The following is a 288,358-nucleotide window of genomic DNA, read 5'->3' as shown; positions in this document are numbered from 1 at the left end:
TGCCTCTAACCTGATATTCCACGCTGGTGAAGGGATTTGTCGGAATGACGGAAGTAGAATGTGAAGTGGAAGGAAACTGGTTGTGGTGCTGAAGATGATGATGATGAGATGCACAGCATGCTCTTCCTGCACAGCCCAGACACCTTCGTGGACAGAGGCAGAGGTTACTGTAGTGTACTTACGAGAATGTCTATAGCTTGCATAATTTTTACAGCTCTTGGAGCCGGTGGCTTGTTAAAACAAGACAGTACGTAGCAGCTACAGGGTGTTGATAATTTGTCGCAGCATGATACTGATAAGAGAGCCCGATGGTGATTATTCGTTGCACTGCCGTTCCTGGCGCTCACAGTCCAAGGCCCCTGTGCGTGGCGGCAGGCGTGGCCACACGTTCGATTCGAGGCCTGTGCTGCTCGCTTGAAGCAATGTGGCTCGGAGAGGCCCACCGATGCCGAATTCAAATACCTTCCGCTGGAACTGCTGGATGGGAGCCAGGGAGATCTCGGTTGGACCGACAGCTTGTTCATGTCGACGACGCGATAGTCTCATCCGGTGCTGCACTGACGCTGCCGCCCCTTCGTGTGAAATACTTCATTTGCTCGTTTGGTTCAATATTTTAATATTGAACGAATATTTTTTATTTATATAACATAAACAATATTTTTCAATAATTATTTAAAGCGAAGCTTTCTTTGACTCTTCCTCCGACTTTCCCACTGCTGCTGCGGTGGGCTGCTGTGGCTGCTCCTGTCGCGCACACCGCGTCGGGAGGTGGTTCAGAGTGTGTATGTAGATGACAGGTGCTAGTAAGAGAAAAAAGGCGACGGAACAAACACGTTTTCACCAAACCGCGTCGGATGGGCACAATACCCTCTGGAGCTAAAAGGATAGAATGTTGGGCGATTTGGTACGGTAACATGATCTTGGATTGTAGCGCGAAGTGGACACGGACAAAGACTAGAAGCGGACAGTGCGAGCGCAGACTCTCAACTACATTTTTATTGAAACTACCAACATATATATAGGTGATTGCAAATACCGCAGCATGTGAACATGACAAGGTCTAAAGGCATAAGTTATACATATCAAGAGGTAGGGAAGCAACAAAGCAAACAACGAAAAGACACGGCTTCAGAATAACACACGGGCTCTGAAGATACTGAAATTCGAATTCTAACAGAGACAATGATGCGTGGCTAAAGCAAGTCTCTCCTAATCTTTGACCACAATTTGACGTAAATATGACGTCAATACTCTATTCTCGGCCTCCCGCAAATCGTCTATCACGTGCCCTATGAGAAATACGGAAAACACGGGAAAAGCGGGAGATGGAAATTCGAGACGATGAGCAAAACGAAAACAAGGTGAAAGCAAGATCCAACGTTTCGACAAGTGGACTTGTCTTCTTCAAGGCGACATATGCTTTCCTCGCCACAGTATATAGAGGTGGGGTTCTTCTAAAGGGGAGAGGGTATAAGGCGGGTAGGTGCGGCAACGAGCGAAGGTGTGTTAGCGTGTCGAATTCAGAATAAAGAAGCGCTATGCACAAGGCCAGTATCACTGGCCTTGTGCACAGCGCTCTTTTTTTTCTCAATTCGACACAAGGCCAGTGTCACTGGCCTTGTGCACAGCGCTCCTTTATGCTCAATTCGACACGCTGACACATCTTCACTCGTTGCCGCACCCACCCGCCTTACATCCTCTCCCCTTTAGAAGAACCTCACCTATATATTCTGTGGCGAGGAAAGCATATGTCGCCTTCAAGAAGACAAGTCCACTTGTCGAAACGTTGGCACCTGCTTTCACCTTGTTCTCGTTTTGCTCGTCGTCTATAATAAATAGGAAACTTGAACACAGTAGCAAAAAAAGAAAAGAATGATTGCGGCGTTACACATATGACCCCTTTTGTGCCTTGTAGCACTGCTATAGTTTATCAGATTCCACTTATTGTGCGGGAAAACTTGCATTGGACAGAGCGGCAGGTGTATTAATATTAGACTCTTCTCCGCCCTTAATATTAATATATTAATATATTAATATATTAGTATATTAATATATTAATATATATATATTAATATATTAATATATTAAGGGCGGAATATTAATATTAATATTAATATTAGACCTCTTCTCCGCCTTTAAACTGACTCTCTTAACTACTACACGCAGAGACAAAGAAACAGCACGCGCACGCGATCGCATAGATGAGATGAATACATATATATAGAAAAGCATCAGTCATAGCACTCGAAGTATAATATAATATAATATAGAATAGCCCTCGAAGATAGCTATTCCGGCGGCTAGCTTCCCACGCTATGCGTGCCGTCCTCGCACCTGTTAAAACTTTTCCTAGACGCTAGAACTATACTATTCTTACGCAACCTTGAGCGATCGGAAAGCGCGTTTTCCACGCCTGGCCGGCGGAGAGGGGGGGCTTCGTTCCGGCCGCGAAGCTCTCCACATCCCCGTAAGGAGCCTGCTGGTGGTCTCGTGCGGACGATGCCCTCTCGGTGAGCGCATATTTCCCCCCTCATCTTTTAAGAGATTCAATACATACAAGCATTTGTCTCGCAAACCAGATTTATTTCAAGGGAATTTTCCACGTCTCAATTATTTCTCTCGTCGTATTCGAGTGCTGATTGCCGTGTTATAGTTTGTTAACGAAACTACCCCTCAATTCTAAATATTGTAAGGCAGTTTGTCGTGTGCGTATCATGGCCACGCATGCTTATATCGCCTTTCCGTTTCTCTACCACGGTTGCGCTTTAAAAACCACGGCGCTGCAAGTTTGCTTTCCTTTCCTTCCCTCTTCTCCGCCCTTAAACTGACTCTCTTAACTACTACACTCAGAGGCAAGAAACAGCGCGCGCTTTAGATACTATAGATGATATGAATATTTACAATTATTATTAGGGTTATAATTATATTCGAGTGCTGATTGCCGTGTTATAGTTTAACAAAACTACCCCTCAATTCTTAATATTGTAAGGCAGTTTGTCGTGTGCGTATCATGGCCACGCATGCTTATATCGCCTTTCCGTTTCTCTACCACGGTTGCGCTTTAAAAACCACGGCGCTGCAAGTTTGCTTTCCTTTCCTTCCCTCTTCTCCGCCCTTAAACTGACTCTCTTAACTACTACACGCAGAGACAAAGAAACAGTACGCGCATGCGATCGCATAGATGAGATGAATACATATATATAGAAAAGCATCAGTCATAGCTCTCGAAGTATAATATAATATAATATAGAATAGCCCTCGAAGATAGCTATTCCGGCGGCTAGCTTCCCACGCTATGCGTGCCGTCCTCGCACCTGTTAAAACTTTTCCTAGACGCTAGAACTATACTATTCTTACGCAACCTTGAGCGATCGGAAAGCGCGTTTTCCACGCCTGGCCGGCGGAGAGGGGGGGCTTCGTTCCGGCCGCGAAGCTCTCCACATCCCCGTAAGGAGCCTGCTGGTGGTCTCGTGCGGACGATGCCCTCTCGGTGAGCGCATATTTCCCCCCTCATCTTTTAAGAGATTCAATACATACAAGCATTTGTCTCGCAAACCAGATTTATTTCAAGGGAATTTTCCACGTCTCAATTATTTCTCTCGTCGTATTCGAGTGCTGATTGCCGTGTTATAGTTTGTTAACGAAACTACCCCTCAATTCTAAATATTGTAAGGCAGTTTGTCGTGTGCGTATCATGGCCACGCATGCTTATATCGCCTTTCCGTTTCTCTACCACGGTTGCGCTTTAAAAACCACGGCGCTGCAAGTTTGCTTTCCTTTCCTTCCCTCTTCTCCGCCCTTAAACTGACTCTCTTAACTACTACACTCAGAGGCAAGAAACAGCGCGCGCTTTAGATACTATAGATGATATGAATATTTACAATTATTATTAGGGTTATAATTATATTCGAGTGCTGATTGCCGTGTTATAGTTTGTTAACAAAACTACCCCTCAATTCTTAATATTGTAAGGCAGTTTGTCGTGTGCGTATCATGGCCACGCATGCTTATATCGCCTTTCCGTTTCTCTACCACGGTTGCGCTTTAAAAACCATGGCGCTGCAAGTTTGCTTTCCTTTCCTTCCCTCTTCTCCGCCCTTAAACTGACTCTCTTAACAACTACACGCAGAGACAAAGAAACAGTACGCGCATGCGATCGCATAGATGAGATGAATACATATATATAGAAAAGCATCAGTCATAGCTCTCGAAGTATAATATAATATAATATAGAATAGCCCTCGAAGATAGCTATTCCGGCGGCTAGCTTCCCACGCTATGCGTGCCGTCCTCGCACCTGTTAAAACTTTTCCTAGACGCTAGAACTATACTATTCTTACGCAACCTTGAGCGATCGGAAAGCGCGTTTTCCACGCCTGGCCGGCGGAGAGGGGGGGCTTCGTTCCGGCCGCGAAGCTCTCCACATCCCCGTAAGGAGCCTGCTGGTGGTCTCGTGCGGACGATGCCCTCTCGGTGAGCGCATATTTCCCCCCTCATCTTTTAAGAGATTCAATACATACAAGCATTTGTCTCGCAAACCAGATTTATTTCAAGGGAATTTTCCACGTCTCAATTATTTCTCTCGTCGTATTCGAGTGCTGATTGCCGTGTTGTAGTTTGTTAACGAAACTACCCCTCAATTCTAAATATTGTAAGGCAGTTTGTCGTGTGCGTATCATGGCCACGCATGCTTATATCGCCTTTCCGTTTCTCTACCACGGTTGCGCTTTAATAAAACGGCGCTGCAAGTTTGCTTTCCTTTCCTTCCCTTTTCTCCGCCCTTTAACTGACTCTCTTAACTACTACACGCAGAGGCAAGAAACAGCGCGCGCTTTAGATACTATAGATGAGATGAATATTTACAATTATTATTAGGGTTATAATTATATTCGAGTGCTGATTGCCGTATTATAGTTTGTTAACGAAACTACCCCTCAATTCTAAATATTGTAAGGCAGTTTGTCGTGTGCGTATCATGGCCACGCATGCTTATATCGCCTTTCCGTTTCTCTACCACGGTTGCGCTTTAAAAACCACGGCGCTGCAAGTTTGCTTTCCTTTCCTTCCCTCTTCTCCGCCCTTAAACTGACTCTCTTAACTACTACACGCAGAGACAAAGAAACAGCACGCGCATGCGATCGCATAGATGAGATGAATACATATATATAGAAAAGCATCAGTCATAGCTCTCGAAGTATAATATAATATAATATAGAATAGCCCTCGAAGATAGCTATTCCGGCGGCTAGCTTCCCACGCTATGCGTGCCGTCCTCGCACCTGTTAAAACTTTTCCTAGACGCTAGAACTATACTATTCTTACGCAACCTTGAGCGATCGGAAAGCGCGTTTTCCACGCCTGGCCGGCGGAGAGGGGGGGCTTCGTTCCGGCCGCGAAGCTCTCCACATCCCCGTAAGGAGCCTGCTGGTGGTCTCGTGCGGACGATGCCCTCTCGGTGAGCGCATATTTCCCCCCTCATCTTTTAAGAGATTCAATACATACAAGCACTTGTCTCGCAAACCAGATTTATTTCAAGGGAATTTTCCACGTCTCAATTATTTCTCTCGTCGTATTCGAGTGCTGATTGCCGTGTTATAGTTTGTTAACGAAACTACCCCTCAATTCTAAATATTGTAAGGCAGTTTGTCGTGTGCGTGTCATGGCCACGCATGCTTATATCGCCTTTCCGTTTCTCTACCACGGTTGCGCTTTAAAAACCACGGCGCTGCAAGTTTGCTTTCCTTTCCTTCCCTCTTCTCCGCCCTTAAACTGACTCTCTTAACTACTACACGCAGAGGCAAGAAACAATGCGCGCTTTAGATACTATAGATGAGATGAATATTTACAATTATTATTAGGGTTATAATTATATTCGAGTGCTGATTGCCGTGTTATAGTTTGTTAACGAAACTACCCCTCAATTCTAAATATTGTAAGGCAGTTTGTCGTGTGCGTATCATGGCCACGCATGTTTGTATCGCCTTTCCGTTTCTCTACCACTGTTGCGCTTTAAAAACCACGGCGCTGCAAGTTTGCTTTCCTTTCCTTCCCTCTTCTCCACCCTTAAACTGACTCTCTTAACTACTACACGCAGAGACAAAGAAACAGCACGCGCATGCGATCGCATAGATGAGATGAATACATATATATAGAAAAGCATCAGTCATAGCTCTCGAAGTATAATATAATATAATATAGAATAGCCCTCGAAGATAGCTATTCCGGCGGCTAGCTTCCCACGCTATGCGTGCCGTCCTCGCACCTGTTAAAACTTTTCCTAGACGCTAGAACTATACTATTCTTACGCAACCTTGAGCGATCGGAAAGCGCGTTTTCCACGCCTGGCCGGCGGAGAGGGGGGGGCTTCGTTCCGGCCGCGAAGCTCTCCACATCCCCGTAAGGAGCCTGCTGGTGGTCTCGTGCGGACGATGCCCTCTCGGTGAGCGCATATTTCCCCCCTCATCTTTTAAGAGATTCAATACATACAAGCATTTGTCTCGCAAACCAGATTTATTTCAAGGGAATTTTCCACGTCTCAATTATTTCTCTCGTCGTATTCGAGTGCTGATTGCCGTGTTATAGTTTGTTAACGAAACTACCCCTCGATTCTAAATATTGTAAGGCAGTTTGTCGTGTGCGTATCATGGCCACGTATGCTTATATCGCCTTTCCGTTTCTCTACCACGGTTGCGCTTTAAAAACCACGGCGCTGCAAGTTTGCTTTCCTTTCCTTCCCTCTTCTCCGCCCTTAAACTGACTCTCTTAACTACTACACGCAGAGGCAAGAAACAGCGCGCGCTTTAGATACTATAGATGAGATGAATATTTACATTTATTATTAGGGTTATAATTATATTCGAGTGCTGATTGCCGTGTTATAGTTTGTTAACGAAACTACCCCTCAATTCTAAATATTGTAAGGCAGTTTGTCGTGTGCGTATCATGGCCACGCATGCTTATATCGCCTTTCCGTTTCTCTACCACGGTTGCGCTTTAAAAACCACGGCGCTGCAAGTTTGCTTTCCTTTCCTTCCCTCTTCTCCGCCCTTAAACTGACTCTCTTAACTACTACACGCAGAGGCAAGAAACAATGCGCGCTTTAGATACTATAGATGAGATGAATATTTACAATTATTATTAGGGTTATAATTATATTCGAGTGCTGATTGCCGTGTTATAGTTTGTTAACGAAACTACCCCTCAATTCTAAATATTGTAAGGCAGTTTGTCGTGTGCGTATCATGGCCACGCATGTTTGTATCGCCTTTCCGTTTCTCTACCACTGTTGCGCTTTAAAAACCACGGCGCTGCAAGTTTGCTTTCCTTTCCTTCCCTCTTCTCCGCCCTTAAACTGACTCTCTTAACTACTACACGCAGAGACAAAGAAACAGCACGCGCATGCGATCGCATAGATGAGATGAATACATATATATAGAAAAGCATCAGTCATAGCTCTCGAAGTATAATATAATATAATATAGAATAGCCCTCGAAGATAGCTATTCCGGCGGCTAGCTTCCCACGCTATGCGTGCCGTCCTCGCACCTGTTAAAACTTTTCCTAGACGCTAGAACTATACTATTCTTACGCAACCTTGAGCGATCGGAAAGCGCGTTTTCCACGCCTGGCCGGCGGAGAGGGGGGGCTTCGTTCCGGCCGCGAAGCTCTCCACATCCCCGTAAGGAGCCTGCTGGTGGTCTCGTGCGGACGATGCCCTCTCGGTGAGCGCATATTTCCCCCCTCATCTTTTAAGAGATTCAATACATACAAGCATTTGTCTCGCAAACCAGATTTATTTCAAGGGAATTTTCCACGTCTCAATTATTTCTCTCGTCGTATTCGAGTGCTGATTGCCGTGTTGTAGTTTGTTAACGAAACTACCCCTCAATTCTAAATATTGTAAGGCAGTTTGTCGTGTGCGTATCATGGCCACGCATGCTTATATCGCCTTTCCGTTTCTCTACCACGGTTGCGCTTTAATAAAACGGCGCTGCAAGTTTGCTTTCCTTTCCTTCCCTTTTCTCCGCCCTTTAACTGACTCTCTTAACTACTACACGCAGAGGCAAGAAACAGCGCGCGCTTTAGATACTATAGATGAGATGAATATTTACAATTATTATTAGGGTTATAATTATATTCGAGTGCTGATTGCCGTGTTATAGTTTGTTAACGAAACTACCCCTCAATTCTAAATATTGTAAGGCAGTTTGTCGTGTGCGTATCATGGCCACGCATGCTTATATCGCCTTTCCGTTTCTCTACCACGGTTGCGCTTTAAAAACCACGGCGCTGCAAGTTTGCTTTCCTTTCCTTCCCTCTTCTCCGCCCTTAAACTGACTCTCTTAACTACTACACGCAGAGACAAAGAAACAGCACGCGCATGCGATCGCATAGATGAGATGAATACATATATATAGAAAAGCATCAGTCATAGCTCTCGAAGTATAATATAATATAATATAGAATAGCCCTCGAAGATAGCTATTCCGGCGGCTAGCTTCCCACGCTATGCGTGCCGTCCTCGCACCTGTTAAAACTTTTCCTAGACGCTAGAACTATACTATTCTTACGCAACCTTGAGCGATCGGAAAGCGCGTTTTCCACGCCTGGCCGGCGGAGAGGGGGGGCTTCGTTCCGGCCGCGAAGCTCTCCACATCCCCGTAAGGAGCCTGCTGGTGGTCTCGTGCGGACGATGCCCTCTCGGTGAGCGCATATTTCCCCCCTCATCTTTTAAGAGATTCAATACATACAAGCACTTGTCTCGCAAACCAGATTTATTTCAAGGGAATTTTCCACGTCTCAATTATTTCTCTCGTCGTATTCGAGTGCTGATTGCCGTGTTATAGTTTGTTAACGAAACTACCCCTCAATTCTAAATATTGTAAGGCAGTTTGTCGTGTGCGTGTCATGGCCACGCATGCTTATATCGCCTTTCCGTTTCTCTACCACGGTTGCGCTTTAAAAACCACGGCGCTGCAAGTTTGCTTTCCTTTCCTTCCCTCTTCTCCGCCCTTAAACTGACTCTCTTAACTACTACACGCAGAGGCAAGAAACAATGCGCGCTTTAGATACTATAGATGAGATGAATATTTACAATTATTATTAGGGTTATAATTATATTCGAGTGCTGATTGCCGTGTTATAGTTTGTTAACGAAACTACCCCTCAATTCTAAATATTGTAAGGCAGTTTGTCGTGTGCGTATCATGGCCACGCATGTTTGTATCGCCTTTCCGTTTCTCTACCACTGTTGCGCTTTAAAAACCACGGCGCTGCAAGTTTGCTTTCCTTTCCTTCCCTCTTCTCCACCCTTAAACTGACTCTCTTAACTACTACACGCAGAGACAAAGAAACAGCACGCGCATGCGATCGCATAGATGAGATGAATACATATATATAGAAAAGCATCAGTCATAGCTCTCGAAGTATAATATAATATAATATAGAATAGCCCTCGAAGATAGCTATTCCGGCGGCTAGCTTCCCACGCTATGCGTGCCGTCCTCGCACCTGTTAAAACTTCTCCTAGACGCTAGAACTATACTATTCTTACGCAACCTTGAGCGATCGGAAAGCGCGTTTTCCACGCCTGGCCGGCGGAGAGGGGGGGCTTCGTTCCGGCCGCGAAGCTCTCCACATCCCCGTAAGGAGCCTGCTGGTGGTCTCGTGCGGACGATGCCCTCTCGGTGAGCGCATATTTCCCCCCTCATCTTTTAAGAGATTCAATACATACAAGCATTTGTCTCGCAAACCAGATTTATTTCAAGGGAATTTTCCACGTCTCAATTATTTCTCTCGTCGTATTCGAGTGCTGATTGCCGTGTTATAGTTCGTTAACGAAACTACCCCTCGATTCTAAATATTGTAAGGCAGTTTGTCGTGTGCGTATCATGGCCACGTATGCTTATATCGCCTTTCCGTTTCTCTACCACGGTTGCGCTTTAAAAACCACGGCGCTGCAAGTTTGCTTTCCTTTCCTTCCCTCTTCTCCGCCCTTAAACTGACTCTCTTAACTACTACACGCAGAGGCAAGAAACAGCGCGCGCTTTAGATACTATAGATGAGATGAATATTTACAATTATTATTAGGGTTATAATTATATTCGAGTGCTGATTGCCGTGTTATAGTTTGTTAACGAAACTACCCCTCAATTCTAAATATTGTAAGGCAGTTTGTCGTGTGCGTATCATGGCCACGCATGCTTATATCGCCTTTCCGTTTCTCTACCACGGTTGCGCTTTAAAAACCACGGCGCTGCAAGTTTGCTTTCCTTTCCTTCCCTCTTCTCCACCCTTAAACTGACTCTCTTAACTACTACACGCAGAGACAAAGAAACAGCACGCGCATGCGATCGCATAGATGAGATGAATACATATATATAGAAAAGCATCAGTCATAGCTCTCGAAGTATAATATAATATAATATAGAATAGCCCTCGAAGATAGCTATTCCGGCGGCTAGCTTCCCACGCTATGCGTGCCGTCCTCGCACCTGTTAAAACTTTTCCTAGACGCTAGAACTATACTATTCTTACGCAACCTTGAGCGATCGGAAAGCGCGTTTTCCACGCCTGGCCGGCGGATAGGGGGGGCTTCGTTCCGGCCGCGAAGCTCTCCACATCCCCGTAAGGAGCCTGCTGGTGGTCTCGTGCGGACGATGCCCTCTCGGTGAGCGCATATTTTCCCCCTCATCTTTTAAGAGATTCAATACATACAAGCATTTGTCTCGCAAACCAGATTTATTTCAAGAGAATTTTCCACGTCTCAATTATTTCTCCCGTCGTATTCGAGTGCTGATTGCCGTGTTATAGTTTGTTAACGAAACTACCCCTCAATTCTAAATATTGTAAGGCAGTTTGTCGTGTGCGTATCATGGCCACGCATGCTTATATCGCCTTTCCGTTTCTCTACCACGGTTGCGCTTTAAAAACCACGGCGCTGCAAGTTTGCTTTCCTTTCCTTCCCTCTTCTCCGCCCTTAAACTGACTCTCTTAACTACTACACGCAGAGGCAAGAAACAGCGCGCGCTTTAGATACTACATATGAGACGAATATTTACAATTATTATTAGGGTTATAATTATATTCGAGTGCTGATTGCCGTGTTATAGTTTGTTAACGAAACTACCCCTCAATTCTAAATATTGTAAGGCAGCTTGTCGTGTGCGTATCATGGCCACGCATGCTTATATCGCCTTTCCGTTTCTCTACCACGGTTGCGCTTTAAAAACCACGGCGCTGCAAGTTTGCTTTCCTTTCCTTCCCTCTTCTCCGCCCTTAAACTGACTCTCTTAACTACTACACGCAGAGACAAAGAAACAGCACGCGCATGCGATCGCATAGATGAGATGAATACATATATATAGAAAAGCATCAGTCATAGCTCTCGAAGTATAATATAATATAATATAGAATAGCCCTCGAAGATAGATATTCCGGCGGCTAGCTTCCCACGCTATGCGTGCCGTCCTCGCACCTGTTAAAACTTTTCCTAGACGCTAGAACTATACTATTCTTACGCAACCTTGAGCGATCGGAAAGCGCGTTTTCCACGCCTGGCCGGCGGAGAGGGGGGGCTTCGTTCCGGCCGCGAAGCTCTCCACATCCCCGTAAGGAGCCTGCTGGTGGTCTCGTGCGGACGATGCCCTCTCGGTGAGCGCATATTTCCCCCCTCATCTTTTAAGAGATTCAATACATACGAGCATTTTTCTCGCAAACCAGATTTATTTCAAGGGAATTTTCCACGTCTCAATTATTTCTCTCGTCGTATTCGAGTGCTGATTGCCGTGTTATAGTTTGTTAACGAAACTACCCCTCAATTCTAAATATTGTAAGGCAGTTTGTCGTGTGCGTATCATGGCCACGCATGCTTATATCGCCTTTCCGTTTCTCTACCACGGTTGCGCTTTAAAAACCACGGCGCTGCAAGTTTGCTTTCCTTTCCTTCCCTCTTCTCCGCCCTTAAACTGACTCTCTTAACTACTACACGCAGAGGCAAGAAACAGCGCGCGCTTTAGATACTATAGATGAGATGAATATTTACAATTATTATTAGGGTTATAATTATATTCGAGTGCTGATTGCCGTGTTATAGTTTGTTAACGAAACTACCCCTCAATTCTAAATATTGTAAGGCAGTTTGTCGTGTGCGTATCATGGCCACGCATGCTTATATCGCCTTTCCGTTTCTCTACCACGGTTGCGCTTTAAAAACCACGGCGCTGCAAGTTTGCTTTCCTTTCCTTCCCTCTTCTCCGCCCTTAAACTGACTCTCTTAACTACTACACGCAGAGACAAAGAAACAGCACGCGCATGCGATCGCATAGATGAGATGAATACATATATATAGAAAAGCATCAGTCATAGCTCTCGAAGTATAATATAATATAATATAGAATAGCCCTCGAAGATAGCTATTCCGGCGGCTAGCTTCCCACGCTATGCGTGCCGTCCTCGCACCTGTTAAAACTTTTCCTAGACGATAGAACTATACTATTCTTACGCAACCTTGAGCGATCGGAAAGCGCGTTTTCCACGCCTGGCCGGCGGAGAGGGGGGGCTTCGTTCCGGCCGCGAAGATCTCCACATCCCCGTAAGGAGCCTGCTGGTGGTCTCGTGCGGACGATGCCCTCTCGGTGAGCGCATATTTCCCCCCTCATCTTTTAAGAGATTCAATACATACAAGCATTTGTCTCGCAAACCAGATTTATTTCAAGGGAATTTTCCACGTCTCAATTATTTCTCTCGTCGTATTCGAGTGCTGATTGCCGTGTTATAGTTTGTTAACGAAACTACCCCTCAATTCTAAATATTGTAAGGCAGTTTGTCGTGTGCGTATCATGGCCACGCATGCTTATATCGCCTTTCCGTTTCTCTACCACGGTTGCGCTTTAAAAACCACGGCGCTGCAAGTTTGCTTTCCTTTCCTTCCCTCTTCTCCGCCCTTAAACTGACTCTCTTAACTACTACACGCAGAGACAAAGAAACAGCACGCGCATGCGATCGCATAGATGAGATGAATACATATATATAGAAAAGCATCAGTCATAGCTCTCGAAGTATAATATAATATAATATAGAATAGCCCTCGAAGATAGCTATTCCGGCGGCTAGCTTCCCACGCTATGCGTGCCGTCCTCGCACCTGTTAAAACTTTTCCTAGACGCTAGAACTATACTATTCTTACGCAACCTTGAGCGATCGGAAAGCGCGTTTTCCACGCCTGGCCGGCGGAGAGGGGGGGGCTTCGTTCCGGCCGCGAAGCTCTCCACATCCCCGTAAGGAGCCTGCTGGTGGTCTCGTGCGGACGATGCCCTCTCGGTGAGCGCATATTTCCCCCCTCATCTTTTAAGAGATTCAATACATACAAGCATTTGTCTCGCAAACCAGATTTATTTCAAGGGAATTTTCCACGTCTCAATTATTTCTCTCGTCGTATTCGAGTGCTGATTGCCGTGTTATAGTTTGTTAACGAAACTACCCCTCAATTCTAAATATTGTAAGGCAGTTTGTCGTGTGCGTATCATGGCCACGCATGCTTATATCGCCTTTCCGTTTCTCTACCACGGTTGCGCTTTAAAAACCACGGCGCTGCAAGTTTGCTTTTCTTTCCTTCCCTCTTCTCCGCCCTTAAACTGACTCTCTTAACTACTACACGCAGAGGCAAGAAACAGCGCGCGCTTTAGATACTATAGATGAGACGAATATTTACAATTATTATTAGGGTTATAATTATATTCGAGTGCTGATTGCCGTGTTATAGTTTGTTAACGAAACTACCCCTCAATTCTAAATATTGTAAGGCAGTTTGTCGTGTGCGTATCATGGCCACGCATGCTTATATCGCCTTTCCGTTTCTCTACCACGGTTGCGCTTTAAAAACCACGGCGCTGCAAGTTTGCTTTCCTTTCCTTCCCTCTTCTCCGCCCTTAAACTGACTCTCTTAACTACTACACGCAGAGACAAAGAAACAGCACGCGCATGCGATCGCATAGATGAGATGAATACATATATATAGAAAAGCATCAGTCATAGCTCTCGAAGTATAATATAATATAATATAGAATAGCCCTCGAAGATAGCTATTCCGGCGGCTAGCTTCCCACGCTATGCGTGCCGTCCTCGCACCTGTTAAAACTTTTCCTAGACGCTAGAACTATACTATTCTTACGCAACCTTGAGCGATCGGAAAGCGCGTTTTCCACGCCTGGCCGGCGGAGAGGGGGGGGCTTCGTTCCGGCCGCGAAGCTCTCCACATCCCCGTAAGGAGCCTGCTGGTGGTCTCGTGCGGACGATGCCCTCTCGGTGAGCGCATATTTCCCCCCTCATCTTTTAAGAGATTCAATACATACAAGCATTTGTCTCGCAAACCAGATTTATTTCAAGGGAATTTTCCACGTCTCAATTATTTCTCTCGTCGTATTCGAGTGCTGATTGCCGTGTTATAGTTTGTTAACGAAACTACCCCTCAATTCTAAATATTGTAAGGCAGTTTGTCGTGTGCGTATCATGGCCACGTATGCTTATATCGCCTTTCCGTTTCTCTACCACGGTTGCGCTTTAAAAACCACGGCGCTGCAAGTTTGCTTTCCTTTCCTTCCCTCTTCTCCGCCCTTAAACTGACTCTCTTAACTACTACACGCAGAGGCAAGAAACAGCGCGCGCTTTAGATACTATAGATTAGATGAATCTTTACAATTATTATTAGGGTTATAATTATATTCGAGTGCTGATTGCCGTGTTATAGTTTGTTAACGAAACTACCCCTCAATTCTAAATATTGTAAGGCAGTTTGTCGTTTGCGTATCATGGCCAGGCATGCTTATATCGCCTTTCCGTTTCTCTACCACGGTTGCGCTTTAAAAACCACGGCGCTGCAAGTTTGCTTTCCTTTCCTTCCCTCTTCTCCGCCCTTAAACTGACTCTCTTAACTACTACACGCAGAGACAAAGAAACAGCACGCGCATGCGATCGCATAGATGAGATGAATACATATATATAGAAAAGCATCAGTCATAGCTCTCGAAGTATAATATAATATAATATAGAATAGCCCTCGAAGATAGCTATTCCGGCGGCTAGCTTCCCACGCTATGCGTGCCGTCCTCGCACCTGTTAAAACTTTTCCTAGACGCTAGAACTATACTATTCTTACGCAACCTTGAGCGATCGGAAAGCGCGTTTTCCACGCCTGGCCGGCGGAGAGGGGGGGCTTCGTTCCGGCCGCGAAGCTCTCCACATCCCCGTAAGGAGCCTGCTGGTGGTCTCGTGCGGACGATGCCCTCTCGGGGAGCGCATATTCCCCCCCTCATCTTTTAAGAGATTCAATACATACAAGCATTTGTCTCGCAAACCAGATTTATTTCAAGGGAATTTTCCACGTCTCAATTATTTCTCTCGTCGTATTCGAGTGCTGATTGCCGTGTTATAGTTTGTTAACGAAACTACCCCTCAATTCTAAATATTGTAAGGCAGTTTGTCGTGTGCGTATCATGGCCACGCATGCTTATATCGCCTTTCCGTTTCTCTACCACGGTTGCGCTTTAAAAACCACGGCGCTGCAAGTTTGCTTTCCTTTCCTTCCCTCTTCTCCGCCCTTAAACTGACTCTCTTAACTACTACACGCAGAGGCAAGAAACAGCGCGCGCTTTAGATACTATAGATGAGATGAATATTTACAATTATTATTAGGGTTATAATTATATTCGAGTGCTGATTGCCGTGTTATAGTTTGTTAACGAAACTACCCCTCAATTCTAAATATTGTAAGGCAGTTTGTCGTGTGCGTATCATGGCCACGCATGCTTATATCGCCTTTCCGTTTCTCTACCACGGTTGCGCTTTAAAAACCACGGCGCTGCAAGTTTGCTTTCCTTTCCTTCCCTCTTCTCCGCCCTTAAACTGACTCTCTTAACTACTACACGCAGAGACAAAGAAACAGCACGCGCATGCGATCGCATAGTTGAGATGAATACATATATATAGAAAAACATCAGTCATAGCTCTCGAAGTATAATATAATATAATATAGAATAGCCCTCGAAGATAGCTATTCCGGCGGCTAGCTTCCCACGCTATGCGTGCCGTCCTCGCACCTGTTAAAACTTTTCCTAGACGCTAGAACTATACTATTCTTACGCAACCTTGAGCGATCGGAAAGCGCGTTTTCCACGCCTGGCCGGCGGAGAGGGGGGGGCTTCGTTCCGGCCGCGAAGCTCTCCACATCCCCGTAAGGAGACTGCTGGTGGTCTCGTGCGGACGATGCCCTCTCGGTGAGCGCATATTTCCCCCCTCATCTTTTAAGAGATTCAATACATACAAGCATTTGTCTCGCAAACCAGATTTATTTCAAGGGAATTTTCCACGTCTCAATTATTTCTCTCGTCGTATTCGAGTGCTGATTGCCGTGTTATAGTTTGTTAACGAAACTACCCCTCAATTCTAAATATTGTAAGGCAGTTTGTCGTGTGCGTATCATGGCCACGTATGCTTATATCGCCTTTCCGTTTCTCTACCACGGTTGCGCTTTAAAAACCACGTTGCTGCAAGTTTGCTTTCCTTTCCTTCCCTCTTCTCCGCCCTTAAACTGACTCTCTTAACTACTACACGCAGAGGCAAGAAACAGCGCGCGCTTTAGATACTATAGATGAGATGAATCTTTACAATTATTATTAGGGTTATAATTATATTCGAGTGCTGATTGCCGTGTTATAGTTTGTTAACGAAACTACCCCTCAATTCTAAATATTGTAAGGCAGTTTGTCGTTTGCGTATCATGGCCAGGCATGCTTATATCGCCTTTCCGTTTCTCTACCACGGTTGCGCTTTAAAAACCACGGCGCTGCAAGTTTGCTTTCCTTTCCTTCCCTCTTCTCCGCCCTTAAACTGACTCTCTTAACTACTACACGCAGAGACAAAGAAACAGCACGCGCATGCGATCGCATAGATGAGATGAATACATATATATAGAAAAGCATCAGTCATAGCTCTCGAAGTATAATATAATATAATATAGAATAGCCCTCGAAGATAGCTATTCCGGCGGCTAGCTTCCCACGCTATGCGTGCCGTCCTCGCACCTGTTAAAACTTTTCCTAGACGCTAGAACTATACTATTCTTACGCAACCTTGAGCGATCGGAAAGCGCGTTTTCCACGCCTGGCCGGCGGAGAGGGGGGGCTTCGTTCCGGCCGCGAAGCTCTCCACATCCCCGTAAGGAGCCTGCTGGTGGTCTCGTGCGGACGATGCCCTCTCTGGGAGCGCATATTTCCCCCCTCATCTTTTAAGAGATTCAATACATACAAGCATTTGTCTCGCAAACCAGATTTATTTCAAGGGAATTTTCCACGTCTCAATTATTTCTCTCGTCGTATTCGAGTGCTGATTGCCGTGTTATAGTTTGTTAACGAAACTACCCCTCAATTCTAAATATTGTAAGGCAGTTTGTCGTGTGCGTATCATGGCCACGCATGCTTATATCGCCTTTCCGTTTCTCTACCACGGTTGCGCTTTAAAAACCACGGCGCTGCAAGTTTGCTTTCCTTTCCTTCCCTCTTCTCCGCCCTTAAACTGACTCTCTTAACTACTACACGCAGAGGCAAGAAACAGCGCGCGCTTTAGATACTATAGATGAGATGAATATTTACAATTATTATTAGGGTTATAATTATATTCGAGTGCTGATTGCCGTGTTATAGTTTGTTAACGAAACTACCCCTCAATTCTAAATATTGTAAGGCAGTTTGTCGTGTGCGTATCATGGCCACGCATGCTTATATCGCCTTTCCGTTTCTCTACCACTGTTGCGCTTTAAAAACCACGGCGCTGCAAGTTTGCTTTCCTTTCCTTCCCTCTTCTCCGCCCTTAAACTGACTCTCTTAACTACTACACGCAGAGATGAAGAAACAGCACGCGCATGCGATCGCATAGATGAGATGAATACATATATATAGAAAAGCATCGGTCATAGCTCTCGAAGTATAATATAATATAATATAGAATAGCCCTCGAAGATAGCTATTCCGGCGGCTAGCTTCCCACGCTATGCGTGCCGTCCTCGCACCTGTTAAAACTTTTCCTAGACGCTAGAACTATACTATTCTTACGCAACCTTGAGCGATCGGAAAGCGCGTTTTCCACGCCTGGCCGGCGGAGAGGGGGGGCTTCGTTCCGGCCGCGAAGCTCTCCACATCCCCGTAAGGAGCCTGCTGGTGGTCTCGTGCGGACGATGCCCTCTCGGTGAGCGCATATTTCCCCCCTCATCTTTTAAGAGATTCAATACATACAAGCATTTGTCTCGCAAACCAGATTTATTTCAAGGGAATTTTCCACGTCTCAATTATTTCTCTCGTCGTATTCGAGTGCTGATTGCCGTGTTATAGTTTGTTAACGAAACTACCCCTCAATTCTAAATATTGTAAGGCAGTTTGTCGTGTGCGTATCATGGCCACGCATGCTTATATCGCCTTTCCGTTTCTCTACCACGGTTGCGCTTTAAAAACCACGGCGCTGCAAGTTTGCTTTCCTTTCCTTCCCTCTTCTCCGCCCTTAAACTGACTCTCTTAACTACTACACGCAGAGGCAAGAAACAGCGCGCGCTTTAGATACTATAGATGAGATGAATATTTACATTTATTATTAGGGTTATAATTATATTCGAGTGCTGATTGCCGTGTTATAGTTTGTTAACGAAACTACCCCTCAATTCTAAATATTGTAAGGCAGTTTGTCGTGTGCGTATCATGGCCACACATGCTTGTATCGCCTTTCCGTTTCTCTACCACGGTTGCGCTTTAAAAACCACGGCGCTGCAAGTTTGCTTTCCTTTCCTTCCCTCTTCTCCGCCCTTAAACTGACTCTCTTAACTACTACACGCAGAGACGAAGAAACAGCACGCGCATGCGATCGCATAGATGAGATGAATACATATATATAGAAAAGCATCAGTCATAGCTCTCGAAGTATAATATAATATAATATAGAATAGCCCTCGAAGATAGCTATTCCGGCGGCTAGCTTCCCACGCTATGCGTGCCGTCCTCGCACCTGTTAAAACTTTTCCTAGACGCTAGAACTATACTATTCTTACGCAACCTTGAGCGATCGGAAAGCGCGTTTTCCACGCCTGGCCGGCGGAGAGGGGGGGCTTCGTTCCGGCCGCTAAGCTCTCCACATCCCCGTAAGGAGCCTGCTGGTGGTCTCGTGCGGACGATGCCCTCTCGGTGAGCGCATATTTCCCCCCTCATCTTTTAAGAGATTAAATACATACAAGCATTTGTCTCGCAAACCAGATTTATTTCAAGGGAATTTTCCACGTCTCAATTATTTCTCTCGTCGTATTCGAGTGCTGATTGCCGTGTTATAGTTTGTTAACGAAACTACCCCTCAATTCTAAATATTGTAAGGCAGTTTGTCGTGTGCGTATCATGGCCACGCATGCTTATATCGCCTTTCCGTTTCTCTACCACGGTTGCGCTTTAAAAACCACGGCGCTGCAAGTTTGTTTTCCTTTCCTTCCCTCTTCTCCGCCCTTAAACTGACTCTCTTAACTACTACACGCACAGGCAAGAAACAGCGCGCGCTTTAGATACTATAGATGAGATGAATATTTACAATTATTATTAGGGTTATAATTATATTCGAGTGTTGATTGCCGTGTTATAGTTTGTTAACGAAACTACCCCTCAATTCTAAATATTGTAAGGCAGTTTGTCGTGTGCGTATCATGGCCACGCATGCTTATATCGCCTTTCCGTTTCTCTACCACGGTTGCGCTTTAAAAACCACGGCGCTGCAAGTTTCCTTTCCTTTCCTTCCCTCTTCTCCGCCCTTGAACTGACTCTCTTAACTACTACACGCAGAGACAAAGAAACAGCACGCGCATGCGATCGCATAGATGAGATGAATACATATATATAGAAAAGCATCAGTCATAGCTCTCGAAGTATAATATAATATAATATAGAATAGCCCTCGAAGATAGCTATTCCGGCGGCTAGCATCCCACGCTATGCGTGCCGTCCTCGGACCTGTTAAAACTTTTCCTAGACGCTAGAACTATACTATTCTTACGCAACCTTGAGCGATCGGAAAGCGCGTTTTCCACGCCTGGCCGGCGGAGAGGGGGGGTTTCGTTCCGGCCGCGAAGCTCTCCACATCCCCGTAAGGAGCCTGCTGGTGGTCTCGTGCGGACGATGCCCTCTCGGTGAGCGCATATTTCCCCCCTCATCTTTTAAGAGATTCAATACATACAAGCATTTGTCTCGCAAACCAGATTTATTTCAAGGGAATTTTCCACGTCTCAATTATTTCTCTCGTCGTATTCGAGTGCTGATTGCCGTGTTATAGTTTGTTAACGAAACTACCCCTCAATTCTAAATATTGTAAGGCAGTTTGTCGTGTGCGTATCATGGCCACGCATGCTTATATCGCCTTTCCGTTTCTCTACCACGGTTGCGCTTTAAAAACCACGGCGCTGCAAGTTTGCTTTCCTTTCCTTCCCTCTTCTCCGCCCTTAAACTGACTCTCTTAACTACTACACGCAGAGGCAAGAAACAGCGCGCGCTTTAGATACTATAGATGAGATGAATATTTACAATTATTATTAGGGTTATAATTATATTCGAGTGCTGATTGCCGTGTTATAATTTGTTAACGAAACTACCCCTCAATTCTAAATATTGTAAGGCAGTTTGTCGTGTGCGTATCATGGCCACGCATGCTTATATCGCCTTTCCGTTTCTCTACCACGGTTGCGCTTTAAAAACCACGGCGCTGCAAGTTTGCTTTCCTTTCCTTCCCTCTTCTCCGCCCTTAAACTGACTCTCTTAACTACTACACGCAGAGACAAAGAAACAGCACGCGCATGCGATCGCATAGATGAGATGAATACATATATATAGAAAAGCATCAGTCATAGCTCTCGAAGTATAATATAATATAATATAGAATAGCCCTCGAAGATAGCTATTCCGGCGGCTAGCTTCCCACGCTATGCGTGCCGTCCTCGCACCTGTTAAAACTTTTCCTAGACGCTAGAACTATACTATTCTTACGCAACCTTGAGCGATCGGAAAGCGCGTTTTCCACGCCTGGCTGGCGGAGAGGGGGGGCTTCGTTCCGGCCGCGAAGCTCTCCACATCCCCGTAAGGAGCCTGCTGGTGGTCTCGTGCGGACGATGCCCTCTCTGGGAGCGCATATTTCCCCCCTCATCTTTTAAGAGATTCAATACATACAAGCATTTGTCTCGCAAACCAGATTTATTTCAAGGGAATTTTCCACGTCTCAATTATTTCTCTCGTCGTATTCGAGTGCTGATTGCCGTGTTATAGTTTGTTAACGAAACTACCCCTCAATTCTAAATATTGTAAGGCAGTTTGTCTTGTGCGTATCATGGCCACGCATGCTTATATCGCCTTTCCGTTTCTCTACCACGGTTGCGCTTTAAAAACCACGGCGCTGCAAGTTTGCTTTCCTTTCCTTCCCTCTTCTCCGCCCTTAAACTGACTCTCTTAACTACTACACGCAGAGGCAAGAAACAGCGCGCGCTTTAGATACTATAGATGAGATGAATATTTACAATTATTATTAGGGTTATAATTATATTCGAGTGCTGATTGCCGTGTTATAGTTTGTTAACGAAACTACCCCTCAATTCTAAATATTGTAAGGCAGTTTGTCGTGTGCGTATCATGGCCACGCATGCTTATATCGCCTTTCCGTTTCTCTACCACGGTTGCGCTTTAAAAACCACGGCGCTGCAAGTTTGCTTTCCTTTCCTTCCCTCTTCTCCGCCCTTAAACTGACTCTCTTAACTACTACACGCAGAGATGAAGAAACAGCACGCGCATGCGATCGCATAGATGAGATGAATACATATATATAGAAAAGCATCGGTCATAGCTCTCGAAGTATAATATAATATAATATAGAATAGCCCTCGAAGATAGCTATTCCGGCGGCTAGCTTCCCACGCTATGCGTGCCGTCCTCGCACCTGTTAAAACTTTTCCTAGACGCTAGAACTATACTATTCTTACGCAACCTTGAGCGATCGGAAAGCGCGTTTTCCACGCCTGGCCGGCGGAGAGGGGGGGCTTCGTTCCGGCCGCGAAGCTCTCCACATCCCCGTAAGGAGCCTGCTGGTGGTCTCGTGCGGACGATGCCCTCTCGGTGAGCGCATATTTCCCCCCTCATCTTTTAAGAGATTCAATACATACAAGCATTTGTCTCGCAAACCAGATTTATTTCAAGGGAATTTTCCACGTCTCAATTATTTCTCTCGTCGTATTCGAGTGCTGATTGCCGTGTTATAGTTTGTTAACGAAACTACCCCTCAATTCTAAATATTGTAAGGCAGTTTGTCGTGTGCGTATCATGGCCACGCATGCTTATATCGCCTTTCCGTTTCTCTACCACGGTTGCGCTTTAAAAACCACGGCGCTGCAAGTTTGCTTTCCTTTCCTTCCCTCTTCTCCGCCCTTAAACTGACTCTCTTAACTACTACACGCAGAGGCAAGAAACAGCGCGCGCTTTAGATACTATAGATGAGATGAATATTTACATTTATTATTAGGGTTATAATTATATTCGAGTGCTGATTGCCGTGTTATAGTTTGTTAACGAAACTACCCCTCAATTCTAAATATTGTAAGGCAGTTTGTCGTGTGCGTATCATGGCCACACATGCTTGTATCGCCTTTCCGTTTCTCTACCACGGTTGCGCTTTAAAAACCACGGCGCTGCAAGTTTGCTTTCCTTTCCTTCCCTCTTCTCCGCCCTTAAACTGACTCTCTTAACTACTACACGCAGAGACGAAGAAACAGCACGCGCATGCGATCGCATAGATGAGATGAATACATATATATAGAAAAGCATCAGTCATAGCTCTCGAAGTATAATATAATATAATATAGAATAGCCCTCGAAGATAGCTATTCCGGCGGCTAGCTTCCCACGCTATGCGTGCCGTCCTCGCACCTGTTAAAACTTTTCCTAGACGCTAGAACTATACTATTCTTACGCAACCTTGAGCGATCGGAAAGCGCGTTTTCCACGCCTGGCCGGCGGAGAGGGGGGGCTTCGTTCCGGCCGCTAAGCTCTCCACATCCCCGTAAGGAGCCTGCTGGTGGTCTCGTGCGGACGATGCCCTCTCGGTGAGCGCATATTTCCCCCCTCATCTTTTAAGAGATTAAATACATACAAGCATTTGTCTCGCAAACCAGATTTATTTCAAGGGAATTTTCCACGTCTCAATTATTTCTCTCGTCGTATTCGAGTGCTGATTGCCGTGTTATAGTTTGTTAACGAAACTACCCCTCAATTCTAAATATTGTAAGGCAGTTTGTCGTGTGCGTATCATGGCCACGCATGCTTATATCGCCTTTCCGTTTCTCTACCACGGTTGCGCTTTAAAAACCACGGCGCTGCAAGTTTGTTTTCCTTTCCTTCCCTCTTCTCCGCCCTTAAACTGACTCTCTTAACTACTACACGCACAGGCAAGAAACAGCGCGCGCTTTAGATACTATAGATGAGATGAATATTTACAATTATTATTAGGGTTATAATTATATTCGAGTGTTGATTGCCGTGTTATAGTTTGTTAACGAAACTACCCCTCAATTCTAAATATTGTAAGGCAGTTTGTCGTGTGCGTATCATGGCCACGCATGCTTATATCGCCTTTCCGTTTCTCTACCACGGTTGCGCTTTAAAAACCACGGCGCTGCAAGTTTGCTTTCCTTTCCTTCCCTCTTCTCCGCCCTTGAACTGACTCTCTTAACTACTACACGCAGAGACAAAGAAACAGCACGCGCATGCGATCGCATAGATGAGATGAATACATATATATAGAAAAGCATCAGTCATAGCTCTCGAAGTATAATATAATATAATATAGAATAGCCCTCGAAGATAGCTATTCCGGCGGCTAGCATCCCACGCTATGCGTGCCGTCCTCGGACCTGTTAAAACTTTTCCTAGACGCTAGAACTATACTATTCTTACGCAACCTTGAGCGATCGGAAAGCGCGTTTTCCACGCCTGGCCGGCGGAGAGGGGGGGCTTCGTTCCGGCCGCGAAGCTCTCCACATCCCCGTAAGGAGCCTGCTGGTGGTCTCGTGCGGACGATGCCCTCTCGGTGAGCGCATATTTCCCCCCTCATCTTTTAAGAGATTCAATACATACAAGCATTTGTCTCGCAAACCAGATTTATTTCAAGGGAATTTTCCACGTCTCAATTATTTCTCTCGTCGTATTCGAGTGCTGATTGCCGTGTTATAGTTTGTTAACGAAACTACCCCTCAATTCTAAATATTGTAAGGCAGTTTGTCGTGTGCGTATCATGGCCACGCATGCTTATATCGCCTTTCCGTTTCTCTACCACGGTTGCGCTTTAAAAACCACGGCGCTGCAAGTTTGCTTTCCTTTCCTTCCCTCTTCTCCGCCCTTAAACTGACTCTCTTAACTACTACACGCAGAGGCAAGAAACAGCGCGCGCTTTAGATACTATAGATGAGATGAATATTTACAATTATTATTAGGGTTATAATTATATTCGAGTGCTGATTGCCGTGTTATAATTTGTTAACGAAACTACCCCTCAATTCTAGATATTGTAAGGCAGTTTGTCGTGTGCGTATCATGGCCACGCATGCTTATATCGCCTTTCCGTTTCTCTACCACGGTTGCGCTTTAAAAACCACGGCGCTGCAAGTTTGCTTTCCTTTCCTTCCCTCTTCTCCGCCCTTAAACTGACTCTCTTAACTACTACACGCAGAGACAAAGAAACAGCACGCGCATGCGATCGCATAGATGAGATGAATACATATATATAGAAAAGCATCAGTCATAGCTCTCGAAGTATAATATAATATAATATAGAATAGCCCTCGAAGATAGCTATTCCGGCGGCTAGCTTCCCACGCTATGCGTGCCGTCCTCGCACCTGTTAAAACTTTTCCTAGACGCTAGAACTATACTATTCTTACGCAACCTTGAGCGATCGGAAAGCGCGTTTTCCACGCCTGGCTGGCGGAGAGGGGGGGCTTCGTTCCGGCCGCGAAGCTCTCCACATCCCCGTAAGGAGCCTGCTGGTGGTCTCGTGCGGACGATGCCCTCTCGGTGAGCGCATATTTCCCCCCTCATCTTTTAAGAGATTCAATACATACAAGCATTTGTCACGCAAACCAGACTTATTTCAAGGGAATTTTCCACGTCTCAATTATTTCTCTCGTCGTATTCGAGTGCTGATTGCCGTGTTGTAGTTTGTTAACGAAACTACCCCTCAATTCTAAATATTGTAAGGCAGTTTGTCGTGTGCGTATCATGGCCACGCATGCTTATATCGCCTTTCCGTTTCTCTACCACGGTTGCGCTTTAAAAACCACGGCGCTGCAAGTTTGCTTTCCTTTCCTTCCCTCTTCTCCGCCCTTAAACTGACTCTCTTAACTACTACACGCAGAGGCAAGAAACAGCGCGCGCTTTAGATACTATAGATGAGACGAATATTTACAATTATTATTAGGGTTATAATTATATTCGAGTGCTGATTGCCGTGTTATAGTTTGTTAACGAAACTACCCCTCAATTCTAAATATTGTAAGGCAGTTTGTCGTGTGCGTATCATGGCCACGCATGCTTATATCGCCTTTCCGTTTCTCTACCACGGTTGCGCTTTAAAAACCACGGCGCTGCAAGTTTGCTTTCCTTTCCTTCCCTCTTCTCCGCCCTTAAACTGACTCTCTTAACTACTACACGCAGAGACAAAGAAACAGCACGCGCATGCGATCGCATAGATGAGATGAATAGATATATATAGAAAAGCATCAGTCATAGCTCTCGAAGTATAATATAATATAATATAGAATAGCCCTCGAAGATAGCTATTCCGGCGGCTAGCTTCCCACGCTATGCGTGCCGTCCTCGCACCTGTTAAAACTTTTCCTAGACGCTAGAACTATACTATTCTTACGCAACCTTGAGCGATCGGAAAGCGCGTTTTCCACGCCTGGCCGGCGGAGAGGGGGGGCTTCGTTCCGGCCGCGAAGCTCTCCACATCCCCGTAAGGAGCCTGCTGGTGGTCTCGTGCGGACGATGCCCTCTCGGTGAGCGCATATTTCCCCCCTCATCTTTTAAGAGATTCAATACATACAAGCATTTGTCTCGCAAACCAGATTTATTTCAAGGGAATTTTCCACGTCTCAATTATTTCTCTCGTCGTATTCGAGTGCTGATTGCCGTGTTATAGTTTGTTAACGAAACTACCCCTCAATTCTAAATATTGTAAGGCAGTTTGTCGTGTGCGTATCATGGCCACGCATGCTTATATCGCCTTTCCGTTTCTCTACCACGGTTGCGCTTTAAAAACCACGGCGCTGCAAGTTTGCTTTCCTTTCCTTCCCTCTTCTCCGCCCTTAAACTGACTCTCTTAACTACTACACGCAGAGGCAAGAAACAGCGCGCGCTTTAGATACTATAGATGAGATGAATATTTACAATTATTATTAGGGTTATAATTATATTCGAGTGCTGATTGCCGTGTTATAATTTGTTAACGAAACTACCCCTCAATTCTAAATATTGTAAGGCAGTTTGTCGTGTGCGTATCATGGCCACGCATGCTTATATCGCCTTTCCGTTTCTCTACCACGGTTGCGCTTTAAAAACCACGGCGCTGCAAGTTTGCTTTCCTTTCCTTCCCTCTTCTCCGCCCTTAAACTGACTCTCTTAACTACTACACGCAGAGACAAAGAAACAGCACGCGCATGCGATCGCATAGATGAGATGAATACATATATATAGAAAAGCATCAGTCATAGCTCTCGAAGTATAATATAATATAATATAGAATAGCCCTCGAAGATAGCTATTCCGGCGGCTAGCTTCCCACGCTATGCGTGCCGTCCTCGCACCTGTTAAAACTTTTCCTAGACGCTAGAACTATACTATTCTTACGCAACCTTGAGCGATCGGAAAGCGCGTTTTCCACGCCTGGCTGGCGGAGAGGGGGGGCTTCGTTCCGGCCGCGAAGCTCTCCACATCCCCGTAAGGAGCCTGCTGGTGGTCTCGTGCGGACGATGCCCTCTCGGTGAGCGCATATTTCCCCCCTCATCTTTTAAGAGATTCAATACATACAAGCATTTGTCACGCAAACCAGACTTATTTCAAGGGAATTTTCCACGTCTCAATTATTTCTCTCGTCGTATTCGAGTGCTGATTGCCGTGTTGTAGTTTGTTAACGAAACTACCCCTCAATTCTAAATATTGTAAGGCAGTTTGTCGTGTGCGTATCATGGCCACGCATGCTTATATCGCCTTTCCGTTTCTCTACCACGGTTGCGCTTTAAAAACCACGGCGCTGCAAGTTTGCTTTCCTTTCCTTCCCTCTTCTCCGCCCTTAAACTGACTCTCTTAACTACTACACGCAGAGGCAAGAAACAGCGCGCGCTTTAGATACTATAGATGAGACGAATATTTACAATTATTATTAGGGTTATAATTATATTCGAGTGCTGATTGCCGTGTTATAGTTTGTTAACGAAACTACCCCTCAATTCTAAATATTGTAAGGCAGTTTGTCGTGTGCGTATCATGGCCACGCATGCTTATATCGCCTTTCCGTTTCTCTACCACGGTTGCGCTTTAAAAACCACGGCGCTGCAAGTTTGCTTTCCTTTCCTTCCCTCTTCTCCGCCCTTAAACTGACTCTCTTAACTACTACACGCAGAGACAAAGAAACAGCACGCGCATGCGATCGCATAGATGAGATGAATACATATATATAGAAAAGCATCAGTCATAGCTCTCGAAGTATAATATAATATAATATAGAATAGCCCTCGAAGATAGCTATTCCGGCGGCTAGCTTCCCACGCTATGCGTGCCGTCCTCGCACCTGTTAAAACTTTTCCTAGACGCTAGAACTATACTATTCTTACGCAACCATGAGCGATCGGAAAGCGCGTTTTCCACGCCTGGCCGGCGGAGAGGGGGGGGCTTCGTTCCGGCCGCGAAGCTCTCCACATCCCCGTAAGGAGCCTGCTGGTGGTCTCGTGCGGACGATGCCCTCTCGGTGAGCGCATATTTCCCCCCTCATCTTTTAAGAGATTCAATACATACAAGCATTTGTCTCGCAAACCAGATTCATTTCAAGGGAATTTTCCACGTCTCAATTATTTCTCTCGTCGTATTCGAGTGCTGATTGCCGTGTTATAGTTTGTTAACGAAACTACCCCTCAATTCTAAATATTGTAAGGCAGTTTGTCGTGTGCGTATCATGGCCACGCATGCTTATATCGCCTTTCCGTTTCTCTACGACGGTTGCGCTTTAAAAACCACGGCGCTGCAAGTTTGCTTTTCTTTCCTTCCCTCTTCTCCGCCCTTAAACTGACTCTCTTAACTACTACACGCAGAGGCAAGAAACAGCGCGCGCTTTAGATACTATAGATGAGACGAATATTTACAATTATTATTAGGGTTATAATTATATTCGAGTGCTGATTGCCGTGTTATAGTTTGTTAACGAAACTACCCCTCAATTCTAAATATTGTAAGGCAGTTTGTCGTGTGCGTATCATGGCCACGCATGCTTATATCGCCTTTCCGTTTCTCTACCACGGTTGCGCTTTAAAAACCACGGCGCTGCAAGTTTGCTTTCCTTTCCTTCCCTCTTCTCCGCCCTTAAACTGACTCTCTTAACTACTACACGCAGAGACGAAGAAACAGCACGCGCATGCGATCGCATAGATGAGATGAATACATATATATAGAAAAGCATCAGTCATAGCTCTCGAAGTATAATATAATATAATATAGAATAGCCCTCGAAGATAGCTATTCCGGCGGCTAGCTTCCGACGCTATGCGTGCCGTCCTCGCACCTGTTAAAACTTTTCCTAGACGCTAGAACTATACTATTCTTACGCAACCTTGAGCGATCGGAAAGCGCGTTTTCCACGCCTGGCCGGCGGAGAGGGGGGGGCTTCGTTCCGGCCGCGAAGCTCTCCACATCCCCGTAAGGAGCCTGCTGGTGGTCTCGTGCGGACGATGCCCTCTCGGTGAGCGCATATTTCCCCCCTCATCTTTTAAGAGATTCAATACATACAAGCATTTGTCTCGCAAACCAGATTTATTTCAAGGGAATTTTCCACGTCTCAATTATTTCTCTCATCGTATTCGAGTGCTGATTGCCGAGTTATAGTTTGTTAACGAAACTACCCCTCAATTCTAAATATTGTAAGGCAGTTTGTCGTGTGCGTATCATGGCCACGCATGCTTATATCGCCTTTCCGTTTCTCTACCACGGTTGCGCTTTAAAAACCACGGCGCTGCAAGTTTGCTTTTCTTTCCTTCCCTCTTCTCCGCCCTTAAACTGACTCTCTTAACTACTACACGCCGAGGCAAGAAACAGCGCGCGCTTTAGATACTATAGATGAGACGAATATTTACAATTATTATTAGGGTTATAATTATATTCGAGTGCTGATTGCCGTGTTATAGTTTGTTAACGAAACTACCCCTCAATTCTAAATATTGTAAGGCAGTTTGTCGTGTGCGTATCATGGCCACGCATGCTTATATCGCCTTTCCGTTTCTCTACCACGGTTGCGCTTTAAAAACCACGGCGCTGCAAGTTTGCTTTCCTTTCCTTCCCTCTTCTCCGCCCTTAAACTGACTCTCTTAACTACTACACGCAGAGACAAAGAAACAGCACGCGCATGCGATCGCATAGATGAGATGAATACATATATATAGAAAAGCATCAATCATAGCTCTCGAAGTATAATATAATATAATATAGAATAGCCCTCGAAGATAGCTATTCCGGCGGCTAGCTTCCCACGCTATGCGTGCCGTCCTCGCACCTGTTAAAACTTTTCCTAGACGCTAGAACTATACTATTCTTACGCAACCTTGAGCGATCGGAAAGCGCGTTTTCCACGCCTGGCCGGCGGAGAGGGGGGGGCTTCGTTCCGGCCGCGAAGCTCTCCACATCCCCGTAAGGAGCCTGCTGGTGGTCTCGTGCGGACGATGCCCTCTCGGTGAGCGCATATTTCCCCCCTCATCTTTTAAGAGATTCAATACATACAAGCATTTGTCTCGCAAACCAGATTTATTTCAAGGGAATTTTCCACGTCTCAATTATTTCTCTCGTCGTATTCGAGTGCTGATTGCCGTGTTATAGTTTGTTAACGAAACTACCCCTCAATTCTAAATATTGTAAGGCAGTTTGTCGTGTGCGTATCATGGCCACGTATGCTTATATCGCCTTTCCGTTTCTCTACCACGGTTGCGCTTTAAAAACCACGGCGCTGCAAGTTTGCTTTCCTTTCCTTCCCTCTTCTCCGCCCTTAAACTGACTCTCTTAACTACTACACGCAGAGGCAAGAAACAGCGCGCGCTTTAGATACTATAGATGAGATGAATATTTACAATTATTATTAGGGTTATAATTATATTCGAGTGCTGATTGCCGTGTTATAGTTTGTTAACGAAACTACCCCTCAATTCTAAATATTGTAAGGCAGTTTGTCGTTTGCGTATCATGGCCAGGCATGCTTATATCGCCTTTCCGTTTCTCTACCACGGTTGCGCTTTAAAAACCACGGCGCTGCAAGTTTGCTTTCCTTTCCTTCCCTCTTCTCCGCCCTTAAACTGACTCTCTTAACTACTACACGCAGAGACAAAGAAACAGCACGCGCATGCGATCGCATAGATGAGATGAATACATATATATAGAAAAGCATCAGTCATAGCTCTCGAAGTATAATATAATATAATATAGAATAGCCCTCGAAGATAGCTATTCCGGCGGCTAGCTTCCCACGCTATGCGTGCCGTCCTCGCACCTGTTAAAACTTTTCCTAGACGCTAGAACTATACTATTCTTACGCAACCTTGAGCGATCGGAAAGCGCGTTTTCCACGCCTGGCCGGCGGAGAGGGGGGGCTTCGTTCCGGCCGCGAAGCTCTCCACATCCCCGTAAGGAGCCTGCTGGTGGTCTCGTGCGGACGATGCCCTCTCGGTGAGCGCATATTTCCCCCCTCATCTTTTAAGAGATTCAATACATACAAGCATTTGTCTCGCAAACCAGATTTATTTCAAGGGAATTTTCCACGTCTCAATTATTTCTCTCGTCGTATTCGAGTGCTGATTGCCGTGTTATAGTTTGTTAACGAAACTACCCCTCAATTCTAAATATTGTAAGGCAGTTTGTCGTGTGCGAATCATGGCCACGCATGCTTATATCGCCTTTCCGTTTCTCTACCACGGTTGCGCTTTAAAAACCACGGCGCTGCAAGTTTGTTTTCCTTTCCTTCCCTCTTCTCCGCCCTTAAACTGACTCTCTTAACTTCTACACGCAGAGGCAAGAAACAGCGCGCGCTTTAGATACTATAGATGAGATGAATATTTACAATTATTATTAGGGTTATAATTATATTCGAGTGCTGATTGCCGTGTTATAGTTTGTTAACGAAACTACCCCTCAATTCTAAATATTGTAAGGCAGTTTGTCGTGTGCGTATCATGGCCACGCATGCTTATATCGCCTTTCCGTTTCTCTACCACGGTTGCGCTTTAAAAACCGCGGCGCTGCAAGTTTGCTTTCCTTTCCTTCCCTCTTCTCCGCCCTTAAACTGACTCTCTTAACTACTACACGCAGAGACAAAGAAACAGCACTCGCATGCGATCGCATAGATGAGATGAATACATATATATAGAAAAGCATCAGTCATAGCTCTCGAAGTATAATATCATATAATATAGAATAGCCCTCGAAGATAGCTATTCCGGCGGCTAGCTTCCCACGCTATGCGTGCCGTCCTCGCACCTGTTAAAACTTTTCCTAGACGCTAGAACTATACTATTCTTACGCAACCTTGAGCGATCGGAAAGCGCGTTTTCCACGCCTGGCCGGCGGAGAGGGGGGGCTTCGTTCCGGCCGCGAAGCTCTCCACATCCCCGTAAGGAGCCTGCTGGTGGTCTCGTGCGGACGATGCCCTCTCGGTGAGCGCATGTTTCCCCCCTCATCTTTTAATAGATTCAATACATACAAGCATTTGTCTCGCAAACCAGATTTATTTCAAGGGAATTTTCCACGTCTCAATTATTTCTCTCGTCGTATTCGAGTGCTGATTGCCGTGTTATATTTTGTTAACGAAACTACCCCTCAATTCTAAATATTGTAAGGCAGTTTTGTCGTGAGCGTATCATGGCCACGCATGCCTTTCCGTTTCTCTACCACGGTTGCGCTTTAAAAACCACGGCGCTGCAAGTTTGCTTTTCTTTCCTTCCCTCTTCTCCGCCCTTAAACTGACTCTCTTAACTACTACACGCAGAGGCAAGAAACAGCGCGCGCTTTAGATACTATAGATGAGACGAATATTTACAATTATTATTAGGGTTATAATTATATTCGAGTGCTGATTGCCGTGTTATAGTTTGTTAACGAAACTACCCCTCAATTCTAAATATTGTAAGGCAGTTTGTCGTGTGCGTATCATGGCCACGCATGCTTATATCGCCTTTCCGTTTCTCTACCACGGTTGCGCTTTAAAAACCACGGCGCTGCAAGTTTGCTTTCCTTTCCTTCCCTCTTCTCCGCCCTTAAACTGACTCTCTTAACTACTACACGCAGACAAAGAAACAGCACGCGCATGCGATCGCATAGATGAGATGAATACATATATATAGAAAAGCATCAGTCATAGCTCTCGAAGTATAATATAATATAATATAGAATAGCCCTCGAAGATAGCTATTCCGGCGGCTAGCTTCCCACGCTATGCGTGCCGTCCTCGCACCTGTTAAAACTTTTCCTAGACGCTAGAACTATACTATTCTTACGCAACCTTGAGCGATCGGAAAGCGCGTTTTCCACGCCTGGCCGGCGGAGAGGGGGGGGCTTCGTTCCGGCCGCGAAGCTCTCCACATCCCCGTAAGGAGCCTGCTGGTGGTCTCGTGCGGACGATGCCCTCTCGGTGAGCGCATATTTCCCCCCTCATCTTTTAAGAGATTCAATACATACAAGCATTTGTCTCGCAAACCAGATTTATTTCAAGGGAATTTTCCACGTCTCAATTATTTCTCTCATCGTATTCGAGTGCTGATTGCCGAGTTATAGTTTGTTAACGAAACTACCCCTCAATTCTAAATATTGTAAGGCAGTTTGTCGTGTGCGTATCATGGCCACGCATGCTTATATCGCCTTTCCGTTTCTCTACCACGGTTGCGCTTTAAAAACCACGGCGCTGCAAGTTTGCTTTTCTTTCCTTCCCTCTTCTCCGCCCTTAAACTGACTCTCTTAACTACTACACGCAGAGGCAAGAAACAGCGCGCGCTTTAGATACTATAGATGAGACGAATATTTACAATTATTATTAGGGTTATAATTATATTCGAGTGCTGATTGCCGTGTTATAGTTTGTTAACGAAACTACCCCTCAATTCTAAATATTGTAAGGCAGTTTGTCGTGTGCGTATCATGGCCACGCATGCTTATATCGCCTTTCCGTTTCTCTACCACGGTTGCGCTTTAAAAACCACGGCGCTGCAAGTTTGCTTTCCTTTCCTTCCCTCTTCTCCGCCCTTAAACTGACTCTCTTAACTACTACACGCAGAGACAAAGAAACAGCACGCGCATGCGATCGCATAGATGAGATGAATACATATATATAGAAAAGCATCAGTCATAGCTCTCGAAGTATAATATAATATAATATAGAATAGCCCTCGAAGATAGCTATTCCGGCGGCTAGCTTCCCACGCTATGCGTGCCGTCCTCGCACCTGTTAAAACTTTTCCTAGACGCTAGAACTATACTATTCTTACGCAACCTTGAGCGATCGGAAAGCGCGTTTTCCACGCCTGGCCGGCGGAGAGGGGGGGGCATCGTTCCGGCCGCGATGCTCTCCACATCCCCGTAAGGAGCCTGCTGGTGGTCTCGTGCGGACGATGCCCTCTCGGTGAGCGCATATTTCCCCCCTCATCTTTTAAGAGATTCAATACATACAAGCATTTGTCTCGCAAACCAGATTTATTTCAAGGGAATTTTCCACGTCTCAATTATTTCTCTCGTCGTATTCGAGTGCTGATTGCCGTGTTATAGTTTGTTAACGAAACTACCCCTCAATTCTAAATATTGTAAGGCAGTTTGTCGTGTGCGTATCATGGCCACGTATGCTTATATCGCCTTTCCGTTTCTCTACCACGGTTGCGCTTTAAAAACCACGGCGCTGCAAGTTTGCTTTCCTTTCCTTCCCTCTTCTCCGCCCTTAAACTGACTCTCTTAAATACTACACGCAGAGGCAAGAAACAGCGCGCGCTTTAGATACTATAGATGAGATGAATATTTACAATTATTATTAGGGTTATAATTATATTCGAGTGCTGATTGCCGTGTTATAGTTTGTTAACGAAACTACCCCTCAATTCTAAATATTGTAAGGCAGTTTGTCGTTTGCGTATCATGGCCAGGCATGCTTATATCGCCTTTCCGTTTCTCTACCACGGTTGCGCTTTAAAAACCACGGCGCTGCAAGTTTGCTTTCCTTTCCTTCCCTCTTCTCCGCCCTTAAACTGACTCTCTTAACTACTACACGCAGAGACAAAGAAACAGCACGCGCATGCGATCGCATAGATGAGATGAATACATATATATAGAAAAGCATCAATCATAGCTCTCGAAGTATAATATAATATAATATAGAATAGCCCTCGAAGATAGCTATTCCGGCGGCTAGCTTCCCACGCTATGCGTGCCGTCCTCGCACCTGTTAAAACTTTTCCTAGACGCTAGAACTATACTATTCTTACGCAACCTTGAGCGATCGGAAAGCGCGTTTTCCACGCCTGGCCGGCGGAGAGGGGGGGGCGTCGTTCCGGCCGCGAAGCTCTCCACATCCCCGTAAGGAGCCTGCTGGTGGTCTCGTGCGGACGATGCCCTCTCGGTGAGCGCATATTTCCCCCCTCATCTTTTAAGAGATTCAATACATACAAGCATTTGTCTCGCAAACCAGATTTATTTCAAGGGAATTTTCCACGTCTCAATTATTTCTCTCGTCGTATTCGAGTGCTGATTGCCGTGTTATAGTTTGTTAACGAAACTACCCCTCAATTCTAAATATTGTAAGGCAGTTTGTCGTGTGCGTATCATGGCCACGTATGCTTATATCGCCTTTCCGTTTCTCTACCACGGTTGCGCTTTAAAAACCACGGCGCTGCAAGTTTGCTTTCCTTTCCTTCCCTCTTCTCCGCCCTTAAACTGACTCTCTTAACTACTACACGCAGAGGCAAGAAACAGCGCGCGCTTTAGATACTATAGATGAGATGAATATTTACAATTATTATTAGGGTTATAATTATATTCGAGTGCTGATTGCCGTGTTATAGTTTGTTAACGAAACTACCCCTCAATTCTAAATATTGTAAGGCAGTTTGTCGTTTGCGTATCATGGCCAGGCATGCTTATATCGCCTTTCCGTTTCTCTACCACGGTTGCGCTTTAAAAACCACGGCGCTGCAAGTTTGCTTTCCTTTCCTTCCCTCTTCTCCGCCCTTAAACTGACTCTCTTAACTACTACACGCAGAGACAAAGAAACAGCACGCGCATGCGATCGTATAGATGAGATGAATACATATATATAGAAAAGCATCAGTCATAGCTCTCGAAGTATAATATAATATAATATAGAATAGCCCTCGAAGATAGCTATTCCGGCGGCTAGCTTCCCACGCTATGCGTGCCGTCCTCGCACCTGTTAAAACTTTTCCTAGACGCTAGAACTATACTATTCTTACGCAACCTTGAGCGATCGGAAAGCGCGTTTTCCACGCCTGGCCGGCGGAGAGGGGGGGCTTCGTTCCGGCCGCGAAGCTCTCCACATCCCCGTAAGGAGCCTGCTGGTGGTCTCGTGCGGACGATGCCCTCTCGGTGAGCGCATATTTCCCCCCTCATCTTTTAAGAGATTCAATACATACAAGCATTTGTCTCGCAAACCAGATTTATTTCAAGGGAATTTTCCACGTCTCAATTATTTCTCTCGTCGTATTCGAGTGCTGATTGCCGTGTTATAGTTTGTTAACGAAACTACCCCTCAATTCTAAATATTGTAAGGCAGTTTGTCGTGTGCGTATCATGGCCACGCATGCTTATATCGCCTTTCCGTTTCTCTACCACGGTTGCGCTTTAAAAACCACGGCGCTGCAAGTTTGTTTTCCTTTCCTTCCCTCTTCTCCGCCCTTAAACTGACTCTCTTAACTACTACACGCAGAGGCAAGAAACAGCGCGCGCTTTAGATACTATAGATGAGATGAATATTTACAATTATTATTAGGGTTATAATTATATTCGAGTGCTGATTGCCGTGTTATAGTTTGTTAACGAAACTACCCCTCAATTCTAAATATTGTAAGGCAGTTTGTCGTGTGCGTATCATGGCCACGCATGCTTATATCGCCTTTCCGTTTCTCTACCACGGTTGCGCTTTAAAAACCGCGGCGCTGCAAGTTTGCTTTCCTTTCCTTCCCTCTTCTCCGCCCTTAAACTGACTCTCTTAACTACTACACGCAGAGACAAAGAAACAGCACTCGCATGCGATCGCATAGATGAGATGAATACATATATATAGAAAAGCATCAGTCATAGCTCTCGAAGTATAATATAATATAATATAGAATAGCCCTCGAAGATAGCTATTCCGGCGGCTAGCTTCCCACGCTATGCGTGCCGTCCTCGCACCTGTTAAAACTTTTCCTAGACGCTAGAACTATACTATTCTTACGCAACCTTGAGCGATCGGAAAGCGCGTTTTCCACGCCTGGCCGGCGGAGAGGGGGGGCTTCGTTCCGGCCGCGAAGCTCTCCACATCCCCGTAAGGAGCCTGCTGGTGGTCTCGTGCGGACGATGCCCTCTCGGTGAGCGCATGTTTCCCCCCTCATCTTTTAATAGATTCAATACATACAAGCATTTGTCTCGCAAACCAGATTTATTTCAAGGGAATTTTCCACGTCTCAATTATTTCTCTCGTCGTATTCGAGTGCTGATTGCCGTGTTATATTTTGTTAACGAAACTACCCCTCAATTCTAAATATTGTAAGGCAGTTTTGTCGTGAGCGTATCATGGCCACGCATGCCTTTCCGTTTCTCTACCACGGTTGCGCTTTAAAAACCACGGCGCTGCAAGTTTGCTTTTCTTTCCTTCCCTCTTCTCCGCCCTTAAACTGACTCTCTTAACTACTACACGCAGAGGCAAGAAACAGCGCGCGCTTTAGATACTATAGATGAGACGAATATTTACAATTATTATTAGGGTTATAATTATATTCGAGTGCTGATTGCCGTGTTATAGTTTGTTAACGAAACTACCCCTCAATTCTAAATATTGTAAGGCAGTTTGTCGTGTGCGTATCATGGCCACGCATGCTTATATCGCCTTTCCGTTTCTCTACCACGGTTGCGCTTTAAAAACCACGGCGCTGCAAGTTTGCTTTCCTTTCCTTCCCTCTTCTCCGCCCTTAAACTGACTCTCTTAACTACTACACGCAGACAAAGAAACAGCACGCGCATGCGATCGCATAGATGAGATGAATACATATATATAGAAAAGCATCAGTCATAGCTCTCGAAGTATAATATAATATAATATAGAATAGCCCTCGAAGATAGCTATTCCGGCGGCTAGCTTCCCACGCTATGCGTGCCGTCCTCGCACCTGTTAAAACTTTTCCTAGACGCTAGAACTATACTATTCTTACGCAACCTTGAGCGATCGGAAAGCGCGTTTTCCACGCCTGGCCGGCGGAGAGGGGGGGGCTTCGTTCCGGCCGCGAAGCTCTCCACATCCCCGTAAGGAGCCTGCTGGTGGTCTCGTGCGGACGATGCCCTCTCGGTGAGCGCATATTTCCCCCCTCATCTTTTAAGAGATTCAATACATACAAGCATTTGTCTCGCAAACCAGATTTATTTCAAGGGAATTTTCCACGTCTCAATTATTTCTCTCATCGTATTCGAGTGCTGATTGCCGAGTTATAGTTTGTTAACGAAACTACCCCTCAATTCCAAATATTGTAAGGCAGTTTGTCGTGTGCGTATCATGGCCACGCATGCTTATATCGCCTTTCCGTTTCTCTACCACGGTTGCGCTTTAAAAACCACGGCGCTGCAAGTTTGCTTTTCTTTCCTTCCCTCTTCTCCGCCCTTAAACTGACTCTCTTAACTACTACACGCAGAGGCAAGAAACAGCGCGCGCTTTAGATACTATAGATGAGACGAATATTTACAATTATTATTAGGGTTATAATTATATTCGAGTGCTGATTGCCGTGTTATAGTTTGTTAACGAAACTACCCCTCAATTCTAAATATTGTAAGGCAGTTTGTCGTGTGCGTATCATGGCCACGCATGCTTATATCGCCTTTCCGTTTCTCTACCACGGTTGCGCTTTAAAAACCACGGCGCTGCAAGTTTGCTTTCCTTTCCTTCCCTCTTCTCCGCCCTTAAACTGACTCTCTTAACTACTACACGCAGAGACAAAGAAACAGCACGCGCATGCGATCGCATAGATGAGATGAATACATATATATAGAAAAGCATCAGTCATAGCTCTCGAAGTATAATATAATATAATATAGAATAGCCCTCGAAGATAGCTATTCCGGCGGCTAGCTTCCCACGCTATGCGTGCCGTCCTCGCACCTGTTAAAACTTTTCCTAGACGCTAGAACTATACTATTCTTACGCAACCTTGAGCGATCGGAAAGCGCGTTTTCCACGCCTGGCCGGCGGAGAGGGGGGGGCTTCGTTCCGGCCGCGATGCTCTCCACATCCCCGTAAGGAGCCTGCTGGTGGTCTCGTGCGGACGATGCCCTCTCGGTGAGCGCATATTTCCCCCCTCATCTTTTAAGAGATTCAATACATACAAGCATTTGTCTCGCAAACCAGATTTATTTCAAGGGAATTTTCCACGTCTCAATTATTTCTCTCGTCGTATTCGAGTGCTGATTGCCGTGTTATAGTTTGTTAACGAAACTACCCCTCAATTCTAAATATTGTAAGGCAGTTTGTCGTGTGCGTATCATGGCCACGTATGCTTATATCGCCTTTCCGTTTCTCTACCACGGTTGCGCTTTAAAAACCACGGCGCTGCAAGTTTGCTTTCCTTTCCTTCCCTCTTCTCCGCCCTTAAACTGACTCTCTTAAATACTACACGCAGAGGCAAGAAACAGCGCGCGCTTTAGATACTATAGATGAGATGAATATTTACAATTATTATTAGGGTTATAATTATATTCGAGTGCTGATTGCCGTGTTATAGTTTGTTAACGAAACTACCCCTCAATTCTAAATATTGTAAGGCAGTTTGTCGTTTGCGTATCATGGCCAGGCATGCTTATATCGCCTTTCCGTTTCTCTACCACGGTTGCGCTTTAAAAACCACGGCGCTGCAAGTTTGCTTTCCTTTCCTTCCCTCTTCTCCGCCCTTAAACTGACTCTCTTAACTACTACACGCAGAGACAAAGAAACAGCACGCGCATGCGATCGCATAGATGAGATGAACACATATATATAGAAAAGCATCAGTCATAGCTCTCGAAGTATAATATAATATAATATAAAATAGCCCTCGAAGATAGCTATTCCGGCGGCTAGCTTCCCACGCTATGCGTGCCGTCCTCGCACCTGTTAAAACTTTTCCTAGACGCTAGAACTATACTATTCTTACGCAACCTTGAGCGATCGGAAAGCGCATTTTCCACGCCTGGCCGGCGGAGAGGGGGGGCTTCGTTCCGGCCGCGAAGCTCTCCACATCCCCGTAAGGAGCCTGCTGGTGGTCTCGTGCGGACGATGCCCTCTCGGTGAGCGCATATTTCCCCCCTCATCTTTTAATAGATTCAATACATACAAGCATTTGTCTCGCAAACCAGATTTATTTCAAGGGAATTTTCCACGTCTCAATTATTTCTCTCGTCGTATTCGAGTGCTGATTGCCGTGTTATATTTTGTTAACGAAACTACCCCTCAATTCTAAATATTGTAAGGCAGTTTTGTCGTGAGCGTATCATGGCCACGCATGCTTATATCGCCTTTCCGTTTCTCTACCACGGTTGCGCTTTAAAAACCACGGCGCTGCAAGTTTGCTTTCCTTTCCTTCCCTCTTCTCCGCCCTTAAACTGACTCTCTTAACTACTACACGCAGAGGCAAGAAACAGCGCGCGCTTTAGATACTATAGATGAGATGAATATTTACAAATATTATTAGGGTTATAATTATATTCGAGTGCTGATTGCCGTGTTATAGTTTGTTAACGAAACTACCCCTCAATTCTAAATATTGTAAGGCAGTTTGTCGTGTGCGTATCATGGCCACGCATGCTTATATCGCCTTTCCGTTTCTCTACCACGGTTGCGCTTTAAAAACCACGGCGCTGCAAGTTTGCTTTCCTTTCCTTCCCTCTTCTCCGCCCTTAAACTGACTCTCTTAACTACTACACGCAGAGACAAAGAAACAGCACGCGCATGCGATCGCATAGATGAGATGAATACATATATATAGAAAAGCATCAGTCATAGCTCTCGAAGTATAATATAATATAATATAGAATAGCCCTCGAAGATAGCTATTCCGGCGGCTAGCTTCCCACACTATGCGTGCCGTCCTCGCACCTGTTAAAACTTTTCCTAGACGCTAGAACTATACTATTCTTACGCAACCTTGAGCGATCGGAAAGCGCGTTTTCCACGCCTGGCCGGCGGAGTGGGGGGGCTTCGTTCCGGCCGCGAAGCTCTCCACATCCCCGTAAGGAGCCTGCTGGTGGTCTCGTGCGGACGATGCCCTCTCGGTGAGCGCATATTTCCCCCCTCATCTTTTAAGAGATTCAATACATACAAGCATTTGTCTCGCAAACCAGATTTATTTCAAGGGAATTTTCCACGTCTCAATTATTTCTCTCGTCGTATTCGAGTGCTGATTGCCGTGTTATAGTTTGTTAACGAAACTACCCCTCAATTCTAAATATTGTAAGGCAGTTTGTCGTGTGCGTATCATGGCCACGCATGCTTATATCGCCTTTCCGTTTCTCTACCACGGTTGCGCTTTAAAAACCACGGCGCTGGAAGTTTGCTTTCCTTTCCTTCCCTCTTCTCCGCGCTTAAACTGACTCTCTTAACTACTACACGCAGAGGCAAGAAACAGCGCGCGCTTTAGATACTAAAGATGAGACGAATATTTACAATTATTATTAGGGTTATAATTATATTCGAGTGCTGATTGCCGTGTTATAGTTTGTTAACGAAACTACCCCTCAATTCTAAATATTGTAAGGCAGTTTGTCGTGTGCGTATCATGGCCACGCATGCTTATATCGCCTTTCCGTTTCTCTACCACGGTTGCGCTTTAAAAACCACGGCGCTGTAAGTTTGCTTTCCTTTCCTTCCCTCTTCTCCGCCCTTAAACTGACTCTCTTAACTACTACACGCAGAGACAAAGAAACAGCACGCGCATGCGATCGCATAGATGAGATGAATACATATATATAGAAAAGCATCAGTCATAGCTCTCGAAGTATAATATAATATAATATAGAATAGCCCTCGAAGATAGCTATTCCGGCGGCTAGCTTCCCACGCTATGCGTGCCGTCCTCGCACCTGTTAAAACTTTTCCTAGACGCTAGAACTATACTATTCTTACGCAACCTTGAGCGATCGGAAAGCGCGTTTTCCACGCCTGGCCGGCGGAGAGGGGGGGCTTCGTTCCGGCCGCGAAGCTCTCCACATCCCCGTAAGGAGCCTGCTGGTGGTCTCGTGCGGACGATGCCCTCTCGGTGAGCGCATATTTCCCCCCTCATCTTTTAAGAGATTCAATACATACAAGCATTTGTCTCGCAAACCAGATTTATTTCAAGGGAATTTTCCTCGTCTCAATTATTTCTCTCGTCGTATTCGAGTGCTGATTGCCGTGTTATAGTTTGTTAACGAAACTACCCCTCAATTCTAAATATTGTAAGGCACTTTGTCGTGTGCGTATCATGGCCACGCATGCTTATATCGCCTTTCCGTTTCTCTACCACGGTTGCGCTTTAAAAACCACGGCGCTGCAAGTTTGCTTTCCTTTCCTTCCCTCTTCTCCGCCCTTAAACTGACTCTCTTAACTACTACACGCAGAGGCAAGAAACAGCGCGCGCTTTAGATACTATAGATGAGACGAATATTTACAATTATTATAAGGGTTATAATTATATTCGAGTGCTGATTGCCGTGTTATAGTTTGTTAACGAAACTACCCCTCAATTCTAAATATTGTAAGGCAGTTTGTCGTGTGCGTATCATGGCCACGCATGCTTATATCGCCTTTCCGTTTCTCTACCACGGTTGCGCTTTAAAAACCACGGCGCTGCAAGTTTGTTTTCCTTTCCTTCCCTCTTCTCCGCCCTTAAAGTGACTCTCTTAACTACTACACGCAGAGGCAAGAAACAGCGCGCGCTTTAGATACTATAGATGAGATGAATATTTACAATTATTATTAGGGTTATAATTATATTCGAGTGCTGATTGCCGTGTTATAGTTTGTTAACGAAACTACCCCTCAATTCTAAATATTGTAAGGCAGTTTGTCGTGTGCGTATCATGGCCAGGCATGCTTATATCGCCTTTCCGTTTCTCTACCACGGTTGCGCTTTAAAAACCGCGGCGCTGCAAGTTTGCTTTCCTTTCCTTCCCTCTTCTCCGCCCTTAAACTGACTCTCTTAACTACTACACGCAGAGACAAAGAAACAGCACGCGCATGCGATCGCATAGATGAGATGAATACATATATATAGAAAAGCATCAGTCATAGCTCTCGAAGTATAATATAATATAATATAGAATAGCCCTCGAAGATAGTTATTCCGGCGGCTAGCTTCCCACGCTATGCGTGCCGTCCTCGCACCTGTTAAAACTTTTCCTAGACGCTAGAACTATACTATTCTTACGCAACCTTCCTTGAGCGATCGGAAAGCGCGTTTTCCACGCCTGGCCGGCGGAGAGGGGGGGCTTCGTTCCGGCCGCGAAGCTCTCCACATCCCCGTAAGGAGCCTGCTGGTGGTCTCGTGCGGACGATGCCCTCTCGGTGAGCGCATATTTCCCCCCTCATCTTTTAATAGATTCAATACATACAAGCATTTGTCTCGCAAACCAGATATATTTCAAGGGAATTTTCCACGTCTCAATTATTTCTCTCGTCGTATTCGAGTGCTGATTGCCGTGTTATATTTTGTTAACGAAACTACCCCTCAATTCTAAATATTGTAAGGCAGTTTGTCGTGAGCGTATCATGGCCACGCATGCTTATATCGCCTTTCCGTTTCTCTACCACGGTTGCGCTTTAAAAACCACGGCGCTGCAAGTTTGCTTTCCTTTCCTTCCCTCTTCTCCGCCCTTAAACTGACTCTCTTAACTACTACACGCAGAGGCAAGAAACAGCGCGCGCTTTAGATACTATAGATGAGATGAATATTTACAATTATTATTAGGGTTATAATTATATTCGAGTGCTGATTGCCGTGTTATAGTTTGTTAACGAAACTACCCCTCAATTCTAAATATTGTAAGGCAGTTTGTCGTGTGCGTATCATGGCCACGCATGCTTATATCGCCTTTCCGTTTCTCTACCAAGGTTGCGCTTTAAAAACCACGGCGCTGCAAGTTTGCTTTCCTTTCCTTCCCTCTTCTCCGCCCTTAAACTGACTCTCTTAACTTCTACACGCAGACACAAAGAAACAGCACGCGCATGCGATCGCATAGATGAGATGAATACATATATATAGAAAAGCATCAGTCATAGCTCTCGAAGTATAATATAATATAATATAGAATAGCCCTCGAAGATAGCTATTCCGGCGGCTAGCTTCCCACGCTATGCGTGCCGTCCTCGCACCTGTTAAAACTTTTCCTAGACGCTAGAACTATACTATTCTTACGCAACCTTGAGCGATCGGAAAGCGCGTTTTCCACTCCTGGCCGGCGGAGAGGGGGGGCTTCGTTCCGGCCGCGAAGCTCTCCACATCCCCGTAAGGAGCCTGCTGGTGGTCTCGTGCGGACGATGCCCTCTCGGTGAGCGCATATTTCCCCCCTCATCTTTTAAGAGATTCAATACATACAAGCATTTGTCTCGCAAACCAGATTTATTTCAAGGGAATTTTCCACGTCTCAATTATTTCTCTCGTCGTATTCGAGTGCTGATTGCCGTGTTATAGTTTGTTAACGAAACTACCCTTCAATTCTAAATATTGTAAGGCAGTTTGTCGTGTGCGTATCATGGCCACGCATGCTTATATCGCCTTTCCGTTTCTCTACCACGGTTGCGCTTTAAAAACCACGGCGCTGCAAGTTTGCTTTCCTTTCCTTCCCTCTTCTCCGCCCTTAAACTGACTCTCTTAACTACTACACGCAGAGGCAAGAAACAGCGCGCGCTTTAGATACTATAGATGAGACGAATATTTACAATTATTATTAGGGTTATAATTATATTCGAGTGCTGATTGCCGTGTTATAGTTTGTTAACGAAACTACCCCTCAATTCTAAATATTGTAAGGCAGTTTGTCGTGTGCGTATCATGGCCACGCATGCTTATATCGCCTTTCCGTTTCTCTACCACGGTTGCGCTTTAAAAACCACGGCGCTGCAAGTTTGCTTTCCTTTCCTTCCCTCTTCTCCGCCCTTAAACTGACTCTCTTAACTACTACACGCAGAGACAAAGAAACAGCACGCGCATGCGATCGCATAGATGAGATGAATACATATATATAGAAAAGCATCAGTCATAGCTCTCGAAGTATAATATAATATAATATAGAATAGCCCTCGAAGATAGCTATTCCGGCGGCTAGCTTCCCACGCTATGCGTGCCGTCCTCGCACCTGTTAAAACTTTTCCTAGACGCTAGAACTATACTATTCTTACGCAACCTTGAGCGATCGGAAAGCGCGTTTTTAACGCCTGGCCGGCGGAGTGGGGGGGCTTCGTTCCGGCCGCGAAGCTCTCCACATCCCCGTAAGGAGCCTGCTGGTGGTCTCGTGCGGACGATGCCCTCTCGGCGAGCGCATATTTCCCCCCTCATCTTTTAAGAGATTCAATACATACAAGCATTTGTCTCGCAAACCAGATTTATTTCAAGGGAATTTTCCTCGTCTCAATTATTTCTCTCGTCGTATTCGAGTGCTGATTGCCGTGTTATAGTTTGTTAACGAAACTACCCCTCAATTCTAAATATTGTAAGGCACTTTGTCGTGTGCGTATCATGGCCACGCATGCTTATATCGCCTTTCCGTTTCTCTACCACGGTTGCGCTTTAAAAACCACGGCGCTGCAAGTTTGCTTTCCTTTCCTTCCCTCTTCTCCGCCCTTAAACTGACTCTCTTAACTACTACACGCAGAGGCAAGAAACAGCGCGCGCTTTAGATACTATAGATGAGACGAATATTTACAATTATTATTAGGGTTATAATTATATTCGAGTGCTGATTGCCGTGTTATAGTTTGTTAACGAAACTACCCCTCAATTCTAAATATTGTAAGGCAGTTTGTCGTGTGCGTATCATGGCCACGCATGCTTATATCGCCTTTCCGTTTCTCTACCACGGTTGCGCTTTAAAAACCACGGCGCTGCAAGTTTGTTTTCCTTTCCTTCCCTCTTCTCCGCCCTTAAAGTGACTCTCTTAACTACTACACGCAGAGGCAAGAAACAGCGCGCGCTTTAGATACTATAGATGAGATGAATATTTACAATTATTATTAGGGTTATAATTATATTCGAGTGCTGATTGCCGTGTTATAGTTTGTTAACGAAACTACCCCTCAATTCTAAATATTGTAAGGCAGTTTGTCGTGTGCGTATCATGGCCAGGCATGCTTATATCGCCTTTCCGTTTCTCTACCACGGTTGCGCTTTAAAAACCGCGGCGCTGCAAGTTTGCTTTCCTTTCCTTCCCTCTTCTCCGCCCTTAAACTGACTCTCTTAACTACTACACGCAGAGACAAAGAAACAGCACGCGCATGCGATCGCATAGATGAGATGAATACATATATATAGAAAAGCATCAGTCATAGCTCTCGAAGTATAATATAATATAATAAAGAATAGCCCTCGAAGATAGTTATTCCGGCGGCTAGCTTCCCACGCTATGCGTGCCGTCCTCGCACCTGTTAAAACTTTTCCTAGACGCTAGAACTATACTATTCTTACGCAACCTTGAGCGATCGGAAAGCGCGTTTTCCACGCCTGGCCGGCGGAGAGGGGGGGCTTCGTTCCGGCCGCGAAGCTCTCCACATCCCCGTAAGGAGCCTGCTGGTGGTCTCGTGCGGACGATGCCCTCTCGGTGAGCGCATATTTCCCCCCTCATCTTTTAATAGATTCAATACATACAAGCATTTGTCTCGCAAACCAGATATATTTCAAGGGAATTTTCCACGTCTCAATTATTTCTCTCGTCGTATTCGAGTGCTGATTGCCGTGTTATATTTTGTTAACGAAACTACCCCTCAATTCTAAATATTGTAAGGCAGTTTGTCGTGAGCGTATCATGGCCACGCATGCTTATATCGCCTTTCCGTTTCTCTACCACGGTTGCGCTTTAAAAACCACGGCGCTGCAAGTTTGCTTTCCTTTCCTTCCCTCTTCTCCGCCCTTAAACTGACTCTCTTAACTACTACACGCAGAGGCAAGAAACAGCGCGCGCTTTAGATACTATAGATGAGATGAATATTTACAATTATTATTAGGGTTATAATTATATTCGAGTGCTGATTGCCGTGTTATAGTTTGTTAACGAAACTACCCCTCAATTCTAAATATTGTAAGGCAGTTTGTCGTGTGCGTATCATGGCCACGCATGCTTATATCGCCTTTCCGTTTCTCTACCAAGGTTGCGCTTTAAAAACCACGGCGCTGCAAGTTTGCTTTCCTTTCCTTCCCTCTTCTCCGCCCTTAAACTGACTCTCTTAACTTCTACACGCAGACACAAAGAAACAGCACGCGCATGCGATCGCATAGATGAGATGAATACATATATATAGAAAAGCATCAGTCATAGCTCTCGAAGTATAATATAATATAATATAGAATAGCCCTCGAAGATAGCTATTCCGGCGGCTAGCTTCCCACGCTATGCGTGCCGTCCTCGCACCTGTTAAAACTTTTCCTAGACGCTAGAACTATACTATTCTTACGCAACCTTGAGCGATCGGAAAGCGCGTTTTCCACGCCTGGCCGGCGGAGAGGGGGGGCTTCGTTCCGGCCGCGAAGCTCTCCACATCCCCGTAAGGAGCCTGCTGGTGGTCTCGTGCGGACGATGCCCTCTCGGTGAGCGCATATTTCCCCCCTCATCTTTTAAGAGATTCAATACATACAAGCATTTGTCTCGCAAACCAGATTTATTTCAAGGGAATTTTCCACGTCTCAATTATTTCTCTCGTCGTATTCGAGTGCTGATTGCCGTGTTATAGTTTGTTAACGAAACTACCCTTCAATTCTAAATATTGTAAGGCAGTTTGTCGTGTGCGTATCATGGCCACGCATGCTTATATCGCCTTTCCGTTTCTCTACCACGGTTGCGCTTTAAAAACCACGGCGCTGCAAGTTTGCTTTCCTTTCCTTCCCTCTTCTCCGCCCTTAAACTGACTCTCTTAACTACTACACGCAGAGGCAAGAAACAGCGCGCGCTTTAGATACTATAGATGAGACGAATATTTACAATTATTATTAGGGTTATAATTATATTCGAGTGCTGATTGCCGTGTTATAGTTTGTTAACGAAACTACCCCTCAATTCTAAATATTGTAAGGCAGTTTGTCGTGTGCGTATCATGGCCACGCATGCTTATATCGCCTTTCCGTTTCTCTACCACGGTTGCGCTTTAAAAACCACGGCGCTGCAAGTTTGCTTTCCTTTCCTTCCCTCTTCTCCGCCCTTAAACTGACTCTCTTAACTACTACACGCAGAGACAAAGAAACAGCACGCGCATGCGATCGCATAGATGAGATGAATACATATATATAGAAAAGCATCAGTCATAGCTCTCGAAGTATAATATAATATAATATAGAATAGCCCTCGAAGATAGCTATTCCGGCGGCTAGCTTCCCACGCTATGCGTGCCGTCCTCGCACCTGTTAAAACTTTTCCTAGACGCTAGAACTATACTATTCTTACGCAACCTTGAGCGATCGGAAAGCGCGTTTTTAACGCCTGGCCGGCGGAGTGGGGGGGCTTCGTTCCGGCCGCGAAGCTCTCCACATCCCCGTAAGGAGCCTGCTGGTGGTCTCGTGCGGACGATGCCCTCTCGGCGAGCGCATATTTCCCCCCTCATCTTTTAAGAGATTCAATACATACAAGCATTTGTCTCGCAAACCAGATTTATTTCAAGGGAATTTTCCTCGTCTCAATTATTTCTCTCGTCGTATTCGAGTGCTGATTGCCGTGTTATAGTTTGTTAACGAAACTACCCCTCAATTCTAAATATTGTAAGGCACTTTGTCGTGTGCGTATCATGGCCACGCATGCTTATATCGCCTTTCCGTTTCTCTACCACGGTTGCGCTTTAAAAACCACGGCGCTGCAAGTTTGCTTTCCTTTCCTTCCCTCTTCTCCGCCCTTAAACTGACTCTCTTAACTACTACACGCAGAGGCAAGAAACAGCGCGCGCTTTAGATACTATAGATGAGACGAATATTTACAATTATTATTAGGGTTATAATTATATTCGAGTGCTGATTGCCGTGTTATAGTTTGTTAACGAAACTACCCCTCAATTCTAAATATTGTAAGGCAGTTTGTCGTGTGCGTATCATGGCCACGCATGCTTATATCGCCTTTCCGTTTCTCTACCACGGTTGCGCTTTAAAAACCACGGCGCTGCAAGTTTGTTTTCCTTTCCTTCCCTCTTCTCCGCCCTTAAAGTGACTCTCTTAACTACTACACGCAGAGGCAAGAAACAGCGCGCGCTTTAGATACTATAGATGAGATGAATATTTACAATTATTATTAGGGTTATAATTATATTCGAGTGCTGATTGCCGTGTTATAGTTTGTTAACGAAACTACCCCTCAATTCTAAATATTGTAAGGCAGTTTGTCGTGTGCGTATCATGGCCAGGCATGCTTATATCGCCTTTCCGTTTCTCTACCACGGTTGCGCTTTAAAAACCGCGGCGCTGCAAGTTTGCTTTCCTTTCCTTCCCTCTTCTCCGCCCTTAAACTGACTCTCTTAACTACTACACGCAGAGACAAAGAAACAGCACGCGCATGCGATCGCATAGATGAGATGAATACATATATATAGAAAAGCATCAGTCATAGCTCTCGAAGTATAATATAATATAATAAAGAATAGCCCTCGAAGATAGTTATTCCGGCGGCTAGCTTCCCACGCTATGCGTGCCGTCCTCGCACCTGTTAAAACTTTTCCTAGACGCTAGAACTATACTATTCTTACGCAACCTTGAGCGATCGGAAAGCGCGTTTTCCACGCCTGGCCGGCGGAGAGGGGGGGCTTCGTTCCGGCCGCGAAGCTCTCCACATCCCCGTAAGGAGCCTGCTGGTGGTCTCGTGCGGACGATGCCCTCTCGGTGAGCGCATATTTCCCCCCTCATCTTTTAATAGATTCAATACATACAAGCATTTGTCTCGCAAACCAGATATATTTCAAGGGAATTTTCCACGTCTCAATTATTTCTCTCGTCGTATTCGAGTGCTGATTGCCGTGTTATATTTTGTTAACGAAACTACCCCTCAATTCTAAATATTGTAAGGCAGTTTGTCGTGAGCGTATCATGGCCACGCATGCTTATATCGCCTTTCCGTTTCTCTACCACGGTTGCGCTTTAAAAACCACGGCGCTGCAAGTTTGCTTTCCTTTCCTTCCCTCTTCTCCGCCCTTAAACTGACTCTCTTAACTACTACACGCAGAGGCAAGAAACAGCGCGCGCTTTAGATACTATAGATGAGATGAATATTTACAATTATTATTAGGGTTATAATTATATTCGAGTGCTGATTGCCGTGTTATAGTTTGTTAACGAAACTACCCCTCAATTCTAAATATTGTAAGGCAGTTTGTCGTGTGCGTATCATGGCCACGCATGCTTATATCGCCTTTCCGTTTCTCTACCAAGGTTGCGCTTTAAAAACCACGGCGCTGCAAGTTTGCTTTCCTTTCCTTCCCTCTTCTCCGCCCTTAAACTGACTCTCTTAACTTCTACACGCAGACACAAAGAAACAGCACGCGCATGCGATCGCATAGATGAGATGAATACATATATATAGAAAAGCATCAGTCATAGCTCTCGAAGTATAATATAATATAATATAGAATAGCCCTCGAAGATAGCTATTCCGGCGGCTAGCTTCCCACGCTATGCGTGCCGTCCTCGCACCTGTTAAAACTTTTCCTAGACGCTAGAACTATACTATTCTTACGCAACCTTGAGCGATCGGAAAGCGCGTTTTTAACGCCTGGCCGGCGGAGTGGGGGGGCTTCGTTCCGGCCGCGAAGCTCTCCACATCCCCGTAAGGAGCCTGCTGGTGGTCTCGTGCGGACGATGCCCTCTCGGCGAGCGCATATTTCCCCCCTCATCTTTTAAGAGATTCAATACATACAAGCATTTGTCTCGCAAACCAGATTTATTTCAAGGGAATTTTCCACGTCTCAATTATTTCTCTCGTCGTATTCGAGTGCTGATTGCCGTGTTATAGTTTGTTAACGAAACTACCCCTCAATTCTAAATATTGTAAGGCAGTTTGTCGTGTGCGTATCATGGCCACGCATGCTTATATCGCCTTTCCGTTTCTCTACCACGGTTGCGCTTTAAAAACCACGGCGCTGCAAGTTTGCTTTCCTTTCCTTCCCTCTTCTCCGCCCTTAAACTGACTCTCTTAACTACTACACGCAGAGACAAAGAAACAGCACGCGCATGCGATCGCATAGATGAGATGAATACATATATATAGAAAAGCATCAGTCATAGCTCTCGAAGTATAATATAATATAATATAGAATAGCCCTCGAAGATAGCTATTCCGGCGGCTAGCTTCCCACGCTATGCGTGCCGTCCTCGCACCTGTTAAAACTTTTCCTAGACGCTAGAACTATACTATTCTTACGCAACCTTGAGCGATCGGAAAGCGCGTTTTCCACGCCTGGCCGGCGGAGAGGGGGGGCTTCGTTCCGGCCGCGAAGCTCTCCACATCCCCGTAAGGAGCCTGCTGGTGGTCTCGTGCGGACGATGCCCTCTCGGTGAGCGCATATTTCCCCCCTCAGCTTTTAATAGATTCAATACATACAAGCATTTGTCTCGCAAACCAGATTTATTTCAAGGGAATTTTCCACGTCTCAATTATTTCTCTCGTCGTATTCGAGTGCTGATTGCCGTGTTATATTTTGTTAACGAAACTACCCCTCAATTCCAAATATTGTAAGGCAGTTTGTCGTGAGCGTATCATGGCCACGCATGCTTATATCGCCTTTCCGTTTCTCTACCACGGTTGCGCTTTAAAAACCACGGCGCTGCAAGTTTGCTTTCCTTTCCTTCCCTCTTCTCCGCCCTTAAACTGACTCTCTTAACTACTACACGCAGAGGCAAGAAACAGCGCGCGCTTTAGATACTATAGATGAGATGAATATTTACAATTATTATTAGGGTTATAATTATATTCGAGTGCTGATTGCCGTGTTATAGTTTGTTAACGAAACTACCCCTCAATTCTAAATATTGTAAGGCAGTTTGTCGTGTGCGTATCATGGCCACGCATGCTTATATCGCCTTTCCGTTTCTCTACCAAGGTTGCGCTTTAAAAACCACGGCGCTGCAAGTTTGCTTTCCTTTCCTTCCCTCTTCTCCGCCCTTAAACTGACTCTCTTAACTACTACACGCAGAGACAAAGAAACAGCACGCGCATGCGATCGCATAGATGAGATGAATACATATGTATAGAAAAGCATCAGTCATAGCTCTCGAAGTATAATATAATATAATATAGAATAGCCCTCGAAGATAGCTATTCCGGCGGCTAGCTTCCCACGCTATGCGTGCCGTCCTCGCACCTGTTAAAACTTTTCCTAGACGCTAGAACTATACTATTCTTACGCAACCTTGAGCGATCGGAAAGCGCGTTTTCCACGCCTGGCCGGCGGAGAGGGGGGGCTTCGTTCCGGCCGCGAAGCTCTCCACATCCCCGTAAGGAGCCTGCTGGTGGTCTCGTGCGGACGATGCCCTCTCGGTGAGCGCATATTTCCCCCCTCATCTTTTAAGAGATTCAATACATACAAGCATTTGTCTCGCAAACCAGATTTATTTCAAGGGAATTTTCCACGTCTCAATTATTTCTCTCGTCGTATTCGAGTGCTGATTGCCGTGTTATAGTTTGTTAACGAAACTACCCTTCAATTCTAAATATTGTAAGGCAGTTTGTCGTGTGCGTATCATGGCCACGCATGCTTATATCGCCTTTCCGTTTCTCTACCACGGTTGCGCTTTAAAAACCACGGCGCTGCAAGTTTGCTTTCCTTTCCTTCCCTCTTCTCCGCCCTTAAACTGACTCTCTTAACTACTACACGCAGAGGCAAGAAACAGCGCGCGCTTTAGATACTATAGATGAGACGAATATTTACAATTATTATTAGGGTTATAATTATATTCGAGTGCTGATTGCCGTGTTATAGTTTGTTAACGAAACTACCCCTCAATTCTAAATATTGTAAGGCAGTTTGTCGTGTGCGTATCATGGCCACGCATGCTTATATCGCCTTTCCGTTTCTCTACCACGGTTGCGCTTTAAAAACCACGGCGCTGCAAGTTTGCTTTCCTTTCCTTCCCTCTTCTCCGCCCTTAAACTGACTCTCTTAACTACTACACGCCGAGACAAAGAAACAGCACGCGCATGCGATCGCATAGATGAGATGAATACATATATATAGAAAAGCATCAGTCATAGCTCTCGAAGTATAATATAATATAATATAGAATAGCCCTCGAAGATAGCTATTCCGGCGGCTAGCTTCCCACGCTATGCGTGCCGTCCTCGCACCTGTTAAAACTTTTCCTAGACGCTAGAACTATACTATTCTTACGCAACCTTGAGCGATCGGAAAGCGCGTTTTTAACGCCTGGCCGGCGGAGTGGGGGGGCTTCGTTCCGGCCGCGAAGCTCTCCACATCCCCGTAAGGAGCCTGCTGGTGGTCTCGTGCGGACGATGCCCTCTCGGCGAGCGCATATTTCCCCCCTCATCTTTTAAGAGATTCAATACATACAAGCATTTGTCTCGCAAACCAGATTTATTTCAAGGGAATTTTCCACGTCTCAATTATTTCTCTCGTCGTATTCGAGTGCTGATTGCCGTGTTATAGTTTGTTAACGAAACTACCCCTCAATTCTAAATATTGTAAGGCAGTTTGTCGTGTGCGTATCATGGCCACGCATGCTTATATCGCCTTTCCGTTTCTCTACCACGGTTGCGCTTTAAAAACCACGGCGCTGCAAGTTTGCTTTCCTTTCCTTCCCTCTTCTCCGCCCTTAAACTGACTCTCTTAACTACTACACGCAGAGACAAAGAAACAGCACGCGCATGCGATCGCATAGATGAGATGAATACATATATATAGAAAAGCATCAGTCATAGCTCTCGAAGTATAATATAATATAATATAGAATAGCCCTCGAAGATAGCTATTCCGGCGGCTAGCTTCCCACGCTATGCGTGCCGTCCTCGCACCTGTTAAAACTTTTCCTAGACGCTAGAACTATACTATTCTTACGCAACCTTGAGCGATCGGAAAGCGCGTTTTCCACGCCTGGCCGGCGGAGAGGGGGGGCTTCGTTCCGGCCGCGAAGCTCTCCACATCCCCGTAAGGAGCCTGCTGGTGGTCTCGTGCGGACGATGCCCTCTCGGTGAGCGCATATTTCCCCCCTCAGCTTTTAATAGATTCAATACATACAAGCATTTGTCTCGCAAACCAGATTTATTTCAAGGGAATTTTCCACGTCTCAATTATTTCTCTCGTCGTATTCGAGTGCTGATTGCCGTGTTATATTTTGTTAACGAAACTACCCCTCAATTCCAAATATTGTAAGGCAGTTTGTCGTGAGCGTATCATGGCCACGCATGCTTATATCGCCTTTCCGTTTCTCTACCACGGTTGCGCTTTAAAAACCACGGCGCTGCAAGTTTGCTTTCCTTTCCTTCCCTCTTCTCCGCCCTTAAACTGACTCTCTTAACTACTACACGCAGAGGCAAGAAACAGCGCGCGCTTTAGATACTATAGATGAGATGAATATTTACAATTATTATTAGGGTTATAATTATATTCGAGTGCTGATTGCCGTGTTATAGTTTGTTAACGAAACTACCCCTCAATTCTAAATATTGTAAGGCAGTTTGTCGTGTGCGTATCATGGCCACGCATGCTTATATCGCCTTTCCGTTTCTCTACCAAGGTTGCGCTTTAAAAACCACGGCGCTGCAAGTTTGCTTTCCTTTCCTTCCCTCTTCTCCGCCCTTAAACTGACTCTCTTAACTACTACACGCAGAGACAAAGAAACAGCACGCGCATGCGATCGCATAGATGAGATGAATACATATGTATAGAAAAGCATCAGTCATAGCTCTCGAAGTATAATATAATATAATATAGAATAGCCCTCGAAGATAGCTATTCCGGCGGCTAGCTTCCCACGCTATGCGTGCCGTCCTCGCACCTGTTAAAACTTTTCCTAGACGCTAGAACTATACTATTCTTACGCAACCTTGAGCGATCGGAAAGCGCGTTTTCCACGCCTGGCCGGCGGAGAGGGGGGGCTTCGTTCCGGCCGCGAAGCTCTCCACATCCCCGTAAGGAGCCTGCTGGTGGTCTCGTGCGGACGATGCCCTCTCGGTGAGCGCATATTTCCCCCCTCATCTTTTAAGAGATTCAATACATACAAGCATTTGTCTCGCAAACCAGATTTATTTCAAGGGAATTTTCCACGTCTCAATTATTTCTCTCGTCGTATTCGAGTGCTGATTGCCGTGTTATAGTTTGTTAACGAAACTACCCTTCAATTCTAAATATTGTAAGGCAGTTTGTCGTGTGCGTATCATGGCCACGCATGCTTATATCGCCTTTCCGTTTCTCTACCACGGTTGCGCTTTAAAAACCACGGCGCTGCAAGTTTGCTTTCCTTTCCTTCCCTCTTCTCCGCCCTTAAACTGACTCTCTTAACTACTACACGCAGAGACAAAGAAACAGCACGCGCATGCGATCGCATAGATGAGATGAATACATATATATAGAAAAGCATCAGTCATAGCTCTCGAAGTATAATATAATATAATATAGAATAGCCCTCGAAGATAGCTATTCCGGCGGCTAGCTTCCCACGCTATGCGTGCCGTCCTCGCACCTGTTAAAACTTTTCCTAGACGCTAGAACTATACTATTCTTACGCAACCTTGAGCGATCGGAAAGCGCGTTTTCCACGCCTGGCCGGCGGAGTGGGGGGGCTTCGTTCCGGCCGCGAAGCTCTCCACATCCCCGAAAGGAGCCTGCTGGTGGTCTCGTGCGGACGATGCCCTCTCGGTGAGCGCATATTTCCCCCCTCATCTTTTAAGAGATTCAATACATACAAGCATTTGTCTCGCAAACCAGATTTATTTAAAGGGAATTTTCCACGTCTCAATTATTTCTCTCGTCGTATTCGAGTGCTGATTGCCGTGTTATAGTTTGTTAACGAAACTACCCCTCAATTCTAAATATTGTAAGGCAGTTTGTCGTGTGCGTATCATGGCCACGCATGCTTATATCGCCTTTCCGTTTCTCTACCACGGTTGCGCTTTAAAAACCACGGCGCTGCAAGTTTGCTTTCCTTTCCTTCCCTCTTCTCCGCCCTTAAACTGACTCTCTTAACTACTACACGCAGAGGCAAGAAACAGCGCGCGCTTTAGATACTATAGATGAGACGAATATTTACAATTATTATTAGGGTTATAATTATATTCGAGTGCTGATTGCCGTGTTATAGTTTGTTAACGAAACTACCCCTCAATTCTAAATATTGTAAGGCAGTTTGTCGTGTGCGTATCTTGGCCACGCATGCTTATATCGCCTTTCCGTTTCTCTACCACGGTTGCGCTTTAAAAACCACGGCGCTGCAAGTTTGCTTTCCTTTCCTTCCCTCTTCTCCGCCCTTAAACTGACTCTCTTAACTACTACACGCAGAGACAAAGAAACAGCACGCGCATGCGATCGCATAGATGAGATGAATACATATATATAGAAAAGCATCAGTCATAGCTCTCGAAGTATAATATAATATAATATAGAATAGCCCTCGAAGATAGCTATTCCGGCGGCTAGCTTCCCACGCTATGCGTGCCGTCCTCGCACCTGTTAAAACTTTTCCTAGACGCTAGAACTATACTATTCTTACGCAACCTTGAGCGATCGGAAAGCGCGTTTTCCACGCCTGGCCGGCGGAGAGGGGGGGCTTCGTTCCGGCCGCGAAGCTCTCCACATCCCCGTAAGGAGCCTGCTGGTGGTCTCGTGCGGACGATGCCCTCTCGGTGAGCGCATATTTCCCCCCTCATCTTTTAAGAGATTCAATACATACAAGCATTTGTCTCGCAAACCAGATTTATTTCAAGGGAATTTTCCACGTCTCAATTATTTCTCTCGTCGTATTCGAGTGCTGATTGCCGTGTTATAGTTTGTTAACGAAACTACCCCTCAATTCTAAATATTGTAAGGCAGTTTGTCGTGTGCGTATCATGGCAACGCATGCTTATATCGCCTTTCCGTTTCTCTACCACGGTTGCGCTTTAAAAACCACGGCGCTGCAAGTTTGCTTTCCTTTCCTTCCCTCTTCTCCGCCCTTAAACTGACTCTCTTAACTACTACACGCAGAGGCAAGAAACAGCGCGCGCTTTAGATACTATAGATGAGATGAATATTTACAATTATTATTAGGGTTATAATTATATTCGAGTGCTGATTGCCGTGTTATAGTTTGTTAACGAAACTACCCCTCAATTCTAAAGATTGTAAGGCAGTTTGTCGTGTGCGTATCATGGCCACGCATGCTTATATCGCCTTTCCGTTTCTCTACAACGGTTGCGCTTTAAAAACCACGGCGCTGTAAGTTTGCTTTCCTTTCCTTCCTTCTTCTCCGCCCTTAAACTGACTCTCTTAACTACTACACGCAGAGACAAAGAAACAGCACGCGCATGCGATCGCATAGATGAGATGAATACATATATATAGAAAAGCATCAGTCATAGCTCTCGAAGTGTAATATAACATAATATAGAATAGCCCTCGAAGATTGCTATTCGGGCGGCTAGCTTCCCACGCTATGCGTGCCGTCCTCGCACCTGTTAAAACTTTTCCTAGACGCTAGAACTATACTATTCTTACGCAACCTTGAGCGATCGGAAAGCGCGTTTTCCACGCCTGGCCGGCGGAGAGGGGGGGCTTCGTTCCGGCCGCGAAGCTCTCCACATCCCCGTAAGGAGCCTGCTGGTGGTCTCGTGCGGACGATGCCCTCTCGGTGAGCGCATATTTCCCCCCTCATCTTTTAAGAGATTCAATACATACAAGCATTTGTCTCGCAAACCAGATTTATTTCAAGGGAATTTTCCACGTCTCAATTATTTCTCTCGTCGTATTCGAGTGCTGATTGCCGTGTTGTAGTTTGTTAACGAAACTACCCCTCAATTCTAAATATTGTAAGGCAGTTTGTCGTGTGCGTATCATGGCCACGCATGCTTATATCGCCTTTCCGTTTCTCTACCACGGTTGCGCTTTAAAAACCACGGCGCTGCAAGTTTGCTTTCCTTTCCATCCCTCTTCTCCGCCCTTAAACTGACTCTCTTAAATACTACACGCAGAGGCAAGAAACAGCGCGCGCTTTAGATACTATAGATGAGATGAATATTTACAATTATTATTAGGGTTATAATTATATTCAAGTGCTGATTGCCGTGTTATAGTTTGTTAACGAAACTACCCCTCAATTCTAAATATTGTAAGGCAGTTTGTCGTGTGCGTATCATGGCCACGCATGCTTATATCGCCTTTCCGTTTCTCTACCAAGGTTGCGCTTTAAAAACCACGGCGCTGCAAGTTTGCTTTCCTTTCCTTCCCTCTTCTCCGCCCTTAAACTGACTCTCTTAACTACTACACGCAGAGACAAAGAAACAGCACGCGCATGCGATCGCATAGATGAGATGAATACATATATATAGAAAAGCATCAGTCATAGCTCTCGAAGTATAATATAATATAATATAGAATAGCCCTCGAAGATAGCTATTCAGGCGGCTAGCTTCCCACGCTATGCGTGCCGTCCTCGCACCTGTTAAAACTTTTCCTAGACGCTAGAACTATACTATTCTTACGCAACCTTGAGCGATCGGAAAGCGCGTTTTCCACGCCTGGCCGGCGGAGAGGGGGGGCTTCGTTCCGGCCGCGAAGCTCTCCACATCCCCGTAAGGAGCCTGCTGGTGGTCTCGTGCGGACGATGCCCTCTCGGTGAGCGCATATTTCCCCCCTCATCTTTTAAGAGATTCAATACATACAAGCATTTGTCTCGCAAACCAGATTTATTTCAAGGGAATTTTCCACGTCTCAATTATTTCTCTCGTCGTATTCGAGTGCTGATTGCCGTGTTGTAGTTTGTTAACGAAACTACCCCTCAATTCTAAATATTGTAAGGCAGTTTGTCGTGTGCGTATCATGGCCACGCATGCTTATATCGCCTTTCCGTTTCTCTACCACGGTTGCGCTTTAATAAAACGGCGCTGCAAGTTTGCTTTCCTTTCCTTCCCTTTTCTCCGCCCTTAAACTGACTCTCTTAACTACTACACGCAGAGGCAAGAAACAGCGCGCGCTTTAGATACTATAGATGAGATGAATATTTACAATTATTATTAGGGTTATAATTATATTCGAGTGCTGATTGCCGTGTTATAGTTTGTTAACGAAACTACCCCTCAATTCTAAATATTGTAAGGCAGTTTGTCGTGTGCGTATCATGGCCACACATGCTTATATCGCCTTTCCGTTTCTCTACCACGGTTGCGCTTTAAAAACCACGGCGCTGCAAGTTTGCTTTCCTTTCCTTCCCTCTTCTCCGCCCTTAAACTGACTCTCTTAACTACTACACGCAGAGACAAAGAAACAGCACGCGCATGCGATCGCATAGATGAGATGAATACATATATATAGAAAAGCATCAGTCATAGCTCTCGAAGTATAATATAATATAATATAGAATAGCCCTCGAAGATAGCTATTCCGGCGGCTAGCTTCCCACGCTATGCGTGCCGTCCTCGCACCTGTTAAAACTTTTCCTAGACGCTAGAACTATACTATTCTTACGCAACCTTGAGCGATCGGAAAGCGCGTTTTCCACGCCTGGCCGGCGGAGAGGGGGGGCTTCGTTCCGGCCGCGAAGCTCTCCACATCCCCGTAAGGAGCCTGCTGGTGGTCTCGTGCGGACGATGCCCTCTCGGTGAGCGCATATTTCCCCCCTCATCTTTTAAGAGATTCAATACATACAAGCATTTGTCTCGCAAACCAGATTTATTTCAAGGGAATTTTCCACGTCTCAATTATTTCTCTCGTCGTATTCGAGTGCTGATTGCCGTGTTATAGTTTGTTAACGAAACTACCCCTCAATTCTAAATATTGTAAGGCAGTTTGTCGTGTGCGTATCATGGCCACGCATGCTTATATCGCCTTTTCGTTTCTCTACCACGGTTGCGCTTTAAAAACCACGGCGCTGCAAGTTTGCTTTCCTTTCCTTCCCTCTTCTCCGCCCTTAAACTGACTCTCTTAACTACTACACGCAGAGGCAAGAAACAGCGCGCGCTTTAGATACTATAGATGAGATGAATATTTACAATTATTATTAGGGTTATAATTATATTCGAGTGCTGATTGCCGTGTTATAGTTTGTTAACGAAACTACCCCTCAATTCTAAATATTGTAAGGCAGTTTGTCGTGTGCGTATCATGGCCACGCATGCTTGTATCGCCTTTCCGTTTCTCTACCACGGTTGCGCTTTAAAAACCACGGCGCTGCAAGTTTGCTTTCCTTTCCTTCCCTCTTCTCCGCCCTTAAACTGACTCTCTTAACTACTACACGCAGAGACGAAGAAACAGCACGCGCATGCGATCGCATAGATGAGATGAATACATATATATAGAAAAGCATCAGTCATAGCTCTCGAAGTATAATATAATATAATATAGAATAGACCTCGAAGATAGCTATTCCGGCGGCTAGCTTCCCACGCTATGCGTGCCGTCCTCGCACCTGTTAAAACTTTTCCTAGACGCTAGAACTATACTATTCTTACGCAACCTTGAGCGATCGGAAAGCGCGTTTTCCACGCCTGGCCGGCGGAGAGGGGGGGGCTTCGTTCCGGCCGCGAAGCTCTCCACATCCCCGTAAGGAGCCTGCTGGTGGTCTCGTGCGGACGATGCCCTCTCGGTGAGCGCATATTTCCCCCCTCATCTTTTAAGAGATTAAATACATACAAGCATTTGTCTCGCAAACCAGATTTATTTCAAGGGAATTTTCCACGTCTCAATTATTTCTCTCGTCGTATTCGAGTGCTGATTGCCGTGTTATAGTTTGTTAACGAAACTACCCCTCAATTCTAAATATTGTAAGGCAGTTTGTCGTGTGCGTATCATGGCCACGCATGCTTATATCGCCTTTCCGTTTCTCTACCACGGTTGCGCTTTAAAAACCACGGCGCTGCAAGTTTGCTTTCCTTTCCTTCCCTCTTCTCCGCCCTTAAACTGACTCTCTTAACTACTACACGCAGAGACAAAGAAACAGCACGCGCATGCGATCGCATAGATGAGATGAATACATATATATAGAAAAGCATCAGTCATAGCTCTCGAAGTATAATATAATATAATATAGAATAGCCCTCGAAGATAGCTATTCCGGCGGCTAGCTTCCCACGCTATGCGTGCCGTCCTCGCACCTGTTAAAACTTTTCCTAGACGCTAGAACTATACTATTCTTACGCAACCTTGAGCGATCGGAAAGCGCGTTTTTAACGCCTGGCCGGCGGAGTGGGGGGGCTTCGTTCCGGCCGCGAAGCTCTCCACATCCCCGTAAGGAGCCTGCTGGTGGTCTCGTGCGGACGATGCCCTCTCGGCGAGCGCATATTTCCCCCCTCATCTTTTAAGAGATTCAATACATACAAGCATTTGTCTCGCAAACCAGATTTATTTCAAGGGAATTTTCCACGTCTCAATTATTTCTCTCGTCGTATTCGAGTGCTGATTGCCGTGTTATAGTTTGTTAACGAAACTACCCCTCAATTCTAAATATTGTAAGGCAGTTTGTCGTGTGCGTATCATGGCCACGCATGCTTATATCGCCTTTCCGTTTCTCTACCACGGTTGCGCTTTAAAAACCACGGCGCTGCAAGTTTGCTTTCCTTTCCTTCCCTCTTCTCCGCCCTTAAACTGACTCTCTTAACTACTACACGCAGAGACAAAGAAACAGCACGCGCATGCGATCGCATAGATGAGATGAATACATATATATAGAAAAGCATCAGTCATAGCTCTCGAAGTATAATATAATATAATATAGAATAGCCCTCGAAGATAGCTATTCCGGCGGCTAGCTTCCCACGCTATGCGTGCCGTCCTCGCACCTGTTAAAACTTTTCCTAGACGCTAGAACTATACTATTCTTACGCAACCTTGAGCGATCGGAAAGCGCGTTTTCCACGCCTGGCCGGCGGAGTGGGGGGGCTTCGTTCCGGCCGCGAAGCTCTCCACATCCCCGAAAGGAGCCTGCTGGTGGTCTCGTGCGGACGATGCCCTCTCGGTGAGCGCATATTTCCCCCCTCATCTTTTAAGAGATTCAATACATACAAGCATTTGTCTCGCAAACCAGATTTATTTAAAGGGAATTTTCCACGTCTCAATTATTTCTCTCGTCGTATTCGAGTGCTGATTGCCGTGTTATAGTTTGTTAACGAAACTACCCCTCAATTCTAAATATTGTAAGGCAGTTTGTCGTGTGCGTATCATGGCCACGCATGCTTATATCGCCTTTCCGTTTCTCTACCACGGTTGCGCTTTAAAAACCACGGCGCTGCAAGTTTGCTTTCCTTTCCTTCCCTCTTCTCCGCCCTTAAACTGACTCTCTTAACTACTACACGCAGAGACAAAGAAACAGCACGCGCATGCGATCGCATAGATGAGATGAATACATATATATAGAAAAGCATCAGTCATAGCTCTCGAAGTATAATATAGGATAATATAGAATAGCCCTCGAAGATAGCTATTCCGGCGGCTAGCTTCCCACGCTATGCGTGCCGTCCTCGCACCTGTTAAAACTTTTCCTAGACGCTAGAACTATACTATTCTTACGCAACCTTGAGCGATCGGAAAGCGCGTTTTCCACGCCTGGCCGGCGGAGAGGGGGGCTTCTTTCCGGCCGCGAAGCTCTCCACATCCCCGTAAGGAGCCTGCTGGTGGTCTCGTGCGGACGATGCCCTCTCGGTGAGCGCATATTTCCCCCCTCATCTTTTAAGAGATTCAATACATAGAAGCATTTGTCTCGCAAACCAGATTTATTTCAAGGGAATTTTCCACGTCTCAATTATTTCTCTCGTCGTATTCGAGTGCTGATTGCCGTGTTATAGTTTGTTAACGAAACTACCCCTCAATTCTAAATATTGTAAGGCAGTTTGTCGTGTGCGTATCATGGCAACGCATGCTTATATCGCCTTTCCGTTTCTCTACCACGGTTGCGCTTTAAAAACCACGGCGCTGCAAGTTTGCTTTCCTTTCCTTCCCTCTTCTCCGCCCTTAAACTGACTCTCTTAACTACTACACGCAGAGGCAAGAAACAGCGCGCGCTTTAGATACTATAGATGAGACGAATATTTACAATTATTATTAGGGTTATAATTATATTCGAGTGCTGATTGCCGTGTTATAGTTTGTTAACGAAACTACCCCTCAATTCTAAATATTGTAAGGCAGTTTGTCGTGTGCGTATCTTGGCCACGCATGCTTATATCGCCTTTCCGTTTCTCTACCACGGTTGCGCTTTAAAAACCACGGCGCTGCAAGTTTGCTTTCCTTTCCTTCCCTCTTCTCCGCCCTTAAACTGACTCTCTTAACTACTACACGCAGAGACAAAGAAACAGCACGCGCATGCGATCGCATAGATGAGATGAATACATATATATAGAAAAGCATCAGTCATAGCTCTCGAAGTATAATATAGGATAATATAGAATAGCCCTCGAAGATAGCTATTCCGGCGGCTAGCTTCCCACGCTATGCGTGCCGTCCTCGCACCTGTTAAAACTTTTCCTAGACGCTAGAACTATACTATTCTTACGCAACCTTGAGCGATCGGAAAGCGCGTTTTCCACGCCTGGCCGGCGGAGAGGGGGGCTTCGTTCCGGCCGCGAAGCTCTCCACATCCCCGTAAGGAGCCTGCTGGTGGTCTCGTGCGGACGATGCCCTCTCGGTGAGCGCATATTTCCCCCCTCATCTTTTAAGAGATTCAATACATAGAAGCATTTGTCTCGCAAACCAGATTTATTTCAAGGGAATTTTCCACGTCTCAATTATTTCTCTCGTCGTATTCGAGTGCTGATTGCCGTGTTATAGTTTGTTAACGAAACTACCCCTCAATTCTAAATATTGTAAGGCAGTTTGTCGTGTGCGTATCATGGCAACGCATGCTTATATCGCCTTTCCGTTTCTCTACCACGGTTGCGCTTTAAAAACCACGGCGCTGCAAGTTTGCTTTCCTTTCCTTCCCTCTTCTCCGCCCTTAAACTGACTCTCTTAACTACTACACGCAGAGGCAAGAAACAGCGCGCGCTTTAGATACTATAGATGAGATGAATATTTACAATTATTATTAGGGTTATAATTATATTCGAGTGCTGATTGCCGTGTTATAGTTTGTTAACGAAACTACCCCTCAATTCTAAAGATTGTAAGGCAGTTTGTCGTGTGCGTATCATGGCCACGCATGCTTATATCGCCTTTCCGTTTCTCTACCACGGTTGCGCTTTAAAAACCACGGCGCTGCAAGTTTGCTTTCCTTTCCTTCCTTCTTCTCCGCCCTTAAACTGACTCTCTTAACTACTACACGCAGAGACAAAGATACAGCACGCGCATGCGATCGCATAGATGAGATGAATACAAATATATAGAAAAGCATCAGTCATAGCTCTCGAAGTGTAATATAATATAATAAAGAATAGCCCTCGAAGATTGCTATTCGGGCGGCTAGCTTCCCACGCTATGCGTGCCGTCCTCGCACCTGTTAAAACTTTTCCTAGACGCTAGAACTATACTATTCTTACGCAACCTTGAGCGATCGGAAAGCGCGTTTTCCACGCCTGGCCGGCGGAGAGGGGGGGCTTCGTTCCGGCCGCGAAGCTCTCCACATCCCCGTAAAGAGCCTGCTGGTGGTCTCGTGGGGACGATGCCCTCTCGGTGAGCGCATATTTCCCCCCTCATCTTTTAAGAGATTCAATACATACAAGCATTTGTCTCGCAAACCAGATTTATTTCAAGGGAATTTTCCACGTCTCAATTATTTCTCTCGTCGTATTCGAGTGCAGATTGCCGTGTTGTAGTTTGTTAACGAAACTACCCCTCAATTCTAAATATTGTAAGGCAGTTTGTCGTGTGCGTATCACTGCCACGCATGCTTATATCGCCTTTCCGTTTCTCTACCACGGTTGCGCTTTAAAAACCACGGCGCTGCAAGTTTGCTTTCCTTTCCATCCCTCTTCTCCGCCCTTAAACTGACTCTCTTAAATACTACACGCAGAGGCAAGAAACAGCGCGCGCTTTAGATACTATAGATGAGATGAATATTTACAATTATTATTAGGGTTATAATTATATTCGAGTGCTGATTGCCGTGTTATAGTTTGTTAACGAAACTACCCCTCAATTCTAAATATTGTAAGGCAGTTTGTCGTGTGCGTATCATGGCCACGCATGCTTATATCGCCTTTCCGTTTCTCTACCAAGGTTGCGCTTTAAAAACCACGGCGCTGCAAGTTTGCTTTCCTTTCCTTCCCTCTTCTCCGCCCTTAAACTGACTCTCTTAACTACTACACGCAGAGACAAAGAAACAGCACGCGCATGCGATCGCATAGATGAGATGAATACATATATATAGAAAAGCATCAGTCATAGCTCTCGAAGTATAATATAATATAATATAGAATAGCCCTCGAAGATAGCTATTCCGGCGGCTAGCTTCCCACGCTATGCGTGCCGTCCTCGCACCAGTTAAAACTTTTCCTAGACGCTAGAACTATACTATTCTTACGCAACCTTGAGCGATCGGAAAGCGCGTTTTCCACGCCTGGCCGGCGGAGAGGGGGGGCTTCGTTCCGGCCGCGAAGCTCTCCACATCCCCGTAAGGAGCCTGCTGGTGGTCTCGTGCGGACGATGCCCTCTCGGTGAGCGCATATTTCCCCCCTCATCTTTTAAGAGATTCAATACATACAAGCATTTGTCTCGCAAACCAGATTTATTTCAAGGGAATTTTCCACGTCTCAATTATTTCTCTCGTCGTATTCGAGTGCTGATTGCCGTGTTGTAGTTTGTTAACGAAACTACCCCTCAATTCTAAATATTGTAAGGCAGTTTGTCGTGTGCGTATCATGGCCACGCATGCTTATATCGCCTTTCCGTTTCTCTACCACGGTTGCGCTTTAAAAACCACGGCGCTGCAAGTTTGCTTTCCTTTCCATCCCTCTTCTCCGCCCTTAAACTGACTCTCTTAAATACTACACGCAGAGGCAAGAAACAGCGCGCGCTTTAGATACTATAGATGAGATGAATATTTACAATTATTATTAGGGTTATAATTATATTCGAGTGCTGATTGCCGTGTTATAGTTTGTTAACGAAACTACCCCTCAATTCTAAATATTGTAAGGCAGTTTGTCGTGTGCGTATCATGGCCACGCATGCTTATATCGCCTTTCCGTTTCTCTACCACGGTTGCGCTTTAAAAACCACGGCGCTGCAAGTTTGCTTTCCTTTCCTTCCTTCTTCTCCGCCCTTAAACTGACTCTCTTAACTACTACACGCAGAGACAAAGATACAGCACGCGCATGCGATCGCATAGATGAGATGAATACATATATATAGAAAAGCATCAGTCATAGCTCTCGAAGTGTAATATAATATAATAAAGAATAGCCCTCGAAGATTGCTATTCGGGCGGCTAGCTTCCCACGCTATGCGTGCCGTCCTCGCACCCTTTAAAACTTTTCCTGGACGCTAGAACTATACTATTCTTACGCAACCTTGAGCGATCGGAAAGCGCGTTTTCCACGCCTGGCCGGCGGAGAGGGGGGGCTTCGTTCCGGCCGCGAAGCTCTCCACATCCCCGTAAGGAGCCTGCTGGTGGTCTCGTGCGGACGATGCCCTCTCGGTGAGCGCATATTTCCCCCCTCATCTTTTAAGAGATTCAATACATACAAGCATTTGTCTCGCAAACCAGATTTATTTCAAGGGAATTTTCCACGTCTCAATTATTTCTCTCGTCGTATTCGAGTGCTGATTGCCGTGTTGTAGTTTGTTAACGAAACTACCCCTCAATTCTAAATATTGTAAGGCAGTTTGTCGTGTGCGTATCATGGCCACGCATGCTTATATCGCCTTTCCGTTTCTCTACCACGGTTGCGCTTTAAAAACCACGGCGCTGCAAGTTTGCTTTCCTTTCCATCCCTCTTCTCCGCCCTTAAACTGACTCTCTTAAATACTACACGCAGAGGCAAGAAACAGCGCGCGCTTTAGATACTATAGATGAGATGAATATTTACAATTATTATTAGGGTTATAATTATATTCGAGTGCTGAGTGCCGTGTTATAGTTTGTTAACGAAACTACCCCTCAATTCTAAATATTGTAAGGCAGTTTGTCGTGTGCGTATCATGGCCACGCATGCTTATATCGCCTTTCCGTTTCTCTACCAAGGTTGCGCTTTAAAAACCACGGCGCTGCAAGTTTGCTTTCCTTTCCTTCCCTCTTCTCCGCCCTTAAACTGACTCTCTTAACTACTACACGCAGAGACAAAGAAACAGCACGCGCATGCGATCGCATAGATGAGATGAATACATATATATAGAAAAGCATCAGTCATAGCTCTCGAAGTATAATATAATATAATATAGAATAGCCCTCGAAGATAGCTATTCCGGCGGCTAGCTTCCCACGCTATGCGTGCCGTCCTCGCACCAGTTAAAACTTTTCCTAGGCGCTAGAACTATACTATTCTTACGCAACCTTGAGCGATCGGAAAGCGCGTTTTCCACGCCTGGCCGGCGGAGAGGGGGGGCTTCGTTCCGGCCGCGAAGCTCTCCACATCCCCGTAAGGAGCCTGCTGGTGGTCTCGTGCGGACGATGCCCTCTCGGTGAGCGCATATTTCCCCCCTCATCTTTTAAGAGATTCAATACATACAAGCATTTGTCTCGCAAACCAGATTTATTTCAAGGGAATTTTCCACGTCTCAATTATTTCTCTCGTCGTATTCGAGTGCTGATTGCCGTGTTGTAGTTTGTTAACGAAACTACCCCTCAATTCTAAATATTGTAAGGCAGTTTGTCGTGTGCGTATCATGGCCACGCATGCTTATATCGCCTTTCCGTTTCTCTACCACGGTTGCGCTTTAAAAACCACGGCGCTGCAAGTTTGCTTTCCTTTCCATCCCTCTTCTCCGCCCTTAAACTGACTCTCTTAAATACTACACGCAGAGGCAAGAAACAGCGCGCGCTTTAGATACTATAGATGAGATGAATATTTACAATTATTATTAGGGTTATAATTATATTCGAGTGCTGATTGCCGTGTTATAGTTTGTTAACGAAACTACCCCTCAATTCTAAATATTGTAAGGCAGTTTGTCGTGTGCGTATCATGGCCACGCATGCTTATATCGCCTTTCCGTTTCTCTACCAAGGTTGCGCTTTAAAAACCACGGCGCTGCAAGTTTGCTTTCCTTTCCTTCCCTCTTCTCCGCCCTTAAACTGACTCTCTTAACTACTACACGCAGAGACAAAGAAACAGCACGCGCATGCGATCGCATAGATGAGATGAATACATATATATAGAAAAGCATCAGTCATAGCTCTCGAAGTATAATATAATATAATATAGAATAGCCCTCGAAGATAGCTATTCCGGCGGCTAGCTTCCCACGCTATGCGTGCCGTCCTCGCACCAGTTAAAACTTTTCCTAGACGCTAGAACTATACTATTCTTACGCAACCTTGAGCGATCGGAAAGCGCGTTTTCCACGCCTGGCCGGCGGAGAGGGGGGGCTTCGTTCCGGCCGCGAAGCTCTCCACATCCCCGTAAGGAGCCTGCTGGTGGTCTCGTGCGGACGATGCCCTCTCGGTGAGCGCATATTTCCCCCCTCATCTTTTAAGAGATTCAATACATACAAGCATTTGTCTCGCAAACCAGATTTATTTCAAGGGAATTTTCCACGTCTCAATTATTTCTCTCGTCGTATTCGAGTGCTGATTGCCGTGTTGTAGTTTGTTAACGAAACTACCCCTCAATTCTAAATATTGTAAGGCAGTTTGTCGTGTGCGTATCATGGCCACGCATGCTTATATCGCCTTTCCGTTTCTCTACCACGGTTGCGCTTTAAAAACCACGGCGCTGCAAGTTTGCTTTCCTTTCCTTCCCTCTTCTCCGCCCTTAAACTGACTCTCTTAACTACTACACGCAGAGGCAAGAAACAGCGCGCGCTTTAGATACTATAGATGAGATGAATATTTACAATTATTATTAGGGTTATAATTATATTCGAGTGCTGATTGCCGTGTTATAGTTTGTTAACGAAACTACCCCTCAATTCTAAAGATTGTAAGGCAGTTTGTCGTGTGCGTATCATGGCCACGCATGCTTATATCGCCTTTCCGTTTCTCTACCACGGTTGCGCTTTAAAAACCACGGCGCTGCAAGTTTGCTTTCCTTTCCTTCCCTCTTCTCCGCCCTTAAACTGACTCTCTTAACTACTACACGCAGAGACAAAGAAACAGCACGCGCATGCGATCGCATAGATGAGATGAATACATATATATAGAAAAGCATCAGTCATAGCTCTCGAAGTATAATATAATATAATATAGAATAGCCCTCGAAGATAGCTATTCCGGCGGCTAGCTTCCCACGCTATGCGTGCCGTCCTCGCACCTGTTAAAACTTTTCCTAGACGCTAGAACTATACTATTCTTACGCAACCTTGAGCGATCGGAAAGCGCGTTTTCCACGCCTGGCCGGCGGAGAGGGGGGGCTTCGTTCCGGCCGCGAAGCTCTCCACATCCCCGTAAGGAGCCTGCTGGTGGTCTCGTGCGGACGATGCCCTCTCGGTGAGCGCATATTTCCCCCCTCATCTTTTAAGAGATTCAATACATACAAGCATTTGTCTCGCAAACCAGATTTATTTCAAGGGAATTTTCCACGTCTCAATTATTTCTCTCGTCGTATTCGAGTGCTGATTGCCGTGTTATAGTTTGTTAACGAAACTACCCCTCAATTCTAAATATTGTAAGGCAGTTTGTCGTGTGCGTATCATGGCCACGCATGCTTATATCGCCTTTTCGTTTCTCTACCACGGTTGCGCTTTAAAAACCACGGCGCTGCAAGTTTGCTTTCCTTTCCTTCCCTCTTCTCCGCCCTTAAACTGACTCTCTTAACTACTACACGCAGAGGCAAGAAACAGCGCGCGCTTTAGATACTATAGATGAGATGAATATTTACAATTATTATTAGGGTTATAATTATATTCGAGTGCTGATTGCCGTGTTATAGTTTGTTAACGAAACTACCCCTCAATTCTAAATATTGTAAGGCAGTTTGTCGTGTGCGTATCATGGCCACGCATGCTTGTATCGCCTTTCCGTTTCTCTACCACGGTTGCGCTTTAAAAACCACGGCGCTGCAAGTTTGCTTTCCTTTCCTTCCCTCTTCTCCGCCCTTAAACTGACTCTCTTAACTACTACACGCAGAGACGAAGAAACAGCACGCGCATGCGATCGCATAGATGAGATGAATACATATATATAGAAAAGCATCAGTCATAGCTCTCGAAGTATAATATAATATAATATAGAATAGCCCTCGAAGATAGCTATTCCGGCGGCTAGCTTCCCACGCTATGCGTGCCGTCCTCGCACCTGTTAAAACTTTTCCTAGACGCTAGAACTATACTATTCTTACGCAACCTTGAGCGATCGGAAAGCGCGTTTTCCACGCCTGGCCGGCGGAGAGGGGGGGGCTTCGTTCCGGCCGCGAAGCTCTCCACATCCCCGTAAGGAGCCTGCTGGTGGTCTCGTGCGGACGATGCCCTCTCGGTGAGCGCATATTTCCCCCCTCATCTTTTAAGAGATTAAATACATACAAGCATTTGTCTCGCAAACCAGATTTATTTCAAGGGAATTTTCCACGTCTCAATTATTTCTCTCGTCGTATTCGAGTGCTGATTGCCGTGTTATAGTTTGTTAACGAAACTACCCCTCAATTCTAAATATTGTAAGGCAGTTTGTCGTGTGCGTATCATGGCCACGCATGCTTATATCGCCTTTCCGTTTCTCTACCACGGTTGCGCTTTAAAAACCACGGCGCTGCAAGTTTGTTTTCCTTTCCTTCCCTCTTCTCCGCCCTTAAACTGACTCTCTTAACTACTACACGCAGAGGCAAGAAACAGCGCGCGCTTTAGATACTATAGATGAGATGAATATTTACAATTATTATTAGGGTTATAATTATATTCGAGTGTTGATTGCCGTGTTATAGTTTGTTAACGAAACTACCCCTCAATTCTAAATATTGTAAGGCAGTTTGTCGTGTGCGTATCATGGCCACGCATGCTTATATCGCCTTTCCGTTTCTCTACCACGGTTGCGCTTTAAAAACCACGGCGCTGCAAGTTTGCTTTCCTTTCCTTCCCTCTTCTCCGCCCTTAAACTGACTCTCTTAACTACTACACGCAGAGACAAAGAAACAGCACGCGCATGCGATCGCATAGATGAGATGAATACATATATATAGAAAAGCATCAGTGATAGCTCTCGAAGTATAATATAATATAATATAGAATAGCCCTCGAAGATAGCTATTCCGGCGGCTAGCTTCCCACGCTATGCGTGCCGTCCTCGCACCTGTTAAAACTTTTCCTAGACGCTAGAACTATACTATTCTTACGCAACCTTGAGCGATCGGAAAGCGCGTTTTCCACGCCTGGCCGGCGGAGAGGGGGGGCTTCGTTCCGGCCGCGAAGCTCTCCACATCCCCGTAAGGAGCCTGCTGGTGGTCTCGTGCGGACGATGCCCTCTCGGTGAGCGCATATTTCCCCCCTCATCTTTTAAGAGATTCAATACATACAAGCATTTGTCTCGCAAACCAGATTTATTTCAAGGGAATTTTCCACGTCTCAATTATTTCTCTCGTCGTATTCGAGTGCTGATTGCCGTGTTATAGTTTGTTAACGAAACTACCCCTCAATTCTAAATATTGTAAGGCAGTTTTTCGTGTGCGTATCATGGCCACGCATGCTTATATCGCCTTTCCGTTTCTCTACCACGGTTGCGCTTTAAAAACCACGGCGCTGCAAGTTTGCTTTCCTTTCCTTCCCTCTTCTCCGCCCTTAAACTGACTCTCTTAACTACTACACGCAGAGGCAAGAAACAGCGCGCGCTTTAGATACTATAGATGAGATGAATATTTACAATTATTATTAGGGTTATAATTATATTCGAGTGCTGATTGCCGTGTTATAGTTTGTTAACGAAACTACCCCTCAATTCTAAATATTGTAAGGCAGTTTGTCGTGTGCGTATCATGGCCACGCATGCTTATATCGCCTTTCCGTTTCTCTACCACGGTTGCGCTTTAAAAACCACGGCGCTGCAAGTTTGCTTTCCTTTCCTTCCCTCTTCTCCGCCCTTAAACTGACTCTCTTAACTACTACACGCAGAGACAAAGAAACAGCACGCGCATGCGATCGCATAGATGAGATGAATACATATATATAGAAAAGCATCAGTCATAGCTCTCGAAGTATAATATAATATAATATAGAATAGCCCTCGAAGATAGCTATTCCGGCGGCTAGCTTCCCACGCTATGCGTGCCGTCCTCGCACCTGTTAAAACTTTTCCTAGACGCTAGAACTATACTATTCTTACGCAACCTTGAGCGATCGGAAAGCGCGTTTTCCACGCCTGGCTGGCGGAGAGGGGGGGCTTCGTTCCGGCCGCGAAGCTCTCCACATCCCCGTAAGGAGCCTGCTGGTGGTCTCGGGCGGACGATGCCCTCTCGGTGAGCGCATATTTCCCCCCTCATCTTTTAAGAGATTCAATACATACAAGCATTTGTCTCGCAAACCAGACTTATTTCAAGGGAATTTTCCACGTCTCAGTTATTTCTCTCGTCGTATTCGAGTGCTGATTGCCGTGTTGTAGTTTGTTAACGAAACTACCCCTCAATTCTAAATATTGTAAGGCAGTTTGTCGTGTGCGTATCATGGCCACGCATGCTTATATCGCCTTTCCGTTTCTCTACCACGGTTGCGCTTTAAAAACCACGGCGCTGCAAGTTTGCTTTCCTTTCCTTCCCTCTTCTCCGCCCTTAAACTGACTCTCTTAACTACTACACGCAGAGGCAAGAAACAGCGCGCGCTTTAGATACTATAGATGAGACGAATATTTACAATTATTATTAGGGTTATAATTATATTCGAGTGCTGATTGCCGTGTTATAGTTTGTTAACGAAACTACCCCTCAATTCTAAATATTGTAAGGCAGTTTGTCGTGTGCGTATCATGGCCACGCATGCTTATATCGCCTTTCCGTTTCTCTACCACGGTTGCGCTTTAAAAACCACGGCGCTGCAAGTTTGCTTTCCTTTCCTTCCCTCTTCTCCGCCCTTAAACTGACTCTCTTAACTACTACACGCAGAGACAAAGAAACAGCACGCGCATGCGATCGCATAGATGAGATGAATACATATATATAGAAAAGCATCAGTCATAGCTCTCGAAGTATAATATAATATAATATAGAATAGCCCTCGAAGATAGCTATTCCGGCGGCTAGCTTCCCACGCTATGCGTGCCGTCCTCGCACCTGTTAAAACTTTTCCTAGACGCTAGAACTATACTATTCTTACGCAACCTTGAGCGATCGGAAAGCGCGTTTTCCACGCCTGGCCGGCGGATAGGGGGGGCTTCGTTCCGGCCGCGAAGCTCTCCACATCCCCGTAAGGAGCCTGCTGGTGGTCTCGTGCGGACGATGCCCTCTCGGTGAGCGCATATTTCCCCCCTCATCTTTTAAGAGATTCAATACATACAAGCATTTGTCTCGCAAACCAGATTTATTTCAAGAGAATTTTCCACGTCTCAATTATTTCTCTCGTCGTATTCGAGTGCTGATTGCCGTGTTATAGTTTGTTAACGAAACTACCCCTCAATTCTAAATATTGTAAGGCAGTTTGTCGTGTGCGTATCATGGCCACGCATGCTTATATCGCCTTTCCGTTTCTCTACCACGGTTGCGCTTTGAAAACCACGGCGCTGGAAGTTTGCTTTCCTTTCCTTCCCTCTTCTCCGCCCTTAAACTGACTCTCTTAACTACTACACGCAGAGGCAAGAAACAGCGCGCGCTTTAGATACTATAGATGAGATGAATATTTACAATTATTATTAGGGTTATAATTATATTCGAGTGCTGATTGCCGTGTTATAGTTTGTTAACGAAACTACCCCTCAATTCTAAATATTGTAAGGCAGTTTGTCGTGTGCGTATCATCGCCACGCATGCTTATATCGCCTTTCCGTTTCTCTACCACGGTTGCGCTTTAAAAACCACGGCGCTGCAAGTTTGCTTTCCTTTCCTTCCCTCTTCTCCGCCCTTAAACTGACTCTCTTAACTACTACACGCAGAGACAAAGAAACAGCACGCGCATGCGATCGCATAGATGAGATGAATACATATATATAGAAAAGCATCAGTCATAGCTCTCGAAGTATAATATAATATAATATAGAATAGCCCTCGAAGATAGATATTCCGGCGGCTAGCTTCCCACGCTATGCGTGCCGTCCTCGCACCTGTTAAAACTTTTCCTAGACGCTAGAACTATACTATTCTTACGCAACCTTGAGCGATCGGAAAGCGCGTTTTCCACGCCTGGCCGGCGGAGAGGGGGGGCTTCGTTCCGGCCGCGAAGCTCTCCACATCCCCGTAAGGAGCCTGCTGGTGGTCTCGTGCGGACGATGCCCTCTCGGTGAGCGCATATTTCCCCCCTCATCTTTTAAGAGATTCAATACATACAAGCATTTGTCTCGCTAACCAGATTCATTTCAAGGGAATTTTCCACGTCTCAATTATTTCTCTCGTCGTATTCGAGTGCTGATTGCCGTGTTATAGTTTGTTAACGAAACTACCCCTCAATTCTAAATATTGTAAGGCAGTTTGTCGTGTGCGTATCATGGCCACGCATGCTTATATCGCCTTTCCGTTTCTCTACCACGGTTGCGCTTTAAAAACCACGGCGCTGCAAGTTTGCTTTTCTTTCCTTCCCTCTTCTCCGCCCTTAAACTGACTCTCTTAACTACTACACGCAGAGGCAAGAAACAGCGCGCGCTTTAGATACTATAGATGAGACGAATATTTACAATTATTATTAGGGTTATAATTATATTCGAGTGCTGATTGCCGTGTTATAGTTTGTTAACGAAACTACCCCTCAATTCTAAATATTGTAAGGCAGTTTGTCGTGTGCGTATCATGGCCACGCATGCTTATATCGCCTTTCCGTTTCTCTACCACGGTTGCGCTTTAAAAACCACGGCGCTGCAAGTTTGCTTTCCTTTCCTTCCCTCTTCTCCGCCCTTAAACTGACTCTCTTAACTACTACACGCAGAGACAAAGAAACAGCACGCGCATGCGATCGCATAGATGAGATGAATACATATATATAGAAAAGCATCAGTCATAGCTCTCGAAGTATAATATAATGTAATATAGAATAGCCCTCGAAGATAGCTATTCCGGCGGCTAGCTTCCCACGCTATGCGTGCCGTCCTCGCACCTGTTAAAACTTTTCCTAGACGCTAGAACTATACTATTCTTACGCAACCTTGAGCGATCGGAAAGCGCGTTTTCCACGCCTGGCCGGCGGAGAGGGGGGGGCTTCGTTCCGGCCGCGAAGCTCTCCACATCCCCGTAAGGAGCCTGCTGGTGGTCTCGTGCGGACGATGCCCTCTCGGTGAGCGCATATTTCCCCCCTCATCTTTTAAGAGATTCAATACATACAAGCATTTGTCTCGCAAACCAGATTTATTTCAAGGGAATTTTCCACGTCTCAATTATTTCTCTCATCGTATTCGAGTGCTGATTGCCGAGTTATAGTTTGTTAACGAAACTACCCCTCAATTCTAAATATTGTAAGGCAGTTTGTCGTGTGCGTATCATGGCCACGCATGCTTATATCGCCTTTCCGTTTCTCTACCACGGTTGCGCTTTAAAAACCACGGCGCTGCAAGTTTGCTTTTCTTTCCTTCCCTCTTCTCCGCCCTTAAACTGACTCTCTTAACTACTACACGCAGAGGCAAGAAACAGCGCGCGCTTTAGATACTATAGATGAGACGAATATTTACAATTATTTTTAGGGTTATAATTATATTCGAGTGCTGATTGCCGTGTTAAGTTTGTTAACGAAACTACCCCTCAATTCTAAATATTGTAAGGCAGTTTGTCGTGTGCGTATCATGGCCACGCATGCTTATATCGCCTTTCCGTTTCTCTACCACGGTTGCGCTTTAAAAACCACGGCGCTGCAAGTTTGCTTTCCTTTCCTTCCCTCTTCTCCGCCCTTAAACTGACTCTCTTAACTACTACACGCAGAGACAAAGAAACAGCACGCGCATGCGATCGCATAGATGAGATGAATACATATATATAGAAAAGCATCAGTCATAGCTCTCGAAGTATAATATAATATAATATAGAATAGCCCTCGAAGATAGCTATTCCGGCGGCTAGCTTCCCACGCTATGCGTGCCGTCCTCGCACCTGTTAAAACTTTTCCTAGACGCTAGAACTATACTATTCTTACGCAACCTTGAGCGATCGGAAAGCGCGTTTTCCACGCCTGGCCGGCGGAGAGGGGGGGGCTTCGTTCCGGCCGCGAAGCTCTCCACATCCCCGTAAGGAGCCTGCTGGTGGTCTCGTGCGGACGATGCCCTCTCGGTGAGCGCAAATTTCCCCCCTCATCTTTTAAGAGATTCAATACATACAAGCATTTGTCTCGCAAACCAGATTTATTTCAAGGGAATTTTCCACGTCTCAATTATTTCTCTCGTCGTATTCGAGTGCTGATTGCCGTGTTATAGTTTGTTAACGAAACTACCCCTCAATTCTAAATATTGTAAGGCAGTTTGTCGTGTGCGTATCATGGCCACGTATGCTTATATCGCCTTTCCGTTTCTCTACCACGGTTGCGCTTTAAAAACCACGGCGCTGCAAGTTTGCTTTCCTTTCCTTCCCTCTTCTCCGCCCTTAAACTGACTCTCTTAACTACTACACGCAGAGGCAAGAAACAGCGCGCGCTTTAGATACTATAGATGAGATGAATATTTACAATTATTATTAGGGTTATAATTATATTCGAGTGCTGATTGCCGTGTTATAGTTTGTTAACGAAACTACCCCTCAATTCTAAATATTGTAAGGCAGTTTGTCGTTTGCGTATCATGGCCAGGCATGCTTATATCGCCTTTCCGTTTCTCTACCACGGTTGCGCTTTAAAAACCACGGCGCTGCAAGTTTGCTTTCCTTTCCTTCCCTCTTCTCCGCCCTTAAACTGACTCTCTTAACTACTACACGCAGAGACAAAGAAACAGCACGCGCATGCGATCGCATAGATGAGATGAATACATATATATAGAAAAGCATCAGTCATAGCTCTCGAAATATAATATAATATAATATAGAATAGCCCTCGAAGATAGCTATTCCGGCGGCTAGCTTCCCACGCTATGCGTGCCGTCCTCGCACCTGTTAAAACTTTTCCTAGACGCTAGAACTATACTATTCTTACGCAACCTTGAGCGATCGGAAAGCGCGTTTTCCACGCCTGGCCGGCGGAGAGGGGGGGCTTCGTTCCGGCCGCGAAGCTCTCCACATCCCCGTAAGGAGCCTGCTGGTGGTCTCGTGCGGACGATGCCCTCTCGGTGAGCGCATATTTCCCCCCTCATCTTTTAATAGATTCAATACATACAAGCATTTGTCTCGCAAACCAGATTTATTTCAAGGGAATTTTCCACGTTTCAATTATTTCTCTCGTCGTATTCGAGTGCTGATTGCCGTGTTATATTTTGTTAACGAAACTACCCCTCAATTCTAAATATTGTAAGGCAGTTTTGTCGTGAGCGTATCATGGCCACGCATGCTTATATCGCCTTTCCGTTTCTCTACCACGGTTGCGCTTTAAAAACCACGGCGCTGCAAGTTTGCTTTCCTTTCCTTCCCTCTTCTCCGCCCTTAAACTGACTCTCTTAACTACTACACGCAGAGGCAAGAAACAGCGCGCGCTTTAGATACTATAGATGAGATGAATATTTACAATTATTATTAGGGTTATAATTATATTCGAGTGCTGATTGCCGTGTTATAGTTTGTTAACGAAACTACCCCTCAATTCTATATATTGTAAGGCAGTTTGTCGTGTGCGTATCATGGCCACGCATGCTTATATCGCCTTTCCGTTTCTCTACCACGGTTGCGCTTTAAAAACCACGGCGCTGCAAGTTTGCTTTCCTTTCCTTCCCTCTTCTCCGCCCTTAAACTGACTCTCTTAACTACTACACGCAGAGACAAACAAACAGCACGCGCATGCGATCGCATAGATGAGATGAATACATATATATAGAAAAGCATCAGTCATAGCTCTCGAAGTATAATATAATATAATATAGAATAGCCCTCGAAGATAGCTATTCCGGCGGCTAGCTTCCCACACTATGCGTGCCGTCCTCGCACCTGTTAAAACTTTTCCTAGACGCTAGAACTATACTATTCTTACGCAACCTTGAGTGATCGGAAAGCGCGTTTTCCACGCCTGGCCGGCGGAGAGGGGGGGCTTCGTTCCGGCCGCGAAGCTCTCCACATCCCCGTAAGGAGCCTGCTGGTGGTCTCGTGCGGACGATGCCCTCTCGGTGAGCGCATATTTCCCCCCTCATCTTTTAAGAGATTCAATACATACAAGCATTTGTCTCGCAAACCAGGTTTATTTCAAGGGAATTTTCCACGTCTCAATTATTTCTCTCGTCGTATTCGAGTGCTGATTGCCGTGTTATAGTTTGTTAACGAAACTACCCCTCAATTCTAAATATTGTAAGGCAGTTTGTCGTGTGCGTATCATGGCCACGCATGCTTATATCGCCTTTCCGTTTCTCTACCACGGTTGCGCTTTAAAAACCACGGCGCTGGAAGTTTGCTTTCCTTTCCTTCCCTCTTCTCCGCCCTTAAACTGACTCTCTTAACTACTACACGCAGAGGCAAGAAACAGCGCGCGCTTTAGATACTAAAGATGAGACGAATATTTACAATTATTATTAGGGTTATAATTATATTCGATTGCTGATTGCCGTGTTATAGTTTGTTAACGAAACTACCCCTCAATTCTAAATATTGTAAGGCAGTTTGTCGTGTGCGTATCATGGCCACGCATGCTTATATCGCCTTTCCGTTTCTCTACCACGGTTGCGCTTTAAAAACCACGGCGCTGTAAGTTTGCTTTCCTTTCCTTCCCTCTTCTCCGCCCTTAAACTGACTCTCTTAACTACTACACGCAGAGACAAAGAAACAGCACGCGCATGCGATCGCATAGATGAGATGAATACATATATATAGAAAAGCATCAGTCATAGCTCTCGAAGTATAATATAATATAATATAGAATAGTCCTCGAAGATAGCTATTCCGGCGGCTAGCTTCCCAGGCTATGCGTGCCGTCCTCGCACCTGTTAAAACTTTTCCTAGACGCTAGAACTATACTATTCTTACGCAACCTTGAGCGATCGGAAAGCGCGTTTTCCACGCCTGGCCGGCGGAGAGGGGGGGCTTCGTTCCGGCCGCGAAGCTCTCCACATCCCCGTAAGGAGCCTGCTGGTGGTCTCGTGCGGACGATGCCCTCTCGGTGAGCGCATATTTCCCCCCTCATCTTTTAAGAGATTCAATACATACAAGCATTTGTCTCGCAAACCAGATTTATTTCAAGGGAATTTTCCTCGTCTCAATTATTTCTCTCGTCGTATTCGAGTGCTGATTGCCGTGTTATAGTTTGTTAACGAAACTACCCCTCAATTCTAAATATTGTAAGGCACTTTGTCGTGTGCGTATCATGGCCACGCATGCTTATATCGCCTTTCCGTTTCTCTACCACGGTTGCGCTTTAAAAACCACGGCGCTGCAAGTTTGCTTTCCTTTCCTTCCCTCTTCTCCGCCCTTAAACTGACTCTCTTAACTACTACACGCAGAGGCAAGAAACAGCGCGCGCTTTAGATACTATAGATGAGACGAATATTTACAATTATTATTAGGGTTATAATTATATTCGAGTGCTGATTGCCGTGTTATAGTTTGTTAACGAAACTACCCCTCAATTCTAAATATTGTAAGGCAGTTTGTCGTGTGCGTATCATGGCCACGCATGCTTATATCGCCTTTCCGTTTCTCTACCACGGTTGCGCTTTAAAAACCACAGCGCTGCAAGTTTGTTTTCCTTTCCTTCCCTCTTCTCCGCCCTTAAACTGACTCTCTTAACTACTACACGCAGAGGCAAGAAACAGCGCGCGCTTTAGATACTATAGATGAGATGAATATTTACAATTATTATTAGGGTTATAATTATATTCGAGTGCTGATTGCCGTGTTATAGTTTGTTAACGAAACTACCCCTCAATTCTAAATATTGTAAGGCAGTTTGTCGTGTGCGTATCATGGCCACGCATGCTTATATCGCCTTTCCGTTTCTCTACCACGGTTGCGCTTTAAAAACCGCGGCGCTGCAAGTTTGCTTTCCTTTCCTTCCCTCTTCTCCGCCCTTAAACTGACTCTCTTAACTACTACACGCAGAGACAAAGAAACAGCACGCGCATGCGATCGCATAGATGAGATGAATACATATATATAGAAAAGCATCAGTCATAGCTCTCGAAGTATAATATAATATAATATAGAATAGCCCTCGAAGATAGTTATTCCGGCGGCTAGCTTCCCACGCTATGCGTGCCGTCCTCGCACCTGTTAAAACTTTTCCTAGACGCTAGAACTATACTATTCTTACGCAACCTTGAGCGATCGGAAAGCGCGTTTTCCACGCCTGGCCGGCGGAGAGGGGGGGCTTCGTTCCGGCCGCGAAGCTCTCCACATCCCCGTAAGGAGCCTGCTGGTGGTCTCGTGCGGACGATGCCCTCTCGGTGAGCGCATATTTCCCCCCTCATCTTTTAATAGATTCAATACATACAAGCATTTGTCTCGCAAACCAGATATATTTCAAGGGAATTTTCCACGTCTCAATTATTTCTCTCGTCGTATTCGAGTGCTGATTGCCGTGTTATATTTTGTTAACGAAACTACCCCTCAATTCTAAATATTGTAAGGCAGTTTGTCGTGAGCGTATCATGGCCACGCATGCTTATATCGCCTTTCCGTTTCTCTACCACGGTTGCGCTTTAAAAACCACGGCGCTGCAAGTTTGCTTTCCTTTCCTTCCCTCTTCTCCGCCTTAAACTGACTCTCTTAACTACTACACGCAGAGGCAAGAAACAGCGTGCGCTTTAGATACTATAGATGAGATGAATATTTACAATTATTATTAGGGTTATAATTATATTCGAGTGCTGATTGCCGTGTTATAGTTTGTTAACGAAACTACCCCTCAATTCTAAATATTGTAAGGCAGTTTGTCGTGTGCGTATCATGGCCAGGCATGCTTATATCGCCTTTCCGTTTCTCTACCAAGGTTGCGCTTTAAAAACCACGGCGCTGCAAGTTTGCTTTCCTTTCCTTCCCTCTTCTCCGCCCTTAAACTGACTCTCTTAACTACTACACGCAGACACAAAGAAACAGCACGCGCATGCGATCGCATAGATGAGATGAATACATATATATAGAAAAGCATCAGTCATAGCTCTCGAAGTATAATATAATATAATATAGAATAGCCCTCGAAGATAGCTATTCCGGCGGCTAGCTTCCCACGCTATGCGTGCCGTCCTCGCACCTGTTAAAACTTTTCCTAGACGCTAGAACTATACTATTCTTACGCAACCTTGAGCGATCGGAAAGCGCGTTTTCCACGCCTGGCCGGCGGAGAGGGGGGGCTTCGTTCCGGCCGCGAAGCTCTCCACATCCCCGTAAGGAGCCTGCTGGTGGTCTCGTGCGGACGATGCCCTCTCGGTGAGCGCATATTTCCCCCCTCATCTTTTAAGAGATTCAATACATACAAGCATTTGTCTCGCAAACCAGATTTATTTCAAGGGAATTTTCCACGTCTCAATTATTTCTCTCGTCGTATTCGAGTGGTGATTGCCGTGTTATAGTTTGTTAACGAAACTACCCTTCAATTCTAAATATTGTAAGGCAGTTTGTCGTGTGCGTATCATGGCCACGCATGCTTATATCGCCTTTCCGTTTCTCTACCACGGTTGCGCTTTAAAAACCACGGCGCTGCAAGTTTGCTTTCCTTTCCTTCCCTCTTCTCCGCCCTTAAACTGACTCTCTTAACTACTACACGCAGAGGCAAGAAACAGCGCGCGCTTTAGATACTATAGATGAGACGAATATTTACAATTATTATTAGGGTTATAATTATATTCGAGTGCTGATTGCCGTGTTATAGTTTGTTAACGAAACTACCCCTCAATTCTAAATATTGTAAGGCAGTTTGTCGTGTGCGTATCATGGCCACGCATGCTTATATCGCCTTTCCGTTTCTCTACCACGGTTGCGCTTTAAAAACCACGGCGCTGCAAGTTTGCTTTCCTTTCCTTCCCTCTTCTCCGCCCTTAAACTGACTCTCTTAACTACTACACGCAGAGACAAAGAAACAGCACGCGCATGCGATCGCATAGATGAGATGAATACATATATATAGAAAAGCATCAGTCATAGCTCTCGAAGTATAATATAATATAATATAGAATAGCCCTCGAAGATAGCTATTCCGGCGGCTAGCTTCCCACGCTATGCGTGCCGTCCTCGCACCTGTTAAAACTTTTCCTAGACGCTAGAACTATACTATTCTTACGCAACCTTGAGCGATCGGAAAGCGCGTTTTCCACGCCTGGCCGGCGGAGTGGGGGGGGCTTCGTTCCGGCCGCGAAGCTCTCCACATCCCCGTAAGGAGCCTGCTGGTGGTCTCGTGCGGACGATGCCCTCTCGGCGAGCGCATATTTCCCCCCTCATCTTTTAAGAGATTCAATACATACAAGCATTTGTCTCGCAAACCAGATTTATTTCAAGGGAATTTTCCACGTCTCAATTATTTCTCTCGTCGTATTCGAGTGCTGATTGCCGTGTTATAGTTTGTTAACGAAACTACCCATCAATTCTAAATATTGTAAGGCAGTTCGTCGTGTGCGTATCATGGCCACGCATGCTTATATCGCCTTTCCGTTTCTCTACCACGGTTGCGCTTTAAAAACCACGGCGCTGCAAGTTTGCTTTCCTTTCCTTCCCTCTTCTCCGCCCTTAAACTGACTCTCTTAACTACTACACGCAGAGGCAAGAAACAGCGCGCGCTTTAGATACTATAGATGAGATGAATATTTACAATTATTATTAGGGTTATAATTATATTCGAGTGCTGATTGCCGTGTTATAGTTTGTTAACGAAACTACCCCTCAATTCTAAATATTGTAAGGCAGTTTGTCGTGTGCGTATCATGGCCACGCATGCTTATATCGCCTTTCCGTTTCTCTACCAAGGTTGCGCTTTAAAAACCACGGCGCTGCAAGTTTGCTTTCCTTTCCTTCCCTCTTCTCCGCCCTTAAACTGACTCTCTTAACTACTACACGCAGAGACAAAGAAACAGCACGCGCATGCGATCGCATAGATGAGATGAATACATATATATAGAAAAGCATCAGTCATAGCTCTCGAAGTATAATATAATATAATATAGAATAGCCCTCGAAGATAGCTATTCCGGCGGCTAGCTTCCCACGCTATGCGTGCCGTCCTCGCACCTGTTAAAACTTTTCCTAGACGCTAGAACTATACTATTCTTACGCAACCTTGAGCGATCGGAAAGCGCGTTTTCCACGCCTGGCCGGCGGAGAGGGGGGGCTTCGTTCCGGCCGCGAAGCTCTCCACATCCCCGTAAGGAGCCTGCTGGTGGTCTCGTGCGGACGATGCCCTCTCGGTGAGCGCATATTTCCCCCCTCATCTTTTAAGAGATTCAATACATACAAGCATTTGTCTCGCAAACCAGATTTATTTCAAGGGAATTTTCCACGTCTCAATTATTTCTCTCGTCGTATTCGAGTGCTGATTGCCGTGTTATATTTTGTTAACGAAACTACCCCTCAATTCCAAATATTGTAAGGCAGTTTGTCGTGAGCGTATCATGGCCACGCATGCTTATATCGCCTTTCCGTTTCTCTACCACGGTTGCGCTTTAAAAACCACGGCGCTGCAAGTTTGCTTTCCTTTCCTTCCCTCTTCTCCGCCCTTAAACTGACTCTCTTAACTACTACACGCAGAGGCAAGAAACAGCGCGCGCTTTAGATACTATAGATGAGATGAATATTTACAATTATTATTAGGGTTATAATTATATTCGAGTGCTGATTGCCGTGTTATAGTTTGTTAACGAAACTACCCCTCAATTCTAAATATTGTAAGGCAGTTTGTCGTGTGCGTATCATGGCCACGCATGCTTATATCGCCTTTCCGTTTCTCTACCACGGTTGCGCTTTAAAAACCACGGCGCTGCAAGTTTGCTTTCCTTTCCTTCCCTCTTCTCCGCCCTTAAACTGACTCTCTTAACTACTACACGCAGAGACAAAGAAACAGCACGCGCATGCGATCGCATAGATGAGATGAATACATATATATAGAAAAGCATCAGTCATAGCTCTCGAAGTATAATATAATATAATATAGAATAGCCCTCGAAGATAGCTATTCCGGCGGCTAGCTTCCCACGCTATGCGTGCCGTCCTCGCACCTGTTAAAACTTTTCCTAGACGCTAGAACTATACTATTCTTACGCAACCTTGAGCGATCGGAAAGCGCGTTTTCCACGCCTGGCCGGCGGAGTGGGGGGGCTTCGTTCCTGCCGCGAAGCTCTCCACATCCCCGAAAGGAGCCTGCTGGTGGTCTCGTGCGGACGATGCCCTCTCGGTGAGCGCATATTTCCCCCCTCATCTTTTAAGAGATTCAGTACATACAAGCATTTGTCTCGCAAACCAGATTTATTTAAAGGGAATTTTCCACGTCTCAATTATTTCTCTCGTCGTATTCGAGTGCTGATTGCCGTGTTATAGTTTGTTAACGAAACTACCCCTCAATTCTAAATATTGTAAGGCAGTTTGTCGTGTGCGTATCATGGCCACGCATGCTTATATCGCCTTTCCGTTTCTCTACCACGGTTGCGCTTTAAAAACCACGGCGCTGCAAGTTTGCTTTCCTTTCCTTCCCTCTTCTCCGCCCTTAAACTGACTCTCTTAACTACTACACGCAGAGGCAAGAAACAGCGCGCGCTTTAGATACTATAGATGAGACGAATATTTACAATTATTATTAGGGTTATAATTATATTCGAGTGCTGATTGCCGTGTTATAGTTTGTTAACGAAACTACCCCTCAATTCTAAATATTGTAAGGCAGTTTGTCGTGTGCGTATCATGGCCACGCATGCTTATATCGCCTTTCCGTTTCTCTACCACGGTTGCGCTTTAAAAACCACGGCGCTGCAAGTTTGCTTTCCTTTCCTTCCCTCTTCTCCGCCCTTAAACTGACTCTCTTAACTACTACACGCAGAGACAAAGAAACAGCACGCGCATGCGATCGCATAGATGAGATGAATACATATATATAAAAAAGCATCAGTCATAGCTCTCGAAGTATAATATAATATAATATAGAATAGCCCTCGAAGATAGCTATTCCGGCGGCTAGCTTCCCACGCTATGCGTGCCGTCCTCGCACCTGTTAAAACTTTTCCTAGACGCTAGAACTATACTATTCTTACGCAACCTTGAGCGATCGGAAAGCGCGTTTTCCACGCCTGGCCGGCGGAGAGGGGGGGCTTCGTTCCGGCCGCGAAGCTCTCCACATCCCCGTAAGGAGCCTGCTGGTGGTCTCGTGCGGACGATGCCCTCTCGGTGAGCGCATATTTCCCCCCTCATCTTTTAAGAGATTCAATACATACAAGCATTTGTCTCGCAAACCAGATTTATTTCAAGGGAATTTTCCACGTCTCAATTATTTCTCTCGTCGTATTCGAGTGCTGATTGCCGTGTTATAGTTTGTTAACGAAACTACCCCTCAATTCTAAATATTGTAAGGCAGTTTGTCGTGTGCGTATCATGGCCACGCATGCTTATATCGCCTTTCCGTTTCTCTACCACGGTTGCGCTTTAAAAACCACGGCGCTGCAAGTTTGCTTTCCTTTCCTTCCCTCTTCTCCGCCCTTAAACTGACTCTCTTAACTACTACACGCAGCGGCAAGAAACAGCGTGCGCTTTAGATACTATACATGAGATGAATATTTACAATTATTATTAGGGTTATAATTATATTCGAGTGCTGATTGCCGTGTTATAGTTTGTTAACGAAACTATCCCTCAATTCTAAATATTGTAAGGCAGTTTGTCGTGTGCGTATCATGGCCACGCATGCTTATATCGCCTTTCCGTTTCTCTACCACGGTTGCGCTTTAAAAACCACGGCTCTGCAAGTTTGCTTTCCTTTCCTTCCCTCTTCTCCGCCCTTAAACTGACTCTCTTAACTACTACACGCAGAGTCAAAGAAACAGCACGCGCATGCGATCGCATAGATGAGATGAATACATATATATAGAAAAGCATCAGTCATAGCTCTCGAAGTATAATATAATATAATATAGAATAGCCCTCGAAGATAGCTATTCCGGCGGCTAGCTTCCCACGCTATGCGTGCCGTCCTCGCACCTGTTAAAACTTTTCCTAGACGCTAGAACTATACTATTCTTACGCAACCTTGAGCGATCGGAAAGCGCGTTTTCCACGCCTGGCCGGCGGAGAGGGGGGGCTTCGTTCCGGCCGCGAAGCTCTCCACATCCCCGTAAGGAGCCTGCTGGTGGTCTCGTGCGGACGATGCCCTCTCGGTGAGCGCATATTTCCCCCCTCATCTTTTAAGAGATTCAATACATACAAGCATTTGTCTCGCAAACCAGATTTATTTCAAGGGAATTTTCCACGTCTCAATTATTTCTCTCGTCGTATTCGAGTGCTGATTGCCGTGTTATAGTTTGTTAACGAAACTACCCCTCAATTCTAAATATTGTAAGGCAGTTTGTCGTGTGCGTATCATGGCAACGCATGCTTATATCGCCTTTCCGTTTCTCTACCACGGTTGCGCTTTAAAAACCACGGCGCTGCAAGTTTGCTTTCCTTTCCTTCCCTCTTCTCCGCCCTTAAACTGACTCTCTTAACTACTACACGCAGAGACAAAGAAACAGCACGCGCATGCGATCGCATAGATGAGATGAATACATATATATAGAAAAGCATCAGTCATAGCTCTCGAAGTATAATATAATATAATATAGAATAGCCCTCGAAGATAGCTATTCGGGCGGCTAGCTTCCCACGCTATGCGTGCCGTCCTCGCACCTGTTAAAACTTTTCCTAGACGCTAGAACTATACTATTCTTACGCAACCTTGAGCGATCGGAAAGCGCGTTTTCCACGCCTGGCCGGCGGAGAGGGGGGGCTTCGTTCCGGCCGCGAAGCTCTCCACATCCCCGTAAGGAGCCTGCTGGTGGTATCGTGCGGACGATGCCCTCTCGGTGAGCGCATATTTCCCCCCTCATCTTTTAAGAGATTCAATACATACAAGCATTTGTCTCGCAAACCAGATTTATTTCAAGGGAATTTTCCACGTCTCAATTATTTCTCTCGTCGTATTCGAGTGCTGATTGCCGTGTTGTAGTTTGTTAACGAAACTACCCCTCAATTCTAAATATTGTAAGGCAGTTTGTCGTGTGCGTATCATGGCCACGCATGCTTATATCGCCTTTCCGTTTCTCTACCACGGTTGCGCTTTAAAAACCACGGCGCTGCAAGTTTGCTTTCCTTTCCATCCCTCTTCTCCGCCCTTAAACTGACTCTCTTAAATACTACACGCAGAGGCAAGAAACAGCGCGCGCTTTAGATACTATAGATGAGATGAATATTTACAATTATTATTAGGGTTATAATTATATTCGAGTGCTGATTGCCGTGTTATAGTTTGTTAACGAAACTACCCCTCAATTCTAAATATTGTAAGGCAGTTTGTCGTGTGCGTATCATCGCCACGCATGCTTATATCGCCTTTCCGTTTCTCTACCAAGGTTGCGCTTTAAAAAACACGGCGCTGCAAGTTTGCTTTCCTTTCCTTCCCTCTTCTCCCCCCTTAAACTGACTCTCTTAACTACTACACGCAGAGACAAAGAAACAGCACGCGCATGCGATCGCATAGATGAGATGAATACATATATATAGAAAAGCATCAGTCATAGCTCTCGAAGTATAATATAATATAATATAGAATAGCCCTCGAAGATAGCTATTCCGGCGGCTAGCTTCCCACGCTATGCGTGCCGTCCTCGCACCTGTTAAAACTTTTCCTGGACGCTAGAACTATACTATTCTTACGCAACCTTGAGCGATCGGAAAGCGCGTTTTCCACGCCTGGCCGGCGGAGAGGGGGGGCTTCGTTCCGGCCGCGAAGCTCTCCACATCCCCGTAAGGAGCCTGCTGGTGGTCTCGTGTGGACGATGCCCTCTCGGTGAGCGCATATTTCCCCCCTCATCTTTTAAGAGATTCAATACATACAAGCATTTGTCTCGCAAACCAGATTTATTTCAAGGGAATTTTCCACGTCTCAATTATTTCTCTCGTCGTATTCGAGTGCTGATTGCCGTGTTATAGTTTGTTAACGAAACTACCCTTCAATTCTAAATATTGTAAGGCAGTTTGTCGTGTGCGTATCATGGCCACGCATGCTTATATCGCCTTTCCGTTTCTCTACCACGGTTGCGCTTTAAAAACCACGGCGCTGCAAGTTTGCTTTCCTTTCCTTCCCTCTTCTCCGCCCTTAAACTGACTCTCTTAACTACTACACGCAGAGGCAAGAAACAGCGCGCGCTTTAGATACTATAGATGAGACGAATATTTACAATTATTATTAGGGTTATAATTATATTCGAGTGCTGATTGCCGTGTTATAGTTTGTTAACGAAACTACCCCTCAATTCTAAATATTGTAAGGCAGTTTGTCGTGTGCGTATCATGGCCACGCATGCTTATATCGCCTTTCCGTTTCTCTACCACGGTTGCGCTTTAAAAACCACGGCGCTGCAAGTTTGCTTTCCTTTCCTTCCCTCTTCTCCGCCCTTAAACTGACTCTCTTAACTACTACACGCAGAGACAAAGAAACAGCACGCGCATGCGATCGCATAGATGAGATGAATACATATATATAGAAAAGCATCAGTCATAGCTCTCGAAGTATAATATAATATAATATAGAATAGCCCTCGAAGATAGCTATTCCGGCGGCTAGCTTCCCACGCTATGCGTGCCGTCCTCGCACCTGTTAAAACTTTTCCTAGACGCTAGAACTATACTATTCTTACGCAACCTTGAGCGATCGGAAAGCGCGTTTTCCACGCCTGGCCGGCGGAGAGGGGGGGCTTCGTTCCGGCCGCGAAGCTCTCCACATCCCCGTAAGGAGCCTGCTGGTGGTCTCGTGTGGACGATGCCCTCTCGGTGAGCGCATATTTCCCCCCTCATCTTTTAAGAGATTCAATACATACAAGCATTTGTCTCGCAAACCAGATTTATTTCAAGGGAATTTTCCACGTCTCAATTATTTCTCTCGTCGTATTCGAGTGCTGATTGCCGTGTTATAGTTTGTTAACGAAACTACCCTTCAATTCTAAATATTGTAAGGCAGTTTGTCGTGTGCGTATCATGGCCACGCATGCTTATATCGCCTTTCCGTTTCTCTACCACGGTTGCGCTTTAAGAACCACGGCGCTGCAAGTTTGCTTTCCTTTCCTTCCCTCTTCTCCGCCCTTAAACTGACTCTCTTAACTACTACACGCAGAGGCAAGAAACAGCGCGCGCTTTAGATACTATAGATGAGACGAATATTTACAATTATTATTAGGGTTATAATTATATTCGAGTGCTGATTGCCGTGTTATAGTTTGTTAACGAAACTACCCCTCAATTCTAAATATTGTAAGGCAGTTTGTCGTGTGCGTATCATGGCCACGCATGCTTATATCGCCTTTCCGTTTCTCTACCACGATTGCGCTTTAAAAACCACGGCTCTGCAAGTTTGCTTTCCTTTCCTTCCCTCTTCTCCGCCCTTAAACTGACTCTCTTAACTACTACACGCAGAGACAAAGAAACAGCACGCGCATGCGATCGCATAGATGAGATGAATACATATATATAGAAAAGCATCAGTCATAGCTCTCGAAGTATAATATAATATAATATAGAATAGCCCTCGAAGATAGCTATTCCGGCGGCTAGCTTCCCACGCTATGCGTGCCGTCCTCGCACCTGTTAAAACTTTTCCTAGACGCTAGAACTATACTATTCTTACGCAACCTTGAGCGATCGGAAAGCGCGTTTTCCACGCCTGGCCGGCGTAGAGGGGGGGCTTCGTTCCGGCCGCGAAGCTCTCCACATCCCCGTAAGGAGCCTGCTGGTGGTCTCGTGCGGACGATGCCCTCTCGGTGAGCGCATATTTCCCCCCTCATCTTTTAAGAGATTCAATACATACAAGCATTTGTCTCGCAAACCAGATTTATTTCAAGGGAATTTTCCACGTCTCAATTATTTCTCTCGTCGTATTCGAGTGCTGATTGCCGTGTTATAGTTTGTTAACGAAACTACCCCTCAATTCTAAATATTGTAAGGCAGTTTGTCGTGTGCGTACCATTGCCACGCATGCTTATATCGCCTTTCCGTTTCTCTACCACGGTTGCGCTTTAAAAACCACGGCGCTGCAAGTTTGCTTTCCTTTCCTTCCCTCTTCTCCGCCCTTAAACTGACTCTCTTAACTACTACACGCAGAGGCAAGAAACAGCGCGCGCTTTAGATACTATAGATGAGATGAATATTTACAATTATTATTAGGGTTATAATTATATTCAAGTGCTGATTGCCGTGTTATAGTTTGTTAACGAAACTACCCCTCAATTCTAAAGATTGTAAGGCAGTTTGTCGTGTGCGTATCATGGCCAGGCATGCTTATATCGCCTTTCCGTTTCTCTACCACGGTTGCGCTTTAAAAACCACGGCGCTGCAAGTTTGCTTTCCTTTCCTTCCCTCTTCTCCGCCCTTAAACTGACTCTCTTAACTACTACACGCAGAGACAAAGAAACAGCACGCGCATGCGATCGCATAGATGAGATGAATACATATATATAGAAAAGCATCAGTCATAGCTCTCGAAGTATAATATAATATGATATAGAATAGCCCTCGAAGATAGCTATTCGGGCGGCTAGCTTCCCACGCTATGCGTGCCGTCCTCGCACCTGTTAAAACTTTTCCTAGACGCTAGAACTATACTATTCTTACGCAACCTTGAGCGATCGGAAAGCGCGTTTTCCACGCCTGGCCGGCGGAGAGGGGGGGCTTCGTTCCGGCCGCGAAGCTCTCCACATCCCCGTAAGGAGCCTGCTGGTGGTCTCGTGCGGACGATGCCCTCTCGGTGAGCGCATATTTCCCCCCTCATCTTTTAAGAGATTCAATACATACAAGCATTTGTCTCGCAAACCAGATTTATTTCAAGGGAATTTTCCACGTCTCAATTATTTCTCTCGTCGTATTCGAGTGCTGATTGCCGTGTTGTAGTTTGTTAACAAAACTACCCCTCAATTCTAAATATTGTAAGGCAGTTTGTCGTGTGCGTATCATGGCCACGCATGCTTATATCGCCTTTCCGTTTCTCTACCACGGTTGCGCTTTAAAAACCACGGCGCTGCAAGTTTGCTTTCCTTTCCATCCCTCTTCTCCGCCCTTAAACTGACTCTCTTAAATACTACACGCAGAGGCAAGAAACAGCGCGCGCTTTAGATACTATAGATGAGATGAATATTTACAATTAATATTAGGGTTATAATTATATTCGAGTGCTGATTGCCGTGTTATAGTTTGTTAACGAAACTACCCCTCAATTCTAAATATTGTAAGGCAGTTTGTCGTGTGCGTATCATGGCCACGCATGCTTATATCGCCTTTACGTTTCTCTACCACGGTTGCGCTTTAAAAATCACGGCGCTGCAAGTTTGCTTTCCTTTCCTTCCCTCTTCTCCGCCCTTAAACTGACTCTCTTAACTACTACACGCAGAGACAAAGAAACAGCACGCGCATGCGATCGCATAGATGAGATGAATACATATATATAGAAAAGCATCAGTCATAGCTCTCGAAGTATAATATAATATAATATAGAATAGCCCTCGAAGATAGCTATTCCGGCGGCTAGCTTCCCACGCCATGCGTGCCGTCCTCGCACCTGTTAAAACTTTTCCTAGACGCTAGAACTATACTATTCTTACGCAACCTTGAGCGATCGGAAAGCGCGTTTTCCACGCCTGGCCGGCGGAGAGAAAGGGCTTCGTTCCGGCCGCGAAGCTCTCCACATCCCCGTAAGGAGCCTGCTGGTGGTCTCGTGCGGACGATGCCCTCTCGGTGAGCGCATATTTCCCCCCTCATCTTTTAAGAGATTCAATACATACAAGCATTTGTCTCGCAAACCAGATTTATTTCAAGGGAATTTTCCACGTCTCAATTATTTCTCTCGTCGTATTCGAGTGCTGATTGCCGTGTTATAGTTTGTTAACGAAACTACCCCTCAATTCTAAATATTGTAAGGCAGTTTGTCGTGTGCGTATCATGGCCACGCATGCTTATATCGCCTTTCCGTTTCTCTACCACGGTTGCGCTTTAAAAACCACGGCGCTGCAAGTTTGCTTTCCTTTCCTTCCCTCTTCTCCGCCCTTAAACTGACTCTCTTAACTACTACACGCAGAGGCAAGAAACAATGCGCGCTTTAGATACTATAGATGAGATGAATATTTACAATTATTATTAGGGTTATAATTATATTCGAGTGCTGATTACCGTGTTATAGTTTGTTAACGAAACTACCCCTCAATTCTAAATATTGTAAGGCAGTTTGTCGTGTGCGTATCATCGCCACGCATGCTTATATCGCCTTTCCGTTTCTCTACCAAGGTTGCGCTTTAAAAAACACGGCGCTGCAAGTTTGCTTTCCTTTCCTTCCCTCTTCTCCGCCCTTAAACTGACTCTCTTAACTACTACACGCAGAGACAAAGAAACAGCACGCGCATGCGATCGCATAGATGAGATGAATACATATATATAGAAAAGCATCAGTCATAGCTCTCGAAGTATAATATAATATAATATAGAATAGCCCTCGAAGATAGCTATTCCGGCGGCTAGCTTCCCACGCTATGCGTGCCGTCCTCGCACCTGTTAAAACTTTTCCTAGACGCTAGAACTATACTATTCTTACGCAACCTTGAGCGATCGGAAAGCGCGTTTTCCACGCCTGGCCGGCGGAGAGGGGGGGCTTCGTTCCGGCCGCGAAGCTCTCCACATCCCCGTAAGGAGCCTGCTGGTGGTCTCGTGTGGACGATGCCCTCTCGGTGAGCGCATATTTCCCCCCTCATCTTTTAAGAGATTCAATACATACAAGCATTTGTCTCGCAAACCAGATTTATTTCAAGGGAATTTTCCACGTCTCAATTATTTCTCTCGTCGTATTCGAGTGCTGATTGCCGTGTTATAGTTTGTTAACGAAACTACCCTTCAATTCTAAATATTGTAAGGCAGTTTGTCGTGTGCGTATCATGGCCACGCATGCTTATATCGCCTTTCCGTTTCTCTACCACGGTTGCGCTTTAAAAACCACGGCGCTGCAAGTTTGCTTTCCTTTCCTTCCCTCTTCTCCGCCCTTAAACTGACTCTCTTAACTACTACACGCAGAGGCAAGAAACAGCGCGCGCTTTAGATACTATAGATGAGACGAATATTTACAATTATTATTAGGGTTATAATTATATTCGAGTGCTGATTGCCGTGTTATAGTTTGTTAACGAAACTACCCCTCAATTCTAAATATTGTAAGGCAGTTTGTCGTGTGCGTATCATGGCCACGCATGCTTATATCGCCTTTCCGTTTCTCTACCACGGTTGCGCTTTAAAAACCACGGCGCTGCAAGTTTGCTTTCCTTTCCTTCCCTCTTCTCCGCCCTTAAACTGACTCTCTTAACTACTACACGCAGAGACAAAGAAACAGCACGCGCATGCGATCGCATAGATGAGATGAATACATATATATAGAAAAGCATCAGTCATAGCTCTCGAAGTATAATATAATATAATATAGAATAGCCCTCGAAGATAGCTATTCCGGCGGCTAGCTTCCCACGCTATGCGTGCCGTCCTCGCACCTGTTAAAACTTTTCCTAGACGCTAGAACTATACTATTCTTACGCAACCTTGAGCGATCGGAAAGCGCGTTTTCCACGCCTGGCCGGCGGAGTGGGGGGGCTTCGTTCCGGCCGCGAAGCTCTCCACATCCCCGAGGGGAGCCTGCTGGTGGTCTCGTGCGGACGATGCCCTCTCGGTGAGCGCATATTTCCCCCCTCATCTTTTAAGAGATGCAATACATACAAGCATTTGTCTCGCAAACCAGATTTATTTCAAGGGAATTTTCCACGTCTCAATTATTTCTCTCGTCGTATTCGAGTGCTGATTGCCGTGTTGTAGTTTGTTAACGAAACTACCCCTCAATTCTAAATATTGTAAGGCAGTTTGTCGTGTGCGTATCATGGCCACGCATGCTTATATCGCCTTTCCGTTTCTCTACCACGGTTGCGCTTTAAAAACAACGGCGCTGCAAGTTTGCTTTCCTTTCCTTCCCTCTTCTCCGCCCTTAAACTGACTCTCTTAACTACTACACGCAGAGGCAAGAAACAGCGCGCGCTTTAGATACTATAGATGAGACGAATATTTACAATTATTATTAGGGTTATAATTATATTCGAGTGCTGATTGCCGTGTTATAGTTTGTTAACGAAACTACCCCTCAATTCTAAATATTGTAAGGCAGTTTGTCGTGTGCGTATCATGGCCACGCATGCTTATATCGCCTTTCCGTTTCTCTACCACGGTTGCGCTTTAAAAACCACGGCTCTGCAAGTTTGCTTTCCTTTCCTTCCCTCTTCTCCGCCCTTAAACTGACTCTCTTAACTACTACACGCAGAGACAAAGAAACAGCACGCGCATGCGATCGCATAGATGAGATGAATACATATATATAGAAAAGCATCAGTCATAGCTCTCGAAGTATAATATAATATAATATAGAATAGCCCTCGAAGATAGCTATTCCGGCGGCTAGCTTCCCACGCTATGCGTGCCGTCCTCGCACCTGTTAAAACTTTTCCTAGACGCTAGAACTATACTATTCTTACGCAACCTTGAGCGATCGGAAAGCGCGTTTTCCACGCCTGGCCGGCGTAGAGGGGGGGCTTCGTTCCGGCCGCGAAGCTCTCCACATCCCCGTAAGGAGCCTGCTGGTGGTCTCGTGCGGACGATGCCCTCTCGGTGAGCGCATATTTCCCCCCTCATCTTTTAAGAGATTCAATACATACAAGCATTTGTCTCGCAAACCAGATTTATTTCAAGGGAATTTTCCACGTCTCAATTATTTCTCTCGTCGTATTCGAGTGCTGATTGCCGTGTTATAGTTTGTTAACGAAACTACCCCTCAATTCTAAATATTGTAAGGCAGTTTGTCGTGTGCGTATCATTGCCACGCATGCTTATATCGCCTTTCCGTTTCTCTACCACGGTTGCGCTTTAAAAACCACGGCGCTGCAAGTTTGCTTTCCTTTCCTTCCCTCTTCTCCGCCCTTAAACTGACTCTCTTAACTACTACACGCAGAGGCAAGAAACAGCGCGCGCTTTAGATACTATAGATGAGATGAATATTTACAATTATTATTAGGGTTATAATTATATTCAAGTGCTGATTGCCGTGTTATAGTTTGTTAACGAAACTACCCCTCAATTCTAAAGATTGTAAGGCAGTTTGTCGTGTGCGTATCATGGCCAGGCATGCTTATATCGCCTTTCCGTTTCTCTACCACGGTTGCGCTTTAAAAACCACTGCGCTGCAAGTTTGCTTTCCTTTCCTTCCCTCTTCTCCGCCCTTAAACTGACTCTCTTAACTACTACACGCAGAGACAAAGAAACAGCACGCGCATGCGATCGCATAGATGAGATGAATACATATATATAGAAAAGCATCAGTCATAGCTCTCGAAGTATAATATAATATGATATAGAATAGCCCTCGAAGATAGCTATTCGGGCGGCTAGCTTCCCACGCTATGCGTGCCGTCCTCGCACCTGTTAAAACTTTTCCTAGACGCTAGAACTATACTATTCTTACGCAACCTTGAGCGATCGGAAAGCGCGTTTTCCACGCCTGGCCGGCGGAGAGGGGGGGCTTCGTTCCGGCCGCGAAGCTCTCCACATCCCCGTAAGGAGCCTGCTGGTGGTCTCGTGCGGACGATGCCCTCTCGGTGAGCGCATATTTCCCCCCTCATCTTTTAAGAGATTCAATACATACAAGCATTTGTCTCGCAAACCAGATTTATTTCAAGGGAATTTTCCACGTCTCAATTATTTCTCTCGTCGTATTCGAGTGCTGATTGCCGTGTTGTAGTTTGTTAACAAAACTACCCCTCAATTCTAAATATTGTAAGGCAGTTTGTCGTGTGCGTATCATGGCCACGCATGCTTATATCGCCTTTCCGTTTCTCTACCACGGTTGCGCTTTAAAAACCACGGCGCTGCAAGTTTGCTTTCCTTTCCATCCCTCTTCTCCGCCCTTAAACTGACTCTCTTAAATACTACACGCAGAGGCAAGAAACAGCGCGCGCTTTAGATACTATAGATGAGATGAATATTTACAATTAATATTAGGGTTATAATTATATTCGAGTGCTGATTGCCGTGTTATAGTTTGTTAACGAAACTACCCCTCAATTCTAAATATTGTAAGGCAGTTTGTCGTGTGCGTATCATGGCCACGCATGCTTATATCGCCTTTACGTTTCTCTACCACGGTTGCGCTTTAAAAATCACGGCGCTGCAAGTTTGCTTTCCTTTCCTTCCCTCTTCTCCGCCCTTAAACTGACTCTCTTAACTACTACACGCAGAGACAAAGAAACAGCACGCGCATGCGATCGCATAGATGAGATGAATACATATATATAGAAAAGCATCAGTCATAGCTCTCGAAGTATAATATAATATAATATAGAATAGCCCTCGAAGATAGCTATTCCGGCGGCTAGCTTCCCACGCCATGCGTGCCGTCCTCGCACCTGTTAAAACTTTTCCTAGACGCTAGAACTATACTATTCTTACGCAACCTTGAGCGATCGGAAAGCGCGTTTTCCACGCCTGGCCGGCGGAGAGAAAGGGCTTCGTTCCGGCCGCGAAGCTCTCCACATCCCCGTAAGGAGCCTGCTGGTGGTCTCGTGCGGACGATGCCCTCTCGGTGAGCGCATATTTCCCCCCTCATCTTTTAAGAGATTCAATACATACAAGCATTTGTCTCGCAAACCAGATTTATTTCAAGGGAATTTTCCACGTCTCAATTATTTCTCTCGTCGTATTCGAGTGCTGATTGCCGTGTTATAGTTTGTTAACGAAACTACCCCTCAATTCTAAATATTGTAAGGCAGTTTGTCGTGTGCGTATCATGGCCACGCATGCTTATATCGCCTTTCCGTTTCTCTACCACGGTTGCGCTTTAAAAACCACGGCGCTGCAAGTTTGCTTTCCTTTCCTTCCCTCTTCTCCGCCCTTAAACTGACTCTCTTAACTACTACACGCAGAGGCAAGAAACAATGCGCGCTTTAGATACTATAGATGAGATGAATATTTACAATTATTATTAGGGTTATAATTATATTCGAGTGCTGATTACCGTGTTATAGTTTGTTAACGAAACTACCCCTCAATTCTAAATATTGTAAGGCAGTTTGTCGTGTGCGTATCATGGCCACGCATGCTTATATCGCCTTTCCGTTTCTCTACCACGGTTGCGCTTTAAAAATCACGGCGCTGCAAGTTTGCTTTCCTTTCCTTCCCTCTTCTCCGCCCTTAAACTGACTCTCTTAACTACTACACGCAGAGACAAAGAAACAGCACGCGCATGCGATCGCATAGATGAGATGAATACATATATATAGAAAAGCATCAGTCATAGCTCTCGAAGTATAATATAATATAATATAGAATAGCCCTCGAAGATAGCTATTCCGGCGGCTAGCTTCCCACGCTATGCGTGCCGTCCTCGCACCTGTTAAAACTTTTCCTAGACGCTAGAACTATACTATTCTTACGCAACCTTGAGCGATCGGAAAGCGCGTTTTCCACGCCTGGCCGGCGGAGAGGGGGGGCTTCGTTCCGGCCGCGAAGCTCTCCACATTCCCGTAAGGAGCCTGCTGGTGGTCTCGTGCGGACGATGCCCTCTCGGTGAGCGCATATTTCCCCCCTCATCTTTTAAGAGATTCAATACATACAAGCATTTGTCTCGCAAACCAGATTTATTTCAAGGGAATTTTCCACGTCTCCATTATTTCTCTCGTCGTATTCGAGTGCTGATTGCCGTGTTATAGTTTGTTAACGAAACTACCCCTCAATTCTAAATATTGTAAGGCAGTTTGTCGTGTGCGTATCATGGCCACGCATGCTTATATCGCCTTTCCGTTTTTCTACCACGGTTGCGCTTTAAAAACCACGGCGCTGCAAGTTTGCTTTCCTTTCCTTCCCTCTTCTCCGCCCTTAAACTGACTCTCTTAACTACTACACGCAGAGGCAAGAAACAGCGCGCGCTTTAGATACTATAGATGAGATGAATATTTACAATTATTATTAGGGTTATAATTATATTCGAGTGCTGATTGCCGTCTTATAGTTTGTTAACGAAACTACCCCTCAATTCTAAATATTGTAAGGCAGTTTGTCGTGTGCGTATCATGGCCACGCATGCTTATATCGCCTTTCCGTTTCTCTACCACGGTTGCGCTTTAAAAACCACGGCGCTGCAAGTTTGCTTTCCTTTCCTTCCCTCTTCTCCGCCCTTAAACTGACTCTCTTAACTACTACACGCAGAGACAAAGAAACAGCACGCGCATGCGATCGCATAGATGAGATGAATACATATATATAGAAAAGCGTCAGTCATAGCTCTCGAATTATAATATAATATAATATAGAATAGCCCTCGAATATAGCTATTCCGGCGGCTAGCTTCCCACGCTATGCGTGCCGTCCTCGCACCTGTTAAAACTTTTCCTAGACGCTAGAACTATACTATTCTTAAGCAACTTTGAGCGATCGTAAAGCGCGTTTTCCCCGCCTGGCCGGCGGAGAGGGGGGGCTTCGTTCCGGCCGCGAAGCTCTCCACATCCCTGTAAGGAGCCTGCTGGTGGTCTCGTGCGGACGATGCCCTCTCGGTGAGCGCATATTTCCCCCCTCATCTTTTAAGAGATTCAATACATACAAGCATTTGTCTCGCAAACCAGATTTATTTCAAGGGAATTTTCCACGTCTCAATTATTTCTCTCGTCGTATTCGAGTGCTGATTGCCGTGTTATAGTTTGTTAACGAAACTACCCCTCAATTCTAAATATTGTAAGGCAGTTTGTCGTGTGCGTATCATGGCCACGCATGCTTATATCGCCTTTCCGTTTCTCTACCACGGTTGCGCTTTAAAAACCACGGCGCTGCAAGTTTGCTTTCCTTTCCTTCCCTCTTCTCCGCCCTTAAACTGACTCTCTTAACTACTACACGCAGAGGCAAGAAACAGCGCGCGCTTTAGATACTATAGATGAGATGAATATTTACAATTATTATTAGGGTTATAATTATATTCGAGTGCTGATTGCCGTCTTATAGTTTGTTAACGAAACTACCCCTCAATTCTAAATATTGTAAGGCAGTTTGTCGTGTGCGTATCATGGCCACGCATGCTTATATCGCCTTTCCGTTTCTCTACCACGGTTGCGCTTTAAAAACCACGGCGCTGCAAGTTTGCTTTCCTTTCCTTCCCTCTTCTCCGCCCTTAAACTGACTCTCTTAACTACTACACGCAGAGACAAAGAAACAGCACGCGCATGCGATCGCATAGATGAGATGAATACATATATATAGAAAAGCATCAGTCATAGCTCTCGAAGTATAATATAATATAATATAGAATAGCCCTCGAAGATAGCTATTCCGGCGGCTAGCTTCCCACGCTATGCGTGCCGTCCTCGCACCTGTTAAAACTTTTCCTAGACGCTAGAACTATACTGTTCTTACGCAACCTTGAGCGATCGTAAAGCGCGTTTTCCCCGCCTGGCCGGCGGAGAGGGGGGGCGTCGTTCCGGCCGCGAAGCTCTCCACATCCCCGTAAGGAGCCTGCTGGTGGTCTCGTGCGGACGATGCCCTCTCGGTGAGCGCATATTTCCCCCCTCATCTTTTAAGAGATTCAATACATACAAGCATTTGTCTCGCAAACCAGATTTATTTCAAGGGAATTTTCCACGTCTCAATTATTTCTCTCGTCGTATTCGAGTGCTGATTGCCGTGTTATAGTTTGTTAACGAAACTACCCCTCAATTCTAAATATTGTAAGGCAGTTTGTCGTGTGCGTATCATGGCCACGCATGCTTATATCGCCTTTCCGTTTCTCTACCACGGTTGCGCTTTAAAAACCACGGCGCTGCAAGTTTGCTTTCCTTTCCTTCCCTCTTCTCCGCCCTTAAACTGACTCTCTTAACTACTACACGCAGAGGCAAGAAACAGCGCGCGCTTTAGATACTATAGATGAGATGAATATTTACAATTATTATTAGGGTTATAATTATATTCGAGTGCTGATTGCCGTGTTATAGTTTGTTAACGAAACTACCCCTCAATTCTAAATATTGTAAGGCAGTTTGTCGTGTGCGTATCATGGCCACGCATGCTTATATCGCCTTTCCGTTTCTCTACCACGGTTGCGCTTTAAAAACCACGGCGCTGCAAGTTTGCTTTCCTTTCCATCCCTCTTCTCCGCCCTTAAACTGACTCTCTTAACTACTACACGCAGAGAGAAAGAAACAGCACGCGCATGCGATCTCATAGATGAGATGAATACATATATATAGAAAAGCATCAGTCATAGCTCTCGAAGTATAATATAATATAATATAGAATAGCCCTCGAAGATAGCTATTCCGGCGGCTAGCTTCCCACGCTATGCGTGCCGTCCTCGCACCTGTTAAAACTTTTCCTAGACGCTAGAACTATACTTTTCTTACGCAACCTTGAGCGATCGGAAAGCGCGTTTTCCACGCCTGGCCGGCGGAGAGGGGGGGCTTCGTTCCGGCCGCGAAGCTCTCCACATCCCCGTAAGGAGCCTGCTGGTGGTCTCGTGCGGACGATGCCCTCTCGGTGAGCGCATATTTCCCCCCTCATCTTTTAAGAGATTCAATACATACAAGCATTTGTCTCGCAAACCAGATTTATTTCAAGGGAATTTTCCACGTCTCAATTATTTCTCTCGTCGTATTCGAGTGCTGATTGCCGTGTTATAGCTTGTTAACGAAACTACCCCTCAATTCTAAATATTGTAAGGCAGTTTGTCGTGTGCGTATCATGGCCACGCATGCTTATATCGCCTTTCCGTTTCTCTACCACGGTTGCGCTTTAAAAACCACGGCGCTGCAAGTTTGCTTTCCTTTCCTTCCCTCTTCTCCGCCCTTAAACTGACTCTCTTAACTACTACACGCAGAGGCAAGAAACAGCGCGCGCTTTAGATACTATAGATGAGATGAATATTTACAATTACTATTAGGGTTATAATTATATTCGAGTGCTGATTGCCGTGTTATAGTTTGTTTACGAAACTACCCCTCAATTCTAAATATTGTAAGGCAGTTTGTCGTGTGCGTATCATGGCCACGCATGCTTATATCGCCTTTCCGTTTCTCTACCACGGTTGCGCTTTAAAAACCACGGCGCTGCAAGTTTGCTTTCCTTTCCTTCCCTCTTCTCCGCCCTTAAACTGACTCTCTTAACTACTACACGCAGAGACAAAGAAACAGCACGCGCATGCGATCGCATAGATGAGATGAATACATATATATAGAAAAGCATCAGTCATAGCTCTCGAAGTATAATATAATATAATATAGAATAGCCCTCGAAGATAGCTATTCCGGCGGCTAGCTTCCCACGCGATGCGTGCCGTCCTCGCACCTGTTAAAACTTTTCCTAGACGCTAGAACTATACTATTCTTACGCAACCTTGAGCGATCGGAAAGCGCGTTTTCCACGCCTGGCCGGCGGAGAGGGGGGGCTTCTTTCCGGCCGCGAAGCTCTCCACATCCCCGTAAGGAGCCTGCTGGTGGTCTCGTGCGGACGATGCCCTCTCGGTGAGCGCATATTTCCACCCTCATCTTTTAAGAGATTCAATACATACAAGCATTTGTCTCGCAAACCAGATTTATTTCAAGGGAATTTTCCACGTCTCAATTATTTCTCTCGTCGTATTCGAGTGCTGATTGCCGTGTTATAGTTTGTTAACGAAACTACCCCTCAATTCTAAATATCGTAAGGCAGTTTGTCGTGTGCGTATCATGGCCACGCATGCTTATATCGCCTTTCCGTTTCTCTACCCCGGTTGCGCTTTAAAAACCACGGCGCTGCAAGTTTGCTTTCCCTTCCTTCCCTCTTCTCCGCCCTTAAACTGACTCTCTTAACTACTACACGCAGAGACAAAGAAACAGCACGCGCATGCGATCGCATAGATGAGATGAATACATATATATAGAAAAGCATCAGTCATAGCTCTCGAAGTATAATATAATATAATATAGAATAGCCCTCGAAGATAGCTATTCCGGCGGCTAGCTTCCCACGCTATGCGTGCCGTCCTCGCACCTGTTAAAGCTTTTCCTAGACGCTAGAACTATACTATTCTTACGCACCCTTGAACGATCGGAAAGCGCGTTTTCCACGCCTGGCCGGCGGAGAGGGGGGGCTTCGTTCCGGCCGCGAAGCTCTCCACATCCCCGTAAGGAGCCTGCTGGTGGTCTCGTGCGGACGATGCCCTCTCGGTGAGCGCATATTTCCCCCCCCATCTTTTAAGAGATTCAATACATACAAGCATTTGTCTCGCAAACCAGATTTATTTCAAGGGAATTTTCCACGTCTCAATTATTTCTCTCGTCGTATTCGAGTGCTGATTGCCGTGTTATAGTTTGTTAACGAAACTACCCCTCAATTCTAAATATTGTAAGGCAGTTTGTCGTGTGCGTATCATGGCCACGCATGCTTATATCGCCTTTACGTTTCTCTACCACGGTTGCGCTTTAAAAACCACGGCGCTGCAAGTTTGCTTTCCTTTCCTTCCCTCTTCTCCGCCCTTAAACTGACTCTCTTAACTACTACACGCAGAGGCAAGAAACAGCGCGCGCTTTAGATACTATAGATGAGATGAATATTTACAATTACTATTAGGGTTATAATTATATTCGAGTGCTGATTGCCGTGTTATAGTTTGTTAACGAAACTACCCCTCAATTCTAAATATTGTAAGGCAGTTTGTCGTGTGCGTATCATGGCCACGCATGCTTATATCGCCTTTCCGTTTCTCTACCACGGTTGCGCTTTAAAAACCACGGCGCTGTAAGTTTGCTTTCCTTTCCTTCCCTCTTCTCCGCCCTTAAACTGACTCTCTTAACTACTACACGCAGAGGCAAGAAACAGCGCGCGCTATAGATACTATAGATGACATGAATATTTACAATTATTATTAGGGTTATAATTATATTCGAGTGCTGATTGCCGTGTTATAGTTTGTTAACGAAACTACCCCTCAATTCTAAATATTGTAAGGCAGTTTGTCGTGTGCGTATCATGGCCACGCATGCTTATATCGCCTTTCCGTTTCTCTACCACGGTTGCGCTTTAAAAACCACGGCGCTGCAAGTTTGCTTTCCTTTCCTTCCCTCTTCTCCGCCCTTAAACTGACTCTCTTAACTACTACACGCAGAGACAAAGAAACAGCACGCGCATGCGATTGCATAGATGAGATGAATACATATATATAGAAAAGCATCAGTCATAGCTCTCGAAGTATAATATAATATAATATAGAATAGCCCTCGAAGATAGCTATTCCGGCGGCTAGCTTCCCACGCTACGCGTGCCGTCCTCGCACCTGTTAAAACTTTTCCTAGACGCTAGAACTATACTATTCTTACGCAACCTTGAGCGATCGGAAAGCGCGTTTTCCACACCTGGCCGGCGGAGAGGGGGGCTTCGTTCCGGCCGCGAAGCTCTCCACATCCCCGTAAGGAGCCTGCTGGTGGTCTCGTGCGGACGATGCCCTCTCGGTGAGCGCATATTTCCCCCCTCATCTTTTAAGAGATTCAATACATACAAGCATTTGTCTCGCAAACCAGATTTATTTCAAGGGAATTTTCCACGTCTCAATTATTTCTCTCGTCGTATTCGAGTGCTGATTGCCGTGTTATAGTTTGTTAACGAAACTACCCCTCAATTCTAAATATTGTAAGGCAGTTTGTCGTGTGCGTATCATGGCCACGCATGCTTATATCGCCTTTCCGTTTCTCTACCACGGTTGCGCTTTAAAAACCACGGCGCTGCAAGTTTGCTTTCCTTTCCTTCCCTCTTCTCCGCCCTTAAACTGACTCTCTTAACTACTACACGCAGAGACAAAGAAACAGCACGCGCATGCGATTGCATAGATGAGATGAATACATATATATAGAAAAGCATCAGTCATAGCTCTCGAAGTATAATATAATATAATATAGAATAGCCCTCGCAGATAGCTATTCCGGCGGCTAGCTTCCCACGCTATGCGTGCCGTCCTCGCACCTGTTAAAACTTTTCCTAGACGCTAGAACTATACTATTCTTACGCAACCTTGAGCGATCGGAAAGCGCGTTTTCCACGCCTGGCCGGCGGAGAGGGGGGGCTTCGTTCCGGCCGCGAAGCTCTCCACATCCCCGTAAGGAGCCTGCTGGTGGTCTCGTGCGGACGATGCCCTCTCGGTGAGCGCATATTTCCCCCCTCATCTTTTAAGAGATTCAATACATACAAGCATTTGTCTCGCAAACCAGATTTATTTCAAGGGAATTTTCCACGTCTCAATTATTTCTCTCGTCGTATTCGAGTGCTGATTGCCGTGTTATAGTTTGTTAACGAAACTACCCCTCAATTCTAAATATTGTAAGGCAGTTTGTCGTGTGCGTATCATGGCCACGCATGCTTATATCGCCTTTCCGTTTCTCTACCATGGTTGCGCTTTAAAAACCACGGCGCTGCAAGTTTGCTTTTCTTTCCTTCCCTCTTCTCCGCCCTTAAACTGACTCTCTTAACTACTACACGCAGAGGCAAGAAACAGCGCGCGCTTTAGATACTATACATGAGATGAATATTTACAATTATTATTAGGGTTATAATTATATTCGAGTGCTGATTGCCGTGTTATAGTTTGTTAACGAAACTACCCCTCAATTCTAAATATTGTAAGGCAGTTTGTCGTGTGCGTATCATGGCCACGCATGCTTATATCGCCTTTCCGTTTCTCTACCACGGTTGCGCTTTAAAAACCACGGCGCTGCAAGTTTGCTTTCCTTTCCTTCCCTCTTCTCCGCCCTTAAACTGACTCTCTTAACTACTACACGCAGAGGCAAGAAACAGCGCGCGCTTTAGATACTATAGATGAGACGAATATTTACAATTATTATTAGGGTTATAATTATATTCGAGTGCCTATTGCCGTGTTATAGTTTGTTAACGAAACTACCCCTCAATTCTAAATATTGTAAGGCAGTTTGTCGTGTGCGTATCATGGCCACGCATGCTTATATCGCCTTTCCGTTTCTCTACCACGGTTGCGCTTTAAAAACCACGGCGCTGCAAGTTTGCTTTCCTTTCCTTCCCTCTTCTCCGCCCTTAAACTGACTCTCTTAACTACTACACGCAGAGACAAAGAAACAGCACGCGCATGCGATCGCATAGATGAGATGAATACATATATATAGAAAAGCATCAGTCATAGCTCTCGAAGTATAATATAATATAATATAGAATAGCCCTCGAAGATAGCTATTCCGGCGGCTAGCTTCCCACGCGATGCGTGCCGTCCTCGCACCTGTTAAAACTTTTCCTAGACGCTAGAACTATACTATTCTTACGCAACCTTGAGCGATCGGAAAGCGCGTTTTCCACGCCTGGCCGGCGGAGAGGGGGGGCTTCGTTCCGGCCGCGAAGCTCTCCACATCCTGTAAGGAGCCTGCTGGTGGTCTCGTGCGGACGATGCCCTCTCGGTGAGCGCATATTTCCCCCCTCATCTTTTAAGAGATTCAATACATACAAGCATTTGTCTCGCAAACCAGATTTATTTCAAGGGAATTTTCCACGTCTCAATTATTTCTCTCGTCGTATTCGAGTGCTGATTGCCGTGTTATAGTTTGTTAACGAAACTACCCCTCAATTCTAAATATTGTAAGGCAGTTTGTCGTGTGCGTATCATGGCCTCGCATGCTTATATCGCCTTTCCGTTTCTCTACCACGGTTGCGCTTTAAAAACCACGGCGCTGCAAGTTTGCTTTCCTTTCCTTCCCTCTTCTCCGCCCTTAAACTGACTCTCTTAACTGCTACACGCAGAGGCAAGAAACAGCGCGCGCTTTAGATACTATAGATGAGACGAATATTTACAATTATTATTAGGGTTATAATTATATTCGAGTGCTGATTGCCGTGTTATAGTTTGTTAACGAAACTACCCCTCAATTCTAAATATTGTAAGGCAGTTTGTCGTGTGCGTATCATGGCCACGCATGCTTATATCGGCTTTCCGTTTCTCTACCACGGTTGCGCTTTAAAAACCACGGCGCTGCAAGTTTGCTTTCCTTTCCTTCCCTCTTCTCCGCCCTTAAACTGACTCTCTTAACTACTACACGCAGAGACAAAGAAACAGCACGCGCATGCGATCGCATAGATGAGATGAATACATATATATAGAAAAGCATCAGTCATAGCTCTCGAAGTATAATATAATATAATATAGAATAGCCCTCGAAGATAGCTATTCCGGCGGCTAGCTTCCCACGCTATGCGTGCCGTCCTCGCACCTGTTAAAACTTTTCCTAGACGCTAGAACTATACTATTCTTACGCAACCTTGAGCGATCGGAAAGCGCGTTTTCCACGCCTGGCCGGCGGAGAGGGCGGGCTTCGTTCCGGCCGCGAAGCTCTCCACATCCCCGTAAGGAGCCTGCTGGTGGTCTCGTGCGGACGATGCCCTCTCGGTGAGCGCATATTTCCCCCCTCATCTTTTAAGAGATTCAATATATACAAGCATTTGTCTCGCAAACCAGATTTATTTCAAGGGAATTTTCCACGTCTCAATTATTTCTCTCGTCGTATTCGAGTGCTGATTGCCGTGTTATAGTTTGTTAACGAAACTACCCCTCAATTCTAAATATTGTAAGGCAGTTTGTCGTGTGCGTATCATGGCCACGCATGCTTATATCGCCTTTCCGTTTCTCTACCACGGTTGCGCTTTAAAAACCACGGCGCTGCAAGTTTGCTTTTCTTTCCTTCCCTCTTCTCCGCCCTTAAACTGACTCTCTTAACTACTACACGCAGAGGCAAGAAACAGCGCGCGCTTTAGATACTATAGATGAGACGAATATTTACAATTATTATTAGGGTTATAATTATATTCGAGTGCTGATTGCCGTGTTATAGTTTGTTAACGAAACTACCCCTCAATTCTAAATATTGTAAGGCAGTTTGTCGTGTGCGTATCATGGCCACGCATGCTTATATTGCCTTTCCGTTTCTCTACCACGGTTGCGCTTTAAAAACCACGGCGCTGCAAGTTTGCTTTCCTTTCCTTCCCTCTTCTCCGCCCTTAAACTGACTCTCTTAACTACTACACGCAGAGACAAAGAAACAGCACGCGCATGCGATCGCATAGATGAGATGAATACATATATATAGAAAAGCATCAGTCATAGCTCTCGAAGTATAATATAATATAATATAGAATAGCCCTCGAAGATAGCTATTCCGGCGGCTAGCTTCCCACGCTATGCGTGCCGTCCTCGCACCTGTTAAAACTTTTCCTAGACGCTAGAACTATACTATTCTTACGCAACCTTGAGCGATCGGAAAGCGCGTTTTCCACGCCTGGCCGGCGGAGAGGGGGGGGCTTCGTTCCGGCCGCGAAGCTATCCACATCCCCGTAAGGAGCCTGCTGGTGGTCTCGTGCGGACGATGCCCTCTCGGTGAGCGCATATTTCCCCCCTCATCTTTTAAGAGATTCAATACATGCAAGCATTTGTCTCGCAAACCAGATTTATTTCAAGGGAATTTTCCACGTCTCAATTATTTCTCTCGTCGTATTCGAGTGCTGATTGCCGTGTTATAGTTTGTTAACGAAACTACCCCTCAATTCTAAATATTGTAAGGCAGTTTGTCGTGTGCGTATCATGGCCACGCATGCTTATATCGCCTTTCCGTTTCTCTACCACGGTTGCGCTTTAAAAACCACGGCGCTGCAAGTTTGCTTTCCTTTCCTTCCCTCTTCTCCGCCCTTAAACTGACTCTCTTAACTACTACACGCAGAGACAAAGAAACAGCACGCGCATGCGATCGCATAGATGAGATGAATACATATATATAGAAAAGCATCAGTCATAGCTCTCGAAGTATAATATAATATAATATAGAATAGCCCTCGAAGATAGCTATTCCGGCGGCTAGCTTCCCACGCTATGCGTGCCGTCCTCGCACCTGTTAAAACTTTTCCTAGACGCTAGAACTATACTATTCTTACGCAACCTTGAGCGATCGGAAAGCGCGTTTTCCACGCCTGGCCGGCGGAGAGGGGGGGCTTCGTTCCGGCCGCGAAGCTCTCCACATCCCCGCAAGGAGCCTGCTGGTGGTCTCGTGCGGACGATGCCCTCTCGGTGAGCGCATATTTCCCCCCTCATCTTTTAAGAGATTCAATACATACAAGCATTTGTCTCGCAAACCAGATTTATTTCAAGGGAATTTTCCACGTCTCAATTATTTCTCTCGTCGTATTCGAGTGCTGTTTGCCGTGTTGTAGTTTGTTAACGAAACTACCCCTCAATTCTAAATATTGTAAGGCAGTTTGTCGTGTGCGTATCATGGCCACGCATGCTTATATCGCCTTTCCGTTTCTCTACCACGGTTGCGCTTTAAAAACCACGGCGCTGCAAGTTTGCTTTCCTTTCCTTCCCTCTTCTCCGCCCTTAAACTGACTCTCTTAACTACTACACGCAGAGGCAAGAAACAGCGCGCGCTTTAGATACTATAGATGAGATGAATATTTACAATTATTATTAGGGTTATAATTATATTCGAGTGCTGATTGCCGTGTTATAGTTTGTTAACGAAACTACCCCTCAATTCTAAATATTGTAAGGCAGTTTGTCGTGTGCGTATCATGGCCACGCATGCTTATGTCGCCTTTCCGTTTTTCTACCACGGTTGCGCTTTAAAAACCACGGCGCTGCAAGTTTGCTTTCCTTTCCTTCCCTCTTCTCCGCCCTTAAACTGACTCTCTTAACTACTACACGCAGAGACAAAGAAACAGCACGCGCATGCGATCGCATAGATGAGATGAATACATATATATAGAAAAGCATCAGTCATAGCTCTCGAAGTATAATATATTATAATATAGAATAGCCCTCGAAGATAGCTATTCCGGCGGCTAGCTTCCCACGCTATGCGTGCCGTCCTCGCACCTGTTAAAACTTTTCCTAGACGCTAGAACTATACTATTCTTACGCAACCTTGAGCGATCGGAAAGCGCGTTTTCCACGCCTGGCCGGCGGAGAGGGGGGGCTTCGTTCCGGCCGCGAAGCTCTCCACATCCCCGTAAGGAGCCTGCTGGTGGTCTCGTGCGGACGATGCCCTCTCGGTGAGCGCATATTTCCCCCCTCATCTTTTAAGAGATTCAATACATACAAGCATTTGTCTCACAAACCAGATTTATTTCAAGGGAATTGTCCACGTCTCAATTATTTCTCTCGTCGTATTCGAGGGCTGATTGCCGTGTTATAGTTTGTTAACGAAACTACCCCTCAATTCTAAATATTGTAAGGCAGTTTGTCGTGTGCGTATCATGGCCACGCATGCTTATATCGCCTTTCCGTTTCTCTACCACGGTTGCGCTTTAAAAACCACGGCGCTGCAAGTTTGCTTTCCTTTCCTTCCCTCTTCTCCGCCCTTAAACTGACTCTCTTAACTACTACACGCAGAGGCAAGAAACAGCGCGCGCTTTAGATACTATAGATGAGACGAATATTTACAATTATTATTAGGGTTATAATTATATTCGAGTGCTGATTGCCGTGTTATAGTTTGTTAACGAAACTACCCCTCAATTCTAAATATTGTAAGGCAGTTTGTCGTGTGCGTATCATGGCCACGCATGCTTATATCGCCTTTCCGTTTCTCTACCACGGTTGCGCTTTAAAAACCACGGCGCTGCAAGTTTGCTTTCCTTTCCTTCCCTCTTCTCCGCCCTTAAACTGACTCTCTTAACTACTACACGCAGAGACAAAGAAACAGCACGCGCATGCGATCGCATAGATGAGATGAATACATATATATAGAAAAGCATCAGTCATAGCTCTCGAAGTATAATATAATATAATATAGAACAGCCCTCGAAGATAGCTATTCCGGCGGCTAGCTTCCCACGCTATGCGTGCCGTCCTCGCACCTGTTAAAACTTTTCCTAGACGCTAGAACTATACTATTCTTACGCAACCTTGAGCGATCCGAAAGCGCGTTTTCCACGCCTGGCCGGCGGAGAGGGGGGGCTTCGTTCCGGCCGCGAAGCTCTCCACATCCCCGTAAGGAGCCTGCTGGTGGTCTCGTGCGGACGATGCCCTCTCGGTGAGCGCATATTTCCCCCCTCATCTTTTAAGAGATTCAATACATACAAGCATTTGTCTCGCAAACCAGATTTATTTCAAGGGAATTTTCCACGTCTCAATTATTTCTCTCGTCGTATTCGAGTGCTGATTGCCGTGTTATAGTTTGTTAACGAAACTACCCCTCAATTCTAAATATTGTAAGGCAGTTTGTCGTGTGCGTATCATGGCCACGCATGCTTATATCGCCTTTCCGTTTCTCTACCACGGTTGCGCTTTAAAAACCACGGCGCTGCAAGTTTGCTTTCCTTTCCTTCCCTCTTCTCCGCCCTTAAACTGACTCTCTTAACTACTACACGCAGAGACAAAGAAACAGCACGCGCATGCGATCGCATAGATGAGATGAATACATATATATAGAAAAGCATCAGTCATAGCTCTCGAAGTATAATATAATATAATATAGAATAGCCCTCGAAGATAGCTATTCGGGCGGCTAGCTTCCCACGCTATGCGTGCCGTCCTCGCACCTGTTAAAACTTTTCCTAGACGCTAGAACTATACTATTCTTACGCAACCTTGAGCGATCGGAAAGCGCGTTTTCCACGCCTGGCCGGCGGAGAGGGGGGGCTTCGTTCCGGCCGCGAAGCTCTCAACATCCCCGTAAGGAGCCTGCTGGTGGTCTCGTGCGGACGATGCCCTCTCGGTGAGCGCATATTTCCCCCCTCATCTTTTAAGAGATTCAATACATACAAGCATTTGTCTCGCAAACTAGATTTATTTCAAGGGAATTTTCCACGTCTCAATTATTTCTCTCGTCGTATTCGAGTGCTGATTGCCGTGTTATAGTTTGTTAACGAAACTACCCCTCAATTCTAAATATTGTAAGGCAGTTTGTCGTGTGCGTATCATGGCCACGCATGCTTATATCGCCTTTCCGTTTCTCTACCACGGTTGCGCTTTAAAAACCACGGCGCTGCAAGTTTGCTTTCCTTTCCTTCCCTCTTCTCCGCCCTTAAACTGACTCTCTTAACTACTACACGCAGAGGCAAGAAACAGCGCGCGCTTTAGATACTATAGATGAGATGAATATTTACAATTATTATTAGGGTTATAATTATATTCGAGTGCTGATTGCCGTGTTATAGTTTGTTAACGAAACTACCCCTCAATTCTAAATATTGTAAGGCAGTTTGTCGTGTGCGTATCATGGCCACGCATGCTTATATCGCCTTTCCGTTTCTCTACCACGGTTGCGCTTTAAAAACCACGGCGCTGCAAGTTTGCTTTCCTTTCCTTCCCTCTTCTCCGCCCTTAAACTGACTCTCTTAACTACTACACGCAGAGACAAAGAAACAGCACGCGCATGCGATCGCATAGATGAGATGAATACATATATATAGAAAAGCATCAGTCATAGCTCTCGAAGTATAATATAATATAATATAGTATAGCCCTCGAAGATAGCTATTCCGGCGGCTAGCTTCCCACGCTATGCGTGCCGTCCTCGCACCTGTTAAAACTTTTCCTAGACGCTAGAATTATACTATTCTTACGCAACCTTGAGCGATCGGAAAGCGCGTTTTCCACGCCTGGCCGGCGGAGAGGGGGGGCTTCGTTCCGGCCGCGAAGCTCTCCACATCCCCGTAAGGAGCCTGCTGGTGGTCTCGTGCGGACGATGCCCTCTCGGTGAGCGCATATTTCCCCCCTCATCTTTTAAGAGATTCAATACATACAAGCATTTGTCTCGCAAACCAGATTTATTTCAAGGGAATTTTCCACGTCTCAATTATTTCTCTCGTCGTATTCGAGTGCTGATTGCCGTGTTGTAGTTTGTTAACGAAACTACCCCTCAATTCTAAATATTGTAAGGCAGTTTGTCGTGTGCGTATCATGGCCACGCATGCTTATATCGCCTTTCCGTTTCTCTACCACGGTTGCGCTTTAAAAACCACGGCGCTGCAAGTTTGCTTTCCTTTCCTTCCCTCTTCTCCGCCCTTAAACTGACTCTCTTAACTACTACACGCAGAGGCAAGAAACAGCGCGCGCTTTAGTTACTATAGATGAGATGAATATTTACAATTATTATTAGGGTTATAATTATATTCGAGTGTTGATTGCCGTGTTATAGTTTGTTAACGAAACTACCCCTCAATTCTAAATATTGTAACGCAGTTTGTCGTGTGCGTATCATGGCCACGCATGCTTATATCGCCTTTCCGTTTCTCTACCACGGTTGCGCTTTAAAAACCACGGCGCTGCAAGTTTGCTTTCCTTTCCTTCCCTCTTCTCCGCCCTTAAACTGACTCTCTTAACTACTACACGCAGAGACAAAGAAACAGCACGCGCATGCGATCGCATAGATGAGATGAATACATATATATAGAAAAGCATCAGTCATAGCTCTCGAAGTATAATATAATATAATATAGAATAGCCCTCGAAGATAGCTATTCCGGCGGCTAGCTTCCCACGCTATGCGTGCCGCCCTCGCACCTGTTAAAGCTTTTCCTAGACGCTAGAACTATACTATTCTTACGCAACCTTGAGCGATCGGAAAGCGCGTTTTCCACGCCTGGCCGGCGGAGAGGGGGGGCTTCGTTCCGGCCGCGAAGCTCTCCACATCCCCGTAAGGAGCCTGCTGGTGGTCTCGTGCGGACGATGCCCTCTGGGTGAGCGCATATTTCCCCCCTCATCTTTTAAGATATTCAATACATACAAGCATTTGTCTCGCAAACCAGATTTATTTCAAGGGAATTTTCCACGTCTCAATTATTTCTCTCGTCGTATTCGAGTGCTGATTGCCGTGTTATAGTTTGTTAACGAAACTACCCCTCAATTCTAAATATTGTAAGGCAGTTTGTCGTGTGCGTATCATGGCCACGCATGCTTATATCGCCTTTCCGTTTCTCTACCACGGTTGCGCTTTAAAAACCACGGCGCTGCAAGTTTGCTTTCCTTTCCTTCCCTCTTCTCCGCCCTTAAACTGACTCTCTTAACTACTACACGCAGAGGCAAGAAACAGCGCGCGCTTTAGATACTATAGATGAGATGAATATTTACAATTATTATTAGGGTTATAATTATATTCGAGTGCTGATTGCCGTGTTATAGTTTGTTAACGAAACTACCCCTCAATTTAAATATTGTAAGGCAGTTTGTCGTGTGCGTATCATGGCCACGCATGCTTATATCGCCTTTCCGTTTCTCTACCACGGTTGCGCTTTAAAAACCACGGCGCTGCAAGTTTGCTTTCCTTTCCTTCCCTCTTCTCCGCCCTTAAACTGACTCTCTTAACTACTACACGCAGAGACAAAGAAACAGCACGCGCATGCGATCGCATAGATGAGATGAATACATATATATAGAAAAGCATCAGTCATAGCTCTCGAAGTATAATATAATATAATATAGAATAGCCCTCGAAGATAGCTATTCCGGCGGCTAGCTTCCCACGCTATGCGTGCCGTCCTCGCACCTGTTAAAACTTTTCCTAGACGCTAGAACTATACTATTCTTACGCAACCTTGAGCGATCGGAAAGCGCGTTTTACACGCCTGGCCGGCGGAGAGGGGGGGCTTCGTTCCGGCCGCGAAGCTCTCCACATCCCCGTAAGGAGCCTGCTGGTGGTCTCGTGCGGACGATGCCCTCTCGGTGAGCGCATATTTCCCCCCTCATCTTTTAAGAGATTCAATACATACAAGCATTTGTCTCGCAAACCAGATTTATTTCAAGGGAATTTTCCACGTCTCAATTATTTCTCTCGTCGTATTCGAGTGCTGATTGCCGTGTTATAGTTTGTTAACGAAACTACCCCTCAATTCTAAATATTGTAAGGCAGTTTGTCGTGTGCGTATCATGGCCACGCATGCTTATATCGCCTTTCCGTTTCTCTACCACGGTTGCGCTTTAAAAACCACGGCGCTGCAAGTTTGCTTTCCTTTCCTTCCCTCTTCTCCGCCCTTAAACTGACTCTCTTAACTACTACACGCAGAGGCAAGAAGCAGCGCGCGCTTTAGATACTATAGATGAGACGAATATTTATAATTATTATTAGGGTTATAATTATATTCGAGTGCTGATTGCCGTGTTATAGTTTGTTAACGAAACTACCCCTCAATTCTAAATATTGTAAGGCAGTTTGTCGTGTGCGTATCATGGCCACGCATGCTTATATCGCCTTTCCGTTTCTCTACCACGGTTGCGCTTTAAAAACCACGGCGCTGCAAGTTTGCTTTCCTTTCCTTCCCTCTTCTCCGCCCTTAAACTGACTCTCTTAACTACTACACGCAGAGACAAAGAAACAGCACGCGCATGCGATCCCATAGATGAGATGAATACATATATATAGAAAAGCATCAGTCATAGCTCTCGAAGTATAATATAATATAATATAGAATAGCCCTCGAAGATAGCTATTCCGGCGGCTAGCTTCCCACGCTATGCGTGCCGTCCTCGCACCTGTTCAAACTTTTCCTAGACGCTAGAACTATACTATTCTTACGCAACCTTGAGCGATCGGAAAGCGCGTTTTCCACGCCTGGCCGGCGGAGAGGGGGGGCTTCGTTCCGGCCGCGAAGCTCTCCACATCCCCGTAAGGAGCCTGCTGGTGGTCTCGTGCGGACGATGCCCTCTCGGTGAGCGCATATTTCCCCCCTCATCTTTTAAGAGATTCAATACATACAAGCATTTGTCTCGCAAACCAGATTTATTTCAAGGGAATTTTCCACGTCTCAATTATTTCTCTCGTCGTATTCGAGTGCTGATTGCCGTGTTATAGTTTGTTAACGAAACTACCCCTCAATTCTAAATATTGTAAGGCAGTTTGTCGTGTGCGTATCATGGCCACGCATGCTTATATCGCCTTTCCGTTTCTCTACCACGGTTGCGCTTTAAAAACCACGGCGCTGCAAGTTTGCTTTCCTTTCCTTCCCTCTTCTCCGCCCTTAAACTGACTCTCTTAACTACTACACGCAGAGACAAAGAAACAGCACGCGCATGCGATCGCATAGATGAGATGAATACATATATATAGAAAAGCATCAGTCATAGCTCTCGAAGTATAATATAATATAATATAGAATAGCCCTCGAAGATAGCTATTCCGGCGGCTAGCTTCCCACGCTATGCGTGCCGTCCTCGCACCTGTTAAAACTTTTCCTAGACGCTAGAACTATACTATTCTTACGCAACCTTGAGCGATCGGAAAGCGCGTTTTCCACGCCTGGCCGGCGGAGAGGGGGGGCTTCGTTCCGGCTGCGAAGCTGTCCACATCCCCGCAAGGAGCCTGCTGGTGGTCTCGTGCGGACGATGCCCTCTCGGTGAGCGCATATTTCCCCCCTCATCTTTTAAGAGATTCAATACATACAAGCATTTGTCTCGCAAACCAGATTTATTTCAAGGGAATTTTCCACGTCTCAATTATTTCTCTCGTCGTATTCGAGTGCTGATTGCCGTGTTGTAGTTTGTTAACGAAACTACCCCTCAATTCTAAATATTGTAAGGCAGTTTGTCGTGTGCGTATCATGGCCACGCATGCTTATATCGCCTTTCCGTTTCTCTACCACGGTTGCGCTTTAAAAACCACGGCGCTGCAAGTTTGCTTTCCTTTCCTTCCCTCTTCTCCGCCCTTAAACTGACTCTCTTAACTACTACACGCAGAGACAAAGAAACAGCACGCGCATGCGATCGCATAGATGAGATGAATACATATATATAGAAAAGCATCAGTCATAGCTCTCGAAGTATAATATAATATAATATAGAATAGCCCTCGAAGATAGCTATTCCGGCGGCTAGCTTCCCACGCTATGCGTGCCGTCCTCGCACCTGTTAAAACTTTTCCTAGACGCTAGAACTATACTATTCTTACCCAACCTTGAGCGATCGGAAAGCGCGTTTTCCACGCCTGGCCGGCGGAGAGGGGGGGCTTCGTTCCGGCCGCGAAGCTCTCCACATCCCCGTAAGGAGCCTGCTGGTGGTCTCGTGCGGACGATGCCCTCTCGGTGAGCGCATATTTCCCCCCTCATCTTTTAAGAGATTCAATACATACAAGCATTTGTCTCGCAAACCAGATTTATTTCAAGGGAATTTTCCACGTCTCAATTATTTCTCTCGTCGTATTCGAGTGCTGATTGCCGTGTTATAGTTTGTTAACGAAACTACCCCTCAATTCTAAATATTGTAAGGCAGTTTGTCGTGTGCGTATAATGGCCACGCATGCTTATATCGCCTTTCCGTTTCTCTATCACGGTTGCGCTTTAAAAACCACGGCGCTGCAAGTTTGTTTTCCTTTCCTTCCCTCTTCTCCGCCCTTAAACTGACTCTCTTAACTACTACACGCAGAGGCAAGAAACAGCGCGCGCTTTAGATACTATAGATGAGATGAATATTTAAATTATTATTAGGGTTATAATTATATTCGAGTGCTGATTGCCGTGTTATAGTTTGTTAACGAAACTACCCCTCAATTCTAAATATTGTAAGGCAGTTTGTCGTGTGCGTATCATGGCCACGCATGCTTATATCGCCTTTCCGTTTCTCTACCACGGTTGCGCTTTAAAAACTACGGCGCTGCAAGTTTGCTTTCCTTTCCTTCCCTCTTCTCCGCCCTTAAACTGACTCTCTTAACTACTACACGCAGAGACAAAGAAACAGCACGCGCATGCGATCGCATAGATGAGATGAATACATATATATAGAAAAGCATCAGTCATAGCTCTCGAAGTATAATATAATATAATATAGAATAGCCCTCGAAGATAGCTATTCCGGCGGCTTGCTTCCCACGCTATGCGTGCCGTCCTCGCACCTGTTAAAACTTTTCCTAGACGCTAGAATTATACTATTCTTACGCAACCTTGAGCGATCGGAAAGCGCGTTTTCCACGCCTGGCCGGCGGAGAGGGGGGGCTTTGTTCCGGCCGCGAAGCTCTCCACATCCCCGTAAGGAGCCTGCTGGTGGTCTCGTGCGGACGATGCCCTCTCGGTGAGCGCATATTTCCCCCCGCATCTTTTAAGAGATTCAATGCATACAAGCATTTGTCTCGCAAACCAGATTTATTTCAAGGGAATTTTCCACGTCTCAATTATTTCTCTCGTCGTATTCGAGTGCTGATTGCCGTGTTGTAGTTTGTTAACGAAACTACCCCTCAATTCTAAATATTGTATGGCAGTTTGTCGTGTGCGTATCATGGCCACGCATGCTTATATCGCCTTTCCGTTTCTCTACCACGGTTGCGCTTTAAAAACCACGGCGCTGCAAGTTTGCTTTCCTTTCCTTCCCTCTTCTCCGCCCTTAAACTGACTCTCTTAACTACTACACGCAGAGGCAAGAAACAGCGCGCGCTTTAGATACTATAGATGAGATGAATATTTACAATTATTATTAGGGTTATAATTATATTCGAGTGCTGATTGCCGTGTTATAGTTTGTTAACGAAACTACCCCTCAATTCTAAATATTGTAAGGCAGTTTGTCGTGTGCGTATCATGGCCACGCATGCTTATATCGGCTTTCCGTTTCTCTACCACGGTTGCGCTTTAAAAACCACGGCGCTGCAAGTTTGCTTTCCTTTCCTTCCCTCTTCTCCGCCCTTAAACTGACTCTCTTAACTACTACACGCAGAGACAAAGAAACAGCACGCGCATGCGATCGCATAGATGAGATGAATACATATATATAGAAAAGCATCAGTCATAGCTCTCGAAGTATAATATAATATAATATAGAATAGCCCTCGAAGATAGCCATTCCGGCGGCTAGCTTCCCACGCTATGCGTGCCGTCCTCGCACCTGTTAAAACTTTTCCTAGACGCTAGAACTATACTATTCTTACGCAACCTTGAGCGATCGGAAAGCGCGTTTTCCACGCCTGGCCGGCGGAGAGGGGGGGCTTCGTTCCGGCCGCGAAGCTCTCCACATCCCCGTAAGGAGCCTGCTGGTGGTCTCGTGCGGACGATGCCCTCTCGGTGAGCGCATATTTCCCCCCTCATCTTTTAAGAGATTCAATACATACAAGCATTTGTCTCGCAAACCAGATTTATTTCAAGGGAATTTTCCACGTCTCAATTATTTCTCTCGTCGTATTCGAGTGCTGATTGCCGTGTTATAGTTTGTTAACGAAACTACCCCTCAATTCTAAATATTGTAAGGCAGTTTGTCGTGTGCGTATCATGGCCACGCATGCTTATATCGACTTTCCGTTTCTCTACCACGGTTGCGCTTTAAAAACCACGGCGCTGCAAGTTTGCTTTCCTTTCCTTCCCTCTTCTCCGCCCTTAAACTGACTCTCTTAACTACTACACGCAGAGGCAAGAAACAGCGCGCGCTTTAGATACTATAGATGAGACGAATATTTACAATTATTATTAGGGTTATAATTATATTCGAGTGCTGATTGCCGTGTTATAGTTTGTTAACGAAACTACCCCTCAATTCTAAATATTGTAAGGCAGTTTGTCGTGTGCGTATCATGGCCACGCATGCTTATATCGCCTTTCCGTTTCTCTACCACGGTTGCGCTTTAAAAACCACGGCGCTGCAAGTTTGCTTTCCTTTCCTTCCCTCTTCTCCGCCCTTAAACTGACTCTCTTAACTACTCCACGCAGAGACAAAGAAACAGCACGCGCATGCGATCGCATAGATGAGATGAATACATATATATAGAAAAGCATCAGTCATAGCTCTCGAAGTATAATATAATATAATATAGAATAGCCCTCGAAGATAGCTATTCCGGCGGCTAGCTTCCCACGCTATGCGTGCCGTCCTCGCACCTGTTAAAACTTTTCCTAGACGCTAGAACTATACTATTCTTACGCAACCTTGAGCGATCGGAAAGCGCGTTTTCCACGCCTGGCCGGCGGAGAGGGGGGGCTTCGTTCCGGCCGCGAAGCTCTCCACATCCCCGTAAGGAGCCTGCTGGTGGTCTCGTGCGGACGATGCCCTCTCGGTGAGCGCATATTTCCCCCCTCATCTTTTAAGAGATTCAATACATACAAGCATTTGTCTCGCAAACCAGATTTATTTCAAGTGAATTTTCCACGTCTCAATTATTTCTCTCGTCGTATTCGAGTGCTGATTGCCGTGTTATAGTTTGTTAACGAAACTACCCCTCAATTCTAAATATTGTAAGGCAGTTTGTCGTGTGCGTATCATGGCCACGCATGCTTATATCGCCTTTCCGTTTCTCTACCACGGTTGCGCTTTAAAAACCACGGCGCTGCAAGTTTGCTTTCCTTTCCTTCCCTCTTCTCCGCCCTTAAACTGACTCTCTTAACTACTACACGCAGAGACAAAGAAACAGCACGCGCATGCGATCGCATAGATGAGATGAATACATATATATAGAAAAGCATCAGTCATAGCTCTCGAAGTATAATATAATATAATATAGAATAGCCCTCGAAGATAGCTATTCCGGCGGCTAGCTTCCCACGCTATGTGTGCCGTCCTCGCACCTGTTAAAACTTTTCCTAGACGCTAGAACTATACTATTCTTACGCAACCTTGAGCGATCGGAAAGCGCGTTTTCCACGCCTGGCCGGCGGAGAGGGGGGGCTTCGTTCCGGCCGCGAAGCTCTCCACATCCCCGTAAGGAGCCTGCTGGTGGTCTCGTGCGGACGATGCCCTCTCGGTGAGCGCATATTTCCCCCCTCATCTTTTAAGAGATTCAATACATACAAGCATTTGTCTCGCAAACCAGATTTATTTCAAGGGAATTTTCCACGTCTCAATTATTTCTCTCGTCGTATTCGAGTGCTGATTGCCGTGTTATAGTTTGTTAACGAAACTACCCCTCAATTCTAAATATTGTAAGGCAGTTTGTCGTGTGCGTATCATGGCCACGCATGCTTATATCACCTTTCCGTTTCTCTACCACGGTTGCGCTTTAAAAACCACGGCGCTGCAAGTTTGCTTTCCTTTCCTTCCCTCTTCTCCGCCCTTAAACTGACTCTCTTAACTACTACACGCAGAGGCAAGAAACAGCGCGCGCTTTAGATACTATAGATGAGATGAATATTTACAATTATTATTAGGGTTATAATTATATTCGAGTGCTGATTGCCGTGTTATAGTTTGTTAACGAAACTACCCCTCAATTCTAAATATTGTAAGGCAGTTTGTCGTGTGCGTATCATGGCCACGCATGCTTATATCGCCTTTCCGTTTCTCTACCACGGTTGCGCTTTAAAAATCACGGCGCTGCAAGTTTGCTTTCCTTTCCTTCCCTCTTCTCCGCCCTTAAACTGACTCTCTTAACTACTACACGCAGAGACAACGAAACAGCACGCGCATGCGATCGCATAGATGAGATGAATACATATATATAGAAAAGCATCAGTCACAGCTCTCGAAGTATAATATAATATAATATAGAATAGCCCTCGAAGATAGCTATTCCGGTGGCTAGCTTCCCACGCTATGCATGCCGTCCTCGCACCTGTTAAAACTTTTCCTAGACGCTAGAACTATACTATTCTTACGCAACCTTGAGCGATCGGAAAGCGCGTTTTCCACGCCTGGCCGGCGGAGAGGGGGGGCTTCGTTCCGGCCGCGAAGCTCTCCACATCCCCGTAAGGAGCCTGCTGGTGGTCTCGTGCGGACGATGCCCTCTCGGTGAGCACATATTTCCCCCCTCATCTTTTAAGAGATTCAATACATACAAGCATTTGTCTTGCAAACCAGATTTATTTCAAGGGAATTTTCCTCGTCTCAATTATTTCTCTCGTCGTATTCGAGTGCTGATTGCCGTGTTATAGTTTGTTAACGAAACTACCCCTCAATTCTAAATATTGTAAGGCAGTTTGTCGTGTGCGTATCATGGCCACGCATGCTTATATCGCCTTTCCGTTTCTCTACCACGGTTGCGCTTTAAAAACCACGGCGCTGCAAGTTTGCTTTCCTTTCCTTCCCTCTTCTTCGCCCTTAAACTGACTCTCTTAACTACTACACGCAGAGAGAAAGAAACAGCACGCGCATGCGATTGCATAGATGCGAGGAATACATATATATAGAAAAGCATCAGTCATAGCTCTCGAAGTATAATATAATATAATATAGAATAGCCCTCGAATGTAGCTATTCCGGCGGCTAGCTTCCCACGCTATGCGTGCCGTCCTCGCACCTGTTAAAACTTTTCCTAGACGCTAGAACGATACTATTCTTACGCAACCTTGAGCGATCGGAAAGCGCGTTTTCCACGCCTGGCCGGCGGAGAGGGGGGGCTTCGTTCCGGCCGCGAAGCTCTCCACATCCCCGTAAGGAGCCTGCTGGTGGTCTCGTGCGGACGATGCCCTCTCGGTGAGCGCATATTTCCCCCCTCATCTTTTAAGAGATTCAATACATACAAGCATTTGTCTCGCAAACCAGATTTATTTCAAGGGAATTTTCCACGTCTCAATTATTTCTCTCGTCGTATTCGAGTGCTGATTGCCGTGTTATAGTTTGTTAACGAAACTACCCCTCAATTCTAAATATTGTAAGGCAGTTTGTCGTGTGCGTATCATGGCCACGCATGCTTATATCGCCTTTCCGTTTCTCTACCACGGTTGCGCTTTAAAAACCACGGCGCTGCAAGTTTGCTTTCCTTTCCTTCCCTCTTCTCCGCCCTTAAACTGACTCTCTTAACTACTACACGCAGAGGCAAGAAACAGCGCGCGCTTTAGATACTATAGATGAGACGAATATTTACAATTATTATTAGGGTTATAATTATATTCGAGTGCTGATTGCCGTGTTATAGTTTGTTAACGAAACTACCCCTCAATTCTAAATATTGTAAGGCAGTTTGTCGTGTGCGTATCATGGCCACGCATGCTTATATCGCCTTTCCGTTTCTCTACCACGGTTGCGCTTTAAAAACCACGGCGCTGCAAGTTTGCTTTCCTTTCCTTCCCTCTTCTCCGCCCTTAAACTGACTCTCTTAACTACTCCACGCAGAGACAAAGAAACAGCACGCGCATGCGATCGCATAGATGAGATGAATACATATATATAGAAAAGCATCAGTCATAGCTCTCGAAGTATAATATAATATAATATAGAATAGCCCTCGAAGATAGCTATTCCGGCGGCTAGCTTCCCACGCTATGCGTGCCGTCCTCGCACCTGTTAAAACTTTTCCTAGACGCTAGAACTATACTATTCTTACGCAACCTTGAGCGATCGGAAAGCGCGTTTTCCACGCCTGGCCGGCGGAGAGGGGGGGCTTCGTTCCGGCCGCGAAGCTCTCCACATCCCCGTAAGGAGCCTGCTGGTGGTCTCGTGCGGACGATGCCCTCTCGGTGAGCGCATATTTCCCCCCTCATCTTTTAAGAGATTCAATACATACAAGCATTTGTCTCGCAAACCAGATTTATTTCAAGTGAATTTTCCACGTCTCAATTATTTCTCTCGTCGTATTCGAGTGCTGATTGCCGTGTTATAGTTTGTTAACGAAACTACCCCTCAATTCTAAATATTGTAAGGCAGTTTGTCGTGTGCGTATCATGGCCACGCATGCTTATATCGCCTTTCCGTTTCTCTACCACGGTTGCGCTTTAAAAACCACGGCGCTGCAAGTTTGCTTTCCTTTCCTTCCCTCTTCTCCGCCCTTAAACTGACTCTCTTAACTACTACACGCAGAGACAAAGAAACAGCACGCGCATGCGATCGCATAGATGAGATGAATACATATATATAGAAAAGCATCAGTCATAGCTCTCGAAGTATAATATAATATAATATAGAATAGCCCTCGAAGATAGCTATTCCGGCGGCTAGCTTCCCACGCTATGTGTGCCGTCCTCGCACCTGTTAAAACTTTTCCTAGACGCTAGAACTATACTATTCTTACGCAACCTTGAGCGATCGGAAAGCGCGTTTTCCACGCCTGGCCGGCGGAGAGGGGGGGCTTCGTTCCGGCCGCGAAGCTTTCCACATCCCCGTAAGGAGCCTGCTGGTGGTCTCGTGCGGACGATGCCCTCTCGGTGAGCGCATATTTCCCCCCTCATCTTTTAAGAGATTCAATACATACAAGCATTTGTCTCGCAAACCAGATTTATTTCAAGGGAATTTTCCACGTCTCAATTATTTCTCTCGTCGTATTCGAGTGCTGATTGCCGTGTTATAGTTTGTTAACGAAACTACCCCTCAATTCTAAATATTGTAAGGCAGTTTGTCGTGTGCGTATCATGGCCACGCATGCTTATATCACCTTTCCGTTTCTCTACCACGGTTGCGCTTTAAAAACCACGGCGCTGCAAGTTTGCTTTCCTTTCCTTCCCTCTTCTCCGCCCTTAAACTGACTCTCTTAACTACTACACGCAGAGGCAAGAAACAGCGCGCGCTTTAGATACTATAGATGAGATGAATATTTACAATTATTATTAGGGTTATAATTATATTCGAGTGCTGATTGCCGTGTTATAGTTTGTTAACGAAACTACCCCTCAATTCTAAATATTGTAAGGCAGTTTGTCGTGTGCGTATCATGGCCACGCATGCTTATATCGCCTTTCCGTTTCTCTACCACGGTTGCGCTTTAAAAATCACGGCGCTGCAAGTTTGCTTTCCTTTCCTTCCCTCTTCTCCGCCCTTAAACTGACTCTCTTAACTACTACACGCAGAGACAAAGAAACAGCACGCGCATGCGATCGCATAGATGAGATGAATACATATATATAGAAAAGCATCAGTCACAGCTCTCGAAGTATAATATAATATAATATAGAATAGCCCTCGAAGATAGCTATTCCGGCGGCTAGCTTCCCACGCTATGCATGCCGTCCTCGCACCTGTTAAAACTTTTCCTAGACGCTAGAACTATACTATTCTTACGCAACCTTGAGCGATCGGAAAGCGCGTTTTCCACGCCTGGCCGGCGGAGAGGGGGGGCTTCGTTCCGGCCGCGAAGCTCTCCACATCCCCGTAAGGAGCCTGCTGGTGGTCTCGTGCGGACGATGCCCTCTCGGTGAGCACATATTTCCCCCCTCATCTTTTAAGAGATTCAATACATACAAGCATTTGTCTTGCAAACCAGATTTATTTCAAGGGAATTTTCCTCGTCTCAATTATTTCTCTCGTCGTATTCGAGTGCTGATTGCCGTGTTATAGTTTGTTAACGAAACTACCCCTCAATTCTAAATATTGTAAGGCAGTTTGTCGTGTGCGTATCATGGCCACGCATGCTTATATCGCCTTTCCGTTTCTCTACCACGGTTGCGCTTTAAAAACCACGGCGCTGCAAGTTTGCTTTCCTTTCCTTCCCTCTTCTTCGCCCTTAAACTGACTCTCTTAACTACTACACGCAGAGAGAAAGAAACAGCACGCGCATGCGATTGCATAGATGCGAGGAATACATATATATAGAAAAGCATCAGTCATAGCTCTCGAAGTATAATATAATATAATATAGAATAGCCCTCGAATGTAGCTATTCCGGCGGCTAGCTTCCCACGCTATGCGTGCCGTCCTCGCACCTGTTAAAACTTTTCCTAGACGCTAGAACGATACTATTCTTACGCAACCTTGAGCGATCGGAAAGCGCGTTTTCCACGCCTGGCCGGCGGAGAGGGGGGGCTTCGTTCCGGCCGCGAAGCTCTCCACATCCCCGTAAGGAGCCTGCTGGTGGTCTCGTGCGGACGATGCCCTCTCGGTGAGCGCATATTTCCCCCCTCATCTTTTAAGAGATTCAATACATACAAGCATTTGTCTCGCAAACCAGATTTATTTCAAGGGAATTTTCCACGTCTCAATTATTTCTCTCGTCGTATTCGAGTGCTGATTGCCGTGTTATAGTTTGTTAACGAAACTACCCCTCAATTCTAAATATTGTAAGGCAGTTTGTCGTGTGCGTATCATGGCCACGCATGCTTATATCGCCTTTCCGTTTCTCTACCACGGTTGCGCTTTAAAAACCACGGCGCTGCAAGTTTGCTTTCCTTTCCTTCCCTCTTCTCCGCCCTTAAACTGACTCTCTTAACTACTACACGCAGAGGCAAGAAACAGCGCGCGCTTTAGATACTATAGATGAGACGAATATTTACAATTATTATTAGGGTTATAATTATATTCGAGTGCTGATTGCCGTGTTATAGTTTGTTAACGAAACTACCCCTCAATTCTAAATATTGTAAGGCAGTTTGTCGTGTGCGTATCATGGCCACGCATGCTTATATCGCCTTTCCGTTTCTCTACCACGGTTGCGCTTTAAAAACCACGGCGCTGCAAGTTTGCTTTCCTTTCCTTCCCTCTTCTCCGCCCTTAAACTGACTCTCTTAACTACTACACGCAGAGACAAAGAAACAGCACGCGCATGCGATCGCATAGATGAGATGAATACATATATATAGAAAAGCATCAGTCATAGCTCTCGAAGTATAATATAATATAATATAGAATAGCCCTCGAAGATAGCTATTCCGGCGGCTAGCTTCCCACGCTATGCGTGCCGTCCTCGCACCTGTTAAAACTTTTCCTAGACGCTAGAACTATACTATTCTTACGCAACCTTGAGCGATCGGAAAGCGCGTTTTCCACGCCTGGCCGGCGGAGAGGGGGGGCTTCGTTCCGGCCGCGAAGCTCTCCACATCCCCGCAAGGAGCCTGCTGGTGGTCTCGTGCGGACGATGCCCTCTCGGTGAGCGCATATTTCCCCCCTCATCTTTTAAGAGATTCAATACATACAAGCATTTGTCTCGCAAACCAGATTTATTTCAAGGGAATTTTCCACGTCTCAATTATTTCTCTCGTCGTATTCGAGTGCTGATTGCCGTGTTGTAGTTTGTTAACGAAACTACCCCTCAATTCTAAATATTGTAAGGCAGTTTGTCGTGTGCGTATCATGGCCACGCATGCTTATATCGCCTTTCCGTTTCTCTACCACGGTTGCGCTTTAAAAACCACGGCGCTGCAAGTTTGCTTTCCTTTCCTTCCCTCTTCTCCGCCCTTAAACTGACTCTCTTAACTACTACACGCAGAGGCAAGAAACAGCGCGCGCTTTAGATACTATAGATGAGATGAATATTTACAATTATTATTAGGGTTATAATTATATTCGAGTGCTGATTGCCGTGTTATAGTTTGTTAACGAAACTACCCCTCAATTCTAAATATTGTAAGGCAGTTTGTCGTGTGCGTATCATGGTCACGCATGCTTATGTCGCCTTTCCGTTTTTCTACCACGGTTGCGCTTTAAAAACCACGGCGCTGCAAGTTTGCTTTCCTTTCCTTCCCTCTTCTCCGCCCTTAAACTGACTCTCTTAACTACTACACGCAGAGACAAAGAAACAGCACGCGCATGCGATCGCATAGATGAGATGAATACATATATATAGAAAAGCATCAGTCATAGCTCTCGAAGTATAATATAATATAATATAGAATAGCCCTCGAAGATAGCTATTCCGGCGGCTAGCTTCCCACGCTATGCGTGCCGTCCTCGCACCTGTTAAAACTTTTCCTAGACGCTAGAACTATACTATTCTTACGCAACCTTGAGCGATCGGAAAGCGCGTTTTCCACGCCTGGCCGGCGGAGAGGGGGGGCTTCGTTCCGGCCGCGAAGCTCTCCACATCCCCGTAAGGAGCCTGCTGGTGGTCTCGTGCGGACGATGCCCTCTCGGTGAGCGCATATTTCCCCCCTCATCTTTTAAGAGATTCAATACATACAAGCATTTGTCTCACAAACCAGATTTATTTCAAGGGAATTGTCCACGTCTCAATTATTTCTCTCGTCGTATTCGAGTGCTGATTGCCGTGTTATAGTTTGTTAACGAAACTACCCCTCAATTCTAAATATTGTAAGGCAGTTTGTCGTGTGCGTATCATGGCCACGCATGCTTATATCGCCTTTCCGTTTCTCTACCACGGTTGCGCTTTAAAAACCACGGCGCTGCAAGTTTGCTTTCCTTTCCTTCCCTCTTCTCCGCCCTTAAACTGACTCTCTTAACTACTACACGCAGAGGCAAGAAACAGCGCGCGCTTTAGATACTATAGATGAGACGAATATTTACAATTATTATTAGGGTTATAATTATATTCGAGTGCTGATTGCCGTGTTATAGTTTGTTAACGAAACTACCCCTCAATTCTAAATATTGTAAGGCAGTTTGTCGTGTGCGTATCATGGCCACGCATGCTTATATCGCCTTTCCGTTTCTCTACCACGGTTGCGCTTTAAAAACCACGGCGCTGCAAGTTTGCTTTCCTTTCCTTCCCTCTTCTCCGCCCTTAAACTGACTCTCTTAACTACTACACGCAGAGACAAAGAAACAGCACGCGCATGCGATCGCATAGATGAGATGAATACATATATATAGAAAAGCATCAGTCATAGCTCTCGAAGTATAATATAATATAATATAGAACAGCCCTCGAAGATAGCTATTCCGGCGGCTAGCTTCCCACGCTATGCGTGCCGTCCTCGCACCTGTTAAAACTTTTCCTAGACGCTAGAACTATACTATTCTTACGCAACCTTGAGCGATCGGAAAGCGCGTTTTCCACGCCTGGCCGGCGGAGAGGGGGGGCTTCGTTCCGGCCGCGAAGCTCTCCACATCCCCGCAAGGAGCCTGCTGGTGGTCTCGTGCGGACGATGCCCTCTCGGTGAGCGCATATTTCCCCCCTCATCTTTTAAGAGATTCAATACATACAAGCATTTGTCTCGCAAACCAGATTTATTTCAAGGGAATTTTCCACGTCTCAATTATTTCTCTCGTCGTATTCGAGTGCTGATTGCCGTGTTGTAGTTTGTTAACGAAACTACCCCTCAATTCTAAATATTGTAAGGCAGTTTGTCGTGTGCGTATCATGGCCACGCATGCTTATATCGCCTTTCCGTTTCTCTACCACGGTTGCGCTTTAAAAACCACGGCGCTGCAAGTTTGCTTTCCTTTCCTTCCCTCTTCTCCGCCCTTAAACTGACTCTCTTAACTACTACACGCAGAGGCAAGAAACAGCGCGCGCTTTAGATACTATAGATGAGATGAATATTTACAATTATTATTAGGGTTATAATTATATTCGAGTGCTGATTGCCGTGTTATAGTTTGTTAACGAAACTACCCCTCAATTCTAAATATTGTAAGGCAGTTTGTCGTGTGCGTATCATGGCCACGCATGCTTATATCGCCTTTCCGTTTCTCTACCACGGTTGCGCTTTTAAAACCACGGCGCTGCAAGTTTGCTTTCCTTTCCTTCCCTCTTCTCCGCCCTTAAACTGACTCTCTTAACTACTACACGCAGAGACAAAGAAACAGCACGCGCATGCGATCGCATAGATGAGATGAATACATATATATAGAAAAGCATCAGTCATAGCTCTCGAAGTATAATATAATATAATATAGAATAGCCCTCGAAGATAGCTATTCCGGCGGCTAGCTTCCCACGCTATGCGTGCCGTCCTCGCACCTGTTAAAACTTTTCCTAGACGCTAGAACTATACTATTCTTACGCAACCTTGAGCGATCGGAAAGCGCGTTTTCCACGCCTGGCCGGCGGAGAGGGGGGGCTTCGTTCCGGCCGCGAAGCTCTCCACATCCCCGTAAGGAGCCTGCTGGTGGTCTCGTGCGGACGATGCCCTCTGGGTGAGCGCATATTTCCCCCCTCATCTTTTAAGATATTCAATACATACAAGCATTTGTCTCGCAAACCAGATTTATTTCAAGGGAATTTTCCACGTCTCAATTATTTCTCTCGTCGTATTCGAGTGCTGATTGCTGTGTTATAGTTTGTTAACGAAACTACCCCTCAATTCTAAATATTGTAAGGCAGTTTGTCGTGTGCGTATCATGGCCACGCATGCTTATATCGCCTTTCCGTTTCTCTACCACGGTTGCGCTTTAAAAACCACGGCGCTGCAAGTTTGCTTTCCTTTCCTTCCCTCTTCTCCGCCCTTAAACTGACTCTCTTAACTACTACACGCAGAGGCAAGAAACAGCGCGCGCTTTAGATACTATAGATGAGATGAATATTTACAATTATTATTAGGGTTATAATTATATTCGAGTGCTGATTGCCGTGTTATAGTTTGTTAACGAAACTACCCCTCAATTCTAAATATTGTAAGGCAGTTTGTCGTGTGCGTATCATGGCCACGCATGCTTATATCGCCTTTCCGTTTCTCTACCACGGTTGCGCTTTAAAAACCACGGCGCTGCAAGTTTGCTTTCCTTTCCTTCCCTCTTCTCCGCCCTTAAACTGACTCTCTTAACTACTACACGCAGAGACAAAGAAACAGCACGCGCATGCGATCGCATAGATGAGATGAATACATATATATAGAAAAGCATCAGTCATAGCTCTCGAAGTATAATATAATATAATATAGTATAGCCCTCGAAGATAGCTATTCCGGCGGCTAGCTTCCCACGCTATGCGTGCCGTCCTCGCACCTGTTAAAACTTTTCCTAGACGCTAGAATTATACTATTCTTACGCAACCTTGAGCGATCGGAAAGCGCGTTTTCCACGCCTGGCCGGCGGAGAGGGGGGGCTTCGTTCCGGCCGCGAAGCTCTCCACATCCCCGTAAGGAGCCTGCTGGTGGTCTCGTGCGGACGATGCCCTCTCGGTGAGCGCATATTTCCCCCCTCATCTTTTAAGAGATTCAATACATACAAGCATTTGTCTCGCAAACCAGATTTATTTCAAGGGAATTTTCCACGTCTCAATTATTTCTCTCGTCGTATTCGAGTGCTGATTGCCGTGTTATAGTTTGTTAACGAAACTACCCCTCAATTCTAAATATTGTAAGGCAGTTTGTCGTGTGCGTATCATGGCCACGCATGCTTATATCGCCTTTCCGTTTCTCTACCACGGTTGCGCTTTAAAAACCACGGCGCTGCAAGTTTGCTTTCCTTTCCTTCCCTCTTCTCCGCCCTTAAACTGACTCTCTTAACTACTACACGCAGAGGCAAGAAGCAGCGCGCGCTTTAGATACTATAGATGAGACGAATATTTATAATTATTATTAGGGTTATAATTATATTCGAGTGCTGATTGCCGTGTTATAGTTTGTTAACGAAACTACCCCTCAATTCTAAATATTGTAAGGCAGTTTGTCGTGTGCGTATCATGGCCACGCATGCTTATATCGCCTTTCCGTTTCTCTACCACGGTTGCGCTTTAAAAACCACGGCGCTGCAAGTTTGCTTTCCTTTCCTTCCCTCTTCTCCGCCCTTAAACTGACTCTCTTAACTACTACACGCAGAGACAAAGAAACAGCACGCGCATGCGATCCCATAGATGAGATGAATACATATATATAGAAAAGCATCAGTCATAGCTCTCGAAGTATAATATAATATAATATAGAATAGCCCTCGAAGATAGCTATTCCGGCGGCTAGCTTCCCACGCTATGCGTGCCGTCCTCGCACCTGTTCAAACTTTTCCTAGACGCTAGAACTATACTATTCTTACGCAACCTTGAGCGATCGGAAAGCGCGTTTTCCACGCCTGGCCGGCGGAGAGGGGGAGCTTCGTTCCGGCCGCGAAGCTCACCACATCCCCGTAAGGAGCCTGCTGGTGGTCTCGTGCGCACGATGCCCTCTCGGTGAGCGCATATTTCCCCCCTCATCTTTTAAAAGATTGAATACATACAAGCATTTGTCTCGCAAACCAGATTTATTTCAAGGGAATTTTCCACGTCTCAATTATTTCTCTCGTCGTATTCGAGTGCTGATTGCCGTGTTATAGTTTGTTAACGAAACTACCCCTCAATTCTAAATATTGTAAGGCAGTTTGTCGTGTGCGTATCATGGCCACGCATGCTTATATCGCCTTTCCGTTTCTCTACCACGGTTGCGCTTTAAAAACCACGGCGCTGCAAGTTTGCTTTCCTTTCCTTCCCTCTTCTCCGCCCTTAAACTGACTCTCTTAACTACTACACGCAGAGACAAAGAAACAGCACGCGCATGCGATCACATAGATGAGATGAATACATATATATAGAAAAGCATCAGTCATAGCTCTCGAAGTATAATATAATATAATATAGAATAGCCCTCGAAGATAGCTATTCCGGCGGCTAGCTTCCCACGCTATGCGTGCCGTCCTCGCACCTGTTAAAACTTTTCCTAGACGCTAGAACTATACTATTCTTACCCAACCTTGAGCGATCGGAAAGCGCGTTTTCCACGCCTGGCCGGCGGAGAGGGGGGGCTTCGTTCCGGCCGCGAAGCTCTCCACATCCCCGTAAGGAGCCTGCTGGTGGTCTCGTGCGGACGATGCCCTCTCGGTGAGCGCATATTTCCCCCCTCATCTTTTAAGAGATTCAATACATACAAGCATTTGTCTCGCAAACCAGATTTATTTCAAGGGAATTTTCCACGTCTCAATTATTTCTCTCGTCGTATTCGAGTGCTGATTGCCGTGTTATAGTTTGTTAACGAAACTACCCCTCAATTCTAAATATTGTAAGGCAGTTTGTCGTGTGCGTATCATGGCCACGCATGCTTATATCGCCTTTCCGTTTCTCTATCACGGTTGCGCTTTAAAAACCACGGCGCTGCAAGTTTGTTTTCCTTTCCTTCCCTCTTCTCCGCCCTTAAACTGACTCTCTTAACTACTACACGCAGAGGCAAGAAACAGCGCGCGCTTTAGATACTATAGATGAGATGAATATTTAAATTATTATTAGGGTTATAATTATATTCGAGTGCTGATTGCCGTGTTATAGTTTGTTAACGAAACTACCCCTCAATTCTAAATATTGTAAGGCAGTTTGTCGTGTGCGTATCATGGCCACGCATGCTTATATCGCCTTTCCGTTTCTCTACCACGGTTGCGCTTTAAAAACCACGGCGCTGCAAGTTTGCTTTCCTTTCCTTCCCTCTTCTCCGCCCTTAAACTGACTCTCTTAACTACTACACGCAGAGACAAAGAAACAGCACGCGCATGCGATCGCATAGATGAGATGAATACATATATATAGAAAAGCATCAGTCATAGCTCTCGAAGTATAATATAATATAATATAGAATAGCCCTCGAAGATAGCTATTCCGGCGGCTTGCTTCCCACGCTATGCGTGCCGTCCTCGCACCTGTTAAAACTTTTCCTAGACGCTAGAATTATACTATTCTTACGCAACCTTGAGCGATCGGAAAGCGCGTTTTCCACGCCTGGCCGGCGGAGAGGGGGGGCTTTGTTCCGGCCGCGAAGCTCTCCACATCCCCGTAAGGAGCCTGCTGGTGGTCTCGTGCGGACGATGCCCTCTCGGTGAGCGCATATTTCCCCCCGCATCTTTTAAGAGATTCAATGCATACAAGCATTTGTCTCGCAAACCAGATTTATTTCAAGGGAATTTTCCACGTCTCAATTATTTCTCTCGTCGTATTCGAGTGCTGATTGCCGTGTTGTAGTTTGTTAACGAAACTACCCCTCAATTCTAAATATTGTAAGGCAGTTTGTCGTGTGCGTATCATGGCCACGCATGCTTATATCGCCTTTCCGTTTCTCTACCACGGTTGCGCTTTAAAAACCACGGCGCTGCAAGTTTGCTTTCCTTTCCTTCCCTCTTCTCCGCCCTTAAACTGACTCTCTTAACTACTACACGCAGAGGCAAGAAACAGCGCGCGCTTTAGATACTATAGATGAGATGAATATTTACAATTATTATTAGGGTTATAATTATATTCGAGTGCTGATTGCCGTGTTATAGTTTGTTAACGAAACTACCCCTCAATTCTAAATATTGTAAGGCAGTTTGTCGTGTGCGTATCATGGCCACGCATGCTTATATCGGCTTTCCGTTTCTCTACCACGGTTGCGCTTTAAAAACCACGGCGCTGCAAGTTTGCTTTCCTTTCCTTCCCTCTTCTCCGCCCTTAAACTGACTCTCTTAACTACTACACGCAGAGACAAAGAAACAGCACGCGCATGCGATCGCATAGATGAGATGAATACATATATATAGAAAAGCATCAGTCATAGCTCTCGAAGTATAATATAATATAATATAAAATAGCCCTCGAAGATAGCCATTCCGGCGGCTAGCTTCCCACGCTATGCGTGCCGTCCTCGCACCTGTTAAAACTTTTCCTAGACGCTAGAACTATACTATTCTTACGCAACCTTGAGCGATCGGAAAGCGCGTTTTCCACGCCTGGCCGGCGGAGAGGGGGGGCTTCGTTCCGGCCGCGAAGCTCTCCACATCCCCGTAAGGAGCCTGCTGGTGGTCTCGTGCGGACGATGCCCTCTCGGTGAGCGCATATTTCCCCCCTCATCTTTTAAGAGATTCAATACATAGAAGCATTTGTCTCGCAAACCAGATTTATTTCAAGGGAATTTTCCACGTCTCAATTATTTCTCTCGTCGTATTCGAGTGCTGATTGCCGTGTTATAGTTTGTTAACGAAACTACCCCTCAATTCTAAATATTGTAAGGCAGTTTGTCGTGTGCGTATCATGGCCACGCATGCTTATATCGCCTTTCCGTTTCCCTACCACGGTTGCGCTTTAAAAACCACGGCACTGCAAGTTTGCTTTCCTTTCCTTCCCTCTTCTCCGCCCTTAAACTGACTCTCTTAACTACTACACGCAGAGGCAAGAAACAGCGCGCGCTTTAGATACTATATATGAGATGAATATTTACAATTATTATTAGGGTTATAATTATATTCGAGTGCTGATTGCCGTGTTATAGTTTGTTAACGAAACTACCCCTCAATTCTAAATATTGTAAGGCAGTTTGTCGTGTGCGTATCATGGCCACGCATTCTTATATCGCCTTTCCGTTTCTCTACCACGGTTGCGCTTTAAAAACCACGGCGCTGCAAGTTTGTTTTCCTTTCCTTCCCTCTTCTCCGCCCTTAAACTGACTCTCTTAACTACTACACGCAGAGTCAAAGAAACAGCACGCGCATGCGATCGCATAGATGAGATGAATACATATATATAGAAAAGCATCAGTCATAGCTCTCGAAGTATAATATAATATAATATAGAATAGCCCTCGAAGATAGCTATTCCGGCGGCTAGCTTCCCACGCTATGCGTGCCGTCCTCGCACCTGTTAAAACTTTTCCTAGACGCTAGAACTATACTATTCTTACGCAACCTTGAGCGATCGGAAAGCGCGTTTTCCACGCCTGGCCGGCGGAGAGGGGGTCTTTGTTCCGGCCGCGAAGCTCTCCACATCCCCGTAAGGAGCCTGCTGGTGGTCTCGTGCGGACGATGCCCTCTCGGTGAGCGCATATTTCCCCTCTCATCTTTTAAGAGATTCAATACATACAAGCATTTGTCTCGCAAACCAGATTTATTTCAAGGGAATTTTCCACGTCTCAATTATTTCTCTCGTCGTATTCGAGTGCTGATTGCCGTGTTATAGTTTGTTAACGAAACTACCCCTCAATTCTAAATATTGTAAGGCAGTTTGTCGTGTGCGTATCATGGCCACGCATGCTTATATCGCCTTTCCGTTTCTCTACCACGGTTGCGCTTTAAAAACCACGGCGCTGCAAGTTTGCTTTCCTTTCCTTCCCTCTTCTCCGCCCTTAAACTGACTCTCTTAACTACTACACGCAGAGACAAAGAAACAGCACGCGCATGCGATCGCATAGATGAGATGAATACATATATATAGAAAAGCATCAGTCATAGCTCTCGAAGTATAATATAATATAATATAGAATAGCCCTCGAAGATAGCTATTCCGGCGGCTTGCTTCCCACGCTATGCGTGCCGTCCTCGCACCTGTTAAAACTTTTCCTAGACGCTAGAATTATACTATTCTTACGCAACCTTGAGCGATCGGAAAGCGCGTTTTCCACGCCTGGCCGGCGGAGAGGGGGGGCTTTGTTCCGGCCGCGAAGCTCTCCACATCCCCGTAAGGAGCCTGCTGGTGGTCTCGTGCGGACGATGCCCTCTCGGTGAGCGCATATTTCCCCCCGCATCTTTTAAGAGATTCAATGCATACAAGCATTTGTCTCGCAAACCAGATTTATTTCAAGGGAATTTTCCACGTCTCAATTATTTCTCTCGTCGTATTCGAGTGCTGATTGCCGTGTTGTAGTTTGTTAACGAAACTACCCCTCAATTCTAAATATTGTAAGGCAGTTTGTCGTGTGCGTATCATGGCCACGCATGCTTATATCGCCTTTCCGTTTCTCTACCACGGTTGCGCTTTAAAAACCACGGCGCTGCAAGTTTGCTTTCCTTTCCTTCCCTCTTCTCCGCCCTTAAACTGACTCTCTTAACTACTACACGCAGAGGCAAGAAACAGCGCGCGCTTTAGATACTATAGATGAGATGAATATTTACAATTATTATTAGGCTTATAATTATATTCGAGTGCTGATTGCCGTGTTATAGTTTGTTAACGAAACTACCCCTCAATTCTAAATATTGTAAGGCAGTTTGTCGTGTGCGTATCATGGCCACGCATGCTTATATCGGCTTTCCGTTTCTCTACCACGGTTGCGCTTTAAAAACCACGGCGCTGCAAGTTTGCTTTCCTTTCCTTCCCTCTTCTCCGCCCTTAAACTGACTCTCTTAACTACTACACGCAGAGACAAAGAAACAGCACGCGCATGCGATCGCATAGATGAGATGAATACATATATATAGAAAAGCATCAGTCATAGCTCTCGAAGTATAATATAATATAATATAGAATAGCCCTCGAAGATAGCTATTCCGGCGGCTAGCTTCCCACGCTATGCGTGCCGTCCTCGCACCTGTTAAAACTTTTCCTAGACGCTAGAACTATACTATTCTTACGCAACCTTGAGCGATCGGAAAGCGCGTTTTCCACGCCTGGCCGGCGGAGAGGGGGTCTTTGTTCCGGCCGCGAAGCTCTCCACATCCCCGTAAGGAGCCTGCTGGTGGTCTCGTGCGGACGATGCCCTCTCGGTGAGCGCATATTTCCCCTCTCATCTTTTAAGAGATTCAATACATACAAGCATTTGTCTCGCAAACGAGATTTATTTCAAGGGAATTTTCCACGTCTCAATTATTTCTCTCGTCGTATTCGAGTGCTGATTGCCGTGTTATAGTTTGTTAACGAAACTACCCCTCAATTCTAAATATTGTAAGGCAGTTTGTCGTGTGCGTATCATGGCCACGCATGCTTATATCGCCTTTCCGTTTCTCTACCACGGTTGCGCTTTAAAAACCACGGCGCTGCAAGTTTGCTTTCCTTTCCTTCCCTCTTCTCCGCCCTTAAACTGACTCTCTTAACTACTACACGCAGAGACAAAGAAACAGCACGCGCATGCGATTGCATAGATGAGATGAATACATATATATAGAAAAGCATCAGTCATAGCTCTCGAAGTATAATATAATATAATATAGAATAGCCCTCGAAGATAGCTATTCCGGCGGCTAGCTTCCCACGCTATGCGTGCCGTCCTCGCACCTGTTAAAACTTTTCCTAGACGCTAGAACTATACTATTCTTACGCAACCTTGAGCGATCGGAAAGCGCGTTTTCCACGCCTGGCCGGCGGAGAGGGGGGGCTTCGTTCCGGCCGCGAAGCTCTCCACATCCCCGTAAGGAGCCTGCTGGTGGTCTCGTGCGGACGATGCCCTCTCGGTGAGCGCATATTTCCCCCCTCATCTTTTAAGAGATTCAATACATACAAGCATTTGTCTCGCAAACCAGATTTATTTCAAGGGAATTTTCCACGTCTCAATTATTTCTCTCGTCGTATTCGAGTGCTGATTGCCGTGTTATAGTTTGTTAACGAAACTACCCCTCAATTCTAAATATTGTAAGGCAGTTTGTCGTGTGCGTATCATGGCCACGCATGCTTATATCGCCTTTCCGTTTCTCTACCACGGTTGCGCTTTAAAAACCACGGCGCTGCAAGTTTGTTTTCCTTTCCTTCCCTCTTCTCCGCCCTTAAACTGACTCTCTTAACTACTACACGCAGAGTCAAAGAAACAGCACGCGCATGCGATCGCATAGATGAGATGAATACATATATATAGAAAAGCATCAGTCATAGCTCTCGAAGTATAATATAATATAATATAGAATAGCCCTCGAAGATAGCTATTCCGGCGGCTAGCTTCCCACGCTATGCGTGCCGTCCTCGCACCTGTTAAAACTTTTCCTAGACGCTAGAACTATACTATTCTTACGCAACCTTGAGCGATCGGAAAGCGCGTTTTCCACGCCTGGCCGGCGGAGAGGGGGTCTTTGTTCCGGCCGCGAAGCTCTCCACATCCCCGTAAGGAGCCTGCTGGTGGTCTCGTGCGGACGATGCCCTCTCGGTGAGCGCATATTTCCCCTCTCATCTTTTAAGAGATTCAATACATACAAGCATTTGTCTCGCAAACCAGATTTATTTCAAGGGAATTTTCCACGTCTCAATTATTTCTCTCGTCGTATTCGAGTGCTGATTGCCGTGTTATAGTTTGTTAACGAAACTACCCCTCAATTCTAAATATTGTAAGGCAGTTTGTCGTGTGCGTATCATGGTCACGCATGCTTATGTCGCCTTTCCGTTTTTCTACCACGGTTGCGCTTTAAAAACCACGGCGCTGCAAGTTTGCTTTCCTTTCCTTCCCTCTTCTCCGCCCTTAAACTGACTCTCTTAACTACTACACGCAGAGACAAAGAAACAGCACGCGCATGCGATCGCATAGATGAGATGAATACATATATATAGAAAAGCATCAGTCATAGCTCTCGAAGTATAATATAATATAATATAGAATAGCCCTCGAAGATAGCTATTCCGGCGGCTAGCTTCCCACGCTATGCGTGCCGTCCTCGCACCTGTTAAAACTTTTCCTAGACGCTAGAACTATACTATTCTTACGCAACCTTGAGCGATCGGAAAGCGCGTTTTCCACGCCTGGCCGGCGGAGAGGGGGGGCTTCGTTCCGGCCGCGAAGCTCTCCACATCCCCGTAAGGAGCCTGCTGGTGGTCTCGTGCGGACGATGCCCTCTCGGTGAGCGCATATTTCCCCCCTCATCTTTTAAGAGATTCAATACATACAAGCATTTGTCTCACAAACCAGATTTATTTCAAGGGAATTGTCCACGTCTCAATTATTTCTCTCGTCGTATTCGAGTGCTGATTGCCGTGTTATAGTTTGTTAACGAAACTACCCCTCAATTCTAAATATTGTAAGGCAGTTTGTCGTGTGCGTATCATGGCCACGCATGCTTATATCGCCTTTCCGTTTCTCTACCACGGTTGCGCTTTAAAAACCACGGCGCTGCAAGTTTGCTTTCCTTTCCTTCCCTCTTCTCCGCCCTTAAACTGACTCTCTTAACTACTACACGCAGAGGCAAGAAACAGCGCGCGCTTTAGATACTATAGATGAGACGAATATTTACAATTATTATTAGGGTTATAATTATATTCGAGTGCTGATTGCCGTGTTATAGTTTGTTAACGAAACTACCCCTCAATTCTAAATATTGTAAGGCAGTTTGTCGTGTGCGTATCATGGCCACGCATGCTTATATCGCCTTTCCGTTTCTCTACCACGGTTGCGCTTTAAAAACCACGGCGCTGCAAGTTTGCTTTCCTTTCCTTCCCTCTTCTCCGCCCTTAAACTGACTCTCTTAACTACTACACGCAGAGACAAAGAAACAGCACGCGCATGCGATCGCATAGATGAGATGAATACATATATATAGAAAAGCATCAGTCATAGCTCTCGAAGTATAATATAATATAATATAGAACAGCCCTCGAAGATAGCTATTCCGGCGGCTAGCTTCCCACGCTATGCGTGCCGTCCTCGCACCTGTTAAAACTTTTCCTAGACGCTAGAACTATACTATTCTTACGCAACCTTGAGCGATCGGAAAGCGCGTTTTCCACGCCTGGCCGGCGGAGAGGGGGGGCTTCGTTCCGGCCGCGAAGCTCTCCACATCCCCGCAAGGAGCCTGCTGGTGGTCTCGTGCGGACGATGCCCTCTCGGTGAGCGCATATTTCCCCCCTCATCTTTTAAGAGATTCAATACATACAAGCATTTGTCTCGCAAACCAGATTTATTTCAAGGGAATTTTCCACGTCTCAATTATTTCTCTCGTCGTATTCGAGTGCTGATTGCCGTGTTGTAGTTTGTTAACGAAACTACCCCTCAATTCTAAATATTGTAAGGCAGTTTGTCGTGTGCGTATCATGGCCACGCATGCTTATATCGCCTTTCCGTTTCTCTACCACGGTTGCGCTTTAAAAACCACGGCGCTGCAAGTTTGCTTTCCTTTCCTTCCCTCTTCTCCGCCCTTAAACTGACTCTCTTAACTACTACACGCAGAGGCAAGAAACAGCGCGCGCTTTAGATACTATAGATGAGATGAATATTTACAATTATTATTAGGGTTATAATTATATTCGAGTGCTGATTGCCGTGTTATAGTTTGTTAACGAAACTACCCCTCAATTCTAAATATTGTAAGGCAGTTTGTCGTGTGCGTATCATGGCCACGCATGCTTATATCGCCTTTCCGTTTCTCTACCACGGTTGCGCTTTAAAAACCACGGCGCTGCAAGTTTGCTTTCCTTTCCTTCCCTCTTCTCCGCCCTTAAACTGACTCTCTTAACTACTACACGCAGAGACAAAGAAACAGCACGCGCATGCGATCGCATAGATGAGATGAATACATATATATAGAAAAGCATCAGTCATAGCTCTCGAAGTATAATATAATATAATATAGAATAGCCCTCGAAGATAGCTATTCCGGCGGCTAGCTTCCCACGCTATGCGTGCCGTCCTCGCACCTGTTAAAACTTTTCCTAGACGCTAGAACTATACTATTCTTACGCAACCTTGAGCGATCGGAAAGCGCGTTTTCCACGCCTGGCCGGCGGAGAGGGGGGGCTTCGTTCCGGCCGCGAAGCTCTCCACATCCCCGTAAGGAGCCTGCTGGTGGTCTCGTGCGGACGATGCCCTCTGGGTGAGCGCATATTTCCCCCCTCATCTTTTAAGATATTCAATACATACAAGCATTTGTCTCGCAAACCAGATTTATTTCAAGGGAATTTTCCACGTCTCAATTATTTCTCTCGTCGTATTCGAGTGCTGATTGCTGTGTTATAGTTTGTTAACGAAACTACCCCTCAATTCTAAATATTGTAAGGCAGTTTGTCGTGTGCGTATCATGGCCACGCATGCTTATATCGCCTTTCCGTTTCTCTACCACGGTTGCGCTTTAAAAACCACGGCGCTGCAAGTTTGCTTTCCTTTCCTTCCCTCTTCTCCGCCCTTAAACTGACTCTCTTAACTACTACACGCAGAGGCAAGAAACAGCGCGCGCTTTAGATACTATAGATGAGATGAATATTTACAATTATTATTAGGGTTATAATTATATTCGAGTGCTGATTGCCGTGTTATAGTTTGTTAACGAAACTACCCCTCAATTCTAAATATTGTAAGGCAGTTTGTCGTGTGCGTATCATGGCCACGCATGCTTATATCGCCTTTCCGTTTCTCTACCACGGTTGCGCTTTAAAAACCACGGCGCTGCAAGTTTGCTTTCCTTTCCTTCCCTCTTCTCCGCCCTTAAACTGACTCTCTTAACTACTACACGCAGAGACAAAGAAACAGCACGCGCATGCGATCGCATAGATGAGATGAATACATATATATAGAAAAGCATCAGTCATAGCTCTCGAAGTATAATATAATATAATATAGTATAGCCCTCGAAGATAGCTATTCCGGCGGCTAGCTTCCCACGCTATGCGTGCCGTCCTCGCACCTGTTAAAACTTTTCCTAGACGCTAGAATTATACTATTCTTACGCAACCTTGAGCGATCGGAAAGCGCGTTTTCCACGCCTGGCCGGCGGAGAGGGGGGGCTTCGTTCCGGCCGCGAAGCTCTCCACATCCCCGTAAGGAGCCTGCTGGTGGTCTCGTGCGGACGATGCCCTCTCGGTGAGCGCATATTTCCCCCCTCATCTTTTAAGAGATTCAATACATACAAGCATTTGTCTCGCAAACCAGATTTATTTCAAGGGAATTTTCCACGTCTCAATTATTTCTCTCGTCGTATTCGAGTGCTGATTGCCGTGTTATAGTTTGTTAACGAAACTACCCCTCAATTCTAAATATTGTAAGGCAGTTTGTCGTGTGCGTATCATGGCCACGCATGCTTATATCGCCTTTCCGTTTCTCTACCACGGTTGCGCTTTAAAAACCACGGCGCTGCAAGTTTGCTTTCCTTTCCTTCCCTCTTCTCCGCCCTTAAACTGACTCTCTTAACTACTACACGCAGAGGCAAGAAGCAGCGCGCGCTTTAGATACTATAGATGAGACGAATATTTATAATTATTATTAGGGTTATAATTATATTCGAGTGCTGATTGCCGTGTTATAGTTTGTTAACGAAACTACCCCTCAATTCTAAATATTGTAAGGCAGTTTGTCGTGTGCGTATCATGGCCACGCATGCTTATATCGCCTTTCCGTTTCTCTACCACGGTTGCGCTTTAAAAACCACGGCGCTGCAAGTTTGCTTTCCTTTCCTTCCCTCTTCTCCGCCCTTAAACTGACTCTCTTAACTACTACACGCAGAGACAAAGAAACAGCACGCGCATGCGATCCCATAGATGAGATGAATACATATATATAGAAAAGCATCAGTCATAGCTCTCGAAGTATAATATAATATAATATAGAATAGCCCTCGAAGATAGCTATTCCGGCGGCTAGCTTCCCACGCTATGCGTGCCGTCCTCGCACCTGTTCAAACTTTTCCTAGACGCTAGAACTATACTATTCTTACGCAACCTTGAGCGATCGGAAAGCGCGTTTTCCACGCCTGGCCGGCGGAGAGGGGTGCTTCGTTCCGGCCGCGAAGCTCACCACATCCCCGTAAGGAGCCTGCTGGTGGTCTCGTGCGCACGATGCCCTCTCGGTGAGCGCATATTTCCCCCCTCATCTTTTAAAAGATTGAATACATACAAGCATTTGTCTCGCAAACCAGATTTATTTCAAGGGAATTTTCCACGTCTCAATTATTTCTCTCGTCGTATTCGAGTGCTGATTGCCGTGTTATAGTTTGTTAACGAAACTACCCCTCAATTCTAAATATTGTAAGGCAGTTTGTCGTGTGCGTATCATGGCCACGCATGCTTATATCGCCTTTCCGTTTCTCTACCACGGTTGCGCTTTAAAAACCGCGGCGCTGCAAGTTTGCTTTCCTTTCCTTCCCTCTTCTCCGCCCTTAAACTGACTCTCTTAACTACTACACGCAGAGACAAAGAAACAGCACGCGCATGCGATCGCATAGATGAGATGAATACATATATATAGAAAAGCATCAGTCATAGCTCTCGAAGTATAATATAATATAATATAGAATAGCCCTCGAAGATAGCTATTCCGGCGGCTAGCTTCCCACGCTATGCGTGCCGTCCTCGCACCTGTTAAAACTTTTCCTAGACGCTAGAACTATACTATTCTTACGCAACCTTGAGCGATCGGAAAGCGCGTTTTCCACGCCTGGCCGGCGGAGAGGGGGGGCTTCGTTCCGGCCGCGAAGCTCTCCACATCCCCGTAAGGAGCCTGCTGGTGGTCTCGTGCGGACGATGCCCTCTCGGTGAGCGCATATTTCCCCCCTCATCTTTTAATAGATTCAATACATACAAGCATTTGTCTCGCAAACCAGATTTATTTCAAGGGAATTTTCCACGTCTCAATTATTTCTCTCGTCGTATTCGAGTGCTGATTGCCGTGTTATATTTTGTTAACGAAACTACCCCTCAATTCTAAATATTGTAAGGCAGTTTTGTCGTGAGCGTATCATGGCCACGCATGCTTATATCGCCTTTCCGTTTCTCTACCACGGTTGCGCTTTAAAAACCACGGCGCTGCAAGTTTGCTTTCCTTTCCTTCCCTCTTCTCCGCCCTTAAACTGACTCTCTTAACTACTACACGCAGAGGCAAGAAACAGCGCGCGCTTTAGATACTATAGATGAGATGAATATTTACAAATATTATTAGGGTTATAATTATATTCGAGTGCTGATTGCCGTGTTATAGTTTGTTAACGAAACTACCCCTCAATTCTAAATATTGTAAGGCAGTTTGTCGTGTGCGTATCATGGCCACGCATGCTTATATCGCCTTTCCGTTTCTCTACCACGGTTGCGCTTTAAAAACCACGGCGCTGCAAGTTTGCTTTCCTTTCCTTCCCTCTTCTCCGCCCTTAAACTGACTCTCTTAACTACTACACGCAGAGACAAAGAAACAGCACGCGCATGCGATCGCATAGATGAGATGAATACATATATATAGAAAAGCATCAGTCATAGCTCTCGAAGTATAATATAATATAATATAGAATAGCCCTCGAAGATAGCTATTCCGGCGGCTAGCTTCCCACACTATGCGTGCCGTCCTCGCACCTGTTAAAACTTTTCCTAGACGCTAGAACTATACTATTCTTACGCAACCTTGAGCGATCGGAAAGCGCGTTTTCCACGCCTGGCCGGCGGAGTGGGGGGGCTTCGTTCCGGCCGCGAAGCTCTCCACATCCCCGTAAGGAGCCTGCTGGTGGTCTCGTGCGGACGATGCCCTCTCGGTGAGCGCATATTTCCCCCCTCATCTTTTAAGAGATTCAATACATACAAGCATTTGTCTCGCAAACCAGATTTATTTCAAGGGAATTTTCCACGTCTCAATTATTTCTCTCGTCGTATTCGAGTGCTGATTGCCGTGTTATAGTTTGTTAACGAAACTACCCCTCAATTCTAAATATTGTAAGGCAGTTTGTCGTGTGCGTATCATGGCCACGCATGCTTATATCGCCTTTCCGTTTCTCTACCACGGTTGCGCTTTAAAAACCACGGCGCTGGAAGTTTGCTTTCCTTTCCTTCCCTCTTCTCCGCGCTTAAACTGACTCTCTTAACTACTACACGCAGAGGCAAGAAACAGCGCGCGCTTTAGATACTAAAGATGAGACGAATATTTACAATTATTATTAGGGTTATAATTATATTCGAGTGCTGATTGCCGTGTTATAGTTTGTTAACAAAACTACCCCTCAATTCTAAATATTGTAAGGCAGTTTGTCGTGTGCGTATCATGGCCACGCATGCTTATATCGCCTTTCCGTTTCTCTACCACGGTTGCGCTTTAAAAACCACGGCGCTGTAAGTTTGCTTTCCTTTCCTTCCCTCTTCTCCGCCCTTAAACTGACTCTCTTAACTACTACACGCAGAGACAAAGAAACAGCACGCGCATGCGATCGCATAGATGAGATGAATACATATATATAGAAAAGCATCAGTCATAGCTCTCGAAGTATAATATAATATAATATAGAATAGCCCTCGAAGATAGCTATTCCGGCGGCTAGCTTCCCACGCTATGCGTGCCGTCCTCGCACCTGTTAAAACTTTTCCTAGACGCTAGAACTATACTATTCTTACGCAACCTTGAGCGATCGGAAAGCGCGTTTTCCACGCCTGGCCGGCGGAGAGGGGGGGCTTCGTTCCGGCCGCGAAGCTCTCCACATCCCCGTAAGGAGCCTGCTGGTGGTCTCGTGCGGACGATGCCCTCTCGGTGAGCGCATATTTCCCCCCTCATCTTTTAAGAGATTCAATACATACAAGCATTTGTCTCGCAAACCAGATTTATTTCAAGGGAATTTTCCTCGTCTCAATTATTTCTCTCGTCGTATTCGAGTGCTGATTGCCGTGTTATAGTTTGTTAACGAAACTACCCCTCAATTCTAAATATTGTAAGGCACTTTGTCGTGTGCGTATCATGGCCACGCATGCTTATATCGCCTTTCCGTTTCTCTACCACGGTTGCGCTTTAAAAACCACGGCGCTGCAAGTTTGCTTTCCTTTCCTTCCCTCTTCTCCGCCCTTAAACTGACTCTCTTAACTACTACACGCAGAGGCAAGAAACAGCGCGCGCTTTAGATACTATAGATGAGACGAATATTTACAATTATTATAAGGGTTATAATTATATTCGAGTGCTGATTGCCGTGTTATAGTTTGTTAACGAAACTACCCCTCAATTCTAAATATTGTAAGGCAGTTTGTCGTGTGCGTATCATGGCCACGCATGCTTATATCGCCTTTCCGTTTCTCTACCACGGTTGCGCTTTAAAAACCACGGCGCTGCAAGTTTGTTTTCCTTTCCTTCCCTCTTCTCCGCCCTTAAAGTGACTCTCTTAACTACTACACGCAGAGGCAAGAAACAGCGCGCGCTTTAGATACTATAGATGAGATGAATATTTACAATTATTATTAGGGTTATAATTATATTCGAGTGCTGATTGCCGTGTTATAGTTTGTTAACGAAACTACCCCTCAATTCTAAATATTGTAAGGCAGTTTGTCGTGTGCGTATCATGGCCAGGCATGCTTATATCGCCTTTCCGTTTCTCTACCACGGTTGCGCTTTAAAAACCGCGGCGCTGCAAGTTTGCTTTCCTTTCCTTCCCTCTTCTCCGCCCTTAAACTGACTCTCTTAACTACTACACGCAGAGACAAAGAAACAGCACGCGCATGCGATCGCATAGATGAGATGAATACATATATATAGAAAAGCATCAGTCATAGCTCTCGAAGTATAATATAATATAATATAGAATAGCCCTCGAAGATAGTTATTCCGGCGGCTAGCTTCCCACGCTATGCGTGCCGTCCTCGCACCTGTTAAAACTTTTCCTAGACGCTAGAACTATACTATTCTTACGCAACCTTGAGCGATCGGAAAGCGCGTTTTCCACGCCTGGCCGGCGGAGAGGGGGGGCTTCGTTCCGGCCGCGAAGCTCTCCACATCCCCGTAAGGAGCCTGCTGGTGGTCTCGTGCGGACGATGCCCTCTCGGTGAGCGCATATTTCCCCCCTCATCTTTTAATAGATTCAATACATACAAGCATTTGTCTCGCAAACCAGATATATTTCAAGGGAATTTTCCACGTCTCAATTATTTCTCTCGTCGTATTCGAGTGCTGATTGCCGTGTTATATTTTGTTAACGAAACTACCCCTCAATTCTAAATATTGTAAGGCAGTTTGTCGTGAGCGTATCATGGCCACGCATGCTTATATCGCCTTTCCGTTTCTCTACCACGGTTGCGCTTTAAAAACCACGGCGCTGCAAGTTTGCTTTCCTTTCCTTCCCTCTTCTCCGCCCTTAAACTGACTCTCTTAACTACTACACGCAGAGGCAAGAAACAGCGCGCGCTTTAGATACTATAGATGAGATGAATATTTACAATTATTATTAGGGTTATAATTATATTCGAGTGCTGATTGCCGTGTTATAGTTTGTTAACGAAACTACCCCTCAATTCTAAATATTGTAAGGCAGTTTGTCGTGTGCGTATCATGGCCACGCATGCTTATATCGCCTTTCCGTTTCTCTACCAAGGTTGCGCTTTAAAAACCACGGCGCTGCAAGTTTGCTTTCCTTTCCTTCCCTCTTCTCCGCCCTTAAACTGACTCTCTTAACTTCTACACGCAGACACAAAGAAACAGCACGCGCATGCGATCGCATAGATGAGATGAATACATATATATAGAAAAGCATCAGTCATAGCTCTCGAAGTATAATATAATATAATATAGAATAGCCCTCGAAGATAGCTATTTCGGCGGCTAGCTTCCCACGCTATGCGTGCCGTCCTCGCACCTGTTAAAACTTTTCCTAGACGCTAGAACTATACTATTCTTACGCAACCTTGAGCGATCGGAAAGCGCGTTTTCCACGCCTGGCCGGCGGAGAGGGGGGGCTTCGTTCCGGCCGCGAAGCTCTCCACATCCCCGTAAGGAGCCTGCTGGTGGTCTCGTGCGGACGATGCCCTCTCGGTGAGCGCATATTTCCCCCCTCATCTTTTAAGAGATTCAATACATACAAGCATTTGTCTCGCAAACCAGATTTATTTCAAGGGAATTTTCCACGTCTCAATTATTTCTCTCGTCGTATTCGAGTGCTGATTGCCGTGTTATAGTTTGTTAACGAAACTACCCTTCAATTCTAAATATTGTAAGGCAGTTTGTCGTGTGCGTATCATGGCCACGCATGCTTATATCGCCTTTCCGTTTCTCTACCACGGTTGCGCTTTAAAAACCACGGCGCTGCAAGTTTGCTTTCCTTTCCTTCCCTCTTCTCCGCCCTTAAACTGACTCTCTTAACTACTACACGCAGAGGCAAGAAACAGCGCGCGCTTTAGATACTATAGATGAGACGAATATTTACAATTATTATTAGGGTTATAATTATATTCGAGTGCTGATTGCCGTGTTATAGTTTGTTAACGAAACTACCCCTCAATTCTAAATATTGTAAGGCAGTTTGTCGTGTGCGTATCATGGCCACGCATGCTTATATCGCCTTTCCGTTTCTCTACCACGGTTGCGCTTTAAAAACCACGGCGCTGCAAGTTTGCTTTCCTTTCCTTCCCTCTTCTCCGCCCTTAAACTGACTCTCTTAACTACTACACGCAGAGACAAAGAAACAGCACGCGCATGCGATCGCATAGATGAGATGAATACATATATATAGAAAAGCATCAGTCATAGCTCTCGAAGTATAATATAATATAATATAGAATAGCCCTCGAAGATAGCTATTCCGGCGGCTAGCTTCCCACGCTATGCGTGCCGTCCTCGCACCTGTTAAAACTTTTCCTAGACGCTAGAACTATACTATTCTTACGCAACCTTGAGCGATCGGAAAGCGCGTTTTTAACGCCTGGCCGGCGGAGTGGGGGGGCTTCGTTCCGGCCGCGAAGCTCTCCACATCCCCGTAAGGAGCCTGCTGGTGGTCTCGTGCGGACGATGCCCTCTCGGCGAGCGCATATTTCCCCCCTCATCTTTTAAGAGATTCAATACATACAAGCATTTGTCTCGCAAACCAGATTTATTTCAAGGGAATTTTCCTCGTCTCAATTATTTCTCTCGTCGTATTCGAGTGCTGATTGCCGTGTTATAGTTTGTTAACGAAACTACCCCTCAATTCTAAATATTGTAAGGCACTTTGTCGTGTGCGTATCATGGCCACGCATGCTTATATCGCCTTTCCGTTTCTCTACCACGGTTGCGCTTTAAAAACCACGGCGCTGCAAGTTTGCTTTCCTTTCCTTCCCTCTTCTCCGCCCTTAAACTGACTCTCTTAACTACTACACGCAGAGGCAAGAAACAGCGCGCGCTTTAGATACTATAGATGAGACGAATATTTACAATTATTATTAGGGTTATAATTATATTCGAGTGCTGATTGCCGTGTTATAGTTTGTTAACGAAACTACCCCTCAATTCTAAATATTGTAAGGCAGTTTGTCGTGTGCGTATCATGGCCACGCATGCTTATATCGCCTTTCCGTTTCTCTACCACGGTTGCGCTTTAAAAACCACGGCGCTGCAAGTTTGTTTTCCTTTCCTTCCCTCTTCTCCGCCCTTAAAGTGACTCTCTTAACTACTACACGCAGAGGCAAGAAACAGCGCGCGCTTTAGATACTATAGATGAGATGAATATTTACAATTATTATTAGGGTTATAATTATATTCGAGTGCTGATTGCCGTGTTATAGTTTGTTAACGAAACTACCCCTCAATTCTAAATATTGTAAGGCAGTTTGTCGTGTGCGTATCATGGCCAGGCATGCTTATATCGCCTTTCCGTTTCTCTACCACGGTTGCGCTTTAAAAACCGCGGCGCTGCAAGTTTGCTTTCCTTTCCTTCCCTCTTCTCCGCCCTTAAACTGACTCTCTTAACTACTACACGCAGAGACAAAGAAACAGCACGCGCATGCGATCGCATAGATGAGATGAATACATATATATAGAAAAGCATCAGTCATAGCTCTCGAAGTATAATATAATATAATAAAGAATAGCCCTCGAAGATAGTTATTCCGGCGGCTAGCTTCCCACGCTATGCGTGCCGTCCTCGCACCTGTTAAAACTTTTCCTAGACGCTAGAACTATACTATTCTTACGCAACCTTGAGCGATCGGAAAGCGCGTTTTCCACGCCTGGCCGGCGGAGAGGGGGGGCTTCGTTCCGGCCGCGAAGCTCTCCACATCCCCGTAAGGAGCCTGCTGGTGGTCTCGTGCGGACGATGCCCTCTCGGTGAGCGCATATTTCCCCCCTCATCTTTTAATAGATTCAATACATACAAGCATTTGTCTCGCAAACCAGATATATTTCAAGGGAATTTTCCACGTCTCAATTATTTCTCTCGTCGTATTCGAGTGCTGATTGCCGTGTTATATTTTGTTAACGAAACTACCCCTCAATTCTAAATATTGTAAGGCAGTTTGTCGTGAGCGTATCATGGCCACGCATGCTTATATCGCCTTTCCGTTTCTCTACCACGGTTGCGCTTTAAAAACCACGGCGCTGCAAGTTTGCTTTCCTTTCCTTCCCTCTTCTCCGCCCTTAAACTGACTCTCTTAACTACTACACGCAGAGGCAAGAAACAGCGCGCGCTTTAGATACTATAGATGAGATGAATATTTACAATTATTATTAGGGTTATAATTATATTCGAGTGCTGATTGCCGTGTTATAGTTTGTTAACGAAACTACCCCTCAATTCTAAATATTGTAAGGCAGTTTGTCGTGTGCGTATCATGGCCACGCATGCTTATATCGCCTTTCCGTTTCTCTACCAAGGTTGCGCTTTAAAAACCACGGCGCTGCAAGTTTGCTTTCCTTTCCTTCCCTCTTCTCCGCCCTTAAACTGACTCTCTTAACTTCTACACGCAGACACAAAGAAACAGCACGCGCATGCGATCGCATAGATGAGATGAATACATATATATAGAAAAGCATCAGTCATAGCTCTCGAAGTATAATATAATATAATATAGAATAGCCCTCGAAGATAGCTATTCCGGCGGCTAGCTTCCCACGCTATGCGTGCCGTCCTCGCACCTGTTAAAACTTTTCCTAGACGCTAGAACTATACTATTCTTACGCAACCTTGAGCGATCGGAAAGCGCGTTTTCCACGCCTGGCCGGCGGAGAGGGGGGGCTTCGTTCCGGCCGCGAAGCTCTCCACATCCCCGTAAGGAGCCTGCTGGTGGTCTCGTGCGGACGATGCCCTCTCGGTGAGCGCATATTTCCCCCCTCATCTTTTAAGAGATTCAATACATACAAGCATTTGTCTCGCAAACCAGATTTATTTCAAGGGAATTTTCCACGTCTCAATTATTTCTCTCGTCGTATTCGAGTGCTGATTGCCGTGTTATAGTTTGTTAACGAAACTACCCTTCAATTCTAAATATTGTAAGGCAGTTTGTCGTGTGCGTATCATGGCCACGCATGCTTATATCGCCTTTCCGTTTCTCTACCTCGGTTGCGCTTTAAAAACCACGGCGCTGCAAGTTTGCTTTCCTTTCCTTCCCTCTTCTCCGCCCTTAAACTGACTCTCTTAACTACTACACGCAGAGGCAAGAAACAGCGCGCGCTTTAGATACTATAGATGAGACGAATATTTACAATTATTATTAGGGTTATAATTATATTCGAGTGCTGATTGCCGTGTTATAGTTTGTTAACGAAACTACCCCTCAATTCTAAATATTGTAAGGCAGTTTGTCGTGTGCGTATCATGGCCACGCATGCTTATATCGCCTTTCCGTTTCTCTACCACGGTTGCGCTTTAAAAACCACGGCGCTGCAAGTTTGCTTTCCTTTCCTTCCCTCTTCTCCGCCCTTAAACTGACTCTCTTAACTACTACACGCAGAGACAAAGAAACAGCACGCGCATGCGATCGCATAGATGAGATGAATACATATATATAGAAAAGCATCAGTCATAGCTCTCGAAGTATAATATAATATAATATAGAATAGCCCTCGAAGATAGCTATTCCGGCGGCTAGCTTCCCACGCTATGCGTGCCGTCCTCGCACCTGTTAAAACTTTTCCTAGACGCTAGAACTATACTATTCTTACGCAACCTTGAGCGATCGGAAAGCGCGTTTTTAACGCCTGGCCGGCGGAGTGGGGGGGCTTCGTTCCGGCCGCGAAGCTCTCCACATCCCCGTAAGGAGCCTGCTGGTGGTCTCGTGCGGACGATGCCCTCTCGGCGAGCGCATATTTCCCCCCTCATCTTTTAAGAGATTCAATACATACAAGCATTTGTCTCGCAAACCAGATTTATTTCAAGGGAATTTTCCTCGTCTCAATTATTTCTCTCGTCGTATTCGAGTGCTGATTGCCGTGTTATAGTTTGTTAACGAAACTACCCCTCAATTCTAAATATTGTAAGGCACTTTGTCGTGTGCGTATCATGGCCACGCATGCTTATATCGCCTTTCCGTTTCTCTACCACGGTTGCGCTTTAAAAACCACGGCGCTGCAAGTTTGCTTTCCTTTCCTTCCCTCTTCTCCGCCCTTAAACTGACTCTCTTAACTACTACACGCAGAGGCAAGAAACAGCGCGCGCTTTAGATACTATAGATGAGACGAATATTTACAATTATTATTAGGGTTATAATTATATTCGAGTGCTGATTGCCGTGTTATAGTTTGTTAACGAAACTACCCCTCAATTCTAAATATTGTAAGGCAGTTTGTCGTGTGCGTATCATGGCCACGCATGCTTATATCGCTTTCCGTTTCTCTACCACGGTTGCGCTTTAAAAACCACGGCGCTGCAAGTTTGTTTTCCTTTCCTTCCCTCTTCTCCGCCCTTAAAGTGACTCTCTTAACTACTACACGCAGAGGCAAGAAACAGCGCGCGCTTTAGATACTATAGATGAGATGAATATTTACAATTATTATTAGGGTTATAATTATATTCGAGTGCTGATTGCCGTGTTATAGTTTGTTAACGAAACTACCCCTCAATTCTAAATATTGTAAGGCAGTTTGTCGTGTGCGTATCATGGCCAGGCATGCTTATATCGCCTTTCCGTTTCTCTACCACGGTTGCGCTTTAAAAACCGCGGCGCTGCAAGTTTGCTTTCCTTTCCTTCCCTCTTCTCCGCCCTTAAACTGACTCTCTTAACTACTACACGCAGAGACAAAGAAACAGCACGCGCATGCGATCGCATAGATGAGATGAATACATATATATAGAAAAGCATCAGTCATAGCTCTCGAAGTATAATATAATATAATAAAGAATAGCCCTCGAAGATAGTTATTCCGGCGGCTAGCTTCCCACGCTATGCGTGCCGTCCTCGCACCTGTTAAAACTTTTCCTAGACGCTAGAACTATACTATTCTTACGCAACCTTGAGCGATCGGAAAGCGCGTTTTCCACGCCTGGCCGGCGGAGAGGGGGGGCTTCGTTCCGGCCGCGAAGCTCTCCACATCCCCGTAAGGAGCCTGCTGGTGGTCTCGTGCGGACGATGCCCTCTCGGTGAGCGCATATTTCCCCCCTCATCTTTTAATAGATTCAATACATACAAGCATTTGTCTCGCAAACCAGATATATTTCAAGGGAATTTTCCACGTCTCAATTATTTCTCTCGTCGTATTCGAGTGCTGATTGCCGTGTTATATTTTGTTAACGAAACTACCCCTCAATTCTAAATATTGTAAGGCAGTTTGTCGTGAGCGTATCATGGCCACGCATGCTTATATCGCCTTTCCGTTTCTCTACCACGGTTGCGCTTTAAAAACCACGGCGCTGCAAGTTTGCTTTCCTTTCCTTCCCTCTTCTCCGCCCTTAAACTGACTCTCTTAACTACTACACGCAGAGGCAAGAAACAGCGCGCGCTTTAGATACTATAGATGAGATGAATATTTACAATTATTATTAGGGTTATAATTATATTCGAGTGCTGATTGCCGTGTTATAGTTTGTTAACGAAACTACCCCTCAATTCTAAATATTGTAAGGCAGTTTGTCGTGTGCGTATCATGGCCACGCATGCTTATATCGCCTTTCCGTTTCTCTACCAAGGTTGCGCTTTAAAAACCACGGCGCTGCAAGTTTGCTTTCCTTTCCTTCCCTCTTCTCCGCCCTTAAACTGACTCTCTTAACTTCTACACGCAGACACAAAGAAACAGCACGCGCATGCGATCGCATAGATGAGATGAATACATATATATAGAAAAGCATCAGTCATAGCTCTCGAAGTATAATATAATATAATATAGAATAGCCCTCGAAGATAGCTATTCCGGCGGCTAGCTTCCCACGCTATGCGTGCCGTCCTCGCACCTGTTAAAACTTTTCCTAGACGCTAGAACTATACTATTCTTACGCAACCTTGAGCGATCGGAAAGCGCGTTTTCCACGCCTGGCCGGCGGAGAGGGGGGGCTTCGTTCCGGCCGCGAAGCTCTCCACATCCCCGTAAGGAGCCTGCTGGTGGTCTCGTGCGGACGATGCCCTCTCGGTGAGCGCATATTTCCCCCCTCATCTTTTAAGAGATTCAATACATACAAGCATTTGTCTCGCAAACCAGATTTATTTCAAGGGAATTTTCCACGTCTCAATTATTTCTCTCGTCGTATTCGAGTGCTGATTGCCGTGTTATAGTTTGTTAACGAAACTACCCTTCAATTCTAAATATTGTAAGGCAGTTTGTCGTGTGCGTATCATGGCCACGCATGCTTATATCGCCTTTCCGTTTCTCTACCACGGTTGCGCTTTAAAAACCACGGCGCTGCAAGTTTGCTTTCCTTTCCTTCCCTCTTCTCCGCCCTTAAACTGACTCTCTTAACTACTACACGCAGAGGCAAGAAACAGCGCGCGCTTTAGATACTATAGATGAGACGAATATTTACAATTATTATTAGGGTTATAATTATATTCGAGTGCTGATTGCCGTGTTATAGTTTGTTAACGAAACTACCCCTCAATTCTAAATATTGTAAGGCAGTTTGTCGTGTGCGTATCATGGCCACGCATGCTTATATCGCCTTTCCGTTTCTCTACCACGGTTGCGCTTTAAAAACCACGGCGCTGCAAGTTTGCTTTCCTTTCCTTCCCTCTTCTCCGCCCTTAAACTGACTCTCTTAACTACTACACGCCGAGACAAAGAAACAGCACGCGCATGCGATCGCATAGATGAGATGAATACATATATATAGAAAAGCATCAGTCATAGCTCTCGAAGTATAATATAATATAATATAGAATAGCCCTCGAAGATAGCTATTCCGGCGGCTAGCTTCCCACGCTATGCGTGCCGTCCTCGCACCTGTTAAAACTTTTCCTAGACGCTAGAACTATACTATTCTTACGCAACCTTGAGCGATCGGAAAGCGCGTTTTTAACGCCTGGCCGGCGGAGTGGGGGGGCTTCGTTCCGGCCGCGAAGCTCTCCACATCCCCGTAAGGAGCCTGCTGGTGGTCTCGTGCGGACGATGCCCTCTCGGCGAGCGCATATTTCCCCCCTCATCTTTTAAGAGATTCAATACATACAAGCATTTGTCTCGCAAACCAGATTTATTTCAAGGGAATTTTCCACGTCTCAATTATTTCTCTCGTCGTATTCGAGTGCTGATTGCCGTGTTATAGTTTGTTAACGAAACTACCCCTCAATTCTAAATATTGTAAGGCAGTTTGTCGTGTGCGTATCATGGCCACGCATGCTTATATCGCCTTTCCGTTTCTCTACCACGGTTGCGCTTTAAAAACCACGGCGCTGCAAGTTTGCTTTCCTTTCCTTCCCTCTTCTCCGCCCTTAAACTGACTCTCTTAACTACTACACGCAGAGACAAAGAAACAGCACGCGCATGCGATCGCATAGATGAGATGAATACATATATATAGAAAAGCATCAGTCATAGCTCTCGAAGTATAATATAATATAATATAGAATAGCCCTCGAAGATAGCTATTCCGGCGGCTAGCTTCCCACGCTATGCGTGCCGTCCTCGCACCTGTTAAAACTTTTCCTAGACGCTAGAACTATACTATTCTTACGCAACCTTGAGCGATCGGAAAGCGCGTTTTCCACGCCTGGCCGGCGGAGAGGGGGGGCTTCGTTCCGGCCGCGAAGCTCTCCACATCCCCGTAAGGAGCCTGCTGGTGGTCTCGTGCGGACGATGCCCTCTCGGTGAGCGCATATTTCCCCCCTCATCTTTTAATAGATTCAATACATACAAGCATTTGTCTCGCAAACCAGATTTATTTCAAGGGAATTTTCCACGTCTCAATTATTTCTCTCGTCGTATTCGAGTGCTGATTGCCGTGTTATATTTTGTTAACGAAACTACCCCTCAATTCCAAATATTGTAAGGTAGTTTGTCGTGAGCGTATCATGGCCACGCATGCTTATATCGCCTTTCCGTTTCTCTACCACGGTTGCGCTTTAAAAACCACGGCGCTGCAAGTTTGCTTTCCTTTCCTTCCCTCTTCTCCGCCCTTAAACTGACTCTCTTAACTACTACACGCAGAGGCAAGAAACAGCGCGCGCTTTAGATACTATAGATGAGATGAATATTTACAATTATTATTAGGGTTATAATTATATTCGAGTGCTGATTGCCGTGTTATAGTTTGTTAACGAAACTACCCCTCAATTCTAAATATTGTAAGGCAGTTTGTCGTGTGCGTATCATGGCCACGCATGCTTATATCGCCTTTCCGTTTCTCTACCAAGGTTGCGCTTTAAAAACCACGGCGCTGCAAGTTTGCTTTCCTTTCCTTCCCTCTTCTCCGCCCTTAAACTGACTCTCTTAACTACTACACGCAGAGACAAAGAAACAGCACGCGCATGCGATCGCATAGATGAGATGAATACATATGTATAGAAAAGCATCAGTCATAGCTCTCGAAGTATAATATAATATAATATAGAATAGCCCTCGAAGATAGCTATTCCGGCGGCTAGCTTCCCACGCTATGCGTGCCGTCCTCGCACCTGTTAAAACTTTTCCTAGACGCTAGAACTATACTATTCTTACGCAACCTTGAGCGATCGGAAAGCGCGTTTTCCACGCCTGGCCGGCGGAGAGGGGGGGCTTCGTTCCGGCCGCGAAGCTCTCCACATCCCCGTAAGGAGCCTGCTGGTGGTCTCGTGCGGACGATGCCCTCTCGGTGAGCGCATATTTCCCCCCTCATCTTTTAAGAGATTCAATACATACAAGCATTTGTCTCGCAAACCAGATTTATTTCAAGGGAATTTTCCACGTCTCAATTATTTCTCTCGTCGTATTCGAGTGCTGATTGCCGTGTTATAGTTTGTTAACGAAACTACCCTTCAATTCTAAATATTGTAAGGCAGTTTGTCGTGTGCGTATCATGGCCACGCATGCTTATATCGCCTTTCCGTTTCTCTACCACGGTTGCGCTTTAAAAACCACGGCGCTGCAAGTTTGCTTTCCTTTCCTTCCCTCTTCTCCGCCCTTAAACTGACTCTCTTAACTACTACACGCAGAGACAAAGAAACAGCACGCGCATGCGATCGCATAGATGAGATGAATACATATATATAGAAAAGCATCAGTCATAGCTCTCGAAGTATAATATAATATAATATAGAATAGCCCTCGAAGATAGCTATTCCGGCGTCTAGCTTCCCACGCTATGCGTGCCGTCCTCGCACCTGTTAAAACTTTTCCTAGACGCTAGAACTATACTATTCTTACGCAACCTTGAGCGATCGGAAAGCGCGTTTTCCACGCCTGGCCGGCGGAGTGGGGGGGCTTCGTTCCGGCCGCGAAGCTCTCCACATCCCCGAAAGGAGCCTGCTGGTGGTCTCGTGCGGACGATGCCCTCTCGGTGAGCGCATATTTCCCCCCTCATCTTTTAAGAGATTCAATACATACAAGCATTTGTCTCGCAAACCAGATTTATTTAAAGGGAATTTTCCACGTCTCAATTATTTCTCTCGTCGTATTCGAGTGCTGATTGCCGTGTTATAGTTTGTTAACGAAACTACCCCTCAATTCTAAATATTGTAAGGCAGTTTGTCGTGTGCGTATCATGGCCACGCATGCTTATATCGCCTTTCCGTTTCTCTACCACGGTTGCGCTTTAAAAACCACGGCGCTGCAAGTTTGCTTTCCTTTCCTTCCCTCTTCTCCGCCCTTAAACTGACTCTCTTAACTACTACACGCAGAGGCAAGAAACAGCGCGCGCTTTAGATACTATAGATGAGACGAATATTTACAATTATTATTAGGGTTATAATTATATTCGAGTGCTGATTGCCGTGTTATAGTTTGTTAACGAAACTACCCCTCAATTCTAAATATTGTAAGGCAGTTTGTCGTGTGCGTATCTTGGCCACGCATGCTTATATCGCCTTTCCGTTTCTCTACCACGGTTGCGCTTTAAAAACCACGGCGCTGCAAGTTTGCTTTCCTTTCCTTCCCTCTTCTCCGCCCTTAAACTGACTCTCTTAACTACTACACGCAGAGACAAAGAAACAGCACGCGCATGCGATCGCATAGATGAGATGAATACATATATATAGAAAAGCATCAGTCATAGCTCTCGAAGTATAATATAATATAATATAGAATAGCCCTCGAAGATAGCTATTCCGGCGGCTAGCTTCCCACGCTATGCGTGCCGTCCTCGCACCTGTTAAAACTTTTCCTAGACGCTAGAACTATACTATTCTTACGCAACCTTGAGCGATCGGAAAGCGCGTTTTCCACGCCTGGCCGGCGGAGAGGGGGGGCTTCGTTCCGGCCGCGAAGCTCTCCACATCCCCGTAAGGAGCCTGCTGGTGGTCTCGTGCGGACGATGCCCTCTCGGTGAGCGCATATTTCCCCCCTCATCTTTTAAGAGATTCAATACATACAAGCATTTGTCTCGCAAACCAGATTTATTTCAAGGGAATTTTCCACGTCTCAATTATTTCTCTCGTCGTATTCGAGTGCTGATTGCCGTGTTATAGTTTGTTAACGAAACTACCCCTCAATTCTAAATATTGTAAGGCAGTTTGTCGTGTGCGTATCATGGCAACGCATGCTTATATCGCCTTTCCGTTTCTCTACCACGGTTGCGCTTTAAAAACCACGGCGCTGCAAGTTTGCTTTCCTTTCCTTCCCTCTTCTCCGCCCTTAAACTGACTCTCTTAACTACTACACGCAGAGGCAAGAAACAGCGCGCGCTTTAGATACTATAGATGAGATGAATATTTACAATTATTATTAGGGTTATAATTATATTCGAGTGCTGATTGCCGTGTTATAGTTTGTTAACGAAACTACCCCTCAATTCTAAAGATTGTAAGGCAGTTTGTCGTGTGCGTATCATGGCCACGCATGCTTATATCGCCTTTCCGTTTGTCTACCACGGTTGCGCTTTAAAAACCACGGCGCTGCAAGTTTGCTTTCCTTTCCTTCCTTCTTCTCCGCCCTTAAACTGACTCTCTTAACTACTACACGCAGAGACAAAGAAACAGCACGCGCATGCGATCGCATAGATGAGATGAATACATATATATAGAAAAGCATCAGTCATAGCTCTCGAAGTGTAATATAACATAATATAGAATAGCCCTCGAAGATTGCTATTCGGGCGGCTAGCTTCCCACGCTATGCGTGCCGTCCTCGCACCTGTTAAAACTTTTCCTAGACGCTAGAACTATACTATTCTTACGCAACCTTGAGCGATCGGAAAGCGCGTTTTCCACGCCTGGCCGGCGGAGAGGGGGGGCTTCGTTCCGGCCGCGAAGCTCTCCACATCCCCGTAAGGAGCCTGCTGGTGGTCTCGTGCGGACGATGCCCTCTCGGTGAGCGCATATTTCCCCCCTCATCTTTTAAGAGATTCAATACATACAAGCATTTGTCTCGCAAACCAGATTTATTTCAAGGGAATTTTCCACGTCTCAATTATTTCTCTCGTCGTATTCGAGTGCTGATTGCCGTGTTGTAGTTTGTTAACGAAACTACCCCTCAATTCTAAATATTGTAAGGCAGTTTGTCGTGTGCGTATCATGGCCACGCATGCTTATATCGCCTTTCCGTTTCTCTACCACGGTTGCGCTTTAAAAACCACGGCGCTGCAAGTTTGCTTTCCTTTCCATCCCTCTTCTCCGCCCTTAAACTGACTCTCTTAAATACTACACGCAGAGGCAAGAAACAGCGCGCGCTTTAGATACTATAGATGAGATGAATATTTACAATTATTATTAGGGTTATAATTATATTCAAGTGCTGATTGCCGTGTTATAGTTTGTTAACGAAACTACCCCTCAATTCTAAATATTGTAAGGCAGTTTGTCGTGTGCGTATCATGGCCACGCATGCTTATATCGCCTTTCCGTTTCTCTACCAAGGTTGCGCTTTAAAAACCACGGCGCTGCAAGTTTGCTTTCCTTTCCTTCCCTCTTCTCCGCCCTTAAACTGACTCTCTTAACTACTACACGCAGAGACAAAGAAACAGCACGCGCATGCGATCGCATAGATGAGATGAATACATATATATAGAAAAGCATCAGTCATAGCTCTCGAAGTATAATATAATATAATATAGAATAGCCCTCGAAGATAGCTATTCCGGCGGCTAGCTTCCCACGCTATGCGTGCCGTCCTCGCACCTGTTAAAACTTTTCCTAGACGCTAGAACTATACTATTCTTACGCAACCTTGAGCGATCGGAAAGCGCGTTTTCCACGCCTGGCCGGCGGAGAGGGGGGGCTTCGTTCCGGCCGCGAAGCTCTCCACATCCCCGTAAGGAGCCTGCTGGTGGTCTCGTGCGGACGATGCCCTCTCGGTGAGCGCATATTTCCCCCCTCATCTTTTAAGAGATTCAATACATACAAGCATTTGTCTCGCAAACCAGATTTATTTCAAGGGAATTTTCCACGTCTCAATTATTTCTCTCGTCGTATTCGAGTGCTGATTGCCGTGTTGTAGTTTGTTAACGAAACTACCCCTCAATTCTAAATATTGTAAGGCAGTTTGTCGTGTGCGTATCATGGCCACGCATGCTTATATCGCCTTTCCGTTTCTCTACCACGGTTGCGCTTTAATAAAACGGCGCTGCAAGTTTGCTTTCCTTTCCTTCCCTTTTCTCCGCCCTTAAACTGACTCTCTTAACTACTACACGCAGAGGCAAGAAACAGCGCGCGCTTTAGATACTATAGATGAGATGAATATTTACAATTATTATTAGGGTTATAATTATATTCGAGTGCTGATTGCCGTGTTATAGTTTGTTAACGAAACTACCCCTCAATTCTAAATATTGTAAGGCAGTTTGTCGTGTGCGTATCATGGCCACACATGCTTATATCGCCTTTCCGTTTCTCTACCACGGTTGCGCTTTAAAAACCACGGCGCTGCAAGTTTGCTTTCCTTTCCTTCCCTCTTCTCCGCCCTTAAACTGACTCTCTTAACTACTACACGCAGAGACAAAGAAACAGCACGCGCATGCGATCGCATAGATGAGATGAATACATATATATAGAAAAGCATCAGTCATAGCTCTCGAAGTATAATATAATATAATATAGAATAGCCCTCGAAGATAGCTATTCCGGCGGCTAGCTTCCCACGCTATGCGTGCCGTCCTCGCACCTGTTAAAACTTTTCCTAGACGCTAGAACTATACTATTCTTACGCAACCTTGAGCGATCGGAAAGCGCGTTTTCCACGCCTGGCCGGCGGAGAGGGGGGGCTTCGTTCCGGCCGCGAAGCTCTCCACATCCCCGTAAGGAGCCTGCTGGTGGTCTCGTGCGGACGATGCCCTCTCGGTGAGCGCATATTTCCCCCCTCATCTTTTAAGAGATTCAATACATACAAGCATTTGTCTCGCAAACCAGATTTATTTCAAGGGAATTTTCCACGTCTCAATTATTTCTCTCGTCGTATTCGAGTGCTGATTGCCGTGTTATAGTTTGTTAACGAAACTACCCCTCAATTCTAAATATTGTAAGGCAGTTTGTCGTGTGCGTATCATGGCCACGCATGCTTATATCGCCTTTTCGTTTCTCTACCACGGTTGCGCTTTAAAAACCACGGCGCTGCAAGTTTGCTTTCCTTTCCTTCCCTCTTCTCCGCCCTTAAACTGACTCTCTTAACTACTACACGCAGAGGCAAGAAACAGCGCGCGCTTTAGATACTATAGATGAGATGAATATTTACAATTATTATTAGGGTTATAATTATATTCGAGTGATGATTGCCGTGTTATAGTTTGTTAACGAAACTACCCCTCAATTCTAAATATTGTAAGGCAGTTTGTCGTGTGCGTATCATGGCCACGCATGCTTGTATCGCCTTTCCGTTTCTCTACCACGGTTGCGCTTTAAAAACCACGGCGCTGCAAGTTTGCTTTCCTTTCCTTCCCTCTTCTCCGCCCTTAAACTGACTCTCTTAACTACTACACGCAGAGACGAAGAAACAGCACGCGCATGCGATCGCATAGATGAGATGAATACATATATATAGAAAAGCATCAGTCATAGCTCTCGAAGTATAATATAATATAATATAGAATAGACCTCGAAGATAGCTATTCCGGCGGCTAGCTTCCCACGCTATGCGTGCCGTCCTCGCACCTGTTAAAACTTTTCCTAGACGCTAGAACTATACTATTCTTACGCAACCTTGAGCGATCGGAAAGCGCGTTTTCCACGCCTGGCCGGCGGAGAGGGGGGGGCTTCGTTCCGGCCGCGAAGCTCTCCACATCCCCGTAAGGAGCCTGCTGGTGGTCTCGTGCGGACGATGCCCTCTCGGTGAGCGCATATTTCCCCCCTCATCTTTTAAGAGATTAAATACATACAAGCATTTGTCTCGCAAACCAGATTTATTTCAAGGGAATTTTCCACGTCTCAATTATTTCTCTCGTCGTATTCGAGTGCTGATTGCCGTGTTATAGTTTGTTAACGAAACTACCCCTCAATTCTAAATATTGTAAGGCAGTTTGTCGTGTGCGTATCATGGCCACGCATGCTTATATCGCCTTTCCGTTTCTCTACCACGGTTGCGCTTTAAAAACCACGGCCCTGCAAGTTTGTTTTCCTTTCCTTCCCTCTTCTCCGCCCTTAAACTGACTCTCTTAACTACTACACGCAGAGGCAAGAAACAACGCGCGCTTTAGATACTATAGATGAGATGAATATTTACAATTATTATTAGGGTTATAATTATATTCGAGTGTTGATTGCCGTGTTATAGTTTGTTAACGAAACTACCCCTCAATTCTAAATATTGTAAGGCAGTTTGTCGTGTGCGTATCATGGCCACGCATGCTTATATCGCCTTTCCGTTTCTCTACCACGGTTGCGCTTTAAAAACCACGGCGCTGCAAGTTTGCTTTCCTTTCCTTCCCTCTTCTCCGCCCTTAAACTGACTCTCTTAACTACTACACGCAGAGACAAAGAAACAGCACGCGCATGCGATCGCATAGATGAGATGAATACATATATATAGAAAAGCATCAGTCATAGCTCTCGAAGTATAATATAATATAATATAATATAGAATAGCCCTCGAAGATAGCTATTCCGGCGGCTAGCTTCCCACGCTATGCGTGCCGTCCTCGCACCTGTTAAAACTTTTCCTAGACGCTAGAACTATACTATTCTTACGCAACCTTGAGCGATCGGAAAGCGCGTTTTCCACGCCTGGCCGGCGGAGAGGGGGGGCTTCGTTACGGCCGCGAAGCTCTCCACATCCCCGTAAGGAGCCTGCTGGTGGTCTCGTGCGGACGATGCCCTCTCGGTGAGCGCATATTTCCCCCCTCATCTTTTAAGAGATTCAATACATACAAGCATTTGTCTCGCAAACCAGATTTATTTCAAGGGAATTTTCCACGTGCTGATTGCCGTGTTATAGTTTGTTAACGAAACTACCCCTCAATTCTAAATATTGTAAGGCAGTTTGTCGTGTGCGTATCATGGCCACGCATGCTTATATCGCCTTTCCGTTTCTCTACCACGGTTGCGCTTTAAAAACCACGGCGCTGCAAGTTTGCTTTCCTTTCCTTCCCTCTTCTCCGCCCTTAAACTGACTCTCTTAACTACTACACGCAGAGACAAAGAAACAGCACGCGCATGCGATCGCATAGATGAGATGAATACATATATATAGAAAAGCATCAGTCATAGCTCTCGAAGTATAATATAATATAATATAGAATAGCCCTCGAAGATAGCTATTCCGGCGGCTAGCTTCCCACGCTATGCGTGCCGTCCTCGCACCTGTTAAAACTTTTCCTAGACGCTAGAACTATACTATTCTTACGCAACCTTGAGCGATCGGAAAGCGCGTTTTTAACGCCTGGCCGGCGGAGTGGGGGGGCTTCGTTCCGGCCGCGAAGCTCTCCACATCCCCGTAAGGAGCCTGCTGGTGGTCTCGTGCGGACGATGCCCTCTCGGCGAGCGCATATTTCCCCCCTCATCTTTTAAGAGATTCAATACATACAAGCATTTGTCTCGCAAACCAGATTTATTTCAAGGGAATTTTCCACGTCTCAATTATTTCTCTCGTCGTATTCGAGTGCTGATTGCCGTGTTATAGTTTGTTAACGAAACTACCCCTCAATTCTAAATATTGTAAGGCAGTTTGTCGTGTGCGTATCATGGCCACGCATGCTTATATCGCCTTTCCGTTTCTCTACCACGGTTGCGCTTTAAAAACCACGGCGCTGCAAGTTTGCTTTCCTTTCCTTCCCTCTTCTCCGCCCTTAAACTGACTCTCTTAACTACTACACGCAGAGACAAAGAAACAGCACGCGCATGCGATCGCATAGATGAGATGAATACATATATATAGAAAAGCATCAGTCATAGCTCTCGAAGTATAATATAATATAATATAGAATAGCCCTCGAAGATAGCTATTCCGGCGGCTAGCTTCCCACGCTATGCGTGCCGTCCTCGCACCTGTTAAAACTTTTCCTAGACGCTAGAACTATACTATTCTTACGCAACCTTGAGCGATCGGAAAGCGCGTTTTCCACGCCTGGCCGGCGGAGTGGGGGGGCTTCGTTCCGGCCGCGAAGCTCTCCACATCCCCGAAAGGAGCCTGCTGGTGGTCTCGTGCGGACGATGCCCTCTCGGTGAGCGCATATTTCCCCCCTCATCTTTTAAGAGATTCAATACATACAAGCATTTGTCTCGCAAACCAGATTTATTTAAAGGGAATTTTCCACGTCTCAATTATTTCTCTCGTCGTATTCGAGTGCTGATTGCCGTGTTATAGTTTGTTAACGAAACTACCCCTCAATTCTAAATATTGTAAGGCAGTTTGTCGTGTGCGTATCATGGCCACGCATGCTTATATCGCCTTTCCGTTTCTCTACCACGGTTGCGCTTTAAAAACCACGGCGCTGCAAGTTTGCTTTCCTTTCCTTCCCTCTTCTCCGCCCTTAAACTGACTCTCTTAACTACTACACGCAGAGACAAAGAAACAGCACGCGCATGCGATCGCATAGATGAGATGAATACATATATATAGAAAAGCATCAGTCATAGCTCTCGAAGTATAATATAGGATAATATAGAATAGCCCTCGAAGATAGCTATTCCGGCGGCTAGCTTCCCACGCTATGCGTGCCGTCCTCGCACCTGTTAAAACTTTTCCTAGACGCTAGAACTATACTATTCTTACGCAACCTTGAGCGATCGGAAAGCGCGTTTTCCACGCCTGGCCGGCGGAGAGGGGGGGCTTCTTTCCGGCCGCGAAGCTCTCCACATCCCCGTAAGGAGCCTGCTGGTGGTCTCGGCGGACGATGCCCTCTCGGTGAGCGCATATTTCCCCCCTCATCTTTTAAGAGATTCAATACATAGAAGCATTTGTCTCGCAAACCAGATTTATTTCAAGGGAATTTTCCACGTCTCAATTATTTCTCTCGTCGTATTCGAGTGCTGATTGCCGTGTTATAGTTTGTTAACGAAACTACCCCTCAATTCTAAATATTGTAAGGCAGTTTGTCGTGTGCGTATCATGGCAACGCATGCTTATATCGCCTTTCCGTTTCTCTACCACGGTTGCGCTTTAAAAACCACGGCGCTGCAAGTTTGCTTTCCTTTCCTTCCCTCTTCTCCGCCCTTAAACTGACTCTCTTAACTACTACACGCAGAGGCAAGAAACAGCGCGCGCTTTAGATACTATAGATGAGACGAATATTTACAATTATTATTAGGGTTATAATTATATTCGAGTGCTGATTGCCGTGTTATAGTTTGTTAACGAAACTACCCCTCAATTCTAAATATTGTAAGGCAGTTTGTCGTGTGCGTATCTTGGCCACGCATGCTTATATCGCCTTTCCGTTTCTCTACCACGGTTGCGCTTTAAAAACCACGGCGCTGCAAGTTTGCTTTCCTTTCCTTCCCTCTTCTCCGCCCTTAAACTGACTCTCTTAACTACTACACGCAGAGACAAAGAAACAGCACGCGCATGCGATCGCATAGATGAGATGAATACATATATATAGAAAAGCATCAGTCATAGCTCTCGAAGTATAATATAGGATAATATAGAATAGCCCTCGAAGATAGCTATTCCGGCGGCTAGCTTCCCACGCTATGCGTGCCGTCCTCGCACCTGTTAAAACTTTTCCTAGACGCTAGAACTATACTATTCTTACGCAACCTTGAGCGATCGGAAAGCGCGTTTTCCACGCCTGGCCGGCGGAGAGGGGGGCTTCGTTCCGGCCGCGAAGCTCTCCACATCCCCGTAAGGAGCCTGCTGGTGGTCTCGTGCGGACGATGCCCTCTCGGTGAGCGCATATTTCCCCCCTCATCTTTTAAGAGATTCAATACATAGAAGCATTTGTCTCGCAAACCAGATTTATTTCAAGGGAATTTTCCACGTCTCAATTATTTCTCTCGTCGTATTCGAGTGCTGATTGCCGTGTTATAGTTTGTTAACGAAACTACCCCTCAATTCTAAATATTGTAAGGCAGTTTGTCGTGTGCGTATCATGGCAACGCATGCTTATATCGCCTTTCCGTTTCTCTACCACGGTTGCGCTTTAAAAACCACGGCGCTGCAAGTTTGCTTTCCTTTCCTTCCCTCTTCTCCGCCCTTAAACTGACTCTCTTAACTACTACACGCAGAGGCAAGAAACAGCGCGCGCTTTAGATACTATAGATGAGATGAATATTTACAATTATTATTAGGGTTATAATTATATTCGAGTGCTGATTGCCGTGTTATAGTTTGTTAACGAAACTACCCCTCAATTCTAAAGATTGTAAGGCAGTTTGTCGTGTGCGTATCATGGCCACGCATGCTTATATCGCCTTTCCGTTTCTCTACCACGGTTGCGCTTTAAAAACCACGGCGCTGCAAGTTTGCTTTCCTTTCCTTCCTTCTTCTCCGCCCTTAAACTGACTCTCTTAACTACTACACGCAGAGACAAAGATACAGCACGCGCATGCGATCGCATAGATGAGATGAATACATATATATAGAAAAGCATCAGTCATAGCTCTCGAAGTGTAATATAATATAATAAAGAATAGCCCTCGAAGATTGCTATTCGGGCGGCTAGCTTCCCACGCTATGCGTGCCGTCCTCGCACCTGTTAAAACTTTTCCTAGACGCTAGAACTATACTATTCTTACGCAACCTTGAGCGATCGGAAAGCGCGTTTTCCACGCCTGGCCGGCGGAGAGGGGGGGCTTCGTTCCGGCCGCGAAGCTCTCCACATCCCCGTAAGGAGCCTGCTGGTGGTCTCGTGCGGACGATGCCCTCTCGGTGAGCGCATATTTCCCCCCTCATCTTTTAAGAGATTCAATACATACAAGCATTTGTCTCGCAAACCAGATTTATTTCAAGGGAATTTTCCACGTCTCAATTATTTCTCTCGTCGTATTCGAGTGCTGATTGCCGTGTTGTAGTTTGTTAACGAAACTACCCCTCAATTCTAAATATTGTAAGGCAGTTTGTCGTGTGCGTATCACTGCCACGCATGCTTATATCGCCTTTCCGTTTCTCTACCACGGTTGCGCTTTAAAAACCACGGCGCTGCAAGTTTGCTTTCCTTTCCATCCCTCTTCTCCGCCCTTAAACTGACTCTCTTAAATACTACACGCAGAGGCAAGAAACAGCGCGCGCTTTAGATACTATAGATGAGATGAATATTTACAATTATTATTAGGGTTATAATTATATTCGAGTGCTGATTGCCGTGTTATAGTTTGTTAACGAAACTACCCCTCAATTCTAAATATTGTAAGGCAGTTTGTCGTGTGCGTATCATGGCCACGCATGCTTATATCGCCTTTCCGTTTCTCTACCAAGGTTGCGCTTTAAAAACCACGGCGCTGCAAGTTTGCTTTCCTTTCCTTCCCTCTTCTCCGCCCTTAAACTGACTCTCTTAACTACTACACGCAGAGACGAAGAAACAGCACGCGCATGCGATCGCATAGATGAGATGAATACATATATATAGAAAAGCATCAGTCATAGCTCTCGAAGTATAATATAATATAATATAGAATAGCCCTCGAAGATAGCTATTCCGGCGGCTAGCTTCCCACGCTATGCGTGCCGTCCTCGCACCAGTTAAAACTTTTCCTAGACGCTAGAACTATACTATTCTTACGCAACCTTGAGCGATCGGAAAGCGCGTTTTCCACGCCTGGCCGGCGGAGAGGGGGGGGCTTCGTTCCGGCCGCGAAGCTCTCCACATCCCCGTAAGGAGCCTGCTGGTGGTCTCGTGCGGACGATGCCCTCTCGGTGAGCGCATATTTCCCCCCTCATCTTTTAAGAGATTCAATACATACAAGCATTTGTCTCGCAAACCAGATTTATTTCAAGGGAATTTTCCACGTCTCAATTATTTCTCTCGTCGTATTCGAGTGCTGATTGCCGTGTTATAGTTTGTTAACGAAACTACCCCTCAATTCTAAATATTGTAAGGCAGTTTGTCGTGTGCGTATCATGGCCACGCATGCTTATATCGCCTTTTCGTTTCTCTACCACGGTTGCGCTTTAAAAACCACGGCGCTGCAAGTTTGCTTTCCTTTCCTTCCCTCTTCTCCGCCCTTAAACTGACTCTCTTAACTACTACACGCAGAGGCAAGAAACAGCGCGCGCTTTAGATACTATAGATGAGATGAATATTTACAATTATTATTAGGGTTATAATTATATTCGAGTGCTGATTGCCGTGTTATAGTTTGTTAACGAAACTACCCCTCAATTCTAAATATTGTAAGGCAGTTTGTCGTGTGCGTATCATGGCCACGCATGCTTGTATCGCCTTTCCGTTTCTCTACCACGGTTGCGCTTTAAAAACCACGGCGCTGCAAGTTTGCTTTCCTTTCCTTCCCTCTTCTCCGCCCTTAAACTGACTCTCTTAACTACTACACGCAGAGACGAAGAAACAGCACGCGCATGCGATCGCATAGATGAGATGAATACATATATATAGAAAAGCATCAGTCATAGCTCTCGAAGTATAATATAATATAATATAGAATAGCCCTCGAAGATAGCTATTCCGGCGGCTAGCTTCCCACGCTATGCGTGCCGTCCTCGCACCTGTTAAAACTTTTCCTAGACGCTAGAACTATACTATTCTTACGCAACCTTGAGCGATCGGAAAGCGCGTTTTCCACGCCTGGCCGGCGGAGAGGGGGGGGCTTCGTTCCGGCCGCGAAGCTCTCCACATCCCCGTAAGGAGCCTGCTGGTGGTCTCGTGCGGACGATGCCCTCTCGGTGAGCGCATATTTCCCCCCTCATCTTTTAAGAGATTAAATACATACAAGCATTTGTCTCGCAAACCAGATTTATTTCAAGGGAATTTTCCACGTCTCAATTATTTCTCTCGTCGTATTCGAGTGCTGATTGCCGTGTTATAGTTTGTTAACGAAACTACCCCTCAATTCTAAATATTGTAAGGCAGTTTGTCGTGTGCGTATCATGGCCACGCATGCTTATATCGCCTTTCCGTTTCTCTACCACGGTTGCGCTTTAAAAACCACGGCGCTGCAAGTTTGTTTTCCTTTCCTTCCCTCTTCTCCGCCCTTAAACTGACTCTCTTAACTACTACACGCAGAGGCAAGAAACAGCGCGCGCTTTAGATACTATAGATGAGATGAATATTTACAATTATTATTAGGGTTATAATTATATTCGAGTGTTGATTGCCGTGTTATAGTTTGTTAACGAAACTACCCCTCAATTCTAAATATTGTAAGGCAGTTTGTCGTGTGCGTATCATGGCCACGCATGCTTATATCGCCTTTCCGTTTCTCTACCACGGTTGCGCTTTAAAAACCACGGCGCTGCAAGTTTGCTTTCCTTTCCTTCCCTCTTCTCCGCCCTTAAACTGACTCTCTTAACTACTACACGCAGAGACAAAGAAACAGCACGCGCATGCGATCGCATAGATGAGATGAATACATATATATAGAAAAGCATCAGTGATAGCTCTCGAAGTATAATATAATATAATATAGAATAGCCCTCGAAGATAGCTATTCCGGCGGCTAGCTTCCCACGCTATGCGTGCCGTCCTCGCACCTGTTAAAACTTTTCCTAGACGCTAGAACTATACTATTCTTACGCAACCTTGAGCGATCGGAAAGCGCGTTTTCCACGCCTGGCCGGCGGAGAGGGGGGGCTTCGTTCCGGCCGCGAAGCTCTCCACATCCCCGTAAGGAGCCTGCTGGTGGTCTCGTGCGGACGATGCCCTCTCGGTGAGCGCATATTTCCCCCCTCATCTTTTAAGAGATTCAATACATACAAGCATTTGTCTCGCAAACCAGATTTATTTCAAGGGAATTTTCCACGTCTCAATTATTTCTCTCGTCGTATTCGAGTGCTGATTGCCGTGTTATAGTTTGTTAACGAAACTACCCCTCAATTCTAAATATTGTAAGGCAGTTTTTCGTGTGCGTATCATGGCCACGCATGCTTATATCGCCTTTCCGTTTCTCTACCACGGTTGCGCTTTAAAAACCACGGCGCTGCAAGTTTGCTTTCCTTTCCTTCCCTCTTCTCCGCCCTTAAACTGACTCTCTTAACTACTACACGCAGAGGCAAGAAACAGCGCGCGCTTTAGATACTATAGATGAGATGAATATTTACAATTATTATTAGGGTTATAATTATATTCGAGTGCTGATTGCCGTGTTATAGTTTGTTAACGAAACTACCCCTCAATTCTAAATATTGTAAGGCAGTTTGTCGTGTGCGTATCATGGCCACGCATGCTTATATCGCCTTTCCGTTTCTCTACCACGGTTGCGCTTTAAAAACCACGGCGCTGCAAGTTTGCTTTCCTTTCCTTCCCTCTTCTCCGCCCTTAAACTGACTCTCTTAACTACTACACGCAGAGACAAAGAAACAGCACGCGCATGCGATCGCATAGATGAGATGAATACATATATATAGAAAAGCATCAGTCATAGCTCTCGAAGTATAATATAATATAATATAGAATAGCCCTCGAAGATAGCTATTCCGGCGGCTAGCTTCCCACGCTATGCGTGCCGTCCTCGCACCTGTTAAAACTTTTCCTAGACGCTAGAACTATACTATTCTTACGCAACCTTGAGCGATCGGAAAGCGCGTTTTCCACGCCTGGCTGGCGGAGAGGGGGGGCTTCGTTCCGGCCGCGAAGCTCTCCACATCCCCGTAAGGAGCCTGCTGGTGGTCTCGGGCGGACGATGCCCTCTCGGTGAGCGCATATTTCCCCCCTCATCTTTTAAGAGATTCAATACATACAAGCATTTGTCTCGCAAACCAGACTTATTTCAAGGGAATTTTCCACGTCTCAGTTATTTCTCTCGTCGTATTCGAGTGCTGATTGCCGTGTTGTAGTTTGTTAACGAAACTACCCCTCAATTCTAAATATTGTAAGGCAGTTTGTCGTGTGCGTATCATGGCCACGCATGCTTATATCGCCTTTCCGTTTCTCTACCACGGTTGCGCTTTAAAAACCACGGCGCTGCAAGTTTGCTTTCCTTTCCTTCCCTCTTCTCCGCCCTTAAACTGACTCTCTTAACTACTACACGCAGAGGCAAGAAACAGCGCGCGCTTTAGATACTATAGATGAGACGAATATTTACAATTATTATTAGGGTTATAATTATATTCGAGTGCTGATTGCCGTGTTATAGTTTGTTAACGAAACTACCCCTCAATTCTAAATATTGTAAGGCAGTTTGTCGTGTGCGTATCATGGCCACGCATGCTTATATCGCCTTTCCGTTTCTCTACCACGGTTGCGCTTTAAAAACCACGGCGCTGCAAGTTTGCTTTCCTTTCCTTCCCTCTTCTCCGCCCTTAAACTGACTCTCTTAACTACTACACGCAGAGACAAAGAAACAGCACGCGCATGCGATCGCATAGATGAGATGAATACATATATATAGAAAAGCATCAGTCATAGCTCTCGAAGTATAATATAATATAATATAGAATAGCCCTCGAAGATAGCTATTCCGGCGGCTAGCTTCCCACGCTATGCGTGCCGTCCTCGCACCTGTTAAAACTTTTCCTAGACGCTAGAACTATACTATTCTTACGCAACCTTGAGCGATCGGAAAGCGCGTTTTCCACGCCTGGCCGGCGGATAGGGGGGGCTTCGTTCCGGCCGCGAAGCTCTCCACATCCCCGTAAGGAGCCTGCTGGTGGTCTCGTGCGGACGATGCCCTCTCGGTGAGCGCATATTTCCCCCCTCATCTTTTAAGAGATTCAATACATACAAGCATTTGTCTCGCAAACCAGATTTATTTCAAGAGAATTTTCCACGTCTCAATTATTTCTCTCGTCGTATTCGAGTGCTGATTGCCGTGTTATAGTTTGTTAACGAAACTACCCCTCAATTCTAAATATTGTAAGGCAGTTTGTCGTGTGCGTATCATGGCCACGCATGCTTATATCGCCTTTCCGTTTCTCTACCACGGTTGCGCTTTGAAAACCACGGCGCTGGAAGTTTGCTTTCCTTTCCTTCCCTCTTCTCCGCCCTTAAACTGACTCTCTTAACTACTACACGCAGAGGCAAGAAACAGCGCGCGCTTTAGATACTATAGATGAGATGAATATTTACAATTATTATTAGGGTTATAATTATATTCGAGTGCTGATTGCCGTGTTATAGTTTGTTAACGAAACTACCCCTCAATTCTAAATATTGTAAGGCAGTTTGTCGTGTGCGTATCATCGCCACGCATGCTTATATCGCCTTTCCGTTTCTCTACCACGGTTGCGCTTTAAAAACCACGGCGCTGCAAGTTTGCTTTCCTTTCCTTCCCTCTTCTCCGCCCTTAAACTGACTCTCTTAACTACTACACGCAGAGACAAAGAAACAGCACGCGCATGCGATCGCATAGATGAGATGAATACATATATATAGAAAAGCATCAGTCATAGCTCTCGAAGTATAATATAATATAATATAGAATAGCCCTCGAAGATAGATATTCCGGCGGCTAGCTTCCCACGCTATGCGTGCCGTCCTCGCACCTGTTAAAACTTTTCCTAGACGCTAGAACTATACTATTCTTACGCAACCTTGAGCGATCGGAAAGCGCGTTTTCCACGCCTGGCCGGCGGAGAGGGGGGGCTTCGTTCCGGCCGCGAAGCTCTCCACATCCCCGTAAGGAGCCTGCTGGTGGTCTCGTGCGGACGATGCCCTCTCGGTGAGCGCATATTTCCCCCCTCATCTTTTAAGAGATTCAATACATACAAGCATTTGTCTCGCTAACCAGATTCATTTCAAGGGAATTTTCCACGTCTCAATTATTTCTCTCGTCGTATTCGAGTGCTGATTGCCGTGTTATAGTTTGTTAACGAAACTACCCCTCAATTCTAAATATTGTAAGGCAGTTTGTCGTGTGCGTATCATGGCCACGCATGCTTATATCGCCTTTCCGTTTCTCTACCACGGTTGCGCTTTAAAAACCACGGCGCTGCAAGTTTGCTTTTCTTTCCTTCCCTCTTCTCCGCCCTTAAACTGACTCTCTTAACTACTACACGCAGAGGCAAGAAACAGCGCGCGCTTTAGATACTATAGATGAGACGAATATTTACAATTATTATTAGGGTTATAATTATATTCGAGTGCTGATTGCCGTGTTATAGTTTGTTAACGAAACTACCCCTCAATTCTAAATATTGTAAGGCAGTTTGTCGTGTGCGTATCATGGCCACGCATGCTTATATCGCCTTTCCGTTTCTCTACCACGGTTGCGCTTTAAAAACCACGGCGCTGCAAGTTTGCTTTCCTTTCCTTCCCTCTTCTCCGCCCTTAAACTGACTCTCTTAACTACTACACGCAGAGACAAAGAAACAGCACGCGCATGCGATCGCATAGATGAGATGAATACATATATATAGAAAAGCATCAGTCATAGCTCTCGAAGTATAATATAATGTAATATAGAATAGCCCTCGAAGATAGCTATTCCGGCGGCTAGCTTCCCACGCTATGCGTGCCGTCCTCGCACCTGTTAAAACTTTTCCTAGACGCTAGAACTATACTATTCTTACGCAACCTTGAGCGATCGGAAAGCGCGTTTTCCACGCCTGGCCGGCGGAGAGGGGGGGGCTTCGTTCCGGCCGCGAAGCTCTCCACATCCCCGTAAGGAGCCTGCTGGTGGTCTCGTGCGGACGATGCCCTCTCGGTGAGCGCATATTTCCCCCCTCATCTTTTAAGAGATTCAATACATACAAGCATTTGTCTCGCAAACCAGATTTATTTCAAGGGAATTTTCCACGTCTCAATTATTTCTCTCATCGTATTCGAGTGCTGATTGCCGAGTTATAGTTTGTTAACGAAACTACCCCTCAATTCTAAATATTGTAAGGCAGTTTGTCGTGTGCGTATCATGGCCACGCATGCTTATATCGCCTTTCCGTTTCTCTACCACGGTTGCGCTTTAAAAACCACGGCGCTGCAAGTTTGCTTTTCTTTCCTTCCCTCTTCTCCGCCCTTAAACTGACTCTCTTAACTACTACACGCAGAGGCAAGAAACAGCGCGCGCTTTAGATACTATAGATGAGACGAATATTTACAATTATTTTTAGGGTTATAATTATATTCGAGTGCTGATTGCCGTGTTATAGTTTGTTAACGAAACTACCCCTCAATTCTAAATATTGTAAGGCAGTTTGTCGTGTGCGTATCATGGCCACGCATGCTTATATCGCCTTTCCGTTTCTCTACCACGGTTGCGCTTTAAAAACCACGGCGCTGCAAGTTTGCTTTCCTTTCCTTCCCTCTTCTCCGCCCTTAAACTGACTCTCTTAACTACTACACGCAGAGACAAAGAAACAGCACGCGCATGCGATCGCATAGATGAGATGAATACATATATATAGAAAAGCATCAGTCATAGCTCTCGAAGTATAATATAATATAATATAGAATAGCCCTCGAAGATAGCTATTCCGGCGGCTAGCTTCCCACGCTATGCGTGCCGTCCTCGCACCTGTTAAAACTTTTCCTAGACGCTAGAACTATACTATTCTTACGCAACCTTGAGCGATCGGAAAGCGCGTTTTCCACGCCTGGCCGGCGGAGAGGGGGGGGCTTCGTTCCGGCCGCGAAGCTCTCCACATCCCCGTAAGGAGCCTGCTGGTGGTCTCGTGCGGACGATGCCCTCTCGGTGAGCGCAAATTTCCCCCCTCATCTTTTAAGAGATTCAATACATACAAGCATTTGTCTCGCAAACCAGATTTATTTCAAGGGAATTTTCCACGTCTCAATTATTTCTCTCGTCGTATTCGAGTGCTGATTGCCGTGTTATAGTTTGTTAACGAAACTACCCCTCAATTCTAAATATTGTAAGGCAGTTTGTCGTGTGCGTATCATGGCCACGTATGCTTATATCGCCTTTCCGTTTCTCTACCACGGTTGCGCTTTAAAAACCACGGCGCTGCAAGTTTGCTTTCCTTTCCTTCCCTCTTCTCCGCCCTTAAACTGACTCTCTTAACTACTACACGCAGAGGCAAGAAACAGCGCGCGCTTTAGATACTATAGATGAGATGAATATTTACAATTATTATTAGGGTTATAATTATATTCGAGTGCTGATTGCCGTGTTATAGTTTGTTAACGAAACTACCCCTCAATTCTAAATATTGTAAGGCAGTTTGTCGTTTGCGTATCATGGCCAGGCATGCTTATATCGCCTTTCCGTTTCTCTACCACGGTTGCGCTTTAAAAACCACGGCGCTGCAAGTTTGCTTTCCTTTCCTTCCCTCTTCTCCGCCCTTAAACTGACTCTCTTAACTACTACACGCAGAGACAAAGAAACAGCACGCGCATGCGATCGCATAGATGAGATGAATACATCTATATAGAAAAGCATCAGTCATAGCTCTCGAAATATAATATAATATAATATAGAATAGCCCTCGAAGATAGCTATTCCGGCGGCTAGCTTCCCACGCTATGCGTGCCGTCCTCGCACCTGTTAAAACTTTTCCTAGACGCTAGAACTATACTATTCTTACGCAACCTTGAGCGATCGGAAAGCGCGTTTTCCACGCCTGGCCGGCGGAGAGGGGGGGCTTCGTTCCGGCCGCGAAGCTCTCCACATCCCCGTAAGGAGCCTGCTGGTGGTCTCGTGCGGACGATGCCCTCTCGGTGAGCGCATATTTCCCCCCTCATCTTTTAATAGATTCAATACATACAAGCATTTGTCTCGCAAACCAGATTTATTTCAAGGGAATTTTCCACGTTTCAATTATTTCTCTCGTCGTATTCGAGTGCTGATTGCCGTGTTATATTTTGTTAACGAAACTACCCCTCAATTCTAAATATTGTAAGGCAGTTTTGTCGTGAGCGTATCATGGCCACGCATGCTTATATCGCCTTTCCGTTTCTCTACCACGGTTGCGCTTTAAAAACCACGGCGCTGCAAGTTTGCTTTCCTTTCCTTCCCTCTTCTCCGCCCTTAAACTGACTCTCTTAACTACTACACGCAGAGGCAAGAAACAGCGCGCGCTTTAGATACTATAGATGAGATGAATATTTACAATTATTATTAGGGTTATAATTATATTCGAGTGCTGATTGCCGTGTTATAGTTTGTTAACGAAACTACCCCTCAATTCTATATATTGTAAGGCAGTTTGTCGTGTGCGTATCATGGCCACGCATGCTTATATCGCCTTTCCGTTTCTCTACCACGGTTGCGCTTTAAAAACCACGGCGCTGCAAGTTTGCTTTCCTTTCCTTCCCTCTTCTCCGCCCTTAAACTGACTCTCTTAACTACTACACGCAGAGACAAACAAACAGCACGCGCATGCGATCGCATAGATGAGATGAATACATATATATAGAAAAGCATCAGTCATAGCTCTCGAAGTATAATATAATATAATATAGAATAGCCCTCGAAGATAGCTATTCCGGCGGCTAGCTTCCCACACTATGCGTGCCGTCCTCGCACCTGTTAAAACTTTTCCTAGACGCTAGAACTATACTATTCTTACGCAACCTTGAGTAATCGGAAAGCGCGTTTTCCACGCCTGGCCGGCGGAGAGGGGGGGCTTCGTTCCGGCCGCGAAGCTCTCCACATCCCCGTAAGGAGCCTGCTGGTGGTCTCGTGCGGACGATGCCCTCTCGGTGAGCGCATATTTCCCCCCTCATCTTTTAAGAGATTCAATACATACAAGCATTTGTCTCGCAAACCAGGTTTATTTCAAGGGAATTTTCCACGTCTCAATTATTTCTCTCGTCGTATTCGAGTGCTGATTGCCGTGTTATAGTTTGTTAACGAAACTACCCCTCAATTCTAAATATTGTAAGGCAGTTTGTCGTGTGCGTATCATGGCCACGCATGCTTATATCGCCTTTCCGTTTCTCTACCACGGTTGCGCTTTAAAAACCACGGCGCTGGAAGTTTGCTTTCCTTTCCTTCCCTCTTCTCCGCCCTTAAACTGACTCTCTTAACTACTACACGCAGAGGCAAGAAACAGCGCGCGCTTTAGATACTAAAGATGAGACGAATATTTACAATTATTATTAGGGTTATAATTATATTCGATTGCTGATTGCCGTGTTATAGTTTGTTAACGAAACTACCCCTCAATTCTAAATATTGTAAGGCAGTTTGTCGTGTGCGTATCATGGCCACGCATGCTTATATCGCCTTTCCGTTTCTCTACCACGGTTGCGCTTTAAAAACCACGGCGCTGTAAGTTTGCTTTCCTTTCCTTCCCTCTTCTCCGCCCTTAAACTGACTCTCTTAACTACTACACGCAGAGACAAAGAAACAGCACGCGCATGCGATCGCATAGATGAGATGAATACATATATATAGAAAAGCATCAGTCATAGCTCTCGAAGTATAATATAATATAATATAGAATAGTCCTCGAAGATAGCTATTCCGGCGGCTAGCTTCCCAGGCTATGCGTGCCGTCCTCGCACCTGTTAAAACTTTTCCTAGACGCTAGAACTATACTATTCTTACGCAACCTTGAGCGATCGGAAAGCGCGTTTTCCACGCCTGGCCGGCGGAGAGGGGGGGCTTCGTTCCGGCCGCGAAGCTCTCCACATCCCCGTAAGGAGCCTGCTGGTGGTCTCGTGCGGACGATGCCCTCTCGGTGAGCGCATATTTCCCCCCTCATCTTTTAAGAGATTCAATACATACAAGCATTTGTCTCGCAAACCAGATTTATTTCAAGGGAATTTTCCTCGTCTCAATTATTTCTCTCGTCGTATTCGAGTGCTGATTGCCGTGTTATAGTTTGTTAACGAAACTACCCCTCAATTCTAAATATTGTAAGGCACTTTGTCGTGTGCGTATCATGGCCACGCATGCTTATATCGCCTTTCCGTTTCTCTACCACGGTTGCGCTTTAAAAACCACGGCGCTGCAAGTTTGCTTTCCTTTCCTTCCCTCTTCTCCGCCCTTAAACTGACTCTCTTAACTACTACACGCAGAGGCAAGAAACAGCGCGCGCTTTAGATACTATAGATGAGACGAATATTTACAATTATTATTAGGGTTATAATTATATTCGAGTGCTGATTGCCGTGTTATAGTTTGTTAACGAAACTACCCCTCAATTCTAAATATTGTAAGGCAGTTTGTCGTGTGCGTATCATGGCCACGCATGCTTATATCGCCTTTCCGTTTCTCTACCACGGTTGCGCTTTAAAAACCACAGCGCTGCAAGTTTGTTTTCCTTTCCTTCCCTCTTCTCCGCCCTTAAACTGACTCTCTTAACTACTACACGCAGAGGCAAGAAACAGCGCGCGCTTTAGATACTATAGATGAGATGAATATTTACAATTATTATTAGGGTTATAATTATATTCGAGTGCTGATTGCCGTGTTATAGTTTGTTAACGAAACTACCCCTCAATTCTAAATATTGTAAGGCAGTTTGTCGTGTGCGTATCATGGCCAGGCATGCTTATATCGCCTTTCCGTTTCTCTACCAAGGTTGCGCTTTAAAAACCACGGCGCTGCAAGTTTGCTTTCCTTTCCTTCCCTCTTCTCCGCCCTTAAACTGACTCTCTTAACTACTACACGCAGACACAAAGAAACAGCACGCGCATGCGATCGCATAGATGAGATGAATACATATATATAGAAAAGCATCAGTCATAGCTCTCGAAGTATAATATAATATAATATAGAATAGCCCTCGAAGATAGCTATTCCGGCGGCTAGCTTCCCACGCTATGCGTGCCGTCCTCGCACCTGTTAAAACTTTTCCTAGACGCTAGAACTATACTATTCTTACGCAACCTTGAGCGATCGGAAAGCGCGTTTTCCACGCCTGGCCGGCGGAGAGGGGGGGCTTCGTTCCGGCCGCGAAGCTCTCCACATCCCCGTAAGGAGCCTGCTGGTGGTCTCGTGCGGACGATGCCCTCTCGGTGAGCGCATATTTCCCCCCTCATCTTTTAAGAGATTCAATACATACAAGCATTTGTCTCGCAAACCAGATTTATTTCAAGGGAATTTTCCACGTCTCAATTATTTCTCTCGTCGTATTCGAGTGCTGATTGCCGTGTTATAGTTTGTTAACGAAACTACCCTTCAATTCTAAATATTGTAAGGCAGTTTGTCGTGTGCGTATCATGGCCACGCATGCTTATATCGCCTTTCCGTTTCTCTACCACGGTTGCGCTTTAAAAACCACGGCGCTGCAAGTTTGCTTTCCTTTCCTTCCCTCTTCTCCGCCCTTAAACTGACTCTCTTAACTACTACACGCAGAGGCAAGAAACAGCGCGCGCTTTAGATACTATAGATGAGACGAATATTTACAATTATTATTAGGGTTATAATTATATTCGAGTGCTGATTGCCGTGTTATAGTTTGTTAACGAAACTACCCCTCAATTCTAAATATTGTAAGGCAGTTTGTCGTGTGCGTATCATGGCCACGCATGCTTATATCGCCTTTCCGTTTCTCTACCACGGTTGCGCTTTAAAAACCACGGCGCTGCAAGTTTGCTTTCCTTTCCTTCCCTCTTCTCCGCCCTTAAACTGACTCTCTTAACTACTACACGCAGAGACAAAGAAACAGCACGCGCATGCGATCGCATAGATGAGATGAATACATATATATAGAAAAGCATCAGTCATAGCTCTCGAAGTATAATATAATATAATATAGAATAGCCCTCGAAGATAGCTATTCCGGCGGCTAGCTTCCCACGCTATGCGTGCCGTCCTCGCACCTGTTAAAACTTTTCCTAGACGCTAGAACTATACTATTCTTACGCAACCTTGAGCGATCGGAAAGCGCGTTTTCCACGCCTGGCCGGCGGAGTGGGGGGGGCTTCGTTCCGGCCGCGAAGCTCTCCACATCCCCGTAAGGAGCCTGCTGGTGGTCTCGTGCGGACGATGCCCTCTCGGCGAGCGCATATTTCCCCCCTCATCTTTTAAGAGATTCAATACATACAAGCATTTGTCTCGCAAACCAGATTTATTTCAAGGGAATTTTCCACGTCTCAATTATTTCTCTCGTCGTATTCGAGTGCTGATTGCCGTGTTATAGTTTGTTAACGAAACTACCCATCAATTCTAAATATTGTAAGGCAGTTCGTCGTGTGCGTATCATGGCCACGCATGCTTATATCGCCTTTCCGTTTCTCTACCACGGTTGCGCTTTAAAAACCACGGCGCTGCAAGTTTGCTTTCCTTTCCTTCCCTCTTCTCCGCCCTTAAACTGACTCTCTTAACTACTACACGCAGAGGCAAGAAACAGCGCGCGCTTTAGATACTATAGATGAGATGAATATTTACAATTATTATTAGGGTTATAATTATATTCGAGTGCTGATTGCCGTGTTATAGTTTGTTAACGAAACTACCCCTCAATTCTAAATATTGTAAGGCAGTTTGTCGTGTGCGTATCATGGCCACGCATGCTTATATCGCCTTTCCGTTTCTCTACCAAGGTTGCGCTTTAAAAACCACGGCGCTGCAAGTTTGCTTTCCTTTCCTTCCCTCTTCTCCGCCCTTAAACTGACTCTCTTAACTACTACACGCAGAGACAAAGAAACAGCACGCGCATGCGATCGCATAGATGAGATGAATACATATATATAGAAAAGCATCAGTCATAGCTCTCGAAGTATAATATAATATAATATAGAATAGCCCTCGAAGATAGCTATTCCGGCGGCTAGCTTCCCACGCTATGCGTGCCGTCCTCGCACCTGTTAAAACTTTTCCTAGACGCTAGAACTATACTATTCTTACGCAACCTTGAGCGATCGGAAAGCGCGTTTTCCACGCCTGGCCGGCGGAGAGGGGGGGCTTCGTTCCGGCCGCGAAGCTCTCCACATCCCCGTAAGGAGCCTGCTGGTGGTCTCGTGCGGACGATGCCCTCTCGGTGAGCGCATATTTCCCCCCTCATCTTTTAAGAGATTCAATACATACAAGCATTTGTCTCGCAAACCAGATTTATTTCAAGGGAATTTTCCACGTCTCAATTATTTCTCTCGTCGTATTCGAGTGCTGATTGCCGTGTTATATTTTGTTAACGAAACTACCCCTCAATTCCAAATATTGTAAGGCAGTTTGTCGTGAGCGTATCATGGCCACGCATGCTTATATCGCCTTTCCGTTTCTCTACCACGGTTGCGCTTTAAAAACCACGGCGCTGCAAGTTTGCTTTCCTTTCCTTCCCTCTTCTCCGCCCTTAAACTGACTCTCTTAACTACTACACGCAGAGGCAAGAAACAGCGCGCGCTTTAGATACTATAGATGAGATGAATATTTACAATTATTATTAGGGTTATAATTATATTCGAGTGCTGATTGCCGTGTTATAGTTTGTTAACGAAACTACCCCTCAATTCTAAATATTGTAAGGCAGTTTGTCGTGTGCGTATCATGGCCACGCATGCTTATATCGCCTTTCCGTTTCTCTACCACGGTTGCGCTTTAAAAACCACGGCGCTGCAAGTTTGCTTTCCTTTCCTTCCCTCTTCTCCGCCCTTAAACTGACTCTCTTAACTACTACACGCAGAGACAAAGAAACAGCACGCGCATGCGATCGCATAGATGAGATGAATACATATATATAGAAAAGCATCAGTCATAGCTCTCGAAGTATAATATAATATAATATAGAATAGCCCTCGAAGATAGCTATTCCGGCGGCTAGCTTCCCACGCTATGCGTGCCGTCCTCGCACCTGTTAAAACTTTTCCTAGACGCTAGAACTATACTATTCTTACGCAACCTTGAGCGATCGGAAAGCGCGTTTTCCACGCCTGGCCGGCGGAGTGGGGGGGCTTCGTTCCGGCCGCGAAGCTCTCCACATCCCCGAAAGGAGCCTGCTGGTGGTCTCGTGCGGACGATGCCCTCTCGGTGAGCGCATATTTCCCCCCTCATCTTTTAAGAGATTCAGTACATACAAGCATTTGTCTCGCAAACCAGATTTATTTAAAGGGAATTTTCCACGTCTCAATTATTTCTCTCGTCGTATTCGAGTGCTGATTGCCGTGTTATAGTTTGTTAACGAAACTACCCCTCAATTCTAAATATTGTAAGGCAGTTTGTCGTGTGCGTATCATGGCCACGCATGCTTATATCGCCTTTCCGTTTCTCTACCACGGTTGCGCTTTAAAAACCACGGCGCTGCAAGTTTGCTTTCCTTTCCTTCCCTCTTCTCCGCCCTTAAACTGACTCTCTTAACTACTACACGCAGAGGCAAGAAACAGCGCGCGCTTTAGATACTATAGATGAGACGAATATTTACAATTATTATTAGGGTTATAATTATATTCGAGTGCTGATTGCCGTGTTATAGTTTGTTAACGAAACTACCCCTCAATTCTAAATATTGTAAGGCAGTTTGTCGTGTGCGTATCATGGCCACGCATGCTTATATCGCCTTTCCGTTTCTCTACCACGGTTGCGCTTTAAAAACCACGGCGCTGCAAGTTTGCTTTCCTTTCCTTCCCTCTTCTCCGCCCTTAAACTGACTCTCTTAACTACTACACGCAGAGACAAAGAAACAGCACGCGCATGCGATCGCATAGATGAGATGAATACATATATATAAAAAAGCATCAGTCATAGCTCTCGAAGTATAATATAATATAATATAGAATAGCCCTCGAAGATAGCTATTCCGGCGGCTAGCTTCCCACGCTATGCGTGCCGTCCTCGCACCTGTTAAAACTTTTCCTAGACGCTAGAACTATACTATTCTTACGCAACCTTGAGCGATCGGAAAGCGCGTTTTCCACGCCTGGCCGGCGGAGAGGGGGGGCTTCGTTCCGGCCGCGAAGCTCTCCACATCCCCGTAAGGAGCCTGCTGGTGGTCTCGTGCGGACGATGCCCTCTCGGTGAGCGCATATTTCCCCCCTCATCTTTTAAGAGATTCAATACATACAAGCATTTGTCTCGCAAACCAGATTTATTTCAAGGGAATTTTCCACGTCTCAATTATTTCTCTCGTCGTATTCGAGTGCTGATTGCCGTGTTATAGTTTGTTAACGAAACTACCCCTCAATTCTAAATATTGTAAGGCAGTTTGTCGTGTGCGTATCATGGCCACGCATGCTTATATCGCCTTTCCGTTTCTCTACCACGGTTGCGCTTTAAAAACCACGGCGCTGCAAGTTTGCTTTCCTTTCCTTCCCTCTTCTCCGCCCTTAAACTGACTCTCTTAACTACTACACGCAGCGGCAAGAAACAGCGTGCGCTTTAGATACTATACATGAGATGAATATTTACAATTATTATTAGGGTTATAATTATATTCGAGTGCTGATTGCCGTGTTATAGTTTGTTAACGAAACTATCCCTCAATTCTAAATATTGTAAGGCAGTTTGTCGTGTGCGTATCATGGCCACGCATGCTTATATCGCCTTTCCGTTTCTCTACCACGGTTGCGCTTTAAAAACCACGGCTCTGCAAGTTTGCTTTCCTTTCCTTCCCTCTTCTCCGCCCTTAAACTGACTCTCTTAACTACTACACGCAGAGTCAAAGAAACAGCACGCGCATGCGATCGCATAGATGAGATGAATACATATATATAGAAAAGCATCAGTCATAGCTCTCGAAGTATAATATAATATAATATAGAATAGCCCTCGAAGATAGCTATTCCGGCGGCTAGCTTCCCACGCTATGCGTGCCGTCCTCGCACCTGTTAAAACTTTTCCTAGACGCTAGAACTATACTATTCTTACGCAACCTTGAGCGATCGGAAAGCGCGTTTTCCACGCCTGGCCGGCGGAGAGGGGGGGCTTCGTTCCGGCCGCGAAGCTCTCCACATCCCCGTAAGGAGCCTGCTGGTGGTCTCGTGCGGACGATGCCCTCTCGGTGAGCGCATATTTCCCCCCTCATCTTTTAAGAGATTCAATACATACAAGCATTTGTCTCGCAAACCAGATTTATTTCAAGGGAATTTTCCACGTCTCAATTATTTCTCTCGTCGTATTCGAGTGCTGATTGCCGTGTTATAGTTTGTTAACGAAACTACCCCTCAATTCTAAATATTGTAAGGCAGTTTGTCGTGTGCGTATCATGGCAACGCATGCTTATATCGCCTTTCCGTTTCTCTACCACGGTTGCGCTTTAAAAACCACGGCGCTGCAAGTTTGCTTTCCTTTCCTTCCCTCTTCTCCGCCCTTAAACTGACTCTCTTAACTACTACACGCAGAGACAAAGAAACAGCACGCGCATGCGATCGCATAGATGAGATGAATACATATATATAGAAAAGCATCAGTCATAGCTCTCGAAGTATAATATAATATAATATAGAATAGCCCTCGAAGATAGCTATTCGGGCGGCTAGCTTCCCACGCTATGCGTGCCGTCCTCGCACCTGTTAAAACTTTTCCTAGACGCTAGAACTATACTATTCTTACGCAACCTTGAGCGATCGGAAAGCGCGTTTTCCACGCCTGGCCGGCGGAGAGGGGGGGCTTCGTTCCGGCCGCGAAGCTCTCCACATCCCCGTAAGGAGCCTGCTGGTGGTATCGTGCGGACGATGCCCTCTCGGTGAGCGCATATTTCCCCCCTCATCTTTTAAGAGATTCAATACATACAAGCATTTGTCTCGCAAACCAGATTTATTTCAAGGGAATTTTCCACGTCTCAATTATTTCTCTCGTCGTATTCGAGTGCTGATTGCCGTGTTGTAGTTTGTTAACGAAACTACCCCTCAATTCTAAATATTGTAAGGCAGTTTGTCGTGTGCGTATCATGGCCACGCATGCTTATATCGCCTTTCCGTTTCTCTACCACGGTTGCGCTTTAAAAACCACGGCGCTGCAAGTTTGCTTTCCTTTCCATCCCTCTTCTCCGCCCTTAAACTGACTCTCTTAAATACTACACGCAGAGGCAAGAAACAGCGCGCGCTTTAGATACTATAGATGAGATGAATATTTACAATTATTATTAGGGTTATAATTATATTCGAGTGCTGATTGCCGTGTTATAGTTTGTTAACGAAACTACCCCTCAATTCTAAATATTGTAAGGCAGTTTGTCGTGTGCGTATCATCGCCACGCATGCTTATATCGCCTTTCCGTTTCTCTACCAAGGTTGCGCTTTAAAAAACACGGCGCTGCAAGTTTGCTTTCCTTTCCTTCCCTCTTCTCCGCCCTTAAACTGACTCTCTTAACTACTACACGCAGAGACAAAGAAACAGCACGCGCATGCGATCGCATAGATGAGATGAATACATATATATAGAAAAGCATCAGTCATAGCTCTCGAAGTATAATATAATATAATATAGAATAGCCCTCGAAGATAGCTATTCCGGCGGCTAGCTTCCCACGCTATGCGTGCCGTCCTCGCACCTGTTAAAACTTTTCCTAGACGCTAGAACTATACTATTCTTACGCAACCTTGAGCGATCGGAAAGCGCGTTTTCCACGCCTGGCCGGCGGAGAGGGGGGGCTTCGTTCCGGCCGCGAAGCTCTCCACATCCCCGTAAGGAGCCTGCTGGTGGTCTCGTGTGGACGATGCCCTCTCGGTGAGCGCATATTTCCCCCCTCATCTTTTAAGAGATTCAATACATACAAGCATTTGTCTCGCAAACCAGATTTATTTCAAGGGAATTTTCCACGTCTCAATTATTTCTCTCGTCGTATTCGAGTGCTGATTGCCGTGTTATAGTTTGTTAACGAAACTACCCTTCAATTCTAAATATTGTAAGGCAGTTTGTCGTGTGCGTATCATGGCCACGCATGCTTATATCGCCTTTCCGTTTCTCTACCACGGTTGCGCTTTAAAAACCACGGCGCTGCAAGTTTGCTTTCCTTTCCTTCCCTCTTCTCCGCCCTTAAACTGACTCTCTTAACTACTACACGCAGAGGCAAGAAACAGCGCGCGCTTTAGATACTATAGATGAGACGAATATTTACAATTATTATTAGGGTTATAATTATATTCGAGTGCTGATTGCCGTGTTATAGTTTGTTAACGAAACTACCCCTCAATTCTAAATATTGTAAGGCAGTTTGTCGTGTGCGTATCATGGCCACGCATGCTTATATCGCCTTTCCGTTTCTCTACCACGGTTGCGCTTTAAAAACCACGGCGCTGCAAGTTTGCTTTCCTTTCCTTCCCTCTTCTCCGCCCTTAAACTGACTCTCTTAACTACTACACGCAGAGACAAAGAAACAGCACGCGCATGCGATCGCATAGATGAGATGAATACATATATATAGAAAAGCATCAGTCATAGCTCTCGAAGTATAATATAATATAATATAGAATAGCCCTCGAAGATAGCTATTCCGGCGGCTAGCTTCCCACGCTATGCGTGCCGTCCTCGCACCTGTTAAAACTTTTCCTAGACGCTAGAACTATACTATTCTTACGCAACCTTGAGCGATCGGAAAGCGCGTTTTCCACGCCTGGCCGGCGGAGTGGGGGGGCTTCGTTCCGGCCGCGAAGCTCTCCACATCCCCGAGGGGAGCCTGCTGGTGGTCTCGTGCGGACGATGCCCTCTCGGTGAGCGCATATTTCCCCCCTCATCTTTTAAGAGATGCAATACATACAAGCATTTGTCTCGCAAACCAGATTTATTTCAAGGGAATTTTCCACGTCTCAATTATTTCTCTCGTCGTATTCGAGTGCTGATTGCCGTGTTGTAGTTTGTTAACGAAACTACCCCTCAATTCTAAATATTGTAAGGCAGTTTGTCGTGTGCGTATCATGGCCACGCATGCTTATATCGCCTTTCCGTTTCTCTACCACGGTTGCGCTTTAAAAACAACGGCGCTGCAAGTTTGCTTTCCTTTCCTTCCCTCTTCTCCGCCCTTAAACTGACTCTCTTAACTACTACACGCAGAGGCAAGAAACAGCGCGCGCTTTAGATACTATAGATGAGACGAATATTTACAATTATTATTAGGGTTATAATTATATTCGAGTGCTGATTGCCGTGTTATAGTTTGTTAACGAAACTACCCCTCAATTCTAAATATTGTAAGGCAGTTTGTCGTGTGCGTATCATGGCCACGCATGCTTATATCGCCTTTCCGTTTCTCTACCACGGTTGCGCTTTAAAAACCACGGCTCTGCAAGTTTGCTTTCCTTTCCTTCCCTCTTCTCCGCCCTTAAACTGACTCTCTTAACTACTACACGCAGAGACAAAGAAACAGCACGCGCATGCGATCGCATAGATGAGATGAATACATATATATAGAAAAGCATCAGTCATAGCTCTCGAAGTATAATATAATATAATATAGAATAGCCCTCGAAGATAGCTATTCCGGCGGCTAGCTTCCCACGCTATGCGTGCCGTCCTCGCACCTGTTAAAACTTTTCCTAGACGCTAGAACTATACTATTCTTACGCAACCTTGAGCGATCGGAAAGCGCGTTTTCCACGCCTGGCCGGCGTAGAGGGGGGGCTTCGTTCCGGCCGCGAAGCTCTCCACATCCCCGTAAGGAGCCTGCTGGTGGTCTCGTGCGGACGATGCCCTCTCGGTGAGCGCATATTTCCCCCCTCATCTTTTAAGAGATTCAATACATACAAGCATTTGTCTCGCAAACCAGATTTATTTCAAGGGAATTTTCCACGTCTCAATTATTTCTCTCGTCGTATTCGAGTGCTGATTGCCGTGTTATAGTTTGTTAACGAAACTACCCCTCAATTCTAAATATTGTAAGGCAGTTTGTCGTGTGCGTATCATTGCCACGCATGCTTATATCGCCTTTCCGTTTCTCTACCACGGTTGCGCTTTAAAAACCACGGCGCTGCAAGTTTGCTTTCCTTTCCTTCCCTCTTCTCCGCCCTTAAACTGACTCTCTTAACTACTACACGCAGAGGCAAGAAACAGCGCGCGCTTTAGATACTATAGATGAGATGAATATTTACAATTATTATTAGGGTTATAATTATATTCAAGTGCTGATTGCCGTGTTATAGTTTGTTAACGAAACTACCCCTCAATTCTAAAGATTGTAAGGCAGTTTGTCGTGTGCGTATCATGGCCAGGCATGCTTATATCGCCTTTCCGTTTCTCTACCACGGTTGCGCTTTAAAAACCACGGCGCTGCAAGTTTGCTTTCCTTTCCTTCCCTCTTCTCCGCCCTTAAACTGACTCTCTTAACTACTACACGCAGAGACAAAGAAACAGCACGCGCATGCGATCGCATAGATGAGATGAATACATATATATAGAAAAGCATCAGTCATAGCTCTCGAAGTATAATATAATATGATATAGAATAGCCCTCGAAGATAGCTATTCGGGCGGCTAGCTTCCCACGCTATGCGTGCCGTCCTCGCACCTGTTAAAACTTTTCCTAGACGCTAGAACTATACTATTCTTACGCAACCTTGAGCGATCGGAAAGCGCGTTTTCCACGCCTGGCCGGCGGAGAGGGGGGGCTTCGTTCCGGCCGCGAAGCTCTCCACATCCCCGTAAGGAGCCTGCTGGTGGTCTCGTGCGGACGATGCCCTCTCGGTGAGCGCATATTTCCCCCCTCATCTTTTAAGAGATTCAATACATACAAGCATTTGTCTCGCAAACCAGATTTATTTCAAGGGAATTTTCCACGTCTCAATTATTTCTCTCGTCGTATTCGAGTGCTGATTGCCGTGTTATAGTTTGTTAACGAAACTACCCCTCAATTCTAAATATTGTAAGGCAGTTTGTCGTGTGCGTATCATGGCCACGCATGCTTATATCGCCTTTCCGTTTCTCTACCACGGTTGCGCTTTAAAAACCACGGCGCTGCAAGTTTGCTTTCCTTTCCTTCCCTCTTCTCCGCCCTTAAACTGACTCTCTTAACTACTACACGCAGCGGCAAGAAACAGCGTGCGCTTTAGATACTATACATGAGATGAATATTTACAATTATTATTAGGGTTATAATTATATTCGAGTGCTGATTGCCGTGTTATAGTTTGTTAACGAAACTATCCCTCAATTCTAAATATTGTAAGGCAGTTTGTCGTGTGCGTATCATGGCCACGCATGCTTATATCGCCTTTCCGTTTCTCTACCACGGTTGCGCTTTAAAAACCACGGCTCTGCAAGTTTGCTTTCCTTTCCTTCCCTCTTCTCCGCCCTTAAACTGACTCTCTTAACTACTACACGCAGAGTCAAAGAAACAGCACGCGCATGCGATCGCATAGATGAGATGAATACATATATATAGAAAAGCATCAGTCATAGCTCTCGAAGTATAATATAATATAATATAGAATAGCCCTCGAAGATAGCTATTCCGGCGGCTAGCTTCCCACGCTATGCGTGCCGTCCTCGCACCTGTTAAAACTTTTCCTAGACGCTAGAACTATACTATTCTTACGCAACCTTGAGCGATCGGAAAGCGCGTTTTCCACGCCTGGCCGGCGGAGAGGGGGGGCTTCGTTCCGGCCGCGAAGCTCTCCACATCCCCGTAAGGAGCCTGCTGGTGGTCTCGTGCGGACGATGCCCTCTCGGTGAGCGCATATTTCCCCCCTCATCTTTTAAGAGATTCAATACATACAAGCATTTGTCTCGCAAACCAGATTTATTTCAAGGGAATTTTCCACGTCTCAATTATTTCTCTCGTCGTATTCGAGTGCTGATTGCCGTGTTATAGTTTGTTAACGAAACTACCCCTCAATTCTAAATATTGTAAGGCAGTTTGTCGTGTGCGTATCATGGCAACGCATGCTTATATCGCCTTTCCGTTTCTCTACCACGGTTGCGCTTTAAAAACCACGGCGCTGCAAGTTTGCTTTCCTTTCCTTCCCTCTTCTCCGCCCTTAAACTGACTCTCTTAACTACTACACGCAGAGACAAAGAAACAGCACGCGCATGCGATCGCATAGATGAGATGAATACATATATATAGAAAAGCATCAGTCATAGCTCTCGAAGTATAATATAATATAATATAGAATAGCCCTCGAAGATAGCTATTCGGGCGGCTAGCTTCCCACGCTATGCGTGCCGTCCTCGCACCTGTTAAAACTTTTCCTAGACGCTAGAACTATACTATTCTTACGCAACCTTGAGCGATCGGAAAGCGCGTTTTCCACGCCTGGCCGGCGGAGAGGGGGGGCTTCGTTCCGGCCGCGAAGCTCTCCACATCCCCGTAAGGAGCCTGCTGGTGGTATCGTGCGGACGATGCCCTCTCGGTGAGCGCATATTTCCCCCCTCATCTTTTAAGAGATTCAATACATACAAGCATTTGTCTCGCAAACCAGATTTATTTCAAGGGAATTTTCCACGTCTCAATTATTTCTCTCGTCGTATTCGAGTGCTGATTGCCGTGTTGTAGTTTGTTAACGAAACTACCCCTCAATTCTAAATATTGTAAGGCAGTTTGTCGTGTGCGTATCATGGCCACGCATGCTTATATCGCCTTTCCGTTTCTCTACCACGGTTGCGCTTTAAAAACCACGGCGCTGCAAGTTTGCTTTCCTTTCCATCCCTCTTCTCCGCCCTTAAACTGACTCTCTTAAATACTACACGCAGAGGCAAGAAACAGCGCGCGCTTTAGATACTATAGATGAGATGAATATTTACAATTATTATTAGGGTTATAATTATATTCGAGTGCTGATTGCCGTGTTATAGTTTGTTAACGAAACTACCCCTCAATTCTAAATATTGTAAGGCAGTTTGTCGTGTGCGTATCATCGCCACGCATGCTTATATCGCCTTTCCGTTTCTCTACCAAGGTTGCGCTTTAAAAAACACGGCGCTGCAAGTTTGCTTTCCTTTCCTTCCCTCTTCTCCGCCCTTAAACTGACTCTCTTAACTACTACACGCAGAGACAAAGAAACAGCACGCGCATGCGATCGCATAGATGAGATGAATACATATATATAGAAAAGCATCAGTCATAGCTCTCGAAGTATAATATAATATAATATAGAATAGCCCTCGAAGATAGCTATTCCGGCGGCTAGCTTCCCACGCTATGCGTGCCGTCCTCGCACCTGTTAAAACTTTTCCTAGACGCTAGAACTATACTATTCTTACGCAACCTTGAGCGATCGGAAAGCGCGTTTTCCACGCCTGGCCGGCGGAGAGGGGGGGCTTCGTTCCGGCCGCGAAGCTCTCCACATCCCCGTAAGGAGCCTGCTGGTGGTCTCGTGTGGACGATGCCCTCTCGGTGAGCGCATATTTCCCCCCTCATCTTTTAAGAGATTCAATACATACAAGCATTTGTCTCGCAAACCAGATTTATTTCAAGGGAATTTTCCACGTCTCAATTATTTCTCTCGTCGTATTCGAGTGCTGATTGCCGTGTTATAGTTTGTTAACGAAACTACCCTTCAATTCTAAATATTGTAAGGCAGTTTGTCGTGTGCGTATCATGGCCACGCATGCTTATATCGCCTTTCCGTTTCTCTACCACGGTTGCGCTTTAAAAACCACGGCGCTGCAAGTTTGCTTTCCTTTCCTTCCCTCTTCTCCGCCCTTAAACTGACTCTCTTAACTACTACACGCAGAGGCAAGAAACAGCGCGCGCTTTAGATACTATAGATGAGACGAATATTTACAATTATTATTAGGGTTATAATTATATTCGAGTGCTGATTGCCGTGTTATAGTTTGTTAACGAAACTACCCCTCAATTCTAAATATTGTAAGGCAGTTTGTCGTGTGCGTATCATGGCCACGCATGCTTATATCGCCTTTCCGTTTCTCTACCACGGTTGCGCTTTAAAAACCACGGCGCTGCAAGTTTGCTTTCCTTTCCTTCCCTCTTCTCCGCCCTTAAACTGACTCTCTTAACTACTACACGCAGAGACAAAGAAACAGCACGCGCATGCGATCGCATAGATGAGATGAATACATATATATAGAAAAGCATCAGTCATAGCTCTCGAAGTATAATATAATATAATATAGAATAGCCCTCGAAGATAGCTATTCCGGCGGCTAGCTTCCCACGCTATGCGTGCCGTCCTCGCACCTGTTAAAACTTTTCCTAGACGCTAGAACTATACTATTCTTACGCAACCTTGAGCGATCGGAAAGCGCGTTTTCCACGCCTGGCCGGCGGAGTGGGGGGGCTTCGTTCCGGCCGCGAAGCTCTCCACATCCCCGAGGGGAGCCTGCTGGTGGTCTCGTGCGGACGATGCCCTCTCGGTGAGCGCATATTTCCCCCCTCATCTTTTAAGAGATGCAATACATACAAGCATTTGTCTCGCAAACCAGATTTATTTCAAGGGAATTTTCCACGTCTCAATTATTTCTCTCGTCGTATTCGAGTGCTGATTGCCGTGTTGTAGTTTGTTAACGAAACTACCCCTCAATTCTAAATATTGTAAGGCAGTTTGTCGTGTGCGTATCATGGCCACGCATGCTTATATCGCCTTTCCGTTTCTCTACCACGGTTGCGCTTTAAAAACAACGGCGCTGCAAGTTTGCTTTCCTTTCCTTCCCTCTTCTCCGCCCTTAAACTGACTCTCTTAACTACTACACGCAGAGGCAAGAAACAGCGCGCGCTTTAGATACTATAGATGAGACGAATATTTACAATTATTATTAGGGTTATAATTATATTCGAGTGCTGATTGCCGTGTTATAGTTTGTTAACGAAACTACCCCTCAATTCTAAATATTGTAAGGCAGTTTGTCGTGTGCGTATCATGGCCACGCATGCTTATATCGCCTTTCCGTTTCTCTACCACGGTTGCGCTTTAAAAACCACGGCTCTGCAAGTTTGCTTTCCTTTCCTTCCCTCTTCCCCGCCCTTAAACTGACTCTCTTAACTACTACACGCAGAGACAAAGAAACAGCACGCGCATGCGATCGCATAGATGAGATGAATACATATATATAGAAAAGCATCAGTCATAGCTCTCGAAGTATAATATAATATAATATAGAATAGCCCTCGAAGATAGCTATTCCGGCGGCTAGCTTCCCACGCTATGCGTGCCGTCCTCGCACCTGTTAAAACTTTTCCTAGACGCTAGAACTATACTATTCTTACGCAACCTTGAGCGATCGGAAAGCGCGTTTTCCACGCCTGGCCGGCGTAGAGGGGGGGCTTCGTTCCGGCCGCGAAGCTCTCCACATCCCCGTAAGGAGCCTGCTGGTGGTCTCGTGCGGACGATGCCCTCTCGGTGAGCGCATATTTCCCCCCTCATCTTTTAAGAGATTCAATACATACAAGCATTTGTCTCGCAAACCAGATTTATTTCAAGGGAATTTTCCACGTCTCAATTATTTCTCTCGTCGTATTCGAGTGCTGATTGCCGTGTTATAGTTTGTTAACGAAACTACCCCTCAATTCTAAATATTGTAAGGCAGTTTGTCGTGTGCGTATCATTGCCACGCATGCTTATATCGCCTTTCCGTTTCTCTACCACGGTTGCGCTTTAAAAACCACGGCGCTGCAAGTTTGCTTTCCTTTCCTTCCCTCTTCTCCGCCCTTAAACTGACTCTCTTAACTACTACACGCAGAGGCAAGAAACAGCGCGCGCTTTAGATACTATAGATGAGATGAATATTTACAATTATTATTAGGGTTATAATTATATTCAAGTGCTGATTGCCGTGTTATAGTTTGTTAACGAAACTACCCCTCAATTCTAAAGATTGTAAGGCAGTTTGTCGTGTGCGTATCATGGCCAGGCATGCTTATATCGCCTTTCCGTTTCTCTACCACGGTTGCGCTTTAAAAACCACGGCGCTGCAAGTTTGCTTTCCTTTCCTTCCCTCTTCTCCGCCCTTAAACTGACTCTCTTAACTACTACACGCAGAGACAAAGAAACAGCACGCGCATGCGATCGCATAGATGAGATGAATACATATATATAGAAAAGCATCAGTCATAGCTCTCGAAGTATAATATAATATGATATAGAATAGCCCTCGAAGATAGCTATTCGGGCGGCTAGCTTCCCACGCTATGCGTGCCGTCCTCGCACCTGTTAAAACTTTTCCTAGACGCTAGAACTATACTATTCTTACGCAACCTTGAGCGATCGGAAAGCGCGTTTTCCACGCCTGGCCGGCGGAGAGGGGGGGCTTCGTTCCGGCCGCGAAGCTCTCCACATCCCCGTAAGGAGCCTGCTGGTGGTCTCGTGCGGACGATGCCCTCTCGGTGAGCGCATATTTCCCCCCTCATCTTTTAAGAGATTCAATACATACAAGCATTTGTCTCGCAAACCAGATTTATTTCAAGGGAATTTTCCACGTCTCAATTATTTCTCTCGTCGTATTCGAGTGCTGATTGCCGTGTTGTAGTTTGTTAACAAAACTACCCCTCAATTCTAAATATTGTAAGGCAGTTTGTCGTGTGCGTATCATGGCCACGCATGCTTATATCGCCTTTCCGTTTCTCTACCACGGTTGCGCTTTAAAAACCACGGCGCTGCAAGTTTGCTTTCCTTTCCATCCCTCTTCTCCGCCCTTAAACTGACTCTCTTAAATACTACACGCAGAGGCAAGAAACAGCGCGCGCTTTAGATACTATAGATGAGATGAATATTTACAAATAATATTAGGGTTATAATTATATTCGAGTGCTGATTGCCGTGTTATAGTTTGTTAACGAAACTACCCCTCAATTCTAAATATTGTAAGGCAGTTTGTCGTGTGCGTATCATGGCCACGCATGCTTATATCGCCTTTACGTTTCTCTACCACGGTTGCGCTTTAAAAATCACGGCGCTGCAAGTTTGCTTTCCTTTCCTTCCCTCTTCTCCGCCCTTAAACTGACTCTCTTAACTACTACACGCAGAGACAAAGAAACAGCACGCGCATGCGATCGCATAGATGAGATGAATACATATATATAGAAAAGCATCAGTCATAGCTCTCGAAGTATAATATAATATAATATAGAATAGCCCTCGAAGATAGCTATTCCGGCGGCTAGCTTCCCACGCCATGCGTGCCGTCCTCGCACCTGTTAAAACTTTTCCTAGACGCTAGAACTATACTATTCTTACGCAACCTTGAGCGATCGGAAAGCGCGTTTTCCACGCCTGGCCGGCGGAGAGAAAGGGCTTCGTTCCGGCCGCGAAGCTCTCCACATCCCCGTAAGGAGCCTGCTGGTGGTCTCGTGCGGACGATGCCCTCTCGGTGAGCGCATATTTCCCCCCTCATCTTTTAAGAGATTCAATACATACAAGCATTTGTCTCGCAAACCAGATTTATTTCAAGGGAATTTTCCACGTCTCAATTATTTCTCTCGTCGTATTCGAGTGCTGATTGCCGTGTTATAGTTTGTTAACGAAACTACCCCTCAATTCTAAATATTGTAAGGCAGTTTGTCGTGTGCGTATCATGGCCACGCATGCTTATATCGCCTTTCCGTTTCTCTACCACGGTTGCGCTTTAAAAACCACGGCGCTGCAAGTTTGCTTTCCTTTCCTTCCCTCTTCTCCGCCCTTAAACTGACTCTCTTAACTACTACACGCAGAGGCAAGAAACAATGCGCGCTTTAGATACTATAGATGAGATGAATATTTACAATTATTATTAGGGTTATAATTATATTCGAGTGCTGATTACCGTGTTATAGTTTGTTAACGAAACTACCCCTCAATTCTAAATATTGTAAGGCAGTTTGTCGTGTGCGTATCATGGCCACGCATGCTTATATCGCCTTTCCGTTTCTCTACCACGGTTGCGCTTTAAAAATCACGGCGCTGCAAGTTTGCTTTCCTTTCCTTCCCTCTTCTCCGCCCTTAAACTGACTCTCTTAACTACTACACGCAGAGACAAAGAAACAGCACGCGCATGCGATCGCATAGATGAGATGAATACATATATATAGAAAAGCATCAGTCATAGCTCTCGAAGTATAATATAATATAATATAGAATAGCCCTCGAAGATAGCTATTCCGGCGGCTAGCTTCCCACGCTATGCGTGCCGTCCTCGCACCTGTTAAAACTTTTCCTAGACGCTAGAACTATACTATTCTTACGCAACCTTGAGCGATCGGAAAGCGCGTTTTCCACGCCTGGCCGGCGGAGAGGGGGGGCTTCGTTCCGGCCGCGAAGCTCTCCACATTCCCGTAAGGAGCCTGCTGGTGGTCTCGTGCGGACGATGCCCTCTCGGTGAGCGCATATTTCCCCCCTCATCTTTTAAGAGATTCAATACATACAAGCATTTGTCTCGCAAACCAGATTTATTTCAAGGGAATTTTCCACGTCTCCATTATTTCTCTCGTCGTATTCGAGTGCTGATTGCCGTGTTATAGTTTGTTAACGAAACTACCCCTCAATTCTAAATATTGTAAGGCAGTTTGTCGTGTGCGTATCATGGCCACGCATGCTTATATCGCCTTTCCGTTTTTCTACCACGGTTGCGCTTTAAAAACCACGGCGCTGCAAGTTTGCTTTCCTTTCCTTCCCTCTTCTCCGCCCTTAAACTGACTCTCTTAACTACTACACGCAGAGGCAAGAAACAGCGCGCGCTTTAGATACTATAGATGAGATGAATATTTACAATTATTATTAGGGTTATAATTATATTCGAGTGCTGATTGCCGTCTTATAGTTTGTTAACGAAACTACCCCTCAATTCTAAATATTGTAAGGCAGTTTGTCGTGTGCGTATCATGGCCACGCATGCTTATATCGCCTTTCCGTTTCTCTACCACGGTTGCGCTTTAAAAACCACGGCGCTGCAAGTTTGCTTTCCTTTCCTTCCCTCTTCTCCGCCCTTAAACTGACTCTCTTAACTACTACACGCAGAGACAAAGAAACAGCACGCGCATGCGATCGCATAGATGAGATGAATACATATATATAGAAAAGCATCAGTCATAGCTCTCGAATTATAATATAATATAATATAGAATAGCCCTCGAAGATAGCTATTCCGGCGGCTAGCTTCCCACGCTATGCGTGCCGTCCTCGCACCTGTTAAAACTTTTCCTAGACGCTAGAACTATACTATTCTTAAGCAACTTTGAGCGATCGTAAAGCGCGTTTTCCCCGCCTGGCCGGCGGAGAGGGGGGGCTTCGTTCCGGCCGCGAAGCTCTCCACATCCCTGTAAGGAGCCTGCTGGTGGTCTCGTGCGGACGATGCCCTCTCGGTGAGCGCATATTTCCCCCCTCATCTTTTAAGAGATTCAATACATACAAGCATTTGTCTCGCAAACCAGATTTATTTCAAGGGAATTTTCCACGTCTCAATTATTTCTCTCGTCGTATTCGAGTGCTGATTGCCGTGTTATAGTTTGTTAACGAAACTACCCCTCAATTCTAAATATTGTAAGGCAGTTTGTCGTGTGCGTATCATGGCCACGCATGCTTATATCGCCTTTCCGTTTCTCTACCACGGTTGCGCTTTAAAAACCACGGCGCTGCAAGTTTGCTTTCCTTTCCTTCCCTCTTCTCCGCCCTTAAACTGACTCTCTTAACTACTACACGCAGAGGCAAGAAACAGCGCGCGCTTTAGATACTATAGATGAGATGAATATTTACAATTATTATTAGGGTTATAATTATATTCGAGTGCTGATTGCCGTGTTATAGTTTGTTAACGAAACTACCCCTCAATTCTAAATATTGTAAGGCAGTTTGTCGTGTGCGTATCATGGCCACGCATGCTTATATCGCCTTTCCGTTTCTCTACCACGGTTGCGCTTTAAAAACCACGGCGCTGCAAGTTTGCTTTCCTTTCCTTCCCTCTTCTCCGCCCTTAAACTGACTCTCTTAACTACTACACGCAGAGACAAAGAAACAGCACGCGCATGCGATCGCATAGATGAGATGAATACATATATATAGAAAAGCATCAGTCATAGCTCTCGAAGTATAATATAATATAATATAGAATAGCCCTCGAAGATAGCTATTCCGGCGGCTAGCTTCCCACGCTATGCGTGCCGTCCTCGCACCTGTTAAAACTTTTCCTAGACGCTAGAACTATACTGTTCTTACGCAACCTTGAGCGATCGTAAAGCGCGTTTTCCCCGCCTGGCCGGCGGAGAGGGGGGGCGTCGTTCCGGCCGCGAAGCTCTCCACATCCCCGTAAGGAGCCTGCTGGTGGTCTCGTGCGGACGATGCCCTCTCGGTGAGCGCATATTTCCCCCCTCATCTTTTAAGAGATTCAATACATACAAGCATTTGTCTCGCAAACCAGATTTATTTCAAGGGAATTTTCCACGTCTCAATTATTTCTCTCGTCGTATTCGAGTGCTGATTGCCGTGTTATAGTTTGTTAACGAAACTACCCCTCAATTCTAAATATTGTAAGGCAGTTTGTCGTGTGCGTATCATGGCCACGCATGCTTATATCGCCTTTCCGTTTCTCTACCACGGTTGCGCTTTAAAAACCACGGCGCTGCAAGTTTGCTTTCCTTTCCTTCCCTCTTCTCCGCCCTTAAACTGACTCTCTTAACTACTACACGCAGAGGCAAGAAACAGCGCGCGCTTTAGATACTATAGATGAGATGAATATTTACAATTATTATTAGGGTTATAATTATATTCGAGTGCTGATTGCCGTGTTATAGTTTGTTAACGAAACTACCCCTCAATTCTAAATATTGTAAGGCAGTTTGTCGTGTGCGTATCATGGCCACGCATGCTTATATCGCCTTTCCGTTTCTCTACCACGGTTGCGCTTTAAAAACCACGGCGCTGCAAGTTTGCTTTCCTTTCCATCCCTCTTCTCCGCCCTTAAACTGACTCTCTTAACTACTACACGCAGAGAGAAAGAAACAGCACGCGCATGCGATCTCATAGATGAGATGAATACATATATATAGAAAAGCATCAGTCATAGCTCTCGAAGTATAATATAATATAATATAGAATAGCCCTCGAAGATAGCTATTCCGGCGGCTAGCTTCCCACGCTATGCGTGCCGTCCTCGCACCTGTTAAAACTTTTCCTAGACGCTAGAACTATACTTTTCTTACGCAACCTTGAGCGATCGGAAAGCGCGTTTTCCACGCCTGGCCGGCGGAGAGGGGGGGCTTCGTTCCGGCCGCGAAGCTCTCCACATCCCCGTAAGGAGCCTGCTGGTGGTCTCGTGCGGACGATGCCCTCTCGGTGAGCGCATATTTCCCCCCTCATCTTTTAAGAGATTCAATACATACAAGCATTTGTCTCGCAAACCAGATTTATTTCAAGGGAATTTTCCACGTCTCAATTATTTCTCTCGTCGTATTCGAGTGCTGATTGCCGTGTTATAGCTTGTTAACGAAACTACCCCTCAATTCTAAATATTGTAAGGCAGTTTGTCGTGTGCGTATCATGGCCACTCATGCTTATATCGCCTTTCCGTTTCTCTACCACGGTTGCGCTTTAAAAACCACGGCGCTGCAAGTTTGCTTTCCTTTCCTTCCCTCTTCTCCGCCCTTAAACTGACTCTCTTAACTACTACACGCAGAGGCAAGAAACAGCGCGCGCTTTAGATACTATAGATGAGATGAATATTTACAATTACTATTAGGGTTATAATTATATTCGAGTGCTGATTGCCGTGTTATAGTTTGTTTACGAAACTACCCCTCAATTCTAAATATTGTAAGGCAGTTTGTCGTGTGCGTATCATGGCCACGCATGCTTATATCGCCTTTCCGTTTCTCTACCACGGTTGCGCTTTAAAAACCACGGCGCTGCAAGTTTGCTTTCCTTTCCTTCCCTCTTCTCCGCCCTTAAACTGACTCTCTTAACTACTACATCCAGAGACAAAGAAACAGCACGCGCATGCGATCGCATAGATGAGATGAATACATATATATAGAAAAGCATCAGTCATAGCTCTCGAAGTATAATATAATATAATATAGGATAGCCCTCGAAGATAGCTATTCCGGCGGCTAGCTTCCCACGCTATGCGTGCCGTCCTCGCACCTGTTAAAACTTTTCCTAGACGCTAGAACTATACTATTCTTACGCAACCTTGAGCGATCGGAAAGCGCGTTTTCCACGCCTGGCCGGCGGAGAGGGGGGGCTTCGTTCCGGCCGCGAAGCTCTCCACATCCCCGTAAGGAGCCTGCTGGTGGTCTCGTGCGGACGATGCCCTCTCGGTGAGCGCATATTTCCCCTCTCATCTTTTAAGAGATTCAATACATACAAGCATTTGTCTCGCAAACCAGATTTATTTCAAGGGAATTTTCCACGTCTCAATTATTTCTCTCGTCGTATTCGTGTGCTGATTGCCGTGTTGTAGTTTGTTAACGAAAGTACCCCTCAATTCTAAATATTGTAAGGCAGTTTGTCGTGTGCTTATCATGGCCACGCATGCTTATATCGCCTTTCCGTTTCTCTACCACGGTTGCGCTTTAAAAACCACGGCGCTGCAAGTTTGCTTTCCTTTCCTTCCCTCTTCTCCGCCCTTAAACTGACTCTCTTAACTACTACACGCAGAGGCAAGAAACAGCGCGCGCTTTAGATACTATAGATGACATGAATATTTACAATTATTATTAGGGTTATAATTATATTCGAGTGCTGATTGCCGTGTTATAGTTTGTTAACGAAACTACCCCTCAATTCTAAATATTGTAAGGCAGTTTGTCGTGTGCGTATCATGGCCACGCATGCTTATATCGCCTTTCCGTTTCTCTACCACGGTTGCGCTTTAAAAACCACGGCGCTGCAAGTTTGCTTTCCTTTCCTACCCTCTTCTCCGCCCTTAAACTGACTCTCTTAACTACTACACGCAGAGACAAAGAAACAGCACGCGCATGCGATTGCATAGATGAGATGAATACATATATATAGAAAAGCATCAGTCATAGCTCTCGAAGTATAATATAATATAATATAGAATAGCCCTCGAAGATAGCTATTCCGGCGGCTAGCTTCCCACGCTATGCGTGCCGTCCTCGCACCTGTTAAAACTTTTCCTAGACGCTAGAACTATACTATTCTTACGCAACCTTGAGCGATCGGAAAGCGCGTTTTCCACACCTGGCCGGCGGAGAGGGGGGGCTTCGTTCCGGCCTCGAAGCTCTCCACATCCCCGTAAGGAGCCTGCTGGTGGTCTCGTGCGGACGATGCCCTCTCGGTGAGCGCATATTTCCCCCCTCATCTTTTAAGAGATTCAATACATACAAGCATTTGTCTCGCAAACCAGATTTATTTCAAGGGAATTTTCCACGTCTCAATTATTTCTCTCGTCGTATTCGAGTGCTGATTGCCGTGTTATAGATTGTTAACGAAACTACCCCTCAATTCTAAATATTGTAAGGCAGTTTGTCGTGTGCGTATCATGGCCACGCATGCTTATATCGCCTTTCCGTTTCTCTACCACGGTTGCGCTTTAAAAACCACGGCGCTGCAAGTTTGCTTTCCTTTCCTTCCCTCTTCTCCGCCCTTAAACTGACTCTCTTAACTACTACACGCAGAGGCAAGAAACAGCGCGCGCTTTAGATACTATAGATGAGACGAATATTTACAATTATTATTAGGGTTATAATTATATTCGAGTGCCTATTGCCGTGTTATAGTTTGTTAACGAAACTACCCCTCAATTCTAAATATTGTAAGGCAGTTTGTCGTGTGCGTATCATGGCCACGCATGCTTATATCGCCTTTCCGTTTCTCTACCACGGTTGCGCTTTAAAAACCACGGCGCTGCAAGTTTGCTTTCCTTTCCTTCCCTCTTCTCCGCCCTTAAACTGACTCTCTTAACTACTACACGCAGAGACAAAGAAACAGCACGCGCATGCGATTGCATAGATGAGATGAATACATATATATAGAAAAGCATCAGTCATAGCTCTCGAAGTATAATATAATATAATATAGAATAGCCCTCGAAGATAGCTATTCCGGCGGCTAGCTTCCCACGCGATGCGTGCCGTCCTCGCACCTGTTAAAACTTTTCCTAGACGCTAGAACTATACTATTCTTACGCAACCTTGAGCGATCGGAAAGCGCGTTTTCCACGCCTGGCCGGCGGAGAGGGGGGGCTTCTTTCCGGCCGCGAAGCTCTCCACATCCCCGTAAGGAGCCTGCTGGTGGTCTCGTGCGGACGATGCCCTCTCGGTGAGCGCATATTTCCACCCTCATCTTTTAAGAGATTCAATACATACAAGCATTTGTCTCGCAAACCAGATTTATTTCAAGGGAATTTTCCACGTCTCAATTATTTCTCTCGTCGTATTCGAGTGCTGATTGCCGTGTTATAGTTTGTTAACGAAACTACCCCTCAATTCTAAATATCGTAAGGCAGTTTGTCGTGTGCGTATCATGGCCACGCATGCTTATATCGCCTTTCCGTTTCTCTACCCCGGTTGCGCTTTAAAAACCACGGCGCTGCAAGTTTGCTTTCCCTTCCTTCCCTCTTCTCCGCCCTTAAACTGACTCTCTTAACTACTACACGCAGAGGCAAGAAACAGCGCGCGCTTTAGATACTATAGATGAGACGAATATTTACAATTATTATTAGGGTTATAATTATATTCGAGTGCTGATTGCCGTGTTATAGTTTGTTAACGAAACTACCCCTCAATTCTAAATATTGTAAGGCAGTTTGTCGTGTGCGTATCATGGCCACGCATGCTTATATCGCCTTTCCGTTTCTCTACCACGGTTGCGCTTTAAAAACCACGGCGCTGCAAGTTTGCTTTCCTTTCCTTCCCTCATCTCCGCCCTTAAACTGACTCTCTTAACTACTACACGCAGAGACAAAGAAACAGCACGCGCATGCGATCGCATAGATGAGATGAATACATATATATAGAAAAGCATCAGTCATAGCTCTCGAAGTATAATATAATATAATATAGAATAGCCCTCGAAGATAGCTATTCCGGCGGCTAGCTTCCCACGCGATGCGTGCCGTCCTCGCACCTGTTAAAACTTTTCCTAGACGCTAGAACTATACTATTCTTACGCAACCTTGAGCGATCGGAAAGCGCGTTTTCCACGCCTGGCCGGCGGAGAGGGGGGGCTTCTTTCCGGCCGCGAAGCTCTCCACATCCCCGTAAGGAGCCTGCTGGTGGTCTCGTGCGGACGATGCCCTCTCGGTGAGCGCATATTTCCACCCTCATCTTTTAAGAGATTCAATACATACAAGCATTTGTCTCGCAAACCAGATTTATTTCAAGGGAATTTTCCACGTCTCAATTATTTCTCTCGTCGTATTCGAGTGCTGATTGCCGTGTTATAGTTTGTTAACGAAACTACCCCTCAATTCTAAATATCGTAAGGCAGTTTGTCGTGTGCGTATCATGGCCACGCATGCTTATATCGCCTTTCCGTTTCTCTACCCCGGTTGCGCTTTAAAAACCACGGCGCTGCAAGTTTGCTTTCCCTTCCTTCCCTCTTCTCCGCCCTTAAACTGACTCTCTTAACTACTACACGCAGAGGCAAGAAACAGCGCGCGCTTTAGATACTATAGATGAGACGAATATTTACAATTATTATTAGGGTTATAATTATATTCGAGTGCTGATTGCCGTGTTATAGTTTGTTAACGAAACTACCCCTCAATTCTAAATATTGTAAGGCAGTTTGTCGTGTGCGTATCATGGCCACGCATGCTTATATCGCCTTTCCGTTTCTCTACCACGGTTGCGCTTTAAAAACCACGGCGCTGTAAGTTTGCTTTCCTTTCCTTCCCTCTTCTCCGCCCTTAAACTGACTCTCTTAACTACTACACGCAGAGGCAAGAAACAGCGCGCGCTATAGATACTATAGATGACATGAATATTTACAATTATTATTAGGGTTATAATTATATTCGAGTGCTGATTGCCGTGTTATAGTTTGTTAACGAAACTACCCCTCAATTCTAAATATTGTAAGGCAGTTTGTCGTGTGCGTATCATGGCCACGCATGCTTATATCGCCTTTCCGTTTCTCTACCACGGTTGCGCTTTAAAAACCACGGCGCTGCAAGTTTGCTTTCCTTTCCTTCCCTCTTCTCCGCCCTTAAACTGACTCTCTTAACTACTACACGCAGAGACAAAGAAACAGCACGCGCATGCGATTGCATAGATGAGATGAATACATATATATAGAAAAGCATCAGTCATAGCTCTCGAAGTATAATATAATATAATATAGAATAGCCCTCGAAGATAGCTATTCCGGCGGCTAGCTTCCCACGCTACGCGTGCCGTCCTCGCACCTGTTAAAACTTTTCCTAGACGCTAGAACTATACTATTCTTACGCAACCTTGAGCGATCGGAAAGCGCGTTTTCCACACCTGGCCGGCGGAGAGGGGGGCTTCGTTCCGGCCGCGAAGCTCTCCACATCCCCGTAAGGAGCCTGCTGGTGGTCTCGTGCGGACGATGCCCTCTCGGTGAGCGCATATTTCCCCCCTCATCTTTTAAGAGATTCAATACATACAAGCATTTGTCTCGCAAACCAGATTTATTTCAAGGGAATTTTCCACGTCTCAATTATTTCTCTCGTCGTATTCGAGTGCTGATTGCCGTGTTATAGTTTGTTAACGAAACTACCCCTCAATTCTAAATATTGTAAGGCAGTTTGTCGTGTGCGTATCATGGCCACGCATGCTTATATCGCCTTTCCGTTTCTCTACCACGGTTGCGCTTTAAAAACCACGGCGCTGCAAGTTTGCTTTCCTTTCCTTCCCTCTTCTCCGCCCTTAAACTGACTCTCTTAACTACTACACGCAGAGACAAAGAAACAGCACGCGCATGCGATTGCATAGATGAGATGAATACATATATATAGAAAAGCATCAGTCATAGCTCTCGAAGTATAATATAATATAATATAGAATAGCCCTCGCAGATAGCTATTCCGGCGGCTAGCTTCCCACGCTATGCGTGCCGTCCTCGCACCTGTTAAAACTTTTCCTAGACGCTAGAACTATACTATTCTTACGCAACCTTGAGCGATCGGAAAGCGCGTTTTCCACGCCTGGCCGGCGGAGAGGGGGGGCTTCGTTCCGGCCGCGAAGCTCTCCACATCCCCGTAAGGAGCCTGCTGGTGGTCTCGTGCGGACGATGCCCTCTCGGTGAGCGCATATTTCCCCCCTCATCTTTTAAGAGATTCAATACATACAAGCATTTGTCTCGCAAACCAGATTTATTTCAAGGGAATTTTCCACGTCTCAATTATTTCTCTCGTCGTATTCGAGTGCTGATTGCCGTGTTATAGTTTGTTAACGAAACTACCCCTCAATTCTAAATATTGTAAGGCAGTTTGTCGTGTGCGTATCATGGCCACGCATGCTTATATCGCCTTTCCGTTTCTCTACCATGGTTGCGCTTTAAAAACCACGGCGCTGCAAGTTTGCTTTTCTTTCCTTCCCTCTTCTCCGCCCTTAAACTGACTCTCTTAACTACTACACGCAGAGGCAAGAAACAGCGCGCGCTTTAGATACTATAGATGAGATGAATATTTACAATTATTATTAGGGTTATAATTATATTCGAGTGCTGATTGCCGTGTTATAGTTTGTTAACGAAACTACCCCTCAATTCTAAATATTGTAAGGCAGTTTGTCGTGTGCGTATCATGGCCACGCATGCTTATATCGCCTTTCCGTTTCTCTACCACGGTTGCGCTTTAAAAACCACGGCGCTGCAAGTTTGCTTTCCTTTCCTTCCCTCTTCTCCGCCCTTAAACTGACTCTCTTAACTACTACACGCAGAGGCAAGAAACAGCGCGCGCTTTAGATACTATAGATGAGACGAATATTTACAATTATTATTAGGGTTATAATTATATTCGAGTGCCTATTGCCGTGTTATAGTTTGTTAACGAAACTACCCCTCAATTCTAAATATTGTAAGGCAGTTTGTCGTGTGCGTATCATGGCCACGCATGCTTATATCGCCTTTCCGTTTCTCTACCACGGTTGCGCTTTAAAAACCACGGCGCTGCAAGTTTGCTTTCCTTTCCTTCCCTCTTCTCCGCCCTTAAACTGACTCTCTTAACTACTACACGCAGAGACAAAGAAACAGCACGCGCATGCGATCGCATAGATGAGATGAATACATATATATAGAAAAGCATCAGTCATAGCTCTCGAAGTATAATATAATATAATATAGAATAGCCCTCGAAGATAGCTATTCCGGCGGCTAGCTTCCCACGCTATGCGTGCCGTCCTCGCACCTGTTAAAGCTTTTCCTAGACGCTAGAACTATACTATTCTTACGCAACCTTGAGCGATCGGAAAGCGCGTTTTCCACGCCTGGCCGGCGGAGAGGGCGGGCTTCGTTCCGGCCGCGAAGCTCTCCACATCCCCGTAAGGAGCCTGCTGGTGGTCTCGTGCGGACGATGCCCTCTCGGTGAGCGCATATTTCCCCCCTCATCTTTTAAGAGATTCAATATATACAAGCATTTGTCTCGCAAACCAGATTTATTTCAAGGGAATTTTCCACGTCTCAATTATTTCTCTCGTCGTATTCGAGTGCTGATTGCCGTGTTATAGTTTGTTAACGAAACTACCCCTCAATTCTAAATATTGTAAGGCAGTTTGTCGTGTGCGTATCATGGCCACGCATGCTTATATCGCCTTTCCGTTTCTCTACCACGGTTGCGCTTTAAAAACCACGGCGCTGCAAGTTTGCTTTCCTTTCCTTCCCTCTTCTCCGCCCTTAAACTGACTCTCTTAACTGCTACACGCAGAGGCAAGAAACAGCGCGCGCTTTAGATACTATAGATGAGACGAATATTTACAATTATTATTAGGGTTATAATTATATTCGAGTGCTGATTGCCGTGTTATAGTTTGTTAACGAAACTACCCCTCAATTCTAAATATTGTAAGGCAGTTTGTCGTGTGCGTATCATGGCCACGCATGCTTATATCGGCTTTCCGTTTCTCTACCACGGTTGCGCTTTAAAAACCACGGCGCTGCAAGTTTGCTTTCCTTTCCTTCCCTCTTCTCCGCCCTTAAACTGACTCTCTTAACTACTACACGCAGAGACAAAGAAACAGCACGCGCATGCGATCGCATAGATGAGATGAATACATATATATAGAAAAGCATCAGTCATAGCTCTCGAAGTATAATATAATATAATATAGAATAGCCCTCGAAGATAGCTATTCCGGCGGCTAGCTTCCCACGCTATGCGTGCCGTCCTCGCACCTGTTAAAACTTTTCCTAGACGCTAGAACTATACTATTCTTACGCAACCTTGAGCGATCGGAAAGCGCGTTTTCCACGCCTGGCCGGCGGAGAGGGCGGGCTTCGTTCCGGCCGCGAAGCTCTCCACATCCCCGTAAGGAGCCTGCTGGTGGTCTCGTGCGGACGATGCCCTCTCGGTGAGCGCATATTTCCCCCCTCATCTTTTAAGAGATTCAATATATACAAGCATTTGTCTCGCAAACCAGATTTATTTCAAGGGAATTTTCCACGTCTCAATTATTTCTCTCGTCGTATTCGAGTGCTGATTGCCGTGTTATAGTTTGTTAACGAAACTACCCCTCAATTCTAAATATTGTAAGGCAGTTTGTCGTGTGCGTATCATGGCCACGCATGCTTATATCGCCTTTCCGTTTCTCTACCACGGTTGCGCTTTAAAAACCACGGCGCTGCAAGTTTGCTTTTCTTTCCTTCCCTCTTCTCCGCCCTTAAACTGACTCTCTTAACTACTACACGCAGAGGCAAGAAACAGCGCGCGCTTTAGATACTATAGATGAGACGAATATTTACAATTATTATTAGGGTTATAATTATATTCGAGTGCTGATTGCCGTGTTATAGTTTGTTAACGAAACTACCCCTCAATTCTAAATATTGTAAGGCAGTTTGTCGTGTGCGTATCATGGCCACGCATGCTTATATTGCCTTTCCGTTTCTCTACCACGGTTGCGCTTTAAAAACCACGGCGCTGCAAGTTTGCTTTCCTTTCCTTCCCTCTTCTCCGCCCTTAAACTGACTCTCTTAACTACTACACGCAGAGACAAAGAAACAGCACGCGCATGCGATCGCATAGATGAGATGAATACATATATATAGAAAAGCATCAGTCATAGCTCTCGAAGTATAATATAATATAATATAGAATAGCCCTCGAAGATAGCTATTCCGGCGGCTAGCTTCCCACGCTATGCGTGCCGTCCTCGCACCTGTTAAAACTTTTCCTAGACGCTAGAACTATACTATTCTTACGCAACCTTGAGCGATCGGAAAGCGCGTTTTCCACGCCTGGCCGGCGGAGAGGGGGGGGCTTCGTTCCGGCCGCGAAGCTCTCCACATCCCCGTAAGGAGCCTGCTGGTGGTCTCGTGCGGACGATGCCCTCTCGGTGAGCGCATATTTCCCCCCTCATCTTTTAAGAGATTCAATACATGCAAGCATTTGTCTCGCAAACCAGATTTATTTCAAGGGAATTTTCCACGTCTCAATTATTTCTCTCGTCGTATTCGAGTGCTGATTGCCGTGTTATAGTTTGTTAACGAAACTACCCCTCAATTCTAAATATTGTAAGGCAGTTTGTCGTGTGCGTATCATGGCCACGCATGCTTATATCGCCTTTCCGTTTCTCTACCGCGGTTGCGCTTTAAAAACCACGGCGCTGCAAGTTTGCTTTCCTTTCCTTCCCTCTTCTCCGCCCTTAAACTGACTCTCTTAACTACTACACGCAGAGGCAAGAAACAGCGCGCGGTTTAGATACTATAGATGAGATGAATATTTACAATTATTATTAGGGTTATAATTATATTCGAGTGCTGATTGCCGTGTTATAGTTTGTTAACGAAACTACCCCTCAATTCTAAATATTGTAAGGCAGTTTGTCGTGTGCGTATCATGGCCACGCATGCTTATATCGCCTTTCCGTTTCTCTACCACGGTTGCGCTTTAAAAACCACGGCGCTGCAAGTTTGCTTTCCTTTCCTTCCCTCTTCTCCGCCCTTAAACTGACTCTCTTAACTACTACACGCAGAGACAAAGAAACAGCACGCGCATGCGATCGCATAGATGAGATGAATACATATATATAGAAAAGCATCAGTCATAGCTCTCGAAGTATAATATAATATAATATAGAATAGCCCTCGAAGATAGCTATTCCGGCGGCTAGCTTCCCACGCTATGCGTGCCGTCCTCGCACCTGTTAAAACTTTTCCTAGACGCTAGAACTATACTATTCTTACGCAACCTTGAGCGATCGGAAAGCGCGTTTTCCACGCCTGGCCGGCGGAGAGGGGGGGCTTCGTTCCGGCCGCGAAGCTCTCCACATCCCCGCAAGGAGCCTGCTGGTGGTCTCGTGCGGACGATGCCCTCTCGGTGAGCGCATATTTCCCCCCTCATCTTTTAAGAGATTCAATACATACAAGCATTTGTCTCGCAAACCAGATTTATTTCAAGGGAATTTTCCACGTCTCAATTATTTCTCTCGTCGTATTCGAGTGCTGTTTGCCGTGTTGTAGTTTGTTAACGAAACTACCCCTCAATTCTAAATATTGTAAGGCAGTTTGTCGTGTGCGTATCATGGCCACGCATGCTTATATCGCCTTTCCGTTTCTCTACCACGGTTGCGCTTTAAAAACCACGGCGCTGCAAGTTTGCTTTCCTTTCCTTCCCTCTTCTCCGCCCTTAAACTGACTCTCTTAACTACTACACGCAGAGGCAAGAAACAGCGCGCGCTTTAGATACTATAGATGAGATGAATATTTACAATTATTATTAGGGTTATAATTATATTCGAGTGCTGATTGCCGTGTTATAGTTTGTTAACGAAACTACCCCTCAATTCTAAATATTGTAAGGCAGTTTGTCGTGTGCGTATCATGGCCACGCATGCTTATGTCGCCTTTCCGTTTTTCTACCACGGTTGCGCTTTAAAAACCACGGCGCTGCAAGTTTGCTTTCCTTTCCTTCCCTCTTCTCCGCCCTTAAACTGACTCTCTTAACTACTACACGCAGAGACAAAGAAACAGCACGCGCATGCGATCGCATAGATGAGATGAATACATATATATAGAAAAGCATCAGTCATAGCTCTCGAAGTATAATATAATATAATATAGAATAGCCCTCGAAGATAGCTATTCCGGCGGCTAGCTTCCCACGCTATGCGTGCCGTCCTCGCACCTGTTAAAACTTTTCCTAGACGCTAGAACTATACTATTCTTACGCAACCTTGAGCGATCGGAAAGCGCGTTTTCCACGCCTGGCCGGCGGAGAGGGGGGGCTTCGTTCCGGCCGCGAAGCTCTCCACATCCCCGTAAGGAGCCTGCTGGTGGTCTCGTGCGGACGATGCCCTCTCGGTGAGCGCATATTTCCCCCCTCATCTTTTAAGAGATTCAATACATACAAGCATTTGTCTCACAAACCAGATTTATTTCAAGGGAATTGTCCACGTCTCAATTATTTCTCTCGTCGTATTCGAGGGCTGATTGCCGTGTTATAGTTTGTTAACGAAACTACCCCTCAATTCTAAATATTGTAAGGCAGTTTGTCGTGTGCGTATCATGGCCACGCATGCTTATATCGCCTTTCCGTTTCTCTACCACGGTTGCGCTTTAAAAACCACGGCGCTGCAAGTTTGCTTTCCTTTCCTTCCCTCTTCTCCGCCCTTAAACTGACTCTCTTAACTACTACACGCAGAGGCAAGAAACAGCGCGCGCTTTAGATACTATAGATGAGACGAATATTTACAATTATTATTAGGGTTATAATTATATTCGAGTGCTGATTGCCGTGTTATAGTTTGTTAACGAAACTACCCCTCAATTCTAAATATTGTAAGGCAGTTTGTCGTGTGCGTATCATGGCCACGCATGCTTATATCGCCTTTCCGTTTCTCTACCACGGTTGCGCTTTAAAAACCACGGCGCTGCAAGTTTGCTTTCCTTTCCTTCCCTCTTCTCCGCCCTTAAACTGACTCTCTTAACTACTACACGCAGAGACAAAGAAACAGCACGCGCATGCGATCGCATAGATGAGATGAATACATATATATAGAAAAGCATCAGTCATAGCTCTCGAAGTATAATATAATATAATATAGAACAGCCCTCGAAGATAGCTATTCCGGCGGCTAGCTTCCCACGCTATGCGTGCCGTCCTCGCACCTGTTAAAACTTTTCCTAGACGCTAGAACTATACTATTCTTACGCAACCTTGAGCGATCCGAAAGCGCGTTTTCCACGCCTGGCCGGCGGAGAGGGGGGGCTTCGTTCCGGCCGCGAAGCTCTCCACATCCCCGTAAGGAGCCTGCTGGTGGTCTCGTGCGGACGATGCCCTCTCGGTGAGCGCATATTTCCCCCCTCATCTTTTAAGAGATTCAATACATACAAGCATTTGTCTCGCAAACCAGATTTATTTCAAGGGAATTTTCCACGTCTCAATTATTTCTCTCGTCGTATTCGAGTGCTGATTGCCGTGTTATAGTTTGTTAACGAAACTACCCCTCAATTCTAAATATTGTAAGGCAGTTTGTCGTGTGCGTATCATGGCCACGCATGCTTATATCGCCTTTCCGTTTCTCTACCACGGTTGCGCTTTAAAAACCACGGCGCTGCAAGTTTGCTTTCCTTTCCTTCCCTCTTCTCCGCCCTTAAACTGACTCTCTTAACTACTACACCCAGAGACAAAGAAACAGCACGCGCATGCGATCGCATAGATGAGATGAATACATATATATAGAAAAGCATCAGTCATAGCTCTCGAAGTATAATATAATATAATATAGAATAGCCCTCGAAGATAGCTATTCGGGCGGCTAGCTTCCCACGCTATGCGTGCCGTCCTCGCACCTGTTAAAACTTTTCCTAGACGCTAGAACTATACTATTCTTACGCAACCTTGAGCGATCGGAAAGCGCGTTTTCCACGCCTGGCCGGCGGAGAGGGGGGGCTTCGTTCCGGCCGCGAAGCTCTCAACATCCCCGTAAGGAGCCTGCTGGTGGTCTCGTGCGGACGATGCCCTCTCGGTGAGCGCATATTTCCCCCCTCATCTTTTAAGAGATTCAATACATACAAGCATTTGTCTCGCAAACTAGATTTATTTCAAGGGAATTTTCCACGTCTCAATTATTTCTCTCGTCGTATTCGAGTGCTGATTGCCGTGTTATAGTTTGTTAACGAAACTACCCCTCAATTCTAAATATTGTAAGGCAGTTTGTCGTGTGCGTATCATGGCCACGCATGCTTATATCGCCTTTCCGTTTCTCTACCACGGTTGCGCTTTAAAAACCACGGCGCTGCAAGTTTGCTTTCCTTTCCTTCCCTCTTCTCCGCCCTTAAACTGACTCTCTTAACTACTACACGCAGAGGCAAGAAACAGCGCGCGCTTTAGATACTATAGATGAGATGAATATTTACAATTATTATTAGGGTTATAATTATATTCGAGTGCTGATTGCCGTGTTATAGTTTGTTAACGAAACTACCCCTCAATTCTAAATATTGTAAGGCAGTTTGTCGTGTGCGTATCATGGCCACGCATGCTTATATCGCCTTTCCGTTTCTCTACCACGGTTGCGCTTTAAAAACCACGGCGCTGCAAGTTTGCTTTCCTTTCCTTCCCTCTTCTCCGCCCTTAAACTGACTCTCTTAACTACTACACGCAGAGACAAAGAAACAGCACGCGCATGCGATCGCATAGATGAGATGAATACATATATATAGAAAAGCATCAGTCATAGCTCTCGAAGTATAATATAATATAATATAGTATAGCCCTCGAAGATAGCTATTCCGGCGGCTAGCTTCCCACGCTATGCGTGCCGTCCTCGCACCTGTTAAAACTTTTCCTAGACGCTAGAATTATACTATTCTTACGCAACCTTGAGCGATCGGAAAGCGCGTTTTCCACGCCTGGCCGGCGGAGAGGGGGGGCTTCGTTCCGGCCGCGAAGCTCTCCACATCCCCGTAAGGAGCCTGCTGGTGGTCTCGTGCGGACGATGCCCTCTCGGTGAGCGCATATTTCCCCCCTCATCTTTTAAGAGATTCAATACATACAAGCATTTGTCTCGCAAACCAGATTTATTTCAAGGGAATTTTCCACGTCTCAATTATTTCTCTCGTCGTATTCGAGTGCTGATTGCCGTGTTGTAGTTTGTTAACGAAACTACCCCTCAATTCTAAATATTGTAAGGCAGTTTGTCGTGTGCGTATCATGGCCACGCATGCTTATATCGCCTTTCCGTTTCTCTACCACGGTTGCGCTTTAAAAACCACGGCGCTGCAAGTTTGCTTTCCTTTCCTTCCCTCTTCTCCGCCCTTAAACTGACTCTCTTAACTACTACACGCAGAGGCAAGAAACAGCGCGCGCTTTAGATACTATAGATGAGATGAATATTTACAATTATTATTAGGGTTATAATTATATTCGAGTGTTGATTGCCGTGTTATAGTTTGTTAACGAAACTACCCCTCAATTCTAAATATTGTAACGCAGTTTGTCGTGTGCGTATCATGGCCACGCATGCTTATATCGCCTTTCCGTTTCTCTACCACGGTTGCGCTTTAAAAACCACGGCGCTGCAAGTTTGCTTTCCTTTCCTTCCCTCTTCTCCGCCCTTAAACTGACTCTCTTAACTACTACACGCAGAGACAAAGAAACAGCACGCGCATGCGATCGCATAGATGAGATGAATACATATATATAGAAAAGCATCAGTCATAGCTCTCGAAGTATAATATAATATAATATAGAATAGCCCTCGAAGATAGCTATTCCGGCGGCTAGCTTCCCACGCTATGCGTGCCGCCCTCGCACCTGTTAAAGCTTTTCCTAGACGCTAGAACTATACTATTCTTACGCAACCTTGAGCGATCGGAAAGCGCGTTTTCCACGCCTGGCCGGCGGAGAGGGGGGGCTTCGTTCCGGCCGCGAAGCTCTCCACATCCCCGTAAGGAGCCTGCTGGTGGTCTCGTGCGGACGATGCCCTCTGGGTGAGCGCATATTTCCCCCCTCATCTTTTAAGATATTCAATACATACAAGCATTTGTCTCGCAAACCAGATTTATTTCAAGGGAATTTTCCACGTCTCAATTATTTCTCTCGTCGTATTCGAGTGCTGATTGCCGTGTTATAGTTTGTTAACGAAACTACCCCTCAATTCTAAATATTGTAAGGCAGTTTGTCGTGTGCGTATCATGGCCACGCATGCTTATATCGCCTTTCCGTTTCTCTACCACGGTTGCGCTTTAAAAACCACGGCGCTGCAAGTTTGCTTTCCTTTCCTTCCCTCTTCTCCGCCCTTAAACTGACTCTCTTAACTACTACACGCAGAGGCAAGAAACAGCGCGCGCTTTAGATACTATAGATGAGATGAATATTTACAATTATTATTAGGGTTATAATTATATTCGAGTGCTGATTGCCGTGTTATAGTTTGTTAACGAAACTACCCCTCAATTTTAAATATTGTAAGGCAGTTTGTCGTGTGCGTATCATGGCCACGCATGCTTATATCGCCTTTCCGTTTCTCTACCACGGTTGCGCTTTAAAAACCACGGCGCTGCAAGTTTGCTTTCCTTTCCTTCCCTCTTCTCCGCCCTTAAACTGACTCTCTTAACTACTACACGCAGAGACAAAGAAACAGCACGCGCATGCGATCGCATAGATGAGATGAATACATATATATAGAAAAGCATCAGTCATAGCTCTCGAAGTATAATATAATATAATATAGAATAGCCCTCGAAGATAGCTATTCCGGCGGCTAGCTTCCCACGCTATGCGTGCCGTCCTCGCACCTGTTAAAACTTTTCCTAGACGCTAGAACTATACTATTCTTACGCAACCTTGAGCGATCGGAAAGCGCGTTTTACACGCCTGGCCGGCGGAGAGGGGGGGCTTCGTTCCGGCCGCGAAGCTCTCCACATCCCCGTAAGGAGCCTGCTGGTGGTCTCGTGCGGACGATGCCCTCTCGGTGAGCGCATATTTCCCCCCTCATCTTTTAAGAGATTCAATACATACAAGCATTTGTCTCGCAAACCAGATTTATTTCAAGGGAATTTTCCACGTCTCAATTATTTCTCTCGTCGTATTCGAGTGCTGATTGCCGTGTTATAGTTTGTTAACGAAACTACCCCTCAATTCTAAATATTGTAAGGCAGTTTGTCGTGTGCGTATCATGGCCACGCATGCTTATATCGCCTTTCCGTTTCTCTACCACGGTTGCGCTTTAAAAACCACGGCGCTGCAAGTTTGCTTTCCTTTCCTTCCCTCTTCTCCGCCCTTAAACTGACTCTCTTAACTACTACACGCAGAGGCAAGAAGCAGCGCGCGCTTTAGATACTATAGATGAGACGAATATTTATAATTATTATTAGGGTTATAATTATATTCGAGTGCTGATTGCCGTGTTATAGTTTGTTAACGAAACTACCCCTCAATTCTAAATATTGTAAGGCAGTTTGTCGTGTGCGTATCATGGCCACGCATGCTTATATCGCCTTTCCGTTTCTCTACCACGGTTGCGCTTTAAAAACCACGGCGCTGCAAGTTTGCTTTCCTTTCCTTCCCTCTTCTCCGCCCTTAAACTGACTCTCTTAACTACTACACGCAGAGACAAAGAAACAGCACGCGCATGCGATCCCATAGATGAGATGAATACATATATATAGAAAAGCATCAGTCATAGCTCTCGAAGTATAATATAATATAATATAGAATAGCCCTCGAAGATAGCTATTCCGGCGGCTAGCTTCCCACGCTATGCGTGCCGTCCTCGCACCTGTTCAAACTTTTCCTAGACGCTAGAACTATACTATTCTTACGCAACCTTGAGCGATCGGAAAGCGCGTTTTCCACGCCTGGCCGGCGGAGAGGGGGGGCTTCGTTCCGGCCGCGAAGCTCTCCACATCCCCGTAAGGAGCCTGCTGGTGGTCTCGTGCGGACGATGCCCTCTCGGTGAGCGCATATTTCCCCCCTCATCTTTTAAGAGATTCAATACATACAAGCATTTGTCTCGCAAACCAGATTTATTTCAAGGGAATTTTCCACGTCTCAATTATTTCTCTCGTCGTATTCGAGTGCTGATTGCCGTGTTATAGTTTGTTAACGAAACTACCCCTCAATTCTAAATATTGTAAGGCAGTTTGTCGTGTGCGTATCATGGCCACGCATGCTTATATCGCCTTTCCGTTTCTCTACCACGGTTGCGCTTTAAAAACCACGGCGCTGCAAGTTTGCTTTCCTTTCCTTCCCTCTTCTCCGCCCTTAAACTGACTCTCTTAACTACTACACGCAGAGACAAAGAAACAGCACGCGCATGCGATCGCATAGATGAGATGAATACATATATATAGAAAAGCATCAGTCATAGCTCTCGAAGTATAATATAATATAATATAGAATAGCCCTCGAAGATAGCTATTCCGGCGGCTAGCTTCCCACGCTATGCGTGCCGTCCTCGCACCTGTTAAAACTTTTCCTAGACGCTAGAACTATACTATTCTTACGCAACCTTGAGCGATCGGAAAGCGCGTTTTCCACGCCTGGCCGGCGGAGAGGGGGGGCTTCGTTCCGGCTGCGAAGCTGTCCACATCCCCGCAAGGAGCCTGCTGGTGGTCTCGTGCGGACGATGCCCTCTCGGTGAGCGCATATTTCCCCCCTCATCTTTTAAGAGATTCAATACATACAAGCATTTGTCTCGCAAACCAGATTTATTTCAAGGGAATTTTCCACGTCTCAATTATTTCTCTCGTCGTATTCGAGTGCTGATTGCCGTGTTGTAGTTTGTTAACGAAACTACCCCTCAATTCTAAATATTGTAAGGCAGTTTGTCGTGTGCGTATCATGGCCACGCATGCTTATATCGCCTTTCCGTTTCTCTACCACGGTTGCGCTTTAAAAACCACGGCGCTGCAAGTTTGCTTTCCTTTCCTTCCCTCTTCTCCGCCCTTAAACTGACTCTCTTAACTACTACACGCAGAGACAAAGAAACAGCACGCGCATGCGATCGCATAGATGAGATGAATACATATATATAGAAAAGCATCAGACATAGCTCTCGAAGTATAATATAATATAATATAGAATAGCCCTCGAAGATAGCTATTCCGGCGGCTAGCTTCCCACGCTATGCGTGCCGTCCTCGCACCTGTTAAAACTTTTCCTAGACGCTAGAACTATACTATTCTTACCCAACCTTGAGCGATCGGAAAGCGCGTTTTCCACGCCTGGCCGGCGGAGAGGGGGGGCTTCGTTCCGGCCGCGAAGCTCTCCACATCCCCGTAAGGAGCCTGCTGGTGGTCTCGTGCGGACGATGCCCTCTCGGTGAGCGCATATTTCCCCCCTCATCTTTTAAGAGATTCAATACATACAAGCATTTGTCTCGCAAACCAGATTTATTTCAAGGGAATTTTCCACGTCTCAATTATTTCTCTCGTCGTATTCGAGTGCTGATTGCCGTGTTATAGTTCGTTAACGAAACTACCCCTCAATTCTAAATATTGTAAGGCAGTTTGTCGTGTGCGTATAATGGCCACGCATGCTTATATCGCCTTTCCGTTTCTCTATCACGGTTGCGCTTTAAAAACCACGGCGCTGCAAGTTTGTTTTCCTTTCCTTCCCTCTTCTCCGCCCTTAAACTGACTCTCTTAACTACTACACGCAGAGGCAAGAAACAGCGCGCGCTTTAGATACTATAGATGAGATGAATATTTAAATTATTATTAGGGTTATAATTATATTCGAGTGCTGATTGCCGTGTTATAGTTTGTTAACGAAACTACCCCTCAATTCTAAATATTGTAAGGCAGTTTGTCGTGTGCGTATCATGGCCACGCATGCTTATATCGCCTTTCCGTTTCTCTACCACGGTTGCGCTTTAAAAACTACGGCGCTGCAAGTTTGCTTTCCTTTCCTTCCCTCTTCTCCGCCCTTAAACTGACTCTCTTAACTACTACACGCAGAGACAAAGAAACAGCACGCGCATGCGATCGCATAGATGAGATGAATACATATATATAGAAAAGCATCAGTCATAGCTCTCGAAGTATAATATAATATAATATAGAATAGCCCTCGAAGATAGCTATTCCGGCGGCTTGCTTCCCACGCTATGCGTGCCGTCCTCGCACCTGTTAAAACTTTTCCTAGACGCTAGAATTATACTATTCTTACGCAACCTTGAGCGATCGGAAAGCGCGTTTTCCACGCCTGGCCGGCGGAGAGGGGGGGCTTTGTTCCGGCCGCGAAGCTCTCCACATCCCCGTAAGGAGCCTGCTGGTGGTCTCGTGCGGACGATGCCCTCTCGGTGAGCGCATATTTCCCCCCGCATCTTTTAAGAGATTCAATGCATACAAGCATTTGTCTCGCAAACCAGATTTATTTCAAGGGAATTTTCCACGTCTCAATTATTTCTCTCGTCGTATTCGAGTGCTGATTGCCGTGTTGTAGTTTGTTAACGAAACTACCCCTCAATTCTAAATATTGTATGGCAGTTTGTCGTGTGCGTATCATGGCCACGCATGCTTATATCGCCTTTCCGTTTCTCTACCACGGTTGCGCTTTAAAAACCACGGCGCTGCAAGTTTGCTTTCCTTTCCTTCCCTCTTCTCCGCCCTTAAACTGACTCTCTTAACTACTACACGCAGAGGCAAGAAACAGCGCGCGCTTTAGATACTATAGATGAGATGAATATTTACAATTATTATTAGGGTTATAATTATATTCGAGTGCTGATTGCCGTGTTATAGTTTGTTAACGAAACTACCCCTCAATTCTAAATATTGTAAGGCAGTTTGTCGTGTGCGTATCATGGCCACGCATGCTTATATCGGCTTTCCGTTTCTCTACCACGGTTGCGCTTTAAAAACCACGGCGCTGCAAGTTTGCTTTCCTTTCCTTCCCTCTTCTCCGCCCTTAAACTGACTCTCTTAACTACTACACGCAGAGACAAAGAAACAGCACGCGCATGCGATCGCATAGATGAGATGAATACATATATATAGAAAAGCATCAGTCATAGCTCTCGAAGTATAATATAATATAATATAGAATAGCCCTCGAAGATAGCTATTCCGGCGGCTAGCTTCCCACGCTATGCGTGCCGTCCTCGCACCTGTTAAAACTTTTCCTAGACGCTAGAACTATACTATTCTTACGCAACCTTGAGCGATCGGAAAGCGCGTTTTCCACGCCTGGCCGGCGGAGAGGGGGGGCTTCGTTCCGGCCGCGAAGCTCTCCACATCCCCGTAAGGAGCCTGCTGGTGGTCTCGTGCGGACGATGCCCTCTCGGTGAGCGCATATTTCCCCCCTCATCTTTTAAGAGATTCAATACATACAAGCATTTGTCTCGCAAACCAGATTTATTTCAAGGGAATTTTCCACGTCTCAATTATTTCTCTCGTCGTATTCGAGTGCTGATTGCCGTGTTATAGTTTGTTAACGAAACTACCCCTCAATTCTAAATATTGTAAGGCAGTTTGTCGTGTGCGTATCATGGCCACGCATGCTTATATCGCCTTTCCGTTTCTCTACCACGGTTGCGCTTTAAAAACCACGGCGCTGCAAGTTTGCTTTCCTTTCCTTCCCTCTTCTCCGCCCTTAAACTGACTCTCTTAACTACTACACGCAGAGGCAAGAAACAGCGCGCGCTTTAGATACTATAGATGAGATGAATATTTACAATTATTATTAGGGTTATAATTATATTCGAGTGCTGATTGCCGTGTTATAGTTTGTTAACGAAACTACCCCTCAATTTTAAATATTGTAAGGCAGTTTGTCGTGTGCGTATCATGGCCACGCATGCTTATATCGCCTTTCCGTTTCTCTACCACGGTTGCGCTTTAAAAACCACGGCGCTGCAAGTTTGCTTTCCTTTCCTTCCCTCTTCTCCGCCCTTAAACTGACTCTCTTAACTACTACACGCAGAGACAAAGAAACAGCACGCGCATGCGATCGCATAGATGAGATGAATACATATATATAGAAAAGCATCAGTCATAGCTCTCGAAGTATAATATAATATAATATAGAATAGCCCTCGAAGATAGCTATTCCGGCGGCTAGCTTCCCACGCTATGCGTGCCGTCCTCGCACCTGTTAAAACTTTTCCTAGACGCTAGAACTATACTATTCTTACGCAACCTTGAGCGATCGGAAAGCGCGTTTTACACGCCTGGCCGGCGGAGAGGGGGGGCTTCGTTCCGGCCGCGAAGCTCTCCACATCCCCGTAAGGAGCCTGCTGGTGGTCTCGTGCGGACGATGCCCTCTCGGTGAGCGCATATTTCCCCCCTCATCTTTTAAGAGATTCAATACATACAAGCATTTGTCTCGCAAACCAGATTTATTTCAAGGGAATTTTCCACGTCTCAATTATTTCTCTCGTCGTATTCGAGTGCTGATTGCCGTGTTATAGTTTGTTAACGAAACTACCCCTCAATTCTAAATATTGTAAGGCAGTTTGTCGTGTGCGTATCATGGCCACGCATGCTTATATCGCCTTTCCGTTTCTCTACCACGGTTGCGCTTTAAAAACCACGGCGCTGCAAGTTTGCTTTCCTTTCCTTCCCTCTTCTCCGCCCTTAAACTGACTCTCTTAACTACTACACGCAGAGGCAAGAAGCAGCGCGCGCTTTAGATACTATAGATGAGACGAATATTTATAATTATTATTAGGGTTATAATTATATTCGAGTGCTGATTGCCGTGTTATAGTTTGTTAACGAAACTACCCCTCAATTCTAAATATTGTAAGGCAGTTTGTCGTGTGCGTATCATGGCCACGCATGCTTATATCGCCTTTCCGTTTCTCTACCACGGTTGCGCTTTAAAAACCACGGCGCTGCAAGTTTGCTTTCCTTTCCTTCCCTCTTCTCCGCCCTTAAACTGACTCTCTTAACTACTACACGCAGAGACAAAGAAACAGCACGCGCATGCGATCCCATAGATGAGATGAATACATATATATAGAAAAGCATCAGTCATAGCTCTCGAAGTATAATATAATATAATATAGAATAGCCCTCGAAGATAGCTATTCCGGCGGCTAGCTTCCCACGCTATGCGTGCCGTCCTCGCACCTGTTCAAACTTTTCCTAGACGCTAGAACTATACTATTCTTACGCAACCTTGAGCGATCGGAAAGCGCGTTTTCCACGCCTGGCCGGCGGAGAGGGGGGGCTTCGTTCCGGCCGCGAAGCTCTCCACATCCCCGTAAGGAGCCTGCTGGTGGTCTCGTGCGGACGATGCCCTCTCGGTGAGCGCATATTTCCCCCCTCATCTTTTAAGAGATTCAATACATACAAGCATTTGTCTCGCAAACCAGATTTATTTCAAGGGAATTTTCCACGTCTCAATTATTTCTCTCGTCGTATTCGAGTGCTGATTGCCGTGTTATAGTTTGTTAACGAAACTACCCCTCAATTCTAAATATTGTAAGGCAGTTTGTCGTGTGCGTATCATGGCCACGCATGCTTATATCGCCTTTCCGTTTCTCTACCACGGTTGCGCTTTAAAAACCACGGCGCTGCAAGTTTGCTTTCCTTTCCTTCCCTCTTCTCCGCCCTTAAACTGACTCTCTTAACTACTACACGCAGAGACAAAGAAACAGCACGCGCATGCGATCGCATAGATGAGATGAATACATATATATAGAAAAGCATCAGTCATAGCTCTCGAAGTATAATATAATATAATATAGAATAGCCCTCGAAGATAGCTATTCCGGCGGCTAGCTTCCCACGCTATGCGTGCCGTCCTCGCACCTGTTAAAACTTTTCCTAGACGCTAGAACTATACTATTCTTACGCAACCTTGAGCGATCGGAAAGCGCGTTTTCCACGCCTGGCCGGCGGAGAGGGGGGGCTTCGTTCCGGCTGCGAAGCTGTCCACATCCCCGCAAGGAGCCTGCTGGTGGTCTCGTGCGGACGATGCCCTCTCGGTGAGCGCATATTTCCCCCCTCATCTTTTAAGAGATTCAATACATACAAGCATTTGTCTCGCAAACCAGATTTATTTCAAGGGAATTTTCCACGTCTCAATTATTTCTCTCGTCGTATTCGAGTGCTGATTGCCGTGTTGTAGTTTGTTAACGAAACTACCCCTCAATTCTAAATATTGTAAGGCAGTTTGTCGTGTGCGTATCATGGCCACGCATGCTTATATCGCCTTTCCGTTTCTCTACCACGGTTGCGCTTTAAAAACCACGGCGCTGCAAGTTTGCTTTCCTTTCCTTCCCTCTTCTCCGCCCTTAAACTGACTCTCTTAACTACTACACGCAGAGACAAAGAAACAGCACGCGCATGCGATCGCATAGATGAGATGAATACATATATATAGAAAAGCATCAGACATAGCTCTCGAAGTATAATATAATATAATATAGAATAGCCCTCGAAGATAGCTATTCCGGCGGCTAGCTTCCCACGCTATGCGTGCCGTCCTCGCACCTGTTAAAACTTTTCCTAGACGCTAGAACTATACTATTCTTACCCAACCTTGAGCGATCGGAAAGCGCGTTTTCCACGCCTGGCCGGCGGAGAGGGGGGGCTTCGTTCCGGCCGCGAAGCTCTCCACATCCCCGTAAGGAGCCTGCTGGTGGTCTCGTGCGGACGATGCCCTCTCGGTGAGCGCATATTTCCCCCCTCATCTTTTAAGAGATTCAATACATACAAGCATTTGTCTCGCAAACCAGATTTATTTCAAGGGAATTTTCCACGTCTCAATTATTTCTCTCGTCGTATTCGAGTGCTGATTGCCGTGTTATAGTTCGTTAACGAAACTACCCCTCAATTCTAAATATTGTAAGGCAGTTTGTCGTGTGCGTATAATGGCCACGCATGCTTATATCGCCTTTCCGTTTCTCTATCACGGTTGCGCTTTAAAAACCACGGCGCTGCAAGTTTGTTTTCCTTTCCTTCCCTCTTCTCCGCCCTTAAACTGACTCTCTTAACTACTACACGCAGAGGCAAGAAACAGCGCGCGCTTTAGATACTATAGATGAGATGAATATTTAAATTATTATTAGGGTTATAATTATATTCGAGTGCTGATTGCCGTGTTATAGTTTGTTAACGAAACTACCCCTCAATTCTAAATATTGTAAGGCAGTTTGTCGTGTGCGTATCATGGCCACGCATGCTTATATCGCCTTTCCGTTTCTCTACCACGGTTGCGCTTTAAAAACTACGGCGCTGCAAGTTTGCTTTCCTTTCCTTCCCTCTTCTCCGCCCTTAAACTGACTCTCTTAACTACTACACGCAGAGACAAAGAAACAGCACGCGCATGCGATCGCATAGATGAGATGAATACATATATATAGAAAAGCATCAGTCATAGCTCTCGAAGTATAATATAATATAATATAGAATAGCCCTCGAAGATAGCTATTCCGGCGGCTTGCTTCCCACGCTATGCGTGCCGTCCTCGCACCTGTTAAAACTTTTCCTAGACGCTAGAATTATACTATTCTTACGCAACCTTGAGCGATCGGAAAGCGCGTTTTCCACGCCTGGCCGGCGGAGAGGGGGGGCTTTGTTCCGGCCGCGAAGCTCTCCACATCCCCGTAAGGAGCCTGCTGGTGGTCTCGTGCGGACGATGCCCTCTCGGTGAGCGCATATTTCCCCCCGCATCTTTTAAGAGATTCAATGCATACAAGCATTTGTCTCGCAAACCAGATTTATTTCAAGGGAATTTTCCACGTCTCAATTATTTCTCTCGTCGTATTCGAGTGCTGATTGCCGTGTTGTAGTTTGTTAACGAAACTACCCCTCAATTCTAAATATTGTATGGCAGTTTGTCGTGTGCGTATCATGGCCACGCATGCTTATATCGCCTTTCCGTTTCTCTACCACGGTTGCGCTTTAAAAACCACGGCGCTGCAAGTTTGCTTTCCTTTCCTTCCCTCTTCTCCGCCCTTAAACTGACTCTCTTAACTACTACACGCAGAGGCAAGAAACAGCGCGCGCTTTAGATACTATAGATGAGATGAATATTTACAATTATTATTAGGGTTATAATTATATTCGAGTGCTGATTGCCGTGTTATAGTTTGTTAACGAAACTACCCCTCAATTCTAAATATTGTAAGGCAGTTTGTCGTGTGCGTATCATGGCCACGCATGCTTATATCGGCTTTCCGTTTCTCTACCACGGTTGCGCTTTAAAAACCACGGCGCTGCAAGTTTGCTTTCCTTTCCTTCCCTCTTCTCCGCCCTTAAACTGACTCTCTTAACTACTACACGCAGAGACAAAGAAACAGCACGCGCATGCGATCGCATAGATGAGATGAATACATATATATAGAAAAGCATCAGTCATAGCTCTCGAAGTATAATATAATATAATATAGAATAGCCCTCGAAGATAGCTATTCCGGCGGCTAGCTTCCCACGCTATGCGTGCCGTCCTCGCACCTGTTAAAACTTTTCCTAGACGCTAGAACTATACTATTCTTACGCAACCTTGAGCGATCGGAAAGCGCGTTTTCCACGCCTGGCCGGCGGAGAGGGGGGGCTTCGTTCCGGCCGCGAAGCTCTCCACATCCCCGTAAGGAGCCTGCTGGTGGTCTCGTGCGGACGATGCCCTCTCGGTGAGCGCATATTTCCCCCCTCATCTTTTAAGAGATTCAATACATACAAGCATTTGTCTCGCAAACCAGATTTATTTCAAGGGAATTTTCCACGTCTCAATTATTTCTCTCGTCGTATTCGAGTGCTGATTGCCGTGTTATAGTTTGTTAACGAAACTACCCCTCAATTCTAAATATTGTAAGGCAGTTTGTCGTGTGCGTATCATGGCCACGCATGCTTATATCACCTTTCCGTTTCTCTACCACGGTTGCGCTTTAAAAACCACGGCGCTGCAAGTTTGCTTTCCTTTCCTTCCCTCTTCTCCGCCCTTAAACTGACTCTCTTAACTACTACACGCAGAGGCAAGAAACAGCGCGCGCTTTAGATACTATAGATGAGATGAATATTTACAATTATTATTAGGGTTATAATTATATTCGAGTGCTGATTGCCGTGTTATAGTTTGTTAACGAAACTACCCCTCAATTCTAAATATTGTAAGGCAGTTTGTCGTGTGCGTATCATGGCCACGCATGCTTATATCGCCTTTCCGTTTCTCTACCACGGTTGCGCTTTAAAAATCACGGCGCTGCAAGTTTGCTTTCCTTTCCTTCCCTCTTCTCCGCCCTTAAACTGACTCTCTTAACTACTACACGCAGAGACAAAGAAACAGCACGCGCATGCGATCGCATAGATGAGATGAATACATATATATAGAAAAGCATCAGTCACAGCTCTCGAAGTATAATATAATATAATATAGAATAGCCCTCGAAGATAGCTATTCCGGCGGCTAGCTTCCCACGCTATGCATGCCGTCCTCGCACCTGTTAAAACTTTTCCTAGACGCTAGAACTATACTATTCTTACGCAACCTTGAGCGATCGGAAAGCGCGTTTTCCACGCCTGGCCGGCGGAGAGGGGGGGCTTCGTTCCGGCCGCGAAGCTCTCCACATCCCCGTAAGGAGCCTGCTGGTGGTCTCGTGCGGACGATGCCCTCTCGGTGAGCACATATTTCCCCCCTCATCTTTTAAGAGATTCAATACATACAAGCATTTGTCTTGCAAACCAGATTTATTTCAAGGGAATTTTCCTCGTCTCAATTATTTCTCTCGTCGTATTCGAGTGCTGATTGCCGTGTTATAGTTTGTTAACGAAACTACCCCTCAATTCTAAATATTGTAAGGCAGTTTGTCGTGTGCGTATCATCGCCACGCATGCTTATATCGCCTTTCCGTTTCTCTACCACGGTTGCGCTTTAAAAACCACGGCGCTGCAAGTTTGCTTTCCTTTCCTTCCCTCTTCTTCGCCCTTAAACTGACTCTCTTAACTACTACACGCAGAGAGAAAGAAACAGCACGCGCATGCGATTGCATAGATGCGAGGAATACATATATATAGAAAAGCATCAGTCATAGCTCTCGAAGTATAATATAATATAATATAGAATAGCCCTCGAATGTAGCTATTCCGGCGGCTAGCTTCCCACGCTATGCGTGCCGTCCTCGCACCTGTTAAAACTTTTCCTAGACGCTAGAACGATACTATTCTTACGCAACCTTGAGCGATCGGAAAGCGCGTTTTCCACGCCTGGCCGGCGGAGAGGGGGGGCTTCGTTCCGGCCGCGAAGCTCTCCACATCCCCGTAAGGAGCCTGCTGGTGGTCTCGTGCGGACGATGCCCTCTCGGTGAGCGCATATTTCCCCCCTCATCTTTTAAGAGATTCAATACATACAAGCATTTGTCTCGCAAACCAGATTTATTTCAAGGGAATTTTCCACGTCTCAATTATTTCTCTCGTCGTATTCGAGTGCTGATTGCCGTGTTATAGTTTGTTAACGAAACTACCCCTCAATTCTAAATATTGTAAGGCAGTTTGTCGTGTGCGTATCATGGCCACGCATGCTTATATCGCCTTTCCGTTTCTCTACCACGGTTGCGCTTTAAAAACCACGGCGCTGCAAGTTTGCTTTCCTTTCCTTCCCTCTTCTCCGCCCTTAAACTGACTCTCTTAACTACTACACGCAGAGGCAAGAAACAGCGCGCGCTTTAGATACTATAGATGAGATGAATATTTACAATTATTATTAGGGTTATAATTATATTCGAGTGCTGATTGCCGTGTTATAGTTTGTTAACGAAACTACCCCTCAATTCTAAATATTGTAAGGCAGTTTGTCGTGTGCGTATCATGGTCACGCATGCTTATGTCGCCTTTCCGTTTTTCTACCACGGTTGCGCTTTAAAAACCACGGCGCTGCAAGTTTGCTTTCCTTTCCTTCCCTCTTCTCCGCCCTTAAACTGACTCTCTTAACTACTACACGCAGAGACAAAGAAACAGCACGCGCATGCGATCGCATAGATGAGATGAATACATATATATAGAAAAGCATCAGTCATAGCTCTCGAAGTATAATATAATATAATATAGAATAGCCCTCGAAGATAGCTATTCCGGCGGCTAGCTTCCCACGCTATGCGTGCCGTCCTCGCACCTGTTAAAACTTTTCCTAGACGCTAGAACTATACTATTCTTACGCAACCTTGAGCGATCGGAAAGCGCGTTTTCCACGCCTGGCCGGCGGAGAGGGGGGGCTTCGTTCCGGCCGCGAAGCTCTCCACATCCCCGTAAGGAGCCTGCTGGTGGTCTCGTGCGGACGATGCCCTCTCGGTGAGCGCATATTTCCCCCCTCATCTTTTAAGAGATTCAATACATACAAGCATTTGTCTCACAAACCAGATTTATTTCAAGGGAATTGTCCACGTCTCAATTATTTCTCTCGTCGTATTCGAGTGCTGATTGCCGTGTTATAGTTTGTTAACGAAACTACCCCTCAATTCTAAATATTGTAAGGCAGTTTGTCGTGTGCGTATCATGGCCACGCATGCTTATATCGCCTTTCCGTTTCTCTACCACGGTTGCGCTTTAAAAACCACGGCGCTGCAAGTTTGCTTTCCTTTCCTTCCCTCTTCTCCGCCCTTAAACTGACTCTCTTAACTACTACACGCAGAGGCAAGAAACAGCGCGCGCTTTAGATACTATAGATGAGACGAATATTTACAATTATTATTAGGGTTATAATTATATTCGAGTGCTGATTGCCGTGTTATAGTTTGTTAACGAAACTACCCCTCAATTCTAAATATTGTAAGGCAGTTTGTCGTGTGCGTATCATGGCCACGCATGCTTATATCGCCTTTCCGTTTCTCTACCACGGTTGCGCTTTAAAAACCACGGCGCTGCAAGTTTGCTTTCCTTTCCTTCCCTCTTCTCCGCCCTTAAACTGACTCTCTTAACTACTACACGCAGAGACAAAGAAACAGCACGCGCATGCGATCGCATAGATGAGATGAATACATATATATAGAAAAGCATCAGTCATAGCTCTCGAAGTATAATATAATATAATATAGAACAGCCCTCGAAGATAGCTATTCCGGCGGCTAGCTTCCCACGCTATGCGTGCCGTCCTCGCACCTGTTAAAACTTTTCCTAGACGCTAGAACTATACTATTCTTACGCAACCTTGAGCGATCGGAAAGCGCGTTTTCCACGCCTGGCCGGCGGAGAGGGGGGGCTTCGTTCCGGCCGCGAAGCTCTCCACATCCCCGCAAGGAGCCTGCTGGTGGTCTCGTGCGGACGATGCCCTCTCGGTGAGCGCATATTTCCCCCCTCATCTTTTAAGAGATTCAATACATACAAGCATTTGTCTCGCAAACCAGATTTATTTCAAGGGAATTTTCCACGTCTCAATTATTTCTCTCGTCGTATTCGAGTGCTGATTGCCGTGTTGTAGTTTGTTAACGAAACTACCCCTCAATTCTAAATATTGTAAGGCAGTTTGTCGTGTGCGTATCATGGCCACGCATGCTTATATCGCCTTTCCGTTTCTCTACCACGGTTGCGCTTTAAAAACCACGGCGCTGCAAGTTTGCTTTCCTTTCCTTCCCTCTTCTCCGCCCTTAAACTGACTCTCTTAACTACTACACGCAGAGGCAAGAAACAGCGCGCGCTTTAGATACTATAGATGAGATGAATATTTACAATTATTATTAGGGTTATAATTATATTCGAGTGCTGATTGCCGTGTTATAGTTTGTTAACGAAACTACCCCTCAATTCTAAATATTGTAAGGCAGTTTGTCGTGTGCGTATCATGGCCACGCATGCTTATATCGCCTTTCCGTTTCTCTACCACGGTTGCGCTTTAAAAACCACGGCGCTGCAAGTTTGCTTTCCTTTCCTTCCCTCTTCTCCGCCCTTAAACTGACTCTCTTAACTACTACACGCAGAGACAAAGAAACAGCACGCGCATGCGATCGCATAGATGAGATGAATACATATATATAGAAAAGCATCAGTCATAGCTCTCGAAGTATAATATAATATAATATAGAATAGCCCTCGAAGATAGCTATTCCGGCGGCTAGCTTCCCACGCTATGCGTGCCGTCCTCGCACCTGTTAAAACTTTTCCTAGACGCTAGAACTATACTATTCTTACGCAACCTTGAGCGATCGGAAAGCGCGTTTTCCACGCCTGGCCGGCGGAGAGGGGGGGCTTCGTTCCGGCCGCGAAGCTCTCCACATCCCCGTAAGGAGCCTGCTGGTGGTCTCGTGCGGACGATGCCCTCTGGGTGAGCGCATATTTCCCCCCTCATCTTTTAAGATATTCAATACATACAAGCATTTGTCTCGCAAACCAGATTTATTTCAAGGGAATTTTCCACGTCTCAATTATTTCTCTCGTCGTATTCGAGTGCTGATTGCTGTGTTATAGTTTGTTAACGAAACTACCCCTCAATTCTAAATATTGTAAGGCAGTTTGTCGTGTGCGTATCATGGCCACGCATGCTTATATCGCCTTTCCGTTTCTCTACCACGGTTGCGCTTTAAAAACCACGGCGCTGCAAGTTTGCTTTCCTTTCCTTCCCTCTTCTCCGCCCTTAAACTGACTCTCTTAACTACTACACGCAGAGGCAAGAAACAGCGCGCGCTTTAGATACTATAGATGAGATGAATATTTACAATTATTATTAGGGTTATAATTATATTCGAGTGCTGATTGCCGTGTTATAGTTTGTTAACGAAACTACCCCTCAATTCTAAATATTGTAAGGCAGTTTGTCGTGTGCGTATCATGGCCACGCATGCTTATATCGCCTTTCCGTTTCTCTACCACGGTTGCGCTTTAAAAACCACGGCGCTGCAAGTTTGCTTTCCTTTCCTTCCCTCTTCTCCGCCCTTAAACTGACTCTCTTAACTACTACACGCAGAGACAAAGAAACAGCACGCGCATGCGATCGCATAGATGAGATGAATACATATATATAGAAAAGCATCAGTCATAGCTCTCGAAGTATAATATAATATAATATAGTATAGCCCTCGAAGATAGCTATTCCGGCGGCTAGCTTCCCACGCTATGCGTGCCGTCCTCGCACCTGTTAAAACTTTTCCTAGACGCTAGAATTATACTATTCTTACGCAACCTTGAGCGATCGGAAAGCGCGTTTTCCACGCCTGGCCGGCGGAGAGGGGGGGCTTCGTTCCGGCCGCGAAGCTCTCCACATCCCCGTAAGGAGCCTGCTGGTGGTCTCGTGCGGACGATGCCCTCTCGGTGAGCGCATATTTCCCCCCTCATCTTTTAAGAGATTCAATACATACAAGCATTTGTCTCGCAAACCAGATTTATTTCAAGGGAATTTTCCACGTCTCAATTATTTCTCTCGTCGTATTCGAGTGCTGATTGCCGTGTTATAGTTTGTTAACGAAACTACCCCTCAATTCTAAATATTGTAAGGCAGTTTGTCGTGTGCGTATCATGGCCACGCATGCTTATATCGCCTTTCCGTTTCTCTACCACGGTTGCGCTTTAAAAACCACGGCGCTGCAAGTTTGCTTTCCTTTCCTTCCCTCTTCTCCGCCCTTAAACTGACTCTCTTAACTACTACACGCAGAGGCAAGAAGCAGCGCGCGCTTTAGATACTATAGATGAGACGAATATTTATAATTATTATTAGGGTTATAATTATATTCGAGTGCTGATTGCCGTGTTATAGTTTGTTAACGAAACTACCCCTCAATTCTAAATATTGTAAGGCAGTTTGTCGTGTGCGTATCATGGCCACGCATGCTTATATCGCCTTTCCGTTTCTCTACCACGGTTGCGCTTTAAAAACCACGGCGCTGCAAGTTTGCTTTCCTTTCCTTCCCTCTTCTCCGCCCTTAAACTGACTCTCTTAACTACTACACGCAGAGACAAAGAAACAGCACGCGCATGCGATCCCATAGATGAGATGAATACATATATATAGAAAAGCATCAGTCATAGCTCTCGAAGTATAATATAATATAATATAGAATAGCCCTCGAAGATAGCTATTCCGGCGGCTAGCTTCCCACGCTATGCGTGCCGTCCTCGCACCTGTTCAAACTTTTCCTAGACGCTAGAACTATACTATTCTTACGCAACCTTGAGCGATCGGAAAGCGCGTTTTCCACGCCTGGCCGGCGGAGAGGGGGAGCTTCGTTCCGGCCGCGAAGCTCACCACATCCCCGTAAGGAGCCTGCTGGTGGTCTCGTGCGCACGATGCCCTCTCGGTGAGCGCATATTTCCCCCCTCATCTTTTAAAAGATTGAATACATACAAGCATTTGTCTCGCAAACCAGATTTATTTCAAGGGAATTTTCCACGTCTCAATTATTTCTCTCGTCGTATTCGAGTGCTGATTGCCGTGTTATAGTTTGTTAACGAAACTACCCCTCAATTCTAAATATTGTAAGGCAGTTTGTCGTGTGCGTATCATGGCCACGCATGCTTATATCGCCTTTCCGTTTCTCTACCACGGTTGCGCTTTAAAAACCACGGCGCTGCAAGTTTGCTTTCCTTTCCTTCCCTCTTCTCCGCCCTTAAACTGACTCTCTTAACTACTACACGCAGAGACAAAGAAACAGCACGCGCATGCGATCACATAGATGAGATGAATACATATATATAGAAAAGCATCAGTCATAGCTCTCGAAGTATAATATAATATAATATAGAATAGCCCTCGAAGATAGCTATTCCGGCGGCTAGCTTCCCACGCTATGCGTGCCGTCCTCGCACCTGTTAAAACTTTTCCTAGACGCTAGAACTATACTATTCTTACCCAACCTTGAGCGATCGGAAAGCGCGTTTTCCACGCCTGGCCGGCGGAGAGGGGGGGCTTCGTTCCGGCCGCGAAGCTCTCCACATCCCCGTAAGGAGCCTGCTGGTGGTCTCGTGCGGACGATGCCCTCTCGGTGAGCGCATATTTCCCCCCTCATCTTTTAAGAGATTCAATACATACAAGCATTTGTCTCGCAAACCAGATTTATTTCAAGGGAATTTTCCACGTCTCAATTATTTCTCTCGTCGTATTCGAGTGCTGATTGCCGTGTTATAGTTTGTTAACGAAACTACCCCTCAATTCTAAATATTGTAAGGCAGTTTGTCGTGTGCGTATCATGGCCACGCATGCTTATATCGCCTTTCCGTTTCTCTATCACGGTTGCGCTTTAAAAACCACGGCGCTGCAAGTTTGTTTTCCTTTCCTTCCCTCTTCTCCGCCCTTAAACTGACTCTCTTAACTACTACACGCAGAGGCAAGAAACAGCGCGCGCTTTAGATACTATAGATGAGATGAATATTTAAATTATTATTAGGGTTATAATTATATTCGAGTGCTGATTGCCGTGTTATAGTTTGTTAACGAAACTACCCCTCAATTCTAAATATTGTAAGGCAGTTTGTCGTGTGCGTATCATGGCCACGCATGCTTATATCGCCTTTCCGTTTCTCTACCACGGTTGCGCTTTAAAAACCACGGCGCTGCAAGTTTGCTTTCCTTTCCTTCCCTCTTCTCCGCCCTTAAACTGACTCTCTTAACTACTACACGCAGAGACAAAGAAACAGCACGCGCATGCGATCGCATAGATGAGATGAATACATATATATAGAAAAGCATCAGTCATAGCTCTCGAAGTATAATATAATATAATATAGAATAGCCCTCGAAGATAGCTATTCCGGCGGCTTGCTTCCCACGCTATGCGTGCCGTCCTCGCACCTGTTAAAACTTTTCCTAGACGCTAGAATTATACTATTCTTACGCAACCTTGAGCGATCGGAAAGCGCGTTTTCCACGCCTGGCCGGCGGAGAGGGGGGGCTTTGTTCCGGCCGCGAAGCTCTCCACATCCCCGTAAGGAGCCTGCTGGTGGTCTCGTGCGGACGATGCCCTCTCGGTGAGCGCATATTTCCCCCCGCATCTTTTAAGAGATTCAATGCATACAAGCATTTGTCTCGCAAACCAGATTTATTTCAAGGGAATTTTCCACGTCTCAATTATTTCTCTCGTCGTATTCGAGTGCTGATTGCCGTGTTGTAGTTTGTTAACGAAACTACCCCTCAATTCTAAATATTGTAAGGCAGTTTGTCGTGTGCGTATCATGGCCACGCATGCTTATATCGCCTTTCCGTTTCTCTACCACGGTTGCGCTTTAAAAACCACGGCGCTGCAAGTTTGCTTTCCTTTCCTTCCCTCTTCTCCGCCCTTAAACTGACTCTCTTAACTACTACACGCAGAGGCAAGAAACAGCGCGCGCTTTAGATACTATAGATGAGATGAATATTTACAATTATTATTAGGGTTATAATTATATTCGAGTGCTGATTGCCGTGTTATAGTTTGTTAACGAAACTACCCCTCAATTCTAAATATTGTAAGGCAGTTTGTCGTGTGCGTATCATGGCCACGCATGCTTATATCGGCTTTCCGTTTCTCTACCACGGTTGCGCTTTAAAAACCACGGCGCTGCAAGTTTGCTTTCCTTTCCTTCCCTCTTCTCCGCCCTTAAACTGACTCTCTTAACTACTACACGCAGAGACAAAGAAACAGCACGCGCATGCGATCGCATAGATGAGATGAATACATATATATAGAAAAGCATCAGTCATAGCTCTCGAAGTATAATATAATATAATATAAAATAGCCCTCGAAGATAGCCATTCCGGCGGCTAGCTTCCCACGCTATGCGTGCCGTCCTCGCACCTGTTAAAACTTTTCCTAGACGCTAGAACTATACTATTCTTACGCAACCTTGAGCGATCGGAAAGCGCGTTTTCCACGCCTGGCCGGCGGAGAGGGGGGGCTTCGTTCCGGCCGCGAAGCTCTCCACATCCCCGTAAGGAGCCTGCTGGTGGTCTCGTGCGGACGATGCCCTCTCGGTGAGCGCATATTTCCCCCCTCATCTTTTAAGAGATTCAATACATAGAAGCATTTGTCTCGCAAACCAGATTTATTTCAAGGGAATTTTCCACGTCTCAATTATTTCTCTCGTCGTATTCGAGTGCTGATTGCCGTGTTATAGTTTGTTAACGAAACTACCCCTCAATTCTAAATATTGTAAGGCAGTTTGTCGTGTGCGTATCATGGCCACGCATGCTTATATCGCCTTTCCGTTTCCCTACCACGGTTGCGCTTTAAAAACCACGGCACTGCAAGTTTGCTTTCCTTTCCTTCCCTCTTCTCCGCCCTTAAACTGACTCTCTTAACTACTACACGCAGAGGCAAGAAACAGCGCGCGCTTTAGATACTATATATGAGATGAATATTTACAATTATTATTAGGGTTATAATTATATTCGAGTGCTGATTGCCGTGTTATAGTTTGTTAACGAAACTACCCCTCAATTCTAAATATTGTAAGGCAGTTTGTCGTGTGCGTATCATGGCCACGCATTCTTATATCGCCTTTCCGTTTCTCTACCACGGTTGCGCTTTAAAAACCACGGCGCTGCAAGTTTGTTTTCCTTTCCTTCCCTCTTCTCCGCCCTTAAACTGACTCTCTTAACTACTACACGCAGAGTCAAAGAAACAGCACGCGCATGCGATCGCATAGATGAGATGAATACATATATATAGAAAAGCATCAGTCATAGCTCTCGAAGTATAATATAATATAATATAGAATAGCCCTCGAAGATAGCTATTCCGGCGGCTAGCTTCCCACGCTATGCGTGCCGTCCTCGCACCTGTTAAAACTTTTCCTAGACGCTAGAACTATACTATTCTTACGCAACCTTGAGCGATCGGAAAGCGCGTTTTCCACGCCTGGCCGGCGGAGAGGGGGTCTTTGTTCCGGCCGCGAAGCTCTCCACATCCCCGTAAGGAGCCTGCTGGTGGTCTCGTGCGGACGATGCCCTCTCGGTGAGCGCATATTTCCCCTCTCATCTTTTAAGAGATTCAATACATACAAGCATTTGTCTCGCAAACCAGATTTATTTCAAGGGAATTTTCCACGTCTCAATTATTTCTCTCGTCGTATTCGAGTGCTGATTGCCGTGTTATAGTTTGTTAACGAAACTACCCCTCAATTCTAAATATTGTAAGGCAGTTTGTCGTGTGCGTATCATGGCCACGCATGCTTATATCGCCTTTCCGTTTCTCTACCACGGTTGCGCTTTAAAAACCACGGCGCTGCAAGTTTGCTTTCCTTTCCTTCCCTCTTCTCCGCCCTTAAACTGACTCTCTTAACTACTACACGCAGAGACAAAGAAACAGCACGCGCATGCGATCGCATAGATGAGATGAATACATATATATAGAAAAGCATCAGTCATAGCTCTCGAAGTATAATATAATATAATATAGAATAGCCCTCGAAGATAGCTATTCCGGCGGCTTGCTTCCCACGCTATGCGTGCCGTCCTCGCACCTGTTAAAACTTTTCCTAGACGCTAGAATTATACTATTCTTACGCAACCTTGAGCGATCGGAAAGCGCGTTTTCCACGCCTGGCCGGCGGAGAGGGGGGGCTTTGTTCCGGCCGCGAAGCTCTCCACATCCCCGTAAGGAGCCTGCTGGTGGTCTCGTGCGGACGATGCCCTCTCGGTGAGCGCATATTTCCCCCCGCATCTTTTAAGAGATTCAATGCATACAAGCATTTGTCTCGCAAACCAGATTTATTTCAAGGGAATTTTCCACGTCTCAATTATTTCTCTCGTCGTATTCGAGTGCTGATTGCCGTGTTGTAGTTTGTTAACGAAACTACCCCTCAATTCTAAATATTGTAAGGCAGTTTGTCGTGTGCGTATCATGGCCACGCATGCTTATATCGCCTTTCCGTTTCTCTACCACGGTTGCGCTTTAAAAACCACGGCGCTGCAAGTTTGCTTTCCTTTCCTTCCCTCTTCTCCGCCCTTAAACTGACTCTCTTAACTACTACACGCAGAGGCAAGAAACAGCGCGCGCTTTAGATACTATAGATGAGATGAATATTTACAATTATTATTAGGCTTATAATTATATTCGAGTGCTGATTGCCGTGTTATAGTTTGTTAACGAAACTACCCCTCAATTCTAAATATTGTAAGGCAGTTTGTCGTGTGCGTATCATGGCCACGCATGCTTATATCGGCTTTCCGTTTCTCTACCACGGTTGCGCTTTAAAAACCACGGCGCTGCAAGTTTGCTTTCCTTTCCTTCCCTCTTCTCCGCCCTTAAACTGACTCTCTTAACTACTACACGCAGAGACAAAGAAACAGCACGCGCATGCGATCGCATAGATGAGATGAATACATATATATAGAAAAGCATCAGTCATAGCTCTCGAAGTATAATATAATATAATATAGAATAGCCCTCGAAGATAGCCATTCCGGCGGCTAGCTTCCCACGCTATGCGTGCCGTCCTCGCACCTGTTAAAACTTTTCCTAGACGCTAGAACTATACTATTCTTACGCAACCTTGAGCGATCGGAAAGCGCGTTTTCCACGCCTGGCCGGCGGAGAGGGGGGGCTTCGTTCCGGCCGCGAAGCTCTCCACATCCCCGTAAGGAGCCTGCTGGTGGTCTCCTGCGGACGATGCCCTCTCGGTGAGCGCATATTTCCCCCCTCATCTTTTAAGAGATTCAATACATAGAAGCATTTGTATCGCAAACCAGATTTATTTCAAGGGAATTTTCCACGTCTCAATTATTTCTCTCGTCGTATTCGAGTGCTGATTGCCGTGTTATAGTTTGTTAACGAAACTACCCCTCAATTCTAAATATTGTAAGGCAGTTTGTCGTGTGCGTATCATGGCCACGCATGCTTATATCGCCTTTCCGTTTCCCTACCACGGTTGCGCTTTAAAAACCACGGCACTGCAAGTTTGCTTTCCTTTCCTTCCCTCTTCTCCGCCCTTAAACTGACTCTCTTAACTACTACACGCAGAGGCAAGAAACAGCGCGCGCTTTAGATACTATATATGAGATGAATATTTACAATTATTATTAGGGTTATAATTATATTCGAGTGCTGATTGCCGTGTTATAGTTTGTTAACGAAACTACCCCTCAATTCTAAATATTGTAAGGCAGTTTGTCGTGTGCGTATCATGGCCACGCATTCTTATATCGCCTTTCCGTTTCTCTACCACGGTTGCGCTTTAAAAACCACGGCGCTGCAAGTTTGTTTTCCTTTCCTTCCCTCTTCTCCGCCCTTAAACTGACTCTCTTAACTACTACACGCAGAGTCAAAGAAACAGCACGCGCATGCGATCGCATAGATGAGATGAATACATATATATAGAAAAGCATCAGTCATAGCTCTCGAAGTATAATATAATATAATATAGAATAGCCCTCGAAGATAGCTATTCCGGCGGCTAGCTTCCCACGCTATGCGTGCCGTCCTCGCACCTGTTAAAACTTTTCCTAGACGCTAGAACTATACTATTCTTACGCAACCTTGAGCGATCGGAAAGCGCGTTTTCCACGCCTGGCCGGCGGAGAGGGGGTCTTTGTTCCGGCCGCGAAGCTCTCCACATCCCCGTAAGGAGCCTGCTGGTGGTCTCGTGCGGACGATGCCCTCTCGGTGAGCGCATATTTCCCCCCTCATCTTTTAAGAGATTCAATACATGCAAGCATTTGTCTCGCAAACCAGATTTATTTCAAGGGAATTTTCCACGTCTCAATTATTTCTCTCGTCGTATTCGAGTGCTGATTGCCGTGTTATAGTTTGTTAACGAAACTACCCCTCAATTCTAAATATTGTAAGGCAGTTTGTCGTGTGCGTATCATGGCCACGCATGCTTATATCGCCTTTCCGTTTCTCTACCACGGTTGCGCTTTAAAAACCACGGCGCTGCAAGTTTGCTTTCCTTTCCTTCCCTCTTCTCCGCCCTTAAACTGACTCTCTTAACTACTACACGCAGAGACAAAGAAACAGCACGCGCATGCGATCGCATAGATGAGATGAATACATATATATAGAAAAGCATCAGTCATAGCTCTCGAAGTATAATATAATATAATATAGAATAGCCCTCGAAGATAGCTATTCCGGCGGCTAGCTTCCCACGCTATGCGTGCCGTCCTCGCACCTGTTAAAACTTTTCCTAGACGCTAGAACTATACTATTCTTACGCAACCTTGAGCGATCGGAAAGCGCGTTTTCCACGCCTGGCCGGCGGAGAGGGGGGGCTTCGTTCCGGCCGCGAAGCTCTCCACATCCCCGCAAGGAGCCTGCTGGTGGTCTCGTGCGGACGATGCCCTCTCGGTGAGCGCATATTTCCCCCCTCATCTTTTAAGAGATTCAATACATACAAGCATTTGTCTCGCAAACCAGATTTATTTCAAGGGAATTTTCCACGTCTCAATTATTTCTCTCGTCGTATTCGAGTGCTGTTTGCCGTGTTGTAGTTTGTTAACGAAACTACCCCTCAATTCTAAATATTGTAAGGCAGTTTGTCGTGTGCGTATCATGGCCACGCATGCTTATATCGCCTTTCCGTTTCTCTACCACGGTTGCGCTTTAAAAACCACGGCGCTGCAAGTTTGCTTTCCTTTCCTTCCCTCTTCTCCGCCCTTAAACTGACTCTCTTAACTACTACACGCAGAGGCAAGAAACAGCGCGCGCTTTAGATACTATAGATGAGATGAATATTTACAATTATTATTAGGGTTATAATTATATTCGAGTGCTGATTGCCGTGTTATAGTTTGTTAACGAAACTACCCCTCAATTCTAAATATTGTAAGGCAGTTTGTCGTGTGCGTATCATGGCCACGCATGCTTATGTCGCCTTTCCGTTTTTCTACCACGGTTGCGCTTTAAAAACCACGGCGCTGCAAGTTTGCTTTCCTTTCCTTCCCTCTTCTCCGCCCTTAAACTGACTCTCTTAACTACTACACGCAGAGACAAAGAAACAGCACGCGCATGCGATCGCATAGATGAGATGAATACATATATATAGAAAAGCATCAGTCATAGCTCTCGAAGTATAATATAATATAATATAGAATAGCCCTCGAAGATAGCTATTCCGGCGGCTAGCTTCCCACGCTATGCGTGCCGTCCTCGCACCTGTTAAAACTTTTCCTAGACGCTAGAACTATACTATTCTTACGCAACCTTGAGCGATCGGAAAGCGCGTTTTCCACGCCTGGCCGGCGGAGAGGGGGGGCTTCGTTCCGGCCGCGAAGCTCTCCACATCCCCGTAAGGAGCCTGCTGGTGGTCTCGTGCGGACGATGCCCTCTCGGTGAGCGCATATTTCCCCCCTCATCTTTTAAGAGATTCAATACATACAAGCATTTGTCTCACAAACCAGATTTATTTCAAGGGAATTGTCCACGTCTCAATTATTTCTCTCGTCGTATTCGAGGGCTGATTGCCGTGTTATAGTTTGTTAACGAAACTACCCCTCAATTCTAAATATTGTAAGGCAGTTTGTCGTGTGCGTATCATGGCCACGCATGCTTATATCGCCTTTCCGTTTCTCTACCACGGTTGCGCTTTAAAAACCACGGCGCTGCAAGTTTGCTTTCCTTTCCTTCCCTCTTCTCCGCCCTTAAACTGACTCTCTTAACTACTACACGCAGAGGCAAGAAACAGCGCGCGCTTTAAATACTATAGATGAGACGAATATTTACAATTATTATTAGGGTTATAATTATATTCGAGTGCTGATTGCCGTGTTATAGTTTGTTAACGAAACTACCCCTCAATTCTAAATATTGTAATTCAGTTTGTCGTGTGCGTATCATGGCCACGCATGCTTATATCGCCTTTCCGTTTCTCTACCACGGTTGCGCTTTAAAAACCACGGCGCTGCAAGTTTGCTTTCCTTTCCTTCCCTCTTCTCCGCCCTTAAACTGACTCTCTTAACTACTACACGCAGAGACAAAGAAACAGCACGCGCATGCGATCGCATAGATGAGATGAATACATATATATAGAAAAGCATCAGTCATAGCTCTCGAAGTATAATATAATATAATATAGAACAGCCCTCGAAGATAGCTATTCCGGCGGCTAGCTTCCCACGCTATGCGTGCCGTCCTCGCACCTGTTAAAACTTTTCCTAGACGCTAGAACTATACTATTCTTACGCAACCTTGAGCGATCCGAAAGCGCGTTTTCCACGCCTGGCCGGCGGAGAGGGGGGGCTTCGTTCCGGCCGCGAAGCTCTCCACATCCCCGTAAGGAGCCTGCTGGTGGTCTCGTGCGGACGATGCCCTCTCGGTGAGCGCATATTTCCCCCCTCATCTTTTAAGAGATTCAATACATACAAGCATTTGTCTCGCAAACCAGATTTATTTCAAGGGAATTTTCCACGTCTCAATTATTTCTCTCGTCGTATTCGAGTGCTGATTGCCGTGTTATAGTTTGTTAACGAAACTACCCCTCAATTCTAAATATTGTAAGGCAGTTTGTCGTGTGCGTATCATGGCCACGCATGCTTATATCGCCTTTCCGTTTCTCTACCACGGTTGCGCTTTAAAAACCACGGCGCTGCAAGTTTGCTTTCCTTTCCTTCCCTCTTCTCCGCCCTTAAACTGACTCTCTTAACTACTACACGCAGAGACAAAGAAACAGCACGCGCATGCGATCGCATAGATGAGATGAATACATATATATAGAAAAGCATCAGTCATAGCTCTCGAAGTATAATATAATATAATATAGAATAGCCCTCGAAGATAGCTATTCGGGCGGCTAGCTTCCCACGCTATGCGTGCCGTCCTCGCACCTGTTAAAACTTTTCCTAGACGCTAGAACTATACTATTCTTACGCAACCTTGAGCGATCGGAAAGCGCGTTTTCCACGCCTGGCCGGCGGAGAGGGGGGGCTTCGTTCCGGCCGCGAAGCTCTCAACATCCCCGTAAGGAGCCTGCTGGTGGTCTCGTGCGGACGATGCCCTCTCGGTGAGCGCATATTTCCCCCCTCATCTTTTAAGAGATTCAATACATACAAGCATTTGTCTCGCAAACTAGATTTATTTCAAGGGAATTTTCCACGTCTCAATTATTTCTCTCGTCGTATTCGAGTGCTGATTGCCGTGTTATAGTTTGTTAACGAAACTACCCCTCAATTCTAAATATTGTAAGGCAGTTTGTCGTGTGCGTATCATGGCCACGCATGCTTATATCGCCTTTCCGTTTCTCTACCACGGTTGCGCTTTAAAAACCACGGCGCTGCATGTTTGCTTTCCTTTCCTTCCCTCTTCTCCGCCCTTAAACTGACTCTCTTAACTACTACACGCAGAGGCAAGAAACAGCGCGCGCTTTAGATACTATAGATGAGATGAATATTTACAATTATTATTAGGGTTATAATTATATTCGAGTGCTGATTGCCGTGTTATAGTTTGTTAACGAAACTACCCCTCAATTCTAAATATTGTAAGGCAGTTTGTCGTGTGCGTATCATGGCCACGCATGCTTATATCGCCTTTCCGTTTCTCTACCACGGTTGCGCTTTAAAAACCACGGCGCTGCAAGTTTGCTTTCCTTTCCTTCCCTCTTCTCCGCCCTTAAACTGACTCTCTTAACTACTACACGCAGAGACAAAGAAACAGCACGCGCATGCGATCGCATAGATGAGATGAATACATATATATAGAAAAGCATCAGTCATAGCTCTCGAAGTATAATATAATATAATATAGTATAGCCCTCGAAGATAGCTATTCCGGCGGCTAGCTTCCCACGCTATGCGTGCCGTCCTCGCACCTGTTAAAACTTTTCCTAGACGCTAGAATTATACTATTCTTACGCAACCTTGAGCGATCGGAAAGCGCGTTTTCCACGCCTGGCCGGCGGAGAGGGGGGGCTTCGTTCCGGCCGCGAAGCTCTCCACATCCCCGTAAGGAGCCTGCTGGTGGTCTCGTGCGGACGATGCCCTCTCGGTGAGCGCATATTTCCCCCCTCATCTTTTAAGAGATTCAATACATACAAGCATTTGTCTCGCAAACCAGATTTATTTCAAGGGAATTTTCCACGTCTCAATTATTTCTCTCGTCGTATTCGAGTGCTGATTGCCGTGTTGTAGTTTGTTAACGAAACTACCCCTCAATTCTAAATATTGTAAGGCAGTTTGTCGTGTGCGTATCATGGCCACGCATGCTTATATCGCCTTTCCGTTTCTCTACCACGGTTGCGCTTTAAAAACCACGGCGCTGCAAGTTTGCTTTCCTTTCCTTCCCTCTTCTCCGCCCTTAAACTGACTCTCTTAACTACTACACGCAGAGGCAAGAAACAGCGCGCGCTTTAGATACTATAGATGAGATGAATATTTACAATTATTATTAGGGTTATAATTATATTCGAGTGTTGATTGCCGTGTTATAGTTTGTTAACGAAACTACCCCTCAATTCTAAATATTGTAACGCAGTTTGTCGTGTGCGTATCATGGCCACGCATGCTTATATCGCCTTTCCGTTTCTCTACCACGGTTGCGCTTTAAAAACCACGGCGCTGCAAGTTTGCTTTCCTTTCCTTCCCTCTTCTCCGCCCTTAAACTGACTCTCTTAACTACTACACGCAGAGACAAAGAAACAGCACGCGCATGCGATCGCATAGATGAGATGAATACATATATATAGAAAAGCATCAGTCATAGCTCTCGAAGTATAATATAATATAATATAGAATAGCCCTCGAAGATAGCTATTCCGGCGGCTAGCTTCCCACGCTATGCGTGCCGCCCTCGCACCTGTTAAAGCTTTTCCTAGACGCTAGAACTATACTATTCTTACGCAACCTTGAGCGATCGGAAAGCGCGTTTTCCACGCCTGGCCGGCGGAGAGGGGGGGCTTCGTTCCGGCCGCGAAGCTCTCCACATCCCCGTAAGGAGCCTGCTGGTGGTCTCGTGCGGACGATGCCCTCTGGGTGAGCGCATATTTCCCCCCTCATCTTTTAAGATATTCAATACATACAAGCATTTGTCTCGCAAACCAGATTTATTTCAAGGGAATTTTCCACGTCTCAATTATTTCTCTCGTCGTATTCGAGTGCTGATTGCCGTGTTATAGTTTGTTAACGAAACTACCCCTCAATTCTAAATATTGTAAGGCAGTTTGTCGTGTGCGTATCATGGCCACGCATGCTTATATCGCCTTTCCGTTTCTCTACCACGGTTGCGCTTTAAAAACCACGGCGCTGCAAGTTTGCTTTCCTTTCCTTCCCTCTTCTCCGCCCTTAAACTGACTCTCTTAACTACTACACGCAGAGGCAAGAAACAGCGCGCGCTTTAGATACTATAGATGAGATGAATATTTACAATTATTATTAGGGTTATAATTATATTCGAGTGCTGATTGCCGTGTTATAGTTTGTTAACGAAACTACCCCTCAATTTTAAATATTGTAAGGCAGTTTGTCGTGTGCGTATCATGGCCACGCATGCTTATATCGCCTTTCCGTTTCTCTACCACGGTTGCGCTTTAAAAACCACGGCGCTGCAAGTTTGCTTTCCTTTCCTTCCCTCTTCTCCGCCCTTAAACTGACTCTCTTAACTACTACACGCAGAGACAAAGAAACAGCACGCGCATGCGATCGCATAGATGAGATGAATACATATATATAGAAAAGCATCAGTCATAGCTCTCGAAGTATAATATAATATAATATAGAATAGCCCTCGAAGATAGCTATTCCGGCGGCTAGCTTCCCACGCTATGCGTGCCGTCCTCGCACCTGTTAAAACTTTTCCTAGACGCTAGAACTATACTATTCTTACGCAACCTTGAGCGATCGGAAAGCGCGTTTTACACGCCTGGCCGGCGGAGAGGGGGGGCTTCGTTCCGGCCGCGAAGCTCTCCACATCCCCGTAAGGAGCCTGCTGGTGGTCTCGTGCGGACGATGCCCTCTCGGTGAGCGCATATTTCCCCCCTCATCTTTTAAGAGATTCAATACATACAAGCATTTGTCTCGCAAACCAGATTTATTTCAAGGGAATTTTCCACGTCTCAATTATTTCTCTCGTCGTATTCGAGTGCTGATTGCCGTGTTATAGTTTGTTAACGAAACTACCCCTCAATTCTAAATATTGTAAGGCAGTTTGTCGTGTGCGTATCATGGCCACGCATGCTTATATCGCCTTTCCGTTTCTCTACCACGGTTGCGCTTTAAAAACCACGGCGCTGCAAGTTTGCTTTCCTTTCCTTCCCTCTTCTCCGCCCTTAAACTGACTCTCTTAACTACTACACGCAGAGGCAAGAAGCAGCGCGCGCTTTAGATACTATAGATGAGACGAATATTTATAATTATTATTAGGGTTATAATTATATTCGAGTGCTGATTGCCGTGTTATAGTTTGTTAACGAAACTACCCCTCAATTCTAAATATTGTAAGGCAGTTTGTCGTGTGCGTATCATGGCCACGCATGCTTATATCGCCTTTCCGTTTCTCTACCACGGTTGCGCTTTAAAAACCACGGCGCTGCAAGTTTGCTTTCCTTTCCTTCCCTCTTCTCCGCCCTTAAACTGACTCTCTTAACTACTACACGCAGAGACAAAGAAACAGCACGCGCATGCGATCCCATAGATGAGATGAATACATATATATAGAAAAGCATCAGTCATAGCTCTCGAAGTATAATATAATATAATATAGAATAGCCCTCGAAGATAGCTATTCCGGCGGCTAGCTTCCCACGCTATGCGTGCCGTCCTCGCACCTGTTCAAACTTTTCCTAGACGCTAGAACTATACTATTCTTACGCAACCTTGAGCGATCGGAAAGCGCGTTTTCCACGCCTGGCCGGCGGAGAGGGGGGGCTTCGTTCCGGCCGCGAAGCTCTCCACATCCCCGTAAGGAGCCTGCTGGTGGTCTCGTGCGGACGATGCCCTCTCGGTGAGCGCATATTTCCCCCCTCATCTTTTAAGAGATTCAATACATACAAGCATTTGTCTCGCAAACCAGATTTATTTCAAGGGAATTTTCCACGTCTCAATTATTTCTCTCGTCGTATTCGAGTGCTGATTGCCGTGTTATAGTTTGTTAACGAAACTACCCCTCAATTCTAAATATTGTAAGGCAGTTTGTCGTGTGCGTATCATGGCCACGCATGCTTATATCGCCTTTCCGTTTCTCTACCACGGTTGCGCTTTAAAAACCACGGCGCTGCAAGTTTGCTTTCCTTTCCTTCCCTCTTCTCCGCCCTTAAACTGACTCTCTTAACTACTACACGCAGAGACAAAGAAACAGCACGCGCATGCGATCGCATAGATGAGATGAATACATATATATAGAAAAGCATCAGTCATAGCTCTCGAAGTATAATATAATATAATATAGAATAGCCCTCGAAGATAGCTATTCCGGCGGCTAGCTTCCCACGCTATGCGTGCCGTCCTCGCACCTGTTAAAACTTTTCCTAGACGCTAGAACTATACTATTCTTACGCAACCTTGAGCGATCGGAAAGCGCGTTTTCCACGCCTGGCCGGCGGAGAGGGGGGGCTTCGTTCCGGCTGCGAAGCTGTCCACATCCCCGCAAGGAGCCTGCTGGTGGTCTCGTGCGGACGATGCCCTCTCGGTGAGCGCATATTTCCCCCCTCATCTTTTAAGAGATTCAATACATACAAGCATTTGTCTCGCAAACCAGATTTATTTCAAGGGAATTTTCCACGTCTCAATTATTTCTCTCGTCGTATTCGAGTGCTGATTGCCGTGTTGTAGTTTGTTAACGAAACTACCCCTCAATTCTAAATATTGTAAGGCAGTTTGTCGTGTGCGTATCATGGCCACGCATGCTTATATCGCCTTTCCGTTTCTCTACCACGGTTGCGCTTTAAAAACCACGGCGCTGCAAGTTTGCTTTCCTTTCCTTCCCTCTTCTCCGCCCTTAAACTGACTCTCTTAACTACTACACGCAGAGACAAAGAAACAGCACGCGCATGCGATCGCATAGATGAGATGAATACATATATATAGAAAAGCATCAGTCATAGCTCTCGAAGTATAATATAATATAATATAGAATAGCCCTCGAAGATAGCTATTCCGGCGGCTAGCTTCCCACGCTATGCGTGCCGTCCTCGCACCTGTTAAAACTTTTCCTAGACGCTAGAACTATACTATTCTTACCCAACCTTGAGCGATCGGAAAGCGCGTTTTCCACGCCTGGCCGGCGGAGAGGGGGGGCTTCGTTCCGGCCGCGAAGCTCTCCACATCCCCGTAAGGAGCCTGCTGGTGGTCTCGTGCGGACGATGCCCTCTCGGTGAGCGCATATTTCCCCCCTCATCTTTTAAGAGATTCAATACATACAAGCATTTGTCTCGCAAACCAGATTTATTTCAAGGGAATTTTCCACGTCTCAATTATTTCTCTCGTCGTATTCGAGTGCTGATTGCCGTGTTATAGTTCGTTAACGAAACTACCCCTCAATTCTAAATATTGTAAGGCAGTTTGTCGTGTGCGTATAATGGCCACGCATGCTTATATCGCCTTTCCGTTTCTCTATCACGGTTGCGCTTTAAAAACCACGGCGCTGCAAGTTTGTTTTCCTTTCCTTCCCTCTTCTCCGCCCTTAAACTGACTCTCTTAACTACTACACGCAGAGGCAAGAAACAGCGCGCGCTTTAGATACTATAGATGAGATGAATATTTAAATTATTATTAGGGTTATAATTATATTCGAGTGCTGATTGCCGTGTTATAGTTTGTTAACGAAACTACCCCTCAATTCTAAATATTGTAAGGCAGTTTGTCGTGTGCGTATCATGGCCACGCATGCTTATATCGCCTTTCCGTTTCTCTACCACGGTTGCGCTTTAAAAACTACGGCGCTGCAAGTTTGCTTTCCTTTCCTTCCCTCTTCTCCGCCCTTAAACTGACTCTCTTAACTACTACACGCAGAGACAAAGAAACAGCACGCGCATGCGATCGCATAGATGAGATGAATACATATATATAGAAAAGCATCAGTCATAGCTCTCGAAGTATAATATAATATAATATAGAATAGCCCTCGAAGATAGCTATTCCGGCGGCTTGCTTCCCACGCTATGCGTGCCGTCCTCGCACCTGTTAAAACTTTTCCTAGACGCTAGAATTATACTATTCTTACGCAACCTTGAGCGATCGGAAAGCGCGTTTTCCACGCCTGGCCGGCGGAGAGGGGGGGCTTTGTTCCGGCCGCGAAGCTCTCCACATCCCCGTAAGGAGCCTGCTGGTGGTCTCGTGCGGACGATGCCCTCTCGGTGAGCGCATATTTCCCCCCGCATCTTTTAAGAGATTCAATGCATACAAGCATTTGTCTCGCAAACCAGATTTATTTCAAGGGAATTTTCCACGTCTCAATTATTTCTCTCGTCGTATTCGAGTGCTGATTGCCGTGTTGTAGTTTGTTAACGAAACTACCCCTCAATTCTAAATATTGTATGGCAGTTTGTCGTGTGCGTATCATGGCCACGCATGCTTATATCGCCTTTCCGTTTCTCTACCACGGTTGCGCTTTAAAAACCACGGCGCTGCAAGTTTGCTTTCCTTTCCTTCCCTCTTCTCCGCCCTTAAACTGACTCTCTTAACTACTACACGCAGAGGCAAGAAACAGCGCGCGCTTTAGATACTATAGATGAGATGAATATTTACAATTATTATTAGGGTTATAATTATATTCGAGTGCTGATTGCCGTGTTATAGTTTGTTAACGAAACTACCCCTCAATTCTAAATATTGTAAGGCAGTTTGTCGTGTGCGTATCATGGCCACGCATGCTTATATCGGCTTTCCGTTTCTCTACCACGGTTGCGCTTTAAAAACCACGGCGCTGCAAGTTTGCTTTCCTTTCCTTCCCTCTTCTCCGCCCTTAAACTGACTCTCTTAACTACTCCACGCAGAGACAAAGAAACAGCACGCGCATGCGATCGCATAGATGAGATGAATACATATATATAGAAAAGCATCAGTCATAGCTCTCGAAGTATAATATAATATAATATAGAATAGCCCTCGAAGATAGCTATTCCGGCGGCTAGCTTCCCACGCTATGCGTGCCGTCCTCGCACCTGTTAAAACTTTTCCTAGACGCTAGAACTATACTATTCTTACGCAACCTTGAGCGATCGGAAAGCGCGTTTTCCACGCCTGGCCGGCGGAGAGGGGGGGCTTCGTTCCGGCCGCGAAGCTCTCCACATCCCCGTAAGGAGCCTGCTGGTGGTCTCGTGCGGACGATGCCCTCTCGGTGAGCGCATATTTCCCCCCTCATCTTTTAAGAGATTCAATACATACAAGCATTTGTCTCGCAAACCAGATTTATTTCAAGTGAATTTTCCACGTCTCAATTATTTCTCTCGTCGTATTCGAGTGCTGATTGCCGTGTTATAGTTTGTTAACGAAACTACCCCTCAATTCTAAATATTGTAAGGCAGTTTGTCGTGTGCGTATCATGGCCACGCATGCTTATATCGCCTTTCCGTTTCTCTACCACGGTTGCGCTTTAAAAACCACGGCGCTGCAAGTTTGCTTTCCTTTCCTTCCCTCTTCTCCGCCCTTAAACTGACTCTCTTAACTACTACACGCAGAGACAAAGAAACAGCACGCGCATGCGATCGCATAGATGAGATGAATACATATATATAGAAAAGCATCAGTCATAGCTCTCGAAGTATAATATAATATAATATAGAATAGCCCTCGAAGATAGCTATTCCGGCGGCTAGCTTCCCACGCTATGCGTGCCGTCCTCGCACCTGTTAAAACTTTTCCTAGACGCTAGAACTATACTATTCTTACGCAACCTTGAGCGATCGGAAAGCGCGTTTTCCACGCCTGGCCGGCGGAGAGGGGGGGCTTCGTTCCGGCCGCGAAGCTCTCCACATCCCCGTAAGGAGCCTGCTGGTGGTCTCGTGCGGACGATGCCCTCTCGGTGAGCGCATATTTCCCCCCTCATCTTTTAAGAGATTCAATACATACAAGCATTTGTCTCGCAAACCAGATTTATTTCAAGGGAATTTTCCACGTCTCAATTATTTCTCTCGTCGTATTCGAGTGCTGATTGCCGTGTTATAGTTTGTTAACGAAACTACCCCTCAATTCTAAATATTGTAAGGCAGTTTGTCGTGTGCGTATCATGGCCACGCATGCTTATATCACCTTTCCGTTTCTCTACCACGGTTGCGCTTTAAAAACCACGGCGCTGCAAGTTTGCTTTCCTTTCCTTCCCTCTTCTCCGCCCTTAAACTGACTCTCTTAACTACTACACGCAGAGGCAAGAAACAGCGCGCGCTTTAGATACTATAGATGAGATGAATATTTACAATTATTATTAGGGTTATAATTATATTCGAGTGCTGATTGCCGTGTTATAGTTTGTTAACGAAACTACCCCTCAATTCTAAATATTGTAAGGCAGTTTGTCGTGTGCGTATCATGGCCACGCATGCTTATATCGCCTTTCCGTTTCTCTACCACGGTTGCGCTTTAAAAATCACGGCGCTGCAAGTTTGCTTTCCTTTCCTTCCCTCTTCTCCGCCCTTAAACTGACTCTCTTAACTACTACACGCAGAGACAAAGAAACAGCACGCGCATGCGATCGCATAGATGAGATGAATACATATATATAGAAAAGCATCAGTCACAGCTCTCGAAGTATAATATAATATAATATAGAATAGCCCTCGAAGATAGCTATTCCGGCGGCTAGCTTCCCACGCTATGCATGCCGTCCTCGCACCTGTTAAAACTTTTCCTAGACGCTAGAACTATACTATTCTTACGCAACCTTGAGCGATCGGAAAGCGCGTTTTCCACGCCTGGCCGGCGGAGAGGGGGGGCTTCGTTCCGGCCGCGAAGCTCTCCACATCCCCGTAAGGAGCCTGCTGGTGGTCTCGTGCGGACGATGCCCTCTCGGTGAGCACATATTTCCCCCCTCATCTTTTAAGAGATTCAATACATACAAGCATTTGTCTTGCAAACCAGATTTATTTCAAGGGAATTTTCCTCGTCTCAATTATTTCTCTCGTCGTATTCGAGTGCTGATTGCCGTGTTATAGTTTGTTAACGAAACTACCCCTCAATTCTAAATATTGTAACGCAGTTTGTCGTGTGCGTATCATGGCCACGCATGCTTATATCGCCTTTCCGTTTCTCTACCACGGTTGCGCTTTAAAAACCACGGCGCTGCAAGTTTGCTTTCCTTTCCTTCCCTCTTCTTCGCCCTTAAACTGACTCTCTTAACTACTACACGCAGAGAGAAAGAAACAGCACGCGCATGCGATTGCATAGATGCGAGGAATACATATATATAGAAAAGCATCAGTCATAGCTCTCGAAGTATAATATAATATAATATAGAATAGCCCTCGAATGTAGCTATTCCGGCGGCTAGCTTCCCACGCTATGCGTGCCGTCCTCGCACCTGTTAAAACTTTTCCTAGACGCTAGAACGATACTATTCTTACGCAACCTTGAGCGATCGGAAAGCGCGTTTTCCACGCCTGGCCGGCGGAGAGGGGGGGCTTCGTTCCGGCCGCGAAGCTCTCCACATCCCCGTAAGGAGCCTGCTGGTGGTCTCGTGCGGACGATGCCCTCTTGGTGAGCGCATATTTCCCCCCTCATCTTTTAAGAGATTCAATACATACAAGCATTTGTCTCGCAAACCAGATTTATTTCAAGGGAATTTTCCACGTCTCAATTATTTCTCTCGTCGTATTCGAGTGCTGATTGCCGTGTTATAGTTTGTTAACGAAACTACCCCTCAATTCTAAATATTGTAAGGCAGTTTGTCGTGTGCGTATCATGGCCACGCATGCTTATATCGCCTTTCCGTTTCTCTACCACGGTTGCGCTTTAAAAACCACGGCGCTGCAAGTTTGCTTTCCTTTCCTTCCCTCTTCTCCGCCCTTAAACTGACTCTCTTAACTACTACACGCAGAGGCAAGAAACAGCGCGCGCTTTAGATACTATAGATGAGATGAATATTTACAATTATTATTAGGGTTATAATTATATTCGAGTGCTGATTGCCGTGTTATAGTTTGTTAACGAAACTACCCCTCAATTCTAAATATTGTAAGGCAGTTTGTCGTGTGCGTATCATGGTCACGCATGCTTATGTCGCCTTTCCGTTTTTCTACCACGGTTGCGCTTTAAAAACCACGGCGCTGCAAGTTTGCTTTCCTTTCCTTCCCTCTTCTCCGCCCTTAAACTGACTCTCTTAACTACTACACGCAGAGACAAAGAAACAGCACGCGCATGCGATCGCATAGATGAGATGAATACATATATATAGAAAAGCATCAGTCATAGCTCTCGAAGTATAATATAATATAATATAGAATAGCCCTCGAAGATAGCTATTCCGGCGGCTAGCTTCCCACGCTATGCGTGCCGTCCTCGCACCTGTTAAAACTTTTCCTAGACGCTAGAACTATACTATTCTTACGCAACCTTGAGCGATCGGAAAGCGCGTTTTCCACGCCTGGCCGGCGGAGAGGGGGGGCTTCGTTCCGGCCGCGAAGCTCTCCACATCCCCGTAAGGAGCCTGCTGGTGGTCTCGTGCGGACGATGCCCTCTCGGTGAGCGCATATTTCCCCCCTCATCTTTTAAGAGATTCAATACATACAAGCATTTGTCTCACAAACCAGATTTATTTCAAGGGAATTGTCCACGTCTCAATTATTTCTCTCGTCGTATTCGAGTGCTGATTGCCGTGTTATAGTTTGTTAACGAAACTACCCCTCAATTCTAAATATTGTAAGGCAGTTTGTCGTGTGCGTATCATGGCCACGCATGCTTATATCGCCTTTCCGTTTCTCTACCACGGTTGCGCTTTAAAAACCACGGCGCTGCAAGTTTGCTTTCCTTTCCTTCCCTCTTCTCCGCCCTTAAACTGACTCTCTTAACTACTACACGCAGAGGCAAGAAACAGCGCGCGCTTTAGATACTATAGATGAGACGAATATTTACAATTATTATTAGGGTTATAATTATATTCGAGTGCTGATTGCCGTGTTATAGTTTGTTAACGAAACTACCCCTCAATTCTAAATATTGTAAGGCAGTTTGTCGTGTGCGTATCATGGCCACGCATGCTTATATCGCCTTTCCGTTTCTCTACCACGGTTGCGCTTTAAAAACCACGGCGCTGCAAGTTTGCTTTCCTTTCCTTCCCTCTTCTCCGCCCTTAAACTGACTCTCTTAACTACTACACGCAGAGACAAAGAAACAGCACGCGCATGCGATCGCATAGATGAGATGAATACATATATATAGAAAAGCATCAGTCATAGCTCTCGAAGTATAATATAATATAATATAGAACAGCCCTCGAAGATAGCTATTCCGGCGGCTAGCTTCCCACGCTATGCGTGCCGTCCTCGCACCTGTTAAAACTTTTCCTAGACGCTAGAACTATACTATTCTTACGCAACCTTGAGCGATCGGAAAGCGCGTTTTCCACGCCTGGCCGGCGGAGAGGGGGGGCTTCGTTCCGGCCGCGAAGCTCTCCACATCCCCGCAAGGAGCCTGCTGGTGGTCTCGTGCGGACGATGCCCTCTCGGTGAGCGCATATTTCCCCCCTCATCTTTTAAGAGATTCAATACATACAAGCATTTGTCTCGCAAACCAGATTTATTTCAAGGGAATTTTCCACGTCTCAATTATTTCTCTCGTCGTATTCGAGTGCTGATTGCCGTGTTGTAGTTTGTTAACGAAACTACCCCTCAATTCTAAATATTGTAAGGCAGTTTGTCGTGTGCGTATCATGGCCACGCATGCTTATATCGCCTTTCCGTTTCTCTACCACGGTTGCGCTTTAAAAACCACGGCGCTGCAAGTTTGCTTTCCTTTCCTTCCCTCTTCTCCGCCCTTAAACTGACTCTCTTAACTACTACACGCAGAGGCAAGAAACAGCGCGCGCTTTAGATACTATAGATGAGATGAATATTTACAATTATTATTAGGGTTATAATTATATTCGAGTGCTGATTGCCGTGTTATAGTTTGTTAACGAAACTACCCCTCAATTCTAAATATTGTAAGGCAGTTTGTCGTGTGCGTATCATGGCCATGCATGCTTATATCGCCTTTCCGTTTCTCTACCACGGTTGCGCTTTAAAAACCACGGCGCTGCAAGTTTGCTTTCCTTTCCTTCCCTCTTCTCCGCCCTTAAACTGACTCTCTTAACTACTACACGCAGAGACAAAGAAACAGCACGCGCATGCGATCGCATAGATGAGATGAATACATATATATAGAAAAGCATCAGTCATAGCTCTCGAAGTATAATATAATATAATATAGAATAGCCCTCGAAGATAGCTATTCCGGCGGCTAGCTTCCCACGCTATGCGTGCCGTCCTCGCACCTGTTAAAACTTTTCCTAGACGCTAGAACTATACTATTCTTACGCAACCTTGAGCGATCGGAAAGCGCGTTTTCCACGCCTGGCCGGCGGAGAGGGGGGGCTTCGTTCCGGCCGCGAAGCTCTCCACATCCCCGTAAGGAGCCTGCTGGTGGTCTCGTGCGGACGATGCCCTCTGGGTGAGCGCATATTTCCCCCCTCATCTTTTAAGATATTCAATACATACAAGCATTTGTCTCGCAAACCAGATTTATTTCAAGGGAATTTTCCACGTCTCAATTATTTCTCTCGTCGTATTCGAGTGCTGATTGCTGTGTTATAGTTTGTTAACGAAACTACCCCTCAATTCTAAATATTGTAAGGCAGTTTGTCGTGTGCGTATCATGGCCACGCATGCTTATATCGCCTTTCCGTTTCTCTACCACGGTTGCGCTTTAAAAACCACGGCGCTGCAAGTTTGCTTTCCTTTCCTTCCCTCTTCTCCGCCCTTAAACTGACTCTCTTAACTACTACACGCAGAGGCAAGAAACAGCGCGCGCTTTAGATACTATAGATGAGATGAATATTTACAATTATTATTAGGGTTATAATTATATTCGAGTGCTGATTGCCGTGTTATAGTTTGTTAACGAAACTACCCCTCAATTCTAAATATTGTAAGGCAGTTTGTCGTGTGCGTATCATGGCCACGCATGCTTATATCGCCTTTCCGTTTCTCTACCACGGTTGCGCTTTAAAAACCACGGCGCTGCAAGTTTGCTTTCCTTTCCTTCCCTCTTCTCCGCCCTTAAACTGACTCTCTTAACTACTACACGCAGAGACAAAGAAACAGCACGCGCATGCGATCGCATAGATGAGATGAATACATATATATAGAAAAGCATCAGTCATAGCTCTCGAAGTATAATATAATATAATATAGTATAGCCCTCGAAGATAGCTATTCCGGCGGCTAGCTTCCCACGCTATGCGTGCCGTCCTCGCACCTGTTAAAACTTTTCCTAGACGCTAGAATTATACTATTCTTACGCAACCTTGAGCGATCGGAAAGCGCGTTTTCCACGCCTGGCCGGCGGAGAGGGGGGGCTTCGTTCCGGCCGCGAAGCTCTCCACATCCCCGTAAGGAGCCTGCTGGTGGTCTCGTGCGGACGATGCCCTCTCGGTGAGCGCATATTTCCCCCCTCATCTTTTAAGAGATTCAATACATACAAGCATTTGTCTCGCAAACCAGATTTATTTCAAGGGAATTTTCCACGTCTCAATTATTTCTCTCGTCGTATTCGAGTGCTGATTGCCGTGTTATAGTTTGTTAACGAAACTACCCCTCAATTCTAAATATTGTAAGGCAGTTTGTCGTGTGCGTATCATGGCCACGCATGCTTATATCGCCTTTCCGTTTCTCTACCACGGTTGCGCTTTAAAAACCACGGCGCTGCAAGTTTGCTTTCCTTTCCTTCCCTCTTCTCCGCCCTTAAACTGACTCTCTTAACTACTACACGCAGAGGCAAGAAGCAGCGCGCGCTTTAGATACTATAGATGAGACGAATATTTATAATTATTATTAGGGTTATAATTATATTCGAGTGCTGATTGCCGTGTTATAGTTTGTTAACGAAACTACCCCTCAATTCTAAATATTGTAAGGCAGTTTGTCGTGTGCGTATCATGGCCACGCATGCTTATATCGCCTTTCCGTTTCTCTACCACGGTTGCGCTTTAAAAACCACGGCGCTGCAAGTTTGCTTTCCTTTCCTTCCCTCTTCTCCGCCCTTAAACTGACTCTCTTAACTACTACACGCAGAGACAAAGAAACAGCACGCGCATGCGATCCCATAGATGAGATGAATACATATATATAGAAAAGCATCAGTCATAGCTCTCGAAGTATAATATAATATAATATAGAATAGCCCTCGAAGATAGCTATTCCGGCGGCTAGCTTCCCACGCTATGCGTGCCGTCCTCGCACCTGTTCAAACTTTTCCTAGACGCTAGAACTATACTATTCTTACGCAACCTTGAGCGATCGGAAAGCGCGTTTTCCACGCCTGGCCGGCGGAGAGGGGGAGCTTCGTTCCGGCCGCGAAGCTCACCACATCCCCGTAAGGAGCCTGCTGGTGGTCTCGTGCGCACGATGCCCTCTCGGTGAGCGCATATTTCCCCCCTCATCTTTTAAAAGATTGAATACATACAAGCATTTGTCTCGCAAACCAGATTTATTTCAAGGGAATTTTCCACGTCTCAATTATTTCTCTCGTCGTATTCGAGTGCTGATTGCCGTGTTATAGTTTGTTAACGAAACTACCCCTCAATTCTAAATATTGTAAGGCAGTTTGTCGTGTGCGTATCATGGCCACGCATGCTTATATCGCCTTTCCGTTTCTCTACCACGGTTGCGCTTTAAAAACCACGGCGCTGCAAGTTTGCTTTCCTTTCCTTCCCTCTTCTCCGCCCTTAAACTGACTCTCTTAACTACTACACGCAGAGACAAAGAAACAGCACGCGCATGCGATCACATAGATGAGATGAATACATATATATAGAAAAGCATCAGTCATAGCTCTCGAAGTATAATATAATATAATATAGAATAGCCCTCGAAGATAGCTATTCCGGCGGCTAGCTTCCCACGCTATGCGTGCCGTCCTCGCACCTGTTAAAACTTTTCCTAGACGCTAGAACTATACTATTCTTACCCAACCTTGAGCGATCGGAAAGCGCGTTTTCCACGCCTGGCCGGCGGAGAGGGGGGGCTTCGTTCCGGCCGCGAAGCTCTCCACATCCCCGTAAGGAGCCTGCTGGTGGTCTCGTGCGGACGATGCCCTCTCGGTGAGCGCATATTTCCCCCCTCATCTTTTAAGAGATTCAATACATACAAGCATTTGTCTCGCAAACCAGATTTATTTCAAGGGAATTTTCCACGTCTCAATTATTTCTCTCGTCGTATTCGAGTGCTGATTGCCGTGTTATAGTTTGTTAACGAAACTACCCCTCAATTCTAAATATTGTAAGGCAGTTTGTCGTGTGCGTATCATGGCCACGCATGCTTATATCGCCTTTCCGTTTCTCTACCACGGTTGCGCTTTAAAAACCACGGCGCTGCAAGTTTGCTTTCCTTTCCTTCCCTCTTCTCCGCCCTTAAACTGACTCTCTTAACTACTACACGCAGAGGCAAGAAACAGCGCGCGCTTTAGATACTATAGATGAGATGAATATTTACAATTATTATTAGGGTTATAATTATATTCGAGTGCTGATTGCCGTGTTATAGTTTGTTAACGAAACTACCCCTCAATTCTAAATATTGTAAGGCAGTTTGTCGTGTGCGTATCATGGCCACGCATGCTTATATCGGCTTTCCGTTTCTCTACCACGGTTGCGCTTTAAAAACCACGGCGCTGCAAGTTTGCTTTCCTTTCCTTCCCTCTTCTCCGCCCTTAAACTGACTCTCTTAACTACTACACGCAGAGACAAAGAAACAGCACGCGCATGCGATCGCATAGATGAGATGAATACATATATATAGAAAAGCATCAGTCATAGCTCTCGAAGTATAATATAATATAATATAAAATAGCCCTCGAAGATAGCCATTCCGGCGGCTAGCTTCCCACGCTATGCGTGCCGTCCTCGCACCTGTTAAAACTTTTCCTAGACGCTAGAACTATACTATTCTTACGCAACCTTGAGCGATCGGAAAGCGCGTTTTCCACGCCTGGCCGGCGGAGAGGGGGGGCTTCGTTCCGGCCGCGAAGCTCTCCACATCCCCGTAAGGAGCCTGCTGGTGGTCTCGTGCGGACGATGCCCTCTCGGTGAGCGCATATTTCCCCCCTCATCTTTTAAGAGATTCAATACATAGAAGCATTTGTCTCGCAAACCAGATTTATTTCAAGGGAATTTTCCACGTCTCAATTATTTCTCTCGTCGTATTCGAGTGCTGATTGCCGTGTTATAGTTTGTTAACGAAACTACCCCTCAATTCTAAATATTGTAAGGCAGTTTGTCGTGTGCGTATCATGGCCACGCATGCTTATATCGCCTTTCCGTTTCCCTACCACGGTTGCGCTTTAAAAACCACGGCACTGCAAGTTTGCTTTCCTTTCCTTCCCTCTTCTCCGCCCTTAAACTGACTCTCTTAACTACTACACGCAGAGGCAAGAAACAGCGCGCGCTTTAGATACTATATATGAGATGAATATTTACAATTATTATTAGGGTTATAATTATATTCGAGTGCTGATTGCCGTGTTATAGTTTGTTAACGAAACTACCCCTCAATTCTAAATATTGTAAGGCAGTTTGTCGTGTGCGTATCATGGCCACGCATTCTTATATCGCCTTTCCGTTTCTCTACCACGGTTGCGCTTTAAAAACCACGGCGCTGCAAGTTTGTTTTCCTTTCCTTCCCTCTTCTCCGCCCTTAAACTGACTCTCTTAACTACTACACGCAGAGTCAAAGAAACAGCACGCGCATGCGATCGCATAGATGAGATGAATACATATATATAGAAAAGCATCAGTCATAGCTCTCGAAGTATAATATAATATAATATAGAATAGCCCTCGAAGATAGCTATTCCGGCGGCTAGCTTCCCACGCTATGCGTGCCGTCCTCGCACCTGTTAAAACTTTTCCTAGACGCTAGAACTATACTATTCTTACGCAACCTTGAGCGATCGGAAAGCGCGTTTTCCACGCCTGGCCGGCGGAGAGGGGGAGCTTCGTTCCGGCCGCGAAGCTCACCACATCCCCGTAAGGAGCCTGCTGGTGGTCTCGTGCGCACGATGCCCTCTCGGTGAGCGCATATTTCCCCCCTCATCTTTTAAAAGATTGAATACATACAAGCATTTGTCTCGCAAACCAGATTTATTTCAAGGGAATTTTCCACGTCTCAATTATTTCTCTCGTCGTATTCGAGTGCTGATTGCCGTGTTATAGTTTGTTAACGAAACTACCCCTCAATTCTAAATATTGTAAGGCAGTTTGTCGTGTGCGTATCATGGCCACGCATGCTTATATCGCCTTTCCGTTTCCCTACCACGGTTGCGCTTTAAAAACCACGGCACTGCAAGTTTGCTTTCCTTTCCTTCCCTCTTCTCCGCCCTTAAACTGACTCTCTTAACTACTACACGCAGAGGCAAGAAACAGCGCGCGCTTTAGATACTATATATGAGATGAATATTTACAATTATTATTAGGGTTATAATTATATTCGAGTGCTGATTGCCGTGTTATAGTTTGTTAACGAAACTACCCCTCAATTCTAAATATTGTAAGGCAGTTTGTCGTGTGCGTATCATGGCCACGCATTCTTATATCGCCTTTCCGTTTCTCTACCACGGTTGCGCTTTAAAAACCACGGCGCTGCAAGTTTGTTTTCCTTTCCTTCCCTCTTCTCCGCCCTTAAACTGACTCTCTTAACTACTACACGCAGAGTCAAAGAAACAGCACGCGCATGCGATCGCATAGATGAGATGAATACATATATATAGAAAAGCATCAGTCATAGCTCTCGAAGTATAATATAATATAATATAGAATAGCCCTCGAAGATAGCTATTCCGGCGGCTAGCTTCCCACGCTATGCGTGCCGTCCTCGCACCTGTTAAAACTTTTCCTAGACGCTAGAACTATACTATTCTTACGCAACCTTGAGCGATCGGAAAGCGCGTTTTCCACGCCTGGCCGGCGGAGAGGGGGTCTTTGTTCCGGCCGCGAAGCTCTCCACATCCCCGTAAGGAGCCTGCTGGTGGTCTCGTGCGGACGATGCCCTCTCGGTGAGCGCATATTTCCCCTCTCATCTTTTAAGAGATTCAATACATACAAGCATTTGTCTCGCAAACCAGATTTATTTCAAGGGAATTTTCCACGTCTCAATTATTTCTCTCGTCGTATTCGAGTGCTGATTGCCGTGTTATAGTTTGTTAACGAAACTACCCCTCAATTCTAAATATTGTAAGGCAGTTTGTCGTGTGCGTATCATGGCCACGCATGCTTATATCGCCTTTCCGTTTCTCTACCACGGTTGCGCTTTAAAAACCACGGCGCTGCAAGTTTGCTTTCCTTTCCTTCCCTCTTCTCCGCCCTTAAACTGACTCTCTTAACTACTACACGCAGAGGCAAGAAACAGCGCGCGCTTTAGATACTATATATGAGATGAATATTTACAATTATTATTAGGGTTATAATTATATTCGAGTGCTGATTGCCGTGTTATAGTTTGTTAACGAAACTACCCCTCAATTCTAAATATTGTAAGGCAGTTTGTCGTGTGCGTATCATGGCCACGCATTCTTATATCGCCTTTCCGTTTCTCTACCACGGTTGCGCTTTAAAAACCACGGCGCTGCAAGTTTGTTTTCCTTTCCTTCCCTCTTCTCCGCCCTTAAACTGACTCTCTTAACTACTACACGCAGAGTCAAAGAAACAGCACGCGCATGCGATCGCATAGATGAGATGAATACATATATATAGAAAAGCATCAGTCATAGCTCTCGAAGTATAATATAATATAATATAGAATAGCCCTCGAAGATAGCTATTCCGGCGGCTAGCTTCCCACGCTATGCGTGCCGTCCTCGCACCTGTTAAAACTTTTCCTAGACGCTAGAACTATACTATTCTTACGCAACCTTGAGCGATCGGAAAGCGCGTTTTCCACGCCTGGCCGGCGGAGAGGGGGTCTTTGTTCCGGCCGCGAAGCTCTCCACATCCCCGTAAGGAGCCTGCTGGTGGTCTCGTGCGGACGATGCCCTCTCGGTGAGCGCATATTTCCCCCCGCATCTTTTAAGAGATTCAATGCATACAAGCATTTGTCTCGCAAACCAGATTTATTTCAAGGGAATTTTCCACGTCTCAATTATTTCTCTCGTCGTATTCGAGTGCTGATTGCCGTGTTGTAGTTTGTTAACGAAACTACCCCTCAATTCTAAATATTGTAAGGCAGTTTGTCGTGTGCGTATCATGGCCACGCATGCTTATATCGCCTTTCCGTTTCTCTACCACGGTTGCGCTTTAAAAACCACGGCGCTGCAAGTTTGCTTTCCTTTCCTTCCCTCTTCTCCGCCCTTAAACTGACTCTCTTAACTACTACACGCAGAGGCAAGAAACAGCGCGCGCTTTAGATACTATAGATGAGATGAATATTTACAATTATTATTAGGGTTATAATTATATTCGAGTGCTGATTGCCGTGTTATAGTTTGTTAACGAAACTACCCCTCAATTCTAAATATTGTAAGGCAGTTTGTCGTGTGCGTATCATGGCCACGCATGCTTATATCGGCTTTCCGTTTCTCTACCACGGTTGCGCTTTAAAAACCACGGCGCTGCAAGTTTGCTTTCCTTTCCTTCCCTCTTCTCCGCCCTTAAACTGACTCTCTTAACTACTACACGCAGAGACAAAGAAACAGCACGCGCATGCGATCGCATAGATGAGATGAATACATATATATAGAAAAGCATCAGTCATAGCTCTCGAAGTATAATATAATATAATATAGAATAGCCCTCGAAGATAGCCATTCCGGCGGCTAGCTTCCCACGCTATGCGTGCCGTCCTCGCACCTGTTAAAACTTTTCCTAGACGCTAGAACTATACTATTCTTACGCAACCTTGAGCGATCGGAAAGCGCGTTTTCCACGCCTGGCCGGCGGAGAGGGGGGGCTTCGTTCCGGCCGCGAAGCTCTCCACATCCCCGTAAGGAGCCTGCTGGTGGTCTCGTGCGGACGATGCCCTCTCGGTGAGCGCATATTTCCCCCCTCATCTTTTAAGAGATTCAATACATAGAAGCATTTGTATCGCAAACCAGATTTATTTCAAGGGAATTTTCCACGTCTCAATTATTTCTCTCGTCGTATTCGAGTGCTGATTGCCGTGTTATAGTTTGTTAACGAAACTACCCCTCAATTCTAAATATTGTAAGGCAGTTTGTCGTGTGCGTATCATGGCCACGCATGCTTATATCGCCTTTCCGTTTCCCTACCACGGTTGCGCTTTAAAAACCACGGCACTGCAAGTTTGCTTTCCTTTCCTTCCCTCTTCTCCGCCCTTAAACTGACTCTCTTAACTACTACACGCAGAGGCAAGAAACAGCGCGCGCTTTAGATACTATATATGAGATGAATATTTACAATTATTATTAGGGTTATAATTATATTCGAGTGCTGATTGCCGTGTTATAGTTTGTTAACGAAACTACCCCTCAATTCTAAATATTGTAAGGCAGTTTGTCGTGTGCGTATCATGGCCACGCATTCTTATATCGCCTTTCCGTTTCTCTACCACGGTTGCGCTTTAAAAACCACGGCGCTGCAAGTTTGTTTTCCTTTCCTTCCCTCTTCTCCGCCCTTAAACTGACTCTCTTAACTACTACACGCAGAGTCAAAGAAACAGCACGCGCATGCGATCGCATAGATGAGATGAATACATATATATAGAAAAGCATCAGTCATAGCTCTCGAAGTATAATATAATATAATATAGAATAGCCCTCGAAGATAGCTATTCCGGCGGCTAGCTTCCCACGCTATGCGTGCCGTCCTCGCACCTGTTAAAACTTTTCCTAGACGCTAGAACTATACTATTCTTACGCAACCTTGAGCGATCGGAAAGCGCGTTTTCCACGCCTGGCCGGCGGAGAGGGGGTCTTTGTTCCGGCCGCGAAGCTCTCCACATCCCCGTAAGGAGCCTGCTGGTGGTCTCGTGCGGACGATGCCCTCTCGGTGAGCGCATATTTCCCCTCTCATCTTTTAAGAGATTCAATACATACAAGCATTTGTCTCGCAAACCAGATTTATTTCAAGGGAATTTTCCACGTCTCAATTATTTCTCTCGTCGTATTCGAGTGCTGATTGCCGTGTTATAGTTTGTTAACGAAACTACCCCTCAATTCTAAATATTGTAAGGCAGTTTGTCGTGTGCGTATCATGGCCACGCATGCTTATATCGCCTTTCCGTTTCTCTACCACGGTTGCGCTTTAAAAACCACGGCGCTGCAAGTTTGCTTTCCTTTCCTTCCCTCTTCTCCGCCCTTAAACTGACTCTCTTAACTACTACACGCAGAGACAAAGAAACAGCACGCGCATGCGATTGCATAGATGAGATGAATACATATATATAGAAAAGCATCAGTCATAGCTCTCGAAGTATAATATAATATAATATAGAATAGCCCTCGAAGATAGCTATTCCGGCGGCTAGCTTCCCACGCTATGCGTGCCGTCCTCGCACCTGTTAAAACTTTTCCTAGACGCGAGAAGTATACTATTCTTACGCAACCTTGAGCGATCGGAAAGCGCGTTTTCCACGCCTGGCCGGCGGAGAGGGGGGGCTTCGTTCCGGCCGCGAAGCTCTCCACATCCCCGTAAGGAGCCTGCTGGTGGTCTCGTGCGGACGATGCCCTCTCGGTGAGCGCATATTTCCCCCCTCATCTTTTAAGAGATTCAATACATACAAGCATTTGTCTCGCAAACCAGATTTATTTCAAGGGAATTTTCCACGTCTCAATTATTTCTCTCGTCGTATTCGAGTGCTGATTGCCGTGTTATAGTTTGTTAACGAAACTACCCCTCAATTCTAAATATTGTAAGGCAGTTTGTCGTGTGCGTATCATGGCCACGCATGCTTATATCGCCTTTCCGTTTCTCTACCACGGTTGCGCTTTAAAAACCACGGCGCTGCAAGTTTGTTTTCCTTTCCTTCCCTCTTCTCCGCCCTTAAACTGACTCTCTTAACTACTACACGCAGAGTCAAAGAAACAGCACGCGCATGCGATCGCATAGATGAGATGAATACATATATATAGAAAAGCATCAGTCATAGCTCTCGAAGTATAATATAATATAATATAGAATAGCCCTCGAAGATAGCTATTCCGGCGGCTAGCTTCCCACGCTATGCGTGCCGTCCTCGCACCTGTTAAAACTTTTCCTAGACGCTAGAACTATACTATTCTTACGCAACCTTGAGCGATCGGAAAGCGCGTTTTCCACGCCTGGCCGGCGGAGAGGGGGGGCTTCGTTCCGGCCGCGAAGCTCTCCACATCCCCGTAAGGAGCCTGCTGGTGGTCTCGTGCGGACGATGCCCTCTCGGTGAGCGCATATTTCCCCCCTCATCTTTTAAGAGATTCAATACATACAAGCATTTGTCTCACAAACCAGATTTATTTCAAGGGAATTGTCCACGTCTCAATTATTTCTCTCGTCGTATTCGAGTGCTGATTGCCGTGTTATAGTTTGTTAACGAAACTACCCCTCAATTCTAAATATTGTAAGGCAGTTTGTCGTGTGCGTATCATGGCCACGCATGCTTATATCGCCTTTCCGTTTCTCTACCACGGTTGCGCTTTAAAAACCACGGCGCTGCAAGTTTGCTTTCCTTTCCTTCCCTCTTCTCCGCCCTTAAACTGACTCTCTTAACTACTACACGCAGAGGCAAGAAACAGCGCGCGCTTTAGATACTATAGATGAGACGAATATTTACAATTATTATTAGGGTTATAATTATATTCGAGTGCTGATTGCCGTGTTATAGTTTGTTAACGAAACTACCCCTCAATTCTAAATATTGTAAGGCAGTTTGTCGTGTGCGTATCATGGCCACGCATGCTTATATCGCCTTTCCGTTTCTCTACCACGGTTGCGCTTTAAAAACCACGGCGCTGCAAGTTTGCTTTCCTTTCCTTCCCTCTTCTCCGCCCTTAAACTGACTCTCTTAACTACTACACGCAGAGACAAAGAAACAGCACGCGCATGCGATCGCATAGATGAGATGAATACATATATATAGAAAAGCATCAGTCATAGCTCTCGAAGTATAATATAATATAATATAGAACAGCCCTCGAAGATAGCTATTCCGGCGGCTAGCTTCCCACGCTATGCGTGCCGTCCTCGCACCTGTTAAAACTTTTCCTAGACGCTAGAACTATACTATTCTTACGCAACCTTGAGCGATCGGAAAGCGCGTCTTCCACGCCTGGCCGGCGGAGAGGGGGGGCTTCGTTCCGGCCGCGAAGCTCTCCACATCCCCGCAAGGAGCCTGCTGGTGGTCTCGTGCGGACGATGCCCTCTCGGTGAGCGCATATTTCCCCCCTCATCTTTTAAGAGATTCAATACATACAAGCATTTGTCTCGCAAACCAGATTTATTTCAAGGGAATTTTCCACGTCTCAATTATTTCTCTCGTCGTATTCGAGTGCTGATTGCCGTGTTGTAGTTTGTTAACGAAACTACCCCTCAATTCTAAATATTGTAAGGCAGTTTGTCGTGTGCGTATCATGGCCACGCATGCTTATATCGCCTTTCCGTTTCTCTACCACGGTTGCGCTTTAAAAACCACGGCGCTGCAAGTTTGCTTTCCTTTCCTTCCCTCTTCTCCGCCCTTAAACTGACTCTCTTAACTACTACACGCAGAGACAAAGAAACAGCACGCGCATGCGATCGCATAGATGAGATGAATACATATATATAGAAAAGCATCAGTCATAGCTCTCGAAGTATAATATAATATAATATAGAATAGCCCTCGAAGATAGCTATTCCGGCGGCTAGCTTCCCACGCTATGCGTGCCGTCCTCGCACCTGTTAAAACTTTTCCTAGACGCTAGAACTATACTATTCTTACGCAACCTTGAGCGATCGGAAAGCGCGTTTTCCACGCCTGGCCGGCGGAGAGGGGGGGCTTCGTTCCGGCCGCGAAGCTCTCCACATCCCCGTAAGGAGCCTGCTGGTGGTCTCGTGCGGACGATGCCCTCTGGGTGAGCGCATATTTCCCCCCTCATCTTTTAAGATATTCAATACATACAAGCATTTGTCTCGCAAACCAGATTTATTTCAAGGGAATTTTCCACGTCTCAATTATTTCTCTCGTCGTATTCGAGTGCTGATTGCTGTGTTATAGTTTGTTAACGAAACTACCCCTCAATTCTAAATATTGTAAGGCAGTTTGTCGTGTGCGTATCATGGCCACGCATGCTTATATCGCCTTTCCGTTTCTCTACCACGGTTGCGCTTTAAAAACCACGGCGCTGCAAGTTTGCTTTCCTTTCCTTCCCTCTTCTCCGCCCTTAAACTGACTCTCTTAACTACTACACGCAGAGGCAAGAAACAGCGCGCGCTTTAGATACTATAGATGAGATGAATATTTACAATTATTATTAGGGTTATAATTATATTCGAGTGCTGATTGCCGTGTTATAGTTTGTTAACGAAACTACCCCTCAATTCTAAATATTGTAAGGCAGTTTGTCGTGTGCGTATCATGGCCACGCATGCTTATATCGCCTTTCCGTTTCTCTACCACGGTTGCGCTTTAAAAACCACGGCGCTGCAAGTTTGCTTTCCTTTCCTTCCCTCTTCTCCGCCCTTAAACTGACTCTCTTAACTACTACACGCAGAGACAAAGAAACAGCACGCGCATGCGATCGCATAGATGAGATGAATACATATATATAGAAAAGCATCAGTCATAGCTCTCGAAGTATAATATAATATAATATAGTATAGCCCTCGAAGATAGCTATTCCGGCGGCTAGCTTCCCACGCTATGCGTGCCGTCCTCGCACCTGTTAAAACTTTTCCTAGACGCTAGAATTATACTATTCTTACGCAACCTTGAGCGATCGGAAAGCGCGTTTTCCACGCCTGGCCGGCGGAGAGGGGGGGCTTCGTTCCGGCCGCGAAGCTCTCCACATCCCCGTAAGGAGCCTGCTGGTGGTCTCGTGCGGACGATGCCCTCTCGGTGAGCGCATATTTCCCCCCTCATCTTTTAAGAGATTCAATACATACAAGCATTTGTCTCACAAACCAGATTTATTTCAAGGGAATTGTCCACGTCTCAATTATTTCTCTCGTCGTATTCGAGTGCTGATTGCCGTGTTATAGTTTGTTAACGAAACTACCCCTCAATTCTAAATATTGTAAGGCAGTTTGTCGTGTGCGTATCATGGCCACGCATGCTTATATCGCCTTTCCGTTTCTCTACCACGGTTGCGCTTTAAAAACCACGGCGCTGCAAGTTTGCTTTCCTTTCCTTCCCTCTTCTCCGCCCTTAAACTGACTCTCTTAACTACTACACGCAGAGGCAAGAAACAGCGCGCGCTTTAGATACTATAGATGAGACGAATATTTACAATTATTATTAGGGTTATAATTATATTCGAGTGCTGATTGCCGTGTTATAGTTTGTTAACGAAACTACCCCTCAATTCTAAATATTGTAAGGCAGTTTGTCGTGTGCGTATCATGGCCACGCATGCTTATATCGCCTTTCCGTTTCTCTACCACGGTTGCGCTTTAAAAACCACGGCGCTGCAAGTTTGCTTTCCTTTCCTTCCCTCTTCTCCGCCCTTAAACTGACTCTCTTAACTACTACACGCAGAGACAAAGAAACAGCACGCGCATGCGATCGCATAGATGAGATGAATACATATATATAGAAAAGCATCAGTCATAGCTCTCGAAGTATAATATAATATAATATAGAACAGCCCTCGAAGATAGCTATTCCGGCGGCTAGCTTCCCACGCTATGCGTGCCGTCCTCGCACCTGTTAAAACTTTTCCTAGACGCTAGAACTATACTATTCTTACGCAACCTTGAGCGATCGGAAAGCGCGTCTTCCACGCCTGGCCGGCGGAGAGGGGGGGCTTCGTTCCGGCCGCGAAGCTCTCCACATCCCCGCAAGGAGCCTGCTGGTGGTCTCGTGCGGACGATGCCCTCTCGGTGAGCGCATATTTCCCCCCTCATCTTTTAAGAGATTCAATACATACAAGCATTTGTCTCGCAAACCAGATTTATTTCAAGGGAATTTTCCACGTCTCAATTATTTCTCTCGTCGTATTCGAGTGCTGATTGCCGTGTTGTAGTTTGTTAACGAAACTACCCCTCAATTCTAAATATTGTAAGGCAGTTTGTCGTGTGCGTATCATGGCCACGCATGCTTATATCGCCTTTCCGTTTCTCTACCACGGTTGCGCTTTAAAAACCACGGCGCTGCAAGTTTGCTTTCCTTTCCTTCCCTCTTCTCCGCCCTTAAACTGACTCTCTTAACTACTACACGCAGAGACAAAGAAACAGCACGCGCATGCGATCGCATAGATGAGATGAATACATATATATAGAAAAGCATCAGTCATAGCTCTCGAAGTATAATATAATATAATATAGAATAGCCCTCGAAGATAGCTATTCCGGCGGCTAGCTTCCCACGCTATGCGTGCCGTCCTCGCACCTGTTAAAACTTTTCCTAGACGCTAGAACTATACTATTCTTACGCAACCTTGAGCGATCGGAAAGCGCGTTTTCCACGCCTGGCCGGCGGAGAGGGGGGGCTTCGTTCCGGCCGCGAAGCTCTCCACATCCCCGTAAGGAGCCTGCTGGTGGTCTCGTGCGGACGATGCCCTCTGGGTGAGCGCATATTTCCCCCCTCATCTTTTAAGATATTCAATACATACAAGCATTTGTCTCGCAAACCAGATTTATTTCAAGGGAATTTTCCACGTCTCAATTATTTCTCTCGTCGTATTCGAGTGCTGATTGCTGTGTTATAGTTTGTTAACGAAACTACCCCTCAATTCTAAATATTGTAAGGCAGTTTGTCGTGTGCGTATCATGGCCACGCATGCTTATATCGCCTTTCCGTTTCTCTACCACGGTTGCGCTTTAAAAACCACGGCGCTGCAAGTTTGCTTTCCTTTCCTTCCCTCTTCTCCGCCCTTAAACTGACTCTCTTAACTACTACACGCAGAGGCAAGAAACAGCGCGCGCTTTAGATACTATAGATGAGATGAATATTTACAATTATTATTAGGGTTATAATTATATTCGAGTGCTGATTGCCGTGTTATAGTTTGTTAACGAAACTACCCCTCAATTCTAAATATTGTAAGGCAGTTTGTCGTGTGCGTATCATGGCCACGCATGCTTATATCGCCTTTCCGTTTCTCTACCACGGTTGCGCTTTAAAAACCACGGCGCTGCAAGTTTGCTTTCCTTTCCTTCCCTCTTCTCCGCCCTTAAACTGACTCTCTTAACTACTACACGCAGAGACAAAGAAACAGCACGCGCATGCGATCGCATAGATGAGATGAATACATATATATAGAAAAGCATCAGTCATAGCTCTCGAAGTATAATATAATATAATATAGTATAGCCCTCGAAGATAGCTATTCCGGCGGCTAGCTTCCCACGCTATGCGTGCCGTCCTCGCACCTGTTAAAACTTTTCCTAGACGCTAGAATTATACTATTCTTACGCAACCTTGAGCGATCGGAAAGCGCGTTTTCCACGCCTGGCCGGCGGAGAGGGGGGGCTTCGTTCCGGCCGCGAAGCTCTCCACATCCCCGTAAGGAGCCTGCTGGTGGTCTCGTGCGGACGATGCCCTCTCGGTGAGCGCATATTTCCCCCCTCATCTTTTAAGAGATTCAATACATACAAGCATTTGTCTCGCAAACCAGATTTATTTCAAGGGAATTTTCCACGTCTCAATTATTTCTCTCGTCGTATTCGAGTGCTGATTGCCGTGTTATAGTTTGTTAACGAAACTACCCCTCAATTCTAAATATTGTAAGGCAGTTTGTCGTGTGCGTATCATGGCCACGCATGCTTATATCGCCTTTCCGTTTCTCTACCACGGTTGCGCTTTAAAAACCACGGCGCTGCAAGTTTGCTTTCCTTTCCTTCCCTCTTCTCCGCCCTTAAACTGACTCTCTTAACTACTACACGCAGAGGCAAGAAGCAGCGCGCGCTTTAGATACTATAGATGAGACGAATATTTATAATTATTATTAGGGTTATAATTATATTCGAGTGCTGATTGCCGTGTTATAGTTTGTTAACGAAACTACCCCTCAATTCTAAATATTGTAAGGCAGTTTGTCGTGTGCGTATCATGGCCACGCATGCTTATATCGCCTTTCCGTTTCTCTACCACGGTTGCGCTTTAAAAACCACGGCGCTGCAAGTTTGGTTTCCTTTCCTTCCCTCTTCTCCGCCCTTAAACTGACTCTCTTAACTACTACACGCAGAGACAAAGAAACAGCACGCGCATGCGATCCCATAGATGAGATGAATACATATATATAGAAAAGCATCAGTCATAGCTCTCGAAGTATAATATAATATAATATAGAATAGCCCTCGAAGATAGCTATTCCGGCGGCTAGCTTCCCACGCTATGCGTGCCGTCCTCGCACCTGTTCAAACTTTTCCTAGACGCTAGAACTATACTATTCTTACGCAACCTTGAGCGATCGGAAAGCGCGTTTTCCACGCCTGGCCGGCGGAGAGGGGGAGCTTCGTTCCGGCCGCGAAGCTCACCACATCCCCGTAAGGAGCCTGCTGGTGGTCTCGTGCGCACGATGCCCTCTCGGTGAGCGCATATTTCCCCCCTCATCTTTTAAAAGATTGAATACATACAAGCATTTGTCTCGCAAACCAGATTTATTTCAAGGGAATTTTCCACGTCTCAATTATTTCTCTCGTCGTATTCGAGTGCTGATTGCCGTGTTATAGTTTGTTAACGAAACTACCCCTCAATTCTAAATATTGTAAGGCAGTTTGTCGTGTGCGTATCATGGCCACGCATGCTTATATCGCCTTTCCGTTTCTCTACCACGGTTGCGCTTTAAAAACCACGGCGCTGCAAGTTTGCTTTCCTTTCCTTCCCTCTTCTCCGCCCTTAAACTGACTCTCTTAACTACTACACGCAGAGACAAAGAAACAGCACGCGCATGCGATCACATAGATGAGATGAATACATATATATAGAAAAGCATCAGTCATAGCTCTCGAAGTATAATATAATATAATATAGAATAGCCCTCGAAGATAGCTATTCCGGCGGCTAGCTTCCCACGCTATGCGTGCCGTCCTCGCACCTGTTAAAACTTTTCCTAGACGCTAGAACTATACTATTCTTACCCAACCTTGAGCGATCGGAAAGCGCGTTTTCCACGCCTGGCCGGCGGAGAGGGGGGGCTTCGTTCCGGCCGCGAAGCTCTCCACATCCCCGTAAGGAGCCTGCTGGTGGTCTCGTGCGGACGATGCCCTCTCGGTGAGCGCATATTTCCCCCCTCATCTTTTAAGAGATTCAATACATACAAGCATTTGTCTCGCAAACCAGATTTATTTCAAGGGAATTTTCCACGTCTCAATTATTTCTCTCGTCGTATTCGAGTGCTGATTGCCGTGTTATAGTTTGTTAACGAAACTACCCCTCAATTCTAAATATTGTAAGGCAGTTTGTCGTGTGCGTATCATGGCCACGCATGCTTATATCGCCTTTCCGTTTCTCTACCACGGTTGCGCTTTAAAAACCACGGCGCTGCAAGTTTGCTTTCCTTTCCTTCCCTCTTCTCCGCCCTTAAACTGACTCTCTTAACTACTACACGCAGAGGCAAGAAGCAGCGCGCGCTTTAGATACTATAGATGAGACGAATATTTATAATTATTATTAGGGTTATAATTATATTCGAGTGCTGATTGCCGTGTTATAGTTTGTTAACGAAACTACCCCTCAATTCTAAATATTGTAAGGCAGTTTGTCGTGTGCGTATCATGGCCACGCATGCTTATATCGCCTTTCCGTTTCTCTACCACGGTTGCGCTTTAAAAACCACGGCGCTGCAAGTTTGCTTTCCTTTCCTTCCCTCTTCTCCGCCCTTAAACTGACTCTCTTAACTACTACACGCAGAGACAAAGAAACAGCACGCGCATGCGATCGCATAGATGAGATGAATACATATATATAGAAAAGCATCAGTCATAGCTCTCGAAGTATAATATAATATAATATAGAATAGCCCTCGAAGATAGCTATTCCGGCGGCTAGCTTCCCACGCTATGCGTGCCGTCCTCGCACCTGTTAAAACTTTTCCTAGACGCTAGAACTATACTATTCTTACGCAACCTTGAGCGATCGGAAAGCGCGTTTTCCACGCCTGGCCGGCGGAGAGGGGGGGCTTCGTTCCGGCCGCGAAGCTCTCCACATCCCCGTAAGGAGCCTGCTGGTGGTCTCGTGCGGACGATGCCCTCTGGGTGAGCGCATATTTCCCCCCTCATCTTTTAAGATATTCAATACATACAAGCATTTGTCTCGCAAACCAGATTTATTTCAAGGGAATTTTCCACGTCTCAATTATTTCTCTCGTCGTATTCGAGTGCTGATTGCTGTGTTATAGTTTGTTAACGAAACTACCCCTCAATTCTAAATATTGTAAGGCAGTTTGTCGTGTGCGTATCATGGCCACGCATGCTTATATCGCCTTTCCGTTTCTCTACCACGGTTGCGCTTTAAAAACCACGGCGCTGCAAGTTTGCTTTCCTTTCCTTCCCTCTTCTCCGCCCTTAAACTGACTCTCTTAACTACTACACGCAGAGGCAAGAAACAGCGCGCGCTTTAGATACTATAGATGAGATGAATATTTACAATTATTATTAGGGTTATAATTATATTCGAGTGCTGATTGCCGTGTTATAGTTTGTTAACGAAACTACCCCTCAATTCTAAATATTGTAAGGCAGTTTGTCGTGTGCGTATCATGGCCACGCATGCTTATATCGCCTTTCCGTTTCTCTACCACGGTTGCGCTTTAAAAACCACGGCGCTGCAAGTTTGCTTTCCTTTCCTTCCCTCTTCTCCGCCCTTAAACTGACTCTCTTAACTACTACACGGAGAGACAAAGAAACAGCACGCGCATGCGATCGCATAGATGAGATGAATACATATATATAGAAAAGCATCAGTCATAGCTCTCGAAGTATAATATAATATAATATAGTATAGCCCTCGAAGATAGCTATTCCGGCGGCTAGCTTCCCACGCTATGCGTGCCGTCCTCGCACCTGTTAAAACTTTTCCTAGACGCTAGAATTATACTATTCTTACGCAACCTTGAGCGATCGGAAAGCGCGTTTTCCACGCCTGGCCGGCGGAGAGGGGGGGCTTCGTTCCGGCCGCGAAGCTATCCACATCCCCGTAAGGAGCCTGCTGGTGGTCTCGTGCGGACGATGCCCTCTCGGTGAGCGCATATTTCCCCCCTCATCTTTTAAGAGATTCAATACATACAAGCATTTGTCTCGCAAACCAGATTTATTTCAAGGGAATTTTCCACGTCTCAATTATTTCTCTCGTCGTATTCGAGTGCTGATTGCCGTGTTATAGTTTGTTAACGAAACTACCCCTCAATTCTAAATATTGTAAGGCAGTTTGTCGTGTGCGTATCATGGCCACGCATGCTTATATCGCCTTTCCGTTTCTCTACCACGGTTGCGCTTTAAAAACCACGGCGCTGCAAGTTTGCTTTCCTTTCCTTCCCTCTTCTCCGCCCTTAAACTGACTCTCTTAACTACTACACGCAGAGGCAAGAAGCAGCGCGCGCTTTAGATACTATAGATGAGACGAATATTTATAATTATTATTAGGGTTATAATTATATTCGAGTGCTGATTGCCGTGTTATAGTTTGTTAACGAAACTACCCCTCAATTCTAAATATTGTAAGGCAGTTTGTCGTGTGCGTATCATGGCCACGCATGCTTATATCGCCTTTCCGTTTCTCTACCACGGTTGCGCTTTAAAAACCACGGCGCTGCAAGTTTGCTTTCCTTTCCTTCCCTCTTCTCCGCCCTTAAACTGACTCTCTTAACTACTACACGCAGAGACAAAGAAACAGCACGCGCATGCGATCCCATAGATGAGATGAATACATATATATAGAAAAGCATCAGTCATAGCTCTCGAAGTATAATATAATATAATATAGAATAGCCCTCGAAGATAGCTATTCCGGCGGCTAGCTTCCCACGCTATGCGTGCCGTCCTCGCACCTGTTCAAACTTTTCCTAGACGCTAGAACTATACTATTCTTACGCAACCTTGAGCGATCGGAAAGCGCGTTTTCCACGCCTGGCCGGCGGAGAGGGGGAGCTTCGTTCCGGCCGCGAAGCTCACCACATCCCCGTAAGGAGCCTGCTGGTGGTCTCGTGCGCACGATGCCCTCTCGGTGAGCGCATATTTCCCCCCTCATCTTTTAAAAGATTGAATACATACAAGCATTTGTCTCGCAAACCAGATTTATTTCAAGGGAATTTTCCACGTCTCAATTATTTCTCTCGTCGTATTCGAGTGCTGATTGCCGTGTTATAGTTTGTTAACGAAACTACCCCTCAATTCTAAATATTGTAAGGCAGTTTGTCGTGTGCGTATCATGGCCACGCATGCTTATATCGCCTTTCCGTTTCTCTACCACGGTTGCGCTTTAAAAACCACGGCGCTGCAAGTTTGCTTTCCTTTCCTTCCCTCTTCTCCGCCCTTAAACTGACTCTCTTAACTACTACACGCAGAGACAAAGAAACAGCACGCGCATGCGATCACATAGATGAGATGAATACATATATATAGAAAAGCATCAGTCATAGCTCTCGAAGTATAATATAATATAATATAGAATAGCCCTCGAAGATAGCTATTCCGGCGGCTAGCTTCCCACGCTATGCGTGCCGTCCTCGCACCTGTTAAAACTTTTCCTAGACGCTAGAACTATACTATTCTTACCCAACCTTGAGCGATCGGAAAGCGCGTTTTCCACGCCTGGCCGGCGGAGAGGGGGGGCTTCGTTCCGGCCGCGAAGCTCTCCACATCCCCGTAAGGAGCCTGCTGGTGGTCTCGTGCGGACGATGCCCTCTCGGTGAGCGCATATTTCCCCCCTCATCTTTTAAGAGATTCAATACATACAAGCATTTGTCTCGCAAACCAGATTTATTTCAAGGGAATTTTCCACGTCTCAATTATTTCTCTCGTCGTATTCGAGTGCTGATTGCCGTGTTATAGTTTGTTAACGAAACTACCCCTCAATTCTAAATATTGTAAGGCAGTTTGTCGTGTGCGTATCATGGCCACGCATGCTTATATCGCCTTTCCGTTTCTCTACCACGGTTGCGCTTTAAAAACCACGGCGCTGCAAGTTTGCTTTCCTTTCCTTCCCTCTTCTCCGCCCTTAAACTGACTCTCTTAACTACTACACGCAGAGGCAAGAAGCAGCGCGCGCTTTAGATACTATAGATGAGACGAATATTTATAATTATTATTAGGGTTATAATTATATTCGAGTGCTGATTGCCGTGTTATAGTTTGTTAACGAAACTACCCCTCAATTCTAAATATTGTAAGGCAGTTTGTCGTGTGCGTATCATGGCCACGCATGCTTATATCGCCTTTCCGTTTCTCTACCACGGTTGCGCTTTAAAAACCACGGCGCTGCAAGTTTGCTTTCCTTTCCTTCCCTCTTCTCCGCCCTTAAACTGACTCTCTTAACTACTACACGCAGAGACAAAGAAACAGCACGCGCATGCGATCGCATAGATGAGATGAATACATATATATAGAAAAGCATCAGTCATAGCTCTCGAAGTATAATATAATATAATATAGAATAGCCCTCGAAGATAGCTATTCCGGCGGCTAGCTTCCCACGCTATGCGTGCCGTCCTCGCACCTGTTAAAACTTTTCCTAGACGCTAGAACTATACTATTCTTACGCAACCTTGAGCGATCGGAAAGCGCGTTTTCCACGCCTGGCCGGCGGAGAGGGGGGGCTTCGTTCCGGCCGCGAAGCTCTCCACATCCCCGTAAGGAGCCTGCTGGTGGTCTCGTGCGGACGATGCCCTCTGGGTGAGCGCATATTTCCCCCCTCATCTTTTAAGATATTCAATACATACAAGCATTTGTCTCGCAAACCAGATTTATTTCAAGGGAATTTTCCACGTCTCAATTATTTCTCTCGTCGTATTCGAGTGCTGATTGCTGTGTTATAGTTTGTTAACGAAACTACCCCTCAATTCTAAATATTGTAAGGCAGTTTGTCGTGTGCGTATCATGGCCACGCATGCTTATATCGCCTTTCCGTTTCTCTACCACGGTTGCGCTTTAAAAACCACGGCGCTGCAAGTTTGCTTTCCTTTCCTTCCCTCTTCTCCGCCCTTAAACTGACTCTCTTAACTACTACACGCAGAGGCAAGAAACAGCGCGCGCTTTAGATACTATAGATGAGATGAATATTTACAATTATTATTAGGGTTATAATTATATTCGAGTGCTGATTGCCGTGTTATAGTTTGTTAACGAAACTACCCCTCAATTCTAAATATTGTAAGGCAGTTTGTCGTGTGCGTATCATGGCCACGCATGCTTATATCGCCTTTCCGTTTCTCTACCACGGTTGCGCTTTAAAAACCACGGCGCTGCAAGTTTGCTTTCCTTTCCTTCCCTCTTCTCCGCCCTTAAACTGACTCTCTTAACTACTACACGCAGAGACAAAGAAACAGCACGCGCATGCGATCGCATAGATGAGATGAATACATATATATAGAAAAGCATCAGTCATAGCTCTCGAAGTATAATATAATATAATATAGTATAGCCCTCGAAGATAGCTATTCCGGCGGCTAGCTTCCCACGCTATGCGTGCCGTCCTCGCACCTGTTAAAACTTTTCCTAGACGCTAGAATTATACTATTCTTACGCAACCTTGAGCGATCGGAAAGCGCGTTTTCCACGCCTGGCCGGCGGAGAGGGGGGGCTTCGTTCCGGCCGCGAAGCTATCCACATCCCCGTAAGGAGCCTGCTGGTGGTCTCGTGCGGACGATGCCCTCTCGGTGAGCGCATATTTCCCCCCTCATCTTTTAAGAGATTCAATACATACAAGCATTTGTCTCGCAAACCAGATTTATTTCAAGGGAATTTTCCACGTCTCAATTATTTCTCTCGTCGTATTCGAGTGCTGATTGCCGTGTTATAGTTTGTTAACGAAACTACCCCTCAATTCTAAATATTGTAAGGCAGTTTGTCGTGTGCGTATCATGGCCACGCATGCTTATATCGCCTTTCCGTTTCTCTACCACGGTTGCGCTTTAAAAACCACGGCGCTGCAAGTTTGCTTTCCTTTCCTTCCCTCTTCTCCGCCCTTAAACTGACTCTCTTAACTACTACACGCAGAGGCAAGAAGCAGCGCGCGCTTTAGATACTATAGATGAGACGAATATTTATAATTATTATTAGGGTTATAATTATATTCGAGTGCTGATTGCCGTGTTATAGTTTGTTAACGAAACTACCCCTCAATTCTAAATATTGTAAGGCAGTTTGTCGTGTGCGTATCATGGCCACGCATGCTTATATCGCCTTTCCGTTTCTCTACCACGGTTGCGCTTTAAAAACCACGGCGCTGCAAGTTTGCTTTCCTTTCCTTCCCTCTTCTCCGCCCTTAAACTGACTCTCTTAACTACTACACGCAGAGACAAAGAAACAGCACGCGCATGCGATCCCATAGATGAGATGAATACATATATATAGAAAAGCATCAGTCATAGCTCTCGAAGTATAATATAATATAATATAGAATAGCCCTCGAAGATAGCTATTCCGGCGGCTAGCTTCCCACGCTATGCGTGCCGTCCTCGCACCTGTTCAAACTTTTCCTAGACGCTAGAACTATACTATTCTTACGCAACCTTGAGCGATCGGAAAGCGCGTTTTCCACGCCTGGCCGGCGGAGAGGGGGAGCTTCGTTCCGGCCGCGAAGCTCACCACATCCCCGTAAGGAGCCTGCTGGTGGTCTCGTGCGCACGATGCCCTCTCGGTGAGCGCATATTTCCCCCCTCATCTTTTAAAAGATTGAATACATACAAGCATTTGTCTCGCAAACCAGATTTATTTCAAGGGAATTTTCCACGTCTCAATTATTTCTCTCGTCGTATTCGAGTGCTGATTGCCGTGTTATAGTTTGTTAACGAAACTACCCCTCAATTCTAAATATTGTAAGGCAGTTTGTCGTGTGCGTATCATGGCCACGCATGCTTATATCGCCTTTCCGTTTCTCTACCACGGTTGCGCTTTAAAAACCACGGCGCTGCAAGTTTGCTTTCCTTTCCTTCCCTCTTCTCCGCCCTTAAACTGACTCTCTTAACTACTACACGCAGAGACAAAGAAACAGCACGCGCATGCGATCACATAGATGAGATGAATACATATATATAGAAAAGCATCAGTCATAGCTCTCGAAGTATAATATAATATAATATAGAATAGCCCTCGAAGATAGCTATTCCGGCGGCTAGCTTCCCACGCTATGCGTGCCGTCCTCGCACCTGTTAAAACTTTTCCTAGACGCTAGAACTATACTATTCTTACCCAACCTTGAGCGATCGGAAAGCGCGTTTTCCACGCCTGGCCGGCGGAGAGGGGGGGCTTCGTTCCGGCCGCGAAGCTCTCCACATCCCCGTAAGGAGCCTGCTGGTGGTCTCGTGCGGACGATGCCCTCTCGGTGAGCGCATATTTCCCCCCTCATCTTTTAAGAGATTCAATACATACAAGCATTTGTCTCGCAAACCAGATTTATTTCAAGGGAATTTTCCACGTCTCAATTATTTCTCTCGTCGTATTCGAGTGCTGATTGCCGTGTTATAGTTTGTTAACGAAACTACCCCTCAATTCTAAAAATGGTAAGGCAGTTTGTCGTGTGCGTATCATGGCCACGCATGCTTATATCGCCTTTCCGTTTCTCTATCACGGTTGCGCTTTAAAAACCACGGCGCTGCAAGTTTGTTTTCCTTTCCTTCCCTCTTCTCCGCCCTTAAACTGACTCTCTTAACTACTACACGCAGAGGCAAGAAACAGCGCGCGCTTTAGATACTATAGATGAGATGAATATTTAAATTATTATTAGGGTTATAATTATATTCGAGTGCTGATTGCCGTGTTATAGTTTGTTAACGAAACTACCCCTCAATTCTAAATATTGTAAGGCAGTTTGTCGTGTGCGTATCATGGCCACGCATGCTTATATCGCCTTTCCGTTTCTCTACCACGGTTGCGCTTTAAAAACCACGGCGCTGCAAGTTTGCTTTCCTTTCCTTCCCTCTTCTCCGCCCTTAAACTGACTCTCTTAACTACTACACGCAGAGACAAAGAAACAGCACGCGCATGCGATCGCATAGATGAGATGAATACATATATATAGAAAAGCATCAGTCATAGCTCTCGAAGTATAATATAATATAATATAGAATAGCCCTCGAAGATAGCTATTCCGGCGGCTTGCTTCCCACGCTATGCGTGCCGTCCTCGCACCTGTTAAAACTTTTCCTAGACGCTAGAATTATACTATTCTTACGCAACCTTGAGCGATCGGAAAGCGCGTTTTCCACGCCTGGCCGCCGGAGAGGGGGGGCTTTGTTCCGGCCGCGAAGCTCTCCACATCCCCGTAAGGAGCCTGCTGGTGGTCTCGTGCGGACGATGCCCTCTCGGTGAGCGCATATTTCCCCCCGCATCTTTTAAGAGATTCAATGCATACAAGCATTTGTCTCGCAAACCAGATTTATTTCAAGGGAATTTTCCACGTCTCAATTATTTCTCTCGTCGTATTCGAGTGCTGATTGCCGTGTTGTAGTTTGTTAACGAAACTACCCCTCAATTCTAAATATTGTAAGGCAGTTTGTCGTGTGCGTATCATGGCCACGCATGCTTATATCGCCTTTCCGTTTCTCTACCACGGTTGCGCTTTAAAAACCACGGCGCTGCAAGTTTGCTTTCCTTTCCTTCCCTCTTCTCCGCCCTTAAACTGACTCTCTTAACTACTACACGCAGAGGCAAGAAACAGCGCGCGCTTTAGATACTATAGATGAGATGAATATTTACAATTATTATTAGGGTTATAATTATATTCGAGTGCTGATTGCCGTGTTATAGTTTGTTAACGAAACTACCCCTCAATTCTAAATATTGTAAGGCAGTTTGTCGTGTGCGTATCATGGCCACGCATGCTTATATCGGCTTTCCGTTTCTCTACCACGGTTGCGCTTTAAAAACCACGGCGCTGCAAGTTTGCTTTCCTTTCCTTCCCTCTTCTCCGCCCTTAAACTGACTCTCTTAACTACTACACGCAGAGACAAAGAAACAGCACGCGCATGCGATCGCATAGATGAGATGAATACATATATATAGAAAAGCATCAGTCATAGCTCTCGAAGTATAATATAATATAATATAAAATAGCCCTCGAAGATAGCCATTCCGGCGGCTAGCTTCCCACGCTATGCGTGCCGTCCTCGCACCTGTTAAAACTTTTCCTAGACGCTAGAACTATACTATTCTTACGCAACCTTGAGCGATCGGAAAGCGCGTTTTCCACGCCTGGCCTGCGGAGAGGGGGGGCTTCGTTCCGGCCGCGAAGCTCTCCACATCCCCGTAAGGAGCCTGCTGGTGGTCTCGTGCGGACGATGCCCTCTCGGTGAGCGCATATTTCCCCCCTCATCTTTTAAGAGATTCAATACATAGAAGCATTTGTCTCGCAAACCAGATTTATTTCAAGGGAATTTTCCACGTCTCAATTATTTCTCTCGTCGTATTCGAGTGCTGATTGCCGTGTTATAGTTTGTTAACGAAACTACCCCTCAATTCTAAATATTGTAAGGCAGTTTGTCGTGTGCGTATCATGGCCACGCATGCTTATATCGCCTTTCCGTTTCCCTACCACGGTTGCGCTTTAAAAACCACGGCACTGCAAGTTTGCTTTCCTTTCCTTCCCTCTTCTCCGCCCTTAAACTGACTCTCTTAACTACTACACGCAGAGGCAAGAAACAGCGCGCGCTTTAGATACTATATATGAGATGAATATTTACAATTATTATTAGGGTTATAATTATATTCGAGTGCTGATTGCCGTGTTATAGTTTGTTAACGAAACTACCCCTCAATTCTAAATATTGTAAGGCAGTTTGTCGTGTGCGTATCATGGCCACGCATTCTTATATCGCCTTTCCGTTTCTCTACCACGGTTGCGCTTTAAAAACCACGGCGCTGCAAGTTTGTTTTCCTTTCCTTCCCTCTTCTCCGCCCTTAAACTGACTCTCTTAACTACTACACGCAGAGTCAAAGAAACAGCACGCGCATGCGATCGCATAGATGAGATGAATACATATATATAGAAAAGCATCAGTCATAGCTCTCGAAGTATAATATAATATAATATAGAATAGCCCTCGAAGATAGCTATTCCGGCGGCTAGCTTCCCACGCTATGCGTGCCGTCCTCGCACCTGTTAAAACTTTTCCTAGACGCTAGAACTATACTATTCTTACGCAACCTTGAGCGATCGGAAAGCGCGTTTTCCACGCCTGGCCGGCGGAGACGGGGTCTTTGTTCCGGCCGCGAAGCTCTCCACATCCCCGTAAGGAGCCTGCTGGTGGTCTCGTGCGGACGATGCCCTCTCGGTGAGCGCATATTTCCCCTCTCATCTTTTAAGAGATTCAATACATACAAGCATTTGTCTCGCAAACCAGATTTATTTCAAGGGAATTTTCCACGTCTCAATTATTTCTCTCGTCGTATTCGAGTGCTGATTGCCGTGTTATAGTTTGTTAACGAAACTACCCCTCAATTCTAAATATTGTAAGGCAGTTTGTCGTGTGCGTATCATGGCCACGCATGCTTATATCGCCTTTCCGTTTCTCTACCACGGTTGCGCTTTAAAAACCACGGCGCTGCAAGTTTGCTTTCCTTTCCTTCCCTCTTCTCCGCCCTTAAACTGACTCTCTTAACTACTACACGCAGAGACAAAGAAACAGCACGCGCATGCGATCGCATAGATGAGATGAATACATATATATAGAAAAGCATCAGTCATAGCTCTCGAAGTATAATATAATATAATATAGAATAGCCCTCGAAGATAGCTATTCCGGCGGCTTGCTTCCCACGCTATGCGTGCCGTCCTCGCACCTGTTAAAACTTTTCCTAGACGCTAGAATTATACTATTCTTACGCAACCTTGAGCGATCGGAAAGCGCGTTTTCCACGCCTGGCCGGCGGAGAGGGGGGGCTTTGTTCCGGCCGCGAAGCTCTCCACATCCCCGTAAGGAGCCTGCTGGTGGTCTCGTGCGGACGATGCCCTCTCGGTGAGCGCATATTTCCCCCCGCATCTTTTAAGAGATTCAATGCATACAAGCATTTGTCTCGCAAACCAGATTTATTTCAAGGGAATTTTCCACGTCTCAATTATTTCTCTCGTCGTATTCGAGTGCTGATTGCCGTGTTGTAGTTTGTTAACGAAACTACCCCTCAATTCTAAATATTGTAAGGCAGTTTGTCGTGTGCGTATCATGGCCACGCATGCTTATATCGCCTTTCCGTTTCTCTACCACGGTTGCGCTTTAAAAACCACGGCGCTGCAAGTTTGCTTTCCTTTCCTTCCCTCTTCTCCGCCCTTAAACTGACTCTCTTAACTACTACACGCAGAGGCAAGAAACAGCGCGCGCTTTAGATACTATAGATGAGATGAATATTTACAATTATTATTAGGGTTATAATTATATTCGAGTGCTGATTGCCGTGTTATAGTTTGTTAACGAAACTACCCCTCAATTCTAAATATTGTAAGGCAGTTTGTCGTGTGCGTATCATGGCCACGCATTCTTATATCGCCTTTCCGTTTCTCTACCACGGTTGCGCTTTAAAAACCACGGCGCTGCAAGTTTGTTTTCCTTTCCTTCCCTCTTCTCCGCCCTTAAACTGACTCTCTTAACTACTACACGCAGAGTCAAAGAAACAGCACGCGCATGCGATCGCATAGATGAGATGAATACATATATATAGAAAAGCATCAGTCATAGCTCTCGAAGTATAATATAATATAATATAGAATAGCCCTCGAAGATAGCTATTCCGGCGGCTAGCTTCCCACGCTATGCGTGCCGTCCTCGCACCTGTTAAAACTTTTCCTAGACGCTAGAACTATACTATTCTTACGCAACCTTGAGCGATCGGAAAGCGCGTTTTCCACGCCTGGCCGGCGGAGAGGGGGGGCTTTGTTCCGGCCGCGAAGCTCTCCACATCCCCGTAAGGAGCCTGCTGGTGGTCTCGTGCGGACGATGCCCTCTCGGTGAGCGCATATTTCCCCCCTCATCTTTTAAGAGATTCAATGCATACAAGCATTTGTCTCGCAAACCAGATTTATTTCAAGGGAATTTTCCACGTCTCAATTATTTCTCTCGTCGTATTCGAGTGCTGATTGCCGTGTTGTAGTTTGTTAACGAAACTACCCCTCAATTCTAAATATTGTAAGGCAGTTTGTCGTGTGCGTATCATGGCCACGCATGCTTATATCGCCTTTCCGTTTCTCTACCACGGTTGCGCTTTAAAAACCACGGCGCTGCAAGTTTGCTTTCCTTTCCTTCCCTCTTCTCCGCCCTTAAACTGACTCTCTTAACTACTACACGCAGAGGCAAGAAACAGCGCGCGCTTTAGATACTATAGATGAGATGAATATTTACAATTATTATTAGGGTTATAATTATATTCGAGTGCTGATTGCCGTGTTATAGTTTGTTAACGAAACTACCCCTCAATTCTAAATATTGTAAGGCAGTTTGTCGTGTGCGTATCATGGCCACGCATGCTTATATCGGCTTTCCGTTTCTCTACCACGGTTGCGCTTTAAAAACCACGGCGCTGCAAGTTTGCTTTCCTTTCCTTCCCTCTTCTCCGCCCTTAAACTGACTCTCTTAACTACTACACGCAGAGACAAAGAAACAGCACGCGCATGCGATCGCATAGATGAGATGAATACATATATATAGAAAAGCATCAGTCATAGCTCTCGAAGTATAATATAATATAATATAGAATAGCCCTCGAAGATAGCCATTCCGGCGGCTAGCTTCCCACGCTATGCGTGCCGTCCTCGCACCTGTTAAAACTTTTCCTAGACGCTAGAACTATACTATTCTTACGCAACCTTGAGCGATCGGAAAGCGCGTTTTCCACGCCTGGCCGGCGGAGAGGGGGGGCTTCGTTCCGGCCGCGAAGCTCTCCACATCCCCGTAAGGAGCCTGCTGGTGGTCTCGTGCGGACGATGCCCTCTCGGTGAGCGCATATTTCCCCCCTCATCTTTTAAGAGATTCAATACATAGAAGCATTTGTCTCGCAAACCAGATTTATTTCAAGGGAATTTTCCACGTCTCAATTATTTCTCTCGTCGTATTCGAGTGCTGATTGCCGTGTTATAGTTTGTTAACGAAACTACCCCTCAATTCTAAATATTGTAAGGCAGTTTGTCGTGTGCGTATCATGGCCACGCATGCTTATATCGCCTTTCCGTTTCCCTACCACGGTTGCGCTTTAAAAACCACGGCACTGCAAGTTTGCTTTCCTTTCCTTCCCTCTTCTCCGCCCTTAAACTGACTCTCTTAACTACTACACGCAGAGGCAAGAAACAGCGCGCGCTTTAGATACTACAGATGAGATGAATATTTACAATTATTATTAGGGTTATAATTATATTCGAGTGCTGATTGCCGTGTTATAGTTTGTTAACGAAACTACCCCTCAATTCTAAATATTGTAAGGCAGTTTGTCGTGTGCGTATCATGGCCACGCATGCTTATATCGCCTTTCCGTTTCTCTACCACGGTTGCGCTTTAAAAACCACGGCGCTGCAAGTTTGTTTTCCTTTCCTTCCCTCTTCTCCGCCCTTAAACTGACTCTCTTAACTACTACACGCAGAGTCAAAGAAACAGCACGCGCATGCGATCGCATAGATGAGATGAATACATATATATAGAAAAGCATCAGTCATAGCTCTCGAAGTATAATATAATATAATATAGAATAGCCCTCGAAGATAGCTATTCCGGCGGCTAGCTTCCCACGCTATGCGTGCCGTCCTCGCACCTGTTAAAACTTTTCCTAGACGCTAGAACTATACTATTCTTACGCAACCTTGAGCGATCGGAAAGCGCGTTTTCCACGCCTGGCCGGCGGAGAGGGGGTCTTTGTTCCGGCCGCGAAGCTCTCCACATCCCCGTAAGGAGCCTGCTGGTGGTCTCGTGCGGACGATGCCCTCTCGGTGAGCGCATATTTCCCCTCTCATCTTTTAAGAGATTCAATACATACAAGCATTTGTCTCGCAAACCAGATTTATTTCAAGGGAATTTTCCACGTCTCAATTATTTCTCTCGTCGTATTCGAGTGCTGATTGCCGTGTTATAGTTTGTTAACGAAACTACCCCTCAATTCTAAATATTGTAAGGCAGTTTGTCGTGTGCGTATCATGGCCACGCATGCTTATATCGCCTTTCCGTTTCTCTACCACGGTTGCGCTTTAAAAACCACGGCGCTGCAAGTTTGCTTTCCTTTCCTTCCCTCTTCTCCGCCCTTAAACTGACTCTCTTAACTACTACACGCAGAGACAAAGAAACAGCACGCGCATGCGATTGCATAGATGAGATGAATACATATATATAGAAAAGCATCAGTCATAGCTCTCGAAGTATAATATAATATAATATAGAATAGCCCTCGAAGATAGCTATTCCGGCGGCTAGCTTCCCACGCTATGCGTGCCGTCCTCGCACCTGTTAAAACTTTTCCTAGACGCTAGAACTATACTATTCTTACGCAACCTTGAGCGATCGGAAAGCGCGTTTTCCACGCCTGGCCGGCGGAGAGGGGGGGCTTCGTTCCGGCCGCGAAGCTCTCCACATCCCCGTAAGGAGCCTGCTGGTGGTCTCGTGCGGACGATGCCCTCTCGGTGAGCGCATATTTCCCCCCTCATCTTTTAAGAGATTCAATACATACAAGCATTTGTCTCGCAAACCAGATTTATTTCAAGGGAATTTTCCACGTCTCAATTATTTCTCTCGTCGTATTCGAGTGCTGATTGCCGTGTTATAGTTTGTTAACGAAACTACCCCTCAATTCTAAATATTGTAAGGCAGTTTGTCGTGTGCGTATCATGGCCACGCATGCTTATATCGCCTTTCCGTTTCTCTACCACGGTTGCGCTTTAAAAACCACGGCGCTGCAAGTTTGTTTTCCTTTCCTTCCCTCTTCTCCGCCCTTAAACTGACTCTCTTAACTACTACACGCAGAGTCAAAGAAACAGCACGCGCATGCGATCGCATAGATGAGATGAATACATATATATAGAAAAGCATCAGTCATAGCTCTCGAAGTATAATATAATATAATATAGAATAGCCCTCGAAGATAGCTATTCCGGCGGCTAGCTTCCCACGCTATGCGTGCCGTCCTCGCACCTGTTAAAACTTTTCCTAGACGCTAGAACTATACTATTCTTACGCAACCTTGAGCGATCGGAAAGCGCGTTTTCCACGCCTGGCCGGCGGAGAGGGGGTCTTTGTTCCGGCCGCGAAGCTCTCCACATCCCCGTAAGGAGCCTGCTGGTGGTCTCGTGCGGACGATGCCCTCTCGGTGAGCGCATATTTCCCCTCTCATCTTTTAAGAGATTCAATACATACAAGCATTTGTCTCGCAAACCAGATTTATTTCAAGGGAATTTTCCACGTCTCAATTATTTCTCTCGTCGTATTCGAGTGCTGATTGCCGTGTTATAGTTTGTTAACGAAACTACCCCTCAATTCTAAATATTGTAAGGCAGTTTGTCGTGTGCGTATCATGGCCACGCATGCTTATATCGCCTTTCCGTTTCTCTACCACGGTTGCGCTTTAAAAACCACGGCGCTGCAAGTTTGCTTTCCTTTCCTTCCCTCTTCTCCGCCCTTAAACTGACTCTCTTAACTACTACACGCAGAGACAAAGAAACAGCACGCGCATGCGATTGCATAGATGAGATGAATACATATATATAGAAAAGCATCAGTCATAGCTCTCGAAGTATAATATAATATAATATAGAATAGCCCTCGAAGATAGCTATTCCGGCGGCTAGCTTCCCACGCTATGCGTGCCGTCCTCGCACCTGTTAAAACTTTTCCTAGACGCTAGAACTATACTATTCTTACGCAACCTTGAGCGATCGGAAAGCGCGTTTTCCACGCCTGGCCGGCGGAGAGGGGGGGCTTCGTTCCGGCCGCGAAGCTCTCCACATCCCCGTAAGGAGCCTGCTGGTGGTCTCGTGCGGACGATGCCCTCTCGGTGAGCGCATATTTCCCCCCTCATCTTTTAAGAGATTCAATACATACAAGCATTTGTCTCGCAAACCAGATTTATTTCAAGGGAATTTTCCACGTCTCAATTATTTCTCTCGTCGTATTCGAGTGCTGATTGCCGTGTTACAGTTTGTTAACGAAACTACCCCTCAATTCTAAATATTGTAAGGCAGTTTGTCGTGTGCGTATCATGGCCACGCATGCTTATATCGCCTTTCCGTTTCTCTACCACGGTTGCGCTTTAAAAACCACGGCGCTGCAAGTTTGCTTTCCTTTCCTTCCCTCTTCTCCGCCCTTAAACTGACTCTCTTAACTACTACACGCAGAGGCGAGAAACAGCGCGCGCTTTAGATACTATAGATGAGATGAATATTTACAATTATTATTAGGGTTATAATTATATTCGAGTGCTGATTGCCGTGTTATAGTTTGTTAACGAAACTACCCCTCAATTCTAAATATTGTAAGGCAGTTTGTCGTGTGCGTATCATGGCCACGCATGCTTATATCGCCTTTCCGTTTCTCTACCACGGTTGCGCTTTAAAAACCACGGCGCTGCAAGTTTGCTTTCCTTTCCTTCCCTCTTCTCCGCCCTTAAACTGACTCTCTTAACTACTACACGCAGAGACAAAGAAACAGCACGCGCATGCGATCGCATAGATGAGATGAATACATATATATAGAAAAGCATCAGTCATAGCTCTCGAAGTATAATATAATATAATATAATATAGAATAGCCCTCGAAGATAGCTATTCCGGCGGCTAGCTTCCCACGCTATGCGTGCCGTCCTCGCACCTGTTAAAACTTTTCCTAGACGCTAGAACTATACTATTCTTACGCAACCTTGAGCGATCGGAAAGCGCGTTTTCCACGCCTGGCCGGCGGAGAGGGGGGGCTTCGTTCCGGCCGCGAAGCTCTCCACATCCCCGCAAGGAGCCTGCTGGTGGTCTCGTGCGGACGATGCCCTCTCGGTGAGCGCATATTTCCCCCCTCATCTTTTAAGAGATTCAATACATACAAGCATTTGTCTCGCAAACCAGATTTATTTCAACGGAATTTTCCACGTCTCAATTATTTCTCTCGTCGTATTCGAGTGCTGATTGCCGTGTTGTAGTTTGTTAACGAAACTACCCCTCAATTCTAAATATTGTAAGGCAGTTTGTCGTGTGCGTATCATGGCCACGCATGCTTATATCGCCTTTCCGTTTCTCTACCGCGGTTGCGCTTTAAAAACCACGGCGCTGCAAGTTTGCTTTCCTTTCCTTCCCTCTTCTCCGCCCTTAAACTGACTCTCTTAACTACTACACGCAGAGGCAAGAAACAGCGCGCGCTTTAGATACTATAGATGAGATGAATATTTACAATTATTATTAGGGTTATAATTATATTCGAGTGCTGATTGCCGTGTTATAGTTTGTTAACGAAACTACCCCTCAATTCTAAATATTGTAAGGCAGTTTGTCGTGTGCGTATCATGGCCACGCATGCTCATATCGCCTTTCCGTTTCTCTACCACGGTTGCGCTTTAAAAACCACGGCGCTGCAAGTTTGCTTTCCTTTCCTTCCCTCTTCTCCGCCCTTAAACTGACTCTCTTAACTACTACACGCAGAGACAAAGAAACAGCACGCGCATGCGATCGCATAGATGAGATGAATACATATATATAGAAAAGCATCAGTCATAGCTCTCGAAGTATAATATAATATAATATAGAATAGCCCTCGAAGATAGCTATTCCGGCGGCTAGCTTCCCACGCTATGCGTGCCGTCCTCGCACCTGTTAAAACTTTTTCTAGACGCTAGAACTATACTATTCTTACGCAACCTTGAGCGATCGGAAAGCGCGTTTTCCAGGCCTGGCCGGCGGAGAGGGGGGGCTTCGTTCCGGCCGCGAAGCTCTCCACATCCCCGTAAGGAGCCTGCTGGTGGTCTCGTGCGGACGATGCCCTCTCGGTGAGCGCATATTTCCCCCCTCATCTTTTAAGAGATTCAATACATACAAGCATTTGTCTCGCAAACCAGATTTATTTCAAGGGAATTTTCCACGTCTCAATTATTTCTCACGTCGTATTCGAGTGCTGATTGCCGTGTTATAGTTTGTTAACGAAACTACCCCTCAATTCTAAATATTGTAAGGCAGTTTGTCGTGTGCGTATCATGGCCACGCATGCTTATATCGCCTTTCCGTTTCTCTACCACGGTTGCGCTTTAAAAACCACGGCGCTGCAAGTTTGCTTTCCTTTCCTTCCCTCTTCTCCGCCCTTAAACTGACTCTCTTAACTACTACACGCAGAGGCAAGAAACAGCGCGCGCTTTAGATACTATAGATGAGACGAATATATTACAATTATTATTAGGGTTATAATTATATTCGAGTGCTGATTGCCGTGTTATAGTTTGTTAACGAAACTACCCCTCAATTCTAAATATTGTAAGGCAGTTTGTCGTGTGCGTATCATGGCCACGC

The sequence above is a fragment of the Dermacentor variabilis genome, unplaced genomic scaffold (assembly GCF_050947875.1).
Source record: "Dermacentor variabilis isolate Ectoservices unplaced genomic scaffold, ASM5094787v1 scaffold_15, whole genome shotgun sequence".
Taxonomy (NCBI): Eukaryota; Metazoa; Arthropoda; class Arachnida; order Ixodida; family Ixodidae; genus Dermacentor; species Dermacentor variabilis.
Note: the sequence above shows the minus strand (reverse complement) of the source record.